Source organism: Amblyomma maculatum, chromosome 7 (assembly GCF_055883805.1).
Source record: "Amblyomma maculatum isolate TAMU_Amacu chromosome 7, ASM5588380v1, whole genome shotgun sequence".
Classification (NCBI taxonomy): domain Eukaryota; kingdom Metazoa; phylum Arthropoda; class Arachnida; order Ixodida; family Ixodidae; genus Amblyomma; species Amblyomma maculatum.
The window spans coordinates 87,456,217-87,744,574 of record NC_139350.1 but is presented as its reverse complement, the minus strand read 5'-3'; the positions used below and the strand labels follow the sequence as shown (position 1 = coordinate 87,744,574).

General features: G+C 45.7%; 3 protein-coding genes and 1 long non-coding RNA gene across 5 annotated transcripts; 1 reads left to right on the top strand and 3 right to left on the bottom strand.

Annotated features, from left to right (window-relative positions):
- Positions 1 to 99,371: 99,371 nt before the first annotated feature.
- LOC146183895 (rab-like protein 6) lies at positions 99,372 to 196,977 on the bottom strand. Of its 2 annotated transcripts, none has more exons than XM_084609225.1 (16): positions 196,797 to 196,977; positions 187,184 to 187,487; positions 183,781 to 183,918; positions 181,659 to 181,750; positions 174,212 to 174,352; positions 167,131 to 167,236; positions 164,589 to 164,692; positions 159,970 to 160,094; positions 150,186 to 150,517; positions 145,413 to 145,476; positions 133,197 to 133,368; positions 132,354 to 132,532; positions 116,606 to 116,640; positions 106,532 to 106,676; positions 102,481 to 102,596; positions 99,372 to 102,310 (listed from the first exon to the last, which is right to left on the bottom strand). In XM_084609225.1, exons 2-16 carry the CDS (start codon positions 187,436 to 187,438, stop codon positions 102,077 to 102,079), a joined length of 2,238 nt encoding a protein of 745 aa, XP_084465351.1. In that variant the 5' UTR covers positions 187,439 to 187,487; positions 196,797 to 196,977; the 3' UTR covers positions 99,372 to 102,076. The 2 variants fall into 2 exon arrangements, with proteins under 2 accessions (XP_084465351.1, XP_084465352.1); XM_084609226.1 differs by having other exon boundaries at positions 102,481 to 102,593.
- Positions 196,978 to 197,148: 171 nt separating this feature from the next.
- On the top strand, positions 197,149 to 257,109 carry Surf1 (surfeit locus protein 1). Its single transcript, XM_084609223.1, has 9 exons — positions 197,149 to 197,200; positions 200,949 to 201,077; positions 217,806 to 217,927; positions 218,450 to 218,659; positions 227,702 to 227,774; positions 234,276 to 234,323; positions 243,945 to 244,059; positions 250,743 to 250,824; positions 256,874 to 257,109. Exons 1-9 carry the CDS (start codon positions 197,159 to 197,161, stop codon positions 256,941 to 256,943), a joined length of 891 nt encoding a protein of 296 aa, XP_084465349.1. The 5' UTR covers positions 197,149 to 197,158; the 3' UTR covers positions 256,944 to 257,109.
- Positions 244,831 to 268,131, bottom strand: LOC146183893 (uncharacterized). Its single transcript, XR_014708810.1, has 4 exons — positions 267,789 to 268,131; positions 252,307 to 252,420; positions 251,135 to 251,223; positions 244,831 to 244,991 (listed from the first exon to the last, which is right to left on the bottom strand). It is a non-coding gene; the product is annotated as an uncharacterized LOC146183893 (long non-coding RNA).
- A 1,639-nt stretch (positions 268,132 to 269,770) lies between these two features.
- On the bottom strand, positions 269,771 to 274,911 carry LOC146183892 (uncharacterized). The gene is made up of 2 exons (XM_084609224.1): positions 274,413 to 274,911; positions 269,771 to 273,834 (listed from the first exon to the last, which is right to left on the bottom strand). The coding sequence occupies exons 1-2, from the start codon at positions 274,531 to 274,533 to the stop codon at positions 273,626 to 273,628; spliced, it is 330 nt and encodes a 109-aa protein (XP_084465350.1). The 5' UTR covers positions 274,534 to 274,911; the 3' UTR covers positions 269,771 to 273,625.
- Between the last annotated feature and the right edge of the window lie 13,447 nt (positions 274,912 to 288,358).

The window sequence follows — 288,358 nt, the reverse complement described above, 5'->3', positions numbered from 1 at the left end:
AACGTCATTGCAGTTTCTTTGCAAAAACGGCCGCTAGCAACATAGCAAAAAAATTATTTTCTGGCCAAAATCTCCGCTTCAGCTAAAGCCAGACCCGTTTGTCACTTAAAACGCAGTATATATTATACATACGCCAACTTCAATTGGTGCTCGGGACACATTAAAGTGCGTGGTGTTCGTGCCAAAACAGGTTGCTCTCTTGCGTAAATGTATACGTTTTTTCCTTGTGTTCTGCGCACAAAGCAAGTTGAAAAGTAGGCATCGGCCTCGTTCAAACTTGGTACTTATACCCCTGCCACACGGAGACTTTAAAGGCGTTTAAGCATAAAGACATTTCCCCAAAAGGAGTTCCGTCCGCAGGCACGCAGTAATATGAACGACAGCTTTTAGAGAAGCGATCTTTTCAGGAACTAGTAACTGCCGATATCTTTTTTGGGCCGCAAAGGCATGCAGGCACAATACACTAGAGAGCACGACGGGACGTAGTGCTTGTGTCAAGTCCTGTTTTCTCCCGATGGGCCCCAGTGACTATTATTTTATAAGACACGAAGCAAATGCGTATATTGGTTTCATATTTACGCATCATAAGAAAGGAGGTGAGGGGACGAATAAACATATTTATTCTAGCACTATCTGAAGCACAGACCCGAAGTTGCTAAAAAAACTTGTAACCTTATCTAGCTGTGTAAACGTTCTTGAATCTATTGCAATAAATCTTAAAGCGACACTGACGAGAAATAGGAAACTTAGAATTATGGATGGAATATTTCTCTGAACAACTGGGTTCAACGATATTTTGTTTTAGCGGAGAGTGACCGCGCCTTCCACAGAAAATAGGAAATCAAATTTCCGGAGCCCTACCTCACTCAGGTAACCCGAAATATTTTCCCGTGTCAGTTATTTTTATGACTTCGTCATTCTCCGCCAGCCAGAGCGAGAGTGTCAAGTGTGCGTAACGCGACTTAACGCGACTTGACGCCTCCCAACTACTGCGTCGCAGGTCTCGGACTGGATCTCTTTTCGCCGTATGCGTCGGCATTCCTATGTGTGACGTTTTTCCATGTTCTGGCATTGTTCACTGGTACTGCGGGATTTGTCATTGATGAATCAGTGTCCCATGCACATGTGGCCATCAACAGATTGGTCTTTTCGGCAACCGAAACCGCATACCCATTTGTCTCATTTCGACCCCACGCCTGGGCCAAAACCAGACATTTTGTCAAATAAGAACAGAATCCCGTCTTGCACTAGGAACACTTCAAGTGCAATCCATGGGCCCCTACGCACTCTCCATGAACCCATTTGTGAACATCGTGCATTCGATCCACACAAAACAAGTTGCCGAGTTGCTCCATAATTCTATGCTGACGAGGCACTCCCAACCACAAGTTTGGGGCCGATCGCTTTGCAGAACATTTTCCTTTCGCTGAAGCGCTGCGACCAACAGCCTTCTTTCTCTATTCCCCATTTCGTTTTCTTCCGACAGCACCTGACAACTCGCCATCTTTTGCTGCAACCAGCTGCGCCTTGTAAGATGGTGAGACTAAAACAATGCTTGTCGACGACTTGTTTGTAAATGCTTTTCCAAAGCAGACAGGAGAAATATCTTGAAAGCGCGTCTCACTTTGAGCTGGCTGTTCACTGTCTTAGGTAGAGTAAGGCGGAGAGCAGTTAGAGACAAAAGCCTACGTCGTTGGCTGAAAGTCTACTGTCCAGCTATACTGGACAATGGCGCTTCATCAAACTAACGATAACCCATCGGCGCGCGAGAAAATTGCCGAACACAACACTTCCGGCATCCGTTGGTTATGCTACTGATGTTTTCTGATCCTTCAAAGGCTTCCTTCACCAGTTTACCAGAATGTACTGCGCACTATCCGAGATCGTACTTGCTTCTTCCGAGTGACTCTCGAGTTTTGCTCCTTACGTAGGCTCATAGTCAAACAGTTGTGCTGACATAAGAATTACAACCTTGGACATTAAATTTTTTTTTGTTATATGCTTATACTCAATCAGTCGTACCGACATGAAAATTACAACCTAGGAGATTATATTTTTTTGCCACAGCAAGCCGAGGAAGCCTAGTAACAACAAAAATACGTAACTTGTAATTCGCCGCTGCGTTGCTGCATGACTTCAAAAGAACTGAACTCCAGGGTTTCTTGCTTTTTTAGCAGTAGATCAACCTATAAAAGTCTCTACAGATTTTTTTCCGGAAATCACTAGATTCCCGTGATTTTTAACGCCCATTATGTGGACACTTGGCGGGAGCTGTTATGCGTTTAATGAACCTACTTATTCTAGAGGATTTTAAGGCGAAAGCCTTTAATGTCTCATACTGTCATGGACGAAATGTGTCCCGCTTTTGAGGCGTCTCTGATTGACTGAGGCGGGATGACGTCATTCAGGTCTCGAACAATCGCAGGGCACCACCACAGTATTCGTGAACGCGTGCTTTATATGGGCCATATGCCAATCAATGATCAATGAGAAAATAATGACTAATTATTACTTACCAATGACTAATCGTCAATTACTAAATAATGAATAAATAATTTTAATTATTGACTAATTAATAATCGAATTACCAACTATAAATGACTAATGAGCACTTACTATATAATGACTACTTAATGACTCATCAATGATCTCATTCCTAATAGTCATTATTGTTCAATAGTCAATGAGTAATTATAAGTAATTCATGCCTAATGATTAATTACTGACCACTGACTAATTAACGACTAATTTATGGTCTAAACTTATACGTTTCTAGACGTTGTGTAGACAATGCTTGCAACATTCTTGAAACTCGTCACCTTTAACAATAACATCTCAATGCACTAGCAGAATGTGAAACAGCAGTCGCTCACTTTACACGTAGCAGCATTCATCACTACATGCCCAACAGTAGCGTAGCAGAATGCAGCACTCAGGCTTTCGCCTTTCACTACTTTAGACGCTAAAGTCCCTCGTAATTTTACGCTAGATAATACATATCTCATTTTACCCCACCCTAGTCTAAAGGACCGCTTATGCAAAATAGTATCTGCTTCCTTCTGTGGCAGAATTATTAGTCATCTCTCGAGCATTTTTAACATTCCACAGCTGCACACGTGCAATTGAACAATGTTCTGAATTTCTGAAACGCAGTGTTGCGAGTGCCCATCAACTCCCTCTTCACGCAAGGAACGGTCCGAGACGTCATGTTCTGGGAAACCAGGTGGGCTCCCAGCACGGCCGCCTTAGTACGCACGCAGCAGAGCTGAGGAGGAAAGAGATCCAGTCAGAAATCTATTGCGCTGAGTAGCACGACATCCGAGGACCCTGCCAGTCGAATATGGTACAGTATACGGTGTCTGCACTGGATTCAACGCCCCAAATCTATGTCGGTTATGAAGGATGCCACAATGGAAGACTCCGGTACATGGTCGCCGTGGCCTGGTTCAAACTTAGACACTGACATTCGGTGTCTAGCTTTAACCTAACCACGAAGCTACTGCGACGGGGCCTTTCATCAAATAACACTCTCTGACGCAGTGGGTATACATGGTGCAAAACACACAGTTTAACGCCACAGACCGCTGTACGCGTTGGCGGCGATGCAGTATTCACACTATACAATATCGATAGCATCTCCTCACTTCCCGACACAAACGCCTGTATACACTTTTCTGAACTCAGTGACTTTTAGATAGGTAGACAGGCGGTGCAGCGCATCTATACATTGCGTTTGGAACAAAAATTCTAGGAAGATAGCGCAAATATATAGGCGACTCATGTTACGCGACCTCTCCAGGCGGTGCATCGCTCGGAGTGGGCCTGTTGAAACGGGTCATGAAAATTCGAGAGGAATTATTGTGACTCTTCGTCGCAGAGTCATAATAGATTGATTTCGCGAAGCGCATTGCGCATGCACGCGTTCACGTGAAGCAGCCTAGTGCCATCTTGGATATCGTCCTCTGTGGCCATGGTGGCTTCGTCTGCATGGCAGCAGACTTTGCGCTTTGAATGGCATCAGAACTGTTTGCCGTAGGTTTTACGCCGTGTTTGTTTCTTGCGTTCAGGTAAAGGGAACAGGCAGACCTGCGTAGTTTCGATGGGCGAAATGCCGTTCGAAGCAGGGGCTTTCAGTTGCTGCGTGGAATGGAGTGACCGCGGTGGTGACGCTGCGCCTATTTCTAGTTCAAACTTTATGTTAAAGTCGTTGCAAGTGACGATGAAAAATCGCTTGACCGTAACTTTAGCTCATTTTACCACCCTCAAGATTCCTACACAAAGCGATGCACCCGTTTGAACGTTTTCAGACAATGTTTGCATTATTTTGCATCTCATTTGGCCCGTTAGTTTTCATGGTATCCATATATCATTCGCTAAATGTGCCACAGATTTTGTTGTTATTGTAATTTCATCATGGGGTCTTTTTTTTAAACGTAGTCATGTGGTTGCTTTTATTCTGGTTAGCATAGAGATTTACATTCACAAACTGCTTGGTCTTTACCGAGCAAGAAAGCTGAGTAATAACAGCGAGGCGTATCGCTTTCTACAGTGACAAATACGTGTGTTCAGTGTAAAATGAGGAGCAAATCTGGAATGTTTTGAGTTCGAGAAATTAGGGTTGAGTGACTCTTAATTTGTGACAAATATGTTGATTTTTGAAGGAATTGTTTCAGCATGTTTTGTTTAAAGAATAATTTAATATTTGCTGCCAGGGCAGCACCGTTCGGTTCACTTATGCTACTTTCTCAATACGAGTCTAAATGTGTTTCACTGATGCGTAAACTAATTTGATAATTTTTTCGCAGTGAAAATTATTCAGTAACGCAGTAGTTGCAGTCTTGCATAAAGGTCATCTTGCTAAAATGGCAATTTTTCATATGATCAAAGTTCCGCAAAACAACGCGAAGGATTACAAGTTTCTATGGTATTACAGCCAGGCTTTCTGATTGCATGAAATAGAAAAATAACTGACGCTACTATGGCAGAAAGAGGTATTATGAACGAATATGCGTATCAAGCACGCACTCCTGTTCTGAATTTGCCACTACACCTTCACACAGTCGCTCAGCCGCAGCTTTACATGTGGAAAAAAAAGCTAAAAATACGACTTGACGAAGCTTCACACAAGAAATGATTGTCTCCCTGTTGGCCATTTTAGCGCCTGCTTTAAGGCATTTCTTGTCTGATTACTGACGTCACCAGAGTTAGTAGACAAAGCCTGCCATCATCATGTTTTGGCTGAGAGTGTCTTCACGAGCATACACTTAAAGAAAAACAAACACGAACATATAGCTTCCCTGGCCCATGCACACGAGAGCTATATACTACCGCCGCAGCCGATCACGCCTCGTTTAAGACTGCAACACACTCGTGCTGTGCGGTAAACATCGTCGTTTTAATTAATTTAAATCTACGCCGCTCCTTCATTTAACTCAGGTAAATATGCGATGCATATATGCCATCTGGACGAGTGTGGACGAGGTCCGCGAGAGTAGTGTCTGGCGAATCTGCCAGGCAGCGTGAGAGAACATAAAAAGAAAATGATGCCGACGCGTCTAGTGTCGCACTAACGACAGGAACGCTCAGGCTTTCGCAGGTCTCCAGTGCAGGTTCTACAGTGATCTCGAAGATTCTTGAGGTGTGACGGCACCTAAAAGGCGGTTGAAATCTTAAGACCTCAAACTTTGTCATTTCCTAATGTACACTGATCAAAAGGGACAAGGTAGCTAAATGCACTGAAGATTATTTCCTTAGTTGCCACCCATGACCAGCTTTCACGACCTTTTTGGAGACCTTTTTGTTTTCGCTAACAAAAAAACAACACGGAGCCTCGGGATTCGCAGCGCTGTAAGAGCACATGACGGCCCTCTCGAGTGCTAACCTGCCCCATTAGTCTACCATTCAAGCAAAGAAAGATCGTGTGGTAACGCAGACGGGATCGGTCCTCACGCGTGCTGACGCACCGAATACCACAAATCCCAGAATGAATTTCGGCGGCAATGCTGCACCGCCACTGCCGGTGAAGAAAAGTATATATTTGGCGCCTTCATGGGGAAAGGAAATTATCATGGCAACCGCTTAAGAACCCCGCTGAATTTTGATGCAGGAGCATTGGGAGTGCCACGAAAACTGCCTGCTAGTCTAAAGCCTATATGCCACCTACCGCAGTTGGTCACTCATAGCAAGCCATAGTATAACCATGCATAGCTAAGCTAAGCTTCGTTATTCCCATTGCAACACTCGCCTAGGAGGATGAAAACCGGAAGTCAGCGCTATGCATGGTCACAGGCTAGAAATGGTTTCGCACTAAAACTGCAGGCATTTTCATTTCTCATTTCGACCGTGCTCCCACGCTGGCCGCACATAAAGCCATACAATGGTTTAGTATAGTGAATACCGCGACTTCCAGCTTCTAATGCACGTGTGAAGGTGGCCAGGTGCACCCACAGCTTTACAATGCCCATCAAGATCGTCTACGCATGCGCACTGGCGCCATGATAACCGATCAGGGTGGCCGGTATATGCTGCGCTCTCCGACACCGGCAATCGCGACTTATCTGCCTAATTTCGCGCAGGCGTTACAACGATATTTACCGGGACCTGCTGCTGTGTGCGGTGAACACGTCGGTACTCGTGTCCATTGGCGCTCTCTACACCAACAACGCCAACCGGTACTTCGTCGAGTACTTCCGCAGGTAAGCTGGCTGCTACATAGTACGCATAGGCAGGGCGGGGGCGTCAGATGTGCCATGGTTGCACCGGTCACTCAAATGACTTTCTTGAGCTATACCCGAACATCTCCCTTTCTATATGCCACGTGTTTCGGGCAATTCGAGATACACCTATTCACGCGGAAACACGAAAGCAAATATTTACTGTGAAGATGCCTCACCCTACTTCCGTATACAGATGTAACATGCTACCGTGGTCCCGAAACCGAGGAAAGCAGCCACACTCGACAAAACCACGCTAATATCGTTACTGCCGTGCGTGAGTAAAGCCACAGGAAATCTTGCAATAAACAGACAGAACAACCGTCTTCAGAACCTAAATTATTTCCTACATAAGCTCATGGAATACCGTAAGAAAACTTCCAAGGAGGCCTTATTGCTCATACTACAAGTCAAGCTTTTCAAGACAAGCACAGCACATTTAGAAACACTGGTTTCAAAAATACACATTACGCGAAGAATACCTTTGATACCCCTGCGACACGGCCAGTTTCAGTGCAATTCAGTCAAGTGTCATCCAACTACACAAGGATGAGCAACTGCCGTATGGCGATTGAACTTGAATGGGGATCTAATCGATAGAGGTTTGCTAATCGCCACTACAGACCAATCATATATCTGTTACGTATAAGGTATTTACTAGATAATCGCTAATATAATGAGGACAAACTTAGACTTCAATCAAGCATGGAAGTAGTAGGCGGATATGTCTACTTAAGATACGTAGAAACTGCAGATCCGGACCATGAAAGGGAAATAACAAGGATAATAAGATTGGGATGGAACGCATTTGGCAAGCACTCGCAGATTATGACTAGCAGCTTACCGGTATCGCTCAAGAGGAAAGTATACAACAGTTACACCTTACCTGTACTCACCTATGGGGCTGAAACGTGGAAGCTAACCAAGAGAGTTCTACTTAAGTTGAGGACACCCCAGAGGGCTATGGAACGAAAAATGGTAGGGATAACATTAAGAGATAGGAAGCGTGCAGAGTGGGTCAGCGAAATAACTCAAGTTACTGACATTCTAGTGGGAATTGAGAAGAAAAAATGGGAATAGTCAGGACATGTAGTGGGGAGAGAGAATAACCGATTATCGCTTAGGGTAACAAACTGGATTTGAAGGGAAGAAAAGCTTAGCAGGGGGCGGCAGAAAGTTAGGTGGTTGGATGAGGTTAGGAAGTTCGCAGGGGTCAAGTGGATGCAGCTAGCGCAGAATAGGGCTAATTGAAGAAATAGGGCACAAGCCTTCGCCCTGCAATGGGTATAGTCAGGCTGATGATAATGAATGGTCACAGTAATCTCCACGACATGTGAGAATGAGGCCCCATTCAAGATACGCTGAAAATACGAGGCATAAAATTGAAATAAACAAAATATAATAATGTGGTTGGATATATAGAATGTTAGACTGTGGTAACATGTTCGCTAATTTTCATTCAATAGTAGAAGTGGCAGCTCCACAATTTGCCGTATGCAAATAAGCCGAAACAGCGTTTGTTGCGCGTTCTGTTTGCTTTTCGGCTCCTAACAGCGGCACTTGTGCCGATCGTGAACACGAGGTCGCGCGAGAAGTTGACCTCAAGCGCAGCAGTTATGCTATCTAAGTACGACGCAGACAACCTAGACGGTCTCTGGGCTTTGGCAGTTTCGCCCGCGAAAAATGAATATGCTACTCAAAGTGCGCATTGCTTCCCATTGTCCCTCCGCCATCACTGTGTGTAGGCTGCGCCAAACTGTAGGCTTTTTTAGTATTTTCTTTCTTGAGAAAAAATTAATTAAATATAAATCTTACTCTAATGCGTAACTTGTGGCTCGTTGCTGCATCTCGAGATTTTAATATCATGTAGGGAGCCCCTTTCTAGCTGGGGAACACGTAGAGTTACTATATAGGCTTTGTAGTAACTCTAGGATGGATGGATGGATGGATGGATGGATGGATGGATGGATGGATGGATGGATGGATGGATGGATGGATGGATGGATGGATGGATGGATGGATGGATGGATGGATGGATGGATGGATGGATGGATGGATGGATGGATGGATGGATGGATGGATGGATGGATGGATGGACGGACGGACGGACGGACGGACGGACGGACGGACGGACGGACGGACGGACGGACGGACGGACGGACGGACGGACGGACGGACGGACGGACGGACGGACGGACGGACGGACGGACGGACGGACGGACGGATGGACGGACGGACGGACGGACGGACGGACGGACGGACGGACGGACGGACGGACGGACGGACGGACGGACGGACGGACGGATGGATGGATGGATGGATGGATGGATGGATGGATGGATGGATGGATGGATGGATGGATGGATGGATGGATGGATGGATGGATGGATGGATGGATGGATGGATGGATGGATGGATGGATGGGTGGATGGGTGGAATATAGGAGCGTCCCCTTTGAAATGGGGTGGTAGCAGTAGCTATCATGTTCATTTTTCTCCCTATATCTTAATTATTGATTTAGATTGGTTAACTAAACCATCATTCTATTTATTAAACTTTTCTTTCTATATTACTAACATTATGTTACTTCTCTGCATTTAAGCCACCAATCTTCCAGTCGTTGTTTGCTAGTTTCCACCGCCGGTTTATTCACACGGCCACTGGTATCTCTAAACCCCAGAGCTTCAAGAACAGTGATTGCGCCTGCATCAACTTCCGGATGGATACCATTACATTCGAGCATAATATGGTCAATTGTTTCACTGGAGTTACCACATACAGCACATGCGTCATCTCCATTGTTAAATTTCTTTTTGTAACTGCGTGTTCTAAGACACCCTGATCTACTTCAAAAAGTAGGGCACTGCCTCTTGAGTTATCAAAGAAATCTTCCTTCCTGATCTACATTTTCCACTTACGGTATAATTCCGCACTCTGTTTCTTTTCCATTGGAATTTATCCATATTTTACCCTCTGTGTTTTTCAACTGTTGCTAATTGCTCTTTATTTCTCCGTATTGTGACTAGCATACTTACTAATTAGTTTCCTAGTGCTTTTCCTCCATTGTGAGTCAACGCTTTTTAAGTGCAGGTATTTAAATACTTTAGCTGCCCATCTGTTACTGTCCAATTTCCTCAGGCGTTCCTCATATAATATTTTACTCTGAGCTTCCCGTACTTCGAAAGATGCCCAGCCCATATCTCCCTGTACCGCCTCATTTGTAGTTTTGCCGTGGGCACCTAGTGCTAATCATCCAACGAATCTCTGATTTATTTCTAATGTCGACTGTACCTCTGATTTTAGGCGCAAAGCCGCATTTCCGAAAGTAAGTCCGGGCACCATAATTCCTTTCCAAATACCCCTCAAAACATCATACCTATTGTATCCCCACAATGCCTTATGCTTCATTATCCCGGCATTCCTTCGCCATTTGGCCTTAAGTGATTGCTCATGCTTTCCAATGTATGCCAATCCTTCGTTTATCCATACCCCCAGATATTTATATTCTGCTACTCTAGGTATTTCATGGCCTTGTATTTTAAGACCCTTATCAGTTGAGCCGTTGAAAATCATCAGACCCGAGTTAACTGCGCTAAAACTGAAGCCTAGAGCGTCCCCTTCGTCTCCGCAACACTTAACTAGTGTTTGCAATTCTTCCAGACTCTCAGCTAGCAGCACAATATCGTCTGCATACATCAAACCGGGGAGGCGCTCCTCTACCGCCTTTCCACCTAATCTATATGACAGGTTAAAACCTAGGTTACTGTCTTGTATCCTGCGTTCCAGGTTTATCATATAAAGCAGGAACAGCAGCGGTAATAGAGGACCGCCTTGTCTTAATCTTTTGCATACTTTGACATCTTCCGTACTTCTTATCCCTTCCCACGTAATTTCTACTTTGTTATCCCGGTATATTTCCTGTAGGAACTCTATTATCTCATAACCGATACCTTCTCCTTTTAATATGTTCCACAGGAGCTCCCTGCTTACGTTGTCGTACGCCCCGTTTATGTCCAGAAAGGCCAAATACAAAGGTCTATTTTCCACTCTAGATATTTCGATGCATTGGGTAAGCACGAACAGGCTATCATCTTTTTTTTTTTTTTTAATAACAGCGCACCTCAACGCAGGCTATCATCTAAGCGCCTACCATTTCTAAAGCCGTTCTGAAGTTTTCCGAGCATCTTGTTACTTTCTACCCATGCTTGCACCTTTAATTTCACCGCCTGCATGGCCAACCTGTACATAACAGATGTTATGGTAATCGGCCTGTAGGATTTTATGTGCATCCTTTCTCCTTTCCCTTTATAAATCAAATTCATTTTACTCTGCCAATTTGCTTATTCGTTATGACTGTTTCCAGAGCTTTTAACAACGTTTCCTTACTTTTTAGACCAAGTTCATTAATCAGCTTGATCGGAATTTAATCTATTCCTGTAGATGTGTTTTTAGGAATATTTTTTCTGCCTTTTTCTAGTTTAGATTGGTCAGTTCTAAGCTGCTTTGTATTCTGCTTTTCTTGATCAAATCTATCTAGACGCGCACTCAGCACGCAACACCGACACAAAAAGTCGCTGCCTTCCGCTTCACCTACAGAGTCAAAACGCGTTTCCTAGAGATTAACCTGCGCCTCACACTGAGTACACTTTACCTTCTTTTGATTGCACATCTTAAGCATGTATCGACTGAACTATATCTATTACGAATTCTCAGAATATACAAATTGCCAAAAGAAGACACAAGAAACGACTAGCAAACACGCGTTAAAATGAATTCTGCGAATGCCAATAGCCTAGAAAAAAAGTATTTATCTAAACAAGATAGTTAAAGAATCAACGCCGAGAAAACCTAGCTGCCGGCACGAAAAACCAGGCCGCCAGGACAAAGAGCTAAAATCTATTCTTTAGGCTGCACCTAACCTAACTAGCTGAAAACTAAATAAAGTTAATAAAAGAAAGAACTCATCTATTTGACGCTTCGGAAGCTCCCGCTGTCGCCAGTCCGTCCGTTTGCGGTATCCACGTGCAATCGGAGGAGCGATGGAACACGCGTCCGCACCACACGGCTGACAACTGACAACACGCACTATCGTGCGCCATCTGTCTGACCATATTCTTAATACTCAATAATCGTTTGAATTTCAGTGTGGAAGTGGCAGATGTGGACTGACCTCCGACATACCAGTGGCCATTGCCTCAATATGCACTCCCACTAAGACTTTCCGTGGCACGGGCAATCGCATGTACTCAAATCCTTTCACGGCATGTATTCAAATCCTTTCACCTAGGCATTTACACTCACTGACACGGGCCAAACAGTTACCATTATCACTTTATGGTAATTTAAGCGGCTGTTTCTTGTTACTGAAAGTCATCGCGATTCTTTGAGTGAAATTTATTTTCAGTTACCATGTCTTATTACACTCGCAAAACGATGAAAAGACTAATTCCTGTTGATCGTGAACGCTAGTAACCGTGCCGCAAATGGCGCAGTCCTCGGCATATAGGAGTAATTTAACTGCAGTGTCAGTGATAACATTTGGTACATGATTAATGTTAATTATAAATAATAAAGTTTCCAGCACAGAAAACTGAGGTAGGCCTGACGTTATTGTGACTGACGATGACTGTGCATCCTTAATTTAGCGAACTGAGATCTTAAGTGCTTGTAGGGGCTTATTCACTCGAGTAATCTAGTGTCGTTAAATATTGCACGCAGTTTACTTACAAGCTTCTTATAGCATACCATATCAAATGCTTTGATTAATCGATAAAAGTGGCTTAATTCGATTTGATCGCGGTTGTTCATTGCTGGAGTTATGTCGCGTATAAATTCAATGAGTTGTATGACAGTTGAAACTCGGTCTGGAAGACGTGCTGGCATTGGAATAAGAGGTTGTTACATGATAGATACTGAACAATATGCTAGTGAATAATGCGTTCCAGAAGCTTGCAGGAAGTTAAAATGACATAGATTGGTCTGCGGATAGCTATTTATTGCTTATCACGAGATTTAAGTATTAAGGCGAGATTTAAAGTTTTTCATGCTGGAGGACTGCATGACGTGTCCAGAATTTTTTGAAAATTACTGTAAGATAATGAGCATTCCATTCCGACTATCTATTTAAGGACATGTCACGGATGGCGGTTTGTCCCACATTTACAGCCGTGTCGATATTTAAAAACAGGTTGTGAACACCAGCATAACTAACTTCGAAAGGAGGAAAATATATCAAATTATCGCCCCTTCGGAAATTGATATATATATATATATATATAGCTTATGAGACTGAGGAAGAACGTGCTAAGCGTCTCGAAAAGAGTCGGAAGAGCGATATGGCTAGGAACGCACGCCTAGCTGTTGATGGTGAACCCACGACGGCCGGGAACGAAGAAACGTTCAGGGACACGGACCGCTGGCGAAACACTGACAAGTCTCCCTGGAGCGTCTTCATTGGTATAAACAATAAAGTTCAGGCCGTTACGTAAACCGCGTGCCTGAGTTTCAAGCGAAACCAAAGCGATCTAGCTCTCGCTACTCTACCAGGTTTAACCATAACTAAACTACAGCTAATTTTTAAATACAAGTTTGCAAATGGTAAAAAAAAAAAAAAACGCCCGGTGCACGACTTGTATCCGCTTCACTTCGTTGTTTCAGTTTTTTTTTTTCAAAGCGACAGCGTTAAAGGGAAACTGCATCGGTTTTAGATTTCAATGAGTTTCGAGGGGTCGAATGATTATAGCTTGCAGTTTAAGCACGCCAAATATATTGGCGCTAGCATTTCAAACTGGCACAATTAGCGACTAAAGCCTTGACGGCTATCAGGCTTCTCCGCACCGCACAGTGACAGGGCCGGGACCTGATGACGTCATTGACGCTATCAGTACATTATCCACACAGAAGCGCTTGGTCTGAAGTAAAAGCAACGCTACAGAAAGCAGAGCCCAAGAAACGTTGCATCAGGAAAGAAACCGCAGGATGTGGGCGAAAGTAATAAAAATAACAAATTTTGCCGTTCATGACGTGATCAGCGAGCTTCTCCGAAGTCGTTCAGTGCTGTGAGGAGCAGGTCGAGTTTTAATCTTTAATTACGTCCCCAGTTTGAACACTAGCGCAAAAACGCATTGCGTGCATTACCTATATAAATTTGAATGCTCTACAGATTTGAAGGCTTATAGATTTGAACTCTTGAATATCAGAGAATTTTCGAAAAGTGATAAAACTGCCTTTTAAGGGTCATGTTCTGCAGAAAATGCAACGTTATTCCGTGTTGGGACAGAAAAATACTTATTGGCCGAGGGAAGTCATGATGTAGTCGGGATATTACACGCATTGACGTCGCTTAAAAGAAAACTACAATGTCAGTGCCAGTTAAAGAACCCCAGGTAGTCGAAATTTCCGCAACCGGCTACTACGGCGTCTCTCATAACTTGAGTCGCTTTGGGACGTTAAACCCTATAAACCAAACCAGAAAAAATTGTGAAGTGGTGAAATCGAACCTCTTATCCGCGAGTCGGACACATTACGTCTAGCAACCGAGGCACAATTTCTTTCGACTGGATAGAAAGCAGTATGTTATGTCAACAACCATATCGATGTCTACGAAAGACTGCGCCAGGATTCCTAAAAGCAAGCCCCCGTAGGGAACCTTTAACGAGCCCCACAACGTGATACGCTTCGGCTATCATTAATGAGAATTTCAAAAGGCGAGCGCACCCCAACAGCCAACCTCACGACTACGTCATGCGTCATGAAGGGTAGACAGATGAATCTGCGAGGGCGGATCTGAGTCGTCACGAGATGGCTCTATCGCAGTTTGATTTATAGCCATGCGCGCAAATCCAGTTGCTGATCCTTCGCCGCCTTCCCGATGGTCGCGACGTTCACTGCTGGGAAAGAGGATATGATGCACCGGCCTTGTTAAGTTCTCACTGGTGAAGCTCCGCTGCAGTGCTGAGGGGTTAGAGCACTCGACTGCCGCGCTAGGAAACCCGAGCTCGTTACTGGCCAGGGTGGCCGTGTTTCGATGGAGGCGAAACCCAAGCGCTTGTGCACCGTGCTATTTGAGTGAACGTTAAAGAACCCCAGGTGATCGATATTATCTGGAACTCTCCACTACAACGTCCCTCGCAAGGCTGAATCGCTTTGGGACGTCAACGAAATGAAACCAAACATTTAACGCTTTCTACTCAAACTCTTCAGGAGACTTTTAAGTGCAGACACACTTTGGAAGTAATGCTCTGGACAAATAAAAGATACTGTGGCTATCAGCGTGTGTTAAAGCCTTTTAGGTGAAGTGTACTCACTTTAAGATAAGATGCGCCGATGCTTTACTGGAATCATTCCATACCATGTTCAGAAAACGCCCGTGTTATATGCTTTGTGGTTTGATCCGAGTTACTAGCCGGTGCCTCCTTCGTCGGCTATCTTCACCGGACGCTAATTGAATTCACATTGTGATAGAAAGCATTCACTAGTCCAGCCTCCGGCATTCGACACTTGGTGCCGTTGGTCATGAGGTGAGCTTGCATCAGGGCCCGTCGGGTGCGTTCTTGTCGCAGCCGCTACGGCGAGAGTGCGATAAATACCCTTGTCTGGTGGGGCCTGGTGTCTCCGATGGTGGCAGTGGCGGCCATCACCTACTGGCAGACCCTCAACAGCGGAAGTCTACACGACTTGTAAGTGCAGACGACAATAGCACCGCCGGCGTTCTGAAAAGCTAAACTTGACTACTACTTTCATAACTGCCTAATTTGTCGGTCGTGTGCTCGTGGGTAGTACTATGCGCTAATTGTCAGCATAGTGATGTCGAAGTATACGCACATCCGCCATGTTATATGGAGGCCCTGGATTCGAATTGGGTACTGTTGGACATGCACTTCTTGACTAGAAGCTCGGCTACCTTGAGGGCTGAAACGCGTGGAAACTATGCCGTCCGTCTTTTGGAACAAACCGGCCTCAAACAGACGATGCAGTGCGATCGTTAATGCATCTCCATTTTTCTTTTCCAAGCGTTTCACTCTTAGTACCAGGCCGTGGGTGAATCGCGTGTACGCAGTGAACAAAACACATGCCAAGATTCAAACAGTGCACTTTTTGCACAGGAGGCCAATTCTTTGCCACGCGGCCCCCGTGGCAAAGAAGTCCGGGTTGTATACCGGGTTCTATCATAGGCCGTGCAGCATCGCATACGCGAACAAAAGGGCTTTATGCCAGATTATAAGGCGCCGCCGTGCTGTTTCCTTTCATGCATGCGTTTTTGCGCTCAATTCTCCGCTTTCTGCATTTAGAAAAGTCCTCCGTTAGCGCTTTCGGCAGGCCGCAAACAATTGGAACGATTAGGGAGTCAGCAAATCCCCTCTGCAGGCCCTATGGTACTGCAGATGCCCACTCGAATCGGCTTAAAGGACGGCTTCTGCGGTAACGCGGTGTAGTGTACACAGCGACAACTTGTGACGAATATTTAAGTGGAGCGTAAAGTATGGTAGTGCTCGACAAAAGTAAAGAAAGCAGGAAAAAGAATGATGGTAACTTCCATTCGCTAGTATGGGCGCTCGACTTGTCTGCGAAAGGCTCTTTGGCATAGAACAAACAATAACCCCTGTTTGGCGGTTATTTCCACAGCGACGCTCCTCAGGACAAGAACGTACTGAGGACCATCAAGATGGCCTTACAGAAGCAGTTTAGTGCCCACCAGAGCTTCAGGTGAGCGCTGCTCCTGGCATTCGCATCACTGTGTCTCAGAATGATTTGTATGATCCCACACGCGGTGGACTGGCGCTGCCCGCTGTGGTAACTCGCGTAAAAATAAAAAATAAAATAAAATAAGCAAGTGTCAGACTCACTTGCATTCACAGACCGCAATAGCAGCGCAGTTCAAGAGGAGGTCGAAAGGCGTCTCTATACTGATAAATGGGATCTGCATGGTTGACAGAAACCGACACCTTGTTGTGTAATCGGAAAGAGTTGAGGTGCGGAACTCCCCCTCTAAACCAGCTGCCTCGAAGAGCTTGAAAAAGTGTGCTTGCATGAGATGGAGCGAAGTTCATTTACGTAGAGGCATTGTTGCTTAAATCAACACATATCCTTAAGGCGCGCTTAGATTCCTTTTGAAGGTGGATTCTTCATCAGGCGAGAAATATTCGCTCCTTGTCAATGCCTTACGAAGGAACGTCCTACGAAATAGTAATTATTAGACATTTTGTAGGCGCAGTTTCCTGCAGTATATGTGAAGGATAGCTCACTTTTAGCCCAAATTAAACAAATCCATGGTTCTACTAGCCGCTCCCGTCCTTTGACGAACATATTTCACAAAGAAATGTTCCGAATCGACATACAGAGCATAACGTCAACTGATGCCAATTTACTATTACACTTAAGTAGGAAAAGCAAGCTTTGAATCGATCTTCTACAAGAATGAGATCAACATGTCTACCATTCGTCATGGAGAGCGCTGAAAGTTCCGTAATTCTAACCGAAAAGTATGGCGCTGCTTTTAGATGACGCTACAGTGCATTTGCACATAGTGCAGACAACACACTTGTTCCATGCACTGAGAATAGAAATGCCACCTTTCGGAGTGCACGGCTGCTAGCTCCCTGACATCTTTCTTCTGACGCCTGCTGTATAGCCACAGTAATAAGGCAAAGAAACGACTGGCATGGTCTTTCTGAAAATTGACCTACAGGTTATCTGATGTCATTTCTTTTCAATCACAAGTATCCCCCTCAGTATCCCTCTCCCTTACCTGCCTTTCGTACTAGCCTCGGCACTCAAGATCAAAAGTGCAAACAACCTTAAAACAAGAGGTGACTTTAAACTAGTCCTCACATGGCAATGATAACGGTCACCTTTACTTCGTGCGTGCAGTGCACCGAAGAGCTCACTCTAGGGCCAGTTCTTTGTGACACACTCGTATAGGGTTCTTCGAGGTATTCGGCGCCAGCTGAGTGAGCACTTGTGGTGGTTCCAGTTTGCATGAGAGTTTTGTCAGATCGAAAATGCAGCCAGAAAGGGAGCCCGTGGTTGTGAGCGTGGCAAGCGGCATTATAGGTGCCACCCAGGCCACCCCGCTCGAACAAATCATTCGCTGAGTGAAGACCGTTCACAGCGCGCTGCCTCTTTTTGTCTCCGCAGCCACTGGCACGTCATGTGCATAGCCGTGTTATTGTGCTGGGCGACTCGCCGGTCGTACCCTTTCGTCTACAACCTGAAGGAGACCCTAATCGAAAAGTGAGTCGCTCGTCTGGCACGCTATCTAGCGACTGCGCGGCAAGGAACAATTGAACCTCCAAATCTGACTTGCTAAATGCACCGTAAGTCGTTTTCACAGCCAGACAATAGCAGCAAGCAGCAAAAAATAGTGCATAGCTCGCCTTAAAACAGCATTCGTGCTCGTTGCGATGTAAAAATAAAGAACGCGCAAAGCCTCTCTTGCCTTCACCTGCGGTCATAAAAATAGCAATAAGAAGCCAGCCAAACTTTCTGCACTGCGTAAAAGGCACATATAGTTAACATAACTAAGACGAGCGAAAGGGACAGCGGCAATCCCATGTAAACCTTTTCCGCTCCTTTGCTAACCATGCTTGCAGTCATGATGGTACTTCGCGTATGGTAGCCAGCATTATCCCCGCGACGTTTGGACCAAATTTAACACAAATTACAGCGCACCAACCTGGAAACGTTGGCAACGTTGACCATGCTGGCCGCGGGCGTCGCGGACCGCAGTACGTGCAATGTAGTGCGTGAAGCGGTACTGCGGTGCAGTTTGGTTGAATATTTGAATATTTTCTAGCTCGTTTGACAAGTTTTGCCTATATTTAGTTGTAAGGTTGGTCAAGGATATGGTGAGCCCCGATGAACGAGGCGTGAAAATCTTCGTATAAATAACAGGCGGAAAAGAAAGACAGCTAGTCGAGGACATGTATGCCCATCTGAAACGAAATGAATAGTACTCACACTCAGAAACGAAATTTGTCATCCCTTTTGGCATCTTGTTTTGTACACGATGGCGACATTGTGCAAAACCTCTATCAGTACATGAGACAGCGGTAGACCGCATGGAGGGGAGCTGCAGCACGCTGCGTGCTTACTGTACCTGCTGGGCAAAATAACTGCAGTCAGGTGAAAGTGGGCGGTTATGTTGGTCGTGTTCTGTGCGTTCTTTTGCTTTCGAGTGAACGTGAGCCCGCTCTCGCACGACCCACTGACTCTAGCTCCAGCGTTGGCTTTTTGGGTGGTTTCAAATGTCCGCTCAAATGCCAGGAACGCACCGCTAAACTTCCAACGGCTCTGAGAATCGGGTTTCTTGAGCGCGATTGACCGACGCGCGCACAAGAAATGCTACCAACCATAATGCGCACAGGAAACGACTCGCGCAGTACGTGATGCTAGTGCTTAAACACGGTAACGTACAACAGACAAAACAGTACGAAGCTATCTTACACTTTTATCAGCCATTATATCATGCAAATCTTACAACTGTAAATAAGTGCAATGCTAAAAGATATTTTCTTCTTTTTATCCTTAATGTTGCAGAGGTTTACTTTTTGGTGTCTTTTGAGAGAGTTAAGTGAAAATAATGAGTTATAGGTTTATTAGCAGAGATCCAGCAATGAGTACCGGCAACCATGGAAGTACCAAGATGGCGCTACACTAGCGCAACCTCTCCGCTGCGCTTTACCTTCTAGTTAGAGTGCCTAGGCACTATACCTTGGTAAAAGTCCACCGCCAGGCAGGAATTCATGAATGGCTTAAAACTGAAAATTCAAGCTCGACAAACAATCGCGGGTACCAAACAAACAAGGGGGCCAAAATGTGTCCCCCTGTAAACCGACCACTGCAGTTATCACTGAATTAAAACATTCCCCGAAGCACGTAAGTGATTTCCGTGCTTTTAATGCGGAAGAATTTTTTGGCGTCAGCATTTATTATGAATTGACGTGACGTTATTAGTGCTGATTAGTATTGGGGGAAATATGATACAGCGATAATCAGATATTATAATTATGTGAACAGAAATTGTACGTATCGTTAATAAGTAATTTTGATCATCTTTATTAAGTGTTAGTATTGGAACTTGATTAGGTTAGCACCGATTTCAGCTGTCTATATATTTTATTGCTATCGATTATATCTTGGTTGACCTCCCTTTGACCTCGGAGGCTCCCTGGCACTATCGTTCTTTTGGTGGTGACACCGCATTTCTGCGTCCACGAGCCATATAATTTCGACATGTGTGGAAGACCATGTGAATCGTTGTCGGGCACAGCTACGACACCCTGGCGGTGGACTTCGCTATGATGCTGGTGGTGCTGTTGCTACCCGTCTCTTCGAGCAGCGTGCTGGAGGCACCTGGCCGCCAGTACACCAGTCTCTGGTTCCGGCTCCCATGGATGGCGCTACTGGCCACGGGCGGCAGCGGCTGCTTGGCCGAGGCCGTGCGTGCCTCCGACGCTGTGGCCTGGCTGGTGCAGTGGGCACCTCGCAGCGCACAGTACAAGTTCGTGACGCAGATACTGCTCACACTTGCGGCGGCCTTGCTCGCCGAGCTGCTGGGCCGCACAGCCACCATCTCGATCATGATGCCCGTTGTGACGGACGTCGTGAGTGCTCGTTTTGTGCCGCCCCCTTGTTCATCTTTCTTCCCTTCCTTGCTTTCCAAAATAACTATCGTATTTTTTGGTGTATCAGTCGCACCCCCTCGAAACGGCAGTTTATCTGAAAAAAAAAAAAAAACACAGAGAAGTCGCACCGGTGTTTAAGACGCTCTTGTTGATTCCGTAGAAAGCTCATTGAGGATCACATTGTGAGAATACGTAACGGAAATACGTGCTTGCACGGGCGTCACGTGTGCACATATCCCGTCATAGGCAGAGCTCCCACAGGTCGTCCAAAGCCTGAGCCGTAGTTTTCAAAAATGTTTTATTTTGATACATACAGATGGTATGCATTTATACACGGCATTTAGGAGAACCGTCGGAGAAAAAGAACGGGGAAGGAAAGGAGAAGAAAAGAGGAAAGGTCGGAGCAGCGAGAGGAAATGTGCAGCGCCAGCTACACAGTTGTCTAGCTTCTTGGTCGACTTCATTATCCGGAGCACACTGGCGGCTTTGCGCAAGTCCCGGATAATTTGTTTGCTAACCTCAAACTGCCTTCTTGCAGCCGGGTACTCAAGCTCCTCTGCAAATTCAACAGCCCGCAGCTTAAATTTCGCGTCATAACTTTTTCGCCTCGCAGGCAGCGTCATGGTTAGCGCGAAATACGACACTGCGCGAAATATGTCAAGTACGCCTGAGCACGTTACTGTGGTCGCCATAACGCTACAACGATTGTTGTGAAGATGCCATGGTGGACGGAAATGAGAGAAATGGAAGTGGCTCGAAAATACAAACTTATTTGCAAACTACTATTTTAAATTGAATCTATTTTCCATCTTCAGAATTAAAGTTTATATCAAAATGTATGAGCTGCATTTCGTGTTTTCAAGACACTTTGATGTTACTTTGGTTACTCGAGTTCTTTTGAAATGCAGTTACTGTGCATGGCAGAAGGTCGTGCACAGTTACGGCGTGTATTTTCCCGGCTCGGGCGCACGTCTGCGTAGCCCACCCAATATTTTGTCCTGCAAAAATTGTAAAATGTTGGGTTTAACGTCTCGAAGTAACATATGTGCTATGAACAACGTCGTAGTTGTCGGCTCCGGATTAATTTAGACCACCTAAGTTTCTTAACATGCACTTGACATCGCGCAGCGCACAGACACCTTTTCGGGCGCGGAACAGGCGTGACCGCCGCTTCCCGGGTTTATTCCATACATAATTCGCACCAGTGGGTAAGACTCACTGAAGAAATTTTCAAAAAAAAAAGCCAGTTATACATAGGAAAATACACCGAAATGCACCTGGGAACACATTGCTCTTCAAGATCTTGGTTCTTCTTACTGTTTTAGATTGCCCCTCATACACACTATAGATACGGCGAACGTCTTCCAGCATTAACCTGAATAGGTACTATTCTTCGACACTAAAGCAAATTTTGCTCCTACCTCTCGGAGCTGCAACATCAAACATGCCATACTGTTCTGCGGTGTTTCATGGTTTCGTTAGATGCCGCAAAAGTTTTGGGTGATTTATTTCTCTGTATATACTTTTGCTATAAATATATTTACCGGCTGTCGGGCATTGCCACTTTCAAGCCTTCAGAGGCTTTTGCAGACAAGCGCCGTGTTTCGTGCAGAGGAGGTAAATCGTCCATCATTCTCTTCTACAATCATTTTTCTTTTCAAAGCGAAAGGGTAATTTGATACTATATGATAACACCTTTGCAGTAATCAACGTCGACATCGTAGCGAATTCCAGCCGAAAACTTTCGCGCTAAACCGCTTTCCTGGGGCGCATTAGTTATGAATAGCACTCTCCAAAAGACACAACTTTTGTTCACATAATCTCCGCGAGTCTGAGGCGGGTCCCGGTAGAAACGTCCTCGGAAAAATGTCTACGAAATAAATGTCCTGGGAAAAAAAAATGGCCCCGGAAGAAAAGCCCTCGGATAAAAGGTCCCCATTTGCGAAGTAGGAAAAAATGTCTCCATATCGTTGCATTCAAACGTCTGCAATGTGAAGTTTTCTCTATGCCTGGTTCCCGGCACATCAGGGATGAATTACATACATTTTTGCTCTATTTATCTTACGTCTTCTTTTGTGGGTTGAGCTCGTACCGTATTTGTACTTTTGAACCCCGCCGTTTTCTTCTCACGTTCTGTAGTTCTGTGTACTAAAACGTACATTTAGTTTCCCCCTGGCTAGCCGCAATTATGTTCGTCGTAGCGCTTTTACCCGTCAGCTTGGTAGTTACAAAACATGGAACTGACTCCGTGCGCTCGTAACAAAAAAATGGTTGCGACGAAAGAAGCGTTGCAGAGGACAAGTGTGTCTCTAGATCGATTTGCACATCAAGGACATCACTGCTCGAAGCGTTGGGTTGAGTGGTTTTTCTCGGCAGGATCTGCGCTCCATGCTCGTGGTGTGGCCTGGTACTCCTGGGTTTCGGTAAAAACGTCCCCGGAGTAATTGCCCCGGGAAGAAACGTTCCCGAAAAAAATGTCCCTATTTGCGAAGTAGGAAAAATTGTCCTTAAATGGGGATGGTATTCTTTGCGCTATAGGACTGCGTTTTCCCGGGGCTAACTACAAGGATGTGTGCTACAGCGCCTACCACCTGTCGGCTTGGAAGTGGCCGAACATCGTATTGAAGCGGGGCTTTCATAACAACAACAAAAGTTATCGCAACGGTAACACAGTGTCAGCGCCTTGTCTTCGCTTTCCTTTCGGGGAAAGGGCGAGCTGAACACTTACTTTATAATGGACCATAAGCTTGGGGCAATGCTTTAGTTTGGCCAGGGTGCACGACCTGTTAAGTCTCGATCTGCCTTCCCTGATACAGCATATCCACCACAACTGGAAGTGCAGCAAGGATTCTACACCATCATCAGAGGAAGGGTTGAGCCTCGTCACCGGAAAGTCTGGGAGGTAGTTCTAGCGACGCCTTCTGTTTTCGGTGGTTCCCCAAGTCTACCACGCACTGATACGCTTGTATAGTCTTTGTCAAAAGTGTAGACTTCAGGGAGTCTGCTTAAGAGCCACTTCGTGCGGCTTGTAAGGCATTTTCAGTGTTCCGAATAACTTTGTGGTACGAAGGTTTTGTGTTCTCCCCACTCCAATGGGAAGAAGCTTCACTAATGCTAAATCAGCCCCACTACACAGCTCAGAAGCAGACCCCCCTGGGCTCTACACTTTTGCAAAGGTTGTATCTTCCTCGGTGGGCAATACTACCAAGCTGATTAGACTTATCTTAATTATTGCTTAACGAGCTGTAGAGCTTGGAACCACGTAACATATAAAGAGCCAGATGGCTCTTTCACCATGCCTTTTCGCAGTTCCTTGTGCAGTGCTTGCAAAAATGTGAGACGTCCAGACGACCCAGGTCCCAAATGATGTTTACATTTATCTCAAAGCCAAGAAATAACGTAAAAAAAGAGTATATTTTTGCGATATGAATTCAAGAATTCATCCTAAGGGCGATTTTTTCTCTTGGAAACATGTTTTACGAGTGGCCGCTTCTTCAGGCACGTTTTATTCTGGGGACCTTTTTTTTTTCGGGGACGTTTTTACCTACATCCTGTACTCTTACAGCGGCCCCGTTAACATCAGTTTTGCTTTCGCTTGTCTTGTGGAGAAAGGGACTGGGGACCATGCCTTGCGTATACTATCCGGGGTTTTTTCACCATGCTTTCTTGCCAAGCCTTTTCCAGTTCCTGTACACATGAGAGGAACGCAGAAGACTCACGTTCCAAACAATGGTTTCATCTATTCTCAAAATAAGGAATTAAAAAATATTAAAATAAAAAATGTTCAATTTCGGGTGACGTCCGTTCCTGACATATTTCCTCTTGGAGTTACTTTCTGCCTTGTGGACGTTTTTTCCTAGGGACCGCTCCCTTAGGGACTTTTTCTTCCGGGGACCTTTTTTGCGGGGTCGTACCTCCAGGGGGTCTTTTTTCGGAATGTTTTTACCTACACCCGTCTGATAAAGACGGTCTCATGAGTAGGAGGGGGGGGGGGTGTAACGGTCGGAAAAAGTCATCAGTTGTAGACGGTGAGTGCGACTGATGAGTATTATTTATCATTGGAGTTACGCCCGGGTGGAGCAGCCGCTGTCGGGTTCAGCCCATGCGTGAGGTTGTATGATTGCATGAGCCACCGGAGACTCTCCCATTCCAATCCTGCATTCCACTTTCCACATTCCTCCGACCACAACCCGTCACATCCCATCCTCTCTTTTCTCCATCCACTTCTCCAACGCCACCCCTCACCCCACCAACTCTCTTCGTCTTTCTTTCCCCCGTCATCCAACCATTAAAAGAAAATTTCTTCTCATCCCTTTGACTTTTGCCGACCAAGTCTTCTGACGGACGTATGGACAGGCAGATTGTTTCCATATGAGGTCTTCAACATTAATTAATACTGTTGTCGGGTCGTCACATCAAACATTTTTGCGGGTCATTCGGCAGTGGGGCAAAAGAACAAGCCACGTGGGCGTCGGCTGGCCACCGGTATCGGAGACGCCCACTTTGCGCCAACGTCAAGTGGGTGCCATTGACCTGAGGTTGCGGCGGTCAACATGCTTCGGAGCGGCAATGCCATCTCTACATGTTTTTATTCCGCCATGGTACAACGACGCCATTAACGGGATCATCCGTTCTTGTCTGCTTGACAAAGAGCCGCCTTGACGAAGTGAGCCGAGCGCGTAACAAAGCCTCTTCCCTGAACTAAAAGCTCCCTCCCCCCCCCCCCCCTACTGCAGAGTGGCCGGTCCCTGTCAGCTGCATTGACCTTCCCAGGAGCGCGTGGCGTGACACCTCAGCATACGACCCGTTTTCCACTGGTATAGAAATTCCGTCGTTGTCCAGACACAAGACTGTCATCGCGCCATCAGCGGAGCTGGCTCTAACCACCATGGAAAGAGCATCCAGGAGGTTCCGGCAGTGGGCGGAACTTCAATAGTTCTCTTTCTCTTCTAATACTCTCTATCTAGCCCTCTCCTCTGCCAATACTACTAAAGCATTAAAAATCTGCTAGTGTATATATAATATCTATATAAACCCGTCGGGGTAGCGCAGTGGTTAGGGCACTCGACTACTGTTCCCAAGGATGCGGGATCGAATTCCGGCCTCGGCGGCCGCTTTTCGTTGGAGGCAAAAAGCAAGGCACCCGTGTGCTGTGCGATGCCAGTGCACGTTAAAGAACCCGAGGTGGTCGAAATTTCCGGAGTCCTCCACTACGGCGTCTCTCAGCCTGAGTCGTTTGGGAAGTTAAATCCGCCAAACCAAACCAAACCAATATATATATATATATATATATATATATATATATATATATATATATATATATATATATATATAATCCCTCAGTTACTATCCCAAAACCATAGCTAACTGGGAAAAGGATGCCACAGTCTCTCAAGCAGATATCACAAAGCTGGCAGATATAGAATAACGGTGAGACCGATGTGCCTTGCTAGCCGAAAAATTACTCAACAAAGCTGAGATTCTCGCTTAAGGCACTAAGGTCATGTGCTTTGAGGTATTGAGTCCTTTAATGCCACCCACAGTAAACTTTCCTGCATGCGTGGCCTTGTCAACCAAGCTCTCCACGATATGGTAGTGAGTGACGTTAGCATGCGATAGCGTGGCAACACACATGAGTCTGAAGGGGATCACCCACTCGACATATGTGAGAGTAGAATTCGTCCAGCTGATTCACACCTTCGTGACATCATAGTCCTTGAAGTATTCTAGAGATATCGAAGAGGGAACTTCAGGCAGTCGATGCCCTTTGGATGTGCAATGGTGCAGACTGGGAAGAAGAGTATTTCGGCTATCTCAATTTAGAGCACACAGTTCTTTGTGAGATTACTAAGATAGCCGTCTGAGACTTTCTCTTAATGTGAGATATAATGACATGGATATATATGCTAGCATAGCCATTAAAAAATATCAGTCAAGATATTTACGCAGAAGTATTCTCTTAAATGCGCTGAATGACCGATTGGCAAATTGCTCAGCGTAACTGCAATAGTCAAACAGCGGCCTTCCTTACACTTGCTGAAGTGAAAAACGGGGCATATTGACTAAATAGAAAAGCAGCGCATTGAGTCACTTTTTGCTTTGGAAATTACACACCGTTCAATTCGATTAATTTATTCTTTAAAACTAATCGTTTAGATGGGTACATTTTAAAAGGACATTTATCATCGCATGGCTGCGCAAGGTAGAAAATGAAAAATTGGCCGTCTAATCCATGCTACTCCTGGATTGTTGATCTTATCCATACACAACAATACAATTCGGTTAACGTTTAAGTATCTTTACGTACCCTTTCCGTTGCGTTAGTTGTGAGCATTCACACGGCAGCAGCGATGGCGTATCGTGGATATGTCTACTTGGAATCCTGGTCTATTCTCTGGCGTCAGTATGCAAGCTAACGTGGAAAGACGGGCTAGTCGGTCTTGGTACGGCGAATGCATATTTTCGGCCTTCGACCTGCGTCTGTCTCCTTTCTTCGTACTGTGTTTTTCGCACTCGAAAAATGCATTCGTCTATGCAAGCGTTTTCTTTTTTTATTTCTTTTACCTTCCAATGCACTCAAGGGTTCTAGGTCTGGCGGACGCAAGAACTGACCGGTAACGCTGGCACATGATGCCCAAGCTAAAATAGACCAAGATATTTAAAAACCTAACTGTACTTCAGAATTTAAATCAAGCGATTGTTGTTAGATTTTTTCTTAAGCATCGGTTAGTACTTTTTGTTTCGTTTCGCCTACTTGAATCAGCCGTCAATGTTGTTAACGTTTTAAACGGGGCTTCAAGCGCTCCGTGCAAATTGATGAATTGTCGAGGACTAGATAAATAGCCCCACCAAAATGACTCCAACGAACTGCCTGTAGCGTAGCGCTTTTTGTCTGGCAATTAAAACGGTCACAACGCGCTTCGTGCGCCCGAATACCTGCGCGATTACAGAGTTTCCATCCACGACTTCGTGACGCAATGCCATATTCGAGCTTTTTGGTCACAAAAAGTTTTCTGCTGCTGGTAGCTGCTAGATGAGCGCCAGCGGCTGTAGTCGAACGACGCGCCGGAAAAGACCGCTCTCAGAAGCTCTTGATACTTATCTCGCACCTTAGTGGAAAAGCGAAGCTGTGTCCCGAGCAGGGCAGAAGGCTTGAACCTCGCCGCACTGCACGATGCGCATGTGTCTGAGCACACTGTCACGTGGTATTTGTTCAACTTCGCGAGCTTTCATTTCTTTCCGAATAGAAAGTAATAAGCTGAGGCTGCCTGGTCAGAATCACTTGGGTGGGTACAATGTTTTAGGGGAATCTCCCAAGGCGGAGTTAATTTGTAATAAAGGAGTAATTACTCATTGACATCCTCCCAAGCGCAGCCATGCGGCTACAAAGAAAAGCTGTACAGTTTTCTCAGAAAACTTCGTAGTTAAAGAAAAAACAAAAAAAAAAAGTACGGGCGGTGGTCTCGGGTTCGCACCCCGGACCAGGCCTAATTTTCTTCAACTACGAAGTCAATGAGTATTTACTCCCTTATTACTTGGGTCTGGAGACTTCTGTGCCGCGCGACAATTTTCCTATTCATTCCGGGACATTTCGAGAAATATTTAAAGTTCAATATTTATTTCAGCTAATTATTCCAAAAGGCGAAACTAAACAAAATAATAGCTGGTCCATTAGATACAATCCAGCAACATTTACTTGATTTAAATTCAGGAGAACGCTTAGGTTTCTTTTCTTATGCTTCCTTCATGTTAGCCGGGACACCTTGTATATAGACATTTGCGGCATGCGACGAGCCAACCAGAGGCACGAAAATTGTGACACATGTAGAGAATGTGGACGCTACACGCAAGTGCGAGCACGTGCGAAACAGGCAGCTCACGCTTGCCCAAACCGCAACAGGTAACGCATCACTATAGAAAATACTCTGCGCGTTCCAAAGCCACAAATAGTCGCAACATTTAAAGTTGTTGTGCACTCTTCAGCGGGTAAAATATCTATGCTACAGGGACTTTTTACGTAAATCTCTGTCTCCTAGGCTTCTCTGGATACGAGATCAGTGCCAGATTTTAGCAAGGCTGTTGTCTTTGGTATCGGACTAATTGAAAGCAACTGTTCCAAGAGTAATAGCATAAGCTATAAGGCCTGCATGTCAGACGAGAGAAAGGTACTGGATGTATGCTTTGCTGCGGCATTGGCATTGATAGAATTGGTTGCTTCAACGCGCTTATTCTTTCTATCTTGGCATAGGTTCGAATCCCACTCAAGCGTGTAGATTTTTCCAAGGCAGGGTCTTCCTGCTACGGAGAAATGCGCGAAACGCAGCGACCTCTCGTCGATTTTCTTTTTTATCATTTTCTCTACACACGCTACGCCTGTCACTCTTGCACGCTCCGCTGCGCAGCTGACTTCTCGCCTCCAGAGTTATTATAAAGCTTATACAGTAACTTTATTCGCCTCTACTCGCCTCGTCACTCCCGTCGGTCCCACTCAGTGCTACAGAATTAAACAGGATGACAAAAAGTAGCTTCAGGAGCGCAGTGACATGAGATCGGAAGCAATGGGCAGTATTACTGCGCCTTCGCTTAGCCACAAGAAGTGCCAGCAGCGTTGTGATATGGAAGCAAGAGCTTTCACGGTCCCAAAGAGTGCAAGGAGATCAAGTACCGTGAGACATTCGAACCGTTATTGCGAACAGATTCGTGTATCCCTGTAGAGCGTGCACCACTGCATTAGTAGTGTGCCTTGCGGTGAAGCTAACACTACGCACTTTATTTCTATCGAAACAAAGCGAGGAAAGAGCTGAGAATTAAATGAAAGACTCCTGACTTGATGCATGCTCACCCCCTTCACATCATGTAATAGCAGTTTACAACCATTATCTTGCATTTTACTGCAAGCAACCCAAACTAATTGAAAAAAAAAACAAGGTAAAAGGGAACTAAAAGGCAGAACAGTCGTGCTAGAAGGACAGGTTGGAAGAAGTGGAAGCTTGTAGGGGTTGGTTCAGCTATATGGCAAAAGCGCAAAGACGAGGACCTTGAAAACAAGATACTCAGAGAGGGCGCTTAACTTTCTACTGGTTTATTAAGGTTTTGCCGCAACTTATATACATGGTGTGGTAAGCAGTGTCAAGTTAAAAAAGACATACTGTCACAAGCTGCCTCGCATATAGAGCGGAAGTTACGGGATCTTCCCGCTTCACCGAGCATGCTTCGACATTACTCTCCGAGGCAGCGACCGGCCAGCGCACGTCTTTGACGATGGGCCGCAGCGCAACCAGCCGAGAGTATAAAAAGGCAGACCGCAGCAAGCCCGTGGCAGTGTGCTCTGGGGAGATGTGGTCTCTCGAGCAACTCTCGCGGCCGCTCGCGGCGCACATTCAACATTACACAATCTATTCACCAGCTCTGTAAAAAATACCCCCGTCCTGTACGTATACACTGTATTCGCGGCCATGCTCACGATCTACATAATATCCATGTGGATAAAAGACACACCTTGACATATCAGACATCCAGCCACCTTCTAATCTTTTCCCAGATCCCCTCATGTCCCATGTTTCCAAGAAAGAATATTTGCGCCAGCGAGCACGCGCTAATTCATCCGTATTCGTACCCTCTCCCCCGTAATCTCACTCGGGAGGAGGAGGTATCTGTGCGCCGGATTCGGGCAGGAGCGGCTCTGACCCCTTTTCTGCGTCATCAGTGGCGTGGCGAACGCTTACAGATGACCGAAAAGTGCCCGCATTGTGGTGCTTTACCGGAACGGTGCGATACAAAGCATCTATTGTGGACCTGCCCAGCTACGGCATCCGTGCGAAAGTGCTACCTACGGAAAGTAGGCCTGCGGTGGGACCTTGACTGTGATTACAGGAAGTGTGTTGTGTTGTTGTGTTGTGTTGGGTTTTATGGCGCATAAGCAACTAAGGCTATCATGCGCCAAGAGCAAGGTTAATGTATGTTTTGGTTGCAAAAGAGGAAATGGATATGTTAAATCTATAGTTTATTTAAAAAGTTTCCTTCTTCTAGGAAACTGAGAACAGATGCTAGGTTTACAAGTGCTCTTTCTCCTAAAAGCAAGGTGGGATGGAATGGGATGGTATGATTGTAAAATTAATGTAATGATTGTAATGATTACAGGAAGTAGACGATAAACAGTCAGTTTATCGGCAACCTGTGTGATTGTTTAATGGAGACCTGTTTGCACTCTTTCTTCTAGCTTCCTCCTACTCCCCGCTTCCTTTTCACTATGCCTGATGGCAAACTTCTCAAATAAATATATAAGAGCACCGGACGCGATATTCGGAGGTCGTGGGTTCGGTTCCCACCATCGGCACGTTGTTTTTTATTCTACTTTGTGTTTAATTATCTTTCCCCTAAACAGATTACATTACTAATTTCTGTGATTACCCAAGTAAACATCAAAAAAAAAAGACATACAGCATTATCCCCAACGCTTCCTTTGGCCTCGCCGACTGTTGGCTTCTTTCCTTCATGTATTATAACGAGCACCCTCATTTCCCCTTCATTTATCTGCTTCTAGCTTACGGGGGTCTCGGTTCTGGCAGACTTGAAGCCATAGGTAGCGTAAGAGGGTTCTAGCACAGCTTTCGCCCTCGCTCTTGATCACGTTCTACGTGACGCTGGCGGTAACATAGGACGTTCCACGTCCGCCGCTATGGTTGAGGGCGGCGCTGGTGAACACTCTCAAGGTTCATATACAGACAACATTAATGGCCAAGAAAGTAGCAGGGGGGACAGCGGCCGATGTAGCTCAGTTGGAAGAGCACCGGACGCGGTGTTCGGAGGTCGTGGGTTCGGTTTCCACCATCGGCACGTTGTTTTTTCTTCTACTTTGCGTTTAATTATCTTTCCCCTGAACAGATTACATTACTAATTTATGTGATTATCGAAGTAAAAATTAAAAAAAGACAAAGTACAATCCCCAATGCTTTCCTTGGCCTCGCCGACTGTTGGCTTCTTTCCTTCATATTGTCACGCTAATGACGACGATGAAGGATGGTGATGGTGTGACAGAAGAGGAGGAAGAAGCGTTGGTTTCGGGGCGCTAGTAGGCTTCATCTTGTTCGGATACATCAGCACTGTAAATAAACACCCCTTCTTATTTCATCGTAACAACTTCTACAAGGATTCCTCTACAAGGATTCCTGTGCAGTGTGAGCATTCAGCCAGACCTACGATGCGCCCTGCTGTGCCTGACTCGTATCCACAACACCATTTTATACCTTCCCCACCGATATGCTACCGCTGCGGCGTCGAAGGTCACATCGCCAGGTACTGCCGCAGTAGGTTCCCGCCACGCTATAACCGCCCGGTGCCTCCAGCAGTACCCAACAATCGGCAATACAGCCCCGTTTTCCAGCAATCCACTCCCCGTGGGTACTTCGGCAACATCCAGAACGGGAATCTCCGCGACCATTCCCCAGCATCTGAGCGAAGTGTTACTCCTCCACCCGCCTTCCGTGCCCGTCGTTCTCCATCACCGCGGCGGCGCCCCATGCCGCCCCATCCGGAAAACTAACCAGCGCGACCGATGGGGGTGAGGCCGCTGGAAATGTGCTGTGTGCCAACATCCCTCCAACTGCAATGCTCAAAAACAAAATTCGTGTGTTCATTGATGGTGTGTGTACATTAGCTTTGGTAGATACGGGTGCGACTGTGTCTGTGATGAGTAATCAGTTTAGGCGCTTGTTGGGACGCAAAGTGATGTTTGAATATGACCGTGCTTCAACGTTTTGTGGTGTGAGTGGAGAAGCGTTGCGACCACTGGGTGTGTGTAGTGCGCAAGTGTCTGTGGGTGGTGCAAGTTTTCAAGCCGAATTCGTAGTCTTACCCCACTCTACGCATGACATCATTTTAGGAATGGACTTCTTGAAGTTTTGTGGCGCTACCGTGGACTGCCGAAGTCAAGAGGTTCATTTTGATGGCTCGCATCTGCCGACACTTTTTGAAAGTGGCCGTGATGAAGAAACAGTTTTTAGTATCACCGAAGACACCGTAGTTCCACCCTTGTCTGCCATGTTCGTCCCCGTATCCGTTCCACTTCTTGAGAAGGTTTCATTCCAGGCCGTGGTGCACCCAGTACACTCAGCATGCCTGAAGAAAAATGTAATTATCCCTCACTGTATGATCTCCGTACATCACGGTAGTGCCTCGTTATGGACCATCAATCCATCGTCCGAACCCGCAGTTTTACCAACGGGATTGAAGCTTGCCTCCTGTGGACCCGATGCGCCCCACGTCGTTGCGTTGGTCACAGATGCTACGAGTGCCACCGTACCTCTGCCTGCTGATGAAACTTCGATCATCCGCATGATCAGCGCCGATCTCAGCTCACCTCAACGCCGTACTCTTGTGGATATTCTTTTACCTTTTTTTCCTATGTTTGACTTTTCTGAAACCGATGGACCAACCTCTCGCCCTGCACATCGGACCCATCATAGCATCGACACTGGTTCGGCTCGTCCCATTCGTCAAAAGCCATATCGCGTGTCCCCATCTGAGCGCAAAATCATTCATGAGCAAGTGGAGGACATGCTACGGAAGAATGTAATACAGGAGTCATCTAGCCCCTGGGCTGCCCCTGTTATTCTTGTACGCAAGAAAGACGGTTCGTGGCGATTCTGCGTCGATTATCGGCGTCTAAATTCTGTTACGAAAAAGGACGTCTACCCTCTTCCTCGCATAGACGATGCCCTCGACTGCCTCTCTGGTGCGTCCTATTTTTCTTGTCTTGATCTCAGATCTGGCTACTGGCAAATTCCAATGGACCCTGCGGATAAGAAAAAAACAGCCTTCGTAACGCCAGATGGCCTTTATGAGTTTAATGTTATGCCATTCGGGCTGTGTAATGCGCCAGCCACATTTGAACGCTTTATGGACACAGTTTTGCGCGGCTTAAAATGGGACATTTGTCTTTGCTATCTGGACGATGTCGTCATATTTGGGAAATCCTTCCAAGAGCACAATGACCGTCTAGTACGTGTCTTGAATTGTCTGCACAACGCCGCCCTAATTCTGAACTCCAAAAAGTGCCGCTTTGGGGAGCGCCAAGCGCTGGTGCTAGGACACCTTGTCAATGGTGATGGTGTAATGCCGGATCCCCAGAAAACTGCCGCTGTTGAGTCTTTTAAACCCCCGCAGACAGTGAAGGAGTTGCGCAGTTTTCTAGGATTGTGCTCGTATTTTAGACGCTTTATACATCGCTTTGCTGACGTTGCTTACCCATTGACGTGCCTTCTCCACAAAAACTCTACTTTTAACTGGACACCAGACTGCGACGCGTCATTCCGTCAACTGAAGTTTCTTTTAATATCGCAACCCATCCTACGTCACTTCGATCCTACTGCAATGACAGAAGTACACACGGACGCTAGTGGAATCGGTCTTGGTGCAGTCCTTGTCCAACGGCACGATGAACGAGAGCATGTTATCGCGTACGCAAGTCGTACCCTGAGCAAACCGGAGCGAAACTACACCGTCACCGAACAGGAATGCCTAGCTGTAGTTTTCGCAGTGCAGCGTTTCCGTTCATATTTGTACGGACGTTCGTTTACTATCGTAACTGACCATCATTCACTCTGTTGGTTGCGGAACCTTCGAGACCCATGTGGTCGCCTCGCACGCTGGGCCCTCCGGTTACAGGAATATGACTTTGCCGTGGTGTACAAAAGCGGGAGGCGTCATGCAGACGCAGATTGTCTTTCTAGGATGCCAATGGCCACGACTGGACCTGAAAGCGACGATTTCGACAATTATATATCGACCCTCGAGCCAGCGTTCCCCGACACGAATGTTTTCAAAACGGAACAGCAAAATGATAGCAGCCTGCAGCCTCTCTTTGCCCAAGCCAAAGTACCTACAAGCCGTTTTTGTGTGCATGATGGCCTCCTATGGAAAAAGAGTTATTCGCCTGTCGGCCAGCGATACCTACTCGTAGTTCCCAAGACGTTGTGCACGGACGTATTGCGTGTTATGCATGATGATCCAACTTCTGGGCATTTGGGATCGGTTCGAACACTCCACCGTGCTCAAGAAAGATTTTACTGGCCCAGAATGCGCTCGACGGTTGAACAATACGTTGCCAGTTGCAAGCAATGTCAACGCCACAAACGTCCAACTGCAACTCCGTCTGGCTTGCTGCACCCTGTGAAGACCCCGACAGCACCGTTTGATCAAGTAGGCATTGACCTCGTAGGTCCTTTTCCGAAGTCCGTGGATGGAAATCGCTGGATTGTAATCTGCGTGGACTATCTCACACGTTACTGTGAAACCGCCGCTCTTCCATCTGCTACGGCGCATCAGGTGTCGCTTTTCTTGCTGCACTCAGTCATCTTACGACACGGGCCGCCACGAATTGTCATCACTGACCGGGGCCGACAATTCACTGCTGATGTTGTTGAAGAGCTCATGCGTTTATGCGCAGTAACTTTCCGACACTCGACGCCATACCATCCCCAGACAAATGGCTTGACTGAGCGCGTCAACAGAACGCTTATCAACATGCTAGCCATGTATGTGGACGCAGGGCATAAGAACTGGGACACCATACTGCCCTTCATCACGTATGCGTTTAATACCGCCACGCATGAGACGACTGGGTACAGTCCATTTTTTCTGCTCTATGCCAGACCACCACGCTACTCTCTGGATACTATCCTGCCCTTCACAAGCCGTGAAGACCCCTGCCTGGCTGAGACCCTCTGTCTCGCCGAAGAAGCTCGGAGAATCGCCCGATTACGGTCTGGTGCTTCACAAGAACGGTCTAAAGTGCGATACGACGCCAGTCACCGGCGGGTCACGTACTCTGTAGGTGATTTAGTCTGGCTATGGCGTCCAATTCGGCGCCGTGGCCTACATCAAAAACTCTTGGCCCATTATGACGGCCCATATGTGGTTATCAAACGCATTAGTGATTTAACTTATGGAATAGCCCGCCTGACAGCATCGGGTCGCCGGTCTGCCAAAACCGAACTGTGTCATGTTGCCCGCTTGAAGCCGTGTCAGCCTCGCACGACTCACGAACACGCCCAGAGGGCTTCGTCTGAGTAGGGGGGAAATGTCACGCTAATGACGACGATGAAGGATGGTGATGGTGTGACAGAAGAGGAGGAAGAAGCGTTGGTTTCGGGGCGCTAGTAGGCTTCATCTTGTTCGGATACATCAGCACTGTAAATAAACACCCCTTCTTATTTCATCGTAACAATATATATATATATATATATATATATATATATATATATATATATATATATATATATATATATATATATATATATTCTTTTCCACCGAGCTCGCGACAAACTCATCGTTTCTTCCTCATCTTCTACTGTCGCCGCTAGCGATCAACTCTGCGATTACGACCCGTCACCGAACAATACCTTTTTGCCACAGACTGTCGGTCAATTGAATATTATTTTCGCTTTTTTTTAAACCTTTGATCTGGTTTATTATTTTACGCTGTGTTTCCTGTGTAACTCTTGCCCCTACTTACTGTATCTGGAATACTTGCTTTGTTATCTTTACATTTCTCTTTTATCGCAGTGTTTGTTCATTATCGGTTTTCCTTCTTGTCAGTTACCGAGTCGTCCTTCATTACTACTGTGTCGAGGCTTCTTTTATTTTGTGTGTGTTCGATTATTATGCAGTTTCATTTGGACTACTATCAATAAATATCCCATTGTTTGTAAACAAAAAGTGACTTTCTCGAACTTATTCCTCAATTACACGCCGACACACGTACTTCACGGGTTGATTAGCCTAACTTTTAACTGTGTCCTCAAACCTCATAGGCGTAAAGGCGGGGGTTTGTGACACATACAAACCGGATGACATGAACCCTGCACATAGCAACGAAGGTGGATAAGCAGTTCGCCCTTAAATTGTTTTTTTTTTTTTTTTTTTTTAGGAAAACGCGTTAGGCCGGAAAAAAGAGGGAAAAAGACGATGAGGAAAATTACAGAAGCCCTCAAAATTCAAAACTACCAAGACAAGTGTGTAAGCACCGCCATGACAGCGCTATTCGAAAAGGACCATAGTTTCGTGAGAAAATAGGTAAGAACGTAAATCTATTTATGTGTTCCCTTCACCACGTGTAGGGTTCATGCCATCTTCTTTTGTTTTGTTTTTCTTTTCAGACTGCATACCACACAATGTATACAAGCTATAGCAATACCGCAATAAAAGCAGTTGTTAATTTAGCGCCGCTTTTGCGTGCCTCTTTTTCTACGCCCTCGTCTTTGCGCTGTTACGAGGGTAGGTTAGCGTGAAATATCAAATACGCGATTTTTACTAAAAATAAAACTTCAGTAAACCAGAAGATTGCGTAAATCCAAAATACCCCCCCCCCCCCACACACACACACTTGCTGATTAGTACGGCTAAAAAAGGTGAGGTATGTGCCCACTGAGGCATCCCATAATCACTTGTTGTTTTGTCATCACAAGAATCCCATCTTCCGTCATCTCTATACCATTAACCTTCCCAGCAAAACGGAAGTGTGGTGCTGGTTTGGTTTGTTGGGGTTTAACGTCTCAAAGCAACTCAGGCTATGAGAGACGCCGTAGTGGAGGACTCCGGAAATTTCGACCGTGCACCTGGGGCTCTTTATAGTGCACTGACATCGTACAGAACACGGGTGGCTTGCTTTTCGCCTCCATCAAAACGCAGCCGCCGAGGCCGGGATTCGATCCCGCATCCTAGGGCACAGTAGTCGTGCGCCTTAACCGCATCGTCATCTCGGCGGGGCTGAAAGTGTGGTGCTACACCTGACGACTTGATCCATGCTATGTTAAGTGCCTTTTTGTCGCGATGCATATATTCCGAAAATGTCACCTCGAGGAGCCTAAATCGTTCTTGGCTTTTTATTTCGAAAGGTATTTACATGCAACCTGCCCTTTTCATTTTTAGCGCGAAAAATCAAGTATATTTTTATACATTTACGTTAAATGGAAGAAAGTTTGCTTCCAGTTAACGCTTGTAATGCTATTCGATTTCTATGATAGATTCATTCTTACATCTCTGCACAAAATTGCAGTCATAGGTAATTGTGGGTAAAGCTTGCGTGAATTTTAAACAGTTGTGAAAACAATGTAACATTTGTTTTATCAATTTAAGATATTTGAGGCTAAACGAACGCAACCAAACAGTTCACACAAGGCAGCCGTTGACTTCTCAAGACTGTTCTTGGAAAGGCGAGGCTAGAAGGTATTAAATCCAGGGAAGGCACAATGCTTAAACTCTGTCTCCATTGCATTGCCTATATAATATCGCAGTATTGAAGAAAAAATATCTCAATTTTTTTTTTCTCATTGGTCGCTTTTCTATTACTTTTGTGGAGGGGCTGAAGCTATCGGCATTAAAAATGCGCCCGCTTTCTAAGTGCTGCTGAAGTAACAACAGGATCGATTGACCGATTGCGTGGATATAAAAGCGTCCACTTGGAAACGGATGTGTCTGAGTGTGTGTATGTGTATGTGTGTGTGTGTGGGGGGGGGGGCATTTTCTCCCATGTTCGGCTGGTGGATATATCCTTGTAGGTGTATGGTAGATCCACTTTTGTCGGTAAATGATGTGGACGAGATATTCTCAGGGTCCATAAGGTGCTCACATTGTACCTCGATCCGATCCGATGCACTAGGCGCGCAGATGAATAAGGCTTCGTACACACACACACACACACACACAGACGCACGCACGCACACACACACACACACACACACGCACGCACGCACCGTGGTTTTTTCGCCGAAAGAGATCATATTGTTAATGGTACTAAAACTGCAGAAGCACTAGCCACTCCCCCCAATTTTTTCTTCGTATCTCCAGGCGCTGACAGTGCCATGCAACCCACTGTACCTGGCCATTCCTGTGACAGTAGCCGCGTCCTCGACTTTCATGTTGCCCACTGCGTCCTTCCCCATGGCCTACGCCTATGACAGCCTCGGCATCGGTGCTTGGGATCTGGTACGAACTCTGAAGATTTCACTAATCGCACCGCGCTCTTGTTCTTATTTTATAACTTTGCGAAATTAGTTAACGTTCCGCTGGCTCCAGTGAAATTTCCCACGCGCGCTTAAACGGCGTTAGTCAAAAGAGTGATGAAAACAATAAACTGGAGCAGTATCAGTTTTAGCCGCTTGCTATTCTTAGAGGAGTATCTGACATAGGAATCATGCATTGAAGAACCAATCCTCAACCATCTTCAATCAATGCTTCACTGCCACCCTTTCCATGCAGTAGGTATCGTTGCGCGAATGGAGCGTGTACGTTCCATCATACTATCTGAAATTTCACGCAACTGACTAGTTTGCATGAGGCGATATATTATTGTTTTATGAGAGGACAGACATGAGCGGCGATAGGAGAAATCAGGGAAGATTATGGGAGGAGATGGAAAGACGCTGTCATGGGCTAAATTGCAAGAAAAAAAGAAACAGGTGAAGTTTTTTCCTTTATTAGTCCTGCTCCTTCCTATCACCACTGCCTGAAGTCTCAAGTGATGGTATTCTTTGCTGACACGGGGGCCGTCGCCCGGTGTTTATTACCCTTGCTCCAACTTTGTGTCTTTCTCTTTACATCGCCTAAACAAAAGGCTGAAGCTCCGCAGCGAGCGTGCTTAACAATAGGAAGTGTGGCGAGCGAAAACCAGACCGACACCACTGCCTGGTAACCATAAATATATTGTCAAGGGACGAGGACAAAACGGGTGGAACGCGAAGGCGTCGAAGTGTGGGTGGTTCGCGCTGAGTGCCGCTGGCCTGAAGTTGTTCGTCTGCGCTGTCTCTATAAATTTCTGTAAATACATCCACTTTTTGTATGCGTACATCTACGCTACATTATTGGCGGAGGTACGGGGTGAATTCACGCAAGAAGCGCTACCAGCAATATCTTCAGAGTTCAAGTTGGCAAGTTTCAGGCGATCAATAGAGACAGTATCATCCCGGCCATTGAAGAGTAAGAAAGAGTACTTGGATGGCCACTTGACAACCTTAAATGGACCATCATAAGAAGGGGAGGGGGGCGTAAGGGGGGACGCACAATGTCGTTTCGCACAAAAACCTGCCTACAGTTTTGAAGTTCGACGTTGACGGAGGCACGACGAGGAGACTTTCTTGAACGGATGGGGAGGAACAATGACATGCGTAGCGCTGCGAAGATGACAGGCCTAGTCAAAAACGTCAGTAAGGGAGGTTAGCGAGGGGTTGAAGAATTCACCCAATACCCGAAGGATGTTGCCAAACGTAAGCTCGGCGGCACTGGAGGAAGAGTCGCTGCGTAGAATGGTTCGGAAGGAAGGCGCTCAATCCATGTCAAAGGAGAAGTTGAAGCCATGAGTGAAGCTTTCAGTTGCCGTGAAAACGTTCAATGACGCCATTTGATACTGGGATAAGATATCTTAATATGACTCACACCGAGGAGCCGAGAGAAGTTAGTGAACAATGTGGAGTCAAACTGACATCCACGGTCAGTTGTAATGGTGGATGGGACACCATAGCGGCTAATCCAGATAGTGAGTAGTGCTTGAGCTATCGCGACTCGGTCGTGGCGTCTTGGAGCAGCATCGCTTCAGGCCAGCGAGTGAACCTTTCAATGCATGTTAGCAGATACTGATGGCTTCCGCAGGGTGGAAGAGGATCGACAACATCGACGTGCAGATGGGTGAAGCGGGCATCAAGGGTACGGGAATGCGCGCAAAGGATTCGCAACATGGCGACGCACCTTAGACTGCTGACAGCTGAGGCAGGCGCGCGAGCGACGAATGTCTACGTTGATGCTGGGCCAGACGTAGTGAGATTTAACGAATCACTGGGTGGCGCGAATGTCAGGATAGCCCAAGAATAGAGAGTATCAAAGACGGTCCGGCGCTATGGGCTAAGCACGTAGGACGAGGACCGCTGGCTGATGCATCTCTAACTGAGGACATGTCGCAGTCAAGGAGTGAGACGTCTGCGAACACCAGAGAGTTGCTGCCTGTACGAAGCAGTCAGAACTTGTTATCAGCAATTGAGTGGTAGCCATGCCTTGAAATCGATGTCTGGTCGGCCATGCTCCGTTGCATGGGTTGCGGCGCGAGAAAGTACGTCGGCACTTGCGTTGGATTAATTGCCGCTGACATGACGAATGTCGCTGGTGTATTCAGAAATATAGGAGGAAGGACGCTACAAGAGCTTATGGAAGATTTTCTCTGTGGGAAGCCGAGGAAAAAAAAATACCTGACCAAAAAAATTAAAACGCGCCAATGGCACCACCGATCTGCTATGGGTGATGCGAAAGACGCTCGCCAGGCTCAATGCGGGAATAGTCAAGGCGAATTTGGGCTCGCGGCGCCTAGAAAAGAGCGGCGTAACAGCTAGGTTGGACGTGAAGCGCGCGACAGAGGCCTGGCAGCTGTGACAGTTGTGACGGTGGCAACGTATACAATGTGGGGACCTTCCATTTTCGTAACTGCCATCTCGGAAGAAGTGTAGACTGGTAGGGCCGCGCTGGAAGCTTCAGCAGAAAGCAGCCGCTGCCGCCCACCGCCGGTTGACGCCAGTTGTTTAACTAGGCTTTGTTCAGGTAATTCCTTTTTTTTTTGCGCCCTGATGCCGCTGATGCCCTGGTACCACAGGGAATATCCGGCAGCACAAAATATCATATTTTGATGGAACTTTACGTTGACATGCCAGAAAAGACATGCGACAGTGAGGGCCAGGCGGTGACTCGTGCCGTATGTAGAGCACTTTTATCTTATATTTTATGTGCTAAACTTCGTTTCTAAACCCAGATATTCTCTATGCCCACTATGCAGTCGCATACATGCGCGCCTTGCACATCTTGCAGCGAGTACAATCTTCGGTTTGTCTAGATTAGAAACATTGGCACTCTATAGGATCCTCCACTTGGCGCTGCCTTCTGTAGGTAGTTCATGGTCTGTTGGACTATTCCAATAGGGCGGCGAAAGTCGTCCTTTCACAGTCTCCGTCACTCTTGTGTAGAGCACTCAAGCAGCGCATTGCCTTAAAACAAAAGACATCTCGCCACAGCTTCAAGGTTCTAAAGGCCACCTTCACAAAGAAAGAGCGCCGCTTACACCTACAAGACAAATACGCCAAGTCCCTACCCGACAACGGGTACGCACTGCTTTACCGCTTTTCATAAATGTGGGTTGGAGTGTAGTGGCAGTCTCGCATAGTTTGATTGTATGCATGGATGACATGTCGAGCGAAGTGAGCTTTCCTTGTCGGCTTGTCAGTTTTATTTTATTTTTTATAAATGCGATAGCTAATGTACCACAGTGGAGCTAAAGTTAGCTACTCGTTGTATTCCCTCCGTCTCCTTATAAAAAAAAACTGAACGGGCACTTTCAAGAAGTGCAATGCGCTGGTCCAATCTTGTATTGAAGTAATGCAAGAACTTCACAGTATGGTAATTTCCCAGCGACCATTTGTTGTGGAGTAGTCCTAAATGTTATGCTGGGCGAAAAGAGAGTTTATTGCACACCCTTGAAGCATCCTTCTTTACTGCATAATAGGTCTTTGTTTATAGAAGTCATTCACCACGTCGAATGTCAGGCCACGCACAAACAGACAACGGCGAAATGCCTCCTCATGTTTGGAACTCAGCCTGCAGCCACGTTCATTGGAAGACCTCACCACGCTCTTTTGTGAAGAATGCGGGGACGCTGTGTAGAATGTAAATGCTTGAGGAATTGTTATGTCTAATTTCTTCAATTGATAAACCAGATTTGATCAAATGTACTCTCACGAGAACACCACTGGTTCAAGTGCCAGGTTTGTCACCAACGACTTCCTTACTCGACTGTTCCAAGCCATGAAATTCCTTAACATCTTTGTCACCCTCACTGGCCAGCATCCCCAACATCAATATTCCTGAATTCTGGCCTGAAAAAGTGGCTCAACACTGCGGAGAGCGAGATCAAACGTGCGCATCAAGCTTGCGGCGATGGATCGTGCCTAAAGAGGCACTGAATTTGTTGCCTTTCGGTCCGTGGCCTGGCCGATTTCCTCTTTCTCTGTAGCGATAATGTCAGTGCTAGTCGGAATGTGTGTCGCCAGTTATATCAAAGGCAGTGATGTTGAGTTGAATTCATTGCGTGAAAGACACAGTCCCTTGTAATACGCCTTGCATGGCGGTATCCGCACTCGGATATTGTTCATGTATTTTAGTTGCTGAACTTGCCCCACCTTCATCCGCTTGCGTTCATAGCGCTGCACAGCGCGCATGGTATCCCTGGCTGGATTTGCGCCTGAATACCGCACTCAGCTCTCTTCGTCCATTTCAGAGCTTCGAGTCCTGCGGTATTCAGTCATTTCTTGATAATACTGGGTCGTGCGCATAGCATACCTCACTGCTGTTTTGCACGCCCTGCGATCGCCCGCTCTTCAGCCACCTTAGAGAACATTCGCGTCGCAGACCGAACAGATGGATGATGACAAATATGACAATTTATCGCTCAATAGCACGAGAGGCTACCGTTTACGACATGCCACGCGAGAGGTTGTGGCGATGCCCGCTTGGTGCAAGACAACGGAAGCTTAATTCTCTGTAAGTATACCAGCGCTCTCTCTAATCCCGCTCAGAGCTGAAGCATGGGAGGGGGGTTCAATCTGGTTCGGGCCCTGCTCTCGGAGCCAAACGCCATCCTGCTAGCTCGGCATACATCTTTTGCCGGGAAGAACGACGCACCGAGGCATAGCCAGCAGGCCAAGATACCAAGGTAAACTAATTTGCTGTCTCTTACTCGGTAATAGAGCATCCGCACGCTCCGACGTCGCTGGTTCGTCTTTGCTGAACGCTGTCGCCGCCGCCCATAGGAAGAAGAGAAGGAGGGGCCGCTTCCGGGCTAAAGAACCTGTATCTCCAGGCCACGCCAGTGCCCCTCCACCACCGCCCTCTCCCAACCGCTCCCAGGGAACGAGGCCAGGAAAAAAAGGGGCACGATTGATCACGCCATAGAATGGAAGGGAGCTCGACACATCGGAATTATTCGGGATGGCGAGAATAATCACGAATCTCCTCAAAGTAAAGCGTGGAATTCTTTTACCTCCCATTGTCGGCAAATTAAGGTGAACGTCGTCCGGAAACTGCGGCGGGCCTGACCCCGAACATCAGGATAAGCTTATCCGATATACACTGAAACTAACCTTGAAAAAGGTATCCAGCCGATTAAAGGTAGCCCCGAGCAAGATTGTAACCAGCGGCAGGATGATTAAAAAAAAATCTTCGTTTGCTCATGGCGTAAACCCTGGGCCGTCGCCACATCTGCATGCTAACGTGGAATGATATACTGAGTGTTTCGTCGCTCAATTTGGCCCAGAGGCAGCACATGGCGACAAGTTTTGTTATACTTGTTTGAGTGGGACTTTGCCTTAATCCTTGATAAGCCGTCAAAAGTCCGCATTGTATTCAGCGATGCTATAGATCAAAAAGACGGTCACGCAACAACTGTACCAACAGTGCCATCCCACCCCCCTTCACCCGAATGTATATGGAGCGTCCTTCTTTTCGCCTCGCTATCGTTGGATTTTGCCTTTGTGAATCTACCAAATGGCACTGAAAAGCACAGAAGCGCAACAGAATGGGAATATATCTTACGCTTGAATTAATACTAGTGATGCATCTGGCTGTCCAGAAACGCAGAAAAATTATATCCCATAAATCAGCGTCCTGTGAACTCTTGTCAGTGATTGCAAAATCACACATACATGCGTAACAGCTTTATTAATGCAACTATTTCGCGTGATGGAAAGAAGTTGAAAATGTTCGAGCAATACAAAATAGAGATCAAAGATTGATCTAGGTAACCAACCACTGCAGCGTTTCGCCATGGACGCTGGTTCCATCGTTCAGCCAGCGCCTACAATGTCGCGCCTCAATGGCCGGTGAAGGCCCACTTTTGGCGGTCTGCTTGGGGTAGCTGCTGCGAAACCACCTTTATGGACTGGAATCGCGGCATACAAAGCGCACCTTAAAATAATTCTCACTGATTCAGGCAAGCACATCACCTAAACGCATAACGAAGCAAAACGTATCGCAAAGAAAATGACAAATATGTGCGAAATTGTAAAAGCACTAACAAGCCAGCGGTTAATTTGTGCCGAGATAATCTTTCGCGATTTCCTCTGAGCGACGTAACACTCGACATATGGTAGCCTTTCGCATTGTGCATTGGGCATCGTCGCATTTCTCTTTCCATCCGTTCTCTTCATCCGAACGAGATGAGCTAATCAATGTGAAATCGCCTGTCTCGCGCCGCAGGTCGCCTGCAGCCTCATGCTGAAGGTGGTGTGCGTCGTGGCCGTCATCCTGACAGTGAGCACCCTGGGGAACTTCATTTTCCAGTGGAACCGGCTTCCCGAGTGGTTCTCGTCACCCGCGGCTCTCAACGGCACCAGCTCCTCGGCGGCTGCGGCACTCCACGTGGTCTCTAGTAGTTCCACCATGAGCGCCGCATAGACTGGAGCGCACCATGAAGCTTTTACCTGGAGACTGCACTGTATGCATTAAAGCTGCACGCGAATCCTACTGCGAGCACTTTCATATATAGAGCGTGAGATTCATCTCTTGAGGTTTAAGGATGTCTTTCTTGACGAATCTCTCCTGTGCGGGAAGAGGAAATGATGCAATGATGCCCCGGCCCACGGGCATCTGAAGCCAGCGCAAAGTCAGAGTAGAAGCAGTAAGATTCCACCTCCTGCGCCTGCTTTCTCACACTCCGTCTACCGAAGCTCTCAATGACGGCGCTACCGAGTTTCGAAACGCGCCTTCTTGCTGACTCAAGCAACACCCTCTTTGTTCGAGCCGTGGCGGGCGACAGCCAGATAGCGGGGAAGTGAAACATGCCTCGCGGCTCTCATTTTTGCGTGCGTAGGATCACGCGACAATAAGGACGGCGTAGAACCTAAGTTCCATCCTTGTCCTCCTTGCCCTTTGTGCGTGTTTGCTTTTTCATTTTTTCCCGTCCTGATGACGAGGTGGTGTAGATCAGAAGCGAAGTCGGAGCGGCGACCGGCGTACACGGAGGAAACGTACGCGACGGCTGCGCAGTCATTATTCATACGTATTGCTTCGTTTGTTTGTGGTTACTGGGTACGGGTATTTGGGGATGCTGTGCGCGCACCGAAAAGCTCTCTTGCTGGTAAGAGAGCACGCGCAACCCTCGCCACCAAACTTTACCTGTCTTATTTAATTTACCTTCGCAGTAATTGGCGCTAAAATGGGAGGGATCATATGCCTACCTGAAATTCAGATTTCGCGTAGGCACATGACGCCTCTTCCTTTTCCGCGCAGTCCTACTTAAAATGTCATAGTTTCAGCCTGCCTCCCATGCGTTTTTTTTTTTTTTCATTTCGGCACCTGCTGCTACTAAACGCACTTCTCTTTTGCTCTTCCACAATATTGCCCTGTTTTACATTGTGCAAATGTGGACCGGTTAACACTGATGGACTGCACAGGATCACTCAATATGAAAGAGAACGAAGTTTTGCATTCAATAAAGACTGCACCGTATGTGCCAAACATAATTTTTTTCTGTTCGCTGACTGGAATTCCTCTTGGAGTATAATGCAAAAAGGAATTTTCGACTTTAAAAGAGAAAAAATGTTCTCTCTCATATTGAGCGACAGAGCTGCGGGAACAAGCTAGCTCGAAGATGTGCCACGCCTACATGCTTACTAGCTTTTCGCAAGATTTTCGCCTTTTTATCTACAATATTGCATTGTTCACGTCTGAAACGAAACGGTGCGCAAAGTTTTCATACCAGGGATGGAGGTAAAGGGCGAACGCGAGACTCCCGTTAACACTACTCCCGTGTCGCCTTTGGCGCGTCTCGAGACTGCCCAGCGCCTGTCGCCCACAAGCTATATCCGCCGCAGTAACCGCAAAAGAAGAAGTGCAGAAATATGTATGAAAAATGAGCGCGCAGCCATCGTGTACGCGGGCCGCAGCTCTAACTGCGCTTTCCATCCTTGCCACTGGTCGATCGTTGAAAGAAAAAAAATTTAAAAAGTGCGCACAAAGAGCAAGGAGGACGACGCTCCATGTATCATTCACGTAGGTTCTCCGTCGCCCTTGTTGTCACAGGATCTGACGTGACCGACGTGCAAAACATGAGTCACATCTCTTGAGCCTCGAAGAATGGCGGCAGTCGGTCGCATCGAGGGCTTTGAATCCGTCAGCGGGCCCCAGCCGTTTGGGCAGCCATGCCGCGTCTGCGGGCGCTTACTGTTTTGTGGTGGGCGCTTCGTCGTTTCTGCGGGAAACACAGGTATATAGAAAAAGCAGCCGCCTGCGTTCCCTGCTTAGGGCAATAGCATAGCCTTCTATGTGGGCTTCATAATTCTAATCAATAGAATTCGTAGAGAGAAGAACCCGGCAAGGGTCCCTTCCTCGCCCTTTCTCTTCAACCTGGCCATATACGAAGTACCTGTATTACTACAACAAATGAGATGCAGCCTATTCCTTGACAATATTGTGACGAAGAAGAATTGAGGAATTGGGCAGAGAGACGACGACGCTAAAGTGTGTGCGGCTAACAGGGCGGTACTATATTTCCCGCTGTGCTAGATAAAGCAGACTGGGTTAACTGGCTATATAAAGGCTCGCGTAACACCTTGGTGGAGGGGCTGGGTGCTGATCCCATTATCTCTCGGGCATAAATATACCGGCATGTACCCAAGGAGAATCATTGGACCCAGTGTCAAAACTTCCAGGACACAGTGCACGCTGTTGCGGGGGAGGCGAGCGAGGTAGATTTGGAATGATCTCCAGACAAATTTGAAACCATGATCCTCAAAAAAGGCGTGAAACCTCCTCCTAGACTAAACCTGCAATTATATGGCATGGAAAATACGCAAGTGAAGGGGACTATAGTTCTAACCCCTAATGAAGGTCCCGGAAACGAGAACACTCTGAAGAAGGTCAAGACCTCAGCGCAGCATGAGGCGAAAATGATCAAGAGGACCGTTAAGAGACACAGAGGCTTCAAATAGCAAGACAATTTGAAGCATAGGCTTTCACCGTACGAAAAATCACTTACGTCCTGCCCTATCTAGGATCTGACAAAGGAGAGGTCCAAATAATGGTTGCCACGATAAAAAAATATATCTACATGATAGCATAATGACTTACGACTTACTTAGCCCAAGAACCATAACGACAAATTCCTGAACCTGAGAGTCCCAATAGCTTTCACGAGCTGATAGAAGCCCATAGCTGGAGAAGCGGAAACCACATGGCTACACCTAACTACGGATAGAGGGTGAGCAATCGCAGGACACTCCAATGACGATCCCACAAATAAAAGGGGGACCGAATTCATATAAAGCCCTCACTGAGAAATATGCACCCGGGTCTCAATGCTGATATAAGAAAGGCTGGGACCAAAAGCTTACACCACACACAAAAAATCAAGGTGTGGTATCCGTAGACACCAGCTAAAGAAGCAGAAACATTTTTTCCATCTGTGGTGTCTTCATAGACAAACAAAAACAGCTAGCTTTGTAATATTAGAAACCATCGATACCGGTGGCGCCCTAGTGGCGGAAGTAGCAGCCATATACCGGCTGTAATTCTGCCGATGGCTAACGTGTGCTCGGAGACACTATATAGGCTCCGTGCGCTGCAGTTTGGGGAGCGTTGGTGGCGCCATCTATTTAACAGAAGGGGCGAAAGGTGGACGCCACTCTTTCACTTTGCAGCAGCGAGGGGAGCGGCAAAGTATTTCTGCCTGAAAGCGAAAATAATCTGCGCTAATTATGGGTGAATCGATCTATTGCTGTGCTTACCGATGTCATAACAGCTTTAAAAACACTGCCGGCAAAGTGTCGAAGATAAAATTTTATCGCTTTCCTTGGAGATCCTACGAAACAGAAAAGAGGGAGCGGTGGATTCAGGAAGTGCTTTTGCATATTTATTTGCATCCTCGATAGCTAAGCCCTGTTCTGTACCAGTAAAAAGAAACAAAGAGTAGTTTGTACTTTTGTATATTTATTTCTTGCATTTAATAACATCACGAAATCCTCTCTGAAAGCAAAGTGCTTTAAATAGGAAAATAGGACCAAAATGTTTCATGAGGACACGCTTCGTTGCATGGTGGTAATAGTTTATTAAAGAAAACGAACAAATAGAGAAGGAAAAGAACGTTGCCTGCTATCTGAAGCACCCGACCTGCGGCTAGAGGAACAGAAAGAGGATAGCGAGAAGAAATACACGGCAGCGATGGCATGAAATGAGAGGTGAGCTTTGTACATTTAGAAAATATGATTGTCGCTGAGAATTCATTTATTACTGTTTTCAGAAAAACTTTGGTATATACTCAGCAAAAAAATGCTTTGTCTTTTTCTATGGTTAGAGCTATGCTTCTTTGAGGACAATATGTATAAAGCAAAGCAGTGTCAGCGCTCAGGACATGGAGCATTATCATTACCTGCGTGTAGTAAGGATGCGTTTTGTGCAACTGCAATGGATCATTCACATAGTGGATGTATGGCACATAGGTCATTTCTTTGTGGGGATCAATCAGGCACTTGTTCTTCAAACTGGATGGACACGACTGGAACCGCCTTTCCGGGGAAGTCGTTCTACCGACTGAGCTAACTAGGACGGCTAACAGATCAGATGGTAGGGCAAGAGCGAATTGATCTTTAATTCGAAGTGGGAATACTGGAACTGGAAATGGAAATGGGAATACTGGAAAGTATTCCCACTTCGAGTTAAAGGTCAATTCGCTCTCGCCCTACCATCTGATCTGCTAGCCGTCCTGGTTAGCTCAGTTGGTAGAGCGACTGCCCCGGAAAGGCGGTGGTGCCAGGTTCGATCACCTGATCAGGACGAATTTTTCTTTAACTACGAAGTTTCTGAGAAAACTGTATAGCTTTCCTTTGTTGCCGTATGGCTGTGCTCGGGTGGATGACAATGAGTAATTACTCCCTTATTAGTCTCAAGCATGCGGCCCATGGGCCTCGTGCGACCCGCGGAGCTGTGTGATGCGGCCCGCAGTCTCCATATACTAAGGCATCTGAAGTCACCTAACGAATAGAAGACTAGGAGTTGTCTGGAATGAGGTTTGGCTGTAGCACATTCGAAGTGTCCGTGTAGCACAGGTATAAAAAATGCAGCCAGATCTACCCGGCAGTGCGCATGCTTCAAATGCTGGATCCCGCTTCACTTCACATACAAAATAGCGTCATCTAAGCGAACAGCAAGCACTAGGCTTTGCGATAAACTTCTACCCTCACAGCAACTCTGACGACGCAGCCCCTACACCAGTTTTACTTACTTTCAACTGAAATGCTCTCAGATAACAAGTAGCATTTGTCGCCCCATATATAAGTGTCGCACGATATACGATTAGTAAATACGTGTAGCACTCGTAGTTTGGCACAAGCTCAGCTATGCAGAAGTATTCATTAAAGCAGCAATAACGAATACATTCTTTGAAGGCATCTATGCGCAGCCACATCACAATGAACCTTGTACAAGTATGTGAGAAGATACTTAAAAGAAAACGAAATGAACGAGGCTCCTCCGCACCTCTTGTTTACTTTGCTTCCTTTTCTCGTAACATTAAGGCACGTACATGAGCAGCAGGCAAGTTGACATTAAGAAATCATCTTAGTTCTTTGTGATTTTAAAACCAAATTGGTTACGTTGGTACCATGCCTGGTCAAGAGTACGACTTTTTTTTTTCAGTTCTCAAACTGCGGAGCAAGCTGATTCCAGGACATGTACCGAAAGTTCCAGATTAATCATAACCTGACTAAGGCTGCGGCATCTGGCATCGGAAGGCCGCCCTGAACTCCGCAATCGCTTTGACGGGCACATTGCAACGTTGGCTCGCGTCCCCGTAGATCTCATCAACGAAGTCACCACTGGAACACAGGGCGTAGCACGAAGCAATGAAAAACAGCCTGTCGTGGGCTACACTCAGATCTTTTGAGTCCGTGCCACTCGAGTGCCGCGCAATTCCCAACCTGTAGGCTGTCAGGGCAGCCAGCACCGCCTTTATGTCTACGTGGTGCGGAGACCACTCGAGTGGCCATTCGGCCCGCGCGCTTCCGTTGGGATAGCGGATGTGGTAGTTGTGCCCCGGGAGCTTCTCCTGGTGAAGCTGACGATAGTAGAGGGCTCTCAGGATCTCGTCAGCGATGAGGCGTCCGGCGCCTGCGTAGTTCACTGCCGCCGGCAAGTCAGAGTGGTAAAGTGGAAACATAAAATACTCTGTGGAGACGGTGACAATGCCGTCTATGGTCCATCGATGGCTCATTGCAGAGCCTGGCTTCAAGACATTGGTCAGGTGATGCTCTTGCAGACGCAGTCGCGTGCTCGTCAAGTCTGTCCAGCCGGTGAAAAAACTAGTTCCGGGTGCCTTTTCAGGCAGCATGGAAGAAAGGTAACTTTCGTCATTCCACACAGCAGTGCTGCCCCACGCGTTCAACTCCAGGAGCGTGTTGCGGTGACGCATCACGACATCGATGATGGCATCTCGCAGCTCACGGAGGAGGATGTCAGTGTTCTGCTGCCTGCGGAACAGGCTGAGCCACGCCACGCCTACGCTCTCTTCAACCTGTGCCAGGCAGCGAGCCGAGTGCGCCGATAGAGGCAGACCCATCAGTTCTAAAGTGGCGTCGGCTATTTCCCTGTCGGCCATCCAACCTATCTCGCTAATCACGCGCAGGCCCAAACTAAGCGTCAGTGCCTCCCGTGTCTCGGTCTTTTGCCCCAGAAGGTAAAAGACCGCCCGAAGTAGGCCGGCGTTCTCTATTTCCACTAAGTCATCGGCCGTGAAGCGGCGCACCCAGATGAATTGCTCATTCAGATTAAGCAGCAGCTGGCTGTAGGGGACACCGGTAGTCATCCTGTGAGTGAGGTTTTGGATTGAAGTGGTAAATACCTTTTGTTCCGGGTCGGTGATGGCAGGCCCCAGCACTTCCAAAGTTAGGCGATCCATGCCTTCTATTGTCGACACCAATTCGTCGGCTCGCGACCCAGGAGTGTCAAAGAGATGCAGCATGTCCTGGATGTATCGCCGGTACCTAAGCGACGCAGCAGAGCTGCGCGGCTGGCCGACGAAGGTGCGCATGGAAGCGATCCAGGCTCGGAAGTCGGCGCTGTTCCCAATCTTCAGCACGGGCTCTCCTGTCTCTGCGCGAAAAGGTGCGAGGTCGAAGGTCACCTGGAACCAAAGGTGCAAGTTCCAATTTCCAGATAAGTCGAGCAGTATTTCAAGGAGGTCGCACGTGGATGCCTGAGGCCATGGCAAATGATGGTCGGCCATAAACCTCTTGAGGTCATCCAAGCCGCTTTTCGAGAGATCTATGCAAGACTTAGCAAAGGCGACCACCCGTTTTCCGAGGCTTGACGTCGTCGGATCTGCATCATTCTGAGTGACGGTGTTGATCGCATTGGCGTAGGCCACGTCGTCAGCCACATCAAGCACAGAAAGCAGACGGTGATTCGCTTTCCATCCATCGCAGACAAAGCGGTAAAAATTTTTGCACGGGTCTTGCGACCGGTTGACAGATGTTTCAATGAGGGACATGTACTTGTGGCATGCCCATTTGTCGCAGCCTGACAGGAATGGCAGGTCCGCATGGTCGGCGTGGAGCGTTTCGGAGCCCGAACGGAAAATGTTGCTTCTCAGGACACGCATCCACAACGCTGCACCCAAGTATATGAGGAAGGCAGTTGTGCAAAACACAGCTATCACGAGCAGGACTACTTTGTGTTTCGGGTTAATGTTCCAGCCCACCTGCTGGACGACGGCGTCGATGGTGGGGCGTTCCTGCGCCAGGAAAATATCGGAAGCCCGATTGCATTTTCACTCAATGGTTTGCAAACAAGCTACTTTCACAGCATAAGAGAGAGGGGGCTATATCCCACTCTCCCGGGACACACGCACGCACGCGCACATATATATAGCCGAAAAACAGTTGTGCTATTCTGAAATTTAATATTAATAGCATTGCGAGTCACCGAAAATAAAGCGAAGATGGTTTAATGTGGCGCTGGACACACCTGCTGAAAAGACATGGTGCTCTTCTTTGATAATTGTACATAAAAATGAAGGTGTATTTCATATATAAGTATTCTAGGTGAAAGAAATGCGAAACGATCCAGATGCAAGAAATAAAGCACCGTCAAAATTACGCGGATATGTACGTCATGCACATATGAGCACCCTTCTTTGCTCCAAAGTCATTTTGGCAATTCAGGTAGAATTTGCCGGAGGTTCACAGGCACGCGAACGCACACACGCGCACAGACCACGACGGCGTCTTCGCCCTTAAACTGGACTGGTTGTGTTAACGCTGAGGCGCTAAGCAGCAGATACCTCCTCGTGAAATTTTCGACCGACGATACTACTTAGATTCGAAAACTGAAACTGAATTACGACAAGCCAGACGAAGCAGTATGAACGCGTTTCGTCGTAAAAAATGCCAAAAGCAGCAAGAAATTCTGAAATAAATCTTTGAACGAACTTAACCAGTAAAATGAATAAGCTGTTTCGTGATCGATTAGTTTTACAGCATATTACTGAAAGGCGAAGTTCGATGGAATCCCGCCCGGCGAGGGAAATTCAGACTTGAGTCATACACTTTCCAAAGATTGTAGAAAAAACAAAACAATTGACGCTACGGCGCCCATATATTGATGTCTTGGTCACAATCAACGAAACGTCAATCGTTTTTCTTTGTTTTCAAAAGCATTTACCGAGTGCATGTTTTTGTTAAATTGATTGTTGTACACTGCGGTAAAATTCTCAGATATTAAAGCATGGGGCACAGCATTTCACTTTGCCGTTACCTTCAATCTCGAACCTTCTTAGGGTTGCAAGCGACGAGCACTATGCAGGAAGAGTTAAAGGCAGGAAGTGTTTGTACAGTGAAAAAAAAAAAAAAAAAAAGACGGTTTATGCTTTAACCATTGCATTTTATGTCACACAATTTAATCCTAATAGTTAACAAAATATACCGGTGACAACCCCCCCCCCCCTTCTCCCGGAGGCCGCTTTATGCTTTCCAATGGAGCAGAAATGACTAAACGCCCTGGTCCGTGCAATTTCAGCGCGTTTTAAAGAAGCTCTTATGGTCCAAGTTAATGTCTAAGATGTCCCTTTAGCCCGCGAGCGGAGACAGGGAGATAAACCCACCTACATTACGGCACGTTTCTGTTTTATTCGAACTTAGGCACACGCACACACACACACACACACACACACACACACACACACACACACACACACACACACACACACACATGTTGGGTGCCATTTAATGGAGTGTAAAAGGCGGACGATTCGCAGGCCGGCGCCGTTCCAGTGGTAAACAACAGTGCTAATTCGTCCTCCTGGGGTCTGGTTGTGGGAAACGTTCTCACTACATTCGATAATGCGATGACAGATGTAGTATATCATCAAATGAGATATAGTTCCGAATAAAAGCTCCCACTCAACCGATCATAAAAACTGATCTTCTGTCTAGTCACACCATATCTCTCTCTTCTCTCAGAAGGTAGATATCAGTATCACAACGAAAACATTCGCTGCATCAATTAGAGCCTAGGCTCTAATGGTGCGCAACATTGAATTTCGCCTCGCTGGATTCCAGTGACCTTGAGTGACAACTGCGTCTTCCTTTCGCCATAAACCAACTTAAACAAAAATATTTAAATGCATTCGCGGAATGATAAGGCGGTATAAAGGCGCTATCACGTGTGTGTGTGTGTGTGTGTGTGTGTGTGTGTGTGTGTGTGTGTGTGTGTGTGTGTGTGTGTGTGTGTGTGTGTGTGTGTGTGTGTGTGTGTGTGTGTGTGTGTGTGTGTGTGTGTGTGTGTGTGTGTGTGTGTGTGTGTGTGTGTGTGTGTGTGTGTGTGTGTGTGTGTGTGTGTGTGTGTGTGTGTGTGTGTGTGTGTGTGTGTGTGTGTGTGTGTGTGTGTGTGTGTGTGTGTGTGTGTGTGTGTGTGTGTGTGTGTGTGTGTGTGTGTGTGTGTGTGTGTGTGTGTGTGTGTGTGCGTGCGCGCGCGTGCGTGCGTGCGTGTGTGTGTGTGTGTGTGTGTGTGTGTGTGTGTGTGTGTGTGTGTGTGTGTGTGTGTGTGTGTGTGTGTGTGTGTGTGTGTGTGTGTGTGTGTGTGTGTGCGCGCGCGTGCGTGCGTGCGTGCGTGCGTGCGTGCGTGCGTGCGTGCGTGCGTGCGTGTGAAGGCTGCAAGGGGATGGCAGTGGTTTTTACAACTTACAACTCCCCTGAGCTCCGCTGGAAAACCTACCGGAAGCGGTGCCAAATTGCGCTGTCGTCGCGTTGTAGCCTGCGTGAAAAAAAGAAAAAAAGTCTTATTTCGCTCCCTTTTCATGTGGACTGGTCTATATTAGTCAAAACCGCCATACGTCTAAACTAAAGGCACTAAAAAACAGTAGAACGTCAGCAGGGTTATGCCTGGACACCCAAATGAACATTATAGGGTCTGGTTCATATAAAGAAAAATTTATTTGGAAGTGCGGTGAAAACCTACCAGGAACATTACTGACGCTGACCAAATTGCGAGACATAAGGGTAAACACGCAAACACAGTTTGTTACGTAAATGACAAATAAGGCCAATTTTCAAGTGTTGTGCACTCTTTTAGCTCTCTGTGCCATTTCATGTCTAATGTTCTGTTTTGTTCCAGGCGCTTTTATTCCTTATTTGCTTTTTAGAGTAGTTTCGTAGTCCCTTGGGACCTTTTGAGTTTTTCCCATTCTGATTATGTGCATATGCATGCGCAGTGCTCATCATAAGCTACCTTGCTCAGTGCGCTTGTGTTGAACTCATCGCTTGGCATAACTGAGTAGTTGTTGGTTTCCTGCGCTGTAGTGAACTGAAGGACAAAAAAAAATCACACGCGATTAATGATATTCATGCGGCAGAAACGAGCGAGTGTTACGTTTCAACAGCATATGCCACATGATTAAGTTATTTATCGCCTTTGTAAATAAATGAAAACACATTTACGCTCACCCTGAATCCTTTATAGAGTTGGGGCAATTTATTTTCAGCTTAGCTGACGTAGACCATATGGGATGTCTAGTATAGCCAGCCGAGTTTTCTTTCAAGTGAAGTTTTTGAGCTCAATGTGATCGTCGTAGACGTGTGGTCAGAGACGTGGACACTGCCTTGCCACATGCCCCAGATATGTTGAAGCTCTGAAGTTCTGAATTAAGAAGAAGAAATGGACATGGGCAGGACATGTAGTGCGAAGAGAGGATAACCGATGGTCGCTTAGGGCAACAAACTGGATTCCAAGGGAAGGAAAGCGTAGCAGGGGGCGGCAGAAAGTTAGGTGGGCGGATGAGATTAAGAAGTTCGCAGGGGTCAAGTGGATGCAGCTAGCACAGAACCGGGTTAAGTGGAGAAATATGGGAGAGGCATTCGCCCTGCAGTGGGTATAATCAGGCTGATGATGATGATGATGATGATGATGATGATGCCTCAAACTGGGATAGAAAGGGTCCCATCTCATCCCTCCCTATATGTGAAAGAGCTGCCCGAGTTCGCAGCTCCTTCCAACAGCTATGTCATCTGGTTTCAGGACGGGACACAACCCAACGACTAATCTCACGTCCGGCGTTAAGAGAAAGAGAAATGAATGCAGTACGCCATTGCACCTCCGACCCGCCAGTGTCCGGCCAAGTCACCTGCCAGAGGTACATGCTGGTGACTTCCAACAACGCTCTACCTCGATGCTGTGGAGTACGGGAAATTACTATTTGAATTTGGGCCACATACAATGAGACCCATCACCATCGAACCGAAGGAGTGTAGAATTGCATGAAGCAAGGAGAACGACGCAGTCATATGCGAGGGATTATTATTAAAATAGAACATGAGCGTGTTGATCTAAGAATAAAATAAAAAAATATTACAATGAACCATTCTCACCGAGGAGGTGAAGAATTTCATGGATGTTGCTAAATAGAGGCATGATATAAGAGAAATGAAAACAGGGCTGGAAACAATACCGAGAGTCACTGCAGTCGTGCACTTCGGGACCCCATCCTGTGCTGCTACTTTGAATCCTATTTTGCTCACTGGGAATAGCAAAGAGAGCCGCATTCTATCGCGCACATTTGGGAGGGCAAACGTCGAGACAAGTGAACGTTGCTCTTCACAGCATCCAGCGACACAATGCCTAGCTATCCCACGACTGCGTGGCTTGCGCCTGAAATACGGACGACGGGAAGCAGATACCGTGTAAGCCAACACAAGCTACTTCTTAGCTAAGGAGTGCATAGCGCTGTGTGTTTTGTTAGGCATGGGGAAGCCGTAAAGAAAGTAAGTTTCAGATACGGCACAGCCTTGTAGAGAAGCAATTAATGAACCGAACTGTGCAGTGCTAGACGGCACATCGCCATCCGAAGCTTTCGCCGCATACAATCGCGAAACAATCCCGGCCTACTCCAGCCGATGCTTAAGAAACAAGATCCCATGCGAAATACTCAAGTATCATCTGCCGTCAAAGCTACTCCAGATTCTTGGTCGAAAGTTTCCAGCAATCCATTGAGACATAAGAAGTCAATGCATAGCCCGGCTGAGCGCATGTTGCTGTATCGCATCTCGCCAGATTATCGTGCCGCGGCCGCGGCCACCATAGGCACGGGCCGCGCCCGCCTGGACTCCCACATGCCGCGAACGTTTCACCTTCCTTTCTCCGAAGTCAGGGCAAATTCTTTCCCTTCGGCTAGGGTTAACGTTTCACGCGCCAACAAGCATCGGCGCGTTTCTTCCTCCCGGATACCTCAAACGATAAGGCCCAACGCTGTCCCGCAAAGGGCTAAAGTTGCAGCCTATCGGCGTGGCGCCGGAGGTCGGCGCCGTAGTCTCGCTGCCTGCGCGTAAAGAACGAACGGATTGCCACTATTTCGTTGATCTCTGGGTTGTAGTGCTCCTCCAAATATTTCACGACATCTTCATACGTCAGGAAGTTGATGGAAACTGACGGCTGGCGCCCCTGCAAGACGCGGACGACGCTGTCAGCGACGAAACCAACAAAGCTTATCGTAGTCTCGTTACCTTCACAATATGCTTCTAACCAGACCCGATACTTGCTCCAGGCAGTCGTCGAAAACAGGGGGTCGAGACGCCATCCCTCTTGTCTTCAGTTGCAGTCTACGTGAGTCTATACCATCTCGTCCTTGTCACTTCTAAGTCGCGCCACAGCATACGAAGCAGACAGTCACCCAAGAGAGCACGAAGATCAAGACTTTTATTGACTATCGGCAAGCGCTGTTATATTATGACCGGTGAGAGAAATGGCGGGAGAGAAGCCAGCGCCTGCGCCGTACAATGCTGTGGACGCCGGTACCACGACGAACGTTTCCCGTGTCTAGGTGGACACGGCCACCGCACGATAATCTGGCGAGATGCGATACAGCGAAGACTACATTGGGCATAGACCTGGCAGCGCAGCTGTGAGCAGATGATTCTTTAGGGAACCATGCCTGTTACAAGGGTTTGCTTCAGCCGCTCTATGCCATAAAAGTACTGTATCCTAGAAATATAGGCTTGGTTTGGTGATTGAAAATGACGCTTTGTGGATGATGAAGGTAAATAAAATTAATATTTCGTATTGAGGAAACTAGAGGCGCGTAGCAAGCTTAGCAAGGAGAACATCCCAACCGCGCCGACGGAACTGAGGAGCAAAAAAGGACCGCTGAGACTTGTAGCAATTTATAGGATAAGCTTCATTTCGACCACCTCTGGTATATTATTGCGAAATGAAATCAGGCAACACAGGAACGACTTTAGCATTACACCCTCATCGAAATCTGTCCGACAAATGCGGCGCGGATTCGATTCATTCAACTTGGGCGCTGCAGATCAACGCCGAAACCATTCAGCCCAAGAAGAGAAACTGAGAAAGGAAACGCACTGCCGCACACCAACGCGCCCATCCTGACGCTGAGATGCAGGTAAACGAGAGCAAAAAGAAAGTATTTAAAAGATTTGCACCAGCGCTAAGGGATACTAAAATAAGGGTCAACTGATCCTAGTGCATATCTTAATGCCTTCAAGTTATACATGCGACATGACCGCGACTAATAATTTCGGGTAACTTTTTTTTACTTCGGATGCAAACATTACGATGACGAACTGCAGGGCAATGCCAACGCAATTCTCAAATGTGACTGCTTAACATTAGCGAAAAGAATGTACCCTGTTTAACGGGTTCAGGCGGACGGAACTCTCAAAGGCGCCTTTGGTGAGTTCGCGTGGTTGACGAAACCCGGTAAGGGTGTGCGGAAGAAGATAAAAAATCATGAGCCTTCCGGCTGTCTACACATTAGTATGCCCTACCTGTTTCTTTGGTTTCGGGGCGGGCGGTACTGGGGCCACGACAGGAGCCGCAGCGTTGGTCGCCCCGTCGCCCTGGGTCATCATGGCAGCCGTCCGCTGAGCAGCTCGGCGCATCTCGCAAAGTTCCACCATTTCCTGAAGATCCAAACGACGTAAGCCCGGCCTCCTCGCCGGAAACATGAACCGCCGTCCTCCATCGGTTGCGTCCGTGTTCGACTCTGAAGAGCTGCTAGTAGAGCTGCTGCTGTACGGGCCACCCGGCTCAACGTCACCCATGGTGACCTTGAATTCTGAAGAGCTGCTGACGCGCCGCAGCATTGCCGCGGGCTTGCTGCGGGCCTCGCACGCTCACTCTAGACACAAAAGGGCCCCGCCGCTAGTTTCAACGGTTGCTCTGTCACTGGGGCAGTTCGGCGGTTTTGAGACTGCACCGCCGCAGCCGCTGCGCCACCGCGCGCCACGTCCGTCCCGAGCGCAGGCCGCTGTTCGCGAGCTTGCGCAACCAACTTCTTTATTTTTTTTTCAATGAGGTAGCCAGTGGCTTGAAGACAGAACTGATCGTTGATGGTGGCAGCACTAGCGCCTGTATGAAGCCTCCAACTGCAGCAGGTGAAAGCATCATTCAATCAGAATGGGAATAGATTCGTCACTGAAAGACTAGAATCAGAATTTGAATGGATTGATGAGCGAAAGAAAAGAAGAATTTGGGGGACACTTAAACTCCGCCTTCAAGGGTATCCCCACTTGCATACAGATGATCTCAAGCAGATTACCGGTTTTCTGCCTTCAAAAGCCTTTTTCTTACCCGCGCCTTCCTTTGTGCTCCCTGTGGTACTTTGCTGTGCAGGCGGGGCTTTGCTGAACCGCTTCTCGCGGAGTACTTAGTTAAAAGCGTGACAGATTACTTTTTTCAAATTTCGTAGCGGATCTGATGGGTGCTATCGCCGATTCTTTTTGCTGCGGAAGATCTTTAATTTTGCGCTTTGCGTCTACAGAACCTGCCTGATTACTAGTCGCATTACTTCCGGCGTATTTTATATCTTCGATTAGTAAATACAATCGTTTGAGCTCACGTTGCCTTGCTTCTGATTCCTTGAGGAAAAGACATTCTTCTTTCATCCCAATGGCCTCCTTCTCAGCCTCCCTGAACTTCTCCTGAATGAATTCCGATGTCTCCAAAATTTCGTCATCCTCTGCTCCACCTTCCTGGATCGCACTTACAAGCTGCGACTCACCTAATGCTTTCCACGACTTCAATACCCAACTCCTCACACAGAATAATCAACTCTGTTTTCTCTATCTTCCTCAGATCCGTGGCCACTTTCGAACGAGGACTTTCTCAAAGTGTCACGTGAAAATCGCTTCAGCACGCACACTACATGAACATCAATCTACTCCTTTTTATAAAATCCCTGCGTTATCAAGCATGGCAGACTCCCAGAGAAAGCCAAGCGCTTACCATATTGCCGATGCCAGGACCAAGCGTGGACGATCCCACAGCTGTCATCCAGTTGATGCGATTGCAGTTCGGGGGCTTCACAGCAGACTGACCAGGAGTAGACGATGACGAGAAATCGTAGCATGAGAGGAGAGGCGAATAAGAGGCGTTTATGTACACTTTCTACATAGTGAAGTATGTGAAGGTTGTGATGACCCGAATTACTTAGTGGTCCTGGGTTCACACTGAGCATGAGGAGGTGGAGGCACAGACTCGGGACATAGTTTTCAACATACTTAATTAAAACTGGCTCAGTTTCGCTTACGGCTCGCCGTTACTGGGCTGAGTCGCTTACATCGGCGTGGTGCAGCATGAGATCCGAATAAGCGCTGGGTGTTCGCCACGGCCAGGTGGTGGAATGCCGAAGGCTTTCGCTGCTTCCTTCGTTTCAAGCTGGCGGTGGGATGAGCTGCCAATTGTGGAGGCAGGGTGACAGGGGCCGAATTTGAAAGGCCGCTAGACCCCGGGCTCCCAGGTCGTGGAGCAGCCCCAGTCTTCTGCCCTGCTCGTCTTTTGTTCTCCCGTCTCGCGCACTGCCTGCGATCGCTCTCCCCCGCTCTCCCGTTCGCCTTTTTCTTTAAACTCTCCGCTCCATTGTTGTGCTCGGGTTGACCGGTCTCCGCTGCCGCCGGCTGCTTTTGTTAGCTCCCCTGCGGCTTTCTCCCTTTCGCAGGTCTCATCCCGTGGGAGTCGCCGGTAGCTGTCCATATATGGGTAGTATTCCGTCCCGCGATACCAAATATGGGCATGCGTAGAGTTTGGCCACAGCTCCCCCGCGGCTTTCGCTCTTTCGCCCTTTCGCAGGTCCCGTCAGAAGGGAGTCGTCAGTGGCTGTCCATATATGGGCAGGTTTCCGTGCCGCGATACCAAATATGGGCATGCGTAGAGTTCTCGACACAGGCATGGCGCGGTCGCAGTGTCCTGGAAATGTCACTGACCGACGTACACAGCCTCGTGCACAAGCACGAGCCGTCACATCCGCTCCTTCCAAAAAGAATGTTCGCCGAACATTCGGAGTTCATCATACATAAACACGCGCACACAACCTTTCGGATATGTATTCCACGAAAGTAAAGGCTTTCTTAGCCAGGAGCACTGAGCCAGAGCATAATTTCAAAAGTATCATTTAATGTAAATACCCCTCGAGTGTTCAATGAGATAGCAATAAACACTATGTACATAAACTTCGAAAACGAATAAACGAAATAGAACTAAAATCAATGCGAGCGATAGGTTCAAAACAAAAGATTTTTAAGAGAGAGCTTAGCTGTTCCATCCTTTCTAGCTGTTAGCTAGGGACTTCCGCGCCAACCCCTCGGTTACGGAGCTGGTACCTAGCGGCTGGGAGGAGAGAGGGAGAGGTAACCCGGTCCGCTGGCATTGTTTGTTGTGTCTGCCTTTCGCTCTTCTGACTTTCTGTGGTGGCTACAGCGTCATATACGTCTCTAACCCGTCGCCTTGTCCGTCAACGCTTCTTCGAGGAGAATGTCTTGGTCATGTCGAGTCCTTTGATGACGCCGTCTCAGAAGACCCAACCCCACTTTAGCTCGATACTATTGACTTGCCTGCTTCTGTACAGAACGACGACTCCACTGCAGCTTTTTCTGGCTGTCTGGATGCCAGCCTTTCAGCACATCAACGCGACCAGCTCGTCAGCTTGCTGTGGCGCTTCCGTTCCTCATTCGATCTTCCTCGGACATCTTTGGGGCGCACATCCGTAGTCACTCACTGCATCGACACCGGTACGCACGCCCCGGTACGCCAGCGCCCTTATCGGATATCGGCTGCAGAACTTCAAGTTATCACCGAGCATGTTAATGCGTTAATGACATGCTTCAGCGTGGCGTCATCCAGCCTTCGCACAGCCCTTGGGCTTCTCCAGTTGTTCTCGTAAGGAAAAAGGATGGCTCTATACGGTTCTGTGTTGATTGCATGCGTTTGAACAAATAACGCGAAAAGACGTATACCTCCTTCCACGTATTGATGACGCTCTCGATGCCTTTAAGGTGCCGAGTTCTTTTCATCTCTGGATCTTCGCTCGGGCTACTGGCAGGTACCCATGGCAGCTGACGATCGACCAAAAACCGCTTTTGTGACATCTGACGGTCTCTATGAATTTAACGTCATGCCGTTTGGATTGTGCAACGCGCCGGCCCCCTTCGAGCGCATGATGGGCACAATTCTTTGCGGACTCAAGTGTCATGACTGTCTTTGTTACCTGGACGATGTTGTCGTATTTTCAAAAGATTTTACGTCACATTTGGACCGTCTCGAGCGTGTGCTAAAGTGTTTGACTGATGCCGGCCTGCAACTAAATTTGAAAAAGTGCTGCTTCGGGGCTCGCCAGCTTCCTATATTGGGACACGTTGTTTCGAAAGAGGGTGTTCGTCCAGATCCTGCGAAACTCCGTGCAGTAGCTGAGTTTCCACGCCCAACTTCTCTAAAGGAGCTGCGTAGTTTTATCGGGCTGTGCTCGTATTTTCGTTGCTTCGTCCGCAATTTCGCTTCGATCATCTCGCCGCTGACTGAGTTCCTTGCCGGTGACGCCATTCTTTCGTCTTGGACATCCGACTGTGATGAGGCCTTTTTGACGCTTCGGCGCCTTCTAGTGTCGCCTCCGATTCTCCGCCATTTTTACCCTGCGGCGCCTACCGAAGTTCACACTGATGCTAGCGGTGTAGGTCTCGGCGCTGTCCTTGCACAACGAAAGCCCGGCAACCCGTTGTTGCTTATGCCAGCCGCACCTTAAGAAAAGCCGAAAAAAAATATTCTGCAACCGAAAAGAAGTACTTGGCCATCATTTGGGCCATTGGGAAGTTCCGCCCATATCTCTACGGACGTCCCTTTTCTGTTGTTGTGGACCATCACGCACTCTGCTGGTTGTCCACCCTTAAAGACCCATCCGGCCGTCTTGCTCGTTGGGCCCTCCGCTTACAAGAGTACGACATTCAGGTCACCTACCGGTCTAGCCGTAAGCATTCTGATGCCAACGCCCTGTCTAGATCACCTCTTCAATGCGGCTCTGACTCCACAACTATCACCAAAAGTGACTCCTCTTCGCTAGAAATTGCCGACATGCCCAATGAACAAAGGCACGACCCTTGGATCACTTCTCTTCTCACGCTTCTTTCTACACCTTCTTTGCGCCCAGCTTCACGAACGCTTCGCCGCCAAGCTCGTCATTTTGTCATACGCGACGGCATGCTTTGCCGCCGAAATTACCTTTCTGACGTACGCAAGTCGCTCCTTGTCATTCCTCGGCACCTCCGTTCGGAAATATGCGCCGCTTTTCACGCCGATCCTCAGTGTGCCCATGCCGGAGTGTTGAAAACTTACACTCGTATTCACCTCCGCTATTACTGGCAGGGTATGTGAGTGAGTGAGGCAAGGAGTGAGGCAAGGCTGCTTACTGTCGCCCTGCCTATTTAACCTATATGCAGAGTGCATCATGAGGAAGGCCGGTCTGGACGAGTCTTCAGCTGGAGTGAAGATTGCTGAAAAACGTATCAACAACCTTTGATATGCGGATGATACCACTTTAATGGCAGAAAGTGAAGTGGAACTCAAGAAACTTCTGATGCGCGTACAAGAAGAGAGTGAGAAGTTTGGGCTTAAACTGAACATTAAAAAGACAGAGATCATGGCGTCTTGCCCTATCAAGTCCTGGAGCATCAAGGGGCAAGAAGTGGAAGCTGTGGCAGATTTTCTCTTCTTGGGCTCCAAGATTACCTCGGAAGGAGACTGCAGACATGAAATTAGGAGACGCCTACTTCTGGGAAAGAGAGCCATGGTTAGCCTTGACCGCCTAGTAAAGAGCAGAGACATTAGTCTGTCAACCAAGATCCGTATAACTCGTGCTATGGTCTTTCCAGATGTGATGTATGGATGCGAGAGTTGGACTGTGAAGAAGGCTGACCGCCGAAGAATTGACGCGTTTGAATTGTGGTGCTGGCGGAGACTCGTGAGAGTTCCTTGGACTGCCAGAAGATCAAATCAGTCGATATTGTCGACCATAAACCCTGACTGTCCATTGGAGGGTCAAATTCTAAAGTTAAAGCTCAGATACGTTGGTCATCTGATGAGAAGAGAGGAGTCGCTGGAGAAAGATTTGATGTTGGGAAAGGTTGAGGGTCGCCGGAGAAGGGGTAGGCAGCGAACGCGATGGTTAGATGGCATCCTTGAGGCGCTGCAGATGAAGTTATGTGATGTTAGGAAGATAGTGAGAGACCGGAAAGCGTGGCATGACATGGTCTATAGGGTCACGAAGAGTCGGACACGACTGAACGACTGAACTGATGTACCGCTTCGTGCGTTATTACGTTCGCGCATGCCATGCCAGGAATGTCAATGCCGCAAAAACCCTCCACACTACTCCACCGTTCCGATGCAGCCCTTGCCCTGCCCCAGCCAACCATTCGATCGTGTTGGTATTGATCTTTACGGGCCATTACCAGTCACTCTAGCTGGTAACCATTGGGTCATCGTGGCTTTTGACCACCTTACCCGCTGCACAGAAACCTCTTATTTGCCTTCTGCGTCGGCGCCAGAAGTTGCGTCTTTCGTCCTGCACCATATTGTTCTGCGCCACGGTTCACCTAAAGAATTGCTCAGTGACCGTGGCCTGTTTTTCTTTCTGAGACCATTGAAGCCCTTCTTCAGCAGTGCCGCATTGTCCACCGTTCTATCCGGCCTACCATCCGCAGAGAAATGGCATGACGGAAAGTTTTAACCGCACCTTGAGTGACATGCTGACCATGTATATCACGTCCAACCACTCAAACTGGGACCGGCTTCTCCCATTCGTCACGTACGCTTACAATACTGCCATATAAAGCACGACCTGCTTCTCCCCCTTTTTCCTTCTATACGGCCGTGAACCCACCTCAACTATGGACACGATACTTCCTTATCGCCCTGACACCTCCGAAGCGACCACCGTCTCTCAAGCAGCAGCATATGCAAAAGAATGTCGCCAGTTGGCCCGACCATTTACAACCCAGAACCAAGGTCACCAGCAGTTCCTTCGCGCACCGGCTTGTCCAGCTCCTTCATACAGCACAGACTCCCTCGTGTGGCTTTGGGTTCCTGCCAGCCCCTCCGGCCTCTCTACCAAACTTGCTTCCAAATACCATGGCCCATATCAGGTTATTTGCCAGACCTCTCCGGTGAACTACGTTATAAAATCGCTTGTACCGACACCGGACATGCGTCGCCGCGGGCGTAAAACAGTGCACGTTGACCGCCTCAAGCCCTGTTACGACCCGCCTGTTGTGTCCACACCCTGAGTCGGCAGGGTGCCTCCTTTTTCTTCCGGGGTTAATTGTAGTGTCACACCAACGCTCGGTGACTGTCGACGGCTCTAACCAACGACGATGACCATATGTCGAAAGGCACGTGCTACAAAGAAGACGACAGACAAAAGAAGAAGACGCAAGAGACTGACGCGCTAGATAAACGGTCGACCGAAACACCGACCTGAGCTTCAACGTACCATTACAGTTGCAATGTTATCTACATTAGAGTTTCAGCCTATTGCAATGCCTCCACCCCGGGGAGGGCGCCACCGAGCTGCGACTGCAGAAGGTTTTCAGTTCATCGCAGGGACTAAAGATTACGCGCGGGCTGCTCTTTCCCCTGTGCTGTAACATTATCATGATCATCATCATCAGCCTGCCTATACCCAATGCCGCCCACCTAACTTTCTGCCGCCCCCTGCTACGCTTTCCTTCCCTTGGAATCCAGTTTGTTACTCTAAGCGACCATCGGTTATCCTCTCTTCGCACTACATATCCTGCCCATGCCCATTTCTTCTTAATTTTCGCTAGAATGTCGGTAACTTGAGTTATTTCTCTAACCCACTCTGCACGCTTCCTATCTCTTAATGTTACCCCTACCATTTTTCGTTCCATAGCCCTCTGGGTTGTCCTCAACTTGAGTAGCACTCTCTTGGTTAGCCTCCACGTTTCAACCCCATAGGTGAGTACAGGTAAGATGCAACTGTTGTATACTTTCCTCTTGAGCGATACCGGTAAGCTGCTAGTCATAATCTGTGAGTGCTTGCCAATTGCGCTCCATCCCAATCTTATTCTTCTTGTTATTTCCTTTTCATGGTCCAGCTATATACTTATTGACAATAAAACCTACTCCTAGTTCTCACTTTTCCGGTAAACCTCGATAACACTGCACATGCCCGTACTTCTGTACAGTATATGCCTCGTTCGGCCTCCTAGCCTCACTAAGCCATATGACATCCCATTTCATACCCTCTATTTTCTCTAATAAGACTGCTAAACTGGCTTCACTAGCTAGGGTTCTAGCGGTAAACGCTGCCAGGGTCAGTTTCCAATGGCGGTCAGTTTCCAATGGCGGCCTGTCCAGCGGCCCGTGCTGTAACACAGGGCTGTTAATAATGGCAAGGACTGCGCAGGTCGTTCACCCCTTCTTGTTCCCGTGAGGCAACCGTGACGGCAAGAGACGACTAGGCTGGTGCTTGCTTTAGTCGGTTCGCGTGAACCACAGCCGTCCATGCCTCTGCGCCCCGCCGGGGTGGTGCAGTGGTAAGACGCCCGACTACTGTGCCGGAGTTCCCGGGTTCGAACCCGACCACGGCGGCTGCGTTTCGATGGAGGCGAAACGAAGTGGTGTCCGTGTGCTGTGCGATGTCAGCGCAAGTTAAAGATCCCCAGGTGGTCGAAATTACTCCGTAGCCCTCCACTACGGCTCCCCTTTCTCTCTATCCACTTTCACTCCCACCTTCATCCCTTCCCTTACGGCGCGGTTCAGGTGTCCACAGAGCAAGTGTGACAGACACTGCGCCTTTCCCTTCCTATGAACTAACCAGAACCAACCAACCAGATGCCTCTGCGATCTCCCTAATCCTGAAATTGACTGCAGAGAGCTGCTCTACTATGCGGTATGGTCCTTTCCATTTAGGGGTCAACTTACGGGCGAGTCCTGCCTTTACCTTCACGCACTCTAAGTATACGCGGTCTCCCACCCTCCGTGGAACCGCCCTAGCCCTTGTGTCGTATACTGCCTTTTCCTCCTGTAGGCTGCTTCCCGTAATGCTTCCGCGATCAAGTCATGGGCCACCTGCAATCTAGATGTCAGTTCTGATCGATAATCCTCCATACGGGTCGTGTGGCATCCGTCGCTCTCCGTCAACCACCGCATTTGGCGTGACTGGATCGCGGCTAAATAAAAGGTAGAAAAGCGACTCACCGGAACACTCATGTCCCGCCGTGTTATACGCAGACAGCAAGTGGTATCTATAAATCCCAATCACGTTGATCTCCATTTCTTCTCCAGAAGAAATGGACATGGGCAGGACATGTAGTGCGAAGAGAGGATAACCGATGGTCGCTGAGGGTAACAAACTGGATTCCAAGGGAAGGAAAGTGTAGCAGGGGGCGGCAGAAAGTTAGGTGGGCGGATGAGATTAAGATGTTCGCAGGGGTCAGGTGGATGCAGCTAGCACAGAACCGGGTTAAGTGGAGAAATATGGGAGAGGCCTTCGCCCTGCAGTGGGTATAATCAGGCTGATGATGATGATGATGACGATGACGTTGATCTCACGAAACGTAGTACGATAACAGTTAGCTTGCGGTTTGGTTAAGCCTCTCCACAGCGCCGTTACAAGCCGGGTGGTAAGGGGTTGTCTGCCTTTTGTCAATCATAAGAGGCCGATAGACATCTTTCATCAGTTTCGAGAAAAACGTTTGAACCTTGATCCGTTAACAGTTGCCTTCGAACACCTTGCCGCAACACGACTGCTTCTACAAAGGCGAGCGTCACGGTTTCTACTTTTTGGACAGGCAGGGTCATTATTTCAGCGTTTTGGTTAAGTGATCTACACACACCAGTGCATATTTGTTTCCTATTGTCGTCGTTTGGATCGGGTCCATGATATCCATTCCCACCCTTTTGAAAGGCATCGAGACCTTGTCAAATTAATGAAGGGGAGCTGGCCTGCGGTTTTTCGGGGTCTTTTTTAGTCAAGATTGGCAGTTAGCGCAGTAGTTCAGAACATCAGAATGCGTGATTTGCCTATAGTAGCAGCGCTCCAAACTTCTCCGTGTCTACTCTACAATGGCCTGCGTACGGAGCATCAGGAAAAAACTCCATATGTGTGGTACTAGTGACCTTGGCACCACGACTCTTTCCCCTACCTGGCCAGCCTTTCTTCCTGACCGAGTAGGCCATGTGCGCTTTCGTAGTTTTTCTTGGTTGTCCACCAAGTAAGCATTGTCAGGGTCCTGGGCGATCCCCCCCAGAAGCAGCAAAAAAATTTCTTGAGTGCTTTGTCAGTTCGCTGTTCAGTGCGGAGATCTTCCATGCCTAAGGCCGGACAAAACTCATTTATGGTGCGCACCATATTTATGCTTAACGCGTCCGCGTTAGTATGCGCCTTGCCTGGTTTGTGTTCTATCTCAATATCGTATTCCTGAAGATGCGGGATCCACCGCGCGAGGCGCGATCTTGGGTCTTTCCCATTTAGCAGTCACTTGGGGAGCGGACAATCGGTCACTAGCGTGCATTTGCGGCCACAGAGATAGCACCGAAAGTACTGCATGGCCCAAGCTACCGCAAGACTTTTTACGAACGCGACTGTGTACTCTCTGCCATCAAAGTTCTGAGATAGAACCGCACCTGCGGCGAATTTGGAGGCACCTGTCGCCACAATAAAGGGTGTGCTAAAAGCAGTAAATCTCAGCAAAGGGGCCGTTACTAGTTTTTCTTTTAGCTCCTCGAACGCCATCTATGTCTCTTCCGATCGTAAAAACTCGGTGTCTTTTGATGTTTCTTGCAGTTAATGCAGTCAATGGCTTCGCGATTCGAGCAAAGTCTCGAGTATGCCGTTTGTAGTATCTGACTAAGTCAAGAAACTCGCGCACACCTCGAACTCCGTTTGACCTCAGGAAATCGCGGACACTACTTAGTTTACCTGGTTCGGGTTTTACTCCGTCCGCAGAAACAATATGTCCAATGTATCTGACCTGCTGCTGGAGAAATTGGCACTTCGAAAGTTTCAATTTTAAGCCAGCAGCTCCAACTCTGATCACTACCTTCTCGACTGCCTCCAAGTGCTCGCAAAGGTGCTGCTATAAATGATGTTATCGTCTATGCAGACGAAGCACCTCTTTCCCAGCAGACCAGCCAAGTTTATGTCCGAGGTTCTCTGCCAGACAGCGGGGCTGTTAACAAGTCCCATCGGCATGCGTCTCCGCTGAAAATGGTCAGGTTAAATGCGATTTTCTCGGCATCCTGCGGATCCGTTTCGATCTGCCAGAACACCGACGCAAGGTCAATAACCGTAAAATATTTAGCTGACACCAGCTGCGCGAGGGTTCCCTGTACTTGTGGAAGGGGGTATGGGTCAATCTCAGTCACGGAATTCTCAACTAGAAGCGCCGGTGCTCCCCAAGAAGATTTGGGGTGCTCAATAATGCCTTTCTCGATCGACACTTGGACCTGCCTATTTATTTCCTCTCTTTGTGAGTAAGGAATTCTATACGCCCGTTGGTACGCTGGCGGTGAGTCACCGATGAAAACACGGCGCTTAATCACTCCGCACCTTCCCAAGTCCAGCTTTGATGCGGCGAATACATCGGAGTAACGATATAGGAGACTCTCACCTCTATCTCCTTCTTAGCTCTCGATGTGAGAGAGGTAGAAAAGGGAGATCGCTTCTTTATCTTTCCCTTCACTGACGAGCCTTGTAGATCAAACTGCGGCACCCATCTCATCCATATTCAGTTCAGTTCAATCGTATCCGACTCTTCGTGACCCTATGGACCATGTCACGCCACGCTTTCCAGTCTCTCACTATCTTCCAACGTCACATAAATTCATCTGCAGCGCCTCGAGGATGCCATCTAACCATCGCGTTCGCTGCCTACACCTTCTCCGGCGACCCTCAACCGTTCCCAACATCAAATCTTTCTCCAGCGACTCCTCTCTTCTCCTCAGATGACCAAAGTAGATGAGCTTTAACTTTAGAATTTGGCCCTCCAATGAGCAGTCAGGGTTTATGGTCGAGAATATCGACTGATCTGATCTTCTCGCAGTCCAAGGAACTCTCAAGATTCTCCGCCAGCACCACAATTCAAACGCGTCAATTCCTCGGCGGTCAGCCTTCTTCATCGTCGAACTCTCGCATCCATACATCACAACTGGAAAGACCATAGCATGCGTTATATGGATCTTGGTTGGCAGACTAATGTCTCTGCTATTTACTAGGCGGTCAAGGCTAACCATGGCTCTCTTTCCCAGAAGAGGCGTCTCCTAATTTCATGGCTGCAATCTCTTTCCGGGGTAATCATGGACCCCAAGAAGAGAAAATCTGCCACAGCTTCCACTTCTTGCCCCTTGATGCTCCAGGACTTGATAGGGCAAGACGCCATGATCTCTGTCTTTTTAATGTTCAGTTTAAGCCCAAACTTCTCACTCTCTTCTTGTACGCGCATCATAAGTTTCTTGAGTTCCACTTCACTTTCTGCCATTAAAGTGGTATCATCCGCATATCAAAGGTTGTTGATACGTTTTCCAGCAATCTTCACTCCATGTGAAGACTCGTCCAGACCGGCTTTCCTCATGATGTACTCTGCATATAGGTTAAATAAGCAGAGCGACAGTATGCAGCCTTGTCTCACTCCTTTCTAAATCGGTAACCAACCAGTAAGACCATGCCCAGTTCTGACTGTGGCCTCTTGCCCTTCATTCTGGTTCCTGAGAAGACAGATGAGGTGAATTGGAACTCCCATCTCTTGGAGAGTTTGCCATAATCTGCTGTGATCCATGCAGTCAAACGCTTTCGCGTAATCAATAAAGCAGAAGTAGATAGGTTTCTGGCACTCTCTTGCTTTTTCCATGATCCAGCGAAGGTTGGCAATCTGGTCTTTAGTTCCTCTGCCCTTGCGAAACCCAGCTTGCACGTCCGGAAGCTCCCGATCCACATACTGCTGCAGCCTACCTTGGAGGATTTTCAACATCACCTTGCTAGCATGCGAAATAAGCGCTATCGTGTGGTAGTTGGAACAATCTTTGGCACTGCCTTTCTTTGGAATGGGGATGTAAACGGACCTCTTCCGATCCTGTGGCCACTGCAGGGTTGTCCAAATCTTCTGACATACGCAGAATGTTAACAGCGTCATGGTTGAGGTTTTGAAGCAACTCCGCTGGAATGCCATCAATTCCGCTAGCTTTGTTCTTAGCAAGGTTGGCTAAGGCCCATTCAACTTCACTCTTCAGGATGCCCGGCTCGAGGTCAGTAATCACAACCATATTATGTTGGGTTTGCACATCCGGGTCCTTCTTGTACAGTTCTTCTGTGTATTCCTGCCACCTCTTCTTTATCTCTGAGGCTTCAGTGAGGTCCTTGCCTCCTTTGTCCTTTATCACGCCCAGCTTAGCACAGAAGCTTCCTTTGATATCTTTGATTGACTTATACAGAGCTCTTGTGTTCCTTAATTGGCTGTTGTCCTCAACTGCTTTGCACTGTATGTTCAGGAAGGCATTCTTATTTCTCCTTGCTATTTTCTGAAAATCCGCATTGAGAACCTTGTATCTTTCTCTTTCCTCCATAACTTTTGCCATCCTCCTTTCCTCAGCTATTTACAAAGCCTCTTCAGATAACCAGTTTGCTTTCTTGCATTTCTTTTGCTTTGGAACATACCTTAGTAGCAACTTCTTGTATTATATCACGAACATCAGTCCACATCTCTTCAGGCTATTTGTTTTCTAGATCTAATTCTTAAAATCGATTCCTCACTTCCACAGCATATTCTGATGGAATTTGATCCAGATCATACCTGAAAGGCCTTCTAGTTTTCTGCGTTTGCCTCAATCGAAGCTTAATTTTGGCAACAAGAAACTAATTATGGGTGCCACAATCGGCCCCAGGCCTTGTTTTTACTGCTTGTATAGCACTTCTCCATCTCTGCCGGCAAGGAATATAATCGATCTGATTCCTGTACAGACCGTCCGGTGAAGTCCATGTGTACAGGCGCCTCTTGTGCTGTTGAATATGAGTATTCGCTATGGTCAGGTTGTTTTCTTGACAAAACTCTACTAGCCACTGCCCAGCTTCATTTGGCTCACCAAGACCGAACTTACCTGTAATTCCGGATATTTCTTCACTCCCGACTTTAGCATTCCAGTCTCCTATGAGAAAAACGACGTCTGGTGATGGAGTGCGGTCTAAAAGGCATTGCAGGTCCGCATAAAATCTCTCAACGTCAGCTTCTTCAGCCGTAGTGGTTGGTGCATAGACTTGGATAACTGTTATGTTAAAAGGGTGACCTTGGATCCGAAGTGAAATCATTCGGTCGTTTTTGGGGTTGTACCCTAGCACTGCTTTGCCCATTCTTCTGTTTACTATGAGAGCGACCCCATTCCTTCTCTTGGATTCGTGCCCACAATAAAAGACATAATGGTCGCCGGAGTTAAATTCTCCCATTCCGGTCCACTTGAGCTCGCTGATACCCTAGATGTCAATGTTCAATCTATCCATTTCTCGCTTGACGACATCCAGTTTTCCTTGCGTCATAGATCTTACATTCCATGTTGCTATGTGATATATCTCCTTGCAACATCGGACTTTCCGGTCGCTTCCCTACACATCCACAACTGAGCGTCCTTTTGGCTTTAGCCCAGCCGCTTCATTCGTCCTGCAGCTACTTGGAATCGCCCTTTGTACATCCCCAGTAACATGTGGGATGCCTTCCAACCTGGGGGGCTCATCTTCCGGCGCCATATCATTAATGCTATTGTGACTGGCCATAGGGTTTTGTTGGCAGGGAATACCGGAGTGGGTTGTCATTACCTTCTCCAGTGAATCACATTTTGTCAGAGCTCTCTGCCGTGGCCTGTCTATCTCGGGTGGCCCTACACAGCAGAGCCCTCCGCCACGACAAGGCAGTGATCCATAGCCAGTGAACCTTAGCCGCAGTAAATGTAGCTAAGTGTTTTTTTGTGTGTGTTTTCGGAAAGCAGAGCTCTTTTTGCTAGTAGTTACACAAGCAGACAGGAACCCTTTTCTCTGACCCTACCATGACAACACATCCCGTCCCACTCAGTCCTATTGCGGGCCCTTCTATAGGTCCAAGCACTCCTATGTGTCCTTCATCAATGTGTGTCAAAACCGCGCCCACACGTATCATCTCTGGCCGAGGGGACATCACTGTTTCTCTTATTGTCCGAATACTAATTCCCACGTGTTTTGGCGAGTCTTCCACGCGCTGCTCCATTTAGTCCACCCATGCAACATACACAGCCTCTCGGTTTTCTAATGTATCAGATGCCCGCGGCAGGAACGGCCGTTCTAGCTTAGTGTGTGTGGGGAACGTTCTCCCATCTGCCTCTTTAAGGTCGGCTCCCCCCCCTCCCCCGGTTGTTACCCTAGCTATCGCAAAATGGCGTCACCATTCGTGGTTAACATTAACTATCGAGAGATGGCGCCAGCGTTGCGGAAGCCTCCCCCCCCCCCCCTGCGCACGCCGGAAAGCCAGTTCTCTTCGGCATTGGTAAGGCCTCATTCTCGCAGCCGGTGCTCCTCTCCGTCGCGGCGGCAGCTAGGTGGCGTTGGGACACCGTACGAGTACGACGGATAGAGCGGCGCGATGTTCAAACAGAAAGGGGCGCCGGACACCGACAAACCTGTTCGGGCGGGGCCTCGCTGCTCCCACGTGACTCCTTTTTCTCCTGCAAGAGAAAAACGGAGGTGGCGACTGCCCTCCCTGCAGCGGTGGAAGTCGTGTGCTCCGCGTCTGTATGAAAAAAAAAAGATGCTCTCTCACATGCTCTAGCGCAGTTTGAAGCTAGAACGCGTTTTCATCTCAGCTTCGGTAACGGTTCAAACACGACGCGTACTGCGCCAATACAAATGAGTATAATTATAGCAAGCATGTAGTAAACCGCAGCAAAAACAATGCTCACTCTAATAGCATTATTCTTCGCAATCAGCGAAATTCACAATCAGAGAAATTGTCCTTCGCAATCAGCGAAAACATAATGAACTATTTTATCAATAAAAAATTGTTCACGACAACATGGCAAGATGCTTTTGATACAAGCATTAAAAAATCAAGCTAGAAGGCGCCAAACGAAACAATATCCCACGCAAATCTGTCGGAAGTCGAGATTACCTATGACGCCCTGCATATCGCAAAATGAAATAAAATCGGTTCTTGTGCTTTGGGGCTAGAACGCGTTGCCATCTTAGCTTTAGTATCTATACACAAAGCCACAGATTACCGCAAAGCACTGCGCGTACAGCGCGGTAACAAATGGGTACGAATATAAGAATGAGTATTAAAGCATAGTGTAAATGCGCACTCCAGTTACATTACTCTTGGAAAGAAGTTTCGTCACAGCTTTCAGAAAAGGGGTTCTTTGTCTGACAGATAGACTGCGGACTTTTCTTGAATTTATTTTCCCCATTGATATGCATTTTCTTTATTTCCTTCCTTAGACCTCCTCCCATTCATGTCTTCTTGCCGCACCATGCATTCACGGTTTGCTTTTTTTTTCTTTTCTTTGCTCAGTTTTCTCCTCTGCCCCTTTCCTCACCTCGCCCACTACCTCTTTCTTTTTCTTCTTCACCTGTGCGACAGCCAATAGGTTTTCCGCCCGTCCAAATCTTTACTGTCTCGAACCTTGTTTGCCCCGCCGCACTTGTTCCCGGTTCTGGTTGTGTCTATATAATGGCTCTTAGCTCAAATTGTGAGCCACATGCTTTATACGATTTTAGTTTGCCAAGGACCTGTTCTTCGTTTGGATCGGCTTACGTTTACGACTTAGCTGTTTGTAACGAGGTACCATTTGCGCAGCTCCGAAATGAAAGGGAGTGAAATTCCAAATCTCCTACTTGAGAATAGTACTGTTACTTCAGCACCCCAGATAAAGCAAAAAATTCCCCGTCTCTTATATTCCGCATTTACTGTCGCGACCACTCGCAGCAGTTTGTAATTGGAACGCCTTTTTATCTCAGCCTCAGTACAAACACCGTGCGTACTACGGAACAACAAATGGGTACGAATATAAGCGCATTATAAATGCGCACTTCTATAATATTATTCATGGCAGTCAGCGAAATCGAAGAAATCTATAGGAGCATATATAATTAACTCAGTCATCAATAAAGGAATGGGTCGCCAGAACTTGCAAGATTTCTTTTGATACACCCATTCAAACATACAGATAACACATCAACTGAAACATCGTAAAGTTTTGCAGGAGGTCGGCTTATACCCCAGTCACAAAGGCAAGTTTAATGACACTTTCACGAAGTACACTTACATAGGAAGAGTGACACTTTCGGTGCTCGCTGTCACACGGCAAAATCAAGAGTCATTTTGAAATGACGATAGCGCCGATGCGGATGCTGCAGCCCTATGTGGAAATTAATTAGTTTTCACGAAAATACCTTAAAATTCAATTTTATTGCAAGCACAATTACCCCAAGCTAATATTCAGTTTATTTGTGCATTGAGTGCATGGGTTTCACTAAAACAGCATCGCGATGTAGCACGGCTTTTCAATAACATGCATGGTTACTGTTGTTTACATGCAAAACCGACCTCGTTTATGATATATAGTTACGCTACTAACTGCGGTTATCGTGAACGTAGCTTTGCGACTTTCATTTGCATTGTTAACTGAGAAAATGCCGGTAGCGCCTTCATATGGAACGGTGTTCGAGCGCGAAAAGTGCTGTATGATTTAGAGCAGCGTGCATTTTTCACACGAAATCATGTCTGACGGCGTTTTTATGCAGCCTAAAATGTCCAGCATCGCAGCACCCACGCACGGCATGCATCGTCACGTCTTCACAGCACTTGCTTGGCGTGTAGTTGTACACAGTGTCGAAAAATGTCCAGTTTCCGCAACATCACGAAAGTAGGCGAGAAGTTCGCAGCGTTCACAGCACCGGATGTTACTAGCTTTCCGCTGTAATGCCGCCCGTGAGCGCCTGTAAACGGCAGAACGCGCGGGGCAAGTAGCGCTTGGCCGCGCGCTGTGGTCGTCGCTTGCAGAAACGATGCATGCTGGGTAATCTGCCATAATGATGTCGCTGGCAGCAGACGGCGGAAAGCGCAGCCAGGCTGAATTGAGCGAGTGCCTTGTCATTTTCGACGGTCCACCGAGCAAACAAGCAGCTTTTCATGCGCTGTCCTTACGGGCGTGCAAGACCTTGCAAGATATCAGTGAGGAACGTACGCGTCGACGCTGTGCCCGAAAAAGCGGGCGCGCTATGGAGAAAGGCAAAGCAGTGCGGCGCGGACCTGCTCACACTGGGCGCAGACGACTGACTGTACTATGCCTCTGGACCTGTGGCCGCCCGTTGACATCGCCGGCATCGCCGACATTCATGACTTCTAGTTCTGGCGAGTAGTTTGATACTTTCCCGGATTGGGGGCGTTGATCTCCGTGTGTTGGCCCCTGCGAGCCATTCGCGTCGGCGACGCTAGAGGGGTCATTTGCCTTCCAGCACTCGTGCATACGTATTTTTGGAATTGTGAAGAACCCGATGTCGGCCTGTCTGATCGCACCAGCATCGTCTGCGTGCACTACGCGACCATGCAGACGAGGCTAGTGTGAGTGACCTGCTGCGTCGTCTGCTGCCAGCGACCTCATCATGGCGGATTACCCAGCATACATCGCTTCATCGAAGTATCAGTGGGCGGCGCTAAAGTGAGCTAGAATTGGGTAGTGGGCTCACACCTCAGCCGGCGCCATACATTGCGATGACGCCGCCTATGTCAGCAGATTCTAGTTCTACGCGCCTCCGCAGGGGGCCGCCACCGCCGCCTTCAATGTAGCAGCGCGCGGCACCGCGCGCTACGCGCCGTTTGCTTTCGCCTGCCTTCCTCTTCGCTGCTGTATTCTCGCTATTGCGGAGGTTTTGTTTTCCAATGGGCAACGTGACCCAACAAATTGTGACTTCTGATACGAAGATGCCACCGCGATGACAAAACCATTGTGCTAGGCTGCCGAACACGTTTACGGGAAAGGCGCCACGCACGAATCGAAAAAGATGTGACTCTTGGAAAACAATGGGAGCAAATATAAATCCTCCCTAATGGATATAAATACACCATGACCTAATCACATCAATTACACGTATACCATCCTAGTTTTTCAGTTGTATTTTTTCTATGGCCTTGTGGAAACAATAAGCCAGGGGAATTCGTGCAAGCAGGGACAGCTTGCCGGATTGTCAACATGCTGCATCAAGGACGCACAAAGCCAAATACGAATGTGAACAAAAAGGAGGACCAGTAGTTAGGAAATAACTTTATTCAACGCATTACTAAGCTTCAAGAAAGCGCTGGTATATCTGTTGACCACAGCCAGCATATTATAGCTGAAGTTATTATAGCTAATATTTCACAGGTATGTTGCAAAATAGAGTCTAATGAAATTGAATTGCGAAATTGAAATGCTTTGAAATTTATTCCACAACAAAAAGATGCTGCGAGGAGGACAGGAAAAAGGTGTGTGAACAGCTTGAAAAGCCCTGACCCCCTAGCACACGGTTAGGACAGAAGCGTGCGGCAAGAGAACACAGTCGGATATGACATCGTTAAAAAAAATAAGTATAAAACAGGCAAGAAGAACAAGAAAATCATATGACAACATTATACAAACAATAAACGCAGCAATTTTGGTGATATATCTGATATGTCAATGTTAGCATCCTTTATCATATGATTCAGAAGTGTAGGCAATTTAATTTTTTTTTTTTTACATTTGATTTGCATAATTGGTTCTACAATTTGGAACATACCACACCTCAGGATGGCGCACATTATAAGCAGAGATGTTTTTCTCTAGCCGTACAAAACTACCTTCTTTCCTTCAAACTAACTTCCTTCAAAACTACCGTTTGTAACCGTTTCAGTCATAGTTATATCGAAGGAATAAATATTGAGTGCTTAAATTAGGTACAAAGCACCCACTGAAATAAACTTGGTGCCCCTCTCTCCGCCTATTAAACGCACTGAAAAGAAACATGAACTCAGAAGTAGCGCTGAGGTTTTGTTTTTATCAAATTAAGTAGTTACACCGCACGTTTACTGAAGTTTGGTACATCTTCCAAAAGCATACTGGAGAAATAAAAACTCGTGCAAATTATCAACATCCGACAGAACTCGTTGATGGTAGCACAAAAGCTAATTACGCACATTACATAGAAAATTCTCGCACTAATTGAAGGGAATAGCCATAGCATCCATCCACTCAGTAGACAAGTCTGAGTCTCACATGCGTGCACACAAGCAATTTATTCACAGGAGCTTAACGATACATTAAACTGCACAAATTGACCAAAACAAACAATGAAGCAGAGGGCAAACAGGGAAATTTAAATGGCGAAACCGTTACTTCAATTCAAGCGACCATGCTTAGGAAGGGCTTTTACAAGGTTATGTAACAAAAAAATAACGCACAAGCATGCAGTTTTTGCTTTACAGAGCACAGAACAAAATATACATCGAACAAAGTTTACCACATAACGCATTAGCAACAATAGAAGGGATAATTGGGTATGCAATTACAACAAGGATGTGGGGCTGTATGTTTCAACAGGACAGCTGAATAAAGCAACACAATATGTATGTCACGCACGGAACACATGCATAAAATAGTAGACCAAGACAACGAAAAATGGTAGTGTGTGATGCAAAGTTACGCTGCCCTTAGTTCAACCTGCTGAGTTTGATGTGTTTAGCGAGTTACGCTTTTTCAGCAGATTTGATTTGTGTAGTCCTTTCACAAAAAAATATAGCCTCATGGTGATATAAAAGCCAGCAATTTTTGGAGTTAGGCTATTTACGTGCTCTTCGCATCCAACCTGTAGTGGAGCAGCTTTATGAATCATCTGCAGAACATCCATAATGTTTTCACGGTGCAGTTTCCGTGCACTAAAGCAGTTTGTAAAGACATCTTCTAAGCGTGTGATGAACCTGAACAGTTCAAGTGAAGGATATAGCAAGCCACCCCGGTTGCTGTGCAGTATCGCCGCCTCTGAGTTGCTTATTTCTTTTGCGGGCGCAAGTCAGCCCAAATAAAGAGTTTCTTTAGTGCAATCATCGACCCCCCTTCATTTGTGTCGCCAACCTTGTCGCCACTACGTGACAATATATTCTGCTGCAGCTAAGCGGCACCCTTCCTGTGCTGGAAGCAGGAGACGGTCAGTGCAAGAAGAACAGTTGCTAGGCAATACACACTTCCTTGCTACGTAACCGACAATGTGGCATGTAAGCCTTGAGTCCCTCCTCTTGACATGGTATGGATGTTCCATAACTTCTCCTGAAGCAGATGAGGGTACCGGCTTGTCAGTGTAGGATTTTACAATGTCCATCAGTTTCTGTTTTGCATTTTCCTCTTTGTCTTCAACGCCGAGAAGAGAACTGATAGTATCTCCCCCGACATTGCCACCTGTAACACTGCGGGCGAGGTTGTAAAATGATAAGCAATTAACTGTAAGCAGAAACTGCTGTGGCGTCGGGTGGGCATTGCCGCCCGATGACATTCAAACTAGGCCGAAAAAATTCTCAATCTTGTCCTGGCTGAGCCGGGATGTCAGCACATAACTAAAGCCAACCATTTTATTTAGGTAGGCAAGCAGCTCAAGGGAACTAGTAAGGGCCACCCTTAGCCCCTCTGCAGTAGATGCACTTAGAAACTGCTGCTTATTGGCATGAGCCTCCCATCTATTCAGGAAATCAAGCATTTCTTTTATGACCTCGACATTTGCAGAGTCTGGCCGCAGGGCTTCTGCGGCATATCTGCCAGTCATAACAGATATCAAAGACTTCATTCTCATAAAGAATTTCTCCGTAGCTTGAATGTTGCCGCATCGCCTATCAAGCTGCGTACGGCACAAAAAAAAAAACGCCTGCAGTGGACCGTGCCCGAATAGCTGAAAGGCATAGCTCGCTCGCATTTTTTCAAAGTTGTTGGGAGCTAAGTGAACAGTGGTGATACCTGGCATTGCCTTCAAAGTTACTGAATCACTGTCCAGTTTGAAGGCTTCCTTCACAAAGTCCAATGAAACTTGTCCCTCGGGAGTATTAAACGAGGCTATCAGAAGTCAGTTGCGGACGTTTTTCACGAGGTGAGGAAAATCTGAAAAGAAGTAAAGAAAGCGGCTGCTGTCAACAGGGTGCACAGTTTTGCAAACCACTTCCTTCGACGAAGCATGTATGTTGAATTTGCGCCACATCGCTCTGTTCCATCCGGCTGCATCACAGGTCAAGTAGTCGACAAATGGACCTGCCTTCTCTGCCAAAACTGTTGCCTCCAGCACGATTTTGGCTAAAAGGTCACCTTCAACGTTGTCATGACTTGCGAATGTTCCAAGCACCTGTGTCCAGCTGCCCACAAGTGGCACAAACAAGACAACAAGCCCATGATTGCAGGGCAGTGATTCTTGGTCCTGTGGCGTGTACTGTGCCAAATCTACAAAGCCTTCAACCTTGCCTTCGGTACTCACAGTCATGTGCTCAGAGAGCTTCATTTCGTCAATGACGATGCCTCCATGGCGATGCATGTTGTCAAGTTGAGCTGTTTTTGATTTCAATGCGCTCAGCATCTTTTCATTGAAGCCATATCCAGTCCTGTAGCGAGCTGTGTATTTGCGTATCGTTGTTTCGCTTGGAAGTGCAAGGATGTTCTGCTTCCTCGTGTACTGGTACAACTTCGGGCTTCTTATTTTAAGCAAAATACACTCGAGCATCCATTCATTCTCATATCGCATTCCACGTGAATTCTTCCTTTTTGCTGCTTCGAAGCACTGCCTGACGGCAAGCTGCTGTTTTGGAGGTAGAGAGTTTATCTTTGCTGCTAATGCAGCTGATTCATTTTTCAGTTTTTGAATATCTTTTTGAAGGCTTCCTAGCCTCAACAAGAGCCTCTTGTGTTTGCGCGCGCATACTTTCAGCTTTCGCCCGATACTTCCACGGCTGTTTGGGGATGCTCCCTTACGCTTCTTCAGCCGCGTGACAAGGGCATTTCTTAAATACTTGCAGCTGATACAAGGCGTTCCCTCCTTCTGTGCGCTTCCTAGGCACTTAATGCTGAAGGCAGACTTCAGCTGCATTTGGCCTTGCAGGTTGGTAGTAAGGTTGCTAACCAAAGAATCAGAATGAGCAGCGGCGCCTTTGCACAAGAGCAGGGCACTAGCTTGATCCAGTACAGTTTCTGCATCGTAACCACTACCGTCTCTGCTACGAGCTTTCCTAGCACAAACGTTCTCGAGTAGAAAACACCATCGCTGTTTACAGTGAAAAACACGGCCTTTTCTGCTCTCACGTCACCTGTGCCGGCGTTCAATGCGCAAGATGTAAAACACACGCCCTCAGCATTACGCAGCTCATGATACGAGTACATATCGGGCAACGCTGTTTCTCTCAAAGAGGCAATTGTCACAACCGCGCTGTCGCTGATCACGGGCTCGTCCAAGACGTCGGGCGCATCTGTACTCAGTCGTGGCTTTTTCCTAGGCATGATATCTTCTGCAGGTTTCCTCTTCCTTACATTTCTTTTAGGAGGCAAGCGCTTGCTTAATTATGAAGCAACGTTGGGTAGAATTGTTGGAACAGCGTCAGGTGTGAGCATCGGGGTTCCGCGTGGAATTCGCACCTCCTTGCCGTCAATGTTATGAACATAATCCCTGACAATGAAATGCTGCTCAAAATGCAACTCACAAACAGCGCAATCCGGTGTGAGTCTCCTGTCGCCTCTGCGAAGGTTACATTCCCACACGCTTCTTCTCTCCGGGTCAGCTGGTACTTTGAATAACGAGAGTTTGGCCGCCTGCTTGAATTCGGGAGTACCCTGTGCTGCACCCAGGTGCGAAGCAGTGGTTCAGGCGTTGCTTCTGAGCCATTGGAGCTTTGTAGCGACCAACATTCACACAAAAAAAAACGCGACACACAGCCCAGCAAGCTCAACGGGCGTCCATTCCCATAGACATAGAGGGCACAGATCACGCTCTTTACGCAGACGATATCACCGTGTAGACGTCGAGGACGGGGTCGGAGAGTTGGATGGAGGGGACCCTTCAGAAAGTGGCAAAGACCGTGCACGAGTTCGCTCAATCGTGCGGCCTCAGATGCTCGCCCCAGAAGTCGGAGTTACTTGTCATCAAACCAAGAAGAAAGAAAGAAGACCAAGAAAACGTCCGCATCACCATTGACGGCGCGAACATAACACCAACCACGCAAGTACGTATTCTGGGTGTCATCTTCCAGAACAACGGCAAGGCGGAGGCGTCGCTTGCCAAGATTAAGGTTTCAACGGAACAAATTTCGCACTTGATCAGAAGAGTAACGAACAAAAAAAGAGGATTCAAGGAGGACGATGCACTGACGCTCGTCCAGGCCTTCGTGACGTCGCGCATCGTTTACGCGGCGCCGTACCTGAAGTTACTCAAGAAAGACAGGGACCAGTTGAACATCATTATACGCAAGGCAACCAAGATGGCGCTGGGCATACCGACGTATTCTTCGATCGACAAGCTTCTCGGCATGGCCAAGCGCAACGACGTTGAAGAGTTAATAGAAGCTCATCTGTCTAATCAAAGAGTCCGGCTCAGTCAAACTTCGGCGGGACGTCGCGTTCTTGCCAAGTTGGGCTGGCAAGAGGCAGACCGGAAGGAAACGGGACCGTTACCCAGGTTATGGGCGCGTAAAATCGTGAGTAAGCCGCTGCCTTGAAACATGAGACCGGATATCGTAACGACGGCCGCAGAACGGCTCGTATAGTAGCCTTGACGGATACATTAGAGAAAATAGAAGGAAAGGAACAGGGTGCCACTCTCTTCACAGACGCTTCGTTACCCATGTTTTCATCGAAAGCCACGCTGGCAGTTACGACGCGGAATATGCTCGTAACCTGCGCCTCTATTGAGACGTCTTTTCCAGAGGTGGCAGAAGAGGCCGCGATAGCGCTTGCACTCGCGCAGCCCAAAATGGGAAGAATTGTCACCGAATCGCAAAAGGCGTATAACAATTACAGAAAGGGATTGGTGTCTCTTGCGGCAAGAATTCTCAAAAGTAAACGCGACTTTCCTGAAAGGAAAGTTGAGTTGATATGGACACCGGCTCACTGTGGGCTGGAGGGCAACGAGCTTGCCCACCAGTTCGCCCGAGAGATGGAACACCGGGCAGAGGAAGGTGAGCCACAGTCCATTACTAGTTATAAGGAAATCCGCCTTTTGCGTGAGTTTTCTGCGCATGCGCGAAGTCGTAGCGGCGACCGATGGAAACACATTGGGCGGCGTCGACGGCGTTTCTCGGCGCCGCCAGTGCACTGTTGCTGGCGGCACCGGGCGGCACGTTGGCCGTCACAGGCTTGGCAAAGCGATGCCAACCACATCTGCCGCGTACGGTTGCCACTCTCTAAGCGCGCCAAGATGCAAGACGCGGTTTTTCAGGTTTCCTTCGCCGAGCCTCGGCCAACAACGACGTGAAGCTACAGTTAGGGCCACCAAGCGTCAAGATGTGAATGGCCGACCTTAGCTACCTACTACGTACTCTCGACTGTACGAAAAACACTTCGTTACAGGTATGTATGCATCTAAAGGAAATGTGCATAATGAAAAGTATCTGCCGGAGTTTGCACCAAGCCTGTAACCCACCAGTGATAGCCGCAACGAGCATTTGTTCGGCGCGTCTGATGGCGATGTATTTTGTCGTTTGTTTTCTTTATGTACGAAGTGGCCGGGTAGCGCAGATATCACAGGTGGCTGTGTGCGCTAGACCGTAATATTTAGCATGTTTTATCGCGACTGCCGCCTGACTAAAAAGAAAAGAAAAATTGGCCGTTTGTTGTGATGCGCCGCCGTTCGCGAGCCGAGTGGTTGAGCTGGTCATGAGGCTCGCGAACGGCAGTCCATTAAAACGTCGTATTTTTTTTCTTGTTAGGCAGTCACGATAAAACATGCTAAATATTACGGCCTAGCGCACAGAGCCGCCTGTGATATCTAAGCTACCTAGCCCTTTCGCACATAAAGAAAAGAAAGGACAAAATACATCGCCTTCAGGCCCCGGCGCAACTAAAGCAATCACGCACCGAAAAAATCCTCATTGCAGCTATCCCTGGTGTGCTACAGCCTGGGTGAAAACTCCAGTAGGTACTTTTAATCATGCATATTTCGTTTAGATGCATACATACCTGTAGTATCTGTGTTTTTGCCGCTCGGAGCATATGACGCACTTGACACACTTGCACAACGCACAGTATTTTTTTTTTTAATTAAAGGCTCGCCTTCGTGCACGCCAAAGCATCCGGATTTTGTTCCTTTGGGTGTACGCAATCTGATGCACTTCGTTAGGGAGCTTGATAATCGTCGTCTACGTCCAACCGTTTGCAACGGCAAGGAAACCGCCCGGCACAATAAATGAGTCTCCTGGAGTGTTCATGCTCGTTCACTTGCAGAGTGGATCGCTCTGGACGTAGAACAGGGTTGGCTCCTGACCGAGATGCGCATCCGATATGTAGGAGATTCACATGTGTCACCAAGTTGTTGATTCCGCAGTAATCGCGGCGGAGGCAGAAATGAACGTTGGAGATCCTTTCACAACAGAATGACCATTCTCTGCGCACCGAGAACCTTTTCACCACTGCGACCACATCCGTTCTGACTCCTGACGCCAGAAAGCGGCTACAGCGCTGAATCATCCATTGCCAGAAAAATGCAGCGCATTTCCTGCAGGTGTGCATTCCAGCCGGGACAATGCCCTTTTCACGGGGTGTGTATATGTGCCTCTCTGCCGATCTTCGTAGATGAAATCCTATAGCTGCACGGTTGTAGATGACGCGAGGAGGAAGCGACGCCCATTGCACCATGCCGGCGCCGCGGTGACCGCATTGTGCTTGGTAACTCAAGACACCCCGCGCGTATGCGCCGCTCAAAGTCACAGGAGACAATTCCACCTAGCTCTGCAGCATCAACAAACCCCTGGCTGCTTTGCCCTTTGAAATCCCCCTCTCTCTCTCTGCCCTCACGCTCTCGTCTGCCGAAAACCTGCACGCTGAGAGCGTCTCATTCTGTCACGTCGAACACGGCCCGCGCTACACGCTCTTACAATACGGAGATAGTATATGCGTACGTGCGTTATGAGGGGATTGTGAAAACGCTCTACCTTCCCCCATACTGCGTGAACATGATATGCTGCAATCACTGTCACTACTTTCCTCTCCGAGGCCAAAAAAAGGGGGGAAGCTTTCGCTTTCTACCAGCGTTGGCATGGCCATTTCGTATGGTGCGCTTTCGCGTCGTCTGCTACACTGCCGCTCAATGTGTTTCCCGCCCGCTCCCGCATGATGGCGCCACATCCGCGCGCAAAAGGCGGATTACGGACTATACAAGATGGAGAGGCGACGTTACCCCGACCCTCACAAATCGCTTACCAGAGAACAGCAAGCGATCTGCAGGCAGATACAGGCAGGATCCTTCCCGCACCCTTACCTTCAACACAAGATGTACCCGTAAAGGTACCAGAAGGAATGTGATTTCTGCAAGACTAAGATAGGCACGCTCCAACATGTCATTGGAGTATGCAACTTCATCAAGGAAATCCCCCCACCTTTTACCTGCCCCACTACCCCACCACCCCATCCCTCATCCTCCCTTACCGAGCGATGGGAGACGTTGCTAACCAGCCCCGCCATAGAAAGCGTTTTCATCTCAGCGTTGGTAACGGTACAAACACCACGCGTACTGCGCCAAAACAAATGAGTATAATTATAGCAATCATGTATTAAACCGCAGAAAGTTATGCTCACTCCAATAAAATTATTCTTCGCAATCAGCACAATCACAGAAAACGTAATGAACTATTCTATCAATAAAAGAATTGTTCGCGACAACATGGCACGATGGTTTTGATACAAGCATTAAAAAATCAAGTTAGAATGGCGCCGACTGAAATAATATTTCACGCATATCTGTCGGAAGTCGAGGTTAGCTGTGACGTCCTGCATATTGCAAAATTAAATAAAATCGGCATTTTTTGTTAGCCTCTTGTGCTTTGGTGCTTGCGCAGCTCCAAAATGAAAGGGAGTGAAATTCCAAATCTACTACTTGAAAATAGTGTTACCTCAGCATCTCAGATAAAAAAAAAAAGAATTCCCCGTCTCTTATATTCCGCTTTTAGTGTCGCGACTTCTCGCAGCAGTTCAGAGTTGGAACGCCTTCTTATCTCAGCCTCAGTACAAACACCGCACGTACTACGGAACAACAAATGGGTACGAATATACATCAAGCCAGTATCCAAGCTCAGCATAAATGCGCACATCTATAATAACTCTGTCATCAATAAAGGAATGGGTCGCCAGAACTTGCAAGAATTCTTTGGATACACCCATTCAAACATACAACTGAAATATCGTAAAGTTTTGCAGGAGGTCATGTTTAGCTGCGACACCCGGTGCATTGAAAAATGAAAAAAAAAATAAACGGCATCTGTTGTCTCTTGTCAGCGCGCGCTTCGCGGGGCACCAAACAGGAGGGCAACCCCCGCTTTTCTCTCTTTCTCTCTTTCTGTGTTCGAGCACCTTCGTCTGCATGCGAGAGCCCCGCCGGGGTGGTGCAGTGGTAAGACGCCCGACTACTGTGCCGGAGTACCCGGGTTCGAACCCGACCTCGGCGGCTGCGTTTCGATGGAGGCGAAGCGAAGAGGCGTCCGTGTGCTGTGCGATGTCAGCGCACGTTAAAGATCCCCAGGTGGTCGAAATTACTCCGTAGCCCTCCACTACGGCTCCTCTTTCTCTCTTTCCACTTTAGCTCCCACCTTCCTCCCTTCCCATACGGCGCGGTTGAGGTGTCCACAGAAAACAAGTGAGACAGTTACGATGGCCGCGTGGCCGCTCCGCCAGCGCTCGCTCGGTCGCGACACGCAAGCCGTGACGTAGAGTCACGTGAGAGAAGCGAGCGCGCTCACTGGTCCGTCCCCCGTGGGGCGGAGTCCGCCGCTCGCCGGACCGGCGGCGCCTTGGAGCAAACCCCACGGCGCCGGCCACCCGATTTCGGGGAGTACTGGCACATTCTCGGACGAGCGCCGGCGCGACGGAGGCGACGGAGGCGACGGAGGAGAAAAAAACCGGCTGTGAGAATAAGGCCTCATTCTCACAGCCGGTGCTCCTCTCCGTCGTGGCGGCACCGGCGGGGGACACCGCACGACGGATATAGCGGCGCGATGTTCAAACATACAGGGCCGCCGGACGCCGTCAAACCTGTTCGGGCGGGGCTTCGCCACTGGACGCCGCGGGTTCAGTGCGCTGTCTTCACGGCGTGCGCCGTGCGCTTTCTCTTGCACGAGCACGCGCCTTGACGCGCCCCCGCAGGCACACCGCGACATTCCACCTGCGTTCCGTCTTGATTGGGCAACCTGACGCGTATTTTCATGAACTTTTTATTCACGTCTGCACTGTAGAGCAGACGGGGATGAGTAAATATTGAGTGTGAATGCGTCCCACGTTAGCAAAAACGTAGGAAGTGCATCTCGAATTAAGTCCGCTATGTAATTATATTGTCCCATATAATATGTTTAAAAACTGCTAAAGTATCATCAGTACTATGAAATAAAGTGGCCCGCTCATTGACCATCGTTTTGGCCTGTAGCATGTGATCTATATGCGGATTTGTTTTTATTATTATTACGCCGTTACCAAAGGAAATCTTGCAGTAGAAGAATAAGTATATAGTCCGAAGGAGGTGTTTCTTCAAAGACAAGAACGCTAGCAATCTCATAAGCACATGCGTGCTCCGTACGCTGCACGCGACATAACCGGCTCCCTGGCTCGGAAGGCAGGTGAAATCCAAGCTTGTACTACATAGTGTTTTATTTCGGTTCTTATTAAATGGTTGTGCTTCATTTATGATAATATTTGGTTTGCACTCACGAACCCTGTGACACGAGTGGGGTGCAGCGTGCGAGTATATGTCAGTCGAGCCATAGCTAGGATCACTTTTGTACTGCACTTCCGACATATCTTTGTTATTAATAATAATAATAATAATAATAATAATAATAATAATAATAATAATAATAATAATAATAATAATAATAATAATAATAATAATAATAATAATAATAATAATAATAATAACTGGTTCACTTATTGGCCAATTTGCAAAAATCTATAAAAGCGTCTCAGCAAGGCATGTTTTCCAACGCCGCCCCCACCCCCGAAGAAAAAAAAGGCCTCGTTCCTAGATATTTTCTTAATCAATCTAAAAATGAAAAGGCAGCTGTGGACACTTAGGGCACATTCACACATCAGTCTCGATCGCGGACGTTGCATCTGTTGATTTGGTTGCTTTCAGAGCACTCACAAAGCAGGGAGAGAGCACAGAAAATCGGCAAAACTAGACACGCGGGGAGCCAAGAGCAAGATCTTCCATCCTCTTTACTTTTTATGCATGGTGTTAAACCACTGTACTTTTTTGATGCCTCTCCAAGCCGTATTTGTCAACTATATCAACATTTCTGAGTTTACGAAGAAAGGGGAAATTGGCTCTTTTCGTTTCCACAAAGAACGTGAGACTTCTCAGAACGCTGTGATGCGGTTGGAAAACAGGTCTTGCAGACACGCTTCCAAAGGAATCTGCAAAGTTTCACACGTGAGCCTCATCTTTTGGTGCTTCGCCTACTACTGTGGCTTCCCATGACACAATGCTACTTAGTACATCCGTTTCGCATCAGCGGAAGCGTTTTTGTATCGCCAAATAACCGCCAGGCGCAACGCGGTCGCCGCGCGTGCACGGGAAGCTAGCGGAGCGTCTGCTCCGGCGAAGCCCCATTGTTTCACATTTCGCCACCACGCCAGGAATGCGGCGCTTCCGTCACGCGGCAAAACTTGAGCTTGGGTTATATGGCTCACTTGTGGCACTGCCTTGAGAGAAATGAGAATAATGAGAGAAATTTGCAATTCAAATCGACGCCTTAGGCATAGAGAAAGAGATTGGTAAAGAGTATAGTGAACTAGTATTCTAGTTCACTATAGTAAAGAGCGGACACTTCTTCTACCATGGACACTCGGCGAAAACTGGCCCCAGGAAATGACGCGCGCGCGACGGCACTCGCTGCAGCGGTAGCCCGCCGGAGCAGACGACAGAAAGTTGTCGAAGGGGCCAGCGGTTGCGTGCTCGTGCCTCGCTGCGCTTGTGCGGCACAGACCGCATATTTCTCTCTCGTGGGCTGTTACGCGGAACGACTGCGCTTTGGAACGACGTCAAGGTGAGCAACGTTTTCTGTTGAACTACGCTGCATTTAAAGCAGTTTACCATGTCCACGCCGGCCGGTGCCAATTAAGTTTCGCAGCTCGTGAACAGGCGCGCCGGCTGTTCAGGCATAGAGAAGTTCAGGCGGAGTTCGTGACGCTCCGGCAGTTTCCAACGGCGGCGAGGTTTAATATGTTGTGTTCCTGCGAAACTGAGCTGCATTTAGAACAGTTTATCTCAGCACGCTGGACAAAGTGGCATGTGAAGGCACCAAGGCACGCCGTTGCGCCAACATGGCGTATTAGCCGGCCGGTGCGGCCAGGCCTGACGTGGTTTGCCGAACGGCTATAAAAAAAAAAAAAAAAAAAAAAAAAAAAAAAAAAAAAAAAAACAAACTCCGTTTCATACATCAGGCCTTGCATCAGGTGCAACGCAGCGAAAGCTACGCAAGTAGTCCGCAAGAAAAAAAATCAGGAGGCGTATCACTACGCGCTCGTTCTGTAGGCGAGTGGTTCCTGCCGAAGCGGGCTCTATTCCGAGCATACACGTTTGCAATAACATGCTTCGCATGCTTAGACATCTTCACAGAGCGGATCTTATAGAAAAAATACGCACCAAAGAACCATTTTCTCAAAAAGAGATGCGCAGCGAGGAGGGCACAGCCAGCGCCATCTGGTGGCACAGCTGGCAAGGTTGCGGGGCAGCAAAACGCGGCACGAACAAAAACGACATAAAAAAACATACAAATTAGCCGAATCCGACATTTTCTCCCTAAAAAAGGTGCTTTTTGTGAAGTTGATGGCAAATGTAAAATGTATTAAGCTTGCAACAAAGCAGCTATTATTTTCTCTCGTCAAGAGCAGGCACTATTTTTTTATCGCGGATGCAGAGAGTGCAAACAAGAGCTGTAGCTATGGTAGTGTTGCACTTGATGTATGAAACCGGTCTCACCAAGAGTGCCGCCGCGAATTAAGGCCGGCATAACCCGTGTCAGGGCGCGCGCTAAGCACTCTTTCCCTCGAGACCGGCCGTGGTTTTAAGTGTCGCGGCAAGGTGAGAAATGTTGCACTCTTGACTTTCTTGTCAAACTGCGCAGTATTTCAGGCAGTTTACCGCGGTACGGCGGCGACTGCGCCTCACAAAGTCGCGCACGAAGGGCAAGCTAACAGTCATGACAAGGCGTGCTGGCCGCCGCGGTGACGTGACATGGCCTGAGGCGATTTTGCGAACGGCTAGTTTTGCGTGGTGTCGCGTTTAACAGGGCAACCGCAAGGTGAGAAATGTTTCATTCTTGGCAAACTGCGAGGCATTTCGGGAAGTTTAGCTCAGCACGGCGGTCTGAGCTTCACAAAGTCGCGTATGAAGGGCAAGCCAACATGGCGTGCTCGCCAGCCGCGGTGAGCCCAGGCTATCCCAGGCCGCGGTTTTGCGAACGGCTAGTTTTGCGTGGTGTCGCGTTGCATTTAACGGGACAACGTTAAAGTGAGAAATGATTTATTATGCTGCAAGCTGCATTGCTTCAGCTGTTCAGTGCTTTTGAGGAATATTGTTAGTTCAGTGGCTGCTATTTCACTCACTGTAGAAATGCATTCTCAGATAGGTTCGGTTAGCCTGCATTTCCTGACCTTTACGTTGCAAGAGTAGCTTTTGTATCAATTTTAATGACAGCTTTTCTGTTCTGGACCATAACTGCTGCTCACCAAGTCTTCAGTATGCACCCACATGCACAGATGTGTGTGCTGTGCAGTGGCCTTACATTTCATTGCAACCTTCTGCATCATGTCCATTCCTTTTCCAACAGCACTGCATGGACCCATAGGCAACCTGCAATGGAGTTTGCTGAGACATGTGGCGCCACCTGGCGGCCGACGGGAGCTAATACCGAGGCGGCAAAGAAGCTGACGCCGTATATTTTGCGGCCGCTGTGTTCCTTCTGCGTTCGCGTTTTGTTATCCCAGTGAGTGTGATTTACTCATTTAGTGACTTCAGTGGTCTCGTGCGATGCTTCGACTACTACGGATGTGGACAAGAATAAAAATAAGCGCAAGGGCGGCGAGAAAGACTGCCGCAATCACGAAGGAAACCTAAGCGTACCGCTGCTGGGAACCTGGGGAGAATGATGAGAGAAGGAGATATTGGCTGTGAGAGAGTAATGTAACTGAAATTCGTTTTGTTATGGGGCCATTGGCGTACAGACGCCAAGAAGCTAAAATTAGACGATTGCCCATGAGCGGAGGAAACGGTATAAACTTCTGACTCGGGGAGTCGCACGCTGGTTGGGGCACACTACTCAGTACGCGCTCCGCGCTGCAAAATTTGGCGTGTACTGGTATATGCTGTGCAAGATTGAGTGGCATACGTCCAGAGAAGTAACAAAGCCGCGCAGCCGCAGCATCGTATTCCAGCCGCATTTCAACGGAAGCGAAATTAAAAAAAAAAAATGTGTGTGGATCTGTGAACCCGATTCCTAATGCGGTGTCTATTCGGAACCACAAAGTCAAAATATCTTCAAAACTTCCAATTACAGATTTCAATAGCATATTTATCTGTAAATTAGTTCTTAAGGTGCTGAAAAAGTCGAAGTGGCGGAGTGTAGAGGCCCGTGATACTGTATATGCTGAGAATGGAACTTAGTTCTATCGTTCCGCGCCAAATATTTCTTTCACCGACTGCTCAAGCTACTCAAAAGTCTCTTGTCCCAGACGATAGACTATTTCATCATTACTAGCAACAGTAAAAAATTCTAACTCTTAACGACCTCCTTTACGAAAGCTTTGCCGTTGAGTGCCAGCATTACCCGCCGGCTTTCCCCAAGATTGAGGTACGGAGGTAAAAAATGCATGCCAGTTGTTAAGAGCTTTATTTTTCCAACGATGTAGGAAGCCCCCTACTCCCCGCCCCCGGCACGCACAGTGTTCGTTGATGACGCACGCTACAACCGCACAGTGCTTGCAATCGCCACGATATCCCGCACCATGCCTCCTGTAACTTCCGCGGCACTGTCGAAAGGTGCACCACGAACAAAAGTGTTCGTCATGGTATTAAACTGTAAAGGAAAACCGCGAGGAAATTATTATGCTGCTGTAATCAAACAGCAAGAACAAAAAAAGAAGAAACGGCGATCAATCTCTTTTCAGGTTCTCTCTGCACTTTCAATGTTTCGGTATGAGGTGTGAACGCAATAGGTAAATGAAAAGCTACGTTTACAACATTTTTCATTCATTTAATTATTTCTTAATTCATAATCACATATCCGACTGATGCTCCGAGAGAATAAATTTCGTTAAAAAAAATTCCGTCTACTCACGCGAAATTTTCAGGTTCTCTCTGCACTTTCAATGTTTCGGTATGAGGTGTGAACGCAATAGGTAAATAAAAAGCTACGTTTACAACATTTTTCATTCATTTAATTATTTCTTAATTCATAATCACATATCCGACTGATGCTCCGAGAGAATAAATTTCGTTAAAAAAAATTCCGTCTACTCACGCGAAATTCAAAGCTGTGCGCGCGGGGGTTCCGTCGCGAGCAGCGAGCACTTCGCGGTGACGTCGACACCGTTCACGTTTTAAACATGAGAATTCTCGAACAGGCGGTCCTTTCGTCAGTATTGGTTTTCGGAAGTAGCTCTGAAGACATTCGATTGTCTTAAAACCGCAGAAAATGAGAGCCGAGATGCTTCCCGCCGTACAACGCGAACGCAACCCGACCGCGCCGGCCTACTCAGATTACTCGGCGCCGCCGTTGGCGGCGCTGAACGCTGCGCTCCACTAGCGCCGCCTGGCCACTGCAGGTTGCCTATGGACTGCAGCCAAAGTATGGTATAGCCGAAGCACAGCAGATGCGACGAGTGAACAGTGTGGCCTTCCCCCAAGCGTCAGTACTCCTCGATCTCTGCCCTGAACAATACAAGTTGCCCTTGCTAAGGTAGCCGCGACTGGGACTGTGTAGTGTATAATGCCTGTTTTGTTACATATCATTTGCCATAATTCGGAAATCAACGTTATACTATTTTTTGTCTCTACTTAAGTGCTGTTTCTCGCCTCGTGTATTTTTATTTTTCTGTACTGTGCACATCACCTAATGTGTGCCAAGTTTTATCAATGCATCTGTCTACATCTGTTGCATCTCTTATGAGTTTTATATGCAGCAAAATAAATGTTCATTTCACAAAGCACTTGGCGTCTTTTCTGCAATACTGTTTTGCAAAGGCTGTGCAGCTGCCTTGATGGCCAGTTTAGAGAACTGGAAATCTATTTGTCATGTTATGCATGCTGAAAATAAATAGAAACACTAGCAGACCATGTAAAACCAAAACAATGCGCCAAAGGGGCAGGGAGGAGGAGGAGGAGGAGGAAACTTTATTGAGGAGAATTGGGAAAGTTCCTTCTTCGTGGGAGTTCGCTTCTCCTCAAGCCGCCCCAGGGGTGGTCATCGCTCGGTGGCGCTCGACGACCTCCTTGGCCCCCGTGATGGCGTGTTGCCGGCTTGGATCAGAGCTAAGCAATGCGGCCTCCCACTGTACCGAATTGGTAATCTGCAGGCCCTCCGGCGGGTGCATGCTTTCATATTTAAACATGATGTGTTCGAGATCTGCCCTCTGGTCACCGCAAAGTGAACATGAGGGGCTGTATTCGCCTGGATACCATTGACGTACGTATTTGTTTGAAGTTTTCTAAGTAGTGTTTGTTGTGATTTGGTGAGTGTATAGGGCTCCGGATATTTCAGTCTGTTGTTTTTATACCAGTTCGTAATTCCTCTGTACGTAGGGTCTCTCTCGCGAGCCGATCTTAGCAATCTTAGTTCGGGGTAACGCACCTCCCGGCCTCCTCGGGCATACTGGTGCGCCGCCTCGTTTCCAGGATGACCCGCGTGTGCGGGGACCCACAAAATTTTGATTGAACGTGCGTTTTTAGAGTAATCAAAAAATTTCAAAATTTTGGCTGCTGGTTGATGAATTCTACCTTTTGCGAAATTTCTAATGGCTGTTTTTGAGTCGCTAAAAATTTATTTGGAGTCCGTCGTGACAATCGCCAGAGCTACAGCCGCCTCTTCTGCCTCCTCTGGCATTCATACTTCGTTTATCGTAGCTGAATTTTGTAAGCGATACTTGTGATCGACTAGTGCCAGGGCATAGGCTCTCTTATTCCCGTATTCTGCTGCGTCCACATATGTCGTATTTGGTAGGCTGGAATAGTATTTCTCTAATGATTGGGCTCTTGCTACCCGACGCTGCAGGTGAAACTCCGGGTGAATGTTCTTAGGTAGTGGAGGGACTACCAGTATTTTGTGTATTGGACGGGGAACCGACGTTACCTGCGAGTGTCTGCCCTCGTAGTGTATGTCAGTCTTTTGCACTATCTGTCTTCCGGTCGATGTTGCGGTCAACCGCTCGTACTGCGCCGTGAGGTGTGCTTCGATCATTTCTTCTAGTGTGTTATTGTATCCCCAGTTGCATGAGTTTCTCGGTAGCCGTGCAAATGGGAAGACCGAGTGCTGTTTTGAAGGACTGCCGAATAATGGAATCGATCGCTTCTCTTTCCTTGGCCTGTAGTAGGGCGTGGAATATATAATGCGGCTGAGAACGAATGCTTGCACAAGTTTTAGTGTCTCTTTTTCTTTCATCCCTCTTTCTTTGTTTGATGTCCTCCGAATAAGGCGAGATGTTTGATTACTTATTGTTCGGAGTTTTTGGATTAAATCCGTGTTTTTGCCATTTGATTGAATGTACATACCCACTATGCGTAACTTTTCTACTCTCGGGATAGTGAAACCATCCATGACGTATATATTGATGTGTGTGTTAATGTTTTTGTATATCTTTTTGGTTTAATGACTAAAAGTTCCGATTTTTGAGATGAACATTCCAAGCCAATTTTCTCCGTCTCCTCCACTACCGCATATCTGCTGCTTGCTGCAGCGTGTCCTCAATTGTGCCGGCGTGACTCTTCGTTGTCCATAGAGTAATATCGTCGGCATAGAAAGAGTGTTCTAGATCTGGGATTTGTTCCAATTTGCGTGTCAAATTTATTAAAGTGATATTAAAGAGAAATGGGGACAGTAATGAGCCTTGCGGCGTGCCCCTGTCCCCTAGTTCGAATTTGTTGGAATGTATAGATCCTAATTGAATTTCCGCTGTCCTACCTGTAAAGGCCTTGATATAATTATACATCCTGGCGCCCACCTGCAGCTCGGATAGGGCACCCATGATAGCTTTGTGGTTCACATTATCGAAGGCTTTTGTGAGGTTAAGAGCTAATATGGCTCTTAACCTGTTATTCATCTCAGGTGCCAAGATTTCGTGCTTAATCCTTAACATTGTGTCCTGTGTGGATAAAAGGGGTCTGAATCCCAACATAGTATGAGGGTACAGATCCCACTCGTCCATGTACGACTGAAGCCTTGTCAGGGCTACGTGCTCAAATAATTTACCTAGGCACGAGGTCTCAGGTTTTCTATTGAAAGTTTTTTCCCTTGTTTCGGAATAAAAGTTACCTTGGCGTGCTTCCACGTTTCCGGTAAGGATCCTTTATTCCAACATTCGTTGGCGAAGTTGGTAAGTTGGGAAATGGAGTTTTCATCTAGGTTTCTCAGCATAGTATTTGTGACCCCATCCGCGCCGGGTGCCGAGGGCGTGCGGATTTTATGAATAGCTGCTCGAACTTCCGCTTCCGTTATGTTGGAGTCTATTTGAGGGTTCGGGCCGCTGGGCCCTATGGGAGTGTCCGCTCTTTACCAATCTCTTTTTCTATGCCTTAGGAGCGTAGCCAGCGTATACGAGTACTACAGGGTGAGCTGCGCCGCGCCGCCGGCGACGATGGCTATGAAGTTGTGAGCAGAAATTTACTTGTATCGCAGCAATTACTCCTGCTAGCGACTCGGTATGGGTCAGCGATCCCCAAGAAGGATTAATTTCTGACATTGCTTTACCCCAGGGATTATTATTTACGGGAAAAACAAATTCTCGCACACTCTTCTGACGCTGGTGACAGCGGGGCCGGATGCGCCGTAAAGGTGCTGGCTTGGAGCTGGCGGCTTGCAGGAGCAAAAGCGGTGCTTCTTCGGCCGGCACTTGAGCGAAATGCTGCCGTGTCAAGTGACGACTTTCTAGAAATTGGGCTGCCAACTTCGTTGATGCAGCTTGAGATACCGCACACCATCGAAGTGCAGCACCAGACGAACGCCTTCGCCTTAGCGCAAGCACTGAAAGCGAGGGTAGCTATTCACGTGTACGCCAAGGTCTATGTGTACGCATCGTTTTTAGTTGGTAACAGCTTAAATCATTTGCCTATTAATAGAAACGCTCATAAAATTACGATACACATTTCAAAACCATTGTAATTTAAAAATATGAGTAATATGTAGTGCCCTGTTGTAGAGACTACACACGCGCCTGCCGGACAAAGTGTAGTGAGTTCGCAAAACTAGCCAAATTCACTTCACGCCGAGTGTGTTCGGCAGTGAGTGTCATTAAAGTTCATCGTGTGACACGATGCGAATGACATTAAAGGCGAGTGCACTCGTTGAAAGTGACACTAAACTTGCTCGTCTGACCAGGGTATTAGCTGCGACACCCGGTGCATTGAAAAATGGAAAAAAAAAATAATAAAATACGGCGTTTGTTGTCTCTTGTCAGCGCGCGCTTCGCGGGGTACCAGACAGGAGCGCAACACGCTTTTTCTTTTCTCTCTGTGCTCGCGCACCGCTGTCTGCATGCGAGCGCGCGCAACCGCTCCGCCCGCGCTTGGTCGGTCGCGACACGCAAGCCGTGACGTAGAGTCACGCGAGAGAAGCGAGCGCCCTCATTGTTCCGTGAGAACAATCCCGCCTGTGCCGGCAGCAACTACTCAATTTACCAGAAATTTAAAACATTTTTCTCTAGTTACTGAGCTGCTCAAACAGAGCGAAGGCCGTGGCCATTGTAGAGGGGGGTTTGTGCTTAACATCCCAAACCGACTCAGGCTACGAGAGACGCCGTAGTGGAGGGCTCCGGAAATTTCGACCATCCTGGGGTCTAACGTGCACTGTCGTCGCAACGCACACGGGCGCCTTGCTTTTCACCTCCACCGAAAAGCGGCAGCCGAGGCCGGGATTCGATACCGCACCTTGGGGATAGTAGTCGACCACTGTAACCACTGCACCACCCCAGCGGGCAATATTGTCATAAGTGTTATGCAAGTTGCTTATATTGCCTAACATTTCTGTGACATGAGGAAACATTAGCATACTATAACATTCAAAATAAACATACCAATGTTGACTTTTCGAAGCTGTTGTATGTGTTACGAATAAATGTTGTTTTAATATAAACTTAACATGTCATTATAATGCTAGCACTGCCATTATAATAAAGCACTGCAAATATATTTCAAGCATTTAGTCCCAGTGCTTTTCCCTTTTTTTTGTGCAAGAAATATAATATTGAACAATTCTTTGCAACAGGACTGACAAGACCTTAGAGATGATGCCTGCTACAGAGTGCACGCATAGCCCAATTAGATACCTTTAGCATACTGCATTTGCGTTATTGGAGTACGGTGAGCCCGCCCAATGCCAGTGAGCATGCGCCCATTGGTGCCAACACGGCAGGCACATTACAGGCAGCTGGCACATTCAAGGCGATCTGCAGCGAGTCAGGGCCAATCAGTACGTGCAGCAATGGTGGCGGGTAGGCTCATGGTACTCCGGAAATGGTAACACAAACATAGTATGGTAATGGTCTCCATTTTTTGTTAGCTTTGCTTATTATTCATTTGCTGTTATCACTCCTGGGACACCCTTCAGTGGTGGATATAAGGATGTTCAGATGTGAGCGTAGGAGTTTTATGTTGTGCTGCATTGCATAGCTCGAGTGTTTCCCTCATTGTTGGTCTTTAGATTGTAAAATGTGCAACTTGTGTGCCATTACCAGTGGTGGGCCTGCATGCTCATGAAGGGTTGCTTTACCATTTTCAAAAATGTTGCATTATATATTACATTTATGTTTAGAAAGGTTATCCTGTTCATTTTCAACAATAAGCATTAAGAAAATTGATATAATGTTTGCCCGGAACAGTAATTTAACATTAGAGAAACATTTTTGTGCTACCTGGGACACGAGTAAGTGGCAGATGCCGAGTGAAAATACCTGACCCGGCTAAAATGGGAGCAAATAGCGGAAACTTCACTGCCCGAATTTAGAGTTACTCGCAGATTATTCGGAAATTCCAGGTTGGCCTTTAGAGTCCACATTCTGAAAAAAAGGTGGCTTGCAACACGAAAATTCTGGATTGGTTGAAAGGTCATGCCACCTTGGGATTTCTCAATCTCTCAACCAGCTAGTGCTCATCGCTAGGCCAAGTAACCCATTGCTAAGCCCCGATTGGTCAGCAGGGTATGTGATGTCGCAAGACCAGCTGACGTCACCTACCTGCTGGCCAATCATCGAATTTTGTGCCGAGCCAGCAGGTGCTCCAACATGTGACATGGCTGAGCAGATTGCTCAGTGGTGTGCGTGGTGTCACGATACCAAGTGGCATGGTCGAGTTGATAGGTGACTTGGCCAAGTGCTGATTCGCCGCTGAGGAATGTGATATCCTAGTTGACCAATATCAGGTTTCCACATGCTGTTTTTTATGTAAGCTCACACTGCATTTTTCTGGCAATGACTCGCATAATGCCTTGGTGCTAATAGTAATAAGAAAGTGACTATGAACATGTCAAGCTGAAGTTAAAGAAACAAACAGCAGCAAAACTACTTCAAATTCAATTGCATTTCAATCTAAAGGCGAGTTGAGCATCCCTATAATTTTCTGCTCATGAGGACTCTGATGCCTTTGAATGCCTGTATGTGTTTTGAGCTGTTCCAGAAGAAGGCACTTCAATATCTGGCTCAGTGCATGGAGTATGCACTCCCATTTCACTATTAACCTACCAAACATGATATTAGCAAATACAACAAAAATGAGCTATTTCTAGTGAGCACAAATATACTAAGCAAGGCTTTAATTATGCTTTTAAATGTTGTAGTACAGTTGTTCCAACGCAACACACCAAACTCATTTTCTCACAAATAGATTGTGCATTACCGATTGTTTAATAGCCCTGCAGCCATATATACCTGTCATGGCATCTGGAGGCAAGCCTTGAAGCTCTGCTGCCGCCAATGCACAACGGCGGCAGAACATCTGAAGAATTTACAGCAGAGCCATAAGGCAGGCCACTCTGCACCCTGCTTCACTAGACTTCTCTACTTTTGATCAAGGGAGTGTACAAATCCAAAATTAACAAGTTACTGAATGCAAACTATTGTCCCCCCATCAAACTGAAGCTGCTAACCTAAATAGCCTTTTTTACATACACACATTCATGCACACATGCATGCACGCACATCCAAACACACATGCAGATGTAGTTTTGATATATGACTTTCAAGACATGCAATTTTATGGAATTTAAATGATATGTCACCCCTCGCATCAGTAACTTGACCTAAACTATGTTCTTTGTTTAACAGCACTGTTCTGTGTCAATACCTCACTTATTTGCCAGCTTAACAATGACTTAAAGGTACATATGCATAATGCATTGCAAATATAATGGAAGGAACATTTCCATTTTCACAGCAATATATCTCAAAAGCATACAATACATTTGTAACATGTCTACTTAAACTGCTGCATTGAAAGACAAAACATCAGTATGATTTCTGCAAAAGCCAGAACAGACTGTCCTATAGTGTTTCTTGAGCCAGCTACAGGATGTTTTCAATGTTATTGTTACAAACAAAACATAATGAGTGCATAGTCTTCGAGCCTTTTCTTTTATGTTGCTAAAAGGAACCACTCCTAGTCTCATTTTATGATGTGCTATAAATAGGGAGGCACACACTTCAACTTTTAAAAAGCAAGTGGGAAACACACACAAAATAAAAACATACAAGTCAGTCAAAGCTCATAAAATAACCCTGTTAACGTTCCAGTCCAGACAAGCAACTGTCAAAACTTGCAATCACATTCATGGGCAACTGCTTTTAATCAGCACAGAACACTGATGAGCTATATGAACTGAACATTTGAGTGATTAGAAATATGACATTATTGTGAAGGACAGCAAAAATATAAAATGAAGCATCCAAACTTTGAAAGGAAATTGTTCAGAAAGGAGGCCAAGCTATTGCATTGAGATTTTTCAACTGGCTGGAACCTCCCTATACATAACATCTTTATACAGGATATACATAAGTTCAATAAAGACTGCTCATCACAATGACCCCATAGATCCACAAAAGCAACATGATTAAATTTAATCATAGACCCACACACATCGAAATTAGCCAGGTCATTCCGAACAGCTCAGTGCACTGATGTGGACTCAGCAGAACCTAGATCTGTTGGCTGCACTGTAGCAAAAAACTGCAAACGGCACCTGTTGAACCATCTCACAATACAGTCACAAGCCTGTCAGGCAGGGCTGAATGAATACTCCTAAACTATCTGGACTTTTATACAGAGCAACAACAAATTCAAGCTTGCTCAATGGTGCCAGGTGTTAGACGAGTTTACATGCAAGAAATGTGTGAAGTTAGGCCTGACTTGAAACAAATCCAACTAGATACCACGGAGTGTATTAAAAAAAAAAAATCATGACCACAAAATTTCTGAGTGGACGTAAGTTGGCTTCCCAGAAAACGTATGCAGTGAAGCCTCTAAGTCAAGCAATGTCTTAAGTGTGTCTCAGAAATGCCTTAAAAAGGCCAAAAGCTCAGTGCAAACTGTATGCTGCAGCCCACTATATAGATACTGTAATGTTTTTGCGTGTAGCCAAATTTTTTTCCCTCTTTTCTATTTCTTTTGCCATCTGCATGGTTCACCGCCCCCCGAGCACGATTAAACATTTCCATCTTCAGTGCACAAGAAGAGGACTAAAGAGGCAACATGAACAAACAACATGCATGTTTCACACTTCATCTCCATGCCCTTTACACTGCTCAACACAGGGCCTATAAACACTGGCTGCTGTAACTGGTTCTTTCGAGGCTGGGAACAGGAGTTATACTTAGCACTGACATTTTCAACTGCACAGTCAAACCTCATGCCAAGCACCACCGCTTGGTGCCACAAGTGTTGACCACAAACACCTAATTTAGCAAGAGCCTTGGTACAGGTACATGCCAGCATCCAATAATATCTGTCGCATGTGAGTTCACGCGCTAGTGACGGCATTGCTGGCAGCAAGAAAATGTACAGCTATCAGTTAAACAACACAACACTGAGCTGCGCACATACCTGGCATCACAGCAGTGGCACATCATCTGCAGTTCCATGTGGTACAGTTAGATGTTAGCACACCAGTTTCCCCTCTTCCCAGGTTCAGCAGCCTCCGCACAATTGGGCTGGGCTACAGTTACCCCAGCACAGGCATCAAAATGGCGGTTAGCATACATGAAGTGTTGGCACCAAATCCTAAGCATCAGATTTTGTAGTAGTTTTAAAGCTGACAGCAACAGTGCCAGCATAAAGGAAGTTACTGACATCAATAACTCTGGCTTAGGAAAAACTTTCTTCTGTACGATGTTGACCCGGTACACCTTCCTCCACTGTATGCGCCTTTCATATTTTGTCACTCTGCGCAAAGTGGTGCTTCTTCAAACCCTACTATCTACAGAGTGGATGCGTCACAAGGACTCATATGCCTCAGTTGCTCGTTCCACACCGACATCATCAGTGGCACCCAGAAAAGCCTCCAGCCTTTCTGCATCGGAAGAGCTCTCTTCCACAGCTTTACGTTGCTTGCGGTGAGATTTCTTCTTTGACTTGTCACTGGACTCGTCTTTTTCTTTGTCCTTATCCCTGCTGGACTTGTCCTTGGTCCTCTCTTTTCTGTGTTTCTGGCTTCGCTCGGAATCATCCTGCATGCACCCCCAAAAAGCCATTTGCTGTGTAACACTGAGCCTCCACTTTACTTGCAAGAACACATTCAGTGGTAAACGCAGCCACTAGCAAACAATAGGTACTGCTTGAATGCACTCCATGCATGTGGACATAAATCCATGCATCCTGTTCACCAAGAGATACACACCTTTTTGGACTTGTGCTTGTGCTTTTTATGCTTAGTGATGGAAGCAGTGCCTTCATCCTCTGGTGTGTCACTGGTTAGGCCACCCAGCTTCAGCTGATGCTTCGAGACTGAGCCTGCTTGGGTTTTTTTGTTTAATTGTTTTTGGCAGATGGAAAACAGGGACAAGAAAGGGTGGAAGGAAGAACGAAAAAAGTAAACATGAAGAAATGAGCCAAAAATAACTGTTCTGCACTGCACAAAAGCCCACTTACCATGCATGGCGATTTTAACGATAACAGCGAACTGACAAGGTCCCGCAGTGCAATGTAGCAAAGGATGTAGTTCTATGTGCACTGATTGTTTACATACTAGTACGTGGCCACTACATCATGGTGTAGTGGCCACAATCCTCAATATGCGTGCTGCCATCAAACAGCCGCATGCTACCATGACAAAAATAACTCTGCATATATGTATTTCAACCCTTTACAATATTTTCCTCTTGTTAGTACCTGCTCCCTCACACTATCAGACTAACATTTATCAGTTCTGCCCATTATGTGTACCATATAAAGTCTGTTCCTACACTTGATTTGGGTTGGGGTACCACGTTTGCTCTATTGCCACACTGGCCTCCCCCTAATTGTTAATGCAGCCCCCATTATCTACATTTTCATACATCATGGTTATATCCTCAATCAAATTTCAAACCTTTTTCTTTCTTAATTTATTTTACAAAACCAACACACACATTTGACTAGTGAAGGGTCTAAAAACAAGATAACCACAAAAGAAACAGCAAACATTTACAGATTTCATACGAAACGATGATAAAATACTAGCCATGACAATGTAGATATGTAATGTACAAAACATTCGCAAATGCTAAGGGAAAAAAAAACAAGAAATACCAAAAATCAAGTCAGAAATGCATAAAACCAAACGCTGAACGTATTTACTCGCATAATGCTCGCACTTTTTTTGTGGAAAATTGATGCTAAGTTGGGGTGTGTGATAATTATGCGGGAAAAATTTTCGAGCACATGTTTTGGAGCGCTGAAAGCAAATTTAAATAGGTGTGAATCGAAATTCTTAGGCCAGCTATTGTAAATATAACCAAAACATTACTTTCAAGCAGAACTTGCCCTTGTTATAAAAGCACAAATTGCTAAAGCACTTTATTTGCCACACGCAGCCTTATCACTCCCCGCGTTTCGTGGTAGAATGCTCACAGCAGACCATAAATTCTACTCTTGATCAGAGACTTGATCCGAGTCTGTATTGAGACTGCAATCGCTGTCTCCAGTAGCGCACTACGCAGAACTCTTTGACGCCGAAGTGCCTGCTGGCAGAGCGGTTGCTATGCTGTAGCCCATACTCAAAAGCTCAGCTTAAAAGCAGCTGTATAACTTGCGTACCGCCCCATTGTGATGCGGCACCAAGAACACGGTAGACGGTGGAAGAGAGCAAGTAACACGGACAGAATGAAAGAACAATGACAACGAGACGCGGAGACACTTCGAAAAATGGCGACGACTACAAGCTCATGGAGGTAAAAAAAAAAAGCCAAACCTATGATGATGATCTACCTAAGCTCGTTATCGCCGCCTGGTAGCACGTGCGCACACAAGGCCAGCTAGGTTCTGTAGCGCTTCAAAGGTGACACTTGTTACTACTAGCAGACTCTCACGGTGGTAATATTGGTGGTGTGATGACAAGGAAAAAAAATTCCAATTTTTTACGCCCAATGTTGGGGGTGCGAGCATTATGCGAGTAAATACGGTATTCACTCTCATATTTCCATGTAATCAAGAAAATATGTTTCAATAGTCAAAAAGTTTTACATTCAGAAGTTTAATGCCATTAGAAATCTCATTCTGTACCTGGATACCACTGCATTCTAACAGTCTTTAACCATGATGTTTTGACATGATGATAAGGTGAATCTATTTATACTCGCCGCTCTTGTCTCTATGGTGATCTAAACATTGTAAGAGGCAAGGAAATACTCGTAATTATTATTGTGTTTATTACTGGGCGCTAAGCAACTGATACAGGTAAATTCTCAGTTGCTGAAATTGTGGCAAGCCAAGGGAAGTTGCCTTTGCAGAAGTTATGGTACAAACAGCATACTTCTGCAGGTGAATAACTAGTTTTAATTATGTTTTAGGTACTGCTACCCTGTGTATAGGCAGTAGCACAAATGATTGTGCATTAGCGCAAGATACAATATATAGAAAATTGTACCATGAAAACATTCTCTAGCCCTTATAGTAAAGTATGATAACAGAAGCCTCCACATTCCAAAGTTCTTAGTGAGCAATGGCATAGTCCTTTATTGCTTTCTGGTCATAAAACTTCACTATAATGCTAAGGGAGAGCTTCATACACTGCCCATGGCTGTCATGCTGAAGGTGCACCGTCCAGAAAACTCAGTGTTTTTGCAACCAAGAAGCCCAGCAGCTGTTAATTCTGCAACCAAATTCTATATTTGCCGTGTTTATTGCTGCGAACCATACAAAACTTTATTTGTAGCCTTTCAGCAGTCACAAGCATACAGCCTTATCACTTAGCACATGGAATGATTTTGCACTCTGTTGCCCACGATATCTCCAGGTGTAGCACTCATATATGAACAATTTACAGATCTAATTAAATTATAAGGATTGCACATTGAAATTTTTCACACATTAATAGATGTGCTTGACATGTCTACAACTTTTATGCCAGGGAAGCAAAAATTAAAAGAATGGTATAGTTGCACTCTCTGGCTCTTGTAGAATGCACTTTTTTAAAGGAAGCTATTAAAACTTGGGCACAATGATTAGCCATAAATTAATGAATATTTCAAAATTGACACATATCACACGCAAAAATAGGTTGCATATTTGTATTCAGCACGCAAAAGCACATTAGGTGTGCTATTTTTATCTATGTACAATAAAAATTACCAAAATTAGTTTAAACCACAGGGTCCCCCCTTAAAAAATAATAACAAAACGCGATAAAATTCCAAATATCAGGTGCAAATACTGACTGAAATATACTGGCAGCCAGCAAGTTCTGTGGTGGCTCTTGCCAAATGGTAGCACCTCGAGCGGCTGACACTGGCCCTTTATGAAACTCCGGCAGGAGTTTTAAGCCCAGGAAGCATTGAAGGACTCTAGTTGTAATAAATTAAATTGACAAAGCAGTGATTATGTCACAATTTATTTGTGCCTCAGATGATAAACACTAATGGATCCTTCGAGTGGCTGCTGAAACCAAAATCAAGAAAAAGAAATAAAAGGGGTGTGGGTACACTTCAGCTCCACCTTTAAGGCTACAAGGTGACAGCATTACGGCTCCCATTTGCCGGATCTCCATCTGCATCCTCGTTTGAGTCCATTCAGAAGGGTAGATACTTGGGCTTGTTGGTACATGATCGAAGGGAACAAAATGTGTGTGTCTTCTTTCTCTGTCCTTGTCTTGGTGCGCTACATTTTGTTCCCTTCTGAGTCCATTCACTTTGCTACTCACCTAATCATTATTCTTTTATTTGCACCTCTATTATCAGATACATATTCATCAGCATGCATTTGCCGCTAGCATATGGTACCTCATTATGAGAAGGACCACTATATAGATATAAATCGCCACTTTAACAAAGCTGCATGACCGTGCCTGCATGGCTTAGAAGCCGCATGCATAACTAGGGCCCTGGAAAGCTGAATTCTGATCTCACCCTCCAATCTGAAAGGTGAAGCCGGAGGAGTTTGGCATGCCTGCTAATTCAGCCACATCATGTCGTACACAACTGTACGGACAGTAGTGCATGATCATGTCACCTGCCAGAGGCATACTCATGATGCTTAGCTCACAACACTGACGACGCCGACATCAAATTTTTCCATGCTCCTGTTAATGCTTTACAATTGGAAGTTCTATTACAAATTAATTATTGGGTGCAGGCAGATTCCACATGACGATCCATGAATTTTAAATGCCCTATGCACTAATTAAAAGAATAAACACATAGTAATATGGTGCCTATGGTCTTTTGGAGCGTAAGAAATTAAGCACAATGACTTACCAGGCTGTGGTGAAAGGGTGTTATACCTCTTCTCCAAGAAGTTGAGGTCTGCACTTGGCATACTCCAAAATGTCGGTGCAGGCTCAGTTGGCGCATTCTCTGGAGCGGCCGGTGATGACGTGCCATCAGGATCCTCCCGGCTGATCTGCACCATTTTCAAAACCAATGATGTAACCCAATAAATGCATAGTTGTAAATCCAAGGGGCACTGAGCATTTGTGGAAGGATGCATAGTATCAATTCAGAACTAGGGCTTTTTCTGCTGCCAAACCTTCACTACTCTGTAATCCTTTTCTTTTTCCATTTCATTTCACCACAATACTACAAGCAGCAGCAGCAGTCAGTACAGTGGTTACTTCAAACCTTATTCTACTTGAACAGACTCTACAGTGCCATCGATAGTACATGCATTAAACCAGGCTGCCTTTCATTTAATTTTGTTTTGTTCAAGTCCTGACTAATATGATTTTACGTTTAATTTCAAAAACAGCACTGCTTCAACCTACTAAAACGTGCTCATAGTCAGAATTACAGTGGTGTCCGTAGATTAAAATTTGCTTAGGTGGCTAGTGTACACTCCGCTTAATACAGTGTAAGCTCCTTCATTTGAACCTCAATAATTCGAATTTTCAGATAATTCAAGCTACACTACTTGGTCCGGCCAAGCTCCATAGAGGTCTGTGTACAAAAAAGCCCGTTAATCCGAATCCAAGTCGGTTCCACTAAGGATAATTCGAACAACGCAGCGCAGCATCTGGCCGGCCTGGCGCCGGGCACATGACCAAAGAAACACCCCGCTATAGGGTGGCATAATTACATGGCTGTATGCGTCCAAAACAGGGACAAAGGTAACACCAGGTAAAACCATGGAAGAGTGGATAATGCCTAACCATTAAATGACTGGCAAGGTGGCCGGCAGTGCCAGAGGTTAGGGGGGTGGCAGCCGTGGCTGCTTGCTACCTGTTCCACATGACCTCCGAGACTTTAAACTCAATGCTGCTAAATTCGACCCCCCCTTAATTCGGAAATGAAGAAAAGTATTTCTGTTGGTGCGGTCCCAGCCAACGCCAATGTAAGGCTGCAGCATCGGACAGATGCTACGGGTCTCGCATTGCTTAGGCCGCATCCGGTTAGAATGGCATGATTACCAAAATAGCACTCCACAAACCTGTACATGTTACGCAGTAGGCCGCGCACCCCTAACGTGTGCAACAGCAAGTGTGACAAAACACAAATGGCCTCATCAAACACCCCCTTAATAGGCTGACTACATAGTTCCAGTTTCGCTTTTATAAACTTCGCGCTGACTGCGCCAGCCCGTGGCAATGATGGTCACTGGCCACGGCCACGCATCAGCCAGCTAACCGACCACAACTGAGCAGCGTTTAGGACAGCAATAGCCGGTTTTCTATGCACTCCCACAATGTACTTTCGTCAACTGCTGTTCAGTGTGTCATGCAGTGTAGCCTCGCACTCCACGCAGGCTGCCGGTATACACTGCCGCTTTCTGTGTTGCACCGTGAAGGATGATGAGTAAGGAATCAAGACTACTGGCTCTCTGTCAAGTCCCCTTACCCCACCCACCACTAGAGCTAAGGTAAAAAGGTGCTTGTAATAATAACAATACAATAATAAATAATAATTGGTTTACAGGAAAGGAAAGGCGCACTATCTGTCACACTTCACTTGAACCGCACAGAAGGAAGGAAGGTGTAAGAGAAAGTGGAAAGACAGAAAGAGAAGTCGTAGTGGAAGGCTACGGAGTAGTTTCGACCACCTGGGGATCTTTAACATGCACTGTCATCGCACAGCACACGGATGCCACTCGGTTCTGCCTCAACCGAAATGCAGCCGCCGGCGGTCGGGTACTCGCACCGTGATGTTATCGCTGTGCAGCATCTGGCGTGCAGCAAAGAAATGCGCTAGGGACTGTGACGGCGCAAAGCAAAGGGATGCGCTTACGACGAATGCTGTTTTTTAAATTCTCAGCGGCAAAAGTGGGAGATAGGTTTATTACACGAGTAAATACGGTAGATTTACCATAATGTGAATGGTTCTTGTCAGATTTTTCAAGGCCATTTGATAATTCTATTTTTCCCGGTTCCCGTGAAGTTCAAATTAGCAAGCTTTTACTGTAGTATGTTGCAATATGCATAATCTGCTTCTGGTGATCGCAGACAGCATCCCCCCTGTTAGTCTCAATGCCTTTTGTCTCTTGTTGCATCCAGTAGAAGAAATGCACTGTGAACAGTGCAAGATATGCTACTCAGCTTTCTGTAACAGCGTGCACAGGAAAACTTGCAACATAAAGAGTGGCTACACATTGCATCATACATCCAATCTAGCAGATAACTAGGCAGCGCAGTGGCGATATCTATTGATTCCAACCTAAAGGAACTAGCTAGCGCCTCAGTCAGGGAATGCACGGTAACCGAAGGGGAGGAGCTGGCCGTTGCTCTTGCGGTGGTAGCCGGGTATCGAAGCAACACGTCCCTTACCATTCTTACAGATTCGAGAGAAGCGTGCCGTAACTACATGAACGGCCGCATAGGTCGCGCCGCGCTCAGGCTCCTCCAGAGCGCGACCCCATCAAAAGTCAAACACAACATCTACTGGGTGCCAGGACACACCGACATAGCGGGAAATGAACACGCCGATCAGGTAGCTCGAGGGTACACGAGCCAAGCTTCCTCCCAATCGGACGATCTACCCGAGCGAGTCGGCCCTATGTACTCAGACATTCTGAACTACTATAAGGGGGTACGGATCCGCTATCCGCCGCCTTATCGGGATCTAAAACAACAAGAGGCAGTGTACTGGCGAAGACTGCAGACAGGAACATTCCCCAACCTGCATATCCTAAGCAAAATTTACCCGTCACAATATTGGGACACCTGCCCATGGTGTGGTAACAAACCTTCGTTATACCACATCACGTGGCAATGTAGAAATAACGATAGCTTTCGTAAAGACCCGAGTGCGGAACAGTGGGAGAGCCGGCTCTCCAGCGGTGATTTGGATTGCCAACTAGGTCTAATTCAGCATGCCCAGCGAGCAGCGAAGCTCAGCGGAGCCCTGGAATAAGGGCACCGACCCTGTGAGAAGACGGAAGATGGACCTCTTCTGCTACTAGCACAAGACCTTCTTAGAGAAACTAACGTATTTCCTATCCAGGCGCGTAGCCAGGGGGGAGGCTTATGGGGCTTCAGCCCCCCCCCCCCCCAAATGTTTTCGTGCTGTCATGCACCGCCGACCAAGACAACCACCGGCGCTCGAAAGCATTCTGGGTTTTGTCTACAATATCTTTTTCCGGTTCGTTCGAAAATACATTTCGGCACCAACATTACGAACTTGGGGCCTACATTTCGTAGCAACGCCCATGCAGACGGAGTCACGTAAAGCCAGGAACCATTTCCGAGCACTAAGTTTCAAGGGCGTTCAGATAGCAAGCGGGCTCGTCGCGTCAATTCGCGTCGGCCGCGGAGGTGGGGGTGGACGACGAAACAAGACAGGTTTCCATTCCCGCTCAGTGTTTCAAAGGCATTATTTCCCTCGCCTTCGACTCCCCGCTTCCTCAAAATCCCTGTGTCTCTCTTTTGGGGCTTTCTTTTTTCTCGTGCCTTCTGCGAATCCTCACCGTGCTGTAGCAGCTCTTAGTGGTACTCCCTCGCCCTTCTCCCCGTACACTATGCTCTCTCCGCGGTTGCGCTTTTTGTTTGTGGTTGTTTTTTGTTTTTTTTTCGTTTTCACGCTTCTTCCTACGCGCCGAAGAGAAGGAGCTGAACATTGGCCCAGGAGCGTTTTGGTTTTTTTATTGCACCTCGTTTTTTTTTCCTACACCGCTCTTCGCCCTATGCATCTTGCAGACGCCGGTGAGCGACCGCGACCAAAAGGCATCAAAGCGGCGCCGATGGCGGCGGAGTGACCGTTTGTCTCCTGATGAGGCGCCCAAGCCCCCTCCCCGCCACCCCCTTTTTCGGGATGGAGACGGAGACGAGCTGCCCTTTCAGACCTTAATCCCCCTTAAAACAGAAACTGACCTACGGTGCTGTCGCGACCGAAGCGTGGCGATCATAGCTTTGTTCTTGCCTAGATCGTCTGTCTTTCTGTGCTTAAACTTTACTATCTGTGATTGCGCAACATGTTTATGTGCCTTGTTTGACGCATCATATGCAGTGACTTTGCTTAGTTGCATAGATATATTGGAGACTTGTACGTATATTTAAATGTCATGTTGCGAGGTTTTGTGCATACATATAGTGAAGTTTGTTTCCAGGGGTAATTTTTTGCCCTTATCAAGTTGTATCATCTCATTTATAATATTCCATTATATCTTCGCATTTGTATGTACATATGTTTCGGAACTCTCCTGCTTTTTCTGTGCGCTCTCTGTTGCGACTATAATTTCACTTAAATTACCCACAGTATACGACCGGTGACAGGTGTTCCTGTGCAATAAATGGAAAAAAGGACAGCGTCATTGGCCGTTGGACGTGTACAAAAATGTAAACAAGCGTCTTGGATGACAGATCCAATAAAGCATTTCCCTTCAAAGTGTTCATTTCTTGGCCTTTACGTTTTCATATCAGCGGTATGCACTGCTTTGCTGGTTTCGAACTGATATAGTTCTAGATTTCGTTTAATATTTTCTGTACTTATTCAACAGACAGAATCAGGGAAGCATTGATGCCAGTTATTTCTGCTACAATGTTTGTCACATACATATATGTTCTTTTATAATAAAGTTAATATTTTACATTTGTCTTGGCAGTGCGTACTGCGTGGCATTCAAGAATTCGTTTGCAGCACCTAATACACAATGGCTATTGGCTATTGGCTGGAATTAATCATATTTGATCCATCGACAAATTCTATATGGAGGAGGACGCGCTGCAACGTGAGCCCCCCCCCGAACAAAATTTCTGGCTACGCCACTGTTCCTATCCTATCCTATCCTATCTTAGGCAGATTTTGACAGCAGACCTAGAAAACTATGCCACAACCCCACTAAGACCCTACTAAGAAAAAACAATAAGTTGCACAACATGCTCCGAGGCACCCACATGCCTCAGGAACAGCAGTAGACTAAATGAGCACAGGGTGCATCCACAATAGTGTCCATATTCTCAGCGGCCGACACGTATATACAGGAGGCTTTGGTTACTGACAGTACATTAATAGCAGCTATATTAATTAGAAGCATTATTTGGAATATTAACTCGCATATGTTCCCTAAGAAAATTTGGCACGCCTCCCGTCTCTTAACATTACACCCACGACTTTTCGTTCCATACCTCTCTGCGTGGTCCTCAAATTAAACTAAACTCTTTTCATTAGCCTTCAGATTTCTGCACCACAGGTGAGCACTAGTAAGATACATATCATATTAGTTTCCACTTGAGGAGTAATGGTAACCTGAATTTCATGATCTGATAACACTTGCCGAATGTAGTCAAGCCAGATTCTTCTAGTTATTTCCCTTTCGTGGTCCAGATATGAGGTTACTACCTGTCCTAAGTAAACATACAGTCGCCGACCGATATTTCAGATGCCCAATTTTCAGACCTGCCTGATTATTCAGACTTTGCCATGGCACCATCACACGCTCCGTAGAGTCAATGTATGACATCGAATAAAATTTCGGGTGTTTGAAACTTTTCTCGTTCAATTTTCTAGTCTTTTTTCTCGATCACAAGTCAAAAGCCACGAAAAATTGCAGCAAAATCGTTGCCATGCTGCTTTTCTGCTAACTCGAACCCATGTTGCGTACATCCCGTATACCTGCTATACCCTCGATGGCAGGCGCTACTAGGTGCATTCTCTCGCGACAAGCTTGCAACTGACTGCGAGCAGTCAGTGAGCCAGTCGTCGGCCCTGTATGGTCAGCTGCACTCTTTGCAATGCCCCACGGGTGCACTGTTGTTCCCTTCAGAGAGGCGAGGCTTAGCCACTTCGGCAACCATTCCCGGGCCCATATTTAGTTTGCGTCATTATCAAAGTGTCGCTATCTCACATGACTTAGACACATCTGATTGGTGGAAACGTCGGAACAGGGTGTTGCCACTACGGAACTGAAAGAGGTGGCAACAACCTGTTCCGGCGTTTCCACCAATCAGATGACTCAAGGTTGGGGAGATAGCGACACTTTCGACAATGAAGCATAATCGGAATACCAAGCCTTGGTTTCATAATTTCATTGCCTGCTGCCACCTATGACACTGACACTGCCTTCGTCGTCTGCTTCCTACACCACAAAGCCTTCGAAGCGAGGAAATTATGAAAGATTAATGATGGAAAAGAAAGCCGCCATTATAAGGCAAGTGCAAAGCGGCCATTCGCAAGTAGATGTCGCCAAGGTATTTGAAATCTCGAAGCAAACGGTATTGGACTATCTAAAAAACAAGGTTAAGATTTTAGAAGCCGCCGAGAAATCTACCGGATCATGAGAAAAGAATGTGAGCCAAGATGCACACCCAAAACTCGAAGAAGCTCTTCTGATGTGGCTGAAAGCCATGATCGCCAAACAGGTGCCAGTGTCTGGTGATGTTTTAAAGAAAAAGGCCGAGACCCTGGCACTTCAGATGAACATTGAGGGTTGTAAATTTAATAAGATACTTTGTTGGGCGAGTTGGTAAACATCCATTATTAATTTAAACAGCGCGAACAAGAAGACACAGGACAAGATAAAAGGAAGCCACAGTACAAGCGCTAACTCACAACTATGCCTAAGCCTTTACTCCAAGGCCCAGATAAAAACAAATATGACGAAAACGAAACAGTCCCATGAAACAACCCCTGGGTTTACTTGCTGCACAAAATGTCACTCAAAAAAGAGATGTCTTTTTGAGTGAAAAGATGATGAGAGAAATAGTTGAATCATATTTTATTTCAACGGACAATAAGTGTGTCAGGAAGACTTCTCTTGCTCTTTCAAGCAAAGAGATGTCTTTTTTGAGTGACTTCTTGTGGAGCAGGTAAACCCAGGGGTTGTTTCAGGCGATTGTTTCGCTTGTACTGTGGCTTCCTTTTATCTTGTCCTGTGTCTTATTCGCGCTGTTTAAATTAATAATGGAAATAAATTTAGTGATGACTGGGTCCGAAATTTTAAGAAGAGAAATGATTTGAGCTTCAAGAAGATGAGTGGTAAAACTGCCACTGTCGAAAAGTTTGTTGCTGAAGGTTATTGCTGTGGTAGGCTCCAACTGCTCCAGAAGTTGGAGCAGCTTTGGGCTGTGGAGTGCTCCAGCAGTTCGTGCCCAAAGACACGTTTAAAAGCGACGAAACCGGGCTTTTTTATAAATTGCTACCAGAAAAAACACTTGCATTCGGTGAAGACGCTTGCCCCAGTGGCAAACATAGTAAGGAACGGCTGACCGTCCTAGTTGGCAGTAACATACTAGGCACCGAAAGACTTCCGATGCTCATTATTGGAAAATCAAAAAATCCAAGATGTTTTAAGGGAGCACATGTTCCAGTATTTCACGAAGCGAACAGGAAGGCCTAGATAATGCGACAGTTTTTCGAAGACTACATTTGAAAGCTGGACAGGAAATTCCAGCGCCAAGGTCGCAAAGTCCTAATGCTTGTAGAACTCTGCGCTACACATGCACATGGCCACATAAAGGACCTCAAAGCTATATAGCTGGAATTCTTGCCGCCATATACAACATCACTGCTACAGCCAATGGACGAAGGAATTATCCGGACTCTGAAGCAGCTCTATCGGTCACGCATGCTGAGTCGCTTGGTGCTGTGCGTGGATAGCGGCAAGCACTACAAGGATGACTTGCTGTCTGCAGTCGGCATGCTTTCAGATACATGGAAAGCGGTGACCGAAAACACAGTCAGGAATTGCTTCTAGTACCACGCAGGTTTCACTAACCGACATGAAAGGCAGTGATCGTCTGATGACAGCAACATTAGCAAGCCTCAATGAACCCCTTCATCTGCTGACCTCATTGAGCATTTGCACGCTGCAGGTGCCATACCCATGGAAGTGACGATGGAGCAGTTCACCACACTGCCAACGCGACTGAGCTCTGTGCTGAATTTACAGAGGACGAAATAGTTCACCAGATGCTGTAAGATGATGACTCGAACTCCGACAGTGACGAGCCAGTGGCAATGCTGCCAACTAACTCTGAACTGATGCGAGCCCTCGTGGTGCTTTCTTCTGTTTACAGCAAGAACAACACTCTTGCCGATGTACAAGCTGACCTATTGGTACGGCAATGAAGCGCCCCACAGAAATGGACTGACGTGCTTTTCAAGCCGCTCCATTTTTTGCGCGAATTCATTTTTTCGGACAGCCTAATTTTTTGGACGCAATTTCGGCCCCTTGAGGGTCCGAAAAACCAGTTGGCGACTGTATTCACCTACCAGTTCCAGTGCTTCGCTACCTAATGTGAACTGCTGTTCCTTCCCGAGGCTGTTGAACATTACCTTAGTCTTCTCCATATTGATTTTCAAACCTACCTTTCCGCTCTAAGTCTTGAGTTACTCAGCAATGCAATGCCACCAGCGAATCTGAGATTACTGAGGTATTCTGCATTAACCCTCATCCCTAACTGCTCCCATAAAGCATGCATAAGCAGTCTGCACTTGCATGCAAAGTGGAAGTTAGTGAAAGTTGGCCCAACATTACCGCGTACGGATGCAGACGTAAAACAAGATACATACTTATGGAGCCCTCACAGCACTTGTTCTTATTCCAAACTACTCGTGCGCTGACCACATAGAAACTCAACTTCTACTGCCAAGAAAGCACGCTAGCAATGCCGAACACCTTCCATTCTCAGCAATATACAGACACCGACCTATTTTTTAAAAGCCAGATTTGCTGGACCTGCCTCATGACTCTGCCATGGCACCGTAACACACTTCATACAGTCAATGTATAACACTGATAAAAATTTCGGACATTTCAAACTTTTCTCGTCAGAATTTCTGGACTTTTTCTCTCGATCCTAGGCCAAAATCAGGCTATGAAAGACGCCGTAGTGGAGGCCTCCGGAAATCTCGACCACCTGGGGTTCTTCGTGCGCTAACATCTCATAGCACACGGGCGCCACTCCGTTGTTGCAAGCCATCACATATCCGCCAAGCCTCATTCTCATAACCAGTTTTTCCTTACTTCATCACGTTGGCATTTGACGAACCTTAGGAGGTAACGGAGCTCACCTCTAGTGAGGATGGGCAAGTCAGCACGAGTGTGCTTCTATCACATGACTACATGTAACAGCTTGCGTGTGGCCATGAGCGAGAGAGCCAGTGGCTGCAGCACGAATCCGCTTGCAGACAGCAATGCACGAGTACGGAAGCAAAAAAATAAAAAAATTTCATGCATGTCTAATGCACTGAAAAGTGCTTACTGCCAATTGACAACAGACAATGATTTTACTTCATTTGCAATATACAGGGTGTCCCAACTAAACACTACTTCTGAGAGAGCTTTGCATCCCAACTCCAGACGGTTGCTGGACCTTGCAAGAGACAGTGCCGCTCTTTTCTTTTTTAACCAACGCGCGCAGCAGCCGACTTCGACCACTCCTGCAAAGGCAGCCACCACTGCCACGCTTTTTTTTTTTCACGTGAAAAAAAAAAAAAAAAAAACAAAAAAAAACCACTAAAATAGAGTCACGCGGGAGCGACAAAGATCCTTTGTTGGTGTCCAGCACCTCTTTCCGTTTGAACACTCCACCATTCCAACCATATCACAGTTTTCCCGCCAAGACAGACTAACCAGTTTTTCAAGTTGCTCCGTAAAAAAAGTGATGTTTTTAGTGTGAATTCATTTTTTTGGACTGCTTGGTTTTTCTGGATGCTTTTCGCGCCCCTTGAGGAACCGACAAATCGCTTGGCGACTGTAGTACCAAGTATGATAAACCAAACGGCAATAATTCTGAATTCTATTTTTACTCTGGCACTGACACGTTCAGCTACTTTGTATTTCACTGTTGGCACACAGTGCTGTGTACCAGTGTCATATGTTTAACTATCTCGCGTGCATCGAACTAAGACAGCCAATTCTATAATGTTCACCAACAGCTCAAAGTAGAGCATTTGTCCACATACCTCCTCCCGGGACAAGAACGATTCCTCAGAAGGCTCTGGAAGAGGTGGAAAGAAACAAATAAGATTAACATGCAAGTTGGAAAAGCCCACACAACCTGCACAAGAGCAACAGCACACTTAAAAATTTGCTTTACTATAAACAAAGATAGCTCTGTTAAAGTCTTTAGTTTTGGTACAGACTCATAAAACTTTTGGTTTTCCAAACAGGCATTTGTTGCCAATGCCCAGCGTTTTTTGAAGCTTCAGCGATGCTTCTAGCTTCATTGCAAGAGGCAGCAAACAATATGTACAGGGTCATCCACTCTTAGCCTGAACAGGATCACCGTCTTCAAAGCCCTATTGCATCTGCCCCTGCAGATGCACAACAATAAATGTATCAAGGATCCAAGGAACGCACATCAACAAGGTTGAGGCAGAAGACGTGACCATTCATGCCAAGGGTGTGCTAGCCTGCCTCGACAGCGACAAAATAAAGGAAGAGTTGTGTGTGGCAGGCCAAGCAGAGCACTCTAGGTCCTTCTGTGCTGGTGTCACTTTGCTTCGATATGCGACTGCTTCAGAAAAACGTGAACATAGATCGGTGTATAGGAAAGGGAAGGCGCAGTCTCTGTCACACTTCTGAGTGGACACCTACCTGCACTGTAAGAAAAGGGAGGAAGGTGGGTGTGAAAGACAAAAAAAAAGAGTTGCCATAATTGACAGCTACGAAATAATTTTGACCACTGGGGATCTCTAATATTCCAGTCACACTAGCAAATTTAATGTCATTCAAATCGAATGGCATTAGCATCTAATGTCATTATTCGCTTGCTACACGAGAACATTTAATGTCATTAGGAAACTCATTTGGATTCGACTGCAAACCGAATGTGCACTCTTGATGCCAGATGTGCTTCCACGTAAGATTGAACAAAGGATGGTCGGCCGACCTTTTATATTTATTTCAAAATTTTATATATTGTTGCCTGGTGACTGAAAAGAAAGAATTTCCAATTGGTTTTGCTGTCAAAAATTTTTTTGAGGCACAGGGAATTAATGACGAAGAGGCGGAGTGCTGTGCTCATCTTCTATGCTGTTTTGGCCAACTTTGCTTATGAGTTACACAAAGTATGTGAATGTTAGGTAGCTGAAAATTGTCTTACTAATTATATGCATGCTTTTATTTGTATTGAGTTAACATTCACTTTTCATGGTAGCGTACATGTTTTTATAAAATTTCTCAAATTCGGCCCAGGAAACAAAATTTTACCTACTTTGCAGGACTTTACTTCAAAAAAGGCTTATGACAGAGCAACAATAATTCCACACTATGCTCTCAGCATAGTTATCTATCAAACGGCTAAAGCTTATATTTATTTACCCTTCAATAGAGAGATACAATCGTGCTAATTTCAAGAAAACAGCGAACAATTAAAATGCCTGAGGGCAATCAAAGTAAAAACCCATTTTTTTATACTTTTTATTCTTTGTCCATCTATTCTCCTCTCGCTCAGCTTTCAAAATCATTAAAAACATGTGGCATAACTTTGTTGCACTACTAATTACGGCAACTTCACCACTACGCAGATCTGAAGATTCTGCAGCATTTGTGAATCGCCCACAATATTTAAATTTTGACATAGTATTGTAATAGGGAGAAATATATCTACAAAAGAGGATTAAAGATACCATATACATTGAGAGACAGGCAAGGAGTCAGGTAATGAGGACTCAGCGTTCAACGCACTACTCTACACCTTCCACAAACAAGCGCGCTACTTTGTCCTAATCGTTCTTCATCCTTGGCATTATTGCATCTAGTCATTTTTTGTCTCGAAGTTGCAAATTAGGTGTGACAGATGCAGCAGTAAATAATTCGGAACCAGTTTTGTACGCCCAGAGTTCCTGATGCGCTGTAGCATAACTATGCTGAAAACAGTGTGGAATTATTGTTGCTCTGTCGTAAGCCTTTTTTAAAGTAAAGCCCTGCAAAGTAGGTAAAATTTTATTTCCTGGGCCGAATTTGAGCAATTTTATAAAAGCATTTACGCTACCCAGAAAAGCGAACGTTAACTAAATACAAATGAAAACGTGTATATAATTAGCAAGACAATTTTCAGCTACTTAACACTAACATATTTTGTGTAATTCATAACCAAAGTTGGCCAAAACAGCAGAGAAGATCAGCGCTGCACTCCGCCTCTTCGTCATTAATGCCCTGTGCCTCAAAAAAATTTTTGACAGCAAAACCAATTGGAAATCCTTTCTTTTCAGTCACCAGGCCACAATATATATAAAATTTTGAAATAAATATGAAAGGTCGACCGACCATGCTTTGTTTAATCTTACGTGGAAACACCCTACGATGTATGGCTTGGTTTTCTTGGCAAGTCCATACCATGGGCAACACGAAAAAATATTCTGAGCAGTATAAGTTAAAAATTATATTTAACGAGCTTTGTTTTTAAAACTGCTAATTTACATGTAAAACTATTCGCACTGCAGTCTCTCATGGTATGCCATTACTCTCAGTCACAGTAGCAGCCAGTCATGCCAGCGACTTTGAATCTTTTTCGGTTCTGTGTTCTTGGGGGCTGCTTCTCCCAGTGCATATATATCTAGAAAATATTTAAAGCTGCAACTGAGACCTTAACCTTTTGACCGTCAACTCCATGCTCTACATGTCTCCGGTATCTCTGGCCTGTCTACCCGTGTTCCACTGTGTCAGCCACATTGTTTGTTTGCATTTGTTGGATTTGTGGGTGTCTCCATACTAGGCTTGAATTTTGATGGCAGAAGCACTCCAGCATAGCTAGAAATAATGTTTCATGTTTGAATTATTGTACGGAAATGATTTAATCTGCTTTAAAACACTGCACAATGATTACAAATGCCTCTTATGTACACTCATGTTCCTTAATTGCAGTATTTTTTTTAGTGATGTTAATTCTCATCTGTGAATGACATATGTTACTGTGTACCGAAAGAAACAAGATGACAATTGGTGCATTGAATGCCATTCGATTTTAATGACATTAAATTTGCTAGTGCGACAGAGGTAGATAATGCACTAACATCACACAGCACGCAGATGCCTTTGCGTTTTGCCTCCATCGAAACATGGCAGCTGCAGTCAGGTTTGAATCTGGGAACTCCGGAGCAGTAGCCAAGATCTTAACCATGAAGCCACTATGATGGTACATAATTAGGTGCTGAAGAGCTATTTTGTCTACCTAGGTGACCCTGGGCTGGCAAGAGGTATACTAGGCTACACATGACTTGGCTATAGGTAGACTTTATGATCAGGTTTGACCATGTGGAGCATACCCAGCTGTTAAACTATGTCAGACACTTCTATATTCATTTCAATCCTAACCCATGTGTCACCACTCCACGTCTTCACTGCGCCTCATGTGGCAATTCAGCTTACTATGATTACAGTCTGACAAAATTTGTCTGCAGTAACCCCAACACACAATTCCTCCGTGACAGAAAGTAGTTCATGGTTAAGGGGGGACCCGGGTCTTTGCAGCCGAAAATTGGTCAGAAAATCAAATTTTCAATCTTCTCGTTTTCGTGATTATGAGATCCATCCGCAGCTATCTCCGAAGTTTTGTCGAAAAATATCGCCGAATTTGCACATTACAGCGTTCCAAAGCCGAGAATCTGCGCGTATGGCCCTTTAAACTGAGGTCAAATCACGCCAAATTTCGATCTTCCGCAGTTCGAGAAATACGCGATCCGCGGGCATAATCTTGGTGTCGTTCGAAAGATCGCGATTCAGGCCATTCCTATATCTCGGCTGGCGACCATGAGCGAGCCCACCGAAGCGGAAAACAAAGGAACAAAATTGCATGAAGCACGCCCTGCTATTGGACTCCCACCACACGTGAGCAAAATGGCGAGCTTTGGTTGGCTGGCGGCGTCGACTGCTCGCGGTCCGGCGCCATTTTGAAAAGGTCTCTCCTTTAGGCCTAGTCGGCCTAGCGCCGTCCCCTCATCGTAACCACAACGCGAAATGCGCTTCGTTATTAGCCTAAAAAAAGTAGCGAGAGGAGATAAACGCGCCGGGGACGCTGCATTGCCGCATCTGGTTATCTGCAATCAATGACGAAGCGCCGACGCTCCGCGTCGAGTCTGCGATGGCCTGATAACGGCGTAGCATAGCTGGTCGTGCTCAGTGCGACAGCGAGGAGCGGCACGATCTGCCGCGTACGGAATCGTGATGGTGCAGATGAGCAAGTGCAGCTTTCAACGCCGGGATAGATCGCCCTGTGAGGCAGCGCCGCCATTGCGGAAGTAGAATGGTGGCGAAGGCTGGGCCCAAAAGCGGTTCAGCGGTACCGCAGCATAGCCACAGGTCAGGGGGCCAACCACTCAGATTAAGAAATTATACTACTACAAATTAAAAAGTATCAATCAACATAAAAAGAATAGACATTTTGATAACTTCGCTTGTGAATGAGGTAAGGTATTTTATTAAGACATTCATAATTAAAAAACGAAATCTTGCAACACTCTTATCGCGCCCCCTTGATGATGCATCGGTAGTGACGAAACTTTTCGGGCCTTGCTAGGTTCTTGCGAAGTAGGCAACAAGAGGTAACAAAGGCAACAGAGATAACGAAGCTGACGAAGCACGAAACGGTTTCTAACCAATTAGATATATGGCAGTGGAACTGCAGGGAATACTGGCGCAAGCAGGGACTCCTCCAGCAGTTCATCAATACCAGACACACACCACCAGACATCATCATGCTACAGGAGACTAACACCACACCCACCCTGAAGGGATACACATGTCAGGAAAACGGACGCGTCGCTACCCTCATCAGCAATAAGCTGGTCACCATAGCACACAAAGAGATTGAGGGCACACAGATAGAACATATAATAACAGAAATTATACCCAAAAAGAAGCACAAGGCAAAGAGCACCTTCGTAGTTAACCTTTACAGCCCCCCCAAACAAAAGGGTGGCGATTTCAGCAAGCTCTTTTCGGAAGCAAATAAACTAGCCACGACGAACACCTTAGTAATCGCAGGTGACTTCAACGCAAGACGCGTGAGCTGGGGATACCAAAAAACAGAGAGAAAGGGGAAACAGATATGCATGGCGGCGGAAAGCATAAACTGCGACCTCCTAACGGACGAAAATCAACCGACTAGGCGAGGTAACAGTGCGAGTCCAGATACCTGCCCTGACCTCACCTATATTAAGGGAACAAAGCAGGCCGAGTGGGAAAATCTGCTGGAAGACCTAGGCAGTGACCACTACATACTAAGAACGACAATAGAGGGTTTACAAAAGTATATCTGGGAACCATGAGCGGCACGCTGATCCCGCTCTGGCCGCCATATTTTGTTCGCTTCATCCAATCGCTTTGTGTCCATCCGTCAGCGCTCGCCGTTCTGTTCGTGCTTTTCACGTTTTAACCTAGTGTGCTGTGCTTGGACCTCTCTTCGGTCCCTGGCGGTTTCTGTTAGCGACGCCTAGAAGCGTATTTTGACAGCAGAGACGTGGCGGGGCCCACCGGCCGCGCTGCCGAGCGCAGTTACAAATTGCTCTATGAGTCGTGTGTGAGCCCCTCATCAATCCGCAGCGTCATCCCTATCCAGGTACAGTATCCAGAGTTCTGTAATGTGGATTTTTTTTTTATCTGTGCGCCTTTGCTGTTTACTTAAACGCCTATGAGAGATCATCGCGAGTATGTTTGCTTGGTTTGCCTAATCACCGTCACTCATCCCACTGGAAGATACTTGGTTGGTGAAATGAGCGAGGATGCATTTTATTTTATGATAAAGGATCGTGCGTAATTTGACGTAAGTTGGACTGGCGCTTTGCACTTTCCTTCCCATGCCGTCGACGCAGTAGTTGGCATTAGTCTCTGAAATAATCGGGGTCTGCGTAAAAAAAAAATGTGCCATGGTAATTTGTGCTTCCAGTGATTGAATATTGATTGGTGTGCGATAGGCGATGACGAGTTAATAAAATCTTTGTAAATAATTGATTAATTGATAAAATAAGGAAACTAAAAAAAGGAAAAATTGGAAAGTAAGGGTTTAAAGGTGACAATGAAAAACCAGTGCTTGGTGATGCTAAGGAAGAAATTTTAGAATGTGTAATTTATTCATTGAAATAATTGAAGAATGTGTTCAAAAGTGTCAAATTGCTCAGAATGGAAAGCCGATTGTTGCTGACACATGCGTATTGGTGTATAAAAATATAAAACGTCAAATAAAATAAAAATAAAGAAAGAAATGATAGAAATATAACATAACTACATAACATAGAAATATAGCATATATAACAACATATAACATACTACACTTGTGTGTAGTATGTTACTTTTGATGAATTCATATTTCACTGCATTGTATTCTTTTCGCCCCTCCTGCTAGGGCCAGTTAGGACCTGCAGTATTTGGTAAATAAAATAAATAAATAAATAAATAAGAGAGCTAAAATATAACACGTGAACAAAGAAAACATTGTGCGTGTGTGTGTATGAGAGAGACACTATCGCGTTATACTTTTAACGGCGGAGCTTAAGTGACCCCCTAATTTTTCTATAACAATATGATATAATATAAATATGATTTTATGAACACAGCCAGTTGGACAAGGCACAAACACTTCGCAGTAATGTGAGCTAACTTTTCAAACTTCTTTTCGTTTCAGCCGAGTTCCTCCTCCTCCGAGTTGCTCGAAGCTTCCAATGTCAGCGCTTTCATATGAGATTACGGCTTCAAATGTTTACTTTCTGACAGAAGGAATAAACAAGAAATCAACATATTTAATAATTCCAGTGAATTTCAGTTAGCTGTGAATTAGCGAACCATCGAGTGACTCGAAAAAATACACAAAAGTGAAGCGCACGCTTCGTTATTTTATCGGCCGCGCTGGCAGGTACAAAACCCGAGCTGCGCGCTCTGGACGTGGACCGGTCGAACGGGCTGCACGTGAGCATATTACAACACACAAGTAGGATGTCATCTTTTCCTGCTTTTCTAGACGCCGCGGGTCTGGCAGCCGCTTGCTTTTGCAGCGTGAAACACGCACTTCGGGCACATGGACAACCGTATTGCTCTCTGCACCAAGCACTACCATTTCGTACGACTGTGAAAAGTAGTTTCGGTAATCATGCCCGTGTCTTAAATCCAATACACAATGGTAAATGCCACCTACGTACAAAATGTTTCAAAGAACGTATTTGCACAATAGCGTTCGTTATACATGGATTGCTCCTTCTCCCATGTCTTCCATCGCAGCATAAGCTTATCCTTCAAGTTCACAAGGCTCCATAGCACGCAAAACAACCTTGCTGTTTTAGATGATGGCACATTCTGTGAGCTAGCTTTCAGTCAGAGGGACGTGTAGTAATGCTTTATATGACGCTTGTAAAGCCGATTAGGACTGCAAATGAACGGTCGCATACACGTGTATACCTTGATTCCGTGCGCGTCTACGACGGTGCGCTGCCTGCAGAAGGGCACGCAACAACATGCTGCCATCATTCCGAATAGAGCTTGTAGCTAACAGCGACTGCTGTGATGTTAAAAAATGAAACAATCGCTTGTGAGCATTCCAATGCACCTTTCGGTGCATGCACGGGTTCTACAAAGGCGCACGTTGACAGCGTACTCGATGGGAGGCGCGGGCGGACTGAGCAAAACATGGCCGCCACGCACAGTTTCTGTTTCTTTCACTAGATGGCGCTAACTTTTGTAAAGCCTCTATTGAAGCAGCCAACGTAAAGAAGAAGATCGGAACGGCCCACCTTACCAACTGTGACGCCTTCCGCAAACACTGCGAACAACTAAAAGGGGAAATCACTTCCGTGGAGGAGTGGGGCCGACAACTGAAACAAATACAAGAACCCTATACGAAAGAAATAGAACAGAACAAGTACCGGAGGTGGACAAGCGGCTGCTCGGGCTATGGGAGGCAAGACGCGGGCTCACAAAACGCTGGAAAAAGCAAAAGCTAAATAAAAAACTCAAAAAGAGGATCGCGGAAATCACGATAAAGGCAGAGGAGTACGCAACACAACTGGCCAGGCATGGATGGCAGCAGTTCAGCAGCTCACTGAACGACACGCTCAGCACGGCCAAGACGTGGCGCATACTAAAGGCCCTCATGGACCCAACCAAGACAAAAACAGAAAGTGGCAAGGCAATTCAGAAATTGGTCCACCAGTACGACGGAATAGATGAAGAACTGCTAGAAGCAGTCCGCATCAAATGCTACGGAAAGGACAACCCCCAGGGCTACGACGGGGAGTACCAAGGGGCGGACAATCCTGCAATGGACAGGCCGATCACGAGAGAGGAAGTCCAGGCGGCGATAAGCGCGACAACACGAAATACAGCAGCCAGCGCAGACAAGATCAAGAACGCCTTGATTCGCAACCTCAGCGACGAGGCAATCGACCAGCTCACGGTGTACCTCAACATGCTGTGGGCAGAGGGGATGGTCCCGAAGGAGTGGAAGCACGCTGTCGTGGTTATGATACCCAAACCTGGCAAGAAGCTTCAGATAGAGAACCTGAGACCCATTTCCCTCATGTCGTGCTTTGGTAAATTGTACGAGAGAATCGTCACCAGGCGAATCCAACAATATCTAGAGGATGAGGAGCAGTACCCGCACAGCATGTTCGGCTTCCAGGCGAACCTGTCAACGCAAGACGTCCTACTGCAGATCAAGGAAGAAACCATAGACACGGCACCCAGAACTGGCGAAAACATTATCATGGCCCTAGACATCAAAGGGGCCTTCGACAATGTTAGCCACGAAGCCATCATGGAAGGCCTAAACAACGCCAACTGCGGAAGGAGGACCCACGACTACGTAAGATCCTTCCTATCAGAACGCACAGCGACAGTGGGGTTGGGAGACCTGCGAAGCGATACCTTCACCACCCCACGAAAGGGCACGCCGCAAGGATCAGTAATCTCACCAGTGCTCTTCAACATTGCAATGATCGGACTGGCCAGAAAACTCAGCAAGATCGATGGCATCCAGCACGCAATGTACGCCGACGACATTACGGTCTGGACGAATCGAGGCTCGCTAGGACAAAAGCAAGAGAGACTGCAGGAAGCAGCAACATGTGTAGAAGAGTACGTGAGAGAAAGGGGCCTAATCTGTTCCACGGAGAAGTCGGAACTTCTTAGGGTAGGGTCCAACCCCACCAAGGAGGACCTGACAGTAAGGTTAGAAGGCCAAAATATACCGGAAAGGGACACGATACGCATCCTAGGCATGTGGATCTAAGGAAGCAGAAGATGTACCCACACAATCAGTCTACTCAAGACGTCAACAGAACAAGTAAGCCGCATGATAAAGAGGGTATCGCAGAACAGAAGCGGGATGAAGCAAAGCGACACGATCAAGCTCGTCAGAAGCCTGATAGTCAGCAGAGTCACGTACTCGTTGCCATACCACCGCATGACCAAGAAAGACAAAGAACAGACGGAGGTGCTGCTAAGAATAGCATATAAGACGGCACTCCACCTACCAAGAAACACACCAAATGAAAAGCTGCTACAAATGGGCCTAAACAACACATTCGAAGAACTAACGGAGGCCCAGCTAAGTGCGCAAATAGTCAGGCTCCAACAGACAGTCACCGGCCGCAAGCTCCTAGAGAGATTAGGACACTACGTAGAAAGGACCGTAGATAGAACAGCCACCATTCCAGACGAGGTCCGTTCAAACACTGAATGTCAGCCCCCTGCCGAGAAACATGGATCCCAACCTCCACGCCGCTAGAAGGCAGGCCAGGGCAGACTATGTGCAGCGGAACCTAGCCACAATGAAAAATACAGTATACACAGACGCGGCCCTATACCCATGGGACCGCAGGACCAGAAAGTTCAGAGTCGCGGCAGCAGTGGTAGACCACATGGGAGAACCAATCAGCAGTGCGACGTTAAGAAACTGTACGGTAATGGAGGGGGAGGAGGCTGCCGTAGCTCTAGCGACGGCCGAAGGTTACCGTAGGAACAAGTCTCTGATAATCCTAACAGACTCCAAAGCAGCATGCAGGAACTGCACACGGGGCAAAATAAGCAAGGAAGTGCTGAGCATCCTCCTCGAAGCAAGGCTTCCAAATAAGACCTTAAGACACAGGATTTTCTGGATACCGGCACACACCGGGATAGAGGGTAACTCAAAGGTAGACAGCCTAGTTTGCGAGATCACGAACCGAGCAGGGCAGTCAGAAGCCCTGGAGGACCCCATAACGGTGGAACCAATGTATACAGAAATTCTAAACTGCCACAGAGGGCGGAGATTCAAATACCCACCAGCCCACACATCATTAACATAGCACGAGGCGGTCTGCTAGCGGAGACTGCAAGCAGGGACTTCCCACAATCTATACATACTACACAAGATGTTCCCTACACAATACAGGAACACATGTCCGTGGTGCGGGGCAACCCCCACACTATACCACATCACATGGGAATGCGAACGAAACAGAGCCTTCCACAAACTAAATAACCCGAGTGCGGAACAATGGGAGGGTCTGCTGACCAGCAGCGAGCTCACGGCCCAAAGGGCACTGGTGCGGCACGCCTGCGAAGCAGCAAGACTCAGCGGTGCCCTGGAATCGGGGCGCCGACCTTGCGAAGAGGCCGAAGATATGAAGACATCGGCCCGCCGCTAAAACCAGAAATTTTTAGAGCAATAAATGTTTTTTCTCTCTCTCTTATCGCTGTCTGCTGCTCGTCTGCTGTGGTGCGGGCCTTGGTGCGCCCGGGAAAGCGTAATTTACTTCGCAAGTCTGAAAATGTCCCTTTTGCGAAGATTTCAACGTCCTTGCTGGTCGCTGCTCTGTCGTCGTTTTGGTGAGATTTAATATCCCCCTGCAGCCGTGTTTTTTCTGCTTTCGTCCCCCTTCGTGGTGCGGGCAGTGCGATGTCTTTTTGCAGCATTGTATTGCGCTTAGCGTTTTATCGCAAGATGAGCCCGCACAAAGTGAGGAAGCGATGCTCTGTGGCATGTTGAGACAGCGTGGCATCTTATTCAGAAATGTGGCGCAACAAACACAAACACAAGAGAAGATACACAACACACGCGCACACTACCAACTGTAATAGGAACTGAAAACACTTCCTCTTCACCACTCCTCCTCTTCTACACTCAGGCACATCTCATCTTCCTCTTCTTCTCTTCTTCCTCTTCTTTCTGAATAAGATGCAACACCAACTAGCCCCTCAAGCCATTATTTTGAGACAGCGTGGACTCAACCGTCGGTGTCTTACCACTTCCCGGCTGACCTTCACCGGTGAGCAGATCTGGAGGTTGCACACAGACTCAATGTATGCTCTAATGCTCCTGTGTTAAGCGCGTTTCTTGATGCTAAAGCTGTCTGGACTGGTGCAACCTTGAAATTGCCTTGAAAACTGCTGTATACTTTCTGCCGAAGAATTTAAATGTGAAGAGTAATCCCAGTGCTCTATGCTCCACGTATGTTTCGATGCACCTACTTTCATGACATTACTTCAATTGCAGCTGTCATAGCTTTGTTTTCTGTACATGCATGTTTCTTATCTAGTGATGTTTTGTGGCAGGTACTTCAAGCCTTTTCCATGCCTCGGCTGTGATCATATTGAGATGATTAGCCCGCTTAAACAGCGCTACTGTTTGTGCTGTTCGCGACATGCATTTTTATTGTTGTGATTTGTTGCTGTATGTTATTGGTTGATGCAATAAACCATGAATATGAAAACCATAATCGTTTACTTGGTATACACTGTTGCGAACTGGGCACGACTACCCTGTTGCACCAGTGTTTCTTGACCGCACCTTACTGTGCTGAGGAACAAAGTAAATGGCCAAAGTACTTGCATGACTTGCAGCAGTATTTGTATTATGAATTTGCCTGCGTGGTCTCTATTTGGAAGTGTTGCTGCCTTTCTATGCCGCCACCTTTGCCAACCACTTTCATTGTGCCGGAGCAACTGCTTATAAACAAGGGCGTAAACAACAGAAACTCGAGTTCTTTTAAATGGCAAAGGTTGGCGCGTGCTGAAAGGCAACAACCTTCAAAAGATGCAGTCTCGTCAATGCAACGCGGCATTTTTTTTACAAAAACTTGTTTATAATTCGCGCCAAAGTGAACACATGCGTGACGTCATTTGACGTCATGGCCCCCCAATTTTTATTGGTCGCTGGAGCCCATGAGCCGCCATGTTTTGTACGTATGGCCGTCTATGGAGCCTTCGCTACCATATAGGTATATATACCTTGGTGCCGCAACCAGCCGCAGCGGCAGTCACAAAGCAGCGTCCCACAACACGCAGAACAGAGAGAAGAAGATTGCGCGGAATCCTAAATCTTGTCAAAATAAACTTGCTTCTGAATGCTATGCGGTGCAAAACGCGCAATGGACGCTTCTGCGTTTACAGCATGAACGTGAGAATGGCGATCGCGCGCCAGAACTTAGCACCAACTTTTGCGGAGGTCACGATGCAAACGCACTCGTCTTGGTGGCGGCCTCCAGAGCATGCATTTCATTCGCCGGCAATTTTATTCATTCGAGGGCAATTATATCGGTGGTAAATGATGCACTGACATCGAAAGCCAGTCAGAACCCACTTTAATGAGTTACTGTTAGCTGCATATTCATATATAGGCTTATTGCACCACTTGGTGACTCTAGATCATTTAGAAATAGAAATCTCCACAAGATCTTATGTTTAATCACCAAGGCTCCTACAAACAAAAGCGCATCAAGGAAAATGACTGTGATTATATTGCTGGAGGATTTTAATACAAAGTGTGTGCTATTTCATGTTCAAGTTTGCAGTAAATAAGTTCAGAATATGTTTTGAAACTTTTCTTCGTTTTGTCAAAGGTGTTTTTCTTAGCATAACATACAGTGTTGCCCAAGGTATCTCTTTATGCAGTGGTCAGATTTCAATCATTCTTGATGTATATGAAAGCTTATCTATCCTTCTGTGCAATTATAACAAAAAACTACTAATTTTTCTTGGCAAAATGTAATTAATTTAGCACTTCCATAGGAAAAAAATTTATTCACACCTTATGACAGGTTACAATCTTTGAACTGCTGCTGCTAAAATTATGCTGATGATATAGTTGCACTCTGGGGTTACAGTACAACCAATAGACATAAAATTTTTACCAGTCATTAATGTACGAATTATTAAAACTTGGGCAGAATTCTGATTAATAAAACAATTGAAAGCTTAAAATCTATCAGAGAGAGGCAAAAATGGATTGCATATTTGTTTTTAGGATGCCAAAATACACTAGCCACAAAAGTTTCATCTAAGTTAAATATTAACAAAATTTGGTCAAAGACCAGGATCTCCCCTTAAAGCCTTTCTCAATACCAAATTAAAAACCTAACCATTAAACCAAATTATAAGGTCATGAATTTCAATGTCAGTGGCACTTCTGGTGTACATCAAAAACTTTCATTTACTATTCAGCGGAGCAACGCACATGCCACATACCAATTTTTTTTTTTTTTTTTTTTAGGTTGTATCCTACTGCAGATGCATAACATATTAGTCATCAACAATGGGTGTGCTGAGAGCCCCTCACAGACCAGAAAAGGCGATGGGTATGGAAGGAAGACTTGCTTTACAGGGGTATGCACATCCTTTCTACTGCAACATCTCCACATAATGTCAATCAAGCTGGCCTATCTGTGGCCATGAAAGTATCACACATACGTCTTGGTAAGAGTGGCAGTCTTCTAGAATTACAAATAGTATATCTGTCCACCTGGCGCGATGAAAATTCAGTCAATTCTATTCCTTTCACAGACTTAGCCTCCACGCCATGGAAGCTGTTTCAGGAGCCTAATGGGGAAAGCGCACACTTTTGACACTGCAGAACCTTCTACTGAAGAACTGTGCCAGCAAACAAGCTACAGCCATTTTGGCTTTGGCTTGATGTGGCTTTGATTGCCTGCTTAACGGTTGATGGTGAAGTTCGTGATTACCATGAAACTGTAGATTTCGCGATGCATTTTTCACAAAAAGTATTTTTGCTCAAGCAGAGACAGCTTTTTAGAATATACAGAGTAGTGCTTGTAAATCGGAAAGTACAGCAAAAATTCAATTGTCTCGCAAGTTATTTGAGAGAGTTGGCAGGTATGAAATAATGAGGCTAACTGCAGCCACAAAATGAATTCTCCCTCCTCCAGTTTCTGGTGGTACAGTTGACAGGCTGACATGGAGCGGGAATGCAGAGACAGTGACAGTGACAATGGCCCCTGCCAAGGGCAGTGTCAACAAAGACACTGCCATTGCCATTGGCAATGACAACAAATGGCAAAAAGGTAAAGAGAAGGGGAAAGGAGGAAGTGTAGCAGCTATGGGTGGATGTGCCATCTGCACCCATAGGTGCAGTTCTGACATCACAGCCAAGGAGGATGCAGCTCGACATTTGACGCATGCAGCTGTGCTTGGGTCAGTAGAGCCAGTGCATCAGTCAATGCCCAAGCAACCAAAAGCCCCATGGAACAAACAGTTCACAGATTCATGCTGGGAACACAGCGCAGTAAAGACGAGGATGAAATAAAGGGGACACACACACACACTCGTGTGTGTTCCCTTTCTTTCGCAGTCATCTTTTTTACGCTATGTTTACAACACAGCGCAAAACAACTCAAACTCGCTCACTTTTGCATCCTCATGCATTCACAGATTACAAAGGCCTCAATCTGGAAAGCACTGCACTAAATGCTCTGGGTGAATGTAATACCGACACACATGGTAGAGCTACTCCCATTGCTTTTTTGTTGTGGAGGCAAGTGCAAAGCCTGGGAGTTCTTTCCAAGCTTTTTGAATTTTGTCCTACAGTTCTATGCAAATATACCAATGAGGTTACGCAACTGCCACGCTTAGGAAAATGTGGTCGTTTCTTGCTTTTGATTCTAAGTGTATCACTTCAGCTCAGTAATATTTCGCTTCACTTGCTCTGCCAAAGACTGCTCGTGTGTTTCAAGGCAAGCTTGCTGACATTACTTGCGACGTGAATTCGGCGTGAAGGTGCAATGGTGTGGACAGGAGATGCAGGCTTCTATGTCACCTTTTATTTGCTGGTAATCCAATTTGTAGACGCAGAACGGATGGAGTGCAATTTACTAATGAGGTGTAAAATTACCCTTCACTGGCAAGTTAACTTGACCTGCTTCACTAATTTATTTTGCCCCTTGTCTGCTGGCTCCCACTTTCTCAACAGCACTCACCTTTCGCCACTCCCATATCCCCATCTCTTCACTGAGAATAGTCAATAAAAAAATTCTAACAATAATACCTGAATGCATCAATAAAGGACTCGTAAAAAAGCTCCAAAATGGTTCCTTGCACTGCTGATCCTTCTTAGACTAGTTCATGGCGCCTCCGCAGTGTGGTGTCAATTTTGTACAAACTGCAAATATGACAGAACCCTCGGTGACTACTACACAGCGTCCAGGTATGGCTTGCATGATGCCAGTGCCCTTACTATGTAACCAGGTTTTTCAAGAGTGCCAGCTAGTTTCTTTGAAAAAATGTCAGGCATCTGCATTTCCCCCTTTACGGGATATAAACAGCACCACACAATCTGTTTCGATGAATAGTGTGTTCTCCCTTCTTTTCTGTTACTCTACATAAAATAACCCACCTGCCCCCCCCCCCCCCCGTCCCCCCTCCCCATCCTCTTAAGCTCCCCAGATAAGGACCTTTAGGGTTATGTCACATGAATTTATTAAATAAATAGGTCTTCATAAAGTGTCTCACCTCGTGCACTGGCGCCACCACCACAAAGGGCATCATCTTCGTCTTGTGAGTCTCTGTGACCAACAGAGACCACAGATATGGGCAAGTCCCCTGCCGTGTGACTAGGACGAAAATCCTCAGGGTCTACATCATCCTGGAAGCCGGTCACCAGCGGGTTACCACCAGACTCATCCTCATCACTGGGAAGCAGAAGAAGCCGGAGAGGAAAAGAGCCCCCTCATCAGGAAGGCTTGCAGTGAATGTAACTTAATACGGAATAAAACCACCTCGCAACATGTTGCAAGTGATACCGGACGGTGCCTTGCAGTGATATATGTAAGGGGTAAGAACTTCGCAAATATATATGTGCTCTTCTGACACACTTAATAACAGCAGCATAAAATCATGCAATGATGAGCAGAAATGGTTGTACAATAACAATAAGCATGCGTCCAGTCTAATCTGCCTTTTCTGAGCCATGCTAGTGCGCACAGAATCAATGTGCTTATTCCAAAATGGATAGGGCAAAGCCACCTGTTAAAGAGAATTGCTGCTTTAACAATATCAAGAAGAAAATAATTTTTATGAGATGTGGCTAATCAGTTAACTCAAAATTGTGCGACGATTAAAAAAGAACAATCCCAGCTGCTGATCCCAAGGCTGCGGGTTTGACCTCGGCTATGGCAGCAAATACAGCCTTAGACGGTCGAACACAGCACCAGAGTCCCAGGTGGTCTAAATTCAAATGAAGCTCTTCACTACAGTGCCTCTCTCATAGCCCATGCATCGTTTGAGGATGATAAAAATTCATAACTTAAAACTTTTACAGTTTACGCAAGACACGCAGCTGTGCAGAATCTTCACCTGGCACTTTCTTCGTCAAGGGCAGATGATGCAGCAGCACCAGCATCAGCCTCACGATCCTCCAGGAAGCTGTTGAAGCTGGCATCACCATCGGGCACAAAGTCGTCAACATTGTGGACGGCCACGGGCGGTGGACTCATCGATGGCGGCGCATGCACGTCAACTTGCACCACTGTAAACCAGGCAGATGCAAGGAACAGCTACTGTGTTAGCAGGTTGCATGACAGGTACCCAACCATCGCTACATCGAGCGGCCTTTCATCCTAAACTGTTGGCTTGTTTAGTTTTCCACTGTCAGCTAAGAAATGGAATTCACCCAGATCATGCAAAAGAAATTAGAACACTGCCCTGTGCAAGACCCAATTTAAATTACACACAGGACAGCTGTGAAAGGAGGAACCGAACAAGTGCTGCTGCACTCCCTTCAGCACGTTGTATGGTTCACTCTTTAGATTGGACTACAGCCATGTTTGGGCAAGCATCGTCGCACTTCATTAAGCCACTCCAGCTATCCAGGCTTCCATCAATTTTATAGGCACCTGAATAGTATTTTTTGGAAGAAAAATCGAACATGAATAGGCTAACTCTGCTGCTGAATCGAATATGATAAATCAAAAAGAAAGTGAACTGTGAAGTGTGACTGTTCGCTACTTTAGCATATGTTCATGCAATACAGCAAATTGTTTCAGCAACACTAAGTGATGCAGTCAAAGCTGCAGCTGTTGAAAGAAGCAACACTGATCTCCACTAGAAAGCATATAGCATGATGTTAGTACAGTCGAACCCGGATATATCGAACTCGAAGGGGATCGCGAAAAAGTTCGATATATCGATAATTCGATATACAGAAATTGGCTTGTGACGGCACTTACGATGCGAAAAAACGAGACCGTATTTGCCGCGTAATCAACCCACTCGCATAATGAACCCTCTCTCCACTTTTGCTCCCGAGAATTTGAAAAAAAAAAAAAAAATGCTTTAAGGCCAGCTCGCTCACATGCAAGCGATTGAGCGATCTCAGCGACAGAGCGAAAAATTTCCAACTTGGAACTGCGTCCCGCTCGCCGCTCGAGCCACCACGGCAGCTCAAAACAAGGTTTCTGTGTCGCTGCGGCAGAAAATCGCGAGCGTTTTCGCTTGCATGCCGATGGCGCGCGTCACTCCGTTTCAGTCGTCGCATCCACAGCTCATTTCTTGGCAGCGTGCCATGATGTTGCGCAGCGATAATGTCAGGGCGTGTTTATCTTTTTATAGCTCCTCCGGTGGCGGGGAGCGAACTTGGCAGAGTGCCCGTGATGGCTTGATTGCACAAGTCTGGTTCGATTTATCACGCCGCGCTTGGGGCGGGCGTCATGATCGCAGCAGCTGACGGCGTGCTTCCCTTGATTCATACATGCAAAGATAAACGGCTCCCGCCAAAAAAAGAAAAAAAAAAGCCTGCCGCTTCTTAACGTCCGCAGGCGCCATAGCCACGTCAGCCGCCGCGCGCAGAGGGTACAGTGAACTCAGAGGGTTCACAACACACGCTGGAGGAAGCGTCCCACGTCTGTCTGAAAACGGGCTGAGCTGGCTTGGCGCATGCGTAGTGCGTGCTGAAGGAGAGAGCTCGGCAAAAGAATGTGCACACCTATGCACTTGGCTTGCAAACGTCATGTGTTGGCACGCGGGAAACGATAACTGCAGATGCGCGCACCTTTGGAGAATGGGCACGGAGCTGTCCAGAACTGTCCCCTCTCATTCCTTCCGCGCGTGGCTTGAAAACGTCACGCGGCAAACGGCCAAGAGTGATGCGATCGTCTTTGGGGAAGGCACACTTTCCAGTGCGTAGTGTGGAGTTCGATATATCGAATGACGGCGAAATTGAGTTCGATATATGACGCGGCTTTCCTATACTTTTACATGCGATTTTCAAGGGGATATTCCGTGAGTTCGATATAACCAAAATTCAATATATCCGGGTTCGACTGTATATGGACCCTAGCCCGTTATACTAAGTGGCACGGGCCGAGGCTCTTTATTTTTCTTTCCTTTTCTGCCTCAACATACCATATGTATATGGACCCTATGACCATTTGTCCTATGAACTGGACAATGACTTTTTACTACTGATAACGACAGTGAACAAACTAGCCCCAAATTTCAGTTTATGAGAAGGACGAGAATTTGAGCCACAGCTTTGAATATCGGGCATTAAGGCAGCGCTAGCTAGAACTGGCTGAGCCCTGTCGTGACATCCAACCTTGAAAACGACGTGTGTGAACAACAAAGATGCAATGGTGCACTCTGGCCACAAAAAAAGAAAAAAACAAAAACGAAGGCACATTCCATGTTAACTTAATGCGAATTCTTTGAAAAGTACTCAGAAATTTGAGAATGCATTTCATTCATTCCAATACTATTTTGAACAAGCATTATTTGATTCATTCAACAAATGGAATAAAAAATATTAAGTTTGTCATTTGGAAATTACAAATACTGCAAATACTGTTCGCCTTCTCGTACTCTCCAGCCTCACAACATATACTTCTCATGACACATCACTCCTTTTTTTGTATTTACAGTGAAATCTCGTTACTACGAACACCACATTAACAAACTTTTCAAATTAACGAATTTTTTAAGAATCCCCGGCAGATTTTCCATGTTTTCAATGTAAAACTATTTCAGAATTACGATTTTCAAAATAGCGTATATTTCAGAATAACGAACGTATTTTATTTCTTGTTCTATAATTTTGGAACATCAGTATTACGAATTTGGCTAAAATTAACAGCACCGCAGCTTGCAACTCTCGCGTGAAACGAAACATACCGCCGTTTCTGTGTGTATGGTCGGTGGGCTATAGCTATCATCATCAGGACATCTAGGAGCAGCTCCTAGCGCCACCATGAAGCTATGGTTTATTACGCAGTAGCCAGCAGGCCTAGCTGCCTGCGTTTTTTTTTTCGTCCTGTGCTGTGTGCCGTACGCGACTCGGTCGTTCGTGCGTTCGCACGTGCGGGACGGTTTTTTTTTTTTTTTGCCACTGATGACCTTATTGCGAAGTTTGTGCGAGATTTGCGATGATATTAGCCAGCGAAGTGCCAAGAAGATATGAACGCAACTGCTTTCACTGCAAGAAATCCGACGCAGGGAAAAAGCGATTCGGCCTCTACGGACAGCTAGCATTGCCCCATCGACTGCCGCGATCATTATGAAAGACCGAGACAAGGTTTTCAAAGCTCAGGGAGCATTAAAGATGGGGTCATAAAAAGCTCCTATGTGTTTTTGTTTTTTGTTTTTTTCACATGGACAAAGTCCGTACCTTCATCGCTCGGTGCAATCACGCACGCGACGAGGTATTCCGGAAAGCGGAAGGTGTATGTGCTGTAGTGGTGTAATGTAGTGCGCGGTCGTGTTTGATGCACGCGGCAGAAGAAAATAATGGATCTCTTCAAATAAATCAGCTTTGGAGTTAGTGCAACCTTTTCACTTGAGGTTTTGCTTGTCTACACACGTGCCTACTGCCAAGGTACGTCATTTTCATACCTAGGTTTGACCACTGGCTTATAATCGCAGATTTTTCATTACAACGATATTTCAAAATAACGAATGATTTTTCGCGGTCCCGCGGGATTCGTTATATCGAGATTTGACTGTAGTGCAGGGTGAAATTTTACTCTTGCTTTGATTTTAACCACCGATCAGGTAACCTCCCTTTGGTTATTTCTTGCCACTTAAAAGTCTGTAGTCTGCTTTTTCTCCACTGTCCTTAAACCCCAATGCTTTGAAAACGATGAATGAATGTACAAGACTAAATCGGGCACCGGCTCATGCCATCTGTTGTAGTAGTGATCGAAGGAATTTTCCAGTAAGCGCCGCATCGCAGATAAGCAAAGCGAAAATATTCTTTGCTGCTCGTTTAACGATTACTTCCGTAATTAGTTTCTGTCTAATGATGCACCTAAGCATTAGCTGACAGAAGACAACGCATACATTAGGTCCACCTTTATTTGTAGATAATCAATGCGGTCCTGTGGTGGAGTGATTGCATGCTCGCCTCGCACCGCGAAGAAACTGCGTTCGACTCCGCGGGTTTCCGCAAAACTTTTAATGCTTCTTTATTTTCTTCCGATTTTCGCGTTACAGTCCAGCCCACTTATAACAGCCGCAGATATAACGAACGCTCTCTTAGTACGAACGAGGGCGGTGCTACCGTCAAAATATATATTGGAGCAATGGCAATGTCTCACATAGAACGAACTGTTGTGGCCTCAACACTCGGTTAGAGCGAACGCGAAGCTGTCGGGCCCCCGTAGTTGACCGAGCTGGCGGTGTTTGGCGCAGTTTCGCTCGACTGCGAACCCGCGGCAGGTGAATTTCGCGCACTTTGTGTTCCCCCGACACGACGCGAACACAGAGCGCACAAAGCGGCCCCCGGCGCTCCTTTGCGGGTAAAATAAAGTAAAAAAAGAAAAAGCGCGCGTTGAAAAATGAAAACGAAAAAGCGCGTGCGCGCGGTGATGAAAGAGAAAGTGGCGCCGCCCGCGTCGCTGTGATGCATCCACGTGATCTGCATCGGCCAATCCGGAAAGTCAGACACCTGCTCTACCGGCTCAAACCGGTTCTCCATTTGTTGTTCCGTTGCCACCCCGCGCTGAGGGCATTGCGCCGTCGATTCTTTCTGTGCGATGGCACTGCGTTGACATTGTTGCCGCATCCGTGCCTTTCCCAGATCGGGGAGTTGAAGGCTGCCTCAACGCGCGAGCCCGAGGGCTTGACTTGCGCCTGGTGCGATGGAGGACTGTACGCCGACCTCTTCAGGTGCTAAAAGGAAAGCTGTCGACATCGCAACGAAGATGGCCATTGTTAATGAACTTGCTCAAGGTGCAAAAAACTGCGAACTGGTCAAGAAGTACGGACTGTCGAAATCGACCATTTCAACCATTGCTAAGGGCAAGGAAACGATTCTTGGTACTACCGTGAATGCCGACCCAACGACTAGAAAGTGCCTTCGAAAGGCGACCTACGCGGACGTTGAGGGCGCACTGCTGAGGTGGTTCGCTGACGCCCTGTTTCGCAACGTTCCGATCAGTGGACCGCTGATGCTCTCCAAGGCTAAAGACTTCGCCTTCCTTTTGGACTTTCCCGATTTCAGCCCAGGCAATGGATGGCTCCATCGGTTTAAGGCTCATCCCAAAATTGTTTTCAAGGCGATCGTCGGCGAGGCCGCGTCTGCGAACAACGAGGACGTCGACGCATGGCTTTCAGACAACCTCCCAACAATCACGAGCTATGCTCCACAGGACGTTTACAATGCCGACGAGACTGCGTTGTTTTATCAGATGTTGCCATCTAAAACGCATGCCTTGAAAGGCGACAAGTGCGCAGGAGGGAAGAACAGCAAGTTGTGCATAACCGTTCTTCTGTGTGTCAATATGGACGGCAGTGACCGGCGGCTGCCTTTTGTCATTGGCAAGTCACGTAAGCCGCGATGCATTGGAAGCTACGTGCCCGTACGCTACAGGAACAATACAAAAGCCCGGATGAGTCGTGACTTATTTGTAGAGTGGCTTGTCGAGTTCGACCGCGACATGGCACGAAAAAAAAGGGAAGGTCCTGCTCGTGCTGGATAACTGTGCGGCGCACCATGTGCAGCCTTCCTTGAGTGCGGTGACAGTGCTCTTCTTGCTTCCCAATGCAACCTGCAAAATTCAGCAGCTGGATATGGGCATCATTTATGTGTTCAAGGTGTGCTACCGGCGGTGCGTCATCCAACGCTTGTTGATCGCGATTGATGCTGCCATGCCAGTTCGCATCAGCTTGCTTGCCGCCGTGGAGATGTTGAAAGCGGCGTGGATGGAACTCACCACGGAGTGCATAGCAAATTCCTTCCGCAAGGCGGGTTTTATGGGCCCAGGCACCGAGGACGCCATAGATCACCCACCGGAAGGCCGGTCGCACGAGGACTTGTGACAACGCGTCGTTGACACGCAGCTGGCCGGACCTGACGTTGCCTGGGACGATTTCGTTTCTGCTGATGACGACGCCAACATTGCGGAGTCATGCACTGACGAAGCTATTGTGCGTGAAGTGCGAGCCCTTCCTGACTGCCCAGAGACCGACGAGGACGATGACGAGGATGCTGCTCTACCGCCGGTTGCTGTGAACGTTTCAACCGCGATTGGTTCGCGTGCAGCAGAGGCCTTGGCAATGAACCATATTACCGTGCTGGAAAAATTAGAAACGGCAGTGATGCGATCAGCTTTGAAGAAGCAGACATGCATCACGGACGTTTTTCAAAAATAAAGTTAACTTTCGTCTCGCTTGCTCTTTTTGCCTGTATTATAGGTGGTCCACTTACTACGAACTTTGGATACAATGAACAAATGCTGCATGACGATCAAGTTCGTTATAAGTGGGCTGGACTGTACAACCACAACGCCGACACCGGCTTTTCAGTGACGATTAAAAAGCCCGACCACATCTACTCTAGAATTCAGTCTTACCAAGAATGGCCATCTAAGGAGCCCATATGTTAATCTGCTGTGCTCCAGAGCCCCAAAACGACTCGATCCCTTAGAGCCTTGTGTCAGCCTGAATGCATCAGTCCGGTAGAGCACACTGCATGACTGCCATCACGACAGTGGCAATGTGTGGCAATTTTCAGTCAGCATGCTACCGACTGTGCACAAGGCAGGCGATAATACTAACCCACCTGCATTCATCTTTCAGCCATGCCGCCACCAAGGAGACAGTTGTGCGCGAGAAGTAGGCACCATCTAAACAATGCGCCACAGTACATTGCGTTTCAAACTTTGCATGCAACAATGCTAAAGCTAGCATTCCTGTGCCGTTTAGGTTGGCTACATTCACACTTAAAAACTAGTTGGTATGACACCTAGCATGTCATTTCATACCGCTCCATGTTGCTGTGCCGACCCTCACCAAGCCCTTAAGAAATTGGAGTGGCATGCGGCGATATGACACGCTCTTACGAGTACACTACTTGCACAGTTTCACCAACATTGCATGATAAGCGCTGAACAGGGTCCACACCCCCGTTTCCAAGCCTTCTGCTGCCACACAGGGAGAGCAATTGCAATAGCTGCTGCCCAATGCAAGACCCACAACTGTTTGAGAATATCGCACCAGTATTGATGATGCATCTGCCAATGGAATTCATATCAAACTAAAATTCATGGTGATCATAATCATATTGTTATATGGCAGGAGGCGTGTACACCATGTAGAAGACTGGTAAAACGCGACACAAGCACAGGGCGCGCCGGACGTCGCAACACAGACCACTGCCCAGGATTTGGGCCCCAAGCACGCACCAAGTGCGCACACACTTTGTCCACCTTATCTTCGATGAGTCGACCCATAGCAATATCACAGAAATTCCACTGCTTATCACAGAACTAGATGGAGCACAGCAACTACGGGAATGGCTTTGATTAGGGGTGTGCAAATATTCAAAGTTTTGAATAGTTCTCAAAAAATGATGGGGGACATGATACCGTAGGCTACAAGCTCAAATATAAAGCCCCACCATAACCAAGCCATACGGACGTGCCTGCGAGCCCTAGGGGTAACGTGAATGCAAGGGTCCTGGCAGGCTGATTCTGATATCACTCTCCCATATACAGTCGAACCCGGATATATCGAATTTTGGTTATATCGAACTCACGAAATATCCCCTTGAAAATTCCATGTAAACGTATAGGAAAGCCGCGTCGTATATCGAACTCAATTTCACCGGTCGTTCGATATATCGAACTCCGCACCAAGCACTGGAAAGTGTGCCTTCCCCAAAGATGATCGCATCACCCTTGGCAGTTTGCCGCGTGACGTTTTCAAGCCACGCGCGGAAGGAATGAGAGGGGACAGTTCGGCGACGGCTGGTCTGGACAGCGCCGCGCCCATTCCCCAAAGGCGCGCGCATCTGCAGTTGTTTCCTGCGCGCCAACACATGACGTTTGCAAGCCATGTGCGTGGGTGTGCCCATTCTTTTGCTGAGCTATCTCTCTCCTTCAGCACGCGCAACAACGCATGCCAAGCCAGCTCAGCCCGTTTTCAGACCGACATCGGACGCTTTCTCCAGCGTGTGTTGCGAACCCTCTGCGTGCGGCGGCGGCGGACGTGGCTATGGCGCCTGCAAATGTTAAAAAAGCAGTTTTTTTTTTTTTTTTTTTTTTTGCGAGTGTCATCCTTTTTTATTGTTGGGCTGTTCGCGCGGCGTAGCGTAAGATATGGCGGCTGCGGACGTTAAGAAGCGGCAGGGTATTTTTTTTTTTTTTTTTTTTTTGCGGTGATGCTTATTTTATTTTCGTTTATACGTGCATGTATGAATCAGCGAAAGCACGCGGTCAGCTACTGCGATCATGACGCGTGATAAATCGAACCAGGCTTGTGCAATCAAGCCATCACGGGCACTCTGCCAAGTTCACTCCCCGCCACCGCAGGAGCTATAAAAAGATAAATGCGCCCTAACGTTATCGCTGCGCAGCATCTTGGCACGCTGCCAATGAGCTGTGGGTGAGATGACCGAAACGGACTGCCACGCACCATCGACATGCAAGCGAAGATGCTGGCGATTTCTGCCGCCGCGGCGACACAGAAACTTGTTTTGAGCTGCCGCGGTGGCTCGAGCGGCGAGAGGGACGCAGTTCCAACAAGTTTGAAAATTTTCGCTCTGTCGTTGCCGCTCTTCGCTGAGATCGCTCAGTCACTTGCATGTGAGCGAACTAGCCTTAACGCACTTTTTTTTTTTTTTTCAAATTCTCGGGTGCAAAAGTGGAGGGTGGGTTCATTATGCGAGTGGGTTGATTACGCAGGAAATATGGTATCGTTTTTTCGCATCGTAAGTGCCGTCACAAGCCGATTTCTGTATATCGAATTATCGATATATCGAACTATTTCGCGATCCCCTTCGAATTCGATATACCGTATTCACTTGAATCTAAGACGACTTTTTTCTTCACAAATATGGTGCACGGTTTGGGGGGGTCGTCTTAGATTCGCGGCCGTCTGAAAACCGGGTTGAAAACAGAAGATCGGTCCACGCGGCGAAAGAAAAAAGCTTACGCCAGAAGCGCACAAGGTGCTACGGTGGTAGCTTGGCGACAAAAAAAAATAAAAAAATAAAAAAACGGCCGTGGCCTCATAGAGAAAGAGATTGTGGCCTCCCGAAACCCACTCAAGGCCGCCCGCGGCCGCCCGCGTCCCCTAGCCACCACGCCCCTAGACGTCCCTAGTCTAGGGCCCCCGACTGGGTAGCCTCCGCTGTTCTGTCGTTCTCTTTTACGTTTCTTCTGCTCGCGTGCTCCCTCCGCTCCGAGCGTGAAGAAAGGAGAGGGAACGAAGATGCGAGGAAAGAAGCGGAGCGGCTCCCTGTGATTGGTCCGAAATAATGTCACTCGCCGCGAAATCAGTGCTAGCGCCACTAGCGCGTCAGACTCAGTCATCTTTCGCTATCCGGGAAGCTGCGTCTCTCCGTGCCGCGTCCTTGTTTGCGCCTTCTTTGTTTGCGGATGTGAGCGGTGTTTTTGCGCACGCTTCATGATGAGTGAAACCAGGCGGCATTATACGGCACAGTTCAAGCGGAAAGTTATTGCTGTTGCGAACGAGACTGGCAACAACCTGGAAGCAGCCAGGCGCTTCGGCGTTTCTGAGGTGAACGTGCGCAGGTGGCTGCGAAACGCCAGCAGTTTGGCAGCGTGCTCAAGTTCGCGGAAAGCCTTCACGGGACCACAACGCGGGCGCCATGCAGAGCTCGAGGAAGACTTGGCTCGGTATGTGAATGATCTCCGGAACAGATGTGTCGCCGTCACCGTCGAGATGATACAGATGAAAGCCAGGGAATTGGCCCGTGAGCGTGGCATTAGTCGCACAATTTTCAAAGCTAGCAAAGGCTGGGTGAAGCGTTTTATGAACCGCGCAGGATTCTCGCTCCGCCGCCGAACTTCAGTCTGTCAAAGGCTTCCGGAAGACTTCGAAGAGAAGTTAATTTCATTTCAGCGGTACGTCATCGGGCTGCGACGCCAACACGGCTACAGCCTGGGGCAAATAGGCAACGCAGATCAAACACCGATGCATTTTGACATGCCGGTCAACTACACTGTTCAAAAAACTGGCTCTAAAGACGTGAAAATTCGGACGACGGGAAATGAAAAGCAACGAGTGACCATAATGTTAGCTTGTACTGCGGACGGTAGAAGGCTTCCCCCCTACATTATCTTCAATCGGAAGACATTGCCAAAAAAGGAAGACTTTCCTGCTGGTGTCATCATCCGCTGCAATGAAAAGGGGTGGATGACCGCGGAGATGTTCAACGACTGGCTCCGCACCGTTTGGTTCCGTCGTCCAGGAGTGCTGCTGAGGCCACGTTCGATGCTGGTTCTGGACGCGTTCAAGGGGCACACCACTGACGCTAGCAAGGCTTTAATGGCAGACAACCGGTGCGACCTCGTCGTCATCCCAGGAGGGATGACCTCGCAGCTGCAACCTTTAGGTGTCTGTCTGAACAAGCCTCTGAAGGACAATGTTCGTAAATATTACTGTGAGTGGATGGAGCAAGGAGGACCCGCACTTACGCCTACCGGAAGGTTAAAGCGAGCATCGTTGTCCCAGCTCGCGCGGTGGATCCTGGACGCTTGGCGCGCTATTCCGGATGAAATGGTCGTCCGCGCATTCAAGAAATGCGGAATTTCCAACAACCTCAACAGCACGGAAGATGACATGTTGTGGGACGATAGTGACAAAGAGGCCAGCAGCAGCAGTGACAGTGAGTGATGGTCGGTGCACTCGTTTGTTGCAATAAAGGAGAAAAAAAAAATTTTTCTTATTCATTGTTGTTAATTGGGGGGGTCGTCTTACATTCGTGGCCGTCTTAGATTCGCATGAATACGGTATCCGGGTTCGACTGTAGTAAAAGGAGTGACCCGAGTTGGCAGCTTCTGCCAAACGTAACATCAGGTAAACCTATGGCTCAGCTGCCAGTGCCATGCTCGTGACTTTTCAGTCACAATGCCGACGCCGGATTTTCTGGTTAACACGGTCTTTGACACTACTGGGTTAATAAATGTTTGTCATTCCATTCGATTCACACTGCACTTTCACTATTCAAACTACTCAGGAACAGTTTGAATAATGAAAGTGGGGCTTGTGAGCGCCCTGCTGCCCCGGCTGCGGAGCTGGTTACAAAGGAGAACGCCGATGGTGATGCAAAATGCAGGAACGGGCACCAAAGAGCTGCGCTTTAGAACTATGCCTCTTAAGCCACAGTGGTTCAGGAAAAAAAAAATTTATGACAGAAGTGTCAAGCTCGAAGCCAGCCCACACAACACCGCATACAATGAAGCTCCTCTCATGCAGGGGGAATTACAATGCCACGGGTTCATTTCTGTGCCTTTGCGGTTCCCAACTGCATTTCGTTAGTTGAAGATCATCAATAGGCTTGCAGCTTGGCGAAATCAACATGCAAGGGTTTAGGACGCCATTTGTCATTATGAATGCTGGGTTTTGGGTGCCGTACCACAACAGGTCCTTTGTCTTCAGTGTGGTGAGGGAGTGTGGAAGGAATGGTCCCAATAGCAATTTGCGGGCAGTCTTGTTGCAGCCTGCCAGCACCTTGCCTCGCCGCCAATAGATCTCTGACTCAATTCTTATTCTTCCATAATTTTGATGTTTCCTGTCAGTTTTTCGCAGAAGAGTTTTTCTCTATTAACTTGGCAGTATTCAAAAAATAGTTTTGAAATATTTGATTTGATTAACAATCCATTTTTAACATTCCAATTCACTTTGCATCCCAAACTTTGCTATTTGCACAGCTCTAAAATTGATTACCTCTGGCCAATTCTGTCATACCAGAAGACCATGAACAAATAGTATATCAGTCTGCAAATTTTTTTTTAGAAATGCTTAGAGAACATCTTTTTACTACTCTGAAATTTGATGACACCTGGCAATCCTCTCATATCCAAGGCTTTATATAAACCTCCTCTGCCCAATTTAATATTGTTCTACTAATAACAAAGTTTTCTTCCAGGCTTTTGCAGAGAGAAAGAATGTTTCAGCTGCCTAATAATTAACTTGAAACAAGCACATTTCTCACCTGTAATATCTTTTAGAACTGACCAATTGTGTCATTGACGAGGGGACTTTGTACCTGACAAAAATTTCTTGACACTGAAAAACTACGAGTGGTGGAAAACAATGTGGAGATGGACTCACCCATAGAATCATCCTTCTTGAATAGTTTTGACATGAGGCCGCTAGCCTGCTTTGCAGGTGTGCCCTGCAATAAAGCAAGAGACTGAACTGAGCAAGCTGTGATAGCACAGATCACTAGCAACGATGGTGATCACAAGTTCTCCACTGACAACACATAACACGTCTGCGGTACATCACAGCTGGCTCTTGTTCTCAAATGTCGCATAACATGTTAAAAACAAAAACACTCGACACAAGAAGCAAAAGAATTTGCAACAAAGAAAAAAGGCCCAAGTGACTACAAGATACGGCAGGCACAATGTATGGTCTAAAAAAAGCAGAGATAAGTCTGTAGTAGTACACAAGATAAGAAAAGTATTTGTTCTTGAGTATCTGCAGACAGGCTTGTGCTGCAAGTATGTGCAGCTGAGCAGAAAAATCAACGACAAGATGCCACAAGTGTTGTTGGGTCTTTCAAGCTGCACCCTGACAGTTAACCCTGGAAGGCTGTCAGCCTTTTGCTGATGCATAAAGTTGCACAAAAAATGCGCAGCTCCAAAGCTGGAGTCCTTAAACAGAAAACATTTTCTTTAACAGTGCAGTGTCAAGAGAGAGCAATAGTATGGTATTTAGGACCCTTTTTCCCAAGTATTTCTCCCTAGAATAGCCGTGCACTAGGGCAGAGGAGATCTTGCACCCATTATAAAACTGGTGGGTACCCAGCGGCCCTCGGGACTGAACCCAGCACCTCCAACAGACAAGGCGGATGATTTATCATAAGACCACAGCTTGGATCAGTTGAGGCCTTATTACAACAACAGAAAGGTTCGATTATAAATTATTTAGTGATCATAGGCAAATGCCTATGATCAAATAGAAAAACCAGAGAAGTGGACACCCTAACGATGAGACTAAAAATGAAATTGACTTCATACTGTGTTCTAACCCCGCCATTATGCAGGATGTAGAGGCAATCGGGAAAGGTGCGATGCAGTGACCACTAGATAGTAAGGTCTCGAATTACCGTATATTGCCGATTATAAGTCGGCCCCCTAACTCGCGACCCCCTTTGGGCAAAACAAAGTTATACTCCGAATTTAGATAGACTCTGCCGCACCCCTGCGGTCCTAGCTCGCCCAAAAAGTATTTCAGAAGGCCGAGTCATAAAGAAACATTTATTCGTTTATGAGAAATCTGTCATCGCTTGTGAGGACACAGTCGTATCATCATCTTATGAGCCACTGCTGCCGCTGATCGTCAGAGGCGGTGCCGAGATGCCGCATGTGTAGAACGCCGCAGAGACCATGTCTGTTGGTAGTCCATACCAGGCATCGTTGACCCATTGAGCCACTTCGCCCAAAGAAGCTCGCTTCAGCCGCCCTGTTGGTGTCTTTGGGTTTTCTTGCTGGAGCCACTCGTAGAATGCACCGATGCGGTCTTTGAATGGCTTGTTCCACGCCACATCCAGTGGCTGAAGAATATGAGTCAATCCGCCCGGAATGATGACCAGGTCGCATCCTGCGTCCGCTACCGCTTTTTTCACACGGTCGGTTATGTGGCCGCAGAAAGAGTCCAGGATGAGCATGCTGCGGGGCTTCAGCAGCGCCCCCGGACGCCTGCACCACACGAGAGGAAACCATTCGAGGACCATTTCATCATTAAAAAAATCCCTTCTCATTCACCCGCATGATGACCTTTGGCGAAAACTTTTCCTTCGTCTGGATCGTTTCCCTCTTGAACAGAAGGAATGGTGGTAACTTGTGCCCATCTGCCGTACAGTACAGCATAACATGACCATGAAACGGTTGTGTGTGTTGCTCGTTGTCAGCAGGCAGACCTGGCGCTCCCCTTTTGCGGACACGGTCCTATTGCTAGGCATATCAAACCAGACTGGAGTCTGGTCACCATTGCCAACTGACCAAGCAGGAATGAATGTGTTGCCCGCAGGTCACTCGTAGCGCAGAAAAGCGCTCAATTTTTCTTCGTAGGCTTCGGGCAACCATTGGAATACGGTCGTTCATCGCCTTAGGCTTAAGCCGTTCCTCTTCATGAAATTTGTCACCCATGTCTTAGACACTTTAAACTCTGTACGCAGAATGCACATCTTCTCCGCGACAGCGCGTGCCTTTGTTTCAATGTCATTGTAGCAAACACTCAGGATCTTGCTTCTCTGGTCGTGAACCCAATCTCGAACCGCCTCCTCAACGACAGGGTATTGTCCGGACTTCGGCCTGCGAAAGGAACAGCGTGTAGCAGCACACGCAAAACACTTACTTTTTTGTTTTCTCCAGCCTCTCACGCAATTTTCTAAGATGTTGAACTTCCGCCCTGCTTCGACGTTTTTCGACTCGGTGTAGAGGATGACTTGCTGCTTGAAAGCAGCGCTGTACTGTTGCCGAGGTTGTGGCGGCATCTTGCAAGGCGTCCGTCGAGTGGCACAAACTACATACACCGCTGTTAGCTGTCACGTCGGCTAAAGTCCAAGCGATGCGACAAGAAGAAATGGTGAAATGCACACAACGTTGCACAACACGCGAAAATGCTTCTCTGCTCATGTGACTGGTCGCGTGTGGTCGTTTTGGATTGGATTAGATTTGTAGCTGTCCCATTTGTATCAAACATTAAAAGCCCGCCCAGCTTTGGCCGTTTTTCCGTGGAACGCCCACGGTTTGTCGATAACAAGTTATCGCATTAAAACAAACTTTTGGTGCAAATCTCGATGAAAATTAGTTTTTTTTTTTAAAGCAGATCCACTTTCGCATTGTGCCTGACAACTCTTATGGAATTAGGAGCGCATGGGGCGTGATAACATCCACGACTCACTAGAAATTACTTTTGACCCCGCATATAAGCAGACTAAGACTCTGCATATACGTCAACCCCGATTATAAGTCGACCCCCCAACTTTTGGAAGGACATTTTAAAAAAAAAAAGGTCGACTTATACGCGGCAATATACAGTAGTCTAGATCTGAAGAGGGAACGAAGCAGATTAATAAAGAAGTCCATTAATGAATTAGCGGTGAGGGAGAGGGCAGAAGAATTCAGGATCTCGCTACAGAAGATATTCAGCTTTAACCTAGGATGACGACCTTAGCGTAGAAGCAATGAGCAATAATTTCAGAGATATCATTACTGGCTGCACAGTAGAAGTACACGGTAGGATAGTTAGAGAGGATACCGGTAAACTATGTAAGGAGACGAAAGATTTGATTAAGAAATGCCAAAGTCTGCAAACTTCCAACCTAACAGACAGGATAGAACTGGCCCGAAATAAAAGCTAATCAATAAGTGTAAAGTAGCCGATATAAGAAAGTATAACATGTAGAATATTGAGCATGCTGTAAAGAACGTGGGCAGCCTTAAAACGGTGAAGCGAAAATTGGGCATAGGCAAAAATCAGAAGTATGCGCTAAGGGACAAGGCGGGCAATGCCACTATGAATATGGACAGAATAGCCAAAGTAGCTGAGGAGTTCTATACTGATCTAACAGTAGCCGAAGTAGTCTGGACAATAATGAGATAGGCAGTAGTGAAAAGGAGTTGGACATTCTGCCTGTAACGAAGGACGAGGTTAAGAAAGCTTTAGAAACTATGAAAAAGGAGAAAGTAGCTAGGCCTTTTTTCATAGAAAGATTGCCTGGGCACCCTCGCTGTACCATATGAAGCACAAATACCTGGCAGAATTTATTACAGGCGTGCGAATATTCAAAGCGTCTAGCAAAGACTATTTGAAGCATATTGCAAACAGAGTAGAGCATAGTTTGCAAAGAGTATTCGCTATTCCAGGGATTTTCAAACCAGGCTCCATGAGCTGGTTTTGAGGGCTCTGCGAGCCACCGTACTAGAGAATTTAGCAGCACGCCAAGTTGCTCTGCCATCATATAGATTTTGGAACACCAGCGAAATAATGTCAGTTGATGCCATACAACCCACTGGCTAATCAGTGCCTAGCCATGTTAACAGCCAAGTGCCACCTGCCAGAGATATGCACCAAGCTCACTCTTTCGAGAAACATTCTTCACCGAATTCACTAGCGATAAATTCATTTCAAACAATTAGAACAATGCTAGCTGTTGCAGGCTCCTGGGAAAAGCTCCTGTATGCAATGCAAACAATTTTGTACAAAGGGCATTAAAAGGATAAACATCTCTATCTAAAGCTCTGAAACTAAAAGTTAAATAAAAACAGCAAGGCCTTCATTAATGTCTATTTTGTGAGCAATGAAAAGTGTGCCAGGAGTGACCATGTGATCAAGCTTTAGTAATGTCCGCTAAGTTTTGGAGTCTACACAAAGCACAAGGTTAAAGCCACTGACTAAATCCCTCAGCACTGACAAAGAAACTATCTGTGGTGACTATAACTATACTGGTCCACAGCACAAATTTGGTGATTTCAGATTCCTGAAGTGCAACAATGACACAGGCAGTGAAAGATGACAACACAGAATGTATAAATGAAGACACCACATAAAAATTACCTGAATGACTAGCATTACTTTCTGCAACTGCCAGAACAGCATAAGAACTACATTGTACCAGTGTCTAAGTAGCACTTGAAGAATGTGTGAATTATCATTACTTCTGCAACACAGATAAACTGCAGTTGAACTACCAGTGAGAGAGACAATGTGCCTGGATCACGACTTTGTAAGGTGAAAATGTTAGCTCAGTAAAAATCTTAAACGTAGCCCTTACTTTGAACTCTTCAATCTGAAGTGATTCCCCATGTTTTGAACAGGCCATTATTAGAAAGCAAACCCTGAATCAACCTTCAGATCAGAGTGAGCACTTACCAACGAAGCTACTGGGGATGATGAAGTTTTAGCAGAGGTGCCGCCATTGTTTGACGTGGATGGGGATGCTCTCTGAGTCTGATGGTCATGTTCGCGTGCAGGAGATGTGGCAGGTCTGATGGGCGACTGTGTCTGTTGCAACCGCGGTTGTTGTTGCTGCTGCTGCTGCTGCTGCTGCTGCTGCTGCACTTGTGGTGGATGCAATGCTGCTCCTGCAGCTGCTGTCGTCTTCCGAGCCTCATGCCCCAATGAGCTTGGCACCGACACACTTCGTGGGGGCACTGGTCCCCCTTTGGCACCAACAGAGGTCCTGCGGCTGGCTTCCCCTGCCACTGCATATGTGGCAGTTTCATCAGGAGAGTAGAACACGCTAGGGTCTTAATGGTAGACAGCAACCATTTTACTACATTTATAAACTGCATCTGAACCACACCGTGTGCCAAAGTTCAACAACAGCCTATTGCAATGCATTTTGCGAGAATAATTCTACTGAGAAAAACAAGAAGTACTAAAAAGTTTAGTGCGAACCGATTCAGGGTTGACAACAGATGCCCTCAAAGAGGGACAAGCCTGAATTGCAAGAAATCGACGCAGGGAAAAAGCCAGTCAGCCTCTGCAGACAGCTTCGCATTGTCCCATCGACCGTCGCGATCATTTTGAAAGAACAAGATTGTCAAACTTCACATCACAGGTCTGCCAACCAGATTGGTACGCTTAACAACTTTTTCAAAATTTTGTTGAAAATTTTTCAATCAGTGCATGCGCCCTTTAGAGTGTAGTCCAATGCTGAAAGCGTGAGTAGCGACCATGATATTGATTTCATGTTGACAAGTGATTACCAAAAACTAATATAAATCTCCCCTGCCAGATAGCAATTGGACATTTTTAGTACAGAGTGGCATTTATTTTAGTTTCTACAGCTAAGGCTGTTATGAAACAGGACTACGCTTAATCGATGAAAATTTTAGTGGGACATGGTCACCATCTCATCCAAGGAATTAAGACAAACACTGAGGCGCCGCCAAATGACTAATGCGGAAAGCATGTCATAGGCAATGAGAAAGGAGGTTGGTTATTGCTAAAGGGTGCACTGAAGGAGGTACAAAATACGATGAAACAAGGTAAGCATTATTCAAACAATAGAGAACATTGTCCACTAACGAAAACTAGTGGCATTTTCTGGAGATGTGGTCTCGTGAGTTACTACAGCGATAACAACAGCGCTTCATAGTAAGAGGCCACTTCAGTCATTTTTATGCGATTTTCAGTGCCAAAATAAAATTACAAATCCTCATTTCTTGGATATCACAGAGCTCGATGTATACTATATGAGGCAAGATCTGTTTATTTCCACCATAATCCCATTACATATTTTGGTCAATGTTCTATCCCTTCAATGAAACTACATGAATAAGAACCATACTACTTATAGAACTTGATCTCCTCTTTTCAACTCCACCCACTACGGTGGCACTTAATTAGGAAGCTTGATTACTGTGCCCAAGGACGTGGGTTTGAATGCCGGCCACAGCAGCCGCTTTTCAGTAGAGGCGAAAAGCAAGCAAGGCGCCCGTGTGCTGTGCGATGTCAAGAACCCTACGTGGCTGAAATCTCCCGAGCCCTCTACTACAGTGTCTCTCATAGCCCAAGTTGTTTTAGGAAGTTAAACATAAACTAAACTAAATTTTCAAATCTGCTTTTAGTTCTAAGATAACTCAATGCTTTCATGTTCTAAATGCCATGCCTATGTGAAGAACAGTGACTGCCTGTACAGCTGCTGGACATGGCAGGAAGCATGACAAAGCAGTGAAAAATACATTCAAATTTCTTCATTACGAACTTCACAATAATTTCAGAATATTTCAAAATTACGAGTTTCAATATAGCGCATATTTCAAAATAACGCACACTATTTTTTTTTATAAACAAGGAACATCAGTATATATTATGAATTAAGATAAAATTAACAGCACCTCAACCCTCGCCTGAAATAGGAACCACCATTTCTGTGTGTGTGGGCTACAGCTATCATCATCATCATCATATCCTGCACACACCTAGCGCCACCACACAGCTCTAATTTAATAGGCAGTACATTTACAAAGCAGAGCGCAAAAAAATAGCCACAGACAGACAGACTAACGACACGTAGCACAAGGGCTCTGTGTGGTTGTTTTCTTTGCGCTCTAACATTATAATGTACAATATGCACCAACTCGTCCAGGAAGAAGTTATACTTAATAGGCAGTAGCCACCAGGCCTAGCCACCTGCCCTTTTTTTTTTCTCTTTGTGTTATGCTAATCGCTGATTGGTCGTTTGTGTCATTCGCATGTGCAGTATAGAGAAATTTTTGTTGCGGGTTGTCTTAATGCGAAGTTCGTGTGAGATCCGAAGATTAATGGAATCAGTGATGGCACAAAGAAGAAGCTAAAGCATTTTTCGCTTCAGGAAAAAGTAGCCATATTGCAAGAAATCGACGCAGGGAAAAAGCCAGTCAGCCTCTGCAGACAGCTTCGCATTGTCCTATCGACCGTCGCGATCATTTTGAAAGAACAAGATTGTCAAACTTCACTGAACACTGAAGATGAGGTCGTATCGAACTGTGTTTTGTAGCACATGAACACAGTCCACACTTTCATCGTTCAGTGCAGGGACATAAATGGTGAGATGTTATGCTAAGTGGAAGGTGTAGAGAATTTTTAATCGGCTGTATGTGTTGACGCAGCAAAGAAAAAAATGTTTCTTCAAATAAAGCAGCTTTGAAGTCAGTGCAATATCTTCATTTTAGATTTTACTTGCCTGCACATGTGTCTACTGCCAAGATAAGCCATTTTGATACCTTGGTTTGACTACTGGCTTATAACTGCACGTTTTTCATTACAACATTTCAAAATAATGAACAATCTTAGGCGAACCACCGCAGTTCGTTATATTGTGATTTGACTATATATAGGTACCGTATTTACTCGCATATAACCCGCACCAAAAATTGAAAAAATGTGTTTAAAAAGTGGGGGTGCGGGTAATACGCGAATATTCCGGAGAAGGGGGGTTCGCGCAAACCACCGCCCGTTACAAAGGGCTAAGCCACTATCATCCATCCATCCATCTATCCATCCAGCCAACAAGAGGCCAACGCAGGTCATAGCCAGATCCACATCCATAGTCTGTTTAGTCTATAACACCACGCCAGCCACGCTTTTCGCACGCTTTGCATACGCTTTGTTCAGACGTTGATGGGCCTTGAGTAAGGTGCAGTTTCTTGTACGCCTAGTTTGCACAGTTGGCCAGCCTTGTTTAGGCATCATGAGTGTGTCTCAGCGGCAATCATTCACGGCGAAGGAGAAACTCAGGATCGTCGCCGCTGCTGAACAAATCGGCAACAGAGCTGCTGCGAGAAAGAACGATGTCGACGAATCTTGCATTCGCGACTGGCGGAAGACAAAAGATTCTCTCAAAGCTGCGAACAAGGACAGGCGAGCGTTTCGCAGCCCGAAGACTGGCGCATACCCTCACCTCGAGACACAGCTTGCCAAATACATTGAGGAGAAGAGGAGTCGTGGCCACGCTGTGTCTACAGAGATGGCGCAGATGCAAGCCCTGAAGCTGGCCCGGGAAATGAATATTCCACGCGAGTTTCATGCGAGCCGCGGATGGCTGCAGCGCTTTATGGCCAGGCATGGATTTTCGATGCGGCGGCGAACTACCATGTGCCAGCGGCTTCCCGACGCTTACGAGGAGAAGCTGCTCAACTTTTTATGTTATGTCATCGGACTGAGGAAAGAGCGCAACTATTTGCTATCTCAGCTGGGAAATGCTGACCAAACGCCAGTATATTTCGAGATGCCCATAGATACGACCCTGGAAAAAAAGGGCGCAAAATCTGTTAGTGTGCTGACTGGCGGCAACACCAAGCTGCGCTGCACAGTGATGTTGTGTGCTTTAGCCGACGGCACCAAACTGTGCCCGTATGTAATATTCAAGCGGAAGACTCTACCGAGTACACCACTTCCCCCAGGAATTGTTGAGCGAGTGGAAGATAACTCGTGGATGAACAGTGACCTCGTCGTTGACTGGATTCAAGCAATCTGGAAAAAAAGACCAGGTGCCTTGTTGGCAAGCTGTTCGATGCTGGTGCTGGATTCCTTCCGAGGCCACTGCACTGACGCGGTGAAAACTCGCCTCAATGACAACGGCACATACCTTGTCATAATACCTGGCGGCATGACTTCCATGCTCCAACCACTCGACGTGTGCATCAATAAGCCTTTCAAGGCTCACGTGAAGCGGCTATATGCCCAGTGGATGGCCGACGGCCTTTACGCCCTTACGCCGACGGGACGCATGTGAAGGCCAGATATTGCACTGCTGTGCCAGTGGATCGTAGATGCATGGGGGATGATCCCGGCCGACACGGTACGCAAGAGTTTCAAGAAGTGTGCCATAAGCAACGGCCTAGATGGTTCCGAAGATGATTACGTCTTTGAGAGCGGCGATGAAGCCTCGGACGGCAGCAGTGAGAGTGGCGACGATTGACAATTGAACGACAGCAGTGACGTTGCGGCAGTCGCTTTCAAATATATTTGTTTTGAAAACTAAAATGGTGACTGTTTGCTCAGTTGTAACTTCCTATTCCTTATTTTTTCAGGTAAGTATGCGGGTTATACGCGAGGATATTTTTATTTATTTCATGGGGTTCAAAGTTAGGGGTGCGGGTTATATGCAGGGGCGGCTTATACGCGAGTAAATACGGTATTATATATACCGGGTGTCCCAGCTAACTTGAACCAAGGGGTACAAAATAATATATTTGAGGCAGGTCAGTGAAACCAATTGCATACAACTGCCAGCCTCCTTGCGAACTACAGGCAATTTTTTGTTTTGCAATTACTTAATTAGCTAATTACGTTAATTTCTCTAATTTATTAAATATCGACTTTAGACCAAAAATGTGAATTGGAAAGTTGTAGAGCACCTTCAGAAACCCCTATTTCATTATTTGCGATAAAGAAAGTCTCACGTGTATCTTTTTTTCCGGGCTCAGAAGAAAGCCCGCGAAATACAAATAATACCACGTGACTAGTGCATTTGTGCGCCGCGATTGTGGTGCTCTCAGTCAAACCTGCCAAGGGTCTAACCCAAGCAGAGGGCAAAATGCTTAAAAAAAAAATGCTTATTCAGTCGACGCAGGTGGATTCAGTTGCTCAGGATGAATTTGCAGCGGAGCGTCAGGCGTACCGAATCACAGAGCCAACGACCAACTTCTTCGTTCTTGAGAGCGCCAGCACGCGACGCATGTCAGTGGCTATAACGATGAAGATTACCACACTACATCATATATATATATTTCTTTTTCTCTCCAACATTCTCCTGAGTGCAAATTGGCAAAATAAAGTCGTTCTCTTCGCACATACACTATTCTGAAGCAATTTCATATCTGGTGTTTTGTTTCCACAAGCTGATTCATGACTACTGAAAGCATATTCAGCCACCTAGCAGTGCATTGTACATACATATTCATGGCAAACTTGGCCTTCACATGAGTGCATGAAATGTCATGCACAAAAGCCATTCTTGACCAAAAATAGGAAGTTGAAGAAAAAAAAAAACATAACTGAAAGTTATAAAAAGATCCACTAAAAGAACTCGATTATGGCAGTGGAATTTTTAGTTTTTTAGTACAGTCGAACCTGGATATATCGAACTCGAAGGGGATCGCGAAAAAGTTCGATATATCGATAATTCGATATACAGAAATCGGCTTGGGACGACACTTACGATGTGAAAAAACGATACCGTATTTGTCCCGTAATCAACTCACTCGCATAATGAACCCACCCTCCACTTCTGCACTCAAGAATTCGGGGAAAACAAAAAAAGCGTTAAGGCCAGCTCGCTCACATGCAAGCGATTAAGCGATCTCAGCGACGAGCCGCAGCGTCGGAGCAAAAAATTTCCAACTTGTTGGAACTGCGTTTCTCTGCCGTTCGAGCCACCGTGGCAGCTCAAAACAAGTTTGTGTCGCTGCGGCAGTAATCGCCAGCCTTTTCGGTTGCATGTCGCACTCCACTTTGGTCGTCTCATCCACAGCTCATTTCTTGGCAGCGTGCCAAGATGCTGCGCAGCAATAACGTTGCCGCGTGTTTATCTTTTGATAGCTCCTGCGGCGGCGGGGAGCGAACTTGCCGGACTGCCCGTGATGGCTTGATTGCACAAGCCTGGTTCGATTTATCACACCGCGCTTGGGGCGGGCGTAGTCCATTGCCACAAAATCATTGGAAAGCGCGATACAGTAGCTGCAAATGCTGTTTGAGGCGAAAAATGCTAAAAGGCGGTGTCATGATCGCAGCTGACCGCGTGCTTTCGTCGATTCATACATGCAAAAATAAACGACTCCCGTAAAAAAAAAAAGAAAAAGAAGCCGCTTCGTAACGTCATATCTTAAGCTACGCCGCGCGTACAGCACAACGATAAGAGCAAACGACTCAAAAAAAATAAAACATCTGTCGCTTAACTTCCGCAGGCGCCATAGCCACATCAGCCGCCGCGCGCGCAGAGGATTCGCAACACACGCTGGAGAAAGCGTCCGACGTTCTGTCTGAAAACGGGCTGAGCTGGATTGGCGCATGCGTAGCGCGAACAAGGGCGGGGAAGAGGAAAGAGAGAGATAGCTCGGCAAAAGAATGGGCACACCCTTGCGCTTCACTCTATCGCGCTTTTCTCCTTTCGTTCCCACCGGTTCTCTCTGGTTCATTCATGCACATGGCTTGCAAACGTCACGTGCTGGCGCGCGAGAAACGATTACCGCAGATGCGCGCGCCTTTGGGGAATGGGCGCGGCGTTGCCCAGACCAGCCGTCGCCGAACTGTCCCCTCTCATTCCTTCCGCACGTGGCTTGAAATCGGCACGCGGCAAACGGCCAAAGGTGATGCGATCGTCTTTGGGGAAGGCACACTTTCCAGTGAGTGGTGCGGAGTTCGATATATCGAACGACCGTTGAAATTAAGTTCGATATATGACGCGGCTTTCCTGTACTTTTGCATGGGATCTTCAAGGGGATATTCCGCGAGTTCGATATAACCAAAATTCGATATATCCGGGTTTGATATAACCGGGTTTGACTGTATTACTATTACTTCACTGCGGGAGTGAAGTAGGGAAGAGAGCCTTGGGAGAAAAAGCATAGACCTACTGCCTTGTACAAGGCAGACTGCGGGAATCACTGCAATTAGAGAAATCATGCACCCGAAGATGGACAGATCTGCCTCTCATAGCCATTGTGAATGCTTTAGCAGAGATCTTTTTTTAATAATTTCCAGATCATTTCTGGCTTCAATTTTTTTATTTATGAAAGAAGTCATTTTCTTTTTTCTTTTTCTTTTTACTGCAACAACATTTTTTGCTGTGCATTTCCCTTAATTATTTACAGTTAAACCTGGTTATAACAATATTGTAAAATATCCGCGATTTTTCGTTACATCTAGGTTTTTCGGTACACGCAGTTTTCGTATGAAGACCCAAAAGGACAATGTAGAACGAAAACCAGGTTAAGAATTATTGTGAGGGGAACAACCTTGAAATCAGAATTATTCAATGTCATAGAAGTGGTGAATTCGCGCGCGCGACTGCGGCGGCAGCCTCCACTTCCTCTGTGGCTGCGCGACGAGTCTACGAGGGAGCTGCAAAAGGAGGTGGAGGAGGAATCAGTCAGTGGAAGAGGAATCAGAGTGCGCGTGTTGGCGCCGCCGCCGCGCGCATGCTCGTCCACCACCGTTGCCCCATGAAACTGATTCTGCCTCGCGTCGCCAGCGCGCTCCGCTGTTCCCGCTACCGACGCGCGGAAGCCCACGAGCAATTGCGTGGCAGCGATGGACGCACACTGCTTGCCCCCGCATCTTTTTTTTTTTTGTTATTTTTGGCCGCTTTTAACCAAGAACTATTGTAGTTCCATGTTCCAATAGCAAAAGCAGCGGAGACTGCTGCGTCTGCCAAGGAGATGCAGTGTCGACGCTGAAACGCGAAGCTCGCTGTATCAACTGCGGTCGCTCATTGCTATACAGTAAAAGCTCGTTAATTCGAACTTCACGGGACCGGGAAAAAAGTTCGAATTATCCGATGTTCGAATTATCGAATGGCCTCGAAAAACTGACCAAAACCATTTGTATTACGGTAAATGTACCGTATTTAGTCGCGTAACGAACTCGCTCCAACTCGCTCGCATAATGAACCAACCCAGCCCTGTTCGTGCCTATGAATCTGAAAAAAAAAAAAATAATAAATGCGTCAGTCGTTAGCGTGTCTGTCCCTCTGTTTCCAGCCGTCACGGTCCACAACACATTTCTTGGCAGTGCGCCAAGATGCTGCGCAGCGATAACGGCGTGTTTATCTTTTGACTTTAGCTCCGGCAGGGGGGAGGAAAGCGAGCTTGGCGAAGTGCCAGCGCTTGTCCGGTTGTGCAAGCCTCCTTTTCAGTACGTTCGCTCATGCTGGGACGGGCGGCGCCGTCTACGTGCGTCATGATCTGATCGCGGCTGACTCGCGTGCTTCCGTTGACCACTGATGGGTGGAAGGATAGATAGCTATCGCAAAAAAAAAAAAAAAAAAAGTTTAACCCATAGTGCCCGTCCGAGATCATAGAGCCTTTTATGGGCGTTGGCTGGAACCGCGCCGACAGTACTCATTCCTATTTCCAAATTAACAGGGTTGGAATTAACGAGTATTTAGTTGCGAGCTACGAAAGTTGCGCAGAAGAGAGAGCAGGCAGCCGCCGCTGCGCGGCCATGCACTGACCTTGCCGCGGCCGCCGTCCCCTCCCTCCAACGCTGCCGGCCAGCCGCCACGCCAGTCATGGTGCCATTTAAGTTTTACCCACTCTTCCATAGTTTTACCTGGTTCCATCTTCTGTCCCCGTTTTGGACGTGCGCAGCCTCTAGTTATGCCTACCGATCGCGGAGATGTTTCTTTACTTTTTTTTTTTTTGCCGTGTGATGTGCGCCAAGCCGCCCAGACGCGGCGGCGCGTAGTTCGAATTATCCGTAGCGGAACCGACTCGCGTTCGAATTAACGGGCATTTTTATACACAGGTCTCTATGGAGCTTGGCCGGACCAAGTAGTGTAGTTCGAATTATCGAGGTTCGAATTAATGAGCTTTCACTGTAGTAGGCTTTCCTTTCACTTCAGTTCGTGTTTTATTGTCCTGAAACTTGCGGGGTTGTGCCAAATTTCCAGTCGCTCAGCACTAGCTAAGAGACAGTTGGTGCCGCGAGTTCGTTATATCAAGATCAACTGCCGCGAAATGTTTGTTACACGGGGTTCTCAAATACATGCACTTCAATGGGGGCGGCATTGGGGAATTGAAAAACTTCGTAATATCGAGGAATTCGCTATATGGAGGTTCTTTACATAAGGTTTAATTGTATAATCCTGGCGATGGACTTTATGCTGTGTTTTCATTACTCAGCAATTTTAACAGCTAGCTTAAATAAAATGTAAAAAAATATGCATAAGAAGTTAAATATTTGACAAATCTGGCGGCATTTCATGCATAAATAATGAAAACAGTGTGAACTGCTGCATCCCCCTTACACTGCAAGCCTCTAACAGATCCAAAACTTATCCCTTTGCTCATGCACTGAGGCTGTTCAGGATTACTTGCCATCCATACCTCACACAGCCTCTATTAGAGCTTGGCATTTTAAATAATCTGTCTAAAAGACAGACACATTAAAAGCACAAAAGTTTGTTATGATGTCTGATTGCCCAGCTTGTGAGTGTCCCACTTACAGTTGGCTGTTGTGGCACTGGAAGGCATTCCATTGGGCATGCCAGCTGCAGCCTCCGCAAACTTTGAGGCAGACGAGAGCTGCTCAGCCATCTGCCTCCGCCGGTTGTTCAGGGTCTCCACAAACCTGCGAAAAAGCAATGGGCAGAATTCCAGAGGGTGCTGAAAGGTGGCAGCAGTGTTAAAAACATTCATACGAGGATATTATCGTCAAATTAGCTCATTTTAAAGACAAGCAGCATGTACTATCGGTGAATAGCAAATTCAAAGGTACTGGCTTCAGTGTCTCCGAGGATTATTCTCCAAACACCCGTCTCGCGCGGAAAAGCCTCTATGACTATGGTAAACGCGAAGGGCTAAAATTTAAATTATGCCATGACAAGTTGATATCCGGAAGTAAGACTTATATATTTGATCGCACCACTAATCATGTAGTTGAACATGAGCAACCCTAGCAACCACTTCAACAGAATCACACTGCGAAGCAGACTTACCGTTCCTCATTATCATTCTTATTCACTAACATCCGTAGTGTGATCCCAAAACGCGATGCTTTATGTAACCTCGTTGAATCATGTTCTGCTAACGTAATTCTGTTAACCGAAACTTGGCTCACCTCTACTGTTTGCGACACTGAGATTTTACCCTCCCTTCCGAATTTTGATATATTTCGAGCAGATCGTAGCGAAATGAGGGGTGGGGGGGTACTCATTGCCACTGATCGCTCATTACGTTGCTCACGTGTGACAATTTCAAGCAATTTGGAAATGGTTTGGCTCTGCTGTAATGCATGTTATCCACGTGTTCTCATTGGTATATGCTATCGCCCCCCAAACAATGATCCTTTATTTAATTCCTTGTTGCATGATGCCCTAAACACGCTAACGACCCTTTATACCGATACTCCAATTTTATTGTTTGGCGACTTCAACTTTCCATCTATCGTCTGGTCGGATCTTGCTTCCACGCTTTCAAAATCTAACCCTGAGTGTGAATTTGTTCACACCTGCCTCACGTTTGGATTAGATCAAATAATCGACCGTCCAACTCGTTTAACAGATCATTCTGCTAATATTCTGGACCTTGTGCTGACATCACAACCTAATAGCTTCTCACCCATCACTTACATTAAAGGGCTCAGCGACCACATGGCCATTCATGCTACATTTTCTTGTGATTTACGAAACGCGAAAAAGATCAAGAAAACGCTTACCCTCTATAATAAAGGTAACTACGTTGGCTTTAACCGCGATCTTGCTGCTTTCCTTGATAACTTTTCGTCTGGTTTTTCACTACGCTCTCTTGAATCTAACTGGTTACTCTTTAAGTCCGAAATGCAACGCCTAATAAATTTACATATCCCGACCATAACCGTAACAGAACGTCCTGGATCCCCATGGTATAACAAAACACTTAAAAGATTAAATAACAAAAAGAAGCGATTATTTCGTGCAGCTAAAACTACAGGCACGGCTACCGCCTGGGAGAAATATTACACTGCCGCGGCTAATTACGATACCGAGGTCATCAAAACTAAGAATAACTTCTACTCATCCACCTTGCCTAACATGCTGCATGAAAACCCGAAGCGTTTCTGGAAAACTATTTGCCCCTCCACCTCTAGCATAATTTCTCTGACTGATAATACTGGTGTTTCCTCTTCTGAATCAGAGGTTCCTAATATTCTAAATGATGCATTTTGTTCTATATTCACAAACGAACCTCTTAATAACCTCCCTGATGCACCCAGTTTTCTTCACACACCTATGGATAACATTGCATTTGAACCGCGCGGCATCGCCATGGTCATCGATAAACTAAAAAATTCTTCATCCGCTGGTATTGACGGCATCAATGCCAAAATCCTCAAAAACACCAAAGACCTCTGCAGTATCATACTGTCTCTGATTTTTCAGCAGTCATATTCTTCGTGCTCATTACCACGGGACTGGCGCATTGGGAAGGTCATTCCAGTCCACAAGAAAGGTAACAGATCTTCACCACTTAACTATAGGCCAATCTCATTAACCTGTGTTTGTTGTAAAATTATGGAACATATCATATATTCTCATACTGCCAAGTTTTTATCATCTCGTAATTTTTTTCATTCTAACCAGCACGGCTTTCGTAAAGACCATTCCTGTGACACGCAACTTGTTCTTTTTCTTCATGATATACACGCATGCCTAGATCGTAACATTCCCACGGATTCAATATTTCTGGATTTCGAAAAAGCATTTGATAAAGTCCCGCACGCGCGCCTAATTCTTAAACTGTCACGCCTAAACCTTCATCCCCTAGTTCTGGATTGGATTCGAGCCTTCCTTACTGATCGTTATCAATTCGTTCATGCTAACTCACACTCGTCATCCCTCTCCCCTGTCTTGTCTGGCGTCCCTCAGGGGACCGTTTTAGGCCCTCTTCTGTTCCTTATCTACATAAATGATTTACCCTCTAACATCAGATCTAATGTCCGACTCTTTGCGGATGATTGCGTCATCTACCGCCCAATACATAATTCCTCCGACGCCACCATTCTTCAAGAAGATCTCGCACGCGTCGAAGAATGGTGTAGTACTTGGCTCATGTCCCTAAATAGCAGTAAAACGTCACTTATTTCTTTCCATCGCCGGCGCAACCACCGTGAAAATACTTATACAATTATCAACAATCCTATTTCATCCGTTGACTCATACAAGTATCTTGGTATCCATTTAAGTAAAGATTTAACCTGGTCGCATCATATTCACCACATCACCAATTCAGCCAATCAAGTTCTAGGGTATTTGCGCCGTAACCTATCACTAGCTCCCCCTCCCATTAAGCTTCTTGCTTATATAACTTTCATACGTCCTAAACTTGATTACGCATGTGCTGCATATGATCCCCACTATACTAACCTAATCACCACGCTCGAAGCAGTCCAAAACCGCGCTGCCAGATTCATTTGCTCCGACTACTCTCGCTATACTAGCGTTACAGCACTAAAATCTCAGCTTAATCTCCCAACACTGGCCTGTCGGCGTAAAATCGCCCGTCTTTCGCTGTATCATAAATTTTATCACACTTCCGATCATGAAACTGCCCCGATAACACGCGCTCATCGCTTTTCTCGTCATAGTCACCCTAACGCCGTCTACCCTGAACGGGCCCGCACCGAAACATATAAAATGTCATTTTTTCTTCGAACAGCCAATGACTGGAATGACCTTCCATCCGAAGTGGAGGCCATCACCAATCGTGTTCTATTCAAAACCGCCATTGAAGACCATCTGTGTTCGTATTAACTTTTTGTTTGCCCACCCCTCATGTAATGTCCCCTGTGGACCCTTGAGGAAACAATAAATAAATAAATAGTTATAGCCATCCGTGACGGGCAGAGTGCCACAGCCACAGTGTCTTCAAATCATTTGCAATAAGAGTCTTCCCATGGCCTGTTATTTAGGAAGAGCGCAGGAGTGTCCAGCTTAAAAGCCAAACGGAGATAAATGTGCATAGTTAAATGTCACATCGTTTTGACGCTTTCTTAAGAAGTCAGGTACTGCTATTCCATTGCTCTTGTTTGTTCTCAGCAGCGGTGTGCAGTCATTCAAGCTTTCTATATATATATATATTATACAAATATTATTCAGAGTTGGAATCCTTATAAAAATTCACACACCTAGAAATCCATCTCTTAAATTTCAATGCCACACAGTCAGTCACACTAAAATGGCCTCTATGATTATTGTCTGCCATAATAATCACAGGAAAAGGTGTACCCCAATGCTGACCTAGAATAAGTGTAATTATTATTTTTTTTTTGTTAAGCAAGAAATACTTATAGCTCAGATTCTAAATGAACACAGTCAAATGCCATCCTAAAACTGTGGCTAACACGGCACCGAAATCGATGGCCTCCAAAACTGAAATAAGTTGATCCTCGATATATTGAACTCGAAGGGGATCATGAAACAGTTCAATATACCGATAATTTGATACATAAAACATGCCAGCTGATTAACTTCTCCGCCAACCAGAAGAGTGAATATGGTGCACCCACGCCAGTGGCATGCTTCCTCCAACGACATGCTACCCACCTGCACTATGCAGCAGAGTGCTCGTCCAGGGTGTGCAGACCCATGAGGTCACAAACTAATGCGCCAAGCTTCAGCCAAGCGCTGAAAAGAACACTGAACATGTGCCACTCCGTGGGTGTGAACGCGCTCTCCAATTTTGTGGCAGGGCCAATGTCATAATGTAAACAACACAAGCATGTCACCTGACCCAGACCCAGAGGCTTTTTAAAATCGTACCATGCAGCAGAAGAAGAAAACAGAAAACAAAACTGAGAGACTCGTTTCTCTACTACAGCTGTCCAAGAGCGTTTCGGAAGCGAATTTGATTTTTGGAGCCAATGGTAGAGGACCATTGACGGGGATAGGTGTGGGCAGGAAAGTGTTAAGGAGAAACACACCTATCACCAGGCTGACCAGAAGAGCGCAACTATAAACACTGGCACTCCTCAAGCAAGAACAATCCCACTTCCAGCTGAGAAAGCATACGAAGCCCCATAACAGGACAGCGTGCCTTCCCAATAGAACGGCCTAATGCCACAACAGAGCACATGGTGGGCACTCACAACTCGTAGTTCTGCTCCTCAGATTCCTGCAGCATGTCCAGTTCGTCGTTGGTCGCATTTGTCTCCTGGCTGTTGCGCTCCAGCTGCAGCAGCAGGCTCTCCCGCTGAAAGACGGGAGGCAAGCATCAGCATCAGCTTGGCCACGTGAAGCGTCAACCACTTGAAATACGCCGAGCAAACAAACTACTGGTGAGCCTGGATGCATCAAACCCAATGGGGATTGTGAAATAGCCTGATGTATCGATAATTCAATATATAAAAAATGGCAATAAATAAGCCTGCCTGTAAACTACCAAAACATATGCTGCATCCACGCTAGCGACACACTTTTTTTGCAGCAGTTTGCAGTCCACTAGCCATTGCCAGGCCTAACTTGCATCGCATTGAAACCGAAGCAGGTGGTGCTTTGGAATTCACCACAGCCTATCAAGAGATGCCTAATCCTGTTACTAATATAGTGCAGTAGAAATAGAATGACCTTTCATTAAAACTATGGTCCACTTCGTTTCCACAATGCCTTCTGCAGTGAAGCAAGAGAAGCCCGCCAGGGCCCACCTGCCCACCAGCACTAGGCTTAGGTTGGCTTCAATGCATCATGGCAAAAACTGCATTTAAGAGGAGGAAGGTCAACCTCAAGCCAACCATATATCCACCTCAAGGCACTATTTAACAGCCCTAGCACTGCCAGCAGGAGCACAAGGTCACGCCAACCCATCTCTGAGCACAAAAAGTGACAAAAGAGTGCTGTTATGAGAAGTGCCACTAACAGGAGTACACCATTCAATGTATCAAACATTCCACCGGACACTGGTCAACCACAAACAATAGTGCTACATTTCTGCACAGAATATAAACAATAATTCGATATACCTTAACTCAGCTGGTACCCCACAGTTTCTATATTATCCACAGGTTACGGGCCACAATGGAACTTATCTTGCAGTGCTTACAACAAATTCATATTCCTAGACAGTGCGCAGCTGGTGAAAAATACATTGCACCACTTGTAGTGGCTTTGACCATCCAGTATTATGAGACCAAGGAGATTGTGGGGTGGAGTAACCTCTTCAGTTGTGGCCAAGTGCCAAGACCAGCTTAACTGGAGGGATAGGGGAGAGACTTTAGCTCTGCAGTGGATGGAGTCAGGCTGGTGATGATGATGATGATGAAAGGCCTCTTGAGTAAGTGCTTAAAAGCGATCACATGCATCCACCTTCAATGTTTTTGCAAACATCACGTGCCACTGCTTGCATGCTTGAAGTTGCAACCACAGAGGCGGGAATGAAAGTTTGTATTCTTGTCTCTGAAGTGGCATGCTGAAAATTCTACAGCTAAAATTCTAACATAGGCAGGGGAATAATTTTATCCTTATTGCATTACCTGATGTTGAGAGAAACCAATGGCATGCATTTTAGCAAGTTCACTGCAGAAATATTTCTTCCAACGCTGTCAGCAAAAAGTTGCATAATATAAAATACAACAACCCATCTTTAATTAAAACCTCAAGAAACCAGAGGTTTTTGTTTGAATTACAATAGTACCTTAATATCATCCAAGACTAAATATACTGCTGTTTATGGACACGTGTGAACATGAATAGTATTTTGCAATTATTTTTCGATGCAAAAGTAGTTTAAGCTGTTAGCACAACATAAAATATGGGAGGAAGGCATCTGTACAACTCAATCAGCAGCCTCCAAATGGTTCTGGGTTGAAAAAAGTTATCAATGATGCATCGATTTCCTAATAATGTTGAACCTCATTATAAAAAGTCGTATCTGATGTGAGCACAGTTGATACGAATTTCGGGATGATATGAATTCATCACAGTCTCCAGCCAGAGTGCACTGTGTACAATGTGCAGTACTTTAGATATTCTGAATGCTATCCTTCACCCCAACAGCTGGTACAAACACACATACCACAAGCCACAACTGCACCCTTGAGCAGGAAGCAATGCTCATATATCACTCTGGCTCGTACATCGCTGGTCATGCGATACATACTACAAGAACGACAGCATGCAGTCTGCACGTTGTCAGCACGGAGATCACTAGCCAGGCAGTACAGTACGCACTGCGAGTAATGAGCAGTAACCAATGACTCGTACATCGCCAGTCGTGAGCTGAGGTCAGGGGCCAAAAACAAACCCCCTCAGCCATAACCATATATGCATGAATGCATATCCCATGTTTCTGTACACAGATATTGATCACTTTCGATGGTATGACTGTCAGATAAACTTTTTCTGACCTCGTGATATTAATATCATAAAGATTTTACTATAGCACAATGCATACCTAGCAGAGTGTAGCAGAAAAGTTTTAAATCAACTGAAAAGAATGGCTATGGTAAACATGCTGGTGTAGCTATAAAGGCGCATATGTGAATAACGGTCAAGAGGTAGCTATTTACAAGGGGGATGTGGTCAAAAAGGAATCCTCTGACGTTACTCTTCTGTAGCTTGAGTAAACAAGACCGCCGCAATTCGAAAGGAACACATCAAAAAGACAAAAAACTAGAAAAGAATGGTGCTACGCACCTGCAGCTGGAGGAAAGGCAGGTTGAACCACTTGTACAGGAACTTGAGGCCAAAACCATTGCGCAATGAAGACTCCGCATAGCGAATCTGGGCACTGCCTGCAGGTCTGCAGATGAGAGTTCCATAAAATTCTCAATGCAACTTCAACAACAAAAAAAAAAAAAACAAGGAAGACACAGACAGATGGTTGAAAGATGATAACGATGTGTGAAGCTTGAAAGGACCACAAGAACAAGCTAATGTTCAAAAGTGCTCTCCAAAAAAAGGCCATGTGTGCATGCAAGGTGCATCCAAATACATCTTACATGAGAGCAATGAACAGAATTACATTACTGACTACATGGCTTCCCAACACCACATACTAAACATGACTTACAGCTGGAGTTCACATTTTTATTTTTACATTAACTGATTACTGGTAGAATGTATGCCCAGTAGAATGCAGCAGAAAAGTTTTTTAAAGAAACTGCACATTGGTAAACATGCCAGTGCTAACTAGAAACGAGAATAAGTGAATAAAGGTAAAGCGGTAAGCATTTACATTGAAGATATGGTCATAAAAAGGAAATCACTCACACTACACTCGCATAAACAAAATGGTTGTGATTCCACAGGGAGAGCAATAAATAAAATGACTTTACGGTGAGACACTAATTGCTAAGACCCAATTAATACAACCATGCAAAGGCATTAAAATCACAGGTCACCCCATTTGGAAACATTATACATCTTTATGTCTGCTGTAGTAAACTTTGGTTGTTGTTTTTTTGCTCTCCCTCTGACTCGTAGGCATGACTCCGCTCTCTCAAAGGTAGGGCTCACTGAGCAGCGTCACCTAGCAGTGAATAGCAGAAATACTGTTAAAACAAATACAAAAAAATAAAGCCCACTATCGCTGCTGTATCCGTGGTGCAATGGCTTAAGGCAGGGGTTCTCAAACTTTTTTGCTTGGAGGAACCCCAAAAGCCTTCAATAAGTTGCAGGGAACCCCGCCCCCTGCCTTCACTTACGAGCAATGTTGTCGAGTGCATTTTTGCAAAGAGAGTTGCAAAGGTTAAATGTTTATTGCACAGATTAATACAAATACTAATGTGATGGGTGGTACTGCTTCCCTTTTAAGAGCAAGTCAAAGCGTGGCTCAGTAGCACTCAGAGCCAGTCTCATATCAGCTGCCGGGTCAAGACGGCTCCTGTGCTTGTTCTTCAGATAGGCGAGGGCTGAAAATGCCTGTTCACATGCATATGTAGTTGCAAAGGGAAGCGAAATGTTCACTGCCCTTTCAAAGAGGCATGGAAACAGTGGAGCAGTCCCCATCCAAAATGTCACCAAGCCTTCACCATTAAATTTCTCTTTGAGAGCAGTGCTTGCCCTGAGCTCTGAGGATTCTCGCGGAACACAAGAAGACAGCCCGCGGAACCCCTGTGTTCCGCGGAACCCAGTTTGAGAACCCCTGGCTTAAGGCTACATATTTCAAACCAGAAAGACATAGGTTCGACTCCAGTTCATACTGTTCACTTTTACTGTACTCTTTTCTTTTGTACGTTTCAAAACATTTTAATAAATTACCAAGATGTTCTCTGGGGCTGCGTTCTCTTTTAGGTTGCTTTTATGATGTTGTTTAATCTAAATAGCCATAAAGCTGACATTAACACAGCCATTTGTTGGGGTATGAAAATGCTCACAAAACTCAATATTGTTCACAGTAGCAACCATAGAAGCTTATCCTGTCTTCCGTGGATGTGTGTTACATTTAGATTGTGTTCAGAGACACTTTAGCGCCAAAATTACCGTTAAACTGCAGTATTATAGGTCGAGATTTTTCCTAAAAAAAAAAAAAAAATTAAAGTCGCCTCTCGTCTTATATAGCGGTCTTTCGCAGAATTTGAGGCACAGTCTGGCAACAAGTGACGTGTCTGCTCATGAACGGACGGGGCAGTGTGACGGGCGACATATCCGCGCCTTGTGAGAGGGAGGCGCGATCGGAGAAGAAATTTCCCGGCGCCGCAAGGGGCGCTGCAGTGCTCTGGTGTGAATGGGGAACCAGCCGCTGCCGTGCGATCGAGCGCAGCAGCGCGGGTGCGGGCGAGGTCTGGGACACGTGGACTGCGCTTGTTTGCACGTGGACCGCGAACGATTCGAAGCTGGGAGTCGCACATGTACCACAGTGATCCTTTTGAGGTGCGAAGTGGGTGACGTTGTGCTGATCCTGTGTTATGTAGTAGATAACGCTGTGTGCACTCGTGGCGCAAAAGCGCGAACATGTTTTGTAGCCGGGCGCAGTAGCGGGTACAGAGCACACAAAGCCAAAACCCCCTTTTCAGAACACCTAAAGATGCAGCTTAACGCGAACTGGGGTTGCGAAATATCAAAGGTGCCGACGACTAATTGTGTCTCATTTGCGAACGCATGGCATGCTAAGTCAGGATAACTTTTTCGGTAGAGAATACTCAAGACAAATCTTCACCCAAGACCTACGCAGTTTCTCGTAACTATCATCTGCCCTAGTTTCTATAACCTTACCCATCCACAGAAACAAAAGAATATTCAAGCCCAACCTAATTGTTACACTATGCCTTTGCTAATCAACAGCTGAAAATAATATTTTAATACGCTGGACATGTTTATATTTGAGGACATGCTGGGAGCATTGTGATACTGGCTCTCTTATTCAGCTGTGCCTAAGTTCAGGCCACAATAATGTGGGTGAAACAAGTGATAGCCAGCTTATCTTTTACATGGCAAGGTGTGTCACACAGAAGTTAATCAGCAAAATTTCTTGCCAGAATTGTGATTCTGGCCTCGAATTCACCTGAGCAGCAGCTGAATGCAATTAAGATCCCTGTGCATGCAACAGTTTGATAGGGGAGGCTTATTTTACAGCCAGGAACAAAAATTTGAGGAATGCTGGTTTCCTGGTGGAATTTGTGTGTGTGTGTGTGTGTGTGTGTGTGTGTGTGTGTGTGTGTGTGTGTGTGTGTGTGTGTGTGTGTGTGTGTGTGTGTGTGTGTGTGTGTGTGTGTGTGTGTGTGTGTGTGTGTGTGTGCGTGTGCGTGTGCGCGTGCGCGTGTGCGTGTGCGTGTGTGTGTGTGTGTGTGTGTGTACGTGGTCGGGCAATTATGGAGAACGAAATGTGTGGAATCACGAGGGGACATGCACGCCCCATTCAGAGTAAAAAAAATATCAGAAGACAAACTAGCGAGGCACCGAAGAAATAAAGTTTTCCCACAAATCCCCGTCCTGCAAACTTTTGTTCCTGGCTGTACCACAGAACTATGCTGGCCGGCATTATTAAGGCAGTAGGGGACGCATTCACATTTTTTGTTAAAAGAAAACATTTTATGCTTTCAGTGTGCATGATTTCGCGCAGTTTCTCAGCATTCTAACAAACTCCACCAAGTGGGATGCGCGATCTTCATCGTAAAGAGGTTACTGCAAAATGTTTCCAGTTTGTGGTGCTAATTATGGATTCATTTTATTTTTTTACTCTTTGAATAAAGGGCAAGGCTCTTCAAAATTAGCGCCAGAAACATTTGAAGTTAAACGGAGTGAATTCGAAGCAGAGCCATTCATTCGTTGTTCGCTCGGTCTGACGTCTGCATTTGTATATTGTATTAATAAAATAAACGTCATTTATGCTCTTGTGGAAATTTTGTGCAAATAATTTCTTTGCCTTGTAATGAAGTGTTTCCTTTGGTCTTGTGGACTTGTCCAGCAAAAGCAGTGATGGAAAATATTTAGTGCATGATATGAGATGCGCCAGAACATCCACAAGTGCACCTATTACTGATGAGCTACAGCTTCCAAGTAACGTAGCCATAAACAGCATGTTGCTGGCGCATGCAGACCGACGAACAAATAGTACTTTGTTCGTTGTCCTGTCTGTTTTACGTTTGTCTACTTGTTAGCGTGTCGTAGCGCACTGAGAACTAATTTGCTAGTACATCTTTCTTTTTTTTCTGTGGCCGCTCATTATATTTGCCGCGGCTGCAGCCGAACTCCAAAGCTCCCAGTCAGAGTTCCGAATTGTCCGTGTTCGTTGTCCATATTCACTTGCGCTATCAAGCTTTCAGTGAAAACTAAACGGGTACAAAGTTATTACTCTGATATGCGTTCTATTAAAGCCTGCTTTTCCAAAGTTGCGTCACTAGGCTTCATTTGCGTGCACTGATGTAGAAAACAATGCATCTTTTCATCTCCGATCTGCATACATTTCGTCATAGTAGCATCGCGCATCAGAATAAAAATTCAAACGCGACGCAAAATTCACGCGACACGCGTGCCTGGTGCCCTGTGCCGCCCCCTCCAACCGCCGCGACGGCTGCACACCAGTTGCAAGTAGCGCCATTTATAGGTTTCATCACCCCCTGTGCGCCGTCTGTCACATTGCCCCCTTCTTGCCACCATACCAAAACCGGATCGACATCCTGCAGTTGCTGGCATTTTTTCCCGTCCCAAGCACATTTATCTTTGCGTGTGCTCTTTCGTTCGACCTATGAGAGTATAAAATGCCTCTTTAGCAATGAATAACGGCATGTGGAGGCAGCTCACAGTGGCTTTCCAAAAAAAGTGATGTTCGCCGAAGCAAACGGCAACATAGCCGCTCTCTCAGCGACAGTTCGGTGGTTTGACGTGCGTTGCCACGGACAAAATCAGCTGTTTGCATGCAGCTTTTCAAGAAATGCTGCGTAAGCAACACACTTGATGGAACTACTACAGGACACTCTGGGAGGTGGCGAGCAGCAAAGAGTAGTCTTCCGATGGCGCTGCTGAAAGTTTGGAGTGAGATCGTAGCTCCTGTGATGCAGGGACTCAGCCGATGTAAATATACGCCCTTTTCCATTTTTTTTTGTTTTCATTATTATTATTTTTTCACTAAAAGGTACAGGGGTCGCCCTATATTCCTACTCGACCTATATTACAGTTTATGCAGTAGCTCACAGAAAACCACTGAAGAGAAATAAGTTGCGGGACTCTACCAATAAGAGATCGGGATTACACAGCTCATTGTGCTCCAACGATGCCCATCTGGCAAGCCATGCAGCAAAACCTCTGATGTCACCACTTTTTTTTTTTTTATTAGTTTTTTTTTTACGCTTTGCCTTTCATCTTGCTACCTCCACAGCACGACCATAATCACCTGCACATGCAGGTGCACCCAGCCCCTTTTCACCCACGGAGGCAATGTGCAGCATGTCACACGTGTGCAGAGCACGCAACTGGCCTTGTCAGACCTCTGCATCACCCTCCCTGCACAAGACAGCAAAGAGCAGGAGCAGGGAAGCGTTAAAGCGCTTTCATTATTATTATTAATTTTTTTTTTTTTTTGCTTGTCTCGACAGTGCCCGACAGAGACTCTATGAGTATTGTGGACTAAGCTGCCGTGATTTGCACTCATCGCAAAAGTTAGCCTTTGACAGATCTTTCTTTTTTACATGAGTACATGAGAAACTAACCAAATCACTGTTGGTCTTACTTGAGAATACATCTTTAGCCTAGTTCACCTTAAGGGCGGATTTTGATGTGAAAAGTATTTTCTTTATTTCGAGACCAATAATACAGTCGAACCCGGTTATATCGAACCCGGATATATCGAATTTTGGTTATATCGAACTCACGAAATATCCCCTTGAAAATCCCATGTAAAAGTATAGGAAAGCCGCGTCATATATCGAACTCAATTTCACCGGTCGTTCGATATATCGAACTCCGCACCAAGCACTGGAAAGTGTGCCTTCCCCAAAGATGATCGCATCACCCTTGGCCGTTTGCCGCGTGACGTTTTCAAGCCACGCGCGGAAGGTGTGAGAGGGGACAGTTTGGCGACGGCTGGTCTGGGCAGCGTCGCGCCCATTCCCCAAAGGCGCGCGCATCTGCAGTTGTTTCCCGCGCACCAACACATGACGTTTGCAAGCCATGTGCGTGGGTGTGCCCATTCTTTTGCTGAGCTATCTCTCTCCTTCAGCATGCGCAACAACGCATGCGCCAAGCCAGCTCAGCCCGTTTTCAGACCGACGTCGGACGCTTTTTCCAGCGTGTGTTGCGAACCCTCTGCGTGTGGCGGCGCAGCGGCGGACGTGGCTATGGCGCCTGCGGATGTTAAAAAGGCTCTCCGTTTTTTTTTTTTTGTTTTTTTTTTATTTTTATTTTGTTTTTTTTCGAGAGTCATTCTTTCTTATCATTGTGCTGTACGTGCGGCGTAGCGTAAGATATGGTGGCTGCGGACGTTAAGAAGCGGCAGGGTTTTCTTTTTTTTTTTTTTGCGGGGATGTTTATTTTATTTATTTTTTTATCGTTTATCCTTGCATGTATGAATCAGTGAAAGCACGCGGTCAGCTGCGATCATGACGCGTGATAAATCGAACCAGATAGCTGCAGAAAATTGTTGGTGTCATGAAAATAAACAAAATATTTACTTCGTTTTACTAATTTTCAAACACAGACTTGTCCCCCCCCCCCTTTTTTTAACCCCTTCACCGCTTTGTTATATCAACGAATTTCTTAACAAAACTGCTTATTTGTTTAGTGCTGATTTCGGTTATTATGTTGCCATACGTAAAAGACGTTTATGTAGTAGAAAAAAACGAAATTAACAGGTCAGTGCTGCCATCTGTCGAGCAAAATGCCATCTAAGCCACAAACGAGCGCTGCTCGTTCGAAACGCTGAAGGGAAGAACCTATTCAGCGAGGACGAGCTATAGTCGCCCAAAACGGTTTGGAGACGGCTTTGCAAGGACGAGCGCAGCTCGTCCGAAACGGTTAAGGGGTTAATGGCAGCGTGTTTCAGACATAGGAAAATAATTGTCATGCTGGAGCCAAAAAATCACGCAATGAATTCTCAATAGTTCAAACATTACAGGGGAAAAGAATTCACATTACACGGAGTTCAGAACAAGAGGGAACCCTTTTAAAAAACATGCTTGATGCTAGATAGGACCGAAGTGAGAGTCTGTATAAAAGTTTTATTTCTGAGATTTCTAATTAGCGAGATTCCATTATATTCTAGACATCTGACAAAAACCAAGACTACTGCCGGGTGAAACTGTCCGAAAAGAAAAAAAAGATGAAAAAAACAACCACCCACCGCTCTACGGATTCAACATAGAAGCGCACTTGGTCCTCAGTGATGTTTCTGTGGTGCTTCATGTCCAGGTGGTTGGCCAAAACTAGAACTGGAATGTTGGCCGGAACCTTTGGCAGCTCCCGTTGAACATAGTCAAATGTCCTGGGTGCAAGAATACGTAAAAGCTATGTTACCTCATGAAGCAGCATACGAGACATTCAATAGCAAAAAATTTACCCTTCAAGTGTCCCTAATACAGCTGTGTGCACTTCCTTCCCCACTGAACAATGCACGCTGGAAGAAAAAGCTAGCACACTTGAGGTGGTGTCATCTTCAGCATATTTCTGAAACTTCTATTATCATCCCTCCACTGGGTATCTCAGCTGAAGGTCACAAACCATGGAGAAAATGTGCCAACCCCTCCCTCCTAAGGGCGGCATGGTCACTCGGCGCAAGCGCTGCATGCTCAACTTGAAAAAGGAGTGCAGGCTTCTCTGTGCACGAGCACTCCTATGCTTACAATTCTTCATTAAAAGATTCACAGGGGTGGTTCTGCCATCTGTTGCAACTCTGCAGACATTCTCTCAATGCGTCCACTACAGTGCATCAAGTTTATGAGGCACACGCTGCTACACCCCCGCGGGCTAGCTCATTGTTAACAGTGGCAAGCCCACCTCACCCTCCCCCCAAAGCCCTTTTCTCTCTTACATCTACAATTCACAAATTGCCATTTTTACTATGTCCAAACCATTGAAAGTTCTGCGCTCACCAAACGGAAGACCCAAAATATAACAATATAAAAGATAAGAATAAGAACTACCAAGACAAGCGATATCAGCATCGGCATTCATATAGTATATCTGCTGTGTTGATGGAAACAAAACTTTCCAAACTTCAAAGCCGGCAATGCATTAGAGTTTAACCCTTCGACAGCTTCAAATTAGATGAGAGGTGAAACGCCAGTTGCCGTACAGTCGCCGACCTTTTTTTTTTTACTCTGCAGGACCTGGAAAATGGTCCGAATAATCAAACAGTCCAAGAAATCCGTGAACATTAAAAAAGTACTCTAAAAAATTACTTTTCTGCGAAAACACAGCTTTGCAAATCATGAACTTCGCTGCCCTCGATGTTTCGTACATATATCGATAATAGAGAGTCATAGCCATTATAGTATAGTGTGATCTGCTATTGTGATCTAGCACTCATGCGCGTGCGCTAGCGCGATTCGCTAAGGCGGGCGTGGCCGCCAGCATGCACGCACCGATTGGTGGATGCGGCAGGCGTGCGCAGCGCCGGGAAGCATGCAACTTGCTCAAGGCATTCACCACGTGCTGTGATGACAACAGAAATGCATCATGCTTAGCTGAAAAAACTATAACCCTCTAGTTAAAACATTTCGGCCATTCATGCTTTTGTCATTTCCATGCCACTTCACAACATACTGTGACGCAACTGCAGGTAGAATGAATGCATGCATCTCGTGAAGCAATAACATTGTTTTCATTGTTAATGATGGTAGGGAAGAGTGCAAGGAGAAATTTACAGGAAAAAGACGAGTGAAACTAAAGCCTCCGTGAATGCACCGACACCCCCCCTTTCCCCTTGTAGGCTACTGCAATGACGACGAGTGTTCCCTTATTGCATCTACTTGAAATGTCAACGATGCACACAGAGCAGCTAAGCTATGGCCAAGCTAGTTCGTCCGAATGACTGCGTTGCCTAGCTTTCATGGCTACACAAAACCGGTTGATTGCGAAAAATAAGGTCATTCTAGTGTATGTCACAAAAAAAAACAACAATCTGGTGCCAAATTTGGTCCAAAAAATCAAACTTTTGGGCACCATTAGTTCGAAATATTGGTAGTGAAAATGTACACGTTCCTATGAGGTCCGTGACAGTTCCTGAATGAAGAATGAAGTCCGAAATATTGCGCAAGCCCGTAAAATTGGTCGGCTACTGTGGTCACCTGGCACTGTGAGGCCTTTTGTGGTGGTCGCATAGTTCACTTTGGAAATAATTGTCAATTTTTCTCCCTATCACAATTCCATCTTATACCTGCAATGGTGTAAGACAGACGGCGCAAGCTGCAGCGAGCGTGGTGCTATCGCCAACATATCAGCCTACCGCTGAAACTGGGCTGTCGAGTCACGGCCGAAATTGGATGTGCCCCTGCCGTGCGTCCCTTCTACCTTTTTTTGTCTCCAGACATAAGGGCCCACGTCATAAGAGCTCCATTTAAACCTATGGGTGGACCTCGCACCTTCGTGCATCACCACACCTGGCGGCGCAAGAGGGCAGGCATGCTGATGACACGGCTCCACTCGCAGCAGCGAACATGCAACATTTCGAGCTTGGTTTTGCAAAAACCTGTCCCAGAAATTGCGGGTACTGCACTTTCTACCAAGTGTACAGTGGCATGCCCCATGCAGCTTCCGATGCATCCTTCAACTTTGGTATAATAGGAAAACAGTCATAGCCTCCTCTGGCAGAAGTATGAATGTGCGATTCCGCATGCATGGTGTAGTAAGGTCACCGAATGTCGGGTGAATGAGGTTGGAGAAATTTCGGCACACGTTTCGACTCGACCCGACTCTGGGATGCTTGAATTCCTGCTGTGCAAGCATGGAATACGAAAATGTCTGAAATTTCAGTGTCTAAAAAAATCTGTCAACAACTTTCATATTTACCATTAGCAGCATCTGAACAATCAAATGGAAAGGGCTTGAAACTATGATACTTAGTTTTTTGGTTGGCATTCTGCATTTCTGGCATTTCTGGCAGCTTGCACTTGGCATTGCATTTATATATACCGGGTGTCCAAGCTAACTTTAGCCAATGGCTAAAAAATAAAACATTTGAGGTAGGCCAGAGAAACCACTTGTATACAGACAGCTTCCAGCCATCTGACGTACAACAGAATTTTTTTTTTTGCAAATAACTAATGAGTAATTAAGATAGTGAGAGACCGGAAAGCGTGGCGTGACATGGTCCATAGGGTCACGAAGAATTGGACACGACTGAACTGAATTGAATGAGTAATTAAGATATTCTTTCTAAATTACTGACTATTGGCTTCAGATAATAACTGGGGCTTGCAAAGTTGGAGGGCACCTTCTGAAACCCCCATTCCATTTATTTCTGATAAAGCCTCACGTGTATCGTTTTTCCAAGCTGTAAAGAAAGCCCGCAAAATGCGAAAATAGCATGTGACCGGCACATTTGTGTGCCACGATTGTGCTGCTCTCAACCTGGGTTTCAGTGAAAGAAATCAGCTGCGGCCTTGACTCCACGACCCCATTGCAACGGCAGGCCGATATGTCTGCGATGGTTTCTTCGTCCGCTTCAGGCAGTCCGCGCATGTGACAGTGCAAGCTGCAGCGATCTCACCATGCTCGCTGCAACCATCGCCAACATATCAGCCTAACATGGAACTGGCCTGTCGAGTCACGGCCGCAGCCAACTTCGTTCACTCAAACCACGATTGAGAGCACCACAATCGTGGCGCACGAATGCGCTAGTCATGCAATATTTTTTGTATTTTGGGGGCTTTCTTCAGAGCTCGGAAAAACAATTCCTGTGCGGTTTTCTTTATCCGAAATATATGGAATGGGGGTTTCAGAAGAGGCTCTCCAAATCTGCCAATCACATTTATTGTCTAAAACCTCGTTACAAGAGACACTCAAGGGACCCGAAAAAGTTGTCTCTTGTAAGCAAGGTCTCTTGTAACAAAAAAATTCTAAAAGCACTGTATTGATCAGTTTACTGCACATCAGCATATAAATGCATTCACATGCATTAACAGAAAATTGTTCAGGAAAGCTTAAAGAAGTTATTCATACTAGTATGTATTTTTGTCAGTGCAGAGTGTATTCCTTCCCAAATCCTGGAGGTAAAGCACTTCACTTTGCAAGCCTTCCTTTTGCTCTAATACCTTTGAAGCACTCTTACAGGCTCGTCACCCTCAGATGCTGACACTTTTCCAGTGAAATGTCCTCGTAGTCATCCTCTATGGCACATGTGCCATTTACTTGCACGAGAATTGCACACTCTGTAAGCTCTTCGGGAGCACACAAGATCCACATCTGCAGATACGAGTTCCTCAAACGATTCTGGTACCTCAGCAGCCTCTTGGATGCATGCCAAAGCTTTATCTTCAAGGAAGCTTTCCACAGTATCCATATATCCATGTATTAGCTCTCTTACACCATGTCACTACACTTAGCTTGTCTGAAACAGTTTTTGACAGCTTCACTTCTCAGGCCATTCCAGACACCTTGAAATCACCTGAACAGCAAACTTCGCACCAATTACTATTGTACAGCCTTGCTGCCAGTCGAGCAACAAGCATTCTACCAACCTTGTTTTATACAGCAACTTGACAGAGTGCATGATGCCTTTGCCTATTGATTGAAGGTAGGGTGTGGCATTTGGAGGGAAAAAATAACTTTGGTGGCTTTGAGCATGAGAAATTTGGTGCTGCAAGAAGCGTTGTTCACAAAGAGAAAGACATCAGGATTCTGAGCTTTCATCTTGTGATCCAATTTTAACAGTGAGGAGTTAAAATGCTGGATGTCATTCATGCATTTTGATTTGCTTCGTAGGTGACAGTAATGTGATGCCAGTGGCTAAAACAACGGGGTCGTTTTGACTTTCCGGTCATGAGGAAGCGCGCTCCTCTCAGTTCCTGAGATATTGCAACAAAAAGGATGCTGATATGGAACAGAATTAAGCTATGGGAATCTGAAGTGCGTCATGTATGAGTTGATACGCTTCAGCTGCATTGCATGAGCACACCTGGGTTGTGTCTCTTCTAAATAGTGAAGAAATTACTCTAGGGACCTGAAAAAGTTGTCCTTAGTAACCGAGTGTCTCTTGCAACCATGTCTCTTGTATGCAATGTTGTTAACATGGCAGACATAGGAAAACCAACTAAACCATTTTCAAATGTCTCTTATAACCAAATGTCTCTTGTAACAGTGTCTCTTGTATAGAGATTTAACATTTAGAAAGAATATCTCAATTACTGATTATTAACTGAATCATGCCTAATGATGCAAGCAAGGAGAATAAATTACAAAACCGACATACGGCAGCATAAGCATAATGCAAAAGTGCAGCATCGTAATTACATCCGACCAGTCCTACTAGGAGGAGTGAGGCCGACACAGCTGTGAAAGGCATAGCAAGAAAAGCTGCACTCAAACTTTTTTATTGCAGCTTCACACAATTTTGCCAAAAAAGGGCTGTTAGGTCATTTCAAAACTTTATCTGTTGTATCAGCCAGAATGTGCACATGGCACAGTAAAGAAAAACATGAGCTAAGTAGGTGCCCTTTAAGATGATCAATCCTAATTAAGTGAGTATAGAAATATTGCAAGCAAAAAGCGTAGAACAATACACAAGAAAACAAAAGATGGGAAGATGATAAAACAAGTCTTAGAAGAATAGGATAGTTGAGTGTTGATCTACTAGTAGTCTTCTTGTTTTTTGCCCATTTTGCATTGTTCTGTGTATTTTCCTTGCAAGATCATGGGACACCAATTTTTCCTCCAAACGATTGATCCAAAGTAACTAAGAGGACAAGAAGATCTTGTCCTGTACTGAAAGACTGCACATTCTACGCTACTTCAACTGAAAATTGAGCTTCGGTAAGCTAGAAATACCAACAAAAATTAACGAAAGTGTCATCATCATTATCAGATTTAAAAGTAAACTGCGAAGCAAATGACAGTTTTTTGGTTACAGATGAGAATATAGGCTACAATAGGATACTGGAGCCCTTTGCAGAGTAGACATCTCAAGTACAGCTAGAAGTAATAAAGGGAACGCACGGCCTCCACGCTTTGCAAAGCGCTTTGTAAAGCCCCACCAACAAAAGATGAGAATGGTGGCACCAAGGGTATGCTCGGAAAGAGCAGCCAACCAAGCTTACTTTGGATGCATCTTTACCGCTGATACTTATCACCTGTTGGTGACTGCGCATTTGAAAGCGTGGAGACCACATGCTCCCGTATTCCCTTTCATACTGCTTTCAGCTGTACTTTAACTAAGGAAAACAACAGGATGGAGCTAAACTCGGTGCTCCTTCAAGTAGAAGTCATTGAAATTTCACATGGAGCCCAATTCTAATGATGAGTACCTGCACTTTATGGGGATAAGATGAATTTACAGTTCCACTATTATGCCATTCATTCAAAACGCTTTAGTGCCTTTCATAAGCAATATCTGGTTGAATAACTCAGCCCCTTCCTCATTGCTTCAATAAACAGAATGGGAACTGCTACTCACAGTGCACAGTGCAAGGCGCATGACAGGGACAGAAAGAATGTACTGTATTATGCCTTCATTCCATAAATGAATGCCCTGAACAGAATCCTCCCTTAAACCTTTCGCTGTCGGGCGTTTCTCGTCGTGACATACCCCCAGTGTCGGCTTGGTTTCAAGGAACGAGCATAGTGATTTATTTTTTATTATGATTGCTATACAAATAACATAGTCAATGGAATATGCAAATTTTAATATTCTGCAGGTGTTGTTAATTAACATCATCATTATCAGCATGATTAAAATTTCGATAAATGAGGATAATATAAGAAAAAAACTGCTCGATACTTCTTGAGAGACCAAATCCGAGCTCGACTCATATTTATAATCAAAAGAGCCATCGCTCCAGCCTGCAGTCGAAGGTTCCGCACGGTCGGCCATCCGAAGTAACCGCGAGCACGGGGGGCGAACTTTCAGTGAACCGCACAATGGAGATAAATAGCACATTGTGAATTCCAGATGAAAGAGGGAGATGGAAAGAGGCTAAAGCAACCTCCTTTGCTGCTGCTAGCCGCAAGCAAGGGCGCAGCAAGAGAGAGCGAAAGCAGCGATCGAGTCATGTGTCGACATATTGGAGAGGCAGTGGCGTGAGCCCTTGGATGTGACGCGTCGTAGCAGACAAGGCCACAGAATAAAAATAAAAACCTACAAACCTGCGGCAGATGTCAGAACAACCTTTCAATCCGTAACTGCATGCACTCGCCACGAAACGCGCGCACGGCATGATCGCTTAGCGTGATATAGTAGCGCGTGAGGAGCGACCGCGTCCCCTAGCAAAGAATGTGGCGGGGGTGGGCGCGGTCGCTCCATACTCTTCAATATATACGTATCAACACAACGCGGGGCGAAAATACGAACTTGTAAAAAGACTTGACAGATGGCGCAGCCTGTCCAAACGCGCCAGCTTCGCGCTCAGGCGTGAAGTTTTGAATGCACGATAGAGAATGTACCGGTATGTCGCTGAAACTGTGGGGGGGAAGCGCGAAAATGTACCAGTACATTCGTGACAGCGAAAAGGTTAAACATTCCTATGTTGTCCACATTGCGCATAAAAAGCTCTACAAGGTAACCTGCTTTAGGACAAGCCTGAGTAAATGTTGCAGGTTCACGCAACCATAAATGACAAATCAGAGTGTGTTCTCACCACTGCTTTGTGATGTCAAGCATCATGACAACTCCATTTGTGCCTTTGTACACATCTATGAACTCGGCATCCAGCGCTGCCTCCTCGGGCACCTGCCACACAAGAGCACAGCAAAGGCATTCAGATGATATAAAAAAATTAAATGCCTTTCCGTTCCTATTTCCATACACTGCACAGTCACAACACAAGTAGGGAGGGTATGGGCACAACAATGGACCATACCAAACATATTTATTTTTCCACGTTTTAAACTACTTTGCAAAAAAAAAAAAAAAATGGCCAACACATTTGTAACTCTTGTTTGAAATTCATTTTTGAGCGGAAAACAGCAAAAAAGAATGATGAAACGCAGAGAAACAAGAAAAGCATACAGACGAGCGCTCGTTTGTGTGCTTTCATTGCTTCGCTTTCTTGAACCTCTTGCACTGACCATCCTTGTTTAAATGTTTCAAAAAGATCCCTTTTACCAGTGCATTTGTCATACACACCTGACTTCAAGCACCATATTTGGAATGCATTATTTTTTAATGCTTAGACAACTGCGCTAAAATAATATCAAAATGTGAAAGTCTGAACGATAAGACAAGCTCACAGTTATAGCCGAGGGGCCAAAACAAGGGTGCTTCTTTACTAAACATGGCTCTAAATATTTGTACTAAAGAGAGTTCACAGCAGGTACTGGGCAGCTAGAACAGGGCCCTGAATGTGCCTCATGCATGTCTTGACTAGCAATAGTTTATAATTGCAATGAAGTTGTGGAGAACACTTCTGTTACAAAAAGAGCTTTAGAAGAAAAGTTTGGCAACATAAAAATAATTCTCATTGAAATTTTGATCACGATGTAAAACATTTTTAACATATACATTACGTTTGCCAACCGTCATCAGCCTTAATTCACATTTTCCTTCCTCGTTCTTGCTTGCACAGTGCCAACGAAGGGACATTTCACGTGGTAAAGTAAGAGCACAGATTCACATCACGCTTAAGACTTCATTTAACTTACTCAGAATGAATGCTTCTTACACAGACGTCCTTCAGACTCATGCTCGCCAACATTCGCTAGACCAGATACACAAACAAGTATCAGCCCCTATGAGTCTAAATGATTTCTCTCTTGAACTCACAGAACTGTGACTGCAGTCCAGACATTTATTAGGCAATTCCGGGAAGAATGACACTGCATCACCTTAACTTGTGACCACTGGCCAAAACAAGAGGTTCTGTACAAACACCTGGTAGGCACGACACTAGCTTCTAAAGGAGAGCTTAAATGATGGCCCATAAACACAGAAAATTAAACAATGTATGTACTTGGTTTGGTACTCTACTCTGTTAGGAATTATGCGTGCAGTCTTGCAAATTGTGACTTTCAAAACTGATTTGCTACTAAAATTGAATTAATCAGAACCAATTAGTTTACAACACCAGTTCTCATTTAATACTAGAGACTTGAAGAATAATAGAAATGCTTGTCATTTAAGATCAGCAGCCCTCAAATTGTGACCAAGCGCTCTGTCATAAGCAGGAAAGCCAATTTCTTGAGGTACCCTTGGGCAAACCATAACAATAAAGCTGCAAGCCACAGACTTTTCTGAAAATATGAGGATAAAAAAAATGCACACCCATAGTTTTTCATACAAGCTCACTGGTTTTCTTTTCTCAGCTTGAAACCATAAGTAATGCACTTCATGCACTGAAACTCCTTAACCATATTCTACAAAGGCATTTTAGCAAACAACTGTAACAATTCCAAAAACTGCAGCCTTCAGCACGAACAGCACAGCTACATAAAAAAAGCAAAAAAAAATGAAATCTTGTGGTGGCCTAGTGCCTTTATTGATCATGAAATGGTTCTCCATAGGCCACTAAGTATTTCGCACCTCAGTTGTGCAAGGTAACACTACAAGAAGCAAGGAAGCCTCTTGAACTCCAGCATAAGCTGTCCAAGCAGTCCCACTCTGGAGTGAACCCAATGACTCTGGAAAAACTTAGAATCCATTACATATCTCCTCAGGGTAGCAGCATAACATAGGCAAACTGTACAGTGCAGTCATTACAGATCATTACAGATTAATATGCCATTTCCAAATACCAGATCTAACAAACTATCCCAGGCACTCACCCCTTGACCGTCACCAGCTGTGTTGTCCAGCTTGAGGCCTTTGATGGGCTTTCGCTTTTTGCCCTTGTCCACCACATCCCACACTTCCACTTTGACTATGTCGTCTGTGGCCTTGTAGCTCCACTGGATGCTGGCCACCTGGGGAAAGACGGAGGAAGTCAACACTGCGGTGAACACTTTGCTTCGTCCACCAAATGAGCGTACACAGTATGGAAGACCTGTGAAAAGAGATAAGGTTTAGCCTGCAAGTAAAAAAATATCAGCCCGAGAGACAGGCAACCTCTCCAAACTGAGTTCACTATTTAGGAATCTGCACCAGTTTTTAAATACTTGGAGAGAAGCCCATGGTCCAAACAAAGAAGCATGCAACAGCAAGATTTCTTTCTGTTGTTCCCACCTTTAGCAGTACTTTCTCAGTGATTTGCAGCCAAATGATAACAATGCCCCAGTAACACAACTCAAAATTCAAGCTGGAAGTTTTGCCATATTTCATCATCATCCCCAGTTAAACAGCACCCACTGCAGAGCAAAAGCGAATTTCTCCAATTAATACGGACTTGCACAAGCTGCATCCACTTGATCTCCGTAAACTTTGTAATCTACCACACTTCCCAGACTTTCCTTCCCTCGGAATCTGATCTTAATATCAAAATCTGACCCTTAACTGCAATTGGTTACCTTGCCTTCGCATTACATGCCCTGCCCATATGCCCATCTCTTCTTAATTTAAACTAGATTTTCATGCGCTTGCATTTTTCACTGTCCCAGGCTTTCCTTCCCTCGGAATCTGATCTTAATATCAGAATCTGACCCTTAACTGCAATTGGTTACCTTGCCTTCGCATTACATGCCCTGCCCATATGCCCATCTCTTCTTAATTTCAACTAGAATTTCATGCGCTTGCATTTTTCAAGGACCCATTCTGCTTTCTTCCTGTCCCTTAATGTCACACTTATGACTGTGCATTCCACAGTTCATCAAGTTTTCAATATAAGCTGAACCCTTTTTGTTAGCCTCCACATTTTTTCCCCATGTTGGTACCGGTAAGATACAGCTGTTGCATGGCTTTCTTTCAGGGTTACTGGCAAGCCACCATCCATGATCTAAGACTACCTGTCAAATACCATACTTACATGTGTACAACACGACCTTACGTATAACGTGAGAGCAAAGCTTGAGACCTCATGGAAAGAAAAAAAAAAGATGATAATGCGCTGCCAGCCTGTTCAAGCCAGCTATAGCTGAAGGCTCAGAAATATTAAAGATAACATGTAATGCTTAGGAAGCAACAGGTACACTGACATTATCAAAGAGGCAGCATTTCAGAACTGCACAAAACGTGTCCAGTGTATTAACGCGTGCTCCTCACAACAACAGTTGCCATCACAGCCATGTCATTACAGCTTTGTGTCTCTCAATGTTTTCTCTTTTTCAGCGGCCCGTGCCACCTTTCCACGTACACAGCTACTCTTTCCTTGATCCGTGCAACCCTAAAGCCATTTAAAAGTTGGTTTCTCCTGGCAGCTAGTCATCTCATAGTGCATCTTTCCACAGCTCTCTTGAGAAGCAGGAAGTAAAAAAAATGTTATATGTACCCTGGATCCGAATATAACGTAAGATGCGTTCTGAAACCAATGACCAAAAAAAAAAGAAGAATGTTTTATATTCTTGGAATATAAAATACTTCAATTCTGTTACGACTAATTACAGACAATTTTTTTACATTTTGGGAAGTTTCTAGAGAAGCCCTAAAATTGTAAAAGACTGCCTGAATCTTAATCATAAGCACGGTAGCACTACATTCCTGCACATCACTACTTTTCTGCATCATGGTAGGAACTGTTGCTGAGACCAACACATGTAGGACTTAAACACTCCACTGCTCTATGCTTACTCAAGACCACAGGTTTCTAAACAACTGCGTCCAAAGCAGTGATCACTGTGGATGGCACAATAATAGGCCTTCCCAAATACAGGCATGAAGACCGTGGCATAATGACGACTCAGCCACTTCACTAGTTGTACAGAAAAGAGGCTTTATGACAAAATTCAAACTTCAGAGGTCTTTTGAAAAAGCGCTAATCTCTATGCATCATGATACAGTAGAACCCCGCTATAGTAAACTCTGATACAGTAAAAACTCGGATATAGTAAAGTGAAACTGAAGTCCCAGTTCATCTTCCATAGACAACTGTACATTTCCCCCCCTTTAAAGACACTTTTGGTAAAAACTGGTTATAGTAAAGTGCACCTGGCCGCAGCAGCGACTTCCACGATATGACCCATTGGCACCCGCGCACTACCTAGAATCGCGAGGCAAAGGTTTTTTTTGTAGTTGAAAAGAGAAACGTAACACAGAGCGTTCTTTTAAATGGCTTTACCACCAGGCTTAGCAGCATTCAGGAGAAGCCTGCTTTACGGAGGAATCAGAGCCGTGAGGGAGAGCACGCAGTGCGTAGGAAAAAAAAAAAAAGCTGTCTACAAACATAGAAAGGAGGCGGTGCAGTCCGTTCAAAAAATAAATTATAGTAAAAACATTCAGAGCACTGTGCAGCACAAAGCATGAGGCAGCGGAAGCAGGAAATGGAAATGCAGCGTGTGCGGTCTTGCAGCACTTGACTGCTACGCGCATTTATCATTTATTGCCTTTTAAAAGACAAAAACAGCAAAAGTGACATCGTGTTCATGCAAGGCTTTGGTTTTCACATGAAATCATACTTGGTTCTATTTGTAGCTGTGTTGTCCTCATGCTTAAGAGGTACTTCCACACGATGTAAAAAATTTTATAACTGAAAAAAATTGCACAAAGAGATGATAAGGGAGAGATGGAAGGTATTTCGGGGTGTTTTTTTCATTAAGCAACAAGACATGTTCAGTAAGTGCCTATTTAACTGCCAGACCGCATCTTCAGGACCATGTCATCACCAACAACTGATATAGTAAAGACCCTAATATAGTAAACATTTTTGCTGGTCCCAGTGACTATAGTATAAAGAAGTTCTACTGTATTACTCTGTCATGCTCATGAAGCCCAGAGCCGTGTTCTCACTCTAATGTGTAAACACTTGCCGTGGCGACTCAGTGGTTGGGCACTTAGCCACAGAGATGGAGCAGCTGGGTTTGAAGCTGGCCATGCCTCGATAGAGGGGAAAATGCCTAAGGCACCTATTGATATTTGCAATGTAAATGCGCGTAAAATATCCCTAGGTAGTCTTTAAATTATTCCAGAGCCCTCCACCGCAGCGTCCCTCACAGCCAGAGTCAATCTGCAACGTTAAACTTTCCATACCATACCGTCTTTGGTGTAAACAACACAGAGATCTGAAAAGTGGGCATTTCACAGCAAGCAGACAAACAAAACTAGCAGCAGTGGCAGGCTTTGCCATGTGTCACCGCACCCCACCTGAATTTCGTCACTGGGGAGGTACTCGTCCTTGAACGGCTGTCCCTGCAGGCGCAGCAAGAGGCAGGACTTTCCCACATTGCGGTCTCCCTTGATGACAATCTTCATGTTGTACTGGACCCCTCGAGCGAAGCGCTTCTGCAGGCTCTGCTCCATGGCTTGCATGCCCGAAGGGGGCTGGTGCTTCCCTCCACTTGTGGCACACCCTCCGCCATCGCCACTGTTGCCCACCAGCTTCTTGAAAGCAGTCAGCATCTTGCCAGAACTGCTAAAGCCACTGCTCTGTCAAGAGGACAGCACCAACCTGCATGCAAGTGGCGACAATGCATTATAATGTCACGACCTGACAGTTCAAGCAGGTATAGAATTTCAGCTTTCTTCTCTCTTCCCCGATTTCATTACAACAACAAAAAAAAAAAAAAAAAAACCTGGTGACCAAGCAACGTAGTGGGCAGTCTTAAATGCTGGTATTTAGTCACATAATAGACATACTTTCTCCCCCCCTCAAACCTACGAAAATTAAGGGGATGCATTTATTACACTGGGTAAAATATGACAAAAAAATTAGAAACGATAAAACAAGACAAAAAGTAGGCTGCTAGAATAAATGCTTCATCTGCTTCGACTAACCTGAAATAAACATAATGCAGTTTTCCGCATGGTTTCCAATTTGAAAACAATAATAAACTTATCCCAATCCACATGCATAACTCGTGTGGCATCCACAAGTGTGTCCAAAAACGACACAACTAGTTTCACATTGCTGCAACTCTCATCATTCAGCTCAAAGCACAAGTGCAACAACCTGGTACAATTTAGAGCCAATGCAATCCAACTTTTGCTCTTGGTAAATATTGCGTGGTTCTTTATTTTTAGATTTGCCTGGCAGTAAAAGAAAGGAAATAACAAGACAGTAAAATCTAAATCATCACTTGCGTCTTCCCATGAAATGGCAAGAAATAGCGAATTTATTCCATATTAAGCTATCATCAACACTGCCAACAAGCTGAAAACGACTTTATAAGCATCGAGAAGGCGCTGGACATTGCAAGGGATAAAATATAACTAAATTCAGCAAATAATGAACCGAATTTCTGATGCTTACTCCTAAAAGGAAAGGCCTAAGCAATTCTATAAAACAAAACCATAAGCTCAGTTTTATATTTATTTTTATATTTTTGTTCCACAGAATGCAATGCTTTTTAGTGCCAAATATTTATGAAGAACTGAGTATTGTATTTAGGCAGTTTAAATGAAAATTGAAGAAGGTGATGTTTTTTAAATTTGAATCAAAATTTGAATTTGAATTTGAATCAATTTTAAATTTGAATTTGACAAATTTCGGTACGAGCTCTCAGGTTTATGTTAATTTTTATAATTGTAAACAATATAATGCTACACCTTTTTAGTCTCCAGTGATTCTGAGGTACTGAGGATTCTTCAGGGAGATAAGAAAATCAAATATGTTTTTTTATAAGTTACAACCAAACTTGTCCCTTATTTGCTTCAATAATGTCGAAATTTGGGCTTGTTGGTTCATACTTCCAAGCTGTAGCGCACACAAGACGAGGGAGTGAGAACGAAAGGACACACACACACAGTGCGAAAGCTTATTTGCTGTTTACGAAATTTGGCTGAATTTGATGAGAGCTTTAAATTTTACCTGAAATTAAGAACATAACTTTCATAATCAAGACAAAAAGTTTTAGTGACAGCAATGTAATTCTTCGTGCTAGAATGCAGGATTGAAAATCGTCTTTTATGCAGCACTTTAATCTTAGAGCAAAGTTTGCTATCTTTTACTAAAAAAATGTGTGGCATGAAAAAATGTTTTAATAACACTCTTTAAAGTAAAAGTTGCACACATTTATTGAGCAAAAAATAATGCATGACAAAATTTTAGTGTGCAAGCAGCAGGGCTCTAAACTTGCACCTTCTTCAAATGGCAAACACGGTGTTTTCCACCTCTAGTGATATAAGTTTTCTTTTTTTCCCGAGAAAATTACAGCATATCTTGCAAAGCTAAGGTCCATTCCTTTGTGTCTAGACATTTGCCCACCAGATACAGAAATTTCATCGAAAACAAAGCAATTTACTACAATATCTAACTTAGAAGGATACAACTGCAAGCCAGTTGGCAAGACTACAAAAACTATCCAGAAATCCTTCCTATGCTGTCCTGTGCCATCGCAGTTCTAGAAAGAGATAGAAGTGCTGTGATAATATAATTTGTTAAACTCCTGTGCTGATGTCTTTTTTGTTTAGAGAGCACTTAAATTTATGTGGCATCTGTGTTCTTGTGCTCTCAAAAGTGGCCCATCCTTAAATATGTGAAACTAGTTTTCCATGCATGCACCCTTTACCAAACCACTTGAGCATAATTTTAGCCACAGAACCTGCACCTATTTTTTAAGGCGAGGTCATCCCAAAATTGTTCATAAATGTGAAAAGTTTGTCTTGATCTTGGGGTTTAACGTCCCATAGCGACTCGGGTTATGAGAGACACCTTAGTGGAGAGCTCCGGCAATTTCTACCACCTTCACAGAAATATTACCAGTCTGTGTAATGCAAGATTTGGCGACAGCAGTTTTGGATGGTGAATATGGTACTCTCTAATACCCCCCCCCCCCCCCCCCCCACACACACACACACACACCTTTTCTTTGACAGAAAGTATGATGTTAATATATCACTGTGTTTGAACCTATAAGCGTGGCACATTACAGTAGCCCTTAGAAACTGTCTTTGTAAATGTCACAACTATTACAAAGCATGCCACTTACATCTGTATCTATTCTAACTTACCAATACCTCTTCCAGTTTCACTATTGTTGCTGCTTCTTGGCTTAGTGCTACTTTTCACAGCTGTTTATGTTCTTGAAAGGTGCTGAGTAGACTTCCACAAATTATAGGAGTATGTCTTGGCCTATATTACGATCCCTTGTTCTAATACATAGTAACATGGCTAGTACCCATCCTTGGCACATTGAGTGTCTGCTACAATTCTACTCGGTGCACTACCTGAGCCTGTAACAACAGGACCCCACAGGACCATGTCAATGATCATCTTATAAGCTCAACGCTGCAAGCTCAAAACTAACCATATTGCATGCTTTTAAAAGATGTCGATCAAAGTTGTTTTCAGAAGTGAAATTCCCTGTGTCATTCACCATTTGAGTCGAAAGGAATAGCAATGGCCAGTGTTAGCACAGACATTAATAACTTTGAAAGACAACAAAAATAGGACTAACAAGTGGAGACCACTGTAGTAGCTGCACAACTTCATAATGTATAAAAAAAGAGGAGAGGCCGGACAATTTGCCCACAATGGAACAAAAGAGACAGCAGTATGTCCAAGCAGAAACAACCGAACGCTAAAGGACGACCCTACTTTTCAGACACTTGAAAAAGCCAGACTGCAGAGTGCGCAGAGATAAAACCAGACCATCATAGCCAAACAGTATACATCAGCCAACAATACACCCACCATACCTCTCCCTATCTCGTTTATCTCATGAATCACTGCTGTATTTTTACTAGCCCTGAGTGCCAGCATGTAGCACAGCTAATGAATACAGTTATCACCACCACGCTGCATGATGAAAAAAATGGTTTCTTAGCCTCAGATAAATATAGCCTGCACTCACACCTTTTTCCAACTAGCTATAAAAACCAAGTTACACAAGGGTGATTCATTGATGCCATACTGACCAATAGATTTACGATGACACTTCCCATAGAAGGTTTATGTTTAACAACCATGAATTACATTCCTCACTGCACTCTATGCAAAATGAGCTTCAACAAATGTGTTTGGTAGGCCACAGTGAATGGTCCTGATGAGAGGTTATGCAAAATGACACTCGGAGCATGTGACAAGATTACGATGACCTCAAGATTCAGAAACCATGACATTTACGGCCTGCCTTGACTTGGTGCAAGCATTTTTATATACAGCTATGGCAGTTGCCTCTTCTGTGGCCATCACAAACACATACAACTTATGGCTTGACAAAGCAATGATTAGAAAAAGGGCCATTCATGTCACTTCCCAGCATGCTGTTAAGCTCTCAAGAGAATTTCCCCTTAAAGAAAGCCCCTGTTAACTTACAGCAGGTACTAATTCCATGTAGGCATTTCTAAACCAAAACGAGAGAACCACAACACACTTTTTTTTTTCATGTTTCAACATTCACTTATGTAAAGTGATGAACTAATCAAATTTTGACATGAGCAAAGCCTACTGCTAGTCAACAAAATGATTTCAGAACAATGTCAAATGCTCACATAACATTCCTTTTGTTTACATTTCATTCCAAATTCCATTTAAACCTAATTTCCTAAATTCGAAATTTCCAGAGCCCTTCGCTAAACCACCTCTCAGAGCCTGAGTTGCTCTGGGAAGTTAAGCCGCACGAACCAACCAGACCAAAATTTCATTCCTGCCCTATTCAATAAAAAATGCGGCAGTTAGGCAGAAAACAGCATTGTAGCAGCTACTGCTGATAACAATATGCAGGCTAGACACAACCGTTACTACGAAGGAAAAATTTGCATTTTCTGTAACCAGCTTGAGCTACTAGCAGAGGGAAGCACAGCATGCCAGCTCTGGCATTAATCATGGTGCCAGTGGTACCAGCGAATTCTGCACAAAAGCGAACTCATATCTGTCTTTCTCACATTACAAAAGTGCTATCCATTCAAAGCTTCAGCCACCCACACCAATCTGATCTACAGATCTACACATTTTGGATATACTAGATTTCAGAATGTATGAAGAGTTTGGAGAAAATTACAAGTAAAAGGTTTGCCTAATAGGCACACACCTAGGTCAGTAAGTGTGGACATCCTGTGCAGTGATCCACATTTATATTCAAACCGATGCATGCTGTGTAAGCATTTGTGGATTAGTTCCCCAGACATATACTTCTCTATAATGCGTAATGGCTAACAAATTATTGAACATAATTTCAGACGTTCCCCATGAGAGGGGGCTCAATAAATAAGCCCACAGATGCCATACACAATGTTCTGCCTGTGTGGAAACTGTGCACTTTTAGGAGACTGAGTAGCCTTAAAAAAGAAGGATGCCAGCGCTAGCACCTTACAGATGGTGTGACTACTGCAGGAGCACTTTCCCTTTTTGCCATCAGGTATTCGATGCGCAAAGATGTTCCAGCGCGGACTCTGCTCTGCGACAGTGGGGCGAAGCCTCATGGGAATATATCCCTCAGGCTGGTCCCATCTGGCCTCAGAGCATGTCTCCTGCTCTAGCGTGGACCAAAATTCGATCGTAACTCTGAGTCAGACAAGCTTGGTTTTTTAGCGTATTTGGCTGCTAGCTGACGTAATTGTTGTTGAAACAATAAATGCCTGTTTGGTCAGCATGTGTCGTTCCTTTGCTTCTAACGACAGAGCCGGCCATGGTCAGTGTGCGCACAGTATTAATCAATATCATGAAGTAGGGTCACCAGTATGAAGAGTTGGCTGCGAATAAGCAAGTCAAACATATTCATCCCTTTATTCTAACCCCACAACTTGTGCAGTTATTTTCAGTAATGCAAAAGCCCTGTCTGGAGAAGTTCTAAACTGAAGTCTGAATTACATGAGCACAAAAACCACCTTGACTACCATGAAGGATGCATGCAGTTTTCAGCAATCTTTTCTCTTTCTTTTTCTATTCATGGCAGTGCACAGATATTTTGTTCCATTACATCCTGAAAAACTTATTTTTAACAATAACTATAAATGAATAAACTTGCAGAAGTTTTGTACAAAGATTGCAAAATATTGGCGATATGAACAATTCTAAGTATTGCACAACAGAAATTGTAAAATGCAAGTTCACTATTACGCAACAGCGTATTAGGCTCGTTCTGCCGAAAAACCGTCGCCATACCTCACATTTGAAATATCATGTAAAAAGCACACTGGAAAACGTGCTGGAAAAAATATGCACATAATTTTGTATCAAAACTCTGACGCATCCATTCTTTGTGCAAAATTCAGGGCGACATCATACTGTTTCACTTCCCATTTAGCATCCATCTGCTAGTCAAGTTCGAGGCCAGTTTGCGATAAGAGATTCGAACCGACCACATATTTACCTCCAATTCAATGCCGTTCATTGTAAACGCAAGCATCCACCAAGGTGTGAGAAAGATACTGCGACTTCCTTCATCCGAAAACCAACTTAAACAAAGTGCTTTAAGAAATTAGACATGATAAGGCGATATTACAGGGGCTGTCGTGTCTAATCTTAAGGCAAAGCGTAAGTGTTCCCCTAGATTTTTTTTTTCTAATCAACTTCTTCTGAGGTTGCAGCCACCACACAAGGTATGCTGCAGCTATTTCAAAATTTAGTGTCCATGGATTACCGTGAAAGCTTACATCAAATATCAAAAAAAAAAAAAAAAAAGAAACAAGCGCTAGCAAATGAAAAACCTTTTATACATTCTAACAATAAGCAAAGAGGAAAACCCAAGAGCAGAAGACTAACCAACAGCACTGCTCCTTAATGAAATCACAACTATTTTGGCATAATACTACACAAGAGCCACATGTGGCAGCCATCAACTTTCAACAAGTTACGTAGCAATTCAACATTTCTATGATGCTAGAGCATGATGCTAGAGAGAAACACGGGTGCCTGGAAAATAGCTGATGACATTTACAATATCAGCCCAAGACAAAATGTAAAAAGTGAAAAAAAAAAAAAAAAATAGCTGTGAGCACCATGATATTGCTGGCAAAATATAGTTTACAGGGTACCTCAACTTTAAAGAAGACAATGACCTCCTACACAAGCATTGTAACATGCGTTGAAATAAATTGCTGTACCTTTCATAACTTGTCGACTAAACTGTTGTTTCTACGTGTAGCATAAGACAATAGAAAACTGCTTATCCGAGCAAAACAGTGACCGACTTGTAGTACAAAACTTTCAGAAGAGACCTTTCCCGATGGTCGCTGAATACACATATACTTGTTGGCTCAGCTGCAGAAAGCTTCAGTAGCTTTTTCTGTGTCCCAAACTTTTTTTCAGCCAACTTATGGCCCCCTGAACACAGAGACTGAGTGTTGCCCAGGCCAAGTACAACAAAAAGTACACTAGAGTGCAAGTAAATGAAACCATAGAATGGGGTCAGGCAAGTTCCAAGACTGATAATATGAGCAAGACTGCCACACCTGCAGACGCTGTTTTTAAAGCAGCAAGAAATGTGTAACAGACGTTGTTTCCACGCTATGATTAAAAGTCTTTTTGACGCACCCAGACTGACAAAGTTCTGCGTGGTTACAGACTAGTTTCAGTGGCCAAACAAGCTGACAGACAAGTTTCCTTTTTTTTTTTTTTATGTGGTACCCTCGACATACATGTCTTCTAAAACACACATTTCAGAAGCACCTGTGCGGAAGAATCAGTTAAGCTCCAAAACAATGATATGAAAACTGGAGGTGAGGCAGAACAGTCCACCACTATACCTGCACACAAAAGCAAAGCACCTTACTTCTCACAGATATATATAGTGCAAAAAAGATTCTCTTTCAATATACTGAGCAAACATTTCTCAATTTTCCATGAAGCTTCATGCTGCAAAATGCCAAATTTCAGCTGAACTTTTAGTATATGTGAAACCTCCGATCTACATGAACTAATAGATGAGAACTGCCTGCAGTGCAATGTGTTATGTAATCACTCAATCAAGCAACCCAAGTCAATACAGGAGGCCGAGAATAAGCTGGTGCTGCTAAGCAGAAACCACTTTTATCAATAACATGTCAATATACAATTCCGTAAAATTCAATGCACTGTGCTAGATGATACAAGCCACATGTAGCTAGTGAAAATGTTTACACAAGGTTACCTGAAAAAAAAAAAAAAAAAAAAGCACCAATGTATTACTACTGAGCTATGACACAAAAACATGCCCAGGAAATCAAGCATTTCTCTCTATTGTAGTTGCACAAAGACAAATATTAGAAGTCTGGCAGTGTGCAAGAGCCTCTTTTTCTCTGGCACATACAACAGCATTATAAAAATGGCAGATTTTTCCTCTAAAACCAATTCTACGTTATCACATCTTCAGTATGCATGAGAAGAATTTTATGCCAGTAAACTTTTTTCTAAAGGTCAGAACTTAAATGGCACAATTCAACAGGGAGATGTAATAAGACAAAAAGAGTTCAAATGAAAACTTTTCATTGCATCTTCTAAAGCAAGAATTTTTACCATGCCTAAACGTACCTCACACAGGCTTATCTATGACCTATTGTTCTGATAAATTCTCATCACACTAAACTGTGGGCAAAGCGTGTTCTATTGACATTTAATTTCTAAAAGAACTTGAGAGGCACAGAGGTGTAGCATTTGTCGTAGTCCTTTAAAATGCTAAGCAGCAACCTGCACCAGTACCTGCTTGCTACAAATACTCAAATATTACTTTTGCTTCATTACAAGTCTTCACACAGCGACTCAAAACCAACACTACTCAAACATTTAGTGAGTCCATTCACAGCCTATCACTAAGCTAAATATCACTTCACCTTATTGAAAGGAGCTCAAAGATGATCTATACATGAGTGCGCATCAGTAATTATCTATCAGGTGCTTGACTAACGGCAGTTTTTAGTCTAGCACCCGTTTCCTGTCTTTTTTTTTTTTGTTGTTGTATGACTGCAAAAAAAAAAAAGCACTGGTTGTAATGCTACCAGAACATGAAACAAGAAGATGCACTCACAGGCTGAGTAGCTCACGCCCCTGTTCTTAGCCTTTAGTTAAGCTAACATGAAACTCACGAATACACGTGCATGTCATGAAATGCGAATGGGGCTTAAAGCGAAACCCATGCAGAATTGACAGTAGGCCAGACGTACTGCTATTCTTAGGGGTCTGAAAAGCACACAAGCATCTGCTCACAATAATTCCCGTCAAGCAAACAGCTTTCGTTTCGTGTGCGACCTGCCAATCACCAACAGGACGCACAAGTTTTCGTGCCTCTGCTTGCTGTCAAAATCAGCTGCGCCGACATTCGGCATGTATTAACGCGCCTCAGTAACGTAGACGCACAAATTGAAAAGATCGAATTTCAGTCGCGCCACTGCAGCACCCTGCTGGGCCTCCAGAAAAGCAGCTGCGCGAAACGGACACGACAGTCGAGAATGATAAGAAGTCGCTTTTATTTTTATCATCCTCGTCTTCAACGTCCGGATCGGTCTTAGCCGCGGCGTGACCTAGTTAAACGATGAACCAGAGGACAAACAGCATAACACTGGGCTAGGTACGCAGTACGTACTAGCACTGCTTTACTAGGCCGGGCACCAATTTCAAATGACCGGGCAGATTTCACGCGACGCATACCGAGATCGGGGACAAATCTCGTGGGCCGACAGCGTAGTAAGAGCAGCGACCCTTGTCTGGTGAAGATTCAAATTCCCCAAATGCACGACTGCCTGCGGATAACGTACCCACAATATATGCTTCTATCTCGCATACTTATACAGCAACACAACAAATAACAGTGATCAACTCGAAATGACACATGCAATTTCACGGTGGGTAAGGCGGACACACAATGACGCACAATAGGGACCCAATAGCCGCGGAGTCTCTTACCAACCGCCTTTCAGACGAGCCGAGATGTAGGTACTTTCCGCGTTTCACGGTACATTAGATTCCGGTGTCATATCACGATGCCCGTCGAACGTGACGGCGCTCCATATGCTCACGAGCCATCCACGTATGCTGGTGATGCGACCGCTCATCTCGACAGCGCCATTTTTAAAGTCTGCAAAAAAACCGTTCTACACCACATCCTAAGTATCGTACCTAAATTAACAGCAAAATTGACTATGCGGTACATATACGAAACACGAAATTAATTTTAAAAATTTGAAAATTATCACCAAAATACTTTTATATAAAGTGACATTAAGTTATATAAGTTCGAAAGTGAGGCTAATTAATTTCAAGTGGCCATGCCATCATTCATCACCACCAAAATGCAGGGGAAAGCATGTGTGAGTCGGTCTTTTCAGAGTCATAAATTTGTCTTCCGTGTTTTTTTTTTTTATAACAGCTGCTAAGTTTCCTCTCTTTAGATGCAGTGGAATGTTCTGATACATTAAGTATGGGCTGGCACGGCAGGTTTATTCGTAGCCTTCCTGCAGGGACAGACGACACACTAGTTGCTCGGCTTACCGACGTCGGCTGCGCAAAACATCGCTCTACCTCCTCGGCGTTTCTAATGTTCAAACTACCGTTCACATTGTAGGTGATACGAAACATCTTGCCACCGTAGTTTGCATTCGCATGACCAATGTTTTCTCAATGAGCAATGTTTCAACACCGTCATTTCGAAATCCGCTGTGCTGTGATAGTTTCAGCTGTATCTTTATCAAAGCATGCGCATACGTTGACTAACGCGCATTGCCTCCGATTCCTTATTTAGCTTTTAACTCATTGTGATTAATAGCAGTTAAATTCGGAGCACAGAGCTGTGACTTTCATTTTGTTTTTTGTATTTTTTTTTTTTTGTGTATTTCCATTGGTCTAAGTTTTGAAATTGAATAGGTTCTCTAAGTATGGCTGGGTCGTGTTACATAAGGACTCGGCATTCTCTCAATACTACTGCACAAACCCCATCTTGCAGTGACAACCAGCACATTGTGATACAGACTTTGCAAATTACTAAATTTTACTAACATTGAAGGATTAGTGGGACATTCCAGAATGACTTGAGGGAAGCACATTCCACCTGCACACTATGAAATTCTATCCAAGCATTGTACTGTTCTATATAGCTGTGTGCAAATTAGTGGACTCAGTATAACTGCAAGTAGCAAACTCTGATATGAAGCTGCAGTTTATTTTCCTTGCCTCTGCCTCATAAAATGAGTGGTAATCCTCCACCTTGCACACGCTGAAGGTTTACAAGGTCATTGATGACGTTCATTGCTAGCTGAAGCACACCCACACTGACATAATGTTTGAGTGCCTTGCACAGTTATTTTATGGATTATAACCTACTGGCCCAAGTTTATTTATGAATCTTCTTTTAGCAAACTATGTGGCCAGGTTAATGTAGCGAGTTGGGCATGTTGATACATAGTTCTCAGAAAAGCAGCGCAAAAAAGACGCAGACAAGGACGGGCGCTAAACTTACAACCTTCTAAGTTCAACGCCCGTTCTTGTCATCTCGTCCTTGTCCACGTTTTTTTTGCACTGCTTTTTTGAGAACTATGTGGCCAAGGTGGGCTGTAAAGTTTGTAAATTTAATTTTGTGAATTATGGGGTTTGATGCTTCAAGCAGCATGTAAACTGTGAGAGTTGCCACGGGGAAAAGCTCCAGATTAGTTTAGATCATCGGGGCTTTAATGTGCGCTGACATTGGCCACTGCGTTCATGACCAACCCCCTGAAATTAGCAGCTGACTGACAAAGTTTCTGAGCCAGTGCAGCAAGTCTGACATTTGTGGCAACAGAACCGTATCTGTGCTAACACATGTCATACACATGGAAATCTTCGCCAGTTAAGTTGGTTGCGGCTGGAACCAATTAGGAATTCACTTGTTCCATAAACCAGCCAAACTAGTCAAGATTTTCAGCTGGTAATGCTAAGAACCACTTTGCGAGTACAGAAAACTGAAGCATTCTTTCTTTATTTTGTATGGAGTTATTTGCAGAAAAAGGATTAGCGTAAAAAGATGAGAATATATGGAAATAAATGAACGGGACGAGTGCTACATTTTTTTTTTTGCTTATTCTGCTTCAAGAATGTCATACCAACGACCCCGTATTTCTGCACTGCTACACTTTGCATTCTGTTCGCATTCAGATGCTGATGTGCACTTCAGGAAGGAAATATCTGAGAGCTGAGTTTTTCTGGAGGGTGAATTTGAAATTGGACCTTGTGAAGTAACTGTTCTGATATATTTTATGCCACGCACAGTGCCCACTGTACAAAACGTGCAGGTGAGCATCCTAAATTAACCCAGTCCCAGAGCAGTAATGCCTACTTATAGGTGTAATCTCTCTTGATAGGCAGTGCCAATTTGGGAGCCTAGGGCTGGCATCTGTTGCTGCACACATATCACATTGCCCATAGTTTCCAAGTAACCATATCACTTTTAGTCTCAAATCTGTTTGGCATCTAATGCGTGTTGTTGAAGTTCTAGATGTAACAGCACTGTCCTTTCTCTTTCTTTCTCCTATCTCTTGCGGTTGCACCCACAATGTTTGCATTCTGTTTTGTTTGGGAGCTTCTAATCAAAGCTGAGCAAGCTTAAAGACTGGCTGATATCTTTGAATGAAAGTGAAAATTTACTGTGGTAATACTGTAGCTGATGGTAGCTTTAAAAAATATTAGCAGCTTCTTTGCTTTGGGTTAAATTTTATGATTTGTCTCTCACAAGAATAGAAATATTAAGATGTGTAGTTGCTTTCTGCACAGTACTCCGATTGAAGTGTGGTAGCATGTGCTTCTCAGTGTGGAACCAGTGATTGATGTTGCACCACCCATCTGTAGCTTTGGTGCAGATTACATAGGCATGAAAGTATAGTGCTTGCTTGGGCAGCTTTGCACATGTAAATTGCAGTTCTTCCTTACCTTTTATTGTGCTGTGTTGTTGCAGAGCAACTTGGGAAAGCCGGTGTTTAAAAAAAGTTTAGGGTTCGTTATTTTTATTTTGTTTTGTTTTCTATAGTTGAACAGCAAGGCAGCTCTGTAGCATTGATAGATGACCACTCTAACCTTAGCCATATTGTGCTGGCCTCTGTTATGGGTGCACTGTTTTAGATTATAGAAAAAAAAACTGCTTTAATTAAATTATTAAAGAAAACATTTCTGTCGGGTATCACTCTTTGTGTTATAGTAATGAGTCCAAGTTTTCCAATTCGGCTATCTGTTAGGTGCACATGTTTTGATGTCTGCTCTTTTTTTTTTTTTTTTTTTTTCACTGCTTTGACTACGCATAACTATATAAGGGTAGGCATGCCCATCTCTCTGGAAACTTGTGGTCTAATGATTGCTTTACAAGGTACTTACATGTTGCTGTTGTTCCTAATGTCAAGGTAGTGTGCACCTCATTTTCTGGGTTTCAAAACATAGTTAGCATTGGTAGCTGTATGCATATTGAATGTTTTAAGATGGCATCTTACTCTAGAGACCTTCATTTTTGGGTTAATTTCTTTTTTATTCAGAGTTAAAATTGGGCCTTATTATTTACCTCAAATTTACATACAAATCAGCTTATTCAACAAATGATGTGGCATTTTGAGTTTCTTGCTGTTTTAGCAGAAAAAATAATTGGTAAACACTAATTATGAAAAAAAACAAACCCTAAAAACACAGATACAAGGGTGGGTCCCCCTTGTGCCTATGTTTTTAGCACTTCAGTCAAACTTTCTCTCATGTGAGGCCTAAAGGGGTTGATTTTGAGGTCATGATTTCCATTTAATATCCTAAAATGACGGGCTCTTGCCCCAAAGTCAAATATTCTTGTATATATGTATGAAAGCGCAGCGATAAACTCAAAATATTCACTAATTTTTTTGTAGTACCTTTAGCTTTGTCTGTGACAAAGTACATTCTCTGGAAGGTGCATTTTAGGCTAAAAATTGTGTTTAACCCGATGTTTAAGAAATATATTCCATGGTGAAAAATCATGTGGAAATGGGTTTTCAGCTGAAAGCAAAGGATCGTATTCATAAAGCAGTTGACTTCAGAGTAGAGAGATTTGCCTCCATAAGCATTTGCTTTGTTTCGCAGTTTGGGCGGGTGGTTCGTCCTCTGCTGAGTCTGCTATGGCGGCCTAGGCCAGAGCACCAGCAGCGGCAACAGTTCAGTGGAAGCCTCAAGGTGCCACCGGACATTGGTATTGCTGGCTACTCTCTTCTGGTAAGGATACAAGTGTGGCATAAGTTTCTGGGTGCTTGAGGAAATCAGGAAGCGTGTAATGGACAGCAGTGTAAAGATACTTGTAGTATGCCTAATTACATTATGCCAAGAAAAGCTAGTCTGTGCATAAAGCTGTGGCTATGAATTGGCCTCGTTTTATTAATGGGCACCAAAGAAGAGTTTAAAAGAAATATCATGCCAACTCATTTTGTCAGGCCTTCAAGGAATTGTTCCTGTTGCAGTACTGGGATTCAAACAATTCCTCTAGAGATATGCTGGCATGTTCCTTCATACGCATGATGTGATTTACGCACTGGAATTGGCTGCCCCCAGTCACACACCTCCATCAGATTTTGCCATGCAGCTGAGATGGCTTGGGAGCTTGGACATCAAAGGGTTTGCAGACCCTGACTTGACAAGTCGATTCATGGAATGTGACAGTTTGAGAAAGAACTGCAACCACTTATTCAAAGAATAACCTATAGATATTGTCAGCATACTTGTAAAGGATCACATAGCATTGTACGTTTGTGGTAACAAGAAAAGAGTCACCACGTGTGTGGCATTATGGGAGTGACAGACGAGCTGCAAGTTGTCTGGTAACAGTAGTGTCCTTCTCTGTTCTGTGCTGCCCTTGTGAATGCCAGTGCTGGAGAGGGAGATCCAGTGGCGCACAGTGTCATGCACGTCCATTGTTGATGGGCACCCCCAGTTTTGCTTCATTGAAGGGGGATTCGTGCACTGGTGGAAAGTGAAATAAAAAGGGAAAGAAAGAAAGCGGCTGGTTGCCTGTTTTGCAAATCGTTTTCTGCAAAGGGAAGAAATCGTTATTTTTCTCCATCTCTCGTTCTCGAAAACGTTCTCAAAACCCCAGGTGGTTGAAATTTCTGGAGTCCTCCACTACGGCGTCTCTCATAGCCTGAGTCGCTTTGGGACGTTAAACCCCAAAAACCAAACAAAACCATCACTGTGGAACTGTCGAAACACCAGAGAAGAAATCTTCCGGTTATACCACCGACAAGAATAAAAATTATTACCTGCTTTGTATTCATTCATACAGTCCTTATACATTCAAGCTCGGGGGCTCTCGGACCCCTCTTAAATTTTACTGGGGGGCCTCAGACCCCCCGAGACCCCCCTGACTTTACAGGGACACTAAAGAGAGAAAGGAAGTGGGTTTGCATCGATAGAATGCTAGTTCCTGATTACAAAAAGACCACTCTTACTGAAAACAGAGCTGTTATAAGGTAGTAAAGAAGAATAACAGAAATACAGGTATCGCCACCACAGCCAAACGGCCGAGGCTCGCAACTACAAATCACGTAACGCGCTAGGGATCCCGGAGGCTGACAAATGTGAATTACGTTGTATGTTTGAATGCGGTAGTACGTTTTTTCTCGAACATGATAACAGGCTTTTATCATACGTAAACCACGGCGAAAAGACAACGTAAGTGTTGCAAGGCAAATACAAAAATATACTTGGAGGCGCCTCAGGCGCCCACTTCAGTTTTGGTTATGTTTCGGCTCAGGCATTTTGTACTCGGATAGTTTGTTTGAACCTGCAGCGCCTGAATTACGAGCTTGGAGCAGCAGATGCGCCTTGATGGTTCCCATTTGAGCATTCGGAGGCACGAGCGAGCGAAATCCACTACCGCCGACACACTCCTTCGTTCACACTTCTGCGCCAACATATCGCCGCCATTGCCGCTTCGACTGCGACCTGACCGCTTGACTGCAGCTACGTACGCCACGAAAAGCATACATATGCTAAGTACCGAAGAAAAAACGCATTATCATTTAATTGTGCACTAAATCATGGCACATCTGACCAACATATACTGCGTCAACAAGACCTTCAACGTGCTATTTGCAGGCGTCGTAAACAAAAGGTGCATACTTGCCGCTCATACCAAGGAGAGCGTCGATATATTGCGCTCGTCGCCCGGCGAAAAAAAGGGCCTCGGGTAAAAAGTAAAAACCAAAAAGAACGAAGCACCAGAAATACATTACAAAAGGTTAAAAAAAAATCGATTTGTAAAGAAAAAAAAAAAAATTGCCAGTTGCGGTAAGACTCGAACTCGCTACTGCTTGCTCCGTAAGTCGTAACGTTCGGCGCTAACCGCTTGGCTACGCCGCATCACAAGAACCTTGGAAATATTTCAAGTTTTTATATCATTGCCTCATTTACAATAAAGTGTTTCTGCTGCCGGTCTAAAAATTGCAACTTCTTCATCATCGGCGCATGCTGCCTGCTCTCACGTCTTGCAACTAATGTTCTGGATGCCTATGCGCACTATATTGTGCACTGGATCCATTTTAACATGTGGAATTTCACAGCGCTGGCAAATGTAGTGGCGCCGGCACTTCGGTCATGTTCTGCTACCGTGGACGTAATTTTCGCTGAACACGGAGCTGTAGCACAAACCTTGAAGGAAAAAAGTGCGACGAAGCTTCAAAACTGACAAGCGCAGCAGCGAGGACACTATTTTGCTGGTAACTAAATCTTATTTGTATGTAAACATGTCAGGAAGCGTTGCGATGACCGAGGGCTCGGTTTGTTCATACACAGTGCAAGAAGGTGCGCAAAAGCTTGAGAAACATGTAAAGTATTGTGCATTGCAAGCGCTCTATGTTTTTTTTTTTCTTCCTTTACGGGCCCATCACTCGGTAAATTACTCTCTTCATCATTTTATTTATTTCGGTTGAGGCCGTCATTGCGAGTACGCTGTTGCCAAGTTGGCCCTTGAGGGATGCGACGCCGCGGGCCGCGCCGGCTCGCTAGCTATCACGGAGTCTCCGCTTACGTCATAGTGTGCGTCACTCAACTCCAACTACGTAGTTGGAGGCCACAGTTTGAATTCGACCGGCGGGAACAAGAAAAAAACCTCAACTTCTTATCGCAATATCTCAGCAATTATTCGATTTTTTGCTGCCGGATATGCGGCGACAGTGTCACCAAATGTAGTTTATTAGATTTTCATACCATCTTTGGCTGTCTTTAGTGTCCCTTTAAGCCCTGGGCACCCCCATCTGAATGCCAGGTGGAACTGAAATTTGGACCACTGTCTTCCATATAAATAGCAGAAGCTGTGTACCCTCGAATCCCGGCCTCAGCGGCCGCTTTTCGATAGAAGCGAAAAGCAAGGTGCCCGTGTGCTGTGCGATGTCAGTGCACGTTAAAGAACCCCAGGTGGTCGAAATTTCTGGAGTCCTCTACTACGGCGTCTCTCATAGCCTGAATCGCTTTGGGACGTTAAACCCCACAAACCACAGAGGCTGTGTATATTGTTACGGGAAATATTCACAGTAAGGCAGTTGTCCACACCACTGAGGATGATCACAGCACAGCACTCGTCTGCGTCTTCTTCTTCTGAGAGTCTGTCGCACTTCTTTTTCATCAGCACGACCGGCGAATACCGCTCAGTAACAATGTCACAAACACACGTGCATGAACGTGCACATGCACACACTGTGTGTGTGCGCGTGCGTGCATGCGCATGCCTGTTTTCTACTCTGTGTGTTGTGTTGTCCTTTGTGCTTAGCGCAGGCACCCAATGTTCCTGAACAGGAACTATTTTTATGAACAGCGAGTAGCTTTACTGATTATATGGATGCCAAAGTGTGTCTACATAAGTGTGTGTCACCATATTTACTCGTATCTGGGCTGGCCACAGTCCTAAGCCTACACCTGAAAGTTCGAAGTCCCTTCCTCCACGAAAAATTTTCCCTGAATGTAAGCCGCAAAAAAAAAAAAAAACAATTGAGCATGACAGCAGGGGCAGCACGCAAACAACATTATTTGCTCAAAACTGCTTCCGCTCACTCGTCATCATCGCTGCTGATCCCCTTATCGCTGTCCTCCTCATACAGTGTGCAATCTTCTGTGCCATCAAATCCATTGGACATGCTGCATTTTCGGAACGGGCACGCAACTAAGCCTTTCAGGATGTCTTCCCAGCCTGCAGCAATCCAGCTAGCGATAGCCGCTTGTGACGAGCGCTTGATGTGGCCTGTTGGCGTTAGCTAGCATGTTTTATAATTTTATGTCGTGATTATGATGCAACGAAATCCTCAAATCTAAGCCAACCTAAGAGTTTCATATCCCCTACTTTAAAAAAATATATATATGGACCTAGATCCAAATACATTATGCACATGTTTGAAAACAGTGGGCAAATCTGATATTTGCAAATGGTAGGGATGGGATACTATAGTGTTCTAAAATTGAGAAGTGTGCTGTCTTCAGCTCGTGGCAATGGCGGCGAGGTGGTCGCCGGAGCGATGAAAAGCGTTGGTGGCGCTGTCAGTCGCAGGAGCGCATCAGAAGTGTGCGCGCCGCAGAAAAAAGGCTCGAGGCGTCTGCTTCTGTGGCTCGTGCCCTGTGTTAATTTAATTGCATCGCATTGCCTTTCTATTGTACTATGATATGTTGTTGATGGTTGGTCAAGCAGGATAACACATGTCTGCAGATAGCGCAGTCATAGTTCGTCTCCTTTGGCTCCTGTGCCCTCCCCTACTGAACATTCTCTTTTTGTTTTTGTTTTTTTGCTCACTACGCGGCCTTTCCGATTGATGAGCTTGACTCCTTGGTTAATGAGGGGAGGTTCGAGAACATCGAAGCTACATTGAATGATCTTCCTCCAGATTATCATAAGTACATCACTATAGGCACAGATCTAGCCCACAGCTTATATAGCTGTATATGCAGCTTGAAAGTTCAAGCACAAATCAAAATGCAGTACTTGTTTTATGTATTTCATTTCGAGAAAATCATGCACGCACAAAAAGACGAAAAGGAATTCATCTCAAACTTTGACCACGGAGGTCTTCTTTATCCGTCTGCGGAGCTTGCAAAGCATATAAGAATTATAATTAATGCAAGCAGTATTCGTTATTTTGCTGTTTTTTCAAAGCACAGAGATTCCCGAGCGTGGATGTCCTACCCATGATAGAGAAATGACACTTCACATAGTGAAGTTCTACGTCCAGATGCGATTTCATTTGGTCACTAAACTAAGAGCAGAGCAGATAAAGCACCTTAAGGCGGGGGTCCCACGGTGGCCATCTTGGTATTAGTTCAAATTCTGCCACCAGGCTACGCCACTGATTCAGGACCGAGAAAGTGCCTACCAGCCTTGCCCCCAGTTGGCTGAGGGACCCAACCTTTGCTTTGTAGAGAAGCTTTCTTTTGTTGGAGGGTGGGTTTTTAAAGCCCCATTCTTCTACCCGCCGTGCGCAGGGGGAAGCGTTCACCTGTTCATAGCTTGACTACAGCGGATAGCAGGACTGCGGGGTGCTGGCTTGCCTTACCACAGCTGAACTTGAGCGGCGACGCGGACCGCGTCGCCGCTCGATTCGGCCATGACCGAATGTGCATGACGTAAATGAAAAGTACCACCTCGTTTTGTTGTTCACTGTTCTGGATAGAGTGGAAGCTTGAGCGAGTTGATGATACATCGTCGACATACGTTCACGATAGCTCAAGTGGATACCAAAAATGGAAAGGTGCGATATGATAGAAGATATTTATGCGGCCCTTGTATACTATACTTTGACTCGCAAGAGATTTGCACCACTGCGAAAGGCAGGGGCTCCCTGGCCCATTTAAATGCGCACTGTAATAGGTAATTGTGCTCCGACTCACCCCTCGAATCGGCAAGGGCGACAGGGGGAGCACAATTGCCTATTATAGGTGGTGTGGATAGTGGTTATTCAAACAAAAGGAAGGAAAAGAGTGCTGCCGGCCGCTTCAACTGCTATCTAAAATCTTAAGCGCCCAAGCTGCAGCCGGCGGGAAAGCAAAATGATGGGGAGAGGAAAGCGAGGGGAAGTGCAGAGGGGAGCTATAGCAAGAAAGTACAGGGGGAGCTTTGTACATTATTTACAAAATACAAAAACAAAAGAGGAGAAATGCGTTCGCCTCGCTCGCGAGCAAGTGTCCAAGTGCTCTTGGGGAGGGGGGGGGGGATCGCCCCCTTTAGACAAGTACTGGCAAACCTACACTGTTTGCAAACATTGTCCCCACGAATGTGTGAAGGGTTTGTTTCACCATTGATGAAAAAAAAAAAGAAAAACAGCCCGAGGAAACAGTACGGAAAATCGAAGAACTGACAAACATGGCTGCCAATCCTCACATTCCTTCTGTAGGTAAACCCTCGTAACTGCCATAAATAAAGCGGGTACTCCAAAGCACTTTCCATGCGCCACGACGTCAACGCCGCCGTCATGGCAGGCGTCGCATAAGGGGAATGCACCTGCATGTTCGTGGTGCTGGCTCGCTCACCCTCTCGCGCGGACTGAGGAAATTTGAAAACCGTGAAGAAAACTATTCTGTGAAGAAAAAAAGCAGGGGGAGCTAAGTGGTCTTCAGGACGAGAAGAACGGAGTAGGGGACAGCCGCGCAGTCCTAACCCCTCGCTAGTTTCCGACGCATGTAGCACGCACCAGATATCTGGCAGGGACAGATCGCAGCATCAGCGCTCGCGATGCACGTAGGCGCTGCGCGCATGCGCAGACCGGCTTTGGCTGACGTGTGCGACGACGTTGGCGCACGCGTCAGTGCATGACGCATGTGTGTTTGGAGTCGGGGCTTATGTATTCCAGTAGATCCCTTCACCCCACGCCACTCTACCCCCAACATGACGCAATTTTGGATGTACTTTGGGGAAGTGGTATGCCTTTATACTTTCGTCAATCGCCACACTGAGAGAAAAATATTGACGAATGCTAAGCAGCACAGGCATCAGAATGTGTTCATTTTCATGTTAGACAAAACATTTTCCCAGTGCATGCCCAGATTATTGTGGTCAATTTTGCTCAATCTAGTCTGAATTTACTAGCTTTTGTAGGCTTACAAAGAGTGGCTGTTAACTTTAGGCACACTGTCTCTCTGCAATGCTGTTTCTTGGGCTAGTTGGTGGAGTTTGCTCATTTTGACAAAGCGCAAAAAAGAGGCAGGGATGGTCGTGAGACATGGGACAAAGCGCTTTGCCTGTCCCTCATGCCTGTATATTTTTAGCCCTTGCCCAAAATGACCAGTCCCTGTCCTTCTCTCTTCCTCTCTCATGAGATCAATCATGGTGGCAATTCGTTGACCTCACCCCAATGTTTTGTTGTTTCAGTATGCCATGCAGCGTTTCAGCAGGATTAGAGTTGAATAATGGCAGAGCTGGTTCAGGGCCACTTGCTGCACCTAACCCTTATCCTCCTGCTTTTTTGTCCACACAAGGACTCCTTAAAATGACTTTCCAATCAGTCGGCTGAAGTATGCTCGTGAACGTTCAAGATGCAAGTTGATAGACCATTGAAGCAATTTGTATAAACCAAGAAAATGGCAGATGCACCAAATATTTATGCAGTTTCTTCTGCGGCGATGCTGTTTCAAGTCATTTTGTTTTTTGAACATTATGGTTCCATTCTCTCCCATTTATTTCCGATTTTATCATTGCAAAGGAGTGGAAATTTGCTTTCCTATCATTAAAAAAAAAAACAAAAGTCTGCAAGGCGTGGTCGCCGTTTGTTATCTGTGCACAGCAAAAATGGGTGATGTTCGCTACACGTGGGAACGAAGCTATAGCGATAACTCGACGCGGTCAACTGTGGGTTTCACCGCAAGGTCTCGACATATAGCAGTCTACATCGAATTGACGTGGTATTGCTATCAAAAGTCCCTTCGAAGCGGATTGAACAGGTTCAGCCCAATTCGTGAATGTGCCCTTGTGCAAGACTCGCGCTCCTATCTCCTGAGGGAAGCAACAACTGCTGCCTTGGTAGATCTTGCCGCGTGTCTTCTGCGTGTTTACTGGGAATTGCTTTCACACTGCTAGCTGTGCTACTACGCTTATATTTCTGAATCTTTTTGATAAAGACCACGTGGCTCCTTGATGCTAAGCAGTAAGGATTACATCTAGCGTTAGTCTTTGGTTTTAGTTTCTTTTACTGCTTTGCATGTTTGTTATCGGAAATGTTTTCAGTAAAAAAAGAAAAATGCCGCTGGTGACCTCGACGTCAAAACTGCGCGCCGAGTCAGACTGTCATGTGATTTCCACTCCACACATCGTCGCATATTTCATTTCGGTGGTGTCAATCGACATTCAGCCATTCGGAGGCAAAAATTCTTAGCCTCCTCTATTTACTTTACTAAAACCAACTGACGTGTTCGAAGGTGTGAAGAAAACGATGTCCTATGTCAAAACCAAACGCGACGTTTATTTACTTTTTTTTTTTTTTTTTTCGGTACAAAATCGGAATGAGGGGCAAGAAACACCCAATAAGCTTGGAATTTCACCGCGATGACTAATCGGGGATGACCATGTGCGCTCGTAAAGGGAGGCTGTCATTGTGCTAATAAATACATTTGATTTTTTCATTGCGGCAGTCTAAAAACGGCGATGTGCGTGTGCCGCTATGGATATCAGTACTCTGTTCTGCACGACCACCCGATACAGACATGCGCTTCATTCCGTCAACCAACACACGCACTAAATGTCCGCGAAAGCGTTTACGGTGCATTGAATAATAATTATAATAATAATAATAATAATAATAATAATAATAATAATAATAAAACAGACCCCTGGCCTTGAAACATGAATCCACGGCTTCGAGGCTTACTATTTTGAGCATAGCGTAGACGCACAGAGAAGTAGAGTGTGCCGGCTGCGCACACGTGTCAGCCCTACTTGGCCCCATTAATGCCACTGCGTGTGCACCGAAGGAATCCGGTAATTCGGTTTACATGTAGGCAAGCACTTTTCTCTTGTCACAGTGAAATGCTCCCAGCTGCCCTCTCGGCGTCACTTTGTTTATGTTACGCTGTCTGCAGTCGAAACTTCTCTCTTTCCACGCAGCGTAGTGCGGTCAACTGTCCCACCTTTGCGAAGATGTCCATACACGCTTCGTGAGTGACCAAATACAATTAGACAGACCTACAACGGCTATTACGTTTCATTATCGTTTCATTACGGTGATTATCGGTGATGACGTCTGGTTTTTGATTATCTATGAGCACATATTTGTAATGTTTATAAGCATGAAAAGCACTGAACCAAAACAATGTACATTCTCATTTCAGCTAACGCTCGACATTCGGTTCAGCAGCGTCGAATTCCTTCGTTTCTTTTTTTTTTTTTTTTCATCTGTACTCCGTATGCGACGTCGTCCTTTTGCAGTTGTGTTTCTTGTAGCGGCTGCGAAGCTAAATTCAAGGCGGTGCTTTCCGAGAGGACAGCTGCACCTAAGCACACGTGTGCCACTGAAAGCTCTAGGGAACAGAGCATGCACCAACGAAGATGGGAAGGAGACAACCGCTCGATACCGCTGGCCGAAACTATTTCTTTTGGTCTACTGTCCTATTCCTTTTTCGACCAATATTTGAGAGTCGCATGACGCACATAACATCTAAACGGTGGATCATACGCATGGTACACCAGCTGGCGTATCGTGATGTCACGTGCGAGCATTTTGCCAGCACACCATGCAGCATAATGTGGCGGCATCCGTAGCACTCGCTGTCAAACACATAATGTCTAGATTTTGCGAGAAATACCACTGGACCAACCGCGCGCACGGATGAAGAACCTCGTCCAAGCAACCTGCAATCTGTCAAGGCATGTCTTAATTTTGATAAATTTGCACTTTTATCGCCAGCCGAAAAGCAAGCCCGAGACATGTAAATTTACCGGAAGATTCTGCGCATTCTGTTTGGTTTTTGCTAGCCGTGTTACTTGCTATCCGAGCCTGAAGCGCCTAGCGAAATATGAATGCGTGAGGGAAAAAGTACAGGGCCAGAAGTATATTCAGAAAAGCACAAAAGAGCGCAAAGCCCCTCAGCGATTGGGCGTGAAGGTTAGTGGCTTAGCACTGCAGGCGAGCGTCCACTGTTTGCACACAATGCAGGGGTGCAAAGGGTGATGCGGTGACCATGTGCAGGTTCTTCGTGCGCGCGAATAGCACCCGCATAAACCACAGTGTATGCGCGCAAAACATGTGCACGCACGCAGCGTGCGTTGTCATGTCTTGTCACCTAAAAAAACTTTCACTCCGCGGTCCTTCCCTAATGAACTGTTTGTGTTTCCACTTTGAGTAGATGCGTCTCCTTGTGCTAAGAACCAGTGGTGTCTCGCACCACGTCCTCGATCGAGTCATGCCTCCAGGTATTCATTCATTCCTTTCACTCCACTGACACTCACTGCTTTCCTCTAGATCATGAATTGTAGCCTCTGCATCAAATGAGAGAGTTGTCGAAATTCTTCCTCTATGGAATGTTTGAAACCAGATCTGCTGCCGAAAGAAGTTGTTTCGACAGGCAATGAATTTTTGAAAAGTGTGACACTCACCTCACATACAGCAATGCAAGTAGCAACAAGCAAAACTCTTCACAGCACTTCACAGCACAAAAGTAGTAATAGGTAGGTTGCAGAAACCTAGAAGTCAGCAGAGCAAAACCCCTTCACCATGGCAGCCAAACCTGTTTTGAGGGCAGAAGTTGGGTGCAGCGCAGAATACTTCTATGTCCAGCCTGATGTCATGCACAAGCATGTTGAGCAGAATTCCTTCACTATTGAGAGCCTGGAGGAGGTAGGGGCGGGGAGGTGTTATGAATGGCACTCACAAACGGAGGGGTTCTTAATCCCATAATTGCGACAAGAAGAAGAGGGGTGCAGGAAATGGACGTGGCCATTATTGCCACAATAGGCGTCTCCTGCACTGCACCTGATTTCTGCCCCCAAAACAGGTTTGGCCGCCATGGTGAAGGGGTTTTTGCAGTGCAGAGAAGCTGACTTCTAGGTTTCTTGACTGGCTTCAATACTTTGAAGGGGTGTAGTCATGCGTGCCTCTCCTGGTAATTGAATGAACTCACAATTTCACTTTTACCTAGATGGTGCTAGCAGTAAAAAACCTTTAATGAGTGAATACAGGTGCAAATACTAATTATCACCATGGTTTGTGCTTATTATTTTAACTTTATTTTACAGTAATACAATATTAAAAGGAAGCCGACTCAAACAAGGCTCACATTGTTGAGTATGGCGGCCTTCTCGATTGAATGCCGTGTAGGAAAAATTGATTATATTTGAAGGCTCAGTATAATCGTGCTAACTGTATAAAGCGCAATTTACGCTTATACAAACCAAGAACTACTATTCTAGTTTTGCCATGCATGATTCCTAGGCTGTAGTATTACGGAAATCTTCAAATTGGAAAGGTAATGAAAAATGAACTAGCCAATAAATTTCGATGAAACTTCGTACACTGAACTATTATAATGTGCGCCCGAAGTGGTAAACACTTTACTGCTGTGCACGTTGATAAAACGCAGATATTCGTGCCCAAAATAGCCAAACTTTACCATGTTTAAAAGGCTGCCGATCAAATACTGATTAAATTAAAACTAATTATGCGCCATGTTCCCTAATATAAATACCCATTCTATGTGTAGGCCAAAGGAAACTGTTCTAAGTGCAGCAGTTTTTTCAGCAGATTAACCCTTTCACTGTCGGCTGTTTCTGACCGGGACGCACCCCCAGTGTCGGCTTGGTTTCAGAGAACGAGCATATCAGGGAACGAGCATAAAGATTTATTTTGCATTATGATGGGTATACAAATAAATTAGTCAATGCAATTTGTACATTTCAGTGTTCTGCAGGTGTTTAAATAAACATCATCATCATCAGTCTGACTATAAATGATATATGATAAAATAAAAAAAAACACGCTCAATACTTCTTCAGAGTGTGGTAGATCCTGAGTCCGAATCCGAGCTTGGCTGGTAATCAGAACCCGAAGAGCCATCGCTCCAGTCAGCCGTCGAAGGTCCCGCGCGGTCCGCCATCCGAAAGTAAGCGCGCGCGGAGGGCGCACATTCAGTGGCCAGCACAAGTGGGAGAAGCGGCGCGTAGTGAAGTCGAAAGAGAAAAAGATGGAAAGAGGCTAAAACACTCGTATGCTGCTGCTGCTAACGGCAAGCTGTCCTCAAGCGAGGGCGCGTCATCATCATCATCATCATCAGCCTGATTATACCCACTGCAGGGCGAAGGCCTCTCCCATATTTCTCCACTTAACCCGGTTCTGTGCTAGCTGCATCCACTTGACCCCTGCGAACTTCTTAATCTCATCAGCCCACCTAACTTTCTGCCGCCCCCTGCTACGCTTTCCTTCCCTTGGAATCCAGTTTGTTACCCTCAGCGACCATCGGTTATCCTCTCTTCGCACTACATGTCCTGCCCATGTCCATTTCTTCTTCTTAATTTCCACTAGAATGTCGTTAACTTGAGTTATTTCTCTGACCCACTCTGCACGCTTTCTATCTCTTAATGTTACCCCTACCATTTTTCGTTCCATAGCCCTCTGGGTTGTCCTCAACTTAAGTAGAACTCTCTTGGTTAGCCTCCACGTTTCAGCCCCATAGGTGAGTACAGGCAAGATGCAACTGTTGTATACTTTCCTCTTGAGCGATACCGGTAAGCTGCTAGTCATAATCTGCGAGTGCTTGCCAAATGCGCTCCATCCCAATCTTATTCTTCTTGTTATTTCCTTTTCATGGTCCGGATCTGCGGTTACTACCTGTCCTAAGTAGACATATTCGCCAACTACTTCCAGTATTTCGCTACCTAATGTAAACTGCTGTTCCTTCCCGAGGCTGTTGAACATTACCTTAGTCTTCTGCATATTGATTTTCAAGCCTACCTTTCTACTTTTTCTGTCTAGGTCATCAATCATTATTTGCAGTTCATCCCCCGAGTTGCTTAGCAAGGCAATGTCATCAGCAAATCGCAGATTACTGAGGTATTCTCCATCTACCTTTATCCCTAACTGCTCCCATTCCAAGTCTCTGAATACTTCCTCTAAACAAGCTGTGAATAGTACTGGAGAGATTGTGTCTCCTTGCCTAACACCTTTCTTTATGGGAATTTTGTTGCTTTCTTTATGTAGAACTATGGTTGCTGTGCAGCCACTATATATATATTCCAGCACTTTCACGTACGGCTCGTCTACCCCCTGATTTCGCAATGCCTGCATCACCGCCGAGGTTTCAACTGAGTCAAATGCTTTTTCGTAATCAATGAATGCTATGTATAAGGGCTGGTTATATTCCGAGCATTTTTCTATCACCTGATTGATGGTATGGATATGATCGATAGTAGAGTACCGTTTCCGAAACCCTGCTTGATCCTTTGCTTGATTGCAGTCTAAGGTTGTCCTGATTCTATTAGCGATTACCTTAGTAAATAACTTATACGTAACAGACAGTAAGCTGATTGGTCTGTAATTTTTAAGGTCCTTAGAGTCCCCTTTCTTGTGAATGAGGATAATGTTTGCATAAGGGCGCGTGGAGAGAGCAAATGCAGCAATCGAGTCGTATGTCAGTCGGAGAGAGGCAACCGCGTGCGGCCCTGAACTTACCACGCCGTAGCGGAAGCGCGACAAAGAATAAAAATAAAAACCTCCAAACCTGCCGCAGATGGCAGAACAAACTTTGAACCCATAACCGCACGCGCGCGCCGAAGGATCGCTCGCTCGAGAGAGTAGTGTCACGGAGCGACCACGCCCCCTCCCACGAGCAAAGAACGGGCGGGCGCGGTCGCACCATACTCTTCCATATATGTGTCATATCGGCGCAGAGCGAGCATATCAGCTTGTAGAAAGACTCAACAGATGGCGGAGCAAGTCCAAGCGCGGTAGCTTTACGGTGTGGCGCGAAGATTTGAACGCAAGATAGAATACGTACGGGTACGTTATTGACACTGCGGGGAGGAAACGCGAATGCGTACCGGTACGTTCGTGACAGTGAAAGGGTTTATCCGAAGTAGGGTATATCAACGACGCTAGCGAATTTGTCATCTGCAATACCACCTCTCATGCAGTTGATAATGTTGGCACACTAAAGCATCGCACATCATTTCACAGAGCGTATATTAAGCTTTCGAATGATGCCTACATTGTGATGTTCGAAAAAGAACAACGCGCAGAATGCTCACGCAAACATTGCCTAAAATGGCACATTGGCGCTGCCGGAGTGGGACCCCCGCCTTAAAGTGAGGTGGTGCTAATAATCGGTTGAGGGCTCTATTTAATGACTCTCTCCGTGTCTTGTGTGCTTTCAAATTTAGCAGCTTAATTCATTCACATACTCATAGTTCAGTGACATTTTCCTATAATTCAGTAGCATTCCTTATGCTGGTACCATATTCTTGAGCTATTTATTTATATTCACTTAAATCTTTACCCTGCTGGTTTTTGAAGTCGTCCACTGTGTGATTTCGTGCATTTGTGTGAGCTCTCACTGATCTGTTTCGTTTTCTTTTTTATGCAACTGCCTTTTATATCCGCTCACATTCAAACAGTATTCAACAGCCCTGACATGATTTCTGTCTCCAAGCAGTGCTCACATACCTGTATTTACATGTGGCGCAAAATATTAAAGTATGCTAGCCTAGCCCTAAAATACCCTCCATTGGTTTTTCAAAAAGTCCACACGAGCGTCGATGGGGGACCGCAATCTAGCCGGAATAAACCGGTGCATCCAATAAAAGAAATCTATGTGATCATAAATATTTGTTAGACATTCGTCATTGGACCTCCTGTTAACGTTGTACCGAATACGTTCAGGAAATTTCTTACTGTTGATTATCATTTCATCTTCAATCTGTATCTGACTCGACACCAGAAAAGCAGTCTTAAACACAATCTGGCATAGTCATGGTATGTTCTTGGATTCCTGGCAAATTGAAATTATGACAGCCCACTTTTTTTCAACACCTGATTCTCCCCAAGCCTGATTCTCTGTGGGAGAAGGGAGGCCTCGGATTCTCGCCGCTTATACATAAGTTCCCCAACGACGGTCGCTTTTATTGGGAACTAGTTCATCCGTTCATGCACAGAATCAGTTTGATACATTTAGACAAGTGTGTGCGAGCTGCTCAGCGCTCATGCGCTCCTCCTGCATATAGCGCCCTCTTTCCTGTCATCGCTGGAACGACCAGCTCGCTGGCGGCAGACGGCACACTAGAACACTATAGAACTATTCTAGAACACTATAACGATACTGGCCCACTCATGCTGCAGTTACTGAATCATTGAGCATGGGGCACCGTATTCCTGAATGTAGCAGTGATGGCTTTTAAACACTGTGCATAGTTGGGCAACAAAAAATGTCACCCTGATTGTTGTGAGCTACAAAATTGGAGAGCAACAAATCATTGATTATCTTAGGCAGTTACATTTCAAATATAACGGTCACGTGTGTTATTTCTGAAAAGAAAAGCTTTTTTTTTTTTGTTCATTTTTTCTATTGTGCTACAGGTTATGCTAACCATTTATCTGGAACATAACTGCCTTAAGTAGTCGCTTGTTTTTTTACCTCCCAGTTTTGTAGCCTGCAAGAATTGAGGTCATAGTTTTAGTTGCCCAACCATTCACATTATTGAATTTCAGAGCCATCACTGCTACATTCAGCATTTCGGTCATCCAGGTTTATTGATTCAATAACTATTGATTCTAACGTCTTGCAGTTCAAGTTTCATATGAACAAAAAAATATTTTGTATTATGTTTAGGCACAAATAGCTTTTTATAGAATCTCAGTTGCGAGTCTCACAAGGTCGTGAAAAATATTTGCATCATCTGAAATTCATATCTAAAATGAACAAACTCGATATGTAGAATCATTGGAAAGACATTCACAAAGATCTAGTTACAGTAGTCAGGACTTATTAATGGCCATGCCAAACCACTTGCCACTTGTGGTGCAGGCCACATGCCACTCCTTATGTATGGCTCACGGTGCTTGCTGGCAATGGCACAGTGGCATTGTACGGCCAGTGACTAATGCTTGAGTGGGCAGTCTTGGTTCATGTGTTCATGTAATCCATATGGGTGCGGGAGAACGTTTGGTACAGTCAAATGCTGCACATTGTACACAATATATTCTGACCAAGGAATCTTGAAAGTTATATCAACTGCTATCATATTATCGAATTCTGCTGTAATGCATGAGAAAAATGAACGACTTCGAATATCTAGCCTGTAAATTTTGAATACCAGTCATAAGCTGTTTAGATCCTTGTTTGCCAAAATACAGCACCTCCACCATGGCTTTCTCCCATGCTGTTTTGAACTGTTATTGTGTATTTATAAACCGCATAAGAAATAGGGGTCTGCTCTTTTGCTGAGGTTAGGTGTAAGTGTGAAGTAACATCCGATGATCAGTTTGGTACTATCTAGCACCATGAAAAAACAAAAACAAAAAAAAATGTTGCTCTACGCCTGATGCTGCTGCCTTATCCTTGTTAGAGCTTCTGCACTAGTATTTCCTTGCAGCCAAGCTGTCGAAGGCATCGAGTTCCTGCTTTGAAAACTGCCACTTAAATCCACCTCTTGTTGCAACATATTTAGATCCAAGTTGCATAGCCCTGGTGTCAAGTTATTGCAGAGTTTTCTCTATCGCTGATTGTGGTTTCACTTAATTCACTCCTTAGGAACCTGTAAAATACCATTTCTGTGAGCATTCTGTGGTCATAAACCTGTTGGCTCATTTAAACTGGCTCATATAGAATAGTACACTCATACAGCCTATATGGGCGCACTGCCAGTTTGTACGAGCTGCTTAGTGCTATCCGTGTTTGAAAACGTTTTTGCACTAGATCACCGCTGTGCACATTGATGGCAAGCTACTGAGCACCGTGCATTGCATCTGCATATACCACCTGCTTCTGGTCATTTTGCAGGCCATCCCTGTGGCGACCTTTGCTCTGGGGACTTGGCAGGTGCGAAGGCGCCGATGGAAGCTGCAGCTCATTGACAACCTTGCCAAGAAGACAACAGTACCTGTCGTAGAGTTTCCAGAAAAGTAACACAATTTTCCCTTGCATTGTACCAAATTTGAAAGCCATAATTAGTTTCATTTTTCAGGCTTAAGAAAGTGCCTGACGTTCTGTGGTGTGATTGTAGAATGGGACTGGGAAAGCGAGCTGCAAACAACTCAAATTTTTCATCTTTGTGAGAAATATAAAATACCGCTGTTACCCAGCCACTGCTGCAATAATGCAGAACATATTGAGGACAGCTAGCAAAATGTGAATGAAAAAAATGAAGCTGGACAATTTACATTGGTCTGTCTGGTCTGTCCCTACATATTTTCCCGCAACCACTGATACATTGCAGATTGTCACAAAGGTTGCCAGTGTAGCTGTGGTTCAATTTTCATAGCCACTTAGCCTCACAGGAATAAAAGGTTCAATAACGGGTATGAGCATGTGGGGCATGAGTAGAATGGATGCCCCATGGTGACGCTTTCTGGCCACAGTATGCAGCTTTGCTTGCATCCCAAGACGTTTCATGCTTACTTCTTCATGTCCGTTGTTCCCTGCAGCCTGAGTGAGCTGAATGACATGGAGTACCGACGTGTAAGGGTGACTGGCACCTTCGATCACCAGAGGGAGATGTACGTGGGTCCACGGTCCCGTATTGAGCCGGTAGATGAATCTGCGGAGGCTTCTCGCAAAAGGAGCGGTGGCCTCATCAGTGCCCCAGGACAAACCGGAAACCTTGTCATCACACCTTTCAAGCTGAAGGACAGAAAGTAAGCTAGGATTGAGCGCATATATTTGGGAAAATTTGTACCTACTGGCACAAAAATGAAAGTGTGATGGGAAGAATGATATCATTGATGGGAAAAGTGGAAGTATTCTGCAGGCCACTACATCTGTTTGGGATATCTGCCACATGTTTAAAAAGATCCATAGCAATGCGAACATTTATTTTTCTTTCATTTTTTTTTTTAATTTATAGCTGTTTGTGCAAAATACAAAGCAGTTATTGAACCCATAGCCATTGGCTGGCCACGGGTTCAAGCAAAAACGTTTCAGTTCCAGCTGCAGCAGATCAACAAACAAATGATGCATCATATATAACTCAAGTCATGATGAGCACATCAATAATGTGAACAGCAAACCAAGGTATTACTATAGAACCTTTTTTTTTTTTTAGAAAGAAAGTCACCAAAATATACCCAAAATACATTACGCCAGTCTGTGTAAATGGAGCGTAAATTATAATTTAAGCACTTCACAAAAAAAATAATACAGTAAAATCTCAGTAGTACAAATCCGGTTGATACGAATTTCGGGATGATATGAATTGTGCAATTCCCCGGCCGAAGTACATTGTGTACAGTGTGCAAAATTTCGGATGTTCCGAACACTCTCCCGCGCCACTACAGATGATACAAACACGCGAACTGCGGCCGCAGCCTTGAGTGCTATGCAGTGCAAAATTTCGGATGTTCCGAACACTTTCCCGCGCCACTACGGATGATACGAACACGCGAACTGCGACCACAGCCTTGAGCACTGTGCACTGCCCACATATCGTTGACTCCGCGATCGCCAGCCATATGTATGTACGCATCACGAGCAGTTTGCGGTAACACGTCTGCACCTCGCCGACGTCGCAATTTTCTGTTGGGGTCACATTGCGAAAAGCTTTCAGCGGCGTGTGGCCCTGCCGCAGTCGTCGCAACCGCTGTTGCTGATGGCGGCGTGCGTGGTAGGTACGCACAGACCGGACATCGCTGGCTCCACGATCGCGATCCGCAAACAGTTTGCGGTTCCACACTGCCTGCATGTCGCCATCTCCAGTCATGCTGTCCACTCCGCGAGAAGTACGCGGAGGTGGGCGGACCGCACGTCGCTAGCATCGCAATCATTTTTCACGCCACGAAAGGTTTGCAGCAGTTCGCGAACGTGAGTAGTTGCCGGCAGCGGGCGCGCACAGGCCACACATTGTAAACTTCGCTACTGTATAGTCGCGCTATACGCATCGCGAGCATTCTGCAGTGCCTGCATGTCACCATTTCTTGTCGTTCTGTACGTGCTGCGAGAAGTCCGCGGAGGCACGCGTCCCACATGTCGCCGACGTCGCGATCGCCTGTCGAGCTGTGTGCGCTGCGAGTGCCGAGCTGTGACTGCGCGACCGTAATAAACCATCTTGGACGTAAGCAGATATGCGCGACTGCCTTTCCTATGCTTCTGCATACTTATTTTCATTCGTTTTGATGATATGAATTTTTTCGCTACCCCGTAAGTTTCACATCACCGAGGTTCTACTATAGATCATTATCTTTTGCAAGAAATAGTAAAGTGTACCCAGCTTTGACATACATATTACAAGTATCCGGAAAATACTTTTTTGTTGCTGCCTCAAAAATTAAGGGCTTGTTGTATATTTACTAGCATTGAATTCCAGACTGCTGCTTCTTTGAATCCTAAAAGCATTTTCTGTATATATTGTTAGATGCAGGCAGATCAACATTTTGGTTAGCTGCTGTTCTGGTATTGCGGGATGGAACTGATTAGAAACTGGTCATTGGTTTCTCTAGGTGTGTAAGTAGAGCTGTTATAATTGATACACTGAATTTACTGGTAACATTCAAACTGTGTTCAACATGTCCTATCGGTGTTAAATGAGATGTGAACGGTGGAGCAAGTGGGAAAAGGTTCACTTGGGGCAGTCTGCTTGTCTTTATCAGAGATAGATGTGCTCTTCCCACAGAACTTCAAAGTATTTGCACAGAACTTCATTTCCATCCTTCTTTTTTTTTTTTTTTTTTTTTTTTTTAGAAAAAAAAAAAGACCAAGAATTTTGGCCCCTCCACCCCCAGCCATCCCTCCAAGAAGTGAGCCATAAATCCTCCCCTAGGTGCCAGACTGGCAGGTGTGCTGGGAGCCAGGCTGTCCATACGTGGCGGCATATAGTTCAAATTATCTATAGCGCAACCGACGCATGTTCAAATTAATGGGCTTTTTTATACACAGACCTCTGTGGAGCTTGGCCGAACCTAGTAGTGTGGTTCGAATTGTCCAAAAATTCAAATTATCGAAGTTCGAATTAATGAACTTTCACTGTAATATCCTAGGTTTGAAGCAGTTGTTGTAAATCAAATCAGAGCACAAACGTATTTTGACTGGAGGGGCACTGCCCCCTTTCGGACTCCTTGGTACCCTCTCTCACCTTATACAGTAAAATCTCGGTAATACGAACTCGGTTGATACAAATTTCAGGATTATAGGAATTCGCGAAATTCCTCGGCCAGAGTGCATTGTGAACAATATGCAAAATATCAGATGATGGTACGAACACTGTCCTGCGCCATTACGGATAAGAACGTGGAACTGCGACCGCAACCTTGATCACTACGCAGTGCTCACACGCCGTTAACTCCGCGATCGCCAGCCGCATTGTATGTATGCATCACGAGCAGTTTATAGTGACGCGTGGTCCGCACCTCGCTGATGTCGTGATTTTCTGTTGGGTTCACGCTGCGAAAAGCTTTCAGCAGCATATGGCCCACAAACCGCAGATGTCGCAACTGCCATAGCTGGTGGTGGCTTACGCGGCGGGTGCGCACGGACCGGACATTGCTGGCTCTGCGATGGCGATCTGCGAGCAGTTAGCGGCACCACGTGGCCTGCATGTCGTCATCTCCAGGCATGCTGTACACGCCGTGAGAAGTACGCGGAGGTGGACGGACCGTGCATCGCTGGCATCGTGATCGTTTTACACGCCGCAAAATGTTTGCAGCGGCGCGCGGCCATGAGTAGTAGTCGGCGGCGCACACAGCGGGCGCGCATGGGCTTCAGATGAGATCACGACCACTAATCGGGCTGTATGCATCGCGAGCAGTCTGCGGCGGCGCGGGGCTGGTTCGTCGCTATCTCTTGTCGTGCAGAGAGAAGTCTGCGGAGGCATGCGGCCCGCACGTCGCGACGTCGCGATCGCCTGTTGCGCTCCGTGTGCTGCAAGTGGCGAGCAGTGAGTGAGCGACCATAATAAACCTTCTCGAACGTAAACAGATATGCACGACTGCCTTTCCTATGCTTTTGCATACTTATTTTTTTTCGTTTTGATGATACGAATTTTTTCGCAACCTCGTGAGATTCGTATCACCGAGGTTCAACTGTATTGGAATTGTCTTCATCATCATCATTCATTCTTCCATACCACAAATGTTTGTTAAGGATGCTGAAGAGCGGTGAAGGCCATAGCCCTGTAAAACAGCAAAAGAAGCTAGAGGCACCGAGTGCACAGCCCAGGAACAGAGGCAGCAAGCAGCTCACCATTAAATGAAATATAACATCCCAAGAGGCTCCTGCAATAATTTAAAAATGAAATGGAATGGAACATACTTCAAGGCATGGATGGTAACTTCCTGATTGATGCAGCTTTAAAGATTTTTTCAAAGGCATTTCAATATGTATCTTATTATCATTCATTTGGAAACTTTTTTATGCCTTTGGTTGCCCATGAATCTAATATGTTGTTTCGAGCATTTTATATAAGGATGCTCACAGCTCACACCTGCCACTGACTACCAACACCCCTAACAGATGTAACGTTGGGAATCCCTCAAGGAGCCAGCCTGTCACCATTACTTTTTTTTATATGTTAACAACTTGCCTTCTAACATTAAATGTTAATTATGAAAACTTTTCAGGTGACTTTATTATTTATAATTCAGTTCACAGTAAGCTGATAAGTCTGCCTTGTTTCAGAACCTAGCTGGACGTTATTTTATTATGGTGTAAAGATTGGCAAATTCCTTGATAACTTGCTTAGTGATTATCATTGTTATTCACTCGCAACCACACCTTGACTCTATATACTACTTAGAGCATTTCGTCGGCCTTCGTTATTGTAGCGTAATCTTGTAGGTATCTAGGTACCTTCTTTCTTGTCCTTGTTCCCCGGTGCCTACAGGACACGTTTAGTTTAACTTCTTTGCTAGTCCACTTGCCACTTGTTCTTGTTTCCTTTTGTGCTTGATGTTGTTGATCGTATCATGGATTAACGCTTTCCTGTCCGTGGGAAAAGTGGGGGTTTTTGGGGAGGTTATTACTAATATTTTTTTTTTTCTTTAGCAAAACTTGCTTAGTACAGGAGTGTCTAGTATCAAATTGTAGAGGAAGAATTCCTCTTCACAATGGTATTAGTCAGTGATGAAAAAAAAAAAACTATCAGCAAAAAATTTTAATACAGTGAAAGCTCGTTGTTTCGAACTACACTACTTGGTCCGGCCAAGCTCCATAGAGATCTGTGTATAAAAAAGCCCGTTAATTTGAACCCGAGTCGGTTCCGCTACGGATAATTCGAACTACGCTCCGCCGCGTCTGGGCGGCTTGGCGCACATCAAGCGGCAAAAAAAAAAAAAAAAAAGTAAAGGAACACCTCCGCGATCGGAAAGCATAATTTGAGGCTGCGCACGTCCAAAATGGGAACAGAAGATGGAATCAGGTAAAACCATGGAAGAGTCGGTAAAACTTAAATGGCGCCATGACCGGCGAGGCGGCCGGCGGCGGCTGCCTGCTCTCTCTTCTGCGCAACCTCCGTAGCTAGCAACTAAATACTCGTTAATTCCAACCCTGTTAATTTGGAAATGGGGTATAAGTGCTGTCGGCGCAGTCCCAGCCAACGTTATGAAAGGCTGTGATCTCGGATGGGCACTATGGGTTAAACCTTTTTTGTTTTTGTTTTTTTGCGATAGCCATCCATCTTTCCACCTATTAGTTATCAACGGAAGCACGCTAGTCAGCAGCGATCATAACGCCGGCTTTTAGCACCGTTCGCTTCAAAAGCCGCTTGCTGCTATCGCGCGTTCCATGATTGCAGTGGCAGTAGACGGCGCCCGCCCCAATCGCTCATAGCATGATAAAGCGAACATACTGAAAAGGAGGCTTGGCAAGCGCTGGCACTTTGCCAAGTTCGCTTCCCCCCCCTGCTGGAGCTAAAGTCAAAAGATAAACACGCTGTTATCGCTGCGCAGCATCTTGGTGCACTGTCAAGAAATGTGTTGTGGATCTGACCGCGCGAAACGGAGGGACGCACTAACGACTTAGTCGTTAGTGCGTCCCTCCGTTTCGCGTGGTCTTAGGCACAAATCGGGGCTGGGTGGGTTCATTATGCGAGTGAGTTCGTTACGCGACCAAATATGGTACATTTACTTTAATACAAATGGTTCTTGTCAGTTGTTTTCGAGGCCATTCGATAATTCGAACATCGGATAATTCAAACTTTTTTCCCGGTCCCGTGAAGTTTGAATTAACAAGCTTTTACTGTAAAAGAAAACAAACAAAAGCATCGAAGTTGTTTGTTACAAATAAAACATAAAACATTTGTAAAATATACGTTTTTTACAACAGGGACCAATGCACCCTTGCAGCAAATTATAGCTTTCTGTGTACAGTATTCGCCGAGTTAAAAGAAAACGGTAGTCGAGGTCGACTATGCCGAGGTCAAACCCTGGCTGTCCTCTAGCGGAAAACACTACTCCCTGCACTGCCGACAGCAAGTAATACTACCCAAAAGACGTCACCCTGCAGATCATGTGTAGCCTTCAGAACAGTGATCTCTTCTGATCAGCGCACAACAAAAGCAGATATTTTTGGGCAGCGAACACGAAACTTACCGAGGCATGGCTGTCAATGTTCCGGGTCGGTTTGAAGTAGTTTCACTGTCAATGAAGTCTGAAGAGCTGATTTGTCTTCCGAGCCATCATTGCTGCTGTTCGCATCCAAAAACGAGCTCTCCGATGCGTCACTTCCGCAGAAACGCCCATTTCTGCACAGCAGGAGCGTGTGACATCGACGCCATGATGTGAACAAGGAGCGCCGATCACCTTACTCCGGAGACCATCTGGGAGGGCGTGGCACAGCGGAAAAATTAAATCAAAAGCAAAACTGAAGGAAGGGTTCCTCGATTTCCCATTGAATGACGCCACTTATCAAGGAGTGCTTCGAAAGTGGGAAAATTCGAATTGTGAAACCATCAATAGCGGGCTATTGATGGAAATAGGCGTGGACTGGAAAGTGTTAAGTAGAACCCCATTATAGTAAAGTCACAGGGACCGGCAAAAATCTTTACTATATCAGGGTCTTTAGTATATCAGTTGTTGGTGATGACATGGTTCTGAAGATGCAGGCTGATAAATAAATGGCTGCTTGATAAGCACGGATTGTTGCTGAATGGAAAAACACTCTAAAATAACTTCCATCTCTCTCTTATCGTCTCTTCGTGCAATTTTTTTTTTTTTCAGTTGTAAAATTTTTTGTTTCTTGTGGAAGCACCTTGTGGAAGTACCTGTTAAGCATGAGGGCAAACACAAACAAGCTATGAATACAGCCGAGTTTGATTTCTTGGGAAAACCAAAGCCTGTCATAAACACAGCATCATGTTATGCTGTTTTTGTCTTTTAAAAGGCAATAGATGAGAAATGCGCGCCGCAGTCAAGTGCTGCAAAACTGCATACGCCTCCAGTTCTTGCCACTGCTGCCTTGTGTTGCACAGTGCTGTGAATGTTCGGCCGTTCTTTCCGTCCCTTATTTCTCGCCTCAATTTTACTCTTCTTTACTTTCTGAACTGACCGCGCCGCCTTCCCTCCACATTTTCAGACAGCTTTACTTTTTTTTTTTCCTACACGCTGCATGCTTTCCTTCACAGCTTAAGGGCCTGCGTAAAGTTGGCTTCTCCTAAGTGCTGGTAAGCCGGGTGGTAAAGCCATTTAAAAGAACACTGTGTTTTTTCCTTTTTTTATATATATATAAAAAAGTTTATATGCCTCGCGATTCTAGGTAGTGAGCATGCGGCATATGTCATTTCGTGGGAAGTTGTCGCTGGACGCCCTTTACTATAACCGATTTTTACCAAAAATGTCTTTTTTTATAAAGGGGGAAAAATGAACAATCATCTATTGAAGATAAACGGAGACTTCAGCTTCACTTTACTGTAATCTGAGTTTACTATAGGGGGGTTCTACTCTACCAACTAGCAGTCACCTCCATACCTGTGAGCCTTACTTAAATGAAGCGGAAAGTGTTTACAGGAGCCTGTTACTTAAATCATGCGGCCACATGCAGTGCTGTGGTATATTTTTGTTTTGTTTTTGTGCCTCGCCGCACTGGCCCAGTGGCTGATTCTGAGGACACTGGTTCGATTTCAACCGTGGTAGCCGCATTTCAATGGAGGCAAAACACAGGTCGCTTGTACGCTGTATAGTTTTGTCATTACACGTTAAAAAACTCCACGTGGTCAAAATTTCCAGAGGCCTGCACGGAAGCATCTTTGGGATGCTGAATCCCACAAACCAACCAAACAGTGGTCATTTCCTTTCTTTGTGTGTTTGGGCGTGCCACGACTGTATTGCCACTTTTTCCTCCTATATATGCATGTATTACATAGTATTGGGACTGCTGCCCCTGGTACATGGTGCTAGAAATTGATGTTTTTTCTTCTTGAAATTGTGCCAAAACTTATGTCGGGAGTCAATTTCAGTAACTGCGCTGACACTTATGGAGACTATCACTTTATGTACCTGCACTGTTCATTGGTTTTGTCAAATAAGTGGGGGCCAATGGAATTCAACCTCATTTCACTTTCAAGCACCTTTTTGCCTGCATTGAATATATGCCACACACACACTTTGCTCGTTTAATTCAATAGCACTGCAAATATTATCTAAAAAGAGGACAGTTAAGACAATTAATACTCAATTAAAAAAAGAAAAAAAAAAGAGACAAACTTTGGGGGCTTCTTTCATTGCATGTTTATCTGAAAAGGTCCTAATGCTCAAGTCCGCCTTTCGTGTCAGTGTGCCGATGTTATCACTGCTGCATATGCCTTTGATGCATTTTCGATTTGAGCATCTACTCATTGCTACTTTGTTGCACATTCTCATTTCTTCTTTAATGTCATGCTCGGTATCTACTGTGCCTTTTCTGCGTCCATGCTGGCACCTTCTGGAGAGTCTTAGCGTAGCATGGTGTGTGTGCTTTTAGCTCAGTGCATGCCATCTTTGTACTTGAAGGCGCTGCATGCACAGTCACTTGGCAAATGGAGCGCAAAAGATATAGCTTCCGAAAAGAGTGCCCACTGAATTTAGAGAAGCACGCATGCCAACACTTTGGCAACAGTGGATGAAGCAGCATTTGTTATGGGCTGCTGGCTCACTGCACTACAGCGTTGGCAACGACCTAGTGACAGTTGGCCTGTTTCTAGGACGCTATTTGGATGAATAGACTTTTCTGTGCGTGCTGACTTGTTTTTTTTTTTTTTTTCATTAATCTGCCCTACCACTCCCACTGTGGTACAATTTTATTCTGACGTCTGTAGCTGGGGCTCTCATCTGCAGTGGCTTAATTGACGAAGGAAGTTTGGCAAACAGCCCTGCAGACAGCCCTGCAAACAACAGCTGCAGTTATAAGGAAAGCACGATGCATATCTTGTGCCTCTGTGCAAATAGCTCGCTAGCCCACAGACCGCTTTTGGGCAGCTAGATACGTGATCTTTTCCAGGCACCTAGATGCTTTAGCTACGGTCTCGTTTCATGGAGTACAAAGTTGCTGCTGCTGCAGTGCCTGAAGTCATCAGGCCTCAAGGGCTGTTCGCTGCCCTTGAATGTGTTAGCACTTTGGGTCGTGTGCATGCCTCGCTTCTCTCCTCTTTCCCGTTCTTTCGTTTCCACTTTCCCAGCGCAGAGTGGCCAGCCAAACTTCTCTCTCGTTAAGTCTCTCTGTCTTGCTTTTGTCTTCTTTCGTTCCCTGTTTTAAATTACTGTTTTTGCTTACTTTGCAAGCTTGACAATTCTGGTGAACCGTGGCTGGGTCCCCAGGTCCATGACGGCTCCCCACAAGCGACCTCAAGGGCAAGTAAGGCAGAAAAACCACTTGAAAGCACTTGTGTCCTACACCACTGTAGCCAGAGTTCTAGACCTTTACGGTAATTAGGGAGCAGAGCACCAAGAATACATACAGACAAGAAGAAGGGACAAGCGGCAAACTTAAAACTAAATTTTATTCACAAGCATCACAGCATTAATATGGTACAACAGCAAAACACAAGCAAGGTTGAATAAGATGTGCCCCCCCCCCCCCCACCCCCCCTCACCCACCTTTGACATCCTTAATCAGTTTACCTTTGCACATCAAGGAGTGCCACCGGTTTTTAAATTATCCTTTTAGAGAAGAATAAACACTGTGTCGATGCATGAAATGCCTGCATAAGCTATCACCTTCGCCTCGATTATCTCGTGTTAGTTTTCATGAGTATTTGGCCAAGATTTTGCAGCCGGGAAAGTTGAGTTTGCAGACAAGTTCATGCTTGCATTTGCAAATGCTCTATCAGAAAGCCTGATGTGGTGTATCATTCATTGTAATTGTGTTTTTACAGCCTTTCATAAGGCATCGGCTGGTCTAGCTAACGTACATGATTCCACAGGCCAACTTTATCTCATACTACACCTAGGTCGCATGCAACAAATGATTTCTGATGCTTTATTTTACATCCAGGACTTGGCTTTTTCTTTAGGTTTGTTGTGTGACATAATTGCACAAGTTTTTCTGGGGCTGAAAAAAACACCTTTACGTTAGCCTTCTGGGCAATCCCCTTAAGGTTGCGCGACGTGTAAATAGGGTATGACCTCAACCTTTTTCTTTTTGGAATCTTGGCCTCTCCTTTGCTCATTGGCTTTTATTCACTCCACCTTTTTTTCTTTTAGAATGCTTTTCACCACTGAAACTGATAAACCACTAGGGTAGCCTGCAGCGTCAAGACAGACTGACGGTTTCATAAAAAAAATTATTTAATGAAAGGAACTCTTTTTTCCTATTGACTGTTTCATTAGGCTCTTTTCAACTGTGTGAGAGCAGGGCTTGTTTAAGGCATTACAGAAACAAAGCCTCGTAACACCTCTTTTCACCATTTTAGAGTGGGCCAAATAGAATGGCAAAAGCGGTTTTCCACCTAGGTTCGTAAGTCCAGAATGTGTTGTTACCAGAGAAATGGAGACCGAAGTCCAAGAACTGTATACTGCTGTTAAGAGGCAGTTTGTTGGTCACAATCACAGGAGCCAAGCATTCTTCAAAATTACTAGTTTTTAAGTGGTCATATTGTCCTTTCTAGTAAGATTATGAAAGTTGTCTACAGTCGATCCTGCATATATCGAATTTTCATAATACCTCCTTTAAAGTCCCATTTCAGTCACGTTTAGCGAACTCTCGATCAGTGGAACATTCAATATATTTTACTGTGCGCCGTGCCCTTATAAGGTGGCTCTCTCGTGATGGCACCTCCACAATCATTTTTAATATACTAAGCCGTGTCAGCACAGCCTTGGGGACCTGCTGGCAATGCTAATGCTGTAAAACTGCTTGGCAAGGTGAATGTCAAGTCCACTTGAAAGTGCCCTTTGGTGTTGCATGCTTGTTTGTCAACACGACATTGTCATGTAGAGAAGCTGGCATTGGGTGCACAGGGTAGTATGCGGTGAAGCTAGCTATGCTGACCAAAGGCTTGCGACGGCTCTCATTGGCCTTCTTCGCTGTTGAAGGAAATGGAGAAATAGGGTATACCCTATTTTTAACTGAGTTATAATTGCATTTATAGTGTTCCAGTAACAGAACTATCAGCGGTGACTTTTCCCGAGGTACCGTCCACAGCAGCTTTGATGTGAACCTCAACAAGCCCTTGTACTACGTGGCGTAAGGTGCAACTGCAATGTGTGAGCAGCCTGAGCTCCGACGCTCACCAAATATTTGAAGGACGTGCTCGCGTCCCTGGAGTGGCGCGTAGAGGTGCGCTCAGTACACCCCTTTTTTTGACACTTGGCATGGCCGTTACCATGAGTGCACCATATTCACTCTTCTGAATTATAGAGGATCTCATTTGATGGCATGTTTTATACATTAAATCATCATTATATCGAACTATTTCGTAATCCTCTTCAAGTTCGATATATCCGGCATTGACCGTACATATCTTAGCATTTTTATAGCAATGCAACCTTCCAGACTTGTAAACAAGTTAATCACACACTGCCAAAAACAAATTGCTAACCACGGTCACTATACACAAACCTGTACAAATGCCTTGCGTAAACGTACCTCCCCCCCCCCCCCCCCTCCGCCTCCACTTTTATGTACATAGACGTCAAAAGATATAGGTGCAGCAGCTCCAGAAAGCCACCTACATCTACTCCACAGTCATTTTGGACGGTGACTGCTCCTGCCTTATCAATGCAACCCTCTACACAGGCATTATTCTATTGTGTGGATGTGAATACAACAAATCCTTGAAATTAGTGGAAAAGATAGTCGCTGGCATTCTATCAAGTGAATTGATACACTCAACTATACATATCATTTTAATTTATGACTAGCAACAGGTCATCAAGGGGAACATTGTTAAGCTTGTCTTGAAGGAAGGTCGCAATGCACTGTTGCAACATTCCACATTCCACCATGACCTTGAAAGGACACTCCGGTTTGTGCGTCTTTGCTGCGGAGAGCATTTGTGAAGATAGATTCTCACCCTTGTCAATAGTACCCAGAAGATTTGTCATGTTTAATTTATTGCACGGTTTTTTTCTTTAGGTTACCTTCTTTAGTGATACTTTATGGTGATCAAGCACCTCATTAATAGCTTCCAAGGCCTTACAGTTGAAGGTTTCCTAGAGAACCCACCTTCTTTGTTCAAAGGGAGAATACAATACAATTAGTGTTGAAGGTAGGCTAACGTCTGAGCCTGCTGGTAGGTAGTTTGTGTTGAATGAACACGTCTACATCATGCGAAGCACGTCCTTCGCTGTCACTTATATCGAACTCGAAGGGGATCGCGAAATAGTTCAATATATCGATAATTTGATATACAGAAATCGGCTTGGGACGGCACTTACGATGCGAAAAAACGATACTGTATTTGTCGTGTAATCAACTCATTCCCATAATGAACCCACCCTCCACTTTTGCACTCGAGAATTTGGCAAAAAAAAAAAAAAAAATCTTTAAGGCCAGCTCGCTCACATGCAAGTGATTAAGCGATCTCAGCGACGAGCCGCAGCGACAGAGCAAAAAATGTCCAACCTGTTGGAACTGTGTCCCTCTGCCGTACCAGCCGCCACCCCGACAGCTCAAAACAAGGTTTCTGTGTCGCCGTGGCGGAAATCGCCAACATTATCACTTGCATGTCGCACTCCGTTTCGGTCATCTCATCCTCAGCTCATTTCTTGGCAGTGTGCCAAGATGCTGTGCAGCGATAACATCGCGGCGTGTTTATCTTTTGATAGCTCCTGCTGCGGTGGGGAGCGAACTTGGCAAATTGCCCGTGATGGCTTGATTGCACAAGCCTGGTTCGATTTATCACGCCGCGTTTGGGGCGGGCGTAGTCTACTGCCACAAAATCATTGGAAAGTGTGATAAAGTAGCTGCAAATGCTGTTTGAAGCGAAAAATGCTAAAAGCCGGTGTCATGATTGCAGCTGACTGCGTGCTTTCGTTGATTCATACATGCAAGAATAAACGACTCCCGTAAAAAAAAAAAAAAAAAAGAAGAAGAAGAAGCCACTTCGTAACGTCATATCTTACTCTACGCCGCGCGTACAGCGCAACGATAAGAACAAACCACTCGCAAAAAAAAAAAAAGAAAGAAAAAAAAAAGAGATCTGTCGCTTTTTAACTTCCGCATGCGCCATAGCCACGTCAGCCGCCGCGCGCAGAGGGTTCGCAACACACGCTGGAGAAAGCGTCCGATGTTCTGTCTGAAAACGGGCTGAGCTGGCTTGGCGCATGCGTAGCGCGTGCTACTGCGAACGAAGGCCGGGAAAGAGGAAGGAGAGAGATAGCTCGGCAAAAGAATAGGCACACCCTTGCGCTTCGCTCTATCGCGTTTTTCCCCTCTCGTTCCCACCGGTTCTCTCTGGCTTGCAAATGTCAGATGGCTTGCAAACGTCACATGCTGGCGTGCGGGAAACGATAACTGCAGATACGCGCGCCTTTGGGGAATGGGCGCGGCACTGCCCTAGCCTAACTGTCCCCTCTCATTCCTTCCGCGCGTGGCTTAAAACGTCACGCGGCAAACGGCCGAGGGTGATGCGATCGTCTTTGGGGAAGGCACACTTTCCAGTGCGTGGTGCGGAGTTCGATATATCGAACGAACGTTGAAATTGAGTTCGATATATGATGCGCCTTTCCTATACTTTTACATGGGATTTTCAAGGGGATATTCTGTGAGTTCGATATAACCAAAATTCTATATAATCAGGTTCGATATATCCGGATTCGACTGTACATCTTACCGATGCAGACTGTTCTAGACCTTTCTGTGCTGTCTGTGCGTTATCTGCACTTTACACCAGCCTTCATGTGCCTGTCACCACTCTGAAACATAGCAGAGCCCCGTATTGTTATGGCCTTCGCTGGAATTGAGTATGAAATGCGTGACGTGTAAATGACTGGCATATATTGAACAATGAGCCTATTTATATCCTCACATCCCAGCTGAGCCAACTGGTCTGTGTAGGGTGTTGAGATTTCTCGTAATTTTTTTTTTTTTTTTCTTTGTGTAAGGGCCGTGTAAAAGAGGGCACTCAAACTGGCAGGTACAACTGTTGTCAGGCTTGTGTATTGCTTGAGCTTTTGTCTTTCCCTAGGGGTCTTTCCTGTTGATTTCACTTGTGACATGGATGTCTATGTGCCATGCTGTATTTTCAAATACAGCACTTTGTTTGGAAAATAGTACTTGCAGGGAAAAAAAAACACGGAGCACCCTTGTACTGAAACTTCGCGTCCTATTGCACAGTGATAGGTACGAAATATTTGTGGCCGACTTCAACTACAAGTAGCAACTGCTCTGTTTATTAGTATTATCAAAGTTTACAGCTTAGTAATGAAAAATAAGTGAGCGACCTGTGAGTATGTAGCCGTTATTCAAAATTTACAGCTGCTGCTGGGTGATAACCGAGTGGCTATGTTTATGAACAGGGCTGCGTGACCCGGTGGCACTGCATTTTGGCATTTGCTGAACTGAAGTAGATAATAGCTAGCAGTGAACAAGATCGAACAGTAATAAGTTTGTGTCTATAGCAGATAGTGCGAATATTGAAATTTTTTGATACGAATAAATGCCTTTGAATATCGAATCAAATATTGAATATTTGATCAGTGAAAAAAAAAATTAAAAAATAGCAAAAATTATTTGTCTTGTTTATTTCAGAATTCACACGGTATTTGCAAATAAAATAAACTAGAATCCCGCAGAAGTGTACACTCTACTGAAAAATCTAGCTTAACTTTCATACAGAATTCTATAAACTGGTTTTCTGTACAGGAGGGACCCACATGAAACTTCTGGGAGCGGTCATATCACTGCTGAATACAGTAAACTCTCGTTAATCCAACCTTCAAGGAATCGGAAAAAAATGTCCATCAAAAGAGCCTGAAAGTACTGTTGGGAAACACTTGCATCCAGTAGTTTTGTCTGACAAACACCTGTGCGATGGTTGTCTGCATTTGAGGTTAAACCAAGTGAGAACGACCTTTTTACCCAGTTTTGTCAAGTGATTTGCTTTGCACACACAGTTGACAGGGCCCTCTTCACAGAAGGGAAGGTCCCCTTTCACAAATAATAATAATAATAATAATAGTAATAATTGATTTACAGGAAAGGAAAGGCACAATATTTGTTACTCTTTTTTTGTGGACACCTCAACCGCACCTTAAGGAAAGGGAGGAAGGTTGGAGTGAAAATGGAAAGAGAGAAAGGGTGCCGTCCGTGCATCACTGTGCATCACTGCACAGTCCACGTATTCAGGCATTTCAGTGAAGCATCTCTAAAACTCAACAGGGCCGTTTCGTGAAAAGGGGCCTTCTCTTTTGTGAACTGGGCCCTCCCGTCACTGCAAATTAACACAGCCAAGCATTGCAGTGAAGCGCACAGTGCAAGAAAACTGTGGTGAATCCGAACATTTTCGTTGTATTTGGTAATTTTCAAATATGAATACCAATTAAATAACAAAAATATTTGATTCATATTTGAAAATTCGAATATTCTCACACCTTTAGTCTCACTTATAGCATGTGATTGACCTGAAAAATATATCCTTCCTCTAATGCTGACAACTGGTGTAGTTATTCTGTGTACTTTTTTTTTTTTTTTGCATGTTAACATTTGCTCCAGTCAGCCAAACAAAACTTGCTCTACTTGGAGTAAGCGCCGATGCCTTAGTGTGCTTTCTTTTTGCTGGTATAGGTGGGCATATTTCACTTCTTGTTGTTGCTGTGAGAGAACAATCCTTTACCCTGGAGCTAGCGCTGCTGCACCAGTAAAGTGTAGATGGGCTGATGGGGGCACTGTCTTGTCTCCATTCCTCTTTTTCAGATAGAAGGTGAACTAGAGCTGGTTGGAGTTGTGCGAAAGACAGAGAAGGTAAGGACTTACAAACAGAACTAGCATGCACAAACTTGCATGTTACCTCATAGTACAGTATAGTTTAACTCTTTTGTCAACGCACCTGTTCGAATCGATCACCAGAAATTGATACTTCAAATTGCCGATTTCGACGTGTTGGAATTGTTTCTTGTGCACCTATAGAACCAGTTTAATTCCCACTCTGGTGACATTCTGATTTTTGATGGACCTTTTTGAAAAATAATTTTCATGTGTTGTTGCAAAAGAGGGTGTGGCTGGCCACACTTGAAAAAAAAAAGAGAAACCTGCCACTCATTGTAAAGCAGCATTAGTATCAAATGTTTGTGGTCAAAAGACTTCCAGCAAGTCTAATATTGAATCATATTGTCAGCTTTGTTATTTGACAGTGTTGGATGGTGATGCAGCCGTACCCTGATATATCGAACTCAAAGGGGATCGCGAAATAGTTCGATATATAGATAATTCGATATAGAGATATCTGCTTGGGACGGCACTTACGATGCGAAAAAACGATACCGTATTTGTCGCGTAATCGACTCACTCGCGTAATAAACCCACCCTCTACTTTCGCACTCGAGAATTTGAAAAAAAAAAAAAAGTGTTAAGGCCAGCTCACTCACATGCAAGCGATTAGGTGATCTCAGCGACAAGCGGCAGCGACAGAGCAAAAAATTTACAACTTGTTGGAACTGCGTCCCTCTGCCATTTGAGCCACCGCGGCAGCTCAAAAGAAGGTTTCTGTATCGCCGCTGCAGAAATTGCCAGCGTTTCGACTTGCATGTCGCACTCCGTTTCGATCGTCTCATCCACAGCTCATTTCTTGGCAGCGTGCCAAGATGCTGCGCAGCGATAACGTCGCGGCGTGTTTATCTTTTGATAGCTCCTGCGGCAGCAGGGAGCGAACTTGGCAGACTGCCCGTGATGGCTTGATTGCACAAGCCTGGTTCGATTTATCACGCCACGCTTGGGGCGGGCGTAGTCCACTGCCACAAAATCATTGGAAAGCGTGGTACAGTAGCTGCAAGTGCTGTTTGAAGCGAAAAATGCTAAAAGCCGGTGTCATGAACGCAGCTGACCGCGTGCTTTCGTTGATTCATACATGCAAGAATAAACGACTCCCGCAAAAAAAAAAAAAAAAAGTACCGCTTTGCAACGCCATATCTTACGCTACGCCGCGCGTACAGCACAACGATAAGAATAGACGACTCGCAAAAAAAAAAAGGAAAAAAAAAAAGATAGATCTGCCACTTCTTAGCTTCCGCAGGCGCCATAGCCAGCCGCCGCACGCAGAGGGTTCGCAACACGTGCTAGAGAAAACGTCCGACGTTCTGTCTGAAAACGGGCTGAGATGGCTTGGCGCATGCTTAGCGCGTGCTACTGCGAACGAACGAAGGCCGGGAAAGAGGAAGGAGCCAGCTCGGCAAAAGAATGGGCACACCCGGCACACCCTTGCGCTTTGCTCTATCGCGTTTTTCCCCTCTCCTTCCCACCAGTTCTCTCTGGTTCATTTACGCACCTGGCTTGCAAACGTCAGGTGCTGGCACGCGGGAAACGATAACCGCAGATGTGCGCGCCTTTGGGGAATGGGTGGGGACGCTGCCCTAGTCGAACTGTCCCCTCTCATTCCTTCCGCGCATGGCTGAAAACGTCACGCGGCAAACGGCCGAGGGTGATGCGATCGTCTTTGGGAAAGGCACACTTTCCGGTGCATGGTACGGAGTTCGATATATCGAATGACCCGTGAAATTGAGTACGATATATGACGCGGCTTTCCTATACTTTTACGTGGGATTTTCAAGGGGATATTCCGTGAGTTCGATATAACCAAAATTCGATATATCCAGGTTCGATATATGCGGGTTCGACTGTAAATACTCTGAGCCCGGGTGGTTTTATTTCACGAAAACCATTCCTGAAGGTCCGCCGCATGTCCAGCATGTATACCTGGCCTTTACAGCCACTTTGCAGCAGTTTCGGTTTTGTGTTTCTCGAAAACTAGGAACTTCTCCACCGAATGGCACGAGAAATGAGGCTGTTTAGACCTTTAGTCTTTTTTATGTAGCTGAAAAATGGCACTGTACAGATAATTAATTTTTTTACATGGTGTTCCTGGGTCATAATTTCTTTGTTAATAATGCGTCTGTAGATATCGTGCCTTTTCTGTTATTTTTATCAACGCGCCACAAAAATGACAACTTTTCGGTTTTTTGTATGTTCCCTAATAAAGTTTTTGCGTTTTAACTTACGTTTTTGGAAAGAGTAAAGTTTAACCCGGATATGTCTAACCCGGATAATTCGAATTTTGGTTATATCGGGCTCACGGAATATCCCCTTGAAAATCCCATGTAAAAGTATAGGAAAGCTGGGTCGTATATCAAACTCAATATTTCACCAGTCGTTTTATATATCGAAACAGCATTTGCAGCTATCACGCTTTCCAATGATTTTGTGGCAGTGGACTATGCCCGCCCCAAGCTCGGCATGATAAATCGAACCAGGCTTGTGCAATTAAACCATCACGGGCACTCTGACAAGTTCGCTCTCTACCACCGCAGGATCTATCAAAAGTATAGCCAAAAGATAAGCACGCTGTGACATTTATCGCTACGTAGCATCTTGGCACGCTGCCAATAAGTGAGCTGTGGATGCGACAGTCGAAACTGAGAGACGCGTCACCGAACTTTTTGTTTTAAATTCCCGGGGTCCATAGTGGGGTGGGGGATTGTTCATTATGCGAGTGGGTTGATTACGCGACAAATGCAGTATCATTTTTTATGATCGCAAGTGGCGTCTCATGCCGATTTCTGTATATCGAATTATCAATATATCGAACTATTTTGCGATCCCCTTCGAGTTCGATATATCCGGGTTCGACTGTATTCCATTATGTGCAGTTTTGTATGCTGCAACGTGTGCTGCAATATTATTTGTACTGGTAAAAATATCTTCCGAGATCTATGAAAAACTGCCATTTTCTCGCAGTAATGAAGTTAAGTGCATCATGGTGCGCTACGCACATGGGAGCAGAAGAAATGGCACATACTGACACAAATGGTATTTATTACTTCAGCTAACAGTATGTCACCTAACAAGCTACATAGGATGCTTTGAAATTGGATGCGTTAAAATTGTGTAGTCAACCGATTGATTGGTACTGTGACAATCACATACAGTCGAGCCCACTTATAACGGCCCCACTTAAGACGAACTTTCGCTTATAACGAAGGAGACCGGAGCGACCGCCAAAATATACATTACTTCAGTGGCACAAGATCGCACGTATAACGAACGTCCATGAGCGCTGCCGATCGGTTACAGCGAACGGACGGCATAAACCCGGCGCCCCGATACGAGATAACGATGGGCTCCCATCCCTTTTGGTCTGTTTTCGCAATCCTCCTCGCAAGCGAGCTACCCTTTGCTCGCCGACGCGCGCTGCCTGCGAGTGTCGGCGCGTGGTGTGGCCTCCAAAGCCACGCTGCCGCCCCTCCTCGCAACTCCGCTCCCCTCTCCTCTCGCTGCCCCTCCTCGCAGCTCCCCTCTCCTCTCGCCATTCCCTCGTCTTCGCCTGTCTCCACGGCGCCGGCCGCCGGCATAGTCTTCGAAGTTTCGTCGTTTCGTTTCCTGGCTGTTCCATTGAGCGGCCGTGCCAGGGGCGCCGGGCGCCAGGAGGCAGGCCTCTCCATGCGCTAGCGGTTGTACTGTTTGCACGGGCAGACTGAATGCGCAGCGGCGTGCGCGCGCCACTGCATTCAGTACGGTGGTGACGGTTCGTGGCCTCCGAGGTTTGCGGAGGTAATCTCGGAGGCCATGGGCGGTTGAAAGCAACTACGGTAGGAGCCAACAGGTGGCAGCACTGACGCTCAGGGATGCCTCTCATTGGTCTCCCTGCTGCATACCATGCCCCACTGTGTGTCCGTTCCGTTCCATTCCTTAGGCACTTCCTCGCTTGCCTCGCGTGATTGTCGCACGTGGTCCATCAGTTGCGGCGCTTTGTTGTCATTTTCGTGTGTGTGGTGTGAGCGCTTCGTCTGTCGGGCCTGAGTCGTATAATTCGGGATGGCGGACGGGAATTGCCTGCCTCCAGCGGTCACGAAACGAAAAGCGCTGGACATGGCAACGAAGCGAGCAATTGTGACGGAACTGTCTCAAGGTGCTAAAAATTGCGAGCTGGTGAAGAAGTACAACGTGTTGAAATCAACCATCTCGACAATTCTGAAGAATAAGGAAAAGATCGCCAGCTCCGACGCCAACACAGTGGACAGAAAGCGCCTGCGGAAGGCCACTTATGCGGACGTAGAGGATGCACTGCTGAAGTGGTTCGTCGACTCACGGGCTCGCAACATTCCGATAAGTGGACCAATGATGCTGGGCAAAGCCAAAGACTTCGCATTCCTACTAGATTTTCCCAACTTCTGCCCAGGCAGTGGCTGGCTACATCGGTTCAAAGTGCGGCATGGGATTGTTTTTAAATCGATTGTCGGTGAGGCGCGTTCGGTAAGTGACCAGGACGTTGCCAATTGGCTTGCAACAAACCGAGCCATTATTGCAAGCTACGCGGAGCAGGATGTGTATAACGCAGATGAAACTGCATTAATTTTTCAGATGCTTCCAGACAAGACGCACTCCATGAAAGGGGAGTCATGCGCTGGCGGTAAACACAGTAAAGTGCTCGTTACAGTTCTTTTGTGCACTAATATGAATGGCAGCGACCGGCGCATGCCGTTTGTAATCGGAAAATCCAAGAAGCCACGTTGCTTTCGGAACCATGTACCCGTGCGGTTCAGGCACAATACTAAGTCCTGGATGACACGGAATTTATTTGCAGAGTGGCTGGGCGAGTTTGACCGTGACATGCAGAGGCAAAGCAGGCGCGTGCTGCTGTTGCTCGACAATTGCTCAGCGCACCACGTGCAAACGTCTCTGACGGCAGTGACTGTACTTTTCCTGCCGCCCAATACCACTTCTAAAGTGCAGCCTCTTGATTTGGGCATAATACGCTCCTTTAAGGCATCGTATAGGCGCCGCATTGTGCAGCGCTTGTTCATCGCTGTTGACCGTCCGGCCACTAACTTTCCGCTCAGAGTTTCATTGTATTCAGCCCTTGAGATGGTGAAGGCGGCCTGGGCGGAGGTGACGACCGCTTGCGTGCGAAACTGTTTCCGCAAGGCCGGCTTCGTCGACGCAGTACCAGACGTCGGGCCTGATGCCTCCGATGATGATGATTCCGGCGGCGATTTGTGGCAGCGCGCCGTCGACTCCGACATGGGAGGCCCTGGCATTGGTTGGCAGGATTTTATTTCTGCGGATGAAGACGCGGATATTGCGGAACCGTGCACGGATGAAGGCATCGTTTCTGAAGTGCGGGCCGAGAGCGACGCGGAAGAATCAGATGAAGATGAAACGTCTGAGCCAGCACAGTGCTCGTTACAGTTCTTCTGTGCACTAATATGAATGGCAGCGACCGGCGCATGCCGTTTGTAATCGGAAAATCCAAGAAGCCACGTTGCTTTCGGAACCATGTACCCGTGCGGTTCAGGCACAATACTAAGTCCTGGATGACACGGAATTTATTTGCAGAGTGGCTGGGCGAGTTTGACCGCGACATGCAGAGGCAAAGCAGGCGCGTGCTGCTGTTGCTCGACAATTGCTCAGCGCACCATGTGCAAACGTCTCTGACGGCAGTGACTGTACTTTTCCTGCCGCCCAATACCACTTCTAAAGTGCAGCCTCTTGATTTGGGCATAATACGCTCCTTTAAGGCATCGTATAGGCGCCGCATTGTGCAGCGCTTGTTCATCGCCGTTGACTGTCCGGCCACTAACTTTCCGCTCAGAGTTTCATTGTATTCAGCCCTTGAGATGGTGAAGGCGGCCTGGGCGGAGGTGACGACCGCTTGCGTGCGAAACTGTTTCCGCAAGGCCGGCTTCGTCGACGCAGTACCGGGCGTCGGGCCTGATGCCTCCGATGATGATGATTCCGGCGGCGATTTGTGGCAGCTCGCCGTCGACTCCGACATGGGAGGCCCTGGCATTGGTTGGCAGGATTTTATTTCTGCGGATGAAGACGCGGATATTGCGGAACCGTGCACGGATGAAGGCATCGTTTCTGAAGTGCGGGCGGAGAGCGAAGCGGAAGAATCAGATGAAGATGAAACGTCTGAGCCAGCACCCGTAAGCACATCTGTAGCGATGGGCTATATAGAGGGCCTCAGACAACTTGTCTATGCCAAGGGACTCGACAAAGAGCACGCTAGTGCTTTAAATAAACTGGAGACCGCCCTCATCGCATCTGCACTGCAGAAACAGACGAGCATCACAGACTTTTTGCTAAGAAATAAATTTCGTGTTTTGACCGCCAACTTTTTTTTTTCTCTTTTTTAGTTTGTGGTCCAGTTACTACGAACTTCGGGATATAACGAACGGACGCCGCGTGACGCTCAGGTTCATTATAAGCGGGCTCGACTGTAACTAGATTGTGGCGGTTTTGTCAGGGAGTTTAAAATGCACCAAGAAAGTGTAAAGAAATTTGGGAATTTCAGAATGCCAGTGCAGCAGGTACCCTCAACACTACCAATGCTTCCTGTACATTTTGCCGACGACGTGAACCAAAAACTTCCTGCCAACCCCTATCGGTGGTTGCGAACGCCATCTTTTTATAAACAGTCGAAATCTTAAAGCAGCGTTGCAGGGCCTCGTAACGCTGCTTTAAGGTACGACCATTTATAACAAGATGGCGTTCGCAATCACCGATATGGCTTGGTAGGAAGTTTTTGGCTCACGTTGCAGGCATGTAGTGCAGAAGTCATTGACACTACCTGAAATATGAGTCTGACACGATGAGGTCGCTGCGCCAAAGAACTTAGGCTCAAAATAACAGCTTGAGGGGCTAGTTGGTGCTGCATAATATTCAGAAATTCAGTATTCAGTACCTGAGTGTAGAAGAAGAGGAGTGGTGAAGAGGAAGTGTTTTCAGATTCTTATTACAGTTGGTAGTGTGCGCGTGTGTTGTGTCTCTTCTCTTGTGTTTGTCTTTGTTGCGCCACATTTCTGAAAACTTAGGCTCATCTACAGTAAAATTCCGAACAAGTGCTGGGAAGGCCCCACCCCCCACCTCCATGCACGCATGCACAAACACACGCACACACACCATGCGCCCAGACAACACTGACCAGCCCCATCAAGGTCAAGAATTCAGTTCAAATAATAATAATAATAATAATAATACTTATTTCACCATCACGCTGTACATAAGATGTAGGGGGACCGAAGTAAAATCTCTCTTTCAACAGCTTGACAAGACAACAAGCCTGAGAGGCATTATTAGATTGGAAGTTATTAAAAGTGTGCACGGGACAGTTTTGACCGACAGAGGTGTCGTGGTCATTTCTAGTGCTAACGCTGTGCCCCTCACAAACAAAAAGAGCACCTTGTCAGCACTGGCTCGCCTGGATGTGCACATGCTCTAAGGCTGAAAGGTGTCAGATGTCCACAGCGTGTGCGACTTCTGATGCCTGCACACCGAAGAGCATATTGGCGGTGCCTAAGTGGGAGCTTGTGCTGAAATGAAATGAGACAGTCGGTAATATATTTAAATGACATGCCTAGAGAAAGCAGCGGCAGCCGATGCCAATAACACTTGGTGATGGTGCGCCGACGTCTCGGCACACGCCCCTAAGTCCAGTCAGAGATATATAAAGTTTTAAGTTTGCGGTCAAACCAACTTGTAACGATACCGCTTTGAACAATACATAGGATATAATAATGAACAACCATGGCACAGTCAGCTTTACCATGTATTCTATGGTAATTAAAATAAACCGCACATGGCAATGCTCTCATGGTAGATTATCAGTTATAACGATTAAATCTCGTCATTCAGAGCCAACCTGAAGAGAGAAAAATGACTCACAAATACAGCAAAAAATTGATAATTAGAATTTGCTTAATTTGAAATCCTGGATAATTCAAAGAATTTCTGTGGTGCCATAATTTCTAGTGTAAAACTAACTGTACAATTCGAAGTGGTTGCCTGCACCAGCCTTGTTAATTTGGTGTTTTGCTGGAATGCTCGATCCCAATTTCGTCACAAACCAATGAAGCGACGGCACCTCAGAGCCGTGAAGTGGCGCCTCAAAGTGATGCTTACACTTTATATGCCGTAGCGTCCCAACCCTAGAGCTCCCAGCACATAAAACCACTGTGTGGTACAGCTTGCCAACCGCCAAAGCGCGTCCTACTGCAAGTGCCTTAACAGTGTGCAATGTCAACATATGCCTTTTATTTTAATGGTGCGCCATAGTTTATAGGGTTAATGGGCACCTCGATTACTGTATCTACCTTTGTAACGGACCCACTCGCATATTGAACTTGCCCTGCAGTTATGCCGCTGAGAATTTGAAGGGAAAAAAAATGTGCGTTCCTCTGCTTCAAACCGTTGTTGTCACAGTCCACAGCTCATGCCTTGGCAGTGCGCCAATATGCTGCTGAGCGATAAAATCACAGCGTGTTTATCTTTTAACATCGCCCTTGACAGGAGTGCTGGCAGTGCATTGTCCAGCTCGTCCAGTTGCACCAGCCTGTCGGTTTTCAGTACGTTCGCTTTATCAGGCCACAACGAGTGTGTGCCGTCCACTGCCACAAAATCATTGGAATGCATGATAGTAGGAAGCACCTTGAGCACACTACGCTAAAAAGCCAGTGTCATGATTGTGGCTGACCATCTGCTTATAGATGAAAGGATGAGGGATATAAGCCCAGCGTGTTCTCGCAATGAAATGTTTTGCCTGGGTCAGATTTTTTGTGGTGTTCGATTTAATTTGAACACCTGGTGAATTCGACAAATTTTTCTCACTCCCAATGACTTCGTATCAACGAGGCTTTACTGTACCGCTACCACATTGGCCAAACCACACCAGGAAGCACTACGAATGATCTAGTCCCTGCTGAGACTTCATATGTGCTTAAATCTTTGACTCTGCTACTTACAGCAGTTGGACGCCTTGCACAGAAATGTCCACAAAGTTGCCATGAGGCAGTCAAAGCTGACTAATCATTGCGGGTTTCTGCCTAGGAATAAGTGAAAAGTATGAGCCACTTTCCCCTCATTTCTCAAGTTTGTGATGTTTTCTTTGTTGTTGTTTTTGGCTTAACCCCATTTATAACAATTATTGGTTATAATGAGGTATTTTCATTTAATTTCAGTATTGTTATAAGTGGGTTTGACTGTATGTGCACTTTGCTCTATTTTGTTTCTGGCAGGAAAATCATCCTGTGTTAGCCATAATGAATTTCAGTCGTTTCAAGATTCCTATCCCTCTATTCTGATCCACGGGCCCCATCTGCTGAATACAAGTGCTTCCCAGAGATGTTCTCTCTAATTAAGCGACCAGCTGAAAATTCTTTTATAGGTAGAAAAAAAGAAAAAAAAGGAAGCTTTGCTTTGAATTGCTGAAAATTGTGTCCATATGGTTTCGGGCATTCAGGTCTGCTTGTAGAGTGACTGTGGCGCGGCTTTAGAAAAATTTTAACCTTCTGTGAGGTGCTGCTGGTCTCCTGCATTGTCCACAGATGGTGGCCAGCTGAGAGTGCAACCTTTTGCCGACTTTTGCCACCTCAGAGGCCCCCGCTTGGCCCCAAGAATCCAAGTAAAGGCCAGTTCTGGCATTACAAGGACGTTGAACAGATGGCCGACGCTTGTGGAACTGCACCCATCCTGCTGGACGCCACTTCTGGTGAGCTGTGCCTGAAAATGGGCGACTTTTCCCAGGGCTGTGGGATTCTAGAAAGACGAAAGGGAGTTATTGTAGGCTGCCATTATTTTAGCCAAAACACTTTTTCTCCGCAAAGAAAGGAAACCAATTACAGTTAAACCTGCTTATAACAAAATTGTAAAATATCCAGGATTTTTCGTTACATCCAGGTTTTCATCACATGCAGTTTTCGCATGAAGACCCAAAAGGACAATGTAGAACAAAAGCCAAATTAAAAATTGATGCAAGGGAAACCACCTTGAAAGTGTTTACAGTAAATCAGAATTATTTGAAGTCATAGAAGCAGACGTTTCGTGATCGCGCTGATAGCGTGGCACGACTGCAGCGGCAGCCTCCACCTCCTCTGCAGCTCGCGTGACTCGTCTATGAGGGAGCGGGGAAAGGGGGTGGAAGAGGAATTGGACTGCGGGAGAGCGCGCATGTTGGCGCCGCTGCACCTCGCGCCATGCCGCGCTCGCTCGCCCACCACCGTTGCCCCAACGTTACTAGAACAAACTCATTTTCACTGCTTCGCCGGGAGAGGTGTCCCCGGTGGTCATTGCGAGAATTAACGGCGCTGCAGTCGACTCTTGCTCCTTGCCGGGCGCGTCGTCTGCTACGCATGGTGCGGAAGCGTGAAGCGGCTGGCACATACGTAGCTGTTACGGGCTGCAGGCTATAGCACAATTATGACTACATTACGACAGCTTTACTTCTAAAGCATGCGTTACCTCAGAGAACGCGTTTGTGTGATGTGAAATTTAATGCCGTGAAACAAGTATGACAGCGCTGTCAACTTGCTCGCCACCACCAACGTTGTAGTGACGTTGTCTGCTCTTCGGTTTCTTTTCTTTTTTATTATGTGATATCATACGTAGTTCGTCAAGGCGAAAAGGCGTCACCATCGCCATGACCTGGAAAGGAGAAAAACTTATCTGAAAAATATGCATGTCATTTCATACTAAAGTATGACTTCGCCAAAAAATGCCCGGCGTTTAGTGTGGTGCCATGCAATTTCGCTTTTTATTTAGCATCCACTTTCTTGTCCAGATTTAGTCTAGTTTGCGACAGGGACTCAAACCACCGACATGTCTGCCTCCGATTCTATGCCTTTCACTGTAAACATAGGGTGTACGTCGAGAAGATGCTGTGTCTTTCCCCTAAAATCAAACGAAATAGACGTTTAACGCTTTGCCAAACCATGTACCATTCTCTCGATGCCGAAAATTGACAGAACGAAGAGACGGCATCAAAGGCACTACATTGTCTTCTCCTGAGACGAAGCTTGAGCGTTTTACCATTTCTTTTTTTTTTTTTACGTCTCGCTTCTTCATGCTGGCCTGCAGCATGCTTTGTACCAGAAGAACGGCGCCTATCGAAAAGATTGTTCAGAAGTTTGTCATTTCTTCGGGTCACTGATAGACACCCTCGAAATTAAAAGTTGGACACAGGCTCTGCACAGAAAAGATCCATTTGAAGTGAAAAATTTCTGATCTACATTTAGAACAGGAACAACGTTGAAGTATTCTCGTCACGTACCTCGCGTAGCAAGGATATTTATTTCCTTGCTGGCACATACACTTCGAACTCAAGACACTACAGTCGAGCCCGGATATATCGAACTCGAAGGGAATTGCAAAATAGTTAGATATATTGATAATTCGATATACAGAAATCGGCTTGTGACGGCACTTACGATGTGAAAAAATGATACCGTATTTGTCACCTACTCGACCCACTTGCATAATGAACCCACCCTCCACGTTTGCACCTGAGAATTTTGAAAAGAAAAAAAAAAAAAGCGTTAAGGCCAGCTCAATAACATGCAAGTGATTGAGCGATCTCAGCGACGAGCGGCAGCGACAGGGCGAAAAATTTCCAACTTGTTGGAACTGCGTCGCCGCTCGAGCCACCGCGGCAGCTCAAAACAAGGTTTCTGTGTCGCCGCGGCAGAAATCGCGAGCGTTTTCGCTTGCATGTCGATGGCGCACGCCACTCTGTTTCGGTCGTCTCATCCACAGCTCATTTCTTGGCAGCATGCCAAGATGCTGCCCAGCGATAACGGCGCGGTTATCTTTTGATAGCTCCTGCGGTCGTGGGGAGCGAACTGATTGCACAAGCCTGGTTCGATTTATCAAGTTGCGCTCGGGGCGGGCGCCATGATCGCAGTTGACCGCGGGCTTTCGTTGATTCATACATGCAAGAATAAACGACTCCCGCCAAAAAAAAAAGCCTGCCGCTTCTTAACGTCTGCAGCCGCCATATTTTACGCTACGCCGCATATCCAGCACACCGATAAGAATGGATGACTCTCGCAAAAAAATAAATAAAAGAAATAAAAAAAAACAGAGAGAGAGAAATTTGGCGCTTCTTAACGTCCACAGGCGCCATAGCCACGTCAGCCGCCGCGCTCAGAGGGTTCGCAACACACGCTGGAGAAAGAGAGAGAGTGAACTTTAATTGGTTAACGGAATTGTGGGGAAAGCGTCCGACGTCTGTCTGAAAACGGGCTGAGCTGGCTTGGCGCAGGCGTAGCGTGTGCTGAAGGTGAGAGTTAGCTCGGCAAAAGAATGGACACACCCACGCACATGGCTTGCAAACGTCATGTGCTGGTGCGCGGGAAACGATAACTGCAGATGCGCGCGCCTTTGGGGAATGGGCGCGGCGCTGCCCAGACCAGCCGTCGCTGAACTGTCCCCTTTCATTCCTTTCGCCCGTGGCTTGAAAACGTCACGCTGCAAACGGCCAAGGGTGATGCGATTGTCTTTGGGGAAGGCACACTTTCCAGTGCGTGGTGCGGAGTTCGATATATCGAACGACCGGTGCAATTGAGTTCGATGTATGACGCGGCTTTCCTATACTTTTACATTGGATTTTCAAGGGGATATTCCATGAGTTCGATATAACCAAAATTCGATATATCCGGGTTCGATATAACCAGGTTCGACTGTATACCGAAGAGAAAGCACCCTAACAATCGCGCTGCCCCGTGTGTTTCGTCAGTAATGCCGGAAACGAACTAGCAAGGTTACAAGTGCCTATCAGCGTGCATAGCGCAAATCGGACAGCTGAGCTGCACAAACGAATTTTGATCGATCATTTTGATTTCGTCGCAGTATCAGCAATTAGAAGGAAATTTTCAATTTTCGCGACGAGCAAATAGGCGAGCCATGAAAGCGAGGAAATTGGCTTGTTGAGAAGACTTTTGTCATTGGTTAGTGGTTGTTACATCAATGATTATAAGTTGCGCATAAGGCTCTCATATCATGTGAATTGAGTGTTGGTTACATAGAAGCTCTCCTGAAGGAGGTCAATTTTATGAAATTCTGCACAGGGCTTGCAATCAGAGCTAATGCAAAGAGAGGAGACATCATGAGAACTGCAGAGAAATTCGACAAGCAAGATGATCGCAAAAATTAAAACATTTTCAAAATAATTTAGCATGCAGTGTAAAAAAGCCATACTGCGAGCTGCGGCAGCTGAAAATAAAAAGAATGATCACTAAAATTAAAACCTTTCCAAAATAATTGAGCATGCAGTGTAAAAAAGCCATGCTGCGAGCTGCGGCAGCTGAGAAAAAAGAAAAAAGATATCGCTGTTAAAAGATCTAGATCGGCGTTTACAAGGCCCTCCAGACTTGCAGCGGCTGGCACGTCAAGTGCCTGCCCGGACTGAAATATGATGTTGAATGGGTTCTTAACTGCATTTTTTTGAGGCGGGCAAGCACAAAAGCATATAAGCTTCTGAAAGAGCTCAAGATATGCTACCAACAAAGCATATTTTATTTATTTTTATTTATTTATTTACAATATACTGCAGGCCCTTTGGTGGGCCCAAGCAGGGGTGGCAACGATAATATTATTACATTATATATAAAAAAAAAACTATGGTAGCCAGGGGTAGAAAAATCGAACATTTTGTACAATAATGAAATGAAAAACGTCAGTGAAATCGGCAGTACAAGGAAAAAATTTTTTCTTTTGTTATTTAAAACACACACGAATATTTAAAGTAGCAACACAATAACAGGTTAGTCAATGTAGTCAAGACTCAATTAGGTCAATCGAGTCGATGCTATTTAGTAGGTGAGGTTCCAGTCTTCTATAGTACGAGGAAAAAAGGAATATTTAAAAGCGTTTACTCTAGAATTGTATGGAGTTAACTGATGTTTGTGACGATTTCTTGTCAGACGGGTGTTTAACGGTTTCAGGTTAGGCCAGGAGTTCATTAACAATTTATTGTGTTTCAGCAAGAAGCATATGAGCTCCTTAATTCACACATTGAAGCACATTCACTGCAAATTTGGTTTTTGCTGTTGTATCAATACAAAATCACAGGTAACACAAGATGGTCAAGGGAAATTAGGAATGTGCGCTCATTTCCCACTAGACACAAAAAAGGATTATGCTGCCCACTCAAATATTTACCAAAAGATGTATAATATATGTTCTCCTGTGCACTGCTTGTAATCTTGCAATGTTTGTCTATGTTGATGAAATCAAGTTCTGGTTGTTTAGTGCCTTTCATTTGCGTACGAAATTGGTGTTGTGAAAATATTGCATTTTTACACATTTTTTTTTCTTGTTGCGCTAATACGCGTAAATACCTTATGTACATGCAGTCAACTTCTAACACCCTTTCCGGCACTGTACATACCTTGAATATTGTGTTTTAAAACTGCAGTCCACTGCTAGTTTGAAAATACATGGTAATGAAGATGACAGATTAAGTGGAAGCTAGGTTGTGACATGGGGGCCTAGTGGCTTAAACTAGTCTGCCTTTAGGCTGTACAGTCGAGCCTGCTTATAACGAACCTGAGTGTCACGTGGCATTCGTTCATTATATCCCAAAGTTCGTAGTAAGTAAACCAAAGCTTTAAAGGAAGTTGCTAGTCAAAACACAAATTTTATTTCTTGCAAAGAAGCCCATGATGCCCATCTGTTTCTTTAGTGCAGATCTAATGAGGGCAGTCTCTATTTTAATTAAAGTAGAAGCATCCTCTTCGCTGAGGCTCTTGAGGCCCTCTAGGTAGCCCATTTGTACAGGCGTGCTTAAGGGTGCTGGCTTCAAAGCTCCGTTTTCATCACATTCCTCCGCATCACTCTTGGCCCGCACTTCATAAACGATGCCCTCGTCCGTGCACTGTTTCACAATATTAGCATCTCAATCAGCAGAAATACAATCCTCCCACCCAGTGTCATGACCCCCCCATGTCGAGTTGTTTGTCACAAATCGCTGCCGGACTGATAATCTTTGGAAGCATCAGGCTCAGCATCAAATACTGTATCGACGACCTTGTGGAAAGAGTTCGGCATGTAAACTTCCATTACCTCCACCCAGGCCTGCTTCAGAATCTCAGTGACTGAATACAGTGAAGCTCGAAATGGCAAGTTGGCGACCAGGTGATCAATAGCGATGAGCAAGTGGTCCACAATGCTGTGAACGAATGCAATATTGTTGGCTTTGCCCAGCATCATTGGTCCAGTTGTCAGAATGTTGCTAGCCTGCGCTCTTCTGTGCCCGTGCATGGACAAACCACTTGAGAAGCACATTGTGTCCGCTAGGTGGCCTTCTGTTTCTTCGTCAAGTTGACATTAGGGTTGACAATTTCTTTGTTAGTGATAATCGTCAGGATGGTTCATTTCGACAGTTTGTACTTCTTCACTAACTCGCAGTATTTAGCACTTTAAGACAGTTGCATCAAAATTGATCGCTTCGTAATTGCCATGTCCCATGCTTTTTGTTTCATGATCACTGCAGGGGCAGCATTCCCGCCCTGAATGCAACTGAATGCAACTTAGGCCTAACTAGAACAAAGCACTCGCACCACACACACTGAAAGGGAGAACAAAGGGCCGCAACTGATGAAGTAAACGTACATGTGACAATCAAGCACGAAATTATGAAGACCGTATCCATACCTTAATGTGCAGAGGCCTGCTTCCCAGTAACTACCAGAAAATTAAATTTCTGGACTTGAAGCCAGAAGCTGGTACTGAGTGACTCTAGTGGCCGGCGCCGTGGCACGCCCGCCTTTGACAGGCAAAGGCGAGGAGGTTATGAGAAAGAGAGAGGGGTTGCGACTATAAAAGGCGGGGAGGTGACCTTTCAAGGCACAGGCCAACACTCGCAGGCAACGCGTTGGCAAGGAAGGGTAGCTTGCTTGAGAGGGCCACGAAATGTGTATTTTATCTGCAAGGACAAACTGCACGCTCGGTGGCCGTCTCTATCTCGCATGCGCAGCACCAAGTTTTTGCTCTCCGTTTACTGTATCCGATCAGCAGGGCTTAGACTTTCGTTATATGCGCGACCTTGTGCTTTTGAAATATGGTCGTGCAGATATTGTTCATTACAAGCAAAAGTTTGTCTTGAGTGAGGCTGTTATGTGTGGGCTTGACTGTACCTGCAGAAACAAGGCTGGAAGGAGGTGGTGCCGTGTCTGAGCTGATCCTCTCTGTGCAGAAGTGAGACATCGAACCTCAGTGGTGACAGCATTTATTGGTAGCAGCACCGAAGTGCCGCAGAATCAGTGTGAATCAAAAAAATGCTTTTACATCTCACCCTCGCAACTTCTCAGAAGGATGTCTTTTTATTTTTATTTAGTAATTCATTTTCTTATTGCGTGCATGGTATTTCAATTCCTTACATACGTTTGTACATTACAGAAAGCACAGTAGAGGGAGGACCAATAGGAGGCCAGACCATGGTGACTCTACGAAACGAGCACTTCTCATATATTCTCACGTGGTGAGTTTTGCTGTTGCTGCATTGTTGTTTTTCTCTGCCTTAAGAGTATTGCGCTGCGCCCATTAGTGCGACCACCTAAAATGCTTTTGATCTATTTGTTTCTTCAAAGAGGGTTTTTTTGTTGGAAGACAATGTTATGGAACCTTATATCATGCTCACTTAAAAAGCAAGAGCACCTAGCATCAAGTACTAGCTGAATAGGCGAATGGCTAGCAAGGGACTACAGTACATGTGTATTTCACATGCACATAGTGTTACTGCAGCATTTATGGTTTGTGTGCATTACTGTATTTTCCAGTGTTATACACACCTCAATTTACCCAGTTAGGGCAATGGGACTTGCCTGCATGTGCTTGTGCAACCACCGTGAAATGCTCTGTGCCCATGAGAACACTCCTTCTGCAGCGGAAAAGCACAAAGTGATAGAACAGAAAGAGGCAGTACTCACCCCCCCCCCCCCCTCCTCCGCTCCCCTCAGAATTTGCAGGGGTTTAAGCATGGCTTGAACCAAGTGATATGAGAGAAAGCTGTATTTAGCACTGTAATGCATGGTTTGAAGTTTTCAATTAGGGGGATAGTGAAGCTTCGCCTTGAGAGTAGCCGCAATAGCCCCTGTAAAAGTGTCTTTTCAATCCGCGATTTTTTTTAAATATTTTTTTTTGTCAGGTTTTGGCGAAAGGAAGGCACAGTATACTTTTGAGTGGACACCATGGAATGGTGGACACCTAAGCTTAATCAGATCAAGGTCACACCACCTTTTTGAAGGTCAGGAGGCCGAACAAGGTTGACCTTGGCTGATACATGGCATAATGAAGCTTTCACTTAAAAAAAAAAAAAAACATCTCTCGCATAGGCAGAGTAGTAGTACTTTATTTTCAAGGCTTATCTTTTGATGCACTGTCAAAAAGTTTGTTGATTTCTGGCAGCAACACTGCCGAGACATCCTCATCAAACTCATAATTGCTACTCTGATTGTCGCCGTGCTTGGTCATCAGTGCACGCGGCACAATACGCATAGGAAGTGAAAAAGACACATGCTAAAGCCACGAAACAAGTGGCACCTGGAACAGTGAGTCAGCTTGTGGCTTGTTTTAGCATCATGGGCTGGCGAGGAGCGCGGATGTCACAATTTTTTGCCATCTTATATTATTGGGGCCTGTGAGACAACCATAGGTTTCATAATCACTTAAGTCGCTATCATCGCTGTTTCACGATAATATTCACCTAGGTGTGTTGCACAAGAAGAGAAAAAAAAGTTGGACATAAGGCGCACCATGCGCTACCAAAATTTTTCTAAGAAAAACCATATCTTATAGACCAGAAAATGTACTGCATGTAACAAGGTTTAACGGAGTATTTACTCATTCACTTTCACCCAAGTGTTTTGGAGCTGTGATAAGAGTGAGCATATTTCTGCAAAAAAGTGCATGAGGACCATTTGGGTGTTTTGCTAAAAGAAATGAAGATGCATGGTATGCTTACCTAGGAGCTGCCTCTTCATCCTGCTATCCCAGTATTTCGTGTTCACCAAACTTATTTTTGCATCCTTTAAGTTGCATATGTTAACTGCTCCCACTATCGTGCTGCAGTATGAGGCTGGCCATTTAAACACAGAACATACCCTTAGACACAACACTTGACTTATTTTTGCTTGCATGGCAGACGCAGATTGGCCAATTGAAGAAAATACAGTCGAGTCCACTTATAACAATATTCAAGTGCCACAAAAATTTTATTGTTATAACCGATAATTGTTATAAACGGTTTGCACGAAAAAAAGCATAACAACTGCAAAGAGGCATCACGGACGGCAAGTGACATGCGAGCTCCGCCGAGACATTGTTTTGGTGGCCCCGAAAGGGGTCTTGTAAAAAATATGAGAAGGTTGCTATGGCCGCCTCTCAGCTTAAAAAATCTCTAAGTAACGCTGGGGTGAAGAGAGAGACAAAACATTTATTTAAAAGCCACCACCTGGCTGGAAGTGCACATTGTTAATTAGCAGGGCAAGCTGCTTCGCCTTTGTGGCCAGAATCGGCCCGATGATAGGCAAGTTCTGGGCACAGGCACCAAGAAACCACTCGTAGAGGGTCTCCTCCATTTCCTTATAGGCACCTTGTTGAATGCGTTTGCCCCCACTCTCAAGCGAGGGCTTTTCTTTGTCGAACTTCTCAGCGGAGCGGATGATCGTCGACACCGTCGGTTGCGATAGTGCGTACTTCTTAACCAAGTCACACACTTTCTTACCCTCTTTGTAGTTCTTCACGATACTGCACGTCGTCTCCAAATCGATAGCCGTGTGCTTTCTTTTCACCGGCAACATCGTCCGATAATCAGCGGGCGGTGGCAGAACCAGCAGAACTGCGCAGAATGAGGGGCGAGTGAGCAGATCAGCGCTGTCGGCAAGTTGGCGAAGTCCATTCGTGTTTCGGAGGGTGGCATGGCGTAGAGCTATGGGCATAGCCCATTTGTGTTCGGAGGGGTGGAAGGGCGGCGGGATAAAGGCGCGCGAAGCTGGCAACGCGGAGAAGGCTAGAAAACAGGTTCTTTTGTATGAGCGCAGCAGCTGGGGTGCAGCAGCTGGAATTACTTTTTTTTATTGTGATAGCAATACTGCTCGCAGTTTGAGCCGTCAGCGTGGCCCAGCGGTGACCACCATTGACCTTTGACCTTTGGAGTGAAGAAATATCTGGAATTATAGGCAAGTTCGGTCTTGGTGAGCCAAATGAAGCTGGGCAGAGGCTAGTAGAGTTACTGGCAGATCGAAGTCGATGAACGTGATCGCGAGAAGACAGCGTTTGTCACACCCGACGGACTTTATGAATTCAAAGTCCTACCTTTCGGATTGTGCTCCGCTCCAGCGACATTCCAGCGAATGATGGACGCAGTTCTATCTGGTCTTAAATGGCAGATGTGTCTAGTCTACCTGGACGACGTTGTGTTTTCACCAACGTTCGAGGAACACCTCCAACGTCTCTCCACTGTGCTACGGGCTATCAGATCTGCCGGCCTCATGTTAAAACCACAAAAGTGTCACTTTGGCTATGAAGAGCTCCTGTTTTTGGGCCACGTCGTCAGCCATCGAGGAGTTCGTCCCGATCCCGCTAAAACAACAGCCGTCACCAAATTCCCTACTCCATGTAACAAGAAGACAGTTCGCCGTTTCATTACCGCAGGTTTATTGAAAACTTTTCGCGCATTGCCGCTCCGTTGACACGTCTCACCCGGGATGATGTCACCTTCACCTGGACGGACGAAGAGCAAAAGGCATTCGACGAGTTACGGCACCGCTTGCAGACAACACCTGTGCTTGCCCATTTCGATGCAAATGCCGAGACTCTGGTCCACACAGATGCCAACAACGTGGGTCTAGGCGCTGTACTCGTCCAGTGGCAAGACGATGCCGAGCGAGTTATCGCATACGCCAGCCGGACTTTGTCCCGTGCCGAATCGAACTATTCCACCACCGAAAAAGAATGTCTGGCTGTTGTATGGGCGGTGATGAAATTTCGACCCTATCTTTATGGCCGGCACTTTCGGGTTGTGAGTGACCATCATTCTTTGTGCTGGTTAACGAACTTGCGAGACCCCTCCAGACGCCTTGCACGATGGAGTTTACGGCTACAGGAGTTCGACATGACCATCGTGTATAAGTCTGGACGTCAGCTCAATGACGCCGACTGCTTGTCCCATTCACCTGTCGAGGCTGTGCGGGAAGACGAAGAACCAGACTTCCCCCTTATCGCAGCCGTCGACGCGCTCACTGTTTCGCAGCAGCAACGTGACGACCCGGCTCTCGCACCACTTATCAATTTTCTGGAAGCGCGCTCTACAGATGTTCCCCATCTCTTCGCCAGAAAGCATTCATCGTTTTGCATGCGAAACAATGTTTTATACAAGATCAACTTCGCTCCGACGGGAAGAGATTACCTCCTCGTCGTACCAGAGTCTCTTCACGAAGAAATCTTACAGGCATGTCATGACGAGCCCACTGCGGATCACCTGGGGTATGCTCGAACTCTGGCCCGAATTAAGAAGAGTTATTACTGGCCAAACCTTGCGGCCGCAGTACGACATTACGTGAGGACATGCCATGATTGCCAGCGACGGAAAACACTGCCTGTGGAACCGGCCGGTTTACTGCATCCTGTTCAAGTGCCAAGATACCCATTCGAACAAGTTGGCATGGATCTGTTGGGTCCTTTTCCAATTTCTGATTCGGGCAACAGGTGGATAATTGTCGCTACAGATTACCTCACGCGTTACGCTGAAACCTCTTCAGCGCAGTACAGCAATCGCAGCGAAATTTTTCATCGAACGCATCGTCCTGAGGCACGGTGCCCCGACAGTTATAATAACTGACCGAGGCACTACCCATTGCAAGTCAACCACTAATGGCTTGACAGAATGTCTGAACAAAACTCTCGCCGACATGATGTCCATGTACGTGGATGTTGAACATCGGTCTTGGGATGACGTCCTGCCGTACGTCACGTTTGCGTACAACACGGCGCAGCAGGAAACAACGCAAATGACGCCGTTCTCCTTATTGTATGGCCGCGAAGTTTCAACAATGCTCGAAGCCATGTTGCCCCACGATGGCCGTGATCTCGAAGTTCACTCAATGCGCAGAAGCGCGACAGCTGGCGAGGGCACGCATCCGGAACCAGCAAGGTCGAGACGCCCAGCGTTACGATCACCGCCACTATGTAGTGACTTTCGAACCGGGCGATAGAGTGTGAAGCTTTGGACTCCAATTCGCCGTCGGGGACTATCCGAAAAACTTCTGAAGCAGTACTTTGGCCCATACAAAGTGCTCCGTTAGCTGAGCGACGTCACGTACGAAGTGCTTCCGGACGGCTTCTCTTCTACTCGTCGCCAGCAGAAATCCGAGGTTGTCCATGTCGTGCGCATGAAGCCGTACTTTTCGCGAGGAAATTAGCGCACCGCCTACCGCATGTTTCTTGCTTTATTTTTTTTTATCTCTGCTTTCGAATGCATCAAGTTGACATTTATTTTTATTTTTTTTTAGAGAGGGGGCTAATGTAGCGTGTGCAACAGCAGCCGCTAGGCGGCTGCTCATCGAGTCTCGTGCGCGGACTCGAAGAAGTGCCCCGTGGCGTTCGAGAAGAAGCTGAAGTTAGCTGCCGTCTCTCGGTGCTCCGAACCTGCTCTTCTGCGCCTGCTAGCTCAACCCCCCACCCCCCCATTAAAACCCAACCTCCTGGTTACGGGCCTAAACGGCTACGTGACAATATAATAAATATGCGCCTTGAAATGTGGATTTTTTAGAAGCTGTATCACAGCAAAATGAGAGTGAGAAACCAGATTACTCATTGCTTTTATGCCAATGAAAGGAGTGACGGGATCAGTGCAGAAAACAGGAATTCTTTGTTGCTGTAGTATTCAGTGAGAAAGTGTACATTTATTTTGTTAGCATGAGAAACAGTGTGTGCACTGTCACAATCTATTCTTATGGAATGCATCAGTTACACCTTGGGCCATGGGACTGCTCACATACTCGTACTTGATGCTACATGCTCCTGCGATATGTACCCTTTCGTTTCCTTGTTCTTCTGTAGTATTTTTTCTTTGCTTTACCAGCATAGGTGACAAGCGCTTGTGGACTGTGCTTCAATGCTATACCTTCCAAGGGTGACAGAGACCAACCTTTAGATATATACAAATGCTGCAATGCTTCAGCATGCAATTTTGGAGCAGAAGTGAGCATCAATGCATTTGTGTCTGTCTTTCTGCAGTTCGTTTGAGTGACAGAAGCTCAGCCAAAAAATCCTTTCTTCTCCAAAAGCCATTTTGTGTGAACCGTTACATGACATGACACTATTTGAAAAACTGTGGAAATGCAGCTTTTTTTCAAATTATGTCGAAAAAAAAAAAAGAAGATATACCATGTTTGCTCATTCTCTTCCAGTTTCACTTCTGTTCCAACCCCATAATATTTGAGATCTGGCATAAGTAACATGTCACAAAGCCTGTCTTGTCTGAGCTTGCCTAGGCAACAAGGCAGGTTTAACAAACCGCTCTGCTGCAGGTACTCGCTGAGCGCTGCCACTTCGTTCCTCTGGTACCACAAGTACATTCGGCGGCGTCCTCTCATGTGACATCTGCAGCGTTGGACTGGTTCCACAATAGCTGGAATTTTACAAGAGCATGCATACCTGTCTGTGTGTGCATCACTCTGAAGACTCCAGGGAGGCCTACTCTGCAGACACGAAAATGCTGTACAAATTAGAGATGAGTGAAATATAAGCTGTGCGACACTTAGCATTGTTCTGTGAGGCAAAATTCAATTCATCTACCAATACAGACACAGATATAAAGTAGCCTCTGGCTTTTTCCTGCACTTTTCTGGTAAGAGCAGTAGCAGTGCAAAGATTAGGCACCTTCAGCAATGTCCACTTTCTTGGAAAAGGTAGAAGCAAATAGGAGGGTGGGATTCTGGAAGCGATAAGAATGCATGGAGATGACTACATCAGCACAAATCAGTCTACTTGCTGGAAAAAGAAATTTGTTTTTAGACCAGTTCCGATGGATTGCTCTCTTTTCCTTTTTGCCCTTCCTGGTTGATTTTATTGGCATTGTTGCGCCGCATGCATTGCTTTTCTTGGTGGGGGGGGCTATAATAAAACTCAGTTCTCAGTCAACTTTTATTGAGCAGCCTTCTCTCTTCCTTTGTTTTTCTTGAATGATGTTTGTTTCTGAAAATTTAGGTGCTTTGTGAGGCCTGTCAAGGGTCAAGCTGGTTTAACGGCAGCTGCATGGTAGTATATTACTTTAACAAAAAACTGCATTTTGTGTGCAATGCCTGCTCACATGGCAGCTTTGCATTTGCGCGTGAGATTTGTTCAAACCTTGAACTGGTGCCCAACTAGTACCATGCTATTACTGAAGGAGACGTTTTCCTAGCTGTATTTGTGATCACTCTTATTCCGCCTACCTGCTTGAACTTGAACAGATATATTTTGTGTGCAAGTTTCCTTTTAAAGGTAAAAGGTTGAATACTGGCACATACAAAGTTGTACCTAATTTTGTTGTGTGCTCATTTTGGAACTGCTCATGGATAGGCATCTTCTGCACACTGATATCTTTATGTATCCAATGCTAAATGTAGCTTTCAAATTATTGATGCCATGTTGATCTCATAGTGATGCAGTACAATCAGCGATGTTACAGCTCAAATAATACCAATCAGCAATTCTGGTGAGGGATAAGAGGAAGGGAAAATAGAAAATCAAAATAAGCAGATTGTCTTCACGTAATCCTTTGCATTGACTTGGGAAATGCACCTTGCTTATTGCCCACCACATGCCAGTGCCCATCCTTAGAGCTTCACCAAAAAAAGAGCCAAAGCAAAAAAGAAGAAAAATTCGTTCAGCTAACGGATGTTTGTCCTGCATGGCATTAACCCAGATGAACAGTGGGTAGAACTTTTTGCTGGGTTAGTTGGTTCATTCTGACATGAAAAAAGGAGCACTCTTTCCTGTTGCCTTTATGTTTCACCATCAGGCACTTTATTTGCGCTGCAAACTTCCAGCTCTTCCACAAGCCTCTGGAGCATGTGCCTCGTGCCAGTACTCAAAACTACAGCATTGATGGCAGTTTGGTTTGCCATTCAGCTGGGCTACACGTGAATAGAAGTCATAGAAGTTGCCTTTGATGGCCATTTTCTTCTGACTACTAGCCTCATTTGAGGCTGCTGTGATGCAAAAAATGAAGTTGAACTGAAACCATGCGAAGCAAGCTTTTCAAAAACATTATTCATTTGAGATGAATACCAAGGTTTCAAATACCAAAAGTTCAGATCGACTCAAACATTGAATAGAGTCAAATCTCGATATAACGAATCCCGTGGGACCGCACGAAATCATTCATTATTTTGAAATATTGTTGCAATGAAAAATCAGCGATTATGAGCCAGTGGTCAAACCTTGGTATGAAAATGATGTACCTTGGCAGTAGGCACGTGTGTAGACAGGCAAAACATCAAATGAAAATGTTGCACTTACTCCAGAGCTAATTTATTTGAAGAAATCAATTATCTTCTGTTGCGTGCAGCAAACACGACCGCGTACTACATTACACCACTACAGCACATACACCTTCCACTTTGCGCAACACCTCATTGGATGCATGATTGCACCGAGCGATGAAAGTACGGGCTTTGTCCATGTGCAAAAGAACATCAGAGTTCGAATGACGTCATCTTCAGTGCTCCCTGAAGCTTGAAAATCTTGTCTCGGTCTTTCAAAATGATTGCAGCGGTCGATGATTTAATGCTAGCTGTCTGCAGAGGCCGATTCGCTTTTTTTTCCTGCGTCGATTTCTTTCAGTGAAAGCTGCATTCCTATCTTCTCGGCACTTCGCTGGCTGCAATCACTGTCAGATTTCGCACAAACTTGGCAATAAGATAATCCATGACAAAAAAGTAACATTCCGCGCACGAGGATAGCATGAAAGGCAGGGTGCTAGGAGCTGGCATGTGATATGCTGAGGATAGCTACAACTCACGGGCCATGGCGCTTTTTTTTTTCACGCGAGAGTTGCGAATTGCGGCACTGTTACTTTTAGACGAATTTGTTATACTCATGTTCCTAGATTACAGAAGGAAAAATAAAATGCGTACGTTATTCCAAATTATACGTTATTTTGAAATTCATAATTCTGAAATAGTTAAATTGCAAACAGGAAATCTGCTGGGGATTTTATAAAAATTTGTTAATGTGGTGTTCATAGTAACGAGATTACTGTAGTACCGGTGCGGACAAAAGTAAAAGGAGCACGCTATTTCTTTCTGAAATTTTTCACGTGTTGCATAATTGAAACTGGGAGTCATGGTATGTGCAGGCTGGTAGTAGTTTCCATTGCACATGCACTTGGACAGATAATGTTGTCTTATCTCCACTGTAGAAGGTGTAATTGTAATTTAAACGGCAAAGCGTGCTCTGTTTACTTATGTCTGCACCTGTACATACCTTACTATTCGACAGAATATTCAAAATTACTGATTATTTGCAAGAGACTTGCAAATGGTGGAGTTTGCAGCCATGGACAATGCACAGTAGTTTTAGAAAAACAAAAATAGCTCCTTCAAGCACTAAAGTGCTAGCAAGTCCACCACTTTTTTCAGCAAAGAACTGAAAATGAGCACACAAGGCACACAGGTTACTCTTTGCAGAAATACTGTTCATTGGTGATGTGTAGCAATAACAATGCCTGCAACGTTTTCCCCATTGCTTGTACTTTTGCTTCACCACTCTCAATGATGAGGCAGTTCACGATGGTTGTGCTTTTTCTTTCACCAGGCAGCAAAGCGAAAGAGTACTTGGCGGGTTTATCAGTAATTGAAATCTGGCCGTTTTTGGCAGTCAGCAATATAAAATAAATTAAGGATTATGAGGGTAACCTTTAAAAGACAAGGGTGTGTGAATACACTACATTGAGGAACGAACCTGAGACAGCCAGCGCTGCACTAAACTAGTGCTCTCGTCTAGTTTGTTCAGAGGCTGACGTGAGCAGCATGCAAAGCATGTTTACTAGCATTCAAGGATAATGTGCTGAGAACACGGGTGTACAGAGGGAGGGTGGTTACATCTTTAATACGAGACCATGATCAGTTTCAGTTGCGCTGGAAACTATACGATGCGAAGCAGCAGCTTCAAGAAAAGATACATCAGCTCCCGAATGCATGATATTTAATTTTGGCGGCCGTCATCTGCAGCTCCTAGAATAGACTCCACTTTAAGAGCCCAGCATCAGTGCGGAGGACTAAGATATATTTTGCTTGCAGTCTGCCATTTCTTTCTGTGAATTTTTTTTTAAAGTCATAAGTGCACAAAATTTATTAATCATATTGCTTCATTCACCTAAATTAAGTTCACAAAGAAAACTCAGACAACACACGTTTTCTGAAACCACCATACACATGCCGAGTGTTCTAACGCATGACAGCTCTGATGTCCTCAACTGGCTTATGTAATGCCCCAAAAGGGCCTTTAAGGGTACAATAAATGAATGAATGAATGAATGGTCATGGATAAAGGACAGTTGAAGCACCACATGCACAGTGATGCTGGGATGGAAACAAACACACTGTTTCCTGAGTGGCCAAGTGGTGCTGCGCATTGGTCCAAAATGGGATCCTTTCCACAGAAATATTACAAGCATGCCTCCGTGAGAGCTTGGCCACCAGGAGTTCCAGACAAAACCTAGCCTCAGCATAACTGCCAGTGAAGCTCAGCAGGTGGATAGGGTAATGCGTTCTGCCTTATTCCCTGATGATGTGCACAATGTCCTGACTGGCGCGCATGGTGAGAGGCGTTCAGCAGACAGGGTCAGCCGTCTTTCAAGCTGACCTTTTCGGCTTGGAATAATCTAGCCCGATATTAGCCACAGAAACTGCCGAGTCATGGCCAAGGGCACCAATGAGGTTCCTGTCAATCATATTCATATTGTCACCAACACACGTAGCAAGCAGCACAACAACCGAGCTGGCCCTTTTAATCAAGCGAAGCTCGAGAGAGAGACGAGGATGATGCTTAGCCACGTGCCAAGACATTCGGCCACTTGGTGGCGCCAGAAGATGGTCAGCGGTGTGGCATTGCCCCCCTTCCAAGGGGCATCGGCCCGATGCCGCAAGCGTAGGGGAATAATAGAAAAGTGGAACAAGCGTCATCCTCGTCTCTCTCTCGAGCTTCGCTTGATTGAAAACTATACCATGAGCTGCTCCCGAAGGTCTATAACAGCACCATACTCTTGAAGAAAATCCATGCCGAGCATCAGATCTTTGCAACACTCTTGTAATACGGCAAATGTGCCAGTGAAAGTAAAACCGCAGATCTCTATGCGGCAAGTGCACATGCAAATCGGCGTCATCACATGACCACCGGCGGTACGCATCATTGACCCAGACCAAGGCGTCGGAACCTTACGGAGTGCCGTGGCTAGCTGGCTGCTCATGACGGAGAAATCAGCGCGGGTATCCACAAGTGCGGTCACATCACAACTGTCGGCGGTTACAAAAATTTCCCCGGAAACAATGCGTTCGCAGCATGTCGGTAAGTTCGGATCGGGTCGTCGCCGCTTGGGCCGTCGTGTCAAATCGTCGGGTGGGGGCTGTTTGATCTGAGACATAGCGGCGGCCTCACCCCCGGAGGTCGCCGTGTTTAGCTTTCCCGGTGAGGGGACGTGCCTCTGAATTGCCCAAAGGAGGAGTACCGACTGGGCGAAGCAAAACGCCTCAGAGATGACGATCGCGACCGCCGTTGTAGTGATGTTGGGAGCATCTCGTTAACAGCCAGGTACTCCTCAATCTCCTGTGGTCTTTCGCCATAGCAGGGTCGAGGTGCGTTTGGTGGAAATCCTCTCAAGCCTATTCTCCGGTATGGGCAATTGCGAAGAATGTGACCAGGTTCACCGCAGTGATAACAGAGCGGCCCGTCTGTTGGGCGTGCGCCACAAGTGCGCCTTGCTGATAGCGGGACGCTGGTATAGCAGCGTCACTGATGTCTTCGGGGGCAACGTACATGGGATCTTACCCAGCACCTCCACCAAATGTCACCAACACACGTAGCAACAGCACAACAACCGAGCTGGCCCTTTTAATCAAGCGAAGCTCGAGAGAGAGACGAGGATGACGCTTAGCCACGTGCCAAGACATTCGGCCACTTGGTGGCGCCAGAAGATGGTCAGCAGTGTGGCAATATTGTCACGTGCAGAATGGTGTACCCAGCACCTCCACCACAACTGTTACGTGCTTAGTATGCACAGGGGGGTTTATTTACACAGGGATTGATGAAAGCAGGACCACAACTACGAACGTCCTTCTGACCCTCGTTCTTCTTCCTCTCTAGCCTCTTCTTCCTTCCCTTGACGCCCCGAAGCACGTGACAATATAGTCGATTGCATGGTGTTAGGGAAAGGAGCCCCAGAGTAGTTCCCACTTTTCACAGCTCATGAAACCAGAGAAGTCAAGCTAGTTGGTAACGCATTCATTATATGAGTATGGAAAAGTGTTCTGCCAGGCAAAATAAAACTGCAAACATTACACAGTGGTCTGACTTGCTGAAGCATTGAGGCTGCAGAAAGTGTTAACAATGCATGACTCCTAGGAGGCTGTGTAGGTAGGGCCACATCCTTCCATTAGGAGGTCTCGTGGAAGGTGGTGATCGAACCTTTCAACAGAGTGATTGCGATGTGCATGCCATTAGTGTTTCGTTGCATAAGTTCGTAGGAACGACAAGCAAGTAATGTCGACTGTTGGGGGCGAAATTTTTGAAAAACACGTCGTCGCTTAGGCAGAGAGAGGATAAAGCGTGCCGGTAACCTACAGGAACTCTGCCACTAGCACTTTGCAGATAATTCATTATTGCCTAAACATCAGGATCGGTGCGTTGTTGCATGCCGAAGTCTGTAGAGCTTACTGCGTTGACGAAGACGTCTTCACCTGTGTCAGTTGGGGCAGGCTCGACGAGAGCCCGGGAAAGACAATCTGCATCCAAATGTCTACGATCGGATGTGTAGGTCGCAGTGATGTCATATTCTTGTAGGCGCAGACTCCATCGTGCAAGACGCCCTGATGGATCCTTGATACTGGCTAACCAGCAAAGTGTGATGATCCGTCACTACTTTGAAAGGTCTTTCATACAGGCATGGCCTGAACTTCATAATTGCCCACACGATGGCGAGGCATTCTTTTTCAGTGGCAGAATAATTGCCCTCAATCTTCGGTAGCGAATTACTTGCGTAAGCAAGTATACGTTGTTGACCCTTTTAGACCTGAACTAGGATAGCGCCCAAACCAAAATTACTCGCATCGATGTGTACCTCCATATCAGCGTGTTCATCAAAGTGCGCCAGAATGGGTGGTGACTGAAGGCGGCATTGAAAGTCCTGAAATGCCTGTTGCTGTGGTGTTTCCCATTGGAACTGTACATCTGCCTTTGTGAGATTCTTAAGGGGCGCGATGATTTGGGAGAAATTTGGCACCAAGCAGTGGTAGTACATAATACTATACCCGAGTACATAACCCGAGGAAGCACCGAAGTTCCTTCTGGTCTCGTGGTGGCGGGACATTCGCGATGGCAACAGTTTCCTCGGGATCAGGAAGGACCCCTTCCTTGTTGACGACGTGGCCTAAAAATTTCAATTCTTCGTAGGCGAAGTGCCATTTGTCTGCCTTTAATATAAGGCCGGAGGACTTTATAGCTTGCAGTACTGCCTCGAGGCGACGAATGTGCTCTGTAAAACTTGGGGCAAAGACGATCACATCGTCCAGGTATACGAGACAAGTCTGCCATTTCAGGTCCGCGAGGACGCTGTCCATAAGCCTTTGAAAGGTTGCTGGCGCGGAGAAAAGGCTGAACAGGATAACCTGAAACTCGTACAGCCCGTCTGGAGTAATAAATGCAGTCTTCTCGTGGTCCCTCTCATCTACCTCGATTTGCCAGTACCCAGATTTGAGGCCCATGGAAGAGAAAAACTTGGTGTTGCATAGACGATCTAAAGTGTCATCGATTCTGGGCAGGGGGTGAACATCCTTTTTAGTTACATATTGTTCAGTCGTCGGTAGTCAACACAGAACCGTAATGTGCAGTCTTTCTTCTTGACGAGGATGACAGGTGCCGCCCAGGGGCTCTGAGATGGTCGAATAACGTGATCAAGCATTTCCTTAACTTGAGAGGTAATTGCGGCGCATTCTTTAGATGAGACACGATATGGTGACTGTCAGAGTGGTTGTACTGTATTGTCCATAATAATATGATGTTTTACAAGGTGTGTTCGACCGACGCACGGCAGAGACGCGAACGCAGTTCTGTAGCGATTGAGGAAATTCCTCAGGATATCTTGCTCTGTCTGCGGTAGTGCCAGGTTGATGTGCTTCAGGTCGGCGACTTCCTTTTGTTCCAGTCGAGAATCACAAATTAAACTGTGCACGCACCTAGCTTTGGCTATGACATCAATATAAGCGACCGTTATTCCCTTATTGAGATACCGGTTTTCGTTGGTGAAATTGGTGAGAAGTAAGTCGACTTTGCCATCTTCGAGGATGATGACAGCCCGAGCAACAGCAATGCTGCGGTCGAGAAGCAAAGGCGGTTTACTCTCGACGACACCTTCAACTCCCCGGAGGGTGTGCGCAGAAACGGTCACCATTACCCTGGAGTGGGGAGGAACAGCCACGTGCTCGTCGAGAATGTGGAATACCGCTGGCAGAACACAGTAAATTTCGAGGGCGTTCTCAGTCGAAAACTGAACCGACTGAGATTGTAGGTCGATGATGGCACCATTTCTTGTCAGGAAGCCCATACCCAGTATAACGTCTCTAGAGCAATCCGCTAGCACAACAAAGATTAATTGCCAGGAAGGTTTGCCCTTGAACTGTGACTCGCACTGTGCACGTTCCACTAGGTGTAATCAAATGTCCTCCAGCGGTACGTATCTGTGGGCCGTCCCAAGCTGTGTTAACCTTCTTGAGTGCCGCGGCGAATGATCCACTGAGTATGGAATATTCGGCCCCATGTATCCACTAAAACGGACGGCGATGCCGTCAACTGAAAGGTCTAAATTGGCTGGCGGTGACGTCTCGCTGCGGTAATGTCGAGGTGTCCGGTCTTGGCTTCGGTGCGTCGAAGAGGTGGGCGGTGCCGTAGAGAAGCAGTCTGGCTACGCAGTTGGTCGGGTTGTCGGCTTGCCATTAACTTGGGTGGCTCGGTAGTCGTCATCGTAGCCTCTGGGTAGTTCGACGTCAGTGAAGTGGTTTGCGGCGTTGGAGGCCTTGTACTTTTCGTCGTCGAGCAGCTGCCACACTTCCAGAGGCTGCTGTGTCTAGTTTACGGGAATTTCTAGACTGGTCCCGCGGCTCGGAGGAATCGTAGCGGCGCGGGGCGAAGGTGATCGGTGGCGCTGGACTGAGTCCGGGTTAGAAAGGTAGTCGGCAATCTCCCGTGGGCGCTCTCCCGGCTGCGGACAGCAAGCACCGAAGGGGAACCCGCGAAGACCCATTTGTACGGGCAGCAACGCCATGCCCAGCTTCGCCACAATGGTAGCACAGTGGCCGGTAGTCCGCGGTTCGCCAGATGTCAGTTCGGCGGCGCCTGGGTCACTGGAGGAAGGTCGACTGGGAAGGTGGCATATGGGTAGCGGCCGGCACAGGCGCTGCGTGACGTGGTGTTGAAGGCAGCAGAAAACAGCTTGCGACGTACGGTGGCCTAACTCATTGTAGGTAGTTGTGGAGGGCACAAGAAGCGCGGCGCGGCACCCAAAGCAATTGTTGCACTTCGCAAAAACATCGGTGACCGATGCAACTTGGTGGGGGGGGAGAAGGTTGCTCATTGTGGTTTCATTGAATTCACTCCTCAGGAACCCCTAAATTACTACTGTGAGAATTTCATGATCATGAACCTTTTGGCTCAAATAGGTGACAATCCTACGGCTACTAGGTGCACTGTATGGGCTCCACAATGCTATCCGTGTTTGAGTTCTGCGACAAAGGTTCTTGCACTAGATCACTTCTGTGCTCCGATGGCAAGCTTATACTGTGCACTTTAGAATGCATCTGCATATTCCACCTGCTTCTTGTCTGTTTGCAGTCTATGTCTGTAGCAACCTTTGCTCTGGGGACTTATGTTTAAAGGCATAGTTTCGTTTGGCAGGCTTAAGAAAGTGCCGTAGTATTGTCTGCTATGATTGTAGAAAGGGACCACGAAAGCGAGCTGTAAGCAACTGAAATTTTCGGCTTCGTGAGAAATACAAGACACTGCCAGACGGATGCGCACGTAGTCTGAACGCGGCTTTACGCACAGCTAACCACATGCACGCTTCTCAAGATAGTGAGATACTTACGTATACATTGCGGCTGTACTGTACTATTAGTTACGGTCGTTGCGACCACAGCGAATCATAGTACACACGCTGTCGGACGTCCAGCAGCAGCTAGGCTGAGCGAACGGCGGTACTCGACGCAAACCCCACAAACAGCCGGTCGTCAAGTGTGAGCGATGCCTTACTTGAGATGCGTGCATGTGGTTAGCTGTGCGTAAAGCCGCGTTCAGACTACGTGCGCATCCGTCGTAAGTATCGTATTTATCGCAGTGCGCATAGTGGCTGGAACTCCCGTTTACGTAGCTTGCGACCGCGCATGTTCACACTGGGCCGTTCGGTAAGATGCGCTCTTTACGACCGGCCAATCAGCGCTCTCAACATGGCGCCGATTAGCAAGCGGCTGATAGCGGAGGTCTGGGCTCTTCAAGCTCAAAATGAGATGTGAAAGAAAAGACTGGACACACAAATAAAATACGAAAAAGAACAATGGGTATATTAACAATTAACAACTCGATTATAAATACACTTCGTTTCACACACGCACGTTCGCACACAGTTTTCAAACGTCCGCTCACCGTGCTGACGCACCGCTCACTCCTTCGCACATTTCTTCACGCGCCCGTCCTCATTGTCGACGTATCGCGCACTCCTGCTCGGTGTCCCGTGATCGCACTCTCTCGCACCAAACCAGGCGTACGGTCCGCCTGCATCCCTGCTTGCGATTTTACCAGTGCCCCGGAGCGATCTTGGAGACGGGCCGGGGCGGTGACTCAAAGGCCGTACTACTGACTCCAAACAATGAGCCGGGGCGCGCGGCAGACACGGAAACGTCCGCGGAGCCTCGTCCCCCCTCAGAAAATGCTGTTTTCTTTTTCTTTTTTACGGTGAGCTTCTTTCAAACTTCGACGAGTCCGCACCAGCTCCGTTCTGCGGCCCGACCGCAACGTCGCCCCGCATCGGCCTTTCGCTGTTTCCTCGCTTGTCAACGGAGCCGATGGGCTGCGAGAATGCACGGGGATGAAGCGGGCATCCCCCGCCTCCATAACCTCACTTTTCTAAACTAGAGGAAACATCTGCTTGTTGAGAGCTTGTTCGCGCATGAAAAAACGGATTGATAAACCACTTACTACTTTGACTCAGCGCACTGGCAATTTGCAGCCAGGCATCGTTTTGCACTTCTCTCTGTGCGATTTTTCAGCTACTCGTAGTAGAGAGCCGGCCTCTGCCGAACTTTTTTTATGAGAGGCTGCTAATTCCAGAGCGAAGATTCCGCACTGCACATGATCAAGCTGCGGACAGACACAATCACCGACACAGACACAATCACCGACACAACACCAATAACAACGGCGAGCCGAGACACTGCAGCAGAGTAGGAGTGTTGGATGATGTCGCCTACTAGTGGTTTGCGCGCGAAATCTGGGAGGACCGGAAGCCCCGTGACCGGAAAGGGAAAACCGAAACGGCAGTGCGCATTGGTCGCGCGTAACAGACGTATGTTTCATTTATGGAGAGAAATCGGCGAGTATCAGGATTAAAGAATTTGTTCACGAATACTGAAAATTGGAAGCGCCCAACAGATTTTCGGGCTGCAGTTGCCGCTAGAGAAGAGACACACCTGTCCGACAACAACGCTGGCCTTCTCAGGGTATCACTGCCGTTGGAAACTGCCTGCGGCAGCCAACCGTTTCCATCATGTTAGCAAGTCTGCTACGGCCGGGTATACGTGTCGGCTTCCGTGGCGTAGCGTGCGGATATCGGCCCGGTGGAGCGGCGTAGTGAAAACACGCATAGTGGACAGCTCGATTAGGCCATTATATCTGGCGATCTTAGCATGCGCTGACATCGGACCACCTTTAGCGTGTTAATTCCATCGAAATGCGATCATCGTAGCTGGGCTACGCACATATTGAGGGTCAGAGAGCCGAGCGTCTATAATCATTACTGAGCCATCGCGGCGGGGACGTTTTCACGCAGCCGCAAAAATAAGCAGATAAGATTTTCTGGCAGCAATTAAAATGCAATAAAAAGTGTATCCAGATGCCCACTGGCAGCAACAGGTTAGCTTTCACGCTGATAGCATTTAATGTGCCCTGAATTAGACATAGCACGCTGTATGCACATTTCACCGCATGCAGAGTGTCACTGTGTTGTGGCAGATGCCTCGTTAAAAAAAAAAAAAAAAAAAAAAAAAAAAAAAAAAAACTGTCGGTATTATTCTGCTTGGTTTCTGAGCATGTTGCATAAAAACATTTTATAAAAGTAGCAACACTGCTCGTCTGATGCAGGTGCACATCGCACCACAATGTCACAAGAGAAACAAAATTTGTCAGGTACAGCCTAGTTCCTTTGCTACTGTTTACCAGTGCACTTTCAGTGCAGCAAGGTTCCTCAGAGGAGAGAAGGGTGATGAGGTCGGCTAGAGAAATGCCTTCACATATACTATTTGACGATCAGGAAGTGAAGGAACAGACATGAAGAGTGAATATGATATATGATGCCTAATTACAATGAGCTAGATGCAGTATGGAAACCATTTTCTTGAAGCAATTGTCATTGAATGTAGCATTCATGCACACATTAACCAGTGCACATGCTATATACACAAAGCCCGAACCTGTCTCTGAGTGAAGCAAGGGAGCCAAAGGGGAAAACAAGCGTGACTTTAAGGACACCGTAAGTAAAAAGTAACAGCAACAAAAAAGAAAAACAGAAGCATGCACAGGAACAATATTCGACAAAAAGAGGCATGAATTGCAAGGCTGATGTGGCCTGCAGCACATCAGGGTGGTGCTCTGGATTTTTTGGCAAAGGTTCATTAATGCCAGGTGATAATACTGTATGATTTGTATTGGCTTTGCCATCCCATGTGCGCTCTTCCAGCAATGCATAATGTCCAACGTGCAACTGTCTAACATCCACTCTCTACACTCTGACTCAAAAACATGCTCAAATGAACCTCACCTGAATACGGGCATAAATATGGGAATAAAGCATGAAATTTACTTTCTTGACATTCTGATTGCATATCATTGGAAAACTAAACGTGATTTAAATGAGCGTACGATTTGCAGCTAGTGTGTCTTGTATGCATGGTTTTTCCAACAGGTTGCAGTATAGCTTCTGTCCTTTATTTTGGTAAAACATGCACACTTTAAGAGACCTGCTACTCACGTAACACATTCCCTGTAGCTTTAAACAGCTCGTCGTTGACTAACAATTGGTGTATCATTTGCTTTCGGTACTTTTTGGCATTTTTTTTTACATGCACCTGACATGAAGCCTTGCTTATAAGAAAACTGAAAATTACAATATACAAAACAATACAAAATTTATTTACAGCACTGCACACTCTACAATACACAGCCTAAAATGAAAGGCTGTCACACATTCAAGTAATTACAGTATTGTTGTACTTGTACAGCTCATCGCCATATCTGAAAGGTGGCACGGCCTTGGAGACCAAAGAAGAGAAACTAGTTATACAAAGCAAGGGAACACAAGATAGCGTCAAAAACCCATTCTTCAAGTGTTCGGCCCAAGATAGCACCAGCAAAGCAAGCACCCACTGTTTTACCAATGAGTACCCAACACCACTGAGGATTGGTCCCCAAATGCTCAAACCACTAGGCTGCAACTACAGTCAAGGGATGCTATGCGTTCCGCAGTATTACCAGTATCAAAGATTATGGAACTCAACGTCATTTAAATGGTAGTCAGCACCTGGGACAGAGCAAGTATTCCCTGATTCTGTTATGGACAGGGCAAAGGTAGTTATAGTGTGTGTAAGAATGATTTTATCTGTGCATAAATGCCTGCCACACCTAGAACGTTACCTTTATGCAGTCTACCAAAAAGCAGAAATGTTTGTCTCAGGAAGACAAGCCTTAAGCATTATTTCAGCAAGTCACTGTGACGGCTATCAGGCAAACCAGCACAGCACTTGAAAACTTCATGCTCTAAAAACAATTGTGGGGACACGCAAGCTCAGCATTTACCGCTATGACACAACAGCTTTTATGGCTCCTGTCTGCAGACTCATTCGTGTGAATCGACTTTGCTACTGCTAACACCTAGTATTTATTCTATGATACATATCAGTAGTGTATACCTGTAAGTTATCAAATTATGTGGAAGACCACTTGTCTAGATACCTATAAAGCCCACTCTAACCAAGCTGTACGGATGCGGTTCCATGGCCTAAGGGTTGCCTGTCTTATTACCCAAAGATCCTGCAAGGTTTATCACCTCACACATTCATCTCAAAGATGAAGCCAGAGACATCACATTGAGTACTCGGCCATGTCACCTGTCTGAAATGTGCCCAAGATTTTCCACTCACAACGTCGCGTTTTGTGCAGAAAAGAGACTAACGTTGCTGCATCAAAAAAAAAAGCAAGAAGCCAATAGCTGAACATCTACGCTACATTAGGCTCTGCTGGCTCGCAAGACATTTGACCACAGTGCCAACAGCCAAGTTATAGATGCAGCTGTGGCAGAGGCTGTACCACAGAAACAACAGATGAATGTGGTCAAGATAAAATGAAATCGCTTTGTTCACAAATTCTTCAATACATCATGAAAAAGAATGGCTCACTTATGGATAGTATGACGTCTACTGTGTTCAATAGGATTGTACCTTCAGGAAGTTATCTTTTGAATGCAATCTTAAGAATATATTGTGGTGTTCAATTTAGGCTGTACACATAGCAGATGTGCAAAATATGGAACACATTCTGAGGGTTAAATGCAGAGAGGATTGCTGAAGCTGATATAATAGGAAAGCATAGGGATACTAGATAACGTAGAAAACACATGTGACAATAGGATAGGTGTAAGTGAAACTAGTGCAGCTGTCACTTATGAGAGCAAAAAGTTATACAACTCAGTACTAGCACAATGGTACAAAATGTTGAAAAGTGATGATGAAACACAAGTTTCCTTGAAAGTGCTTCTACATGAATGAAATGAAAGTGATTGGCATAAAATTTGTGCCCCTTCCTTAAAATTCTCAATTTAAAGCTCACAAAGAACAATGAAGATAAGGCTACAAAAGCAACTAACAGAAAAAAAATAATGAAGCAGTTATACACAGCTGCAATCATTCGATAAAAATCTCGAGTGATGAAGCCATGCTCCAGTGGCTTAGAGCATGAATATGTGAGCTTTACCAACCCTCTTTTAACATATGTGAGTGCCGGAGGGCATGTGGCAGCAGCAAGAATGTGTCAAGAAGCAACTGGCCCAGATAGCAGCCACATAATAGGGGTATGGAAGGTCTACACACTACGCTATCATGGAGGGAGATATTTTATGGAACAAGATATGTAGCAATGCACAAAAGGAGCAAAGCATTTTTTAGAGCTGCAGTCAAAAATTTATGAAGGACAATCTTATCAAAAAGTTTGTATTTCATTCCTGCGCTTGTGCATCATTATTGTGACTATGGGTTATATAGTGAAACATGAAATGCCAAGCAATTTATCTCGTACACAAATGAATCCATTCTTTCCCCTGCGAAGCCACCTTCAAGAACTTTTGCCAGTGGGTGCACATGCACATCAATATCACCTAGTTACAAAACAGAGAAGTCAATAGTTGCCTTTGTGAAAAAACTGAAGAATACAAAAATGTTCATTGATAGCCGAGCCACACAAATGATGCAGAGGTTAAACAGGTTATCTGGGTTCTTGATTAACATCACTACAAAGCATCAGTAATTGCAGTGCAAAATGAAACTGGCAAATTTTGCAAAAGTGGAATCTAAAATTGCCAAAATGGGTTGACAAGTTGGCGGGGGCCTCATTTTCCGTGCATACAACAATGAAAGACAATGACCACCAAATAGATGCACAAATTATCCTTGGGAAAACTAGTTGATTGCTGTTCATCTATATTCAGCATATGAAGGAAGCAATAGAAAACAAGCATAAAGGCAACCAAATACAAAGAAGCACAGCTCGCTTCACTCTGCAGTTTGTGGAAAAACACAGTGGGCACCTCACGTTTCACCCTAGTAGCACACAAGATAGGTGTAACGAAATGGACTCTGCTATGGTAAACGACTGCAGACACATCCACCAGGGTGCACGTATGTCAAATATTCTCACTGAAGTAGTACATCGCAGACTGCCTGCTTGCCACAAACACCAAAGTGAATTGTGAACTGTTGGTGCCCGCACGTCCTACTCAGAATGGCACTTCTGGAGGTAGAAGGAGAACGTTTTTGTACCTCCTGTGTTTCATTGACATGAAGCACTTAATAAAATGCACACTGAGTTTAAGCAGAACACAAAAAAGCAAAGTATACAACAAAGAATGACAGCTCTCAGCAAGGGCCACAGCACTTGTAGAAGAATACACTCAGTATGTCTACAGATGGTAGACAAAAAATTATAGCACCAAGGAAAGGTTTGGTTTGGTTTGTGGGGTTTAATGTCCCAAAGCGACTCAGGCTATGAGAGACGCCGTAGTGGAGGGCTCCGGAAATTTCGACCACCTGGGGTTCTAACATCGCACTAACGTCGCACAGCACACGGGCGCCTTGCTTTTCGCCTCCATTGAAAAGCGGCCGCCGAGGCCGGGATTCGATCCCGCGTCTTTGGGAACAATAGTCGAGCGCCGTAACCACTGGGCCACCCCAAAGCTGAACTTGGTTCTTGCACATGCTATCAACAAAATGTACACCAAAGAGATGGTTATATCTCAAAACCACAGAAAAAATTAAGACTTGGACAGCTTTTCAGCAGTATGCTATCGAACATGAAGCAGTAAGAATGTGCACATTGATCACTTGTGGCATATATCAAAATCATGACAGCGAGTGAAAATCTCAAGTGCAGGTGATCAAGTTGTTCCTGTCCGAGTTAATATAAATGTTGCACGTCCTCTTCCTTGTACTTGTTGATGTTCCTGCTGCGATCACCATTTGCAGGTGGCGTCAATGTCATGTGATCTGCCCACACTACAAGCTGTAACGATCTTCAAAAAGAGCTGTCCATCTGCATAGCACTTCACATCTGATGTGGCCGTCCAGGGACAAGGCGTGGCCTCCCAGATTATACAAGCCTAGCAGGGAGGTTAATGATGTTGAATATGGCCCCAGGACTTCTCGCCCACATGATGACTCGGATCGGAAGTGCTGCAACGGCTGCACAAGGTCCACACGATCACCTGCAAATGTTTAGTGCCTAAATTATATGCAAATAAAATATCAAACACGCATGGCACAGGAACATTCAAAATCATCAAAGCTGCAAGCTATGCTGCGGTAAAGTGTAATCTATGAATGCAAGAAATGGTCAGTGCAAAACCTAAACCTAAGTGAACCATTTCCGTAACAGGTAAAGACGGCTTGGTGGCGGAAATTGTATTGTGACGGCTAACTTTTTCTTTCTTTTTTTTATTTTTTTGCAATTGGACCGACTTATATCAGGCGATTTCACTTGTTTTTCCTTTCTCGGTCGTCGAAACCATTAACCAAGAAATCTTGACAACTACAAGCACACTCAGTTTTTTTTTTTTTTTTTTTTTTTAAGTTCTTACAGTGTAGAGAAGTTGAAGAAAATTATAATGCGTCGTAGAAATATGCAGCTAAAAGCAACGCAAAATTCTGATTAAAAATATCGGATTTGCCGCATGCGTCCTGTGAGTATTCCTTTAATCTTCAGTCATTTCCCGCCTGCGTACAACTTGAATGCGAATGACGCTGTATGAACAGTCACCTTTACAGGTTTTCCTATTGCACTTACCTCTGTGATGCTCGACGTGCTGCACCATTTCCAGCAGATTGACTGCGTTGCCATGCTGGTCGACACCCATCGAGAAGCCCGACACATTCCGGGAGCTTGTCGTTCGGCCGAACGAATACATTTCGTGCCATCCAACATCAGAGGCGTTCACCACTGGCGATCACACTCGAAACACCAGTAGCTCAACAGTTCAACATTCCGAGCGCAGGGCAATTCTCGCCTCGGAGCTTGCAAAGCCGCCACACTACACTCCTCATCAGATGACTGATCTGACTGTACTGACGAGCTATCTTTCAAGACAATTTGACAGCATTGCTGTGCTGCGGCAAATCCTCGATCACTACTTGCAGACGACGGACGGCACGAAGACCACCCATAAGCGTACAAGTTCTTTCTTTCCTCCATGTAAGCTATAGTGAACTAGAATATATATTCTAGTTCACTATAATGTAAGCGTACCTCCCTTCATGCCTCCCTCCATGGCCGCCGCCATTGCTGGGTTATCATTATAGTGCCTAGAATATATAGTATAATCTAGGCACTATAGTTATCATAACCGCGCAGACCAATGATTTCTTACCATGGAAGAAAGGGTTTGAAATAAGAAAGCAGTTAGCGCCGTCACGCGGCCGCACGCTTCTGCCCCCATTAGAGATTGTCTCAAGCGTCCTTTATTTCATACGCGCTCATAATTTGCCTTTCTATTGCGTTTAAAAAGCCATGCAAGGTGTATATAAAGTTATCCTTTTACTTTTAACAACAAGCTAAGAAACTACGGTAGGCTAACGGCTGCATAAATCAGCTTGCCTGTCGCCATAGTCTCATTAGCATAATTCGGGTATGGTGATTCGGGCACCTCGCTATAGTGTTCTAGAATTGGGAAGTGTGCCGTCTTCGGCGCGCGGCAATGGGAGCGACGTGGTCGCCGGAGCGATGAAAAGCGTAGGTGGCGCTGTCAGCCGTAGGAGCGCATCACAAGCGCGCGCGCCGCAGAGGAAACGCTTGGGGCGTCTGCTTCTGCGGCTCGTTTTCTGCGTGAATTTTTTTTGCATCGCGTTGCTTCTCTGGCTGTTGTACTATGGCGCGTTGTTGAGCGAAGAGCGATGATTGGTCAAGCAGGAAAACACATGTTTGCAGACAGCATAATAACAGTTCCGTCCGTCTCGTATAACTTTCGCCCCCCCCCCCCCCCCCTTCTTTTACTGAATGCTCTTTTCCTTCCTTTCGTTCTTTCTTCTTGCTCATTGCGCGCTCTTTCTGCTGCCTTCCCTATTCGAACCCTTCCCTTGTCGAAATACACTCAAAGCATGGTTGACTCAAAGCATGTTTTCCTAAGCAACAGCACCGCGGAAGGCCTTCGGGTAACTTTGTAGTCCACAGTCGACCTCGCTGACTACTTATCTGCAGAATGCGGTTTTACATACATTATCACATCGAGACTAAGCCAAGACAAACTAGAAAACCTCTTCGGCATCGTGAGGCAATTTAATGGCTGCAACGATCATCCCACGCCGGCTCAATTTTTTCGTGACAGTTAATACCCTGGCATTTTACAACTTAGCGAAACCCCCAAAGACAGGAAATTGTAATGCTGAGATTGTAAATGCCTTACTTGGAATTAGCCGTACAAGCGAGAAACCTACCCAGCTTCTTTCAAATCCTATTGATGAGCTTGACCGTTTTGTTGACGAGAGAAGGCTCGAGAACGTCGAAGCTACTTTGAATTCCCTTCCTTCAGATGACCACAGATACGTCACTAGGCACAGTTCTAGCCGTCTCATAGCTTATATTGCAGGGTATGTCGCTAGAAAGTTCATGAAGAAGTCAAAATGCAGTACTTGCTCCGCTTATCTCATTTCAAGCAAATCGTGCGCGGTACAAAAAGAAGAAAATCAATTTATCTCAAACTTCGACCACGGAGGTCTTCTTTATCCGTCCTCGGAGCTTGCAAAGCTCGTGCACACGCTGGGAGAGTCTTTCACGTTTTTTTTTTAGTTCAAGAAAGATTAACGCACATAGCATGCGTGAATTTGCTTTGTTTTTGCAAAGCGCAGAGGGTTCCAAGTTTGGTTTCCCTACTCATGACAAAGAAATGACACTTAACATAGTGAAGTTCTACGTCCTCATGCGATTGCGTTTTTATGCCAAGTCGCTAAACCAAGAGCAGACCTCTAAAGCAGAGCAGGTAAAGCACCTAAAGCTACGAGGAGGTGCAAGTAATCGTGTTTGAGTACTTTAATCATTCTGCCTTTCTCTTGTGTGTTTTCAAATTTAGCAGCTTAATTTATTCACGGCCTAGTACAGTTCATTAATATTCTCATATAGTTCTGTACAGTTTTATACGTTTGTACCATATTCTTGCACTAAGTCGCGATTATTTTTTCACGTCGTCTATTATGTGGTTTCGTTCATTGCTATATGTGCTCTCATCCATTCATTTCGTTTTGAGTAGGACTGCCAGTTCATATGTATTCGCCCACATTTAAATAAAGCATCAGTAAGCGCTGGCATAATTTCTGTCTTCAAGCAATCTTCGCATACTTCTATTTACATGTGGCGCAAAAAGTACGCTAGCCTAGCCTAAAACACCATTCACTGCGTTTTCAGTACGCGCGAGCGTCGATGGAAGACTTCAGTCTAGCCCGCATAAACCGGTGCATCCAATATTAAAAATTTACATGATCATAGAAATACGTTAGACATTCGTCCTTGAACCTCCCGCTAGTGTTCGAGAAATAAAGTACCCAATACGTTCAGGAAATATATCTTGCCGTTGCTTGGCAGTTCGTCGGTAATCTATCTTACATTGCCTGTATGTGTATTGCCGTTCCCTGACGACGGCCGCTTATTTTATAGGGAACTAGTTGTTTTTTTTCATGAACATAATCGTTTTAATACATTTAGACAAGCGTGTGGGAGCTAAAGCGACACAATTTATTGCGCCTTCGGAGTCCGATTGAACTAGCGGTGACGGTTCACCCACCTGTCTGCCCCGCGCTCACTGCGCTCCTCCTGCACACAGCGCCCTCTCTCCTGTCATCGCTGAAACGACCAGCTCGCCGGCGGCAGACGGCACACTTCTCAATTCTAGAACACTATAACCTCGCTATAGTATAGTGCCTAGCATATACTGGCTAGTGTGTCGAGCGCGCCGGCTGGGATGGCTCGGAGAGCAATGAAAGCCGCCGGCCGTCGCATAGCGGCGCTGTGGTGCGAGAGGGTGCGAGCCGGTTTCTCGCGCACATTGCGCCGCGCTGCTGAGAGTTGGAAAGGGAGCTGCGCGTTGCTTTGGCTCACGTTTAATACTTTGTTTTAGAGCTCTTTCAGGAGCTTAGGATTGATATAACGTTTTAACATGCTAATGTTAATATCGAATTGCTTTGTGCAGATTGCTCAAACTTGAAATCTCAATCGGTACGTGAGCCACACGCTAACCCGGTAAACGCACATGAGAGCTTTCGCGTTTGGAGGAATTCAAACTCAAAGAATACAAATCACGAAACACAGATTCGGTTTAATAGAACGAAGGCAGCATGTTTAATCAAAGGTGACAATGCGAGTGGAAGGCAATGCTGGCATGTTCTTCCCACTTGTCCAGATATCCTAAAAAGTCTTCCAAGAAACGCATGTCTGGGCTACCCGGCTTAAGTGCACACTTGGTTATCCTGGAGGTCATTGCTCGTATCAGGCGATTGATTAGCGTGACGAAGTCTTCTGTTGGTTGCACCCGAGTGTATATAGTCTCCACATGCCGCCATTGCAAAAAAAGTCCTTTAATAACCTCATCTCCAAAAAGTTGGAATGCAAGGTCAACCTTCATCTTTTCAAAGTTATTGGGTCTTAAGCATAAGCTATGCTGTTATCCACGGAAGGTATCCGCATCCATGTAACCGGAATGAGAATGTCCTCAAACGAATGACGGCCTCTGTGGTGGTTAGGTGTGTGCAGTGTAGCCTGGCTGCCACTCTGTTCACCCACAATGCCCGCTTCACTGGAGCCGGAGGAGTCGTTGCAGTCTTGAAAGCCAGCTTCGAGAAAACAGGAGCCCTCGTTGATTTCCGAGCCCGAATCGCCGGGTCCAGTCCCTGCGTCCCGCTTATGGCGTTTACGAGGTGGTTGCTGCTCGCATATGTTTCTTTCCTTCCTTTTTGGTGCCGTCTTGGGCACAAGGTGTGGAGGGTATAATGTTAACGGTTTGAAAATAACGATGTTAAAATAACCATCTTCTACATGCTTCTGTTTCGCACCCCAGTTATGTAACCCCCCTCACATATTACTCCAATCGGAGCCCGTGAGGTATTTGAATAAAAAGAAAAAAAAACAGAAGAACACAAACGAGGAACCTTTACTTACAGCGGCTAATTAAGGTACATCGCGGCCTGCGATTGCACAAGGTTTTGCCGAAGTCACCATCTTCTGAATGAAGAAGCTGACGAAGTTTTTTTTTTTTTCTTCTCAGATACGCAATATGCACGAGACGCGGCCGGTTAATCGCGATGAAGCTCGTTGGTAATGCCGCGCTTACGGTGAAACATGCGCCTAATATATAACTGCATCCATATGACATATGTGTAGCGCAAAATGACAATCGAGGGACACAGAAAAGGTACACAACACAGGTGCTGTCTGTAGCGCCTGTGTACACTCTTTGCGCTACACACTGCCATGGAGCACCGTTACCGACTCGCCCAGGTTTGCATCCTTGTGAATATAAGTGCATGCTCTAAAAATGTTTCTCGCCAACAAAAGCAGTTGCCGTTTACCTTCAGTCATTTCTATCGATGCTTCGTTCCCATTGTACAGAATGCGTACTTACGTAGCATCAGATAGCGCAGTAATACGTACGCTCCTTGTTCTAGCGGTAGCCCCGTTTGCCAAAAAAGAAAGTCTTCTCTGTGCACCACCGCTTTCTCTTTGGCATTTTTCTCTGCAGTTTAGTTAGAGGCACTGGGGAAACAACAATCGGGAACCGCGCTTCACCACTGGCGACACAGTAAAAAAAGAAGGGATACAGGCGAGCACAGAACGCGCGCACAAAACGAGGAAAAAAAAAAAACCGATGCAATCGTCGCCGAGCAGGTAGAAGTGCGGAACGACTCGCATGAGCAAACACCTACTCCGTAAATAAACTACTGCACCTTCGTGAAAGCAAAAGAGGCGCAGAAGCAGGTTTAACACGCACGCACAACACCAACAGATTGCCGTATTCTGAAGAGAGAAAACTGCGTCGTCTGCTCAGGTGGCACCCTCTTGACAAGCAGCGCCCTCTGCCGCTAACGATTGGCTTTCATTGCAAATAGCGCCATCCTCGCCCATAGGGAAGCGCGGGCGCTCGTCACACTAGCCAGTATATTCTAGGCACTATAGCTATACCTCGCCACTCGGCGAAATTATGCCGGCCAAACGTCAGCATTTTCAGTAATGGCGGCACATCAGTTACGTCATGACGCGTCAATTTGACGTAATCTAAATATGCTTGCGTACCACGTGTTTCACGTGACATAGCTCCAGCCAATCAAATTTGAGCATCGGCTCCTTCCCAGTATGCCATTATTTTCATCACATTGGTTAATCGAGCGTAAGTGTTCTCCAAACCACCATCAGTAACTTTGCTTCCACTCCAAAATCATTCGTATTTGTCATCCAGGCAACAAGGATAGCTCCGGTTGAAATCAATTTTCACGTCTACGTCATTTTGACGTAACCGCTAAAAGTGCTTGCCTCAACTGATGATTTCGCGCCACAAGTTTGAAGCACGTGACTCTTTTCAGAGCCAATCAGAAAGACATAATGGCGCCGCCAGGGGAAGGCGTATATTAAGAAGCGTTTAGGGGTAGCTCGGCTGGAAACGCTGATTGGTGGACACGCCGCGGCCTAGCGTGACGTTTTTTGCGTCGGGCGCGATGCTTAACCGGACGTGACGTAGTCAAAAACTGGATTTTCTTGTTTTTTTTCGTCCCTAGACGCTCTAGGGAATCGCTACGGGCCCCCCCGCTCTGACAACGCGCGCGATTCCGGCATTCGGTTCGTGGATCTCGCAGCCTGCTGTATGGCACCGGCGCGTTCGGTCACCGAGGTGCTCGACGATGGCGGGCCTGCGCGTTTACGTGAATGCGTTTTCGGCACGCCGATCCGTGCTTTACGTTGGGCGGAATGACGTTGATCGACGACCTGCGGGAGATCGCAAGCACCGTCAGGGTAAGTATAAATTGCGCAAAATTGTCTCGTATTTTGCCTATTTATAAGTGCTGTGTCGCTTGTCTCTCCCCACGTGCTTCCAGGACCTCGTGCAGCAGCAGCTCGTGGCATGGACGCTCCTCGTGTTCAAAAAAAAAAAAAAAAAGAAGCGGCCACGGCTATGGAGACCTCCACGAAAACATCCGCCATCGGCAACTAACTGCTGCCTGACTGCTATGCTGAGGCGCACGTCTGCCGTGCGCATTCTCAACCCTGGTTGAGGTACAAGAGCGCAGATTTCTTTGTCGAAAGTTTTGTAATATGTTGCGCATTCATCAAATCGCTATGTTCATAATGCAACTTTTTTTTTCTACTCTTTTACAGCACCGTTTCCTGTACGCTGCGAAGAGGCCGAGGATTTTCTTTGTACGCAGCAGCTCATGTCAGGGATCGCGGCATCGATCAGCTCTACGAGATCATCGCCGCAACCCTCGTAAATGTCTACAGTGGAAGCATCGCTACAGCATCCAGGGCAGCATATAACCAGGCACTGTGTACGACGTAGTGCACCGCTGTTGACGGTGCACGGCAAAGGGCCGCGGACGAGTGCTGGGCGTTGTGTTCGCCACGCCGTCACGTCGCTGCGCATCCAAACGGCCCTTTCGCCCCAATGTTTCCTGGCAGACCGCAGACCTGCACATCCCGTACTCCTCTTCCCTCTCTAGGTTGCACGTGGCTTATTCGTATCAGTCGCCTCGGCCACCAAAATAACTTGCGCGCTAGGCCTCTTTACCAGGCTATACGTAAATATACGCATGCATATATCGTGTCAAATTTGATTTAATAAAGTGCTACAGTGCTTATTACCTGCTTCCCTCACGCATTCTTCCGAGTCTTCATGCAGCAGCTGCAGAACACGTGGCAAGCGTCACTCTGCTGCCGCGACGAACGCTAACTAAGCCCATACAACAGGGTTAACAGCTAGAGTATTCTCAGTGTGGTGCGGCTTTGTTCAGCGATGTTATTTGGAAGTATCGACATTTTATATAACAACTGCATAATCGTCTTGAATATTGCTTCATAAAGTACTGTACTCCTTAATTCTCACTTACCTCGTGCATTCCACAGCTGCTGCAGCTAGCACATGGCCAGCGTCGTTCTCTCCAGTGCTGCAGTGACGACAAAGTATAGGCCTTGCGATAGGCTACAATATACACCGCGGCTTTGTGCCGCTGTGTATTTTTTTTTATCATCACATTTCGAAGGTTATAGTCGCCATCCAAGGATCACTTAACTCGAGAGCACGGGAAAAGGCAGAAGTGTACGCACCTGGATTTGATGATGTGTACAACGCCGTGTTCTTTTTTTTTTTTTTTACGAAAGCATCCTACGCGCTACGCGTCCTAGACAATTAAGGTTCAAGTGCAGTGTCCCTTTGTATAGTAACCATGTATGGGGTGAGCGGTTGCCATGTTTTCAGTTCACTTTTGTTGGCTGTTTCTTAAATAAAAATTGTCATTGGTCTCTGTGTCTGTCACTGTCTAAAGAGCTGCTCTAGCCGAACCACGTACGTAGCGATGGATTGCACCGCGGCAGTATGGCTTTGTTCCATGTTTAACAAAACAGTGGAGGCCAAATCAAAATCGGAAATGACAATTTCCAACTTGGATATCGGCCCCCAGTCAACAATTTGGAGTCCAATTCAATGGCAACACTTCAGCTCTGTGACAACATTTCGTACAATTAAGGGAGTCGAAATTATGGAAATGGCATGCATTTGTGAACATCAAACATGCTTCACATCCAATTAACATGTCATGCGATGCTAATATAAAAGCTCAGTATTCTATCGGGGAACTCTATGAAATCTGCTAGAGCATGGAGCACACGTTCGTAGAGATATTTTTTTTTAATTACCAGCACTCTCAAAGGTATTGGAAATAATTGAATCAAGTCCCATTCAAGGAATCAGATGAACAGTAACAAAAACAAATCATCCTTTATATATTTTGTTTAGCACCTCAGTGAAGAGTATTAGGCACACTTTTGCTGAGTTTGTACATAAATGACATAATTCATATTGACAATAGTGTTCAGCTCGTCATGTATGCTGATAATAGTGTGTTTATTACTGGTTTGATCACAATGAGACTGATTACATTGAAATTATTTACTTGAAAAATCGTTTGCCTGGTCCAATTTCATGAAGAAATAAACACAGAAAAACTATTTTGTTTTGAGTCTGAAATAAGAAAATGATGTAAGAGTTGGCTACCGATCTATAATAAAAATATTGACCTTGAAGAAACTCGCATAAGTCTTAGTGTGAATTTTTTTTCATTTGAGATAGGAAATTCATATAAACAACACTGCAAATAAAAAAAAAAGATTTCTTCAATCATTGAGCTTTACCTTGATGTGGTACTGTCCTTGCCTTTAATTATGCAATTCCCCACAGATAAAGTATTGCAGTTTTATGTGGGCAAGCACCACAAGAGCAAATATCAATAAAATGATAATTCTCAGTAAATTAAATGTGTGTTTCTTACATAACCGATATTGACTGCCGGTTTACGACATGACACCTCCGTGCAGAATACAGTATAATTATCTTTAACTATGAATGCCACTTGTTGCATGTTTCCTATTCTTCTTGGCAGGACAGTAAAAGCTTTCTTTACTCGATGGCACTGCTGCAATTTAGAGCCACTCCGTTTTTAACTCAAAACTCCAACCTCTGGTTTCTCCCGCACTTTCACACTTGGTGCAACCTGCAATCAATAAAACACAATCTAATGGTCTCACTGAATGACCTTAAACAGGTATTCCTGAAATTGTGAAAGCAGCTATGAATACTCTTTTTAGGGTTGTAAAATCAGAAATGTTGCAAAGTTAAAGAGCACTGCAGAATCTGCTTTGGAGCAATGAAAAAGAACTGATGCTGCTGCAACATTACATCACCCTCCATCGATTGACACCACTCATTAACCTCCACCACTTCTCAATTACTCACAACTGCTGCGGACATGATTTTGCAGACATGTTCTGCGGATGCGGTGTGCGGACGCGGTCTACGGACAGAAATCTGTGAAATCTGTGCGTTTGCCAGCGCTGTGTTAATGTATTTTATGTTATCACTTATACTACTTGAGAATTCATTTAGTGTTCTATCAGTGTGTTGTGTTACCTTGCTAACAAGTTTCCTTATATCTTTTTTGCATGTGTTATTGTATGTAGTTGTATCCCCCCTAAAATAATGCCGCATGGGCGCTGTAGGTACTTACAATAAATAAATAAATAAACATAGTGAAGTAATACTTTCGCATTAATAGATCTTCTAGACATAGGGTCTCTAATTCTTGCACTTTTTTTTAAATAATGTGTAAATTTTTTTATCCTACTCAGCAGCTAACATCTGCTGCTCCTTTGTAAATGGGTCCAGGACCTAAGTGCATGAGTTGCTCTCTGAAACATTTAATTTAGCTCTCGAGACTATCTTATATGCTTGAATTGAAATCATTGACTCCAGATTGGACTTTGAAATTAGTTGCAAAATTTTTAACTGCAAAGCCTATTGAAATCTAATATGTTTGGGTGTATTTTTACTAGGGAGCGAAATGCACCAGCTTCCTTTAACATCTTAGCCAGCACACACACACAATGCATCATTGAAATGTAGTTTGAATTCCAGTTTCACCATGCATAACAATTGTCCATTCAGTTTGGATGTTCATTAGGAATATCAATTCTAACCCGTAAGATGACCATAACTTAGCAGCCCATAATAAAAATAAATTGCTTGTATACAGAGAGTTAAAACTATGCAGTTGGGACTAAGTACTTATTCCAGCTTGGAGGAATGTATTGGACCTTCGGTGGTCTGTCATGCAACACTGCATGACTAATCCACTGAGTGCAAAGCCGTGTGGTTTCTACGTGGTCATAGGCCACCAACCACCGCGGGTTCGAGCGTCGCGCGAGCCGAAGCCCCGATCAGCCGTCACCACGCGCACACTGAAACACTGCAGCGCGCACTCAACCTCCAAAGGAAGGAGAGCACTGCGCTGCAAGGACACAGACCTCCAAGTTCACAAAGGAGACGTTTATTGAAACGCCATCCTCCAGCGGCACACACACACGCACACACATACACATATTTACAAACGCACATACGCACACACATATTTACAAACGCACATACACGCACGTACGCACACACATACACATATATACAAAACGCACATACACACACATACGCAGTCACCGTGTCAAGGGAGCGCGCGAGGAGCTAGGCTCCCCTGCGCGCACGAAGTGACACGGAGTGCGCGCCGCAAGCACGCAAGGGCGTGCTGTGATCTCTCTCTCGCAGTAACCAAAGGGTTCCTTAGAGAGAGATTGGGCAACCACCGCAAGGTACGCCTGTCGCGGATCGTTGGATCACGATCGACAGGCTCGAGCTTCGCTCTCAGGTAAGACCCGGAGCAGACGAACTGGAGTACACACTGGTCTGCGCGGACAAAGGCCGGCAGACAAGAACAGTTGCGTACGCACCTTGCGATGTCTCGGAGGAGTCTCTCCTGTGGGCCCCGCTCGGAGGGTCGCGCGAGCGCGGCCCTCGAAGCGGTGCCGTGTTCCCGCCAAAAGGCGCCAATGAGAACAGCCACTGGGACGCCAGGGCGGAGCTGTGGCCCGAACGACAGTGACAAGTCGTCCGAGCCCCTCTCCGCCGCCTCAGGCGGGAGAAAGGGAACTGGGAGAACAACTGGGAAGCGGGCGGCGGCCGCGCAAAGGGCAGCCGCAGCAAGCCCGAATCCCACAGCCGTTAACCAACAGAGATATCTTTTCACTTCATGTGCGGCACACAAACATCATGCATAAAAGGGGCCACATATGTCACTATTCCATCTTTCTTTACACTTTCTTTCTTTAGCACACTCTAAAATCATTCCTGTAAAAAGCTATAGCTTCTTTTATGCAAAGTGACATGGCAATTATTGTAGCTTGACACATTTTCAAAACGAAAAAATAAATGCATGAGGCGGCTCACAACCATTGTTTTTTTTGTAAAACTGTGTTGCTTCATAGGCAGTAACTTCAACAACACTGACAACATTTCTACATTACTTTGAAACAACCCAGGCAAAAATCCTAACTGATGTAAATGGTTTAAGGAACAAACTTCCAGTTCATACCAGTCGGATAACAATGGATCCCCAACTGGAATTCAACTGGGATCAACGTTAATGCGTATAAGGTACCCGTTGCATGCGAGCCTTGCTACCTGTTGATGGTTTACAACACAGAAAGAACACAAAAACGAGGGCACAAGTGCAGATAAGGCGCATGTTTGCAGTCTCCATGACCGGTTGTATTCGTTCCTCTGTATCCCATGAAAGCACTCCATTTCTAACCCCCAATGGCGTAGGTCTGCGACATCCGGTGCAATAAACGTGGGGCAACCCCCCCCCCCCCCCCCTTCTTCATGAACACACCTGAGCGCAATACCATCAACTACTTTGTCGGCAAGGCTTTCTTCGATTGGAGAAGTTCGTTTTTCATATCGCACAACATGGTGCAAGCCGAGGCGTTTTTTTTTCATTCATTTCTTAACGTAACAAGCATACCCCACAACTGATAATAAGCTATATTACGAGGGGCATATGTCATATTTTTTCTTTTCTTAAGAAAGGTGCATTTGTGAAGAACTAAGTAGAGGTTTTTGACAGATGAATTTCTAGATTGGGACCACTCAAATAAAAGGGCATATAAAAACCACAAGAATTGCAAACTTTGAGCATGTAGAAATACTTGGTAACACGCACAGTAACTAAAAAGTGGCAAACTGGCAGATGCGACCAGGATTATAACACGGTATAAAAAAAAAAGTCCGACATGCCAACATTTTCATTTTCCGGTCTTTAAGGCTTCAAAGCTGCTACTCGGTTTGTCAAAATCAATGTTTTTTGCCAGCTCACCTACGAGAGATGATAATGCAAGATCTGAAAGTGTGCACTGACCCATAATAGGTCCTCTTCCTCACAGGACACAACCTCCTGCTCTCACAGGGTACAACAGACACTCATATATTAGGAATAGTTGCAGGCTGGGGAGAGGCTCTAGAAAATCTCAATCTGGGGAACTCCAATGCTGCCCAACTGTTGGCCTCTTCGAGTCCAATGCTTGCCACTTTAATTTGAGGTGTCTCCTCAGCCAAGGCATTTCGATGTAATGTGTTCTATCAGACAGCTTGTCGTAGAAGGATGTAAGCTTCGGAAGACATACTTTATGGCTTGAGAGGTACCTCAGTAGAATAAAGAAATCTCTTCACTTCAAGAGGACCAGATATGTTCTGCGGCTTCTAAAATCACTTTTGATTTAATGCAGAGCTTGGCATAAAATCTACCAGTGCAGTCAAGCATCACCCCTTTTATTTTCTTCCTGCAATGAAAACCCTGAACCTCAGACACATTCCCCTACCATACTCTTTTTGAAATTCTGGGGCCTGTCTACTGATATTCTGAGCTCATTTGATTTTATGAATTTCTGCTCAATAGCCTTGCACACTGTGGCCACACATTATCTTTGAGAAAGAGCTTTAAATCATCCATCTTTGCCACTACTTTGTCAAGGTATAGGTGTTTTGTCTGCAAATGAAATTGTGCAGCATTTACTACTTCAGGTACTGCATGCTATAGGTGCAAGCAACATAGAAAAGCAATGGCACAGACTACTGTAGCCTCCATGCAAATAAAAAAGGTACCAATGAGCAGTGATGCCTTGCTAACAGAATACATTTAGTCTCAAAGTGGTCTTCAGCAGCAGAGTGATAGTGGGGGTCGTCAGGTTTGATTTCATGATGGACTGACTTGTATCTCTCATTTTAACAATAGCCTTCTCCTACAGCAACAAAAGAGAGAAAGCATTCTCTTCAGGAAAAGAACTTAAGGCCCACAGTGTTGCAGCATGTGAATTGCCTTGCATATATTTCTCTAACTGCACTTCCTAAAAAAGCATCCGTGCCTACTCATTTCTCTTTGCATTACCACCCTCTCCCCCCCCCCCCCCCCCCCATTCCCAGCCACACTTTCCTGAGCACTCACCCAGTGCAGTCCTCACACCCCTATAGGGACAGCAAGGTTTCTAACCCCTCCTTTATGCTAAAAAATGCTTTTTTATATCCTGAAAAGCAATCCCACAATGTCTGCACAGCCCAAAATTCAGCAAATACTCGTTTTACTCATCTTTGCACCTTAGTAATGTATACGAATTTTTGTTTTTTTTTTTTGCTATTGACATATTAGTTGCATAAAAGGTGGCATATACCCAGAAAATTTTGTTAAAAATTGACTATAGTGCATGCTACCTTTCTCTTTCATAAGTCTTTTGCGAACTGAAGTGGTGGACCACTGTAACTTATTCTTCATTGCATTATGCCATCATTGTGCAATTAAAAAAGTGTCCACTTAGATATATTCACAAGTGCTGTTTGATAAATAATTGTTTTTAAACTCTGAGGATGTGTGAAAGAGATACTAAATGGAAGGAAAAATAGTGTAGCACTTATATAACTTTATATGTGTTTGTAAGTGTAAGGTATAGCTAAATAAGAATGTAAAGAATTTCTGGACTGCAAGAAATCAATGTAACGAATGACAAACATTTACTCAAGGCAATGAAAGTTATTAAAGCATTTCAATGTTTTTATGAACTAAAATAAATGCAGTGTTTGAATATATAACAAACAAATTTGTGATGGCAGTCAGCAGTCT

What these genes read in the sequence shown, in the direction of transcription:
- Surf1 (XM_084609223.1), top strand. Translation starts at nt 197,159, where the DNA reads ATGCCATCATTCATCACCACCAAAATGCAGGGGAAAGCATGT. An exon ending in CCTGCTGGACGCCACTTCTG is followed by an intron (nt 244,060 to 250,742) that starts GTGAGCTGTGCC and finishes TGTACATTACAG; the next exon opens with AAAGCACAGTAGAGGGAGGA. An exon ending in TTCTCATATATTCTCACGTG is followed by an intron (nt 250,825 to 256,873) that starts GTGAGTTTTGCT and finishes GCTCTGCTGCAG; the next exon opens with GTACTCGCTGAGCGCTGCCA.
- LOC146183895 (XM_084609225.1), bottom strand. Translation starts at nt 187,438, where the DNA reads ATGCTGACTGCTTTCAAGAAGCTGGTGGGCAACAGTGGCGATGGCGGA. An exon ending in TGCCTTTCCTCCAGCTGCAG is followed by an intron (nt 164,693 to 167,130) that starts GTGCGTAGCACC and finishes CCCGTCTTTCAG; the next exon opens with CGGGAGAGCCTGCTGCTGCA. An exon ending in CAGTGCCACAACAGCCAACT is followed by an intron (nt 150,518 to 159,969) that starts GTAAGTGGGACA and finishes CCACATATGCAG; the next exon opens with TGGCAGGGGAAGCCAGCCGC.
- LOC146183892 (XM_084609224.1), bottom strand. Translation starts at nt 274,533, where the DNA reads ATGTATTCGTTCGGCCGAACGACAAGCTCCCGGAATGTGTCGGGCTTC. An exon ending in GCACGTCGAGCATCACAGAG is followed by an intron (nt 273,835 to 274,412) that starts GTAAGTGCAATA and finishes AAACATTTGCAG; the next exon opens with GTGATCGTGTGGACCTTGTG.